The following is a 288,358-nucleotide window of genomic DNA, read 5'->3' as shown; positions in this document are numbered from 1 at the left end:
TGCTGCCAGGAGCAGATGTGTCTCATTGTCATGAAAAGCCCTAAGTTATTAAAACATTTAAAATGCCATATTCTATAGTCTTTGAAAGATATGAAGAATGCATATTTAACTTAAATATATCTCTATATATCTAGAAAATCTAACTAACGTGACTACAAGCTTTACTATTATTGATAACTATCCATTAACAACCTATATACATTACATTTTTAAATGAACTACACAATCACAATACATTAATCAGTATCAGAAATACATATACATATAACAAAATTGACCTTAAAATCCATACCAATGCAAATTATTCATATCTATATCATATCCCCCTTTAAATGTAAAAGAACATTTATAAACAATATTTGGGAAAATGGGCGCAGTTATTTCTCTCCAAACTGCTTCCTGCTGAATGTGGACGCTGTTAATCAGATCTTTCATAATGTAACCTGTGTGCCAGGTTCATCTTAGTCATCAGTTGGGTGAAGTAATTTTCTTAAAGTGTTCACAGCAACCTTTCAGGAGGTCGTGGTCTATCATACCATATTGGGGTGATAGCAATCCAATGGGTCTCATTTTCTGTAAAAATAAAAGAAGAATCTCTTTTCCAAAGCATCATATCCTTAGATCCAAATTTTAAAGTCAAGGTATTTTCAAAATATCTATTCTGGATTAGTTCAGCAGCATTTATAAACAAATATCTTTTAGCAGCTGTTGCTCCTTCCTCAGCATTCAAACAATCCAAAGAGAGCATAATAGCATACAGTATCAAGATTCTTTGTGTATTTTCCATCTTTGTACGGCTTTATTTTAACCTCTATTTCGTTTATTTTTACTTTTATTTTTTTGAGACAGGTTCTCTGTATTTCTTTGTCCTGGAATAACTCTGTAGACCAGGCTGTCCTTGAACTCTCAGAAATCCGTCTGTCTCTGCCTCCTCAGTGCTGGGATTAAAGGTGTGTGCTACAACACCTTGAACTCACAGAGATCTTTCCATCTCTGCCTCCCAGGCATTCGGATTAAAGGTGTGTCCTGCCACACCTTGAAGTCACAGAGGTCAATCTACCTCTGCCTCCCAAGTGTTGGGATTAAAGGTGTGTACCACCACAACAAACTACTTCCTTTTTTTTTTTAAGAACTTTAACCTTTAGCCTGCATATATTTTTAACACATTGTAAACCACTTAGACATTTTCTTCGACTTTGAATTTTTCTTTTACTGTATATCTCTCTTTCTGACTACATGAGTCTTTACTTTATCAAACAATATCAGTAGGACGAAAGCCGTGACTTTGGCGGCTAGATCCAGCCCATTCCCTAGCTTTCCAGCCTCATGGGAGAGGCACCGGCTGTAGCCACGTTTATCACCACAACTCTGTGGCGGTTCAAGGTCCCTGCCAGCAAGCAAGCTGGAACAGTGTTAAACAACACTCAAAAGCTCCATAGTCAGGACCGCCTGCTTGAAAGAGTCAGAGTTTGCCCTGGTAGGATGACCCAGAAAGCCGGCATTTTAAAACAGCACAGCTTTTTTCCTGCTATGGCTGAAAACTGAAAAGCTTTTCATCAACACCATTTAAGTGTTTTGTGGCAGGACCTCTTAATGAGCTGCAGGGTTTTGCAGCTGAAGCTGAGTCAAGAAGCCTCTCTTAGATGAGAGCGCTTGCTCAGACCCGAGAAATTGCTGTTATCAAGAAAACATGCTTTACTCTAGTCTTTCCCAAGCTTTCTCAGGCTTTCTGTGGATTCAGTTATCCACGTTGGGGGCCATTCTGTAGTGAAGAGGTGCGGGCTGCTTCCCGCCACCCGGCTCCCAGCCACTGGCTAGCTTAGGCCCCGAAATAACAACACACAAATTGTATTCTTTTAAACACTGCCTGGCCCATTATTTTCAGCCTCTTACTCACATCTTGATTAACCCATATCTAATAATCTGTGTAGCACCACAAAGTGGTGCCTTACCAGGTAGATTCTAGCATACGTCCAACTTGGGCTGGAGCTTCATCGCGTCTGGCCTCTCTCTGAGGAGAGGCACGGCAGTCTGCCTAACTTAGGAGAGGTGTGGCATCTTACTGATCCTTCTACCTCACTTCCTCTTCCTGTTCTGTCTACTCCACCCACCTAAGGGGCGGTCTATCAAATGGGCCAGGCAGTTTCTTTATTAGCCAATGAAATCAACTCAAACAGAAGACTCTCCCACATCACCCACCAAGAAGTTTTTCAAAAGTTCCAGATGAATTGACTCAGAATGTTAGGAATAACAGTGGGGCAGGGATCTTGGCTACACAAAGAATCAACCTAAACAAGAAGTCAGTAGCCAGGGGTGACAAGTTTTGAAAACTGTGATGGGGAATAAGACGGTTCTGGGAGCATTAAGATAGAACCAAAGGACTGAGGAGACACTACATCCCTCAGGATGTGGTTAATCAAAAAAATTTCACTGCAAAATAGCATGGAAAAACTGGAAGGTTCCTCAAACCAGAAATGAGTTTGTCAGTGTGATAATTAATTATTGTGGTCAATGTAACTTGATTTATAATCACCTATGAAGCACACTTCCAGGTATGTCTAGGAGAGTGTTGGCAGAGACAGTTAACTGAGAAGCCAAGACCCACTTTAAATGTGGGTGACATAGTATCAGTAGCTCTCACAGGCTGAATGAAAGGGAAGAGGGCTTAGCGCCAGCACTCATCCTTCTCTGCTTCTGACTGTAGACACATGTGACATCATTCCTCCACAGCCATACCTTTCTTGCCCTGAAGGAGTGTTCTTCCCCCCAAACCATCCATCCTAAAGAGACTTTTGTTAAATAGCTTGTCATAGCCCTGAAAAAAAGCAACAAGTGCCTGCAACAATGCATTTGTAGTCATACTCCAGACAGCTCCAGAACCATCTACAAGGCCTGCCCACTAATGTCTCCCATGTTAGAAGGATGTTTGGATTTTCCACATGGAACATACTGAGTAAATGGTATGGGCTTGGGCAGAACATTGGCTATAGCTCCTGACACAGCAACAGTGAGAACTGCAGTCATAGGATATAGTTTACCATCAATAATTGACCATGAACTCAATAAAAGCACCTGGACTAAAGTTTCCATGGAAGTAAGAGTTGATTCCACTAAATTCACAATGCCAAGGCCTCTCCACCTTCTCTTTATTTCTGTATACCTCATTTTCCATTACTCCTCCTTAAATTCCTCTAAGATACTTCTTTATTCTTTAAATATACCCTCTGTGTGATGGTGGGCCATATATTTGCACAGCACACATGTAAAGATCAGCAAATAAGTCATATGTTTGTTCTTATCTTCTACCATATTAGAGACAGAATCTCTTTGTTGTCTGTACTGCAAATAGCAGGGGAGCTGGTCCATGAGCTTCCACATGATTCTCCTGTCTTAATCTTCCATGTCACCACAGGAATGTTGAGTTTATAGATGGTTACTGCCATGTCTAGCTTCATGTGGGCTCTAGGGATCTGAACTCGGGTCCTCTTACTTGTGTGCAACCACTTTGAAGACTAAGGCGTCTACCCAGCTGTTCTAAAGCAATTTCCTCCAGACCAAAATATTCACTTCTAGAGGGAAGATGCCCCATGAGACTCAAGAAGAAAATATTTCACAAATCTCAAAAAGACCCTGAAAACAAAATAATTCACAAGGGCCCTTCCCAAGGTTACTGAAGCAGTAACCAACTACTGGGGTGGGGTAGTCTCAAATTTATTAGGACTACCTTGAGGAGGAGACTCTCTGACCAGCAAAGCTGCCTGTTAAGTCACATGTAAAATTCGAGAGATTCAGCTTCCATAAGTCATCTTACTGGGGTGGGATTCTCAATGACTCGGCTCCCATTGAGTGGACAAATAGCCCCAATAAACTCACTGGTTTGCCACCTTGGAATTGGGTGGAATTGTAATTTTGTTTTGTCATTGCCTTTCTATCTGCTGAGAACTACACTACCTGCTATTGGGGAATGGCATCTTCCATTCTCAACATTGATGACAAATTTCTACTTGGTTTTACTTCTTTTCTTCTCAGTCCTTTTGTTCATTCCCAATAATTACAGTTTTTCCAGATGACAAAATCCCTCTTGTCAAGTTACAATTTCAGGGATTCACAAACTGAAGCAACGTTCCGCTTCCATGGTTTAGAATAATTGGCAAGTAGGCTGAAGAGGATGCTCAGCAGTTAAGAGCACTTGCTGTTCTTCTAGAGGACCTGATTTCAGTTCCAAGCACCTATGTGAACCCGGTGGTTCATAGCTTCTGTAACTCCAGCCCCAAGGGATCTGGTGCCCTCTTCTGGGCTCTCCACTGAAGAAAGCACCTGAATACAAGTGGCACACATGCATGCACACACATACACATGCATGCACACATGCACGCACACACACAATGTTTAAAAAATAGAAAGCAAAAATTTCAAGATATATATTCCTTTTTAAAAAAAAATTACAGTTTTCTGTACATTGTTTTACAACATGTGATATTCCCGAAGGTAGAAAATATAAGAATATATAAATATTGGTAACCATCTGTTTAAAGATAATGTTTTATGTTTTTATAATCATAATTACACCAAGTGTCCTTTTCCTCCCCCATCTCCTCTCATAGATCCCCCTATTAGTTCTCAAATTCATGGCCTCTTTTTCTGTAGTTGTTTTTACGTAAATATTTTTTCCTAAAAACATAAATGTAACCTCCTCACATTCCTGCCTCTATGGTTCAGAGGTCGTTGTGAAAAGGGAGCAGGAAGATTGTAAGAGCCAGAGGAACCGGAGTTTGCTGTGAGACTGCATCTCCTAGAGAGATGAGACTTTTCAGTTAAACACTGTGGGCTTCACCAGAGAAAACAAAATAGAAAGTCAGTGGGTTTGAAATTCAACTCTTCTGTTCATTCTTTGGTTTCTGAGAAAATAATTCTTGTCAAAAAAAAAAAAATAACTCACAGGGCTTCAGAAGTTCTAGATCATTTGATACCAAAAACCAAGACAACAAAAGACTCGAAATGTAAGGCTTATGCTTGCCTTCTACCACTTTCCTCCCTGACTCTTGCTTCTGCTAGATTCAAAATAAAGTCTGTCTGGCTCTCTCCTGATGCACTGTCTGGTTAGGCTGGGTATTTTTAAGAAGTTTGTGTAAGCCTCAGGTAAGATCTTATTGTCCAGAGATTGTCTGACTAGTAAGGAATCATGTTTATTAGGTTATACTTTCTCTGTAAGCATGAGTTTACTGGAACTGATGAACATACACAGTCCTCATACAGGAAATGACTGCCTTTATGGTAAAAACCAGGAGTATGCAGGGCATTGGGAGCAAACTCCCATGTGGTTCTATAACTAAGAGATATCTACTGCTGTCTGTACATCAAGGTTTGTTCAGCAGAGACAAACATCACCAGGGAATGTTTGCTTGTCTCTAATTTTTCCAGTAGGGTGAGGACAATGCCCTTTAGAGGCATAACATGAGCCCATGGTATCCTTAGATATAGCTGGTCCTGGCATTCCTAATGAATCCTTTCTTGTGTTCAGACCCACCTGACTGATAACAACAGACAGCCCAGCTGTGTTTAGAACATTCAGTATGAGCCCGCACTTTCCCACTTCTGGTCTAGGTTTTGTTGTTTGCGATAGCATTTAATGCATATTGGTAGTCCTTGCATCCAGTACATAGCCAAGGCTATCCTGAACCCCTAATGGTCCTGTCTCCTCTTCCAGAGTGTCAGGACTGCTGATTTGTCCAACCGTGCCTGGGTGTTCCATCATTATTGGATCTTTAATCCACTTAAGTTTATTTTCCAGGTTCGTGCTAGTAACCGGGACTCATGGTTTGTAGAGACCCTGATATTCTGTGAGCGGAGAAATATTTGACATTGCAAAGACATTATTCTAAGGAGGGAGTAGAATTATATGTTGTGCAGACCTGGATCAGCATTAGTGCCCTGTCGACTTTAGGCAGGATCAGGTGGAGGCCTGCACCTTGAAAGACTTTTGGAAAATGATACAGTTGAAAAAAAAGTTTATATAAATAAATGGAAATATTAGACAAAATATCACTAGAGGGTCTTCCTTCTTTCCTTTTTTCCTTTCAGCTCTTTCTTCCTTTTCCTTCCTTCTTTTCTTCCTTCCATCCTTTCTCTGGTCTCTCCTTCCTTTCTTTTTGAGGCAAGGTCTTGTGATGTAGCCCAGGCTGGCCTGGAGCTAATTGTTGATCCTCCTGCCTCAACCTTTCAAGTAATGGGATTTACATGTCTACATTACCAGGCTGAGGTTCAAACAGACTTGATATACACAATGACCTGACAAGTCTCCAAAAATTGTCAAAAACGTGAAGGGGTGAAATCTACCTGCACCTCAGAAAAGTGCCCTTGTCGTCTCCTTTAAGAGCACTGCACAGACAAGGAGAGGGGATGGGAAACACAGCTCGTGGGGCGGAACTGGACTGATCTACATTGCTAGATCTGACTGGTGGTGGAAACACAAGCAAGGAAATCACCTGTGGTTGACACAAGGAGGACTCCAGCATAGCTGGGAATCACGAGGACACATCTAAGCAAAGTCATCTGAGAGTCAGTGATACATGGGTCACTTCATATGTGTCCTCCAGCTTAACAACATGCTCACTCTAGAAGTGTCTGCTTATCACTATTTTTAATTCATGTGCCTTAGTTATACAGTGTAGTGAACTTCGTAAACACATGATATATTTTGTTTATATTCGCACCATGACTTTCTCCACTTTCTCTGAACTCCTTGGTCCTCCCTAGTATATCTCCTTAGATGGCCCCCATACCAGTTCCCACATATGAAAGAAAACCTGTGATGTTCACCTCAAAGAGTCTGGCTTACTTCACATAAAAGGATCATCTCAAGTTCCATCCATTTTTCTGCCACAATTTTTTTCCTTTATGTCTAGAAAAACTACACTAAATATGATTATGTGTAATATGTGCATAAACATATATATAAACATTTAAATTCTTTGTACTATTGATGTATTTAATATAAGAATAATATATATGGTTAAGCACAGGTATTCATGTGATTGATTATTAACCAATCTGTTGAGGTATGATATAAAGAATAAAGCTTGGGGCTGAAAGATAGCTCAGTTGTTAAAAATACCAGCTACTCTTCCTGAGGACCCGGACTTTATTCCCAGCACTAACATGGTAGCTTTAACTGTTCATAGCACCAGTTCCAGGGGTTCTTACACCCTCTTCTGAGCTCTGTGAATATCAGGCACACATGGTACATAGATAGACACACAGGCAAAATACCAATACACATAAAAATAAAGAAATGTGATATTTTTGCAAACAATTTTTTTTGGTTTTTCGAGACAGGGTTTCCTTGTAGTTTCTAGAGCCTGTCCTGGAACTAGCTCTTGTAGACCAGGATGGCCTCGAACTCAGAGATAGTCCTGCCTCTGCCTCCCTAGTGCTGGGATTAAAGGCGTGCGCCACCACCGCCTGGCTGCAAACAATTTTTTAAAAAGAGAATCAGGTTTAAAAGTGAATGAGACCCATGAAAAATATCATGGAGTAGAACAAAACACAATTTCCATAATTACATACATAATTAAATAAATAAATTTCCATAGTTAAATAAATGTATGTATTTAATTATGTACACATGTCTGTGAACATGCATATACATAAGCATTTATGTACTGTAATATAATTTATGAAAGTACAAAATCTTCAATGATGTGGAAAATAAAATTTAGGCAGTTGTTCAAATAAATAAATCAAAATTATTTTAGAAAAACATTAAGAGAAGTGTAGGAAAAAGGGCAAAATTATAACTTTTAAAGCTTAAAACTTAACATTCGAGTTCTGAGTGTTTCATGAGAAGAAAAACCCAAGAGAGAGGGGCAGCAAGGGTGCTCAAACAGAAGGGGCAGGTACTGCTCTAGACCTGGGGAAAGTAAGAAATCAGATTTGTGAGGAATGATGAATCTCAAACATGATAAATAAACAAGATAATTTACCCTGGTGGAGAAAGTAGGGACTACTAAAGAAAATGAAAACTCTACAGACAAGAGGCAAATAAATCAACTTAGAAGAATCCTAAATGGTAAAAATAAGGATTAAAAAAGAAAAATGGTACCTTCAAAACTATGAGGAAATATCAGCAGCTTGTCTCATGGCTACAAATGAGAAAATGCAGAAAGACATTTTCCAGTAAATCTAATTCCCAAAACCCTCATGCATTTTCCTTTTTGTACATGTCTTTCTCTAGCTTTTATAATTCAAGTGAAATCCTCTTATTTCTATAATGGCAAAGTTCTTAAATACCATCTTGTAAAGTCAAATCTCACACTACACCAAAATAGTTAATGTTCTAAATTTAGCATTGTGTGACCAGGCTGGTTTTGTCCTAGGACAAAAATATATTTTTTTCAAAAATGTATTATATCACAAAATGCTCTAAATATCTACCTATGTGGTATAGAACTCCCTTTAATTTAAATAATATATTTTGGTCATTTTATAGATTGCATATATTAGAAGTCAAACTGGTTAGGTTATGATGTTTAACTCAAACTAAGTATGTCTTCTATTGAGAGCATGAATCTATATAAACATTTCAATATTTTATTATGTCTCTATTCCTGTGTGATGTTGTTGTCATATGAACTGAGAAAGAGAATGTGTGCTTTGTCTCCTGATCTGCGTGGGTAGTGGTGCAATTCATCAGGCTTTTGAATGCAGGGTTTTATCAAACACAGCCCATATGTAGAAGCTGAATTGGGAAACAATTCACATCCCTGGCCATCACATTACTGGTACCCATTCAGTCACTGGTGGCCATGGATTGGGGGCCTTCATATCTTGGTATAGACAGAAAATGATGCTATTCCTTGGCATGGCAACCTTCCAAACATGACCACACTTTCTTTCAAAGTCTGATGGAGAATCTCCTAGCAACTTGGTTATAATCTTAGCAACATTAGTGTGATAGTAATGCCCTTCAGCCGTGCGGTGTTCTATTGATTAGGAGCAGGTGATGTGTATCATATTTCGTCAGGAGGTCACAGCCCCACAGAGCACATTCTTTGGGAGGAGGCTGAGAACCTGGCTTAGCTGCTAAGAGTGCTTGCTTAAAGTATATGGAGCCTTGGGTCTTGGTTTGATTGAGCGCCTCAGGGAAAAAAAGAAAACTGGACAGGGAGGTGCGCACTTATAATCACAATACTCAGGAAATGGGGGCAGGAGGACCAGAAGTTCAGGTCATTTTGAGTTACACAGAAAGTTCAAAGATAGCCTGGGATAACTACGTGTGACCATGACTCAAAGAAAAAAATTCCAGGATGTACAATGTGTCAACTATTCCTTACTTATATACAGAGAATATTTGGTAGTTTTATAAGGATTAGAATGACACTTCTTTGCTTACCTCTCTTTTTACCTTCTTATTCTCTATTTTTGGTTTTTTGGTTTTTTGAGACAGAGTCTCTATGTAGCTCTGGAGCCTGTCCTGGTCTCTTTTCTTTTTAAGTAGCATTTGTCCTGCAATAAAGATGTGACTCTCTAAATTCCTCCTCAGCTGTCCTGCAAGGGTAGTACTGATCATGGCCAACAGGACACAGGGATAAAGATAGTGTGTGCCGTTATAAGAGGACAATGCCCTTAGGAACTTACAGTGAATAATGTTTTCTCATAACTAAGTCATTTAAATAATGATATCTTAAAGAATGAAAATCTAACCAATGGGTCTGGAGAGATAGCTCAGTGATTAAGAATGCTTGCTACTCTTGTAGAGAGATCATGGAGATCCAAAGGCCTCTTCTGGCCTCTCTAAGTGTCTGAATACTAGTGGTGCATGCGCACGCACACACACACACACACACACACACACACACACACACACACACTGATATGGGATTTTCCTCTGTATTCTGTGATTACCATTAATGAATAAAGAAACTGCTTTGGACCTATAGAAGGACAGAATTTGGTAGTTGGGAAAGACAGACTGAATGCTGGGAGAAAGAAAGGCAGAGTCAGAGAGATGCTATGTAGCCCTGCCAGAAACAGATGTTGGAACTTTACCGGTTAAGCCACAGCTACATGGTGATACACAGATTAATAGAAATGGATTAAATTAATATGCAAGAGTTAGGCAATAAGAAGCTAGACCTAATGGGCCAACTAGTGATTTAATTAATACAGTTTCTGTGTGATTATTTCAGGGCTAAGCTAGCTGGGTGGCCGGGAACCAACAAGCAGTTTCCCATAACAACACCCAAAAACACAAATAAAAATTTAATATTACTCAACCAAAGAGTTCAATCTCAGATGTAAAGTCTTAACTGACACAACACAGCACTAAAAGACTGAATCTACATATCCCATTGAATGCAATTAACTCAAGTTGCAGCACAGGACTGACAATTGATTTCCCTTGGATAGTGTTCTAGGATTTTGTTATTGTACATCTACAGAATGAATTTTTCAGGACAATTTGCTATTTATGTCTATTGTGTTATCTTTGGGACAAGTGTCAAACAATCAGAGCTCATTAATTTAGAGAACTTTTGGAGCCTCCCCAAAATACACAGAAATTGCTGCACCCATTCCAAAGGTGGCCCAGGTTCTCACTGCATCCAACCAGGAGGGTTTAGACATTGGAACGGCTAATACCACAATTAGTCAGATGTCCAAGGCAAATAGCAGCATCAATATCCATCCTGAAAGATGACTTCAGCTGTGCCAGAAGATGAGTCCCTCTCATCTCGGAATGGATGAAACCTACTGTTTAAATGTACTCTCTTTCCAAATTAATATACCTTCTTTTTCCTGTTTGAATTGAGTTGGAAATACTAAATGAGAGATAGCTTAGATATATCTTTAAAGTTAACTTAATTTGACTAATGAAACCTCATTTTACTTGAAATCCAGTTTTTTTTCTAAGAAATGTGCCTGTAGATTCCATGTTGCATTTGACTGCAATAGGTAGCTGTCAACATGGTTCCTGCCTAAGGAGAGAGGCTTTGGGTGATCAACCAGGGAATGAGAACCTTGAACTTTTAGGCATTGTCTCTCTCCCTGTATGTGTGCCTGCACTGTTGGAAGGTCATGAGCCTGTGCTTAAGTGTGTCAAAGCAGGTAGAAGCTAGAAGTCAATGTTCACTGTCTTTTTCAATTGTTCTCTGCCTTTTTTCCTTGAGTCACGGTCTCTCACTGAACCTGAAGCAGCTCACTGATTAAGCTAAAGTGACTGGTTAGAGAGTCTTAGAGTCCTACAGTGTTCTGTCTGCCTACTCAGAATTGGGATTCCAAGAGCATGCTACCACTCCCCGCTTGTATATGGGTGCTGGGGATCAAACTCAGCTTCTCATGTCTGTGTGGCATATATTTCATGTGCTGGGACATCTCCCTAGCCCCATGCTTCTAGTTTTTGAGGCATAATTCCACCCTATAAATAGCACAGAATATCCTGTCTTATGGTTGACATTTGAAATGTTCTCTGCGGGCTTATGTGTTTAAACACTTGGCCCCCAGCTGGTGGTCGATTTGGAATGGCTTTGGAGCCCTTGGGAAGTAGAATCTGGCTAAAGAAAATAGGTCACTAAGGGGTGAACCCTGAGGCTTAAGATACTGGTCTTTTCCTGTCCATTTTCTGCGTTCTGTATGAAGATGCAGTGTGACTTTCTCATTTAAGTTGCCTTTGTGGGGGTATTTTATCAACCTGCAAAGAAACTCAGCCTGGGAATTGATAAACAGCCCAGCATGACCACAATCACTCTGGTTCAGCCTCCCAAGTGTGGATAGAAATATATGCCATCAACACAGCTACAGTCTTAAGCATTAAGCCTTACCTCAGCACTTCTAGCAATTAATAGGAAGGATTGCTCTCTTGACTTGGCAACAAGACTCAGCCACCAATGCATTAAGGAAGTCTGTTCAGTTTGTCCAAACTTGATGATGACAAAATGCTATGTATTCAAGAGACTATGTGTTTAATGGGAATAAAGGTAGCTTTCTGTGACAGAATATTTGCTCTTCATACCTCCATCTCCATTAACCCAGCAGCTGAAGTTACATATATTTATGACTTTTTATAATATAAAAAGTTTACATAATACATCTGTACATACATACATATTAAATCTCCTTTCCTTGTTTTGCCACCATTTTGTTGCTTTCCATTGTCTTATGGATAAAGTTCAAACTTTCTAAAATGTTCTATATAGTCATGAAAATGTATCTTCCTGCATACCCATGTTAGTCCTATGAAACATTCCAAACTCCCTTACATACTGTGTTCTGCCACCCCTTTCCTTCTTTCCTTCCTTTCTCCCCTCCTCCCTCCCTTCCTTCCTCCCTTCCTTTCCCCGTTCCCTCCTTTCTTCCTTCTATTCTTTTTTCCCTCTCTCCACCCATTTCCTTCCTTCCTCTCTTCTTCTATTCCTTCTTTCCTCCCTCCCTCCCTCCCTCCCTCCCTCCCTTTCTTCCTTCCTTTTGACAGACTCTTACCATGTAGCTCTCATTATCCTTGAAACTGTGTGGCCCAGGCTAGCCTCAAAACCATGACTCATTCTTTCAAGTGTCGGGATTGCAGGCATTAGACATTCTGCATACTCCTTTCCCCTTAGTGGAAACACTAACTGCCCTGTGCCTTCACATGACTATTCTATTGCTTTTGCTAATCTTATTTTATTAGATCTCAGCTCAGTTTTCACTTGCTCCATAGAGCCTTCCCTGGTTTTTGAAATGAGACAGTATTTCAGAGCCTCGTGTACCACTTTTCATTATCAGTTAGCGTACTTTCACTTTTCTCTTGTCTGTGTAAATTTATGACTAATATCAGTCTTTCCAACGAGATTTTTAAGCTATATGATGCTATCTATTTTGCTTATTTTTCCTCTATATTTCATGTGCATAATTGTGTGGTGTGTATGCATATGTACACATAATTTTGCATCTGTGGGCATATGCATGTGTGACTGTGCATGCACTGGTGTATCTATGCATGTGCAAGGCTGTGATTGATGCCCAAATGTACCGGCGGGCACCGGCGGAAATGTACCGGCGGGTACCAGCGGTACCGGCGGTCGGAGGGGTTAGGGAATAACCAAGATAGTCCTTTCATAATAAATCAGTTTTAATATAAGGGGAAATAAGGGAACTTACAGAACCAAGGGTCCAGCGGAGCAGAAGGTAACGCGGGGGAAAGCAAAACGGGGCTCCTCCCGGCGCCCCGATGCTATTTAAGGGGTATCCTACCTCGCTGGGGCAGCCACGCCCCTGAACGCAGGGATTGGGCCAGCTGCCCCAACACCCAAAATCATCCCTGATAGCTCTTTCTCTTTATTCATTGCAGCAGCTTCACTCAGTCAAACCCAGAGCTGTCTTGCTAGCCATTTTGCTCTAGAGTGTCACTGCCCCTGAAGCTGGAATACCAGGTAGATAACCATACCTACCTGTCATCTACATGGGTGTATAAATGTGGTGTTTCCTCACACTTCGCAGCATTTAAACTCCTGAGCCATTTCCTTAACTCTTGCTCATCGCTTCTTGAGCTGCACCTCATTGTAATGACTCATTATGATTGAATTAATTTATCATACATTTCATATAAGCTTCCCTCCAACTGTTGCACATAGTGTGAATAGTTAGGAGAGCTATGATTCTGGGAAGATGTTGTGCTGTCTTCACTGTGACAAAGAACTTCCTGTGATATAAAAGGAAGGCTTGGGTGGGCTCGAGGATCAAAAGGTCTTTGTTTCCATGATGAAAATTACATCTTGCCTGATTAGTCTTTGTCATTCCTTAATGACCAGAAACAAGACAATCAAAGAGAAAGAACAATTTAGTGTGGGAGGAGATAATGGCCTCAGATCAGGTTGACAACCCAGGGCTCCAAAGTCTGAAATTAGGCACCATACACATTCCAAATGTGACAACAATATGAAATCACTTACAATAAAAAGTCACCATCTAAACCAGTGCGGAAAGAGACTAAGACCCAAAGACAAATTAAACAGAAACATCTCAGTGTCATGTGACCACCCCAAAGGAGGACATGCGTGGATGGAAGAGACTGCGATTGTCTCAGATATTTAAAAAAAATGAAATTTCGTTAGAAAAGAAAGAAAAAAAGGAAAGTGCACTTGCTTTCATTTGCTATTTATGTTCACTGCTGAGGAAAATCGCAAAGATGAGTATTGAGGAAGTTCTTATGACAATCATAGATGAAAATACAGAAAATACCATTTGAAAGCTTCTCCTCAAGCTTGGGTGGTACCTGACTTAAATCCCACATACTTGGAAAACTGAGAAGTTGGGAGATTGCCACAAGTTTGAGGTCAGCCTCAGCTGCATAATAAGATCTCACCTCAAAAGAAAGTTAACTCTTGTAAGGATGATTACATATTCCAATGTCAGGACCAAGGAGTGCTGCCCATGGTGTTTCCTTGTCTTCCATCTCTGCTGTTTCTAGCAATAGAAAACCCATGAACTCACAGTAGAGGCAGCACCTCAATATCCCAGTATGGATGGGGTAGGAGTTTCGAAGACCTTTTCTCATCCTGAGAAGCTACAAGCAGCTAATGGTTGCTGGGAGAGAAGAGATCATATTTCTCAGTGGTCTAGTCAATGGTTCATTGTCCTCATTCCTGCAAACAATCCCTTACTCATTTCATGTAGATAACCCTAGTTAGAAGCAGCTGGAGACAACACACACACACACACATACACACACACATACACACACATATACTACATTGAAGTAGAAGAATATTGGAAGAAAATAAAGGAATTATGTGGTTGGAAAAGATAAAGAAGAGACTTTGATCAAAAATATTATTATGTGTGTAAAATAATAAATAAATATTTAAAAACCAAAAAGAGACTCAAAAATAGATAATATTCAAAGGGATACACACAGAGTGAAAGCAGGAGGTATAAAGTCATTAAGAAAATGCTGCTCCATGTTTCCTCCTGCAGATGGTACTCTGTTTAGAGATACCCATGGATCTCTGCTACCATTGCACTATGCTGCTAACACAACTGGGAATCCTTAAAAACTCATGAACAGGAAATGAGCAACTTTTGAATCCAGTGGAAAGAGAGGATTCTGATGATAGGCTCTGCAATAGCAATAGTGGTGTCTGAACACAGTGCAAGATGCTTAAACTGCACAGTATGCATTCACAGTCACCAAATCTTTGCGCTATTAAATTAGTAGCAGAAGAAAAGTGTTTTCCCTAAAAATCGTGAAGAAAAAAATTAACAATGAGATAAAAAGAAGAAAGTTGAAAATAAGAATTGTGTCAATAAATGAAGGAAAATGTGAGATAATAATAGTAGATAGGTTGTTTAAACTCAGCTGCTAATACTTTAAATCTAGTAACAACTACCTTTTGAAAATTATTTAAAGTGAGAAAACAATTACAAATTAATAGAGAAGAAAGGGAACACACCTTAATAAATAGAAACAGAAAATCTTATAAACCAATAGTAGTGTTATAAAATCTAGGTATGATTTTTTTATAGGTAGAAATTAGTTTCCAAATTTTACTAAAATGTTTTTCAAAACTACTTAGCAGTCATTTCTGTTCATAAATATTTTAACAAGTCACAAATGAAAGCCAAAGAGATATATTGGCATTTAAGAGTGTTTGCTGCTTAGGCAGACCCTGGATCAGTTCTCAGCATTCTCCCTGGGAGGTTCACAGCTGTCTATAAGGTCAGCTCCAGGGGATCTAGCTCCCTCTTCTGGCCTGCATAGGCTCCTGCATTCACATGAACATACACATGCGTGATGTGGGATTCCCTGCTGTGAATACCACTGGTGAATAAAGAAAATGCCTTGGCCTGTTAATAGGGCAGAACCTAGGTTGGTCGCGGGGGAAACTAAATTGGATGCTGGGAGAAAAGAGGCAGAGTCAGTGAGAAGCAATTGAGCTGCCATCAGAAAGACAGATGTGCCGAAAGTTTGCTGGTAGGCCATGACCTTGTGGTGATGTACAGATTAATGGAGATGTGGTAAATTAAGATGTAAGAGTTAGCAATGAGAAGCTGGATCTAATGGGCCAAGTAGAGATTTAAATAATACAGTTTCTGTGTGATTATTTCTGGCCTGAGCAGCCAGGAAATGAATAAGCAGTCTTCATTACAAAACATGCATCCAGGCCACACACATACATACAGAATTAACTATGAAGTTAAATACTGTGTATTAATAAAAAGTATTAAATATTGTGAAGTATTTAAAGAAATTGTGGGTAACTTCTTTTCATCTTCCTTGAGGGGGATGCAATTTCTAATCATGACATGAATTCTAGAAAAATATATTAATTTAAGACAATCATTTTAAGTGTTTATATTAGGTTCAGTCTCTGAAAAGGGCTGGTGATAAGTAAATATAACATACAAGGGAATTTTTATGTTTATAAAATTGCAGGTTAAAAAATAAATGTATTGCCGGGCGGTGGTGGCGCACGCCTTTAATCCCAGCACTCGGGAGGCAGAGGCAGGCGGATCTCTGTGAGTTCGAGGCCAGCCTGGTCTACAAGAGCTAGTTCCAGGACAGGCTCCAAAGCTACAGAAAAACCCTGTCTCGAAAAACCAAAAAAAAAAAAAAATAAAAAATAAAAAATGTATTTTAGAGAAATAACTTTTACAGATCGTCAAAAAATGGAGTCTCCTCAGGGAAGACAAAAATCTATGGAGATTCAGCACACTAGAAAAGGAAACTCAGAGCAAATGATAAGGATGGAATATATTAAATCTCATTAATCTATAAATGCAAATAAAATAATTAGACACATTTTCCTAGGCAAATATTTCACTACTTGCAGTGATTAAAAGTCTGTCGTATTTAAATGCGCCAATTAAAAAAGGATATTAGGGGGACAATTTGAATGTGGACCTGGCATTTACTTGTGATAAAGCATTGTGAATGTCTTTGCATTTGGCAATGGTATTGAGAATTGATGAAAGATTGACCTCTTGTAAGCCAAACATGAACTACGACTTGCAAGGATGACCTGCCATTATTCCAGTTTTGTGATACACATCAGAAAAAATACAGGGAGTTACTGATGACAACATATTAATATTGTGTCTACATGAGGTATTATGGAAGTTCTGCTATTTTGCTTTCAAATCTTTTCTAAATAAAGAGTTAAATAAAAATATTGTGACTATTACGTGGGTCCATGTATAAAGAAAATAAACAGTGTCTGAGTACATAGGCAAAACTGAAATCAGATGTGCATTTTAAATATTTACCATGCATATCTATTACTTCCTCATCATAATGACAAAATACCTGACAAGAAGCTAGGTAAGGGGTAGGACTTACTTTGACTTGCAGTCTTAAAGGGGACATAGTCCATTATCGCCAGGAAGTGTCGTGTTGATCTAAGAAGACTTGCATAATATGCAAATCACTTGGAGACTGTGGACACAGATTTCCATACTACCCTTTAGGAAGTTTCTGCTGACTTATGCTCCTCTCTATTAGTAGATGAAACAAAACAAATCCTTGGGTTTAAGATGGGTATGTTGCCATATGTCTGTAATCCCAGAATTTGGGAGATTGACACAGGGGAACTGTAATTTTAAGGCCAGCCTGGACTGCAAAGTGAGACCCTGTCTCAGAATAACCAAGGAGCAGCAGAGGAGGAGGGGGATAGAAGAGGAGGAAGAAAGAGAGAAGAAAAAAAGAGAAAGAGGAGGGAGAGAGGAAGAGGATGATAACAAATAAAAAAAAAACCACACCACATGATATCCGTAACAGAACTAAAGTGTGTGTAAATATATATAGTTATTATGTATCTGTACATATGCATAATCACACATACGAGACAAGTGTAAGTGTAATGTTTTCTTTAGAAATGCAGAGAAAAGGATGGGTTGTCAGTCATGAGAATGAATGGAACAGATAATTGTGTGAAGACTAAGATAAAATTGTTTTGATGAAATGAACTAAGAACCTCGTCCTCAGTATAGAAGGCAGGTGTGTCCAAAAGAGAAAGAATGAAGGGGGGGGGAGTGAATGTCTCTGCAGTATACACCTACCATGTAACATGAGGATCAGAGTTGAGATCCCCAGAACTCACATAAATGCCCATGGACATGGTTACATGACTTGTAACCCCAGACTTGGGGAGGCATGGAGAGATCCCTAAAACAAGGTGGCTTGGTAGACTGGGTTCAATGAAGAAACCCTGCCTCAATAAATACTGTGGAGAGCAACCAAGGAAGACACTCAACCTCAACTTCTGGCATCCATATTCATGTTCTCATTTGTGTCTTTGCACCCTCACATATGTGAACATGCACACACACATGCACAACACATACATACACAAAAATTAGTATTATTTGGTATCACAACTAAAAAACAAGCCTAGTAGTCCTATTGTTTTGCAGTTGCTCATAATTAAGACATCTGATAAGTTTTACCTAATCATGAAACATCTGGCTTATTAGCCTGTTCAATGAGCATTTATATAGAAGTTAATAAAACTTTTTATTAAAGTTCTTCCTTCATTAAAAATATGGAAATAGGGAAAGAATTTATTAATGTAGACAATGTGAGAAGGGATTTGCTTGCACAGACTCAGCCTCCCAAGATCAGAAGACTTCAGTTAATTCCACTTGTATATAACCTTCCTTCTTACTCAAGACAGCTTATAAAGCCCCCATGGAAATAGCTTATTGCGATAATTATATACTATATCATTGACATTAGTTTGCCTTCTGAAAAGTTGGAAAGTTATTGACTAGAGGGATTTTGCTGTAAAAAACAGGCAATTAAATATAGAACAGAGAGAGAGAGAGAGAGAGAGAGAGGGAGGGAGGGAGGGAGGGAGGAAGGAAGGGAAGAAGGAAGAAGGAGGGAGAGAAAGTACGATATACCTCAGCTTACAATAACCCAGTGTTCAAATATGTATACAGATGTAATTTGGGCTTGAAATTTATGAGCAGGCATTAATTGGTGATATCAGTTAAAGTTACTACTTTTTATTTTTAACTAGAAACTAAGCAAAAAGACAAATTGTTATGTGGTTACTTTATTCATAATGAAGAAATTTTGATAAATTTCATTTTATACATGCTTGTGTGTGGTATGCATGTATACATGATGTTCATATATGTGTGGGTGCATGTGTACATATAAGTGTACATGCATAGGCCTGATGTTAATACTGAGTGCCTTCTTTGACTACTCCCCACATATTTTATTGAAGCAGGGTCTCTCTCATGGAACACAAAACTCTCCATTTTGGGCCAGTCTAACCAGTCAGCTTCCTCTAGGAAGCCTTAACCTGCCACACCTGCCCAGCTTCTACAGGGTGGTGAAGTCTAAACTCTATCCTGAAGCTTCGCAGCACGTACTTTATCCAGAGCCACCTCCCCAGTCCATTAAGAAACTTGAGATATAAAGGTGTGTGTGTGTGTGTGTGTGTGTGTGTGTGTGTGTGTGTGTGCACAGTCAGGGCTAATCCGTGGTAGAGAACAGCCAGTTTTCTTCCCTGGGAAGACTGTTTCTCCTTCTCTCAGCATTCCTTAGTTGCCTGCACTTCTTTGTCTCCGGCTGAGGCCCTGGGATATTCCCTTTCACACATTTGCCATGTGTGTTGGCGTTGTCATTTGACCACAAATTTGAGAGAAAGCAGAGTGAGTGTGCATGCAAGGATATGAGGAAGGAATTGGAAGGGGGAAATGATACAATGATATTTTAAAACAATTAAGTAATTAAATTTGATATATCTTGAATAAACATGCAGCCGAGTATTTAATAGTGTTTATGGTGTGAGATTTTATAGCCCTGACTTTTTGCTATTGGTATCTTATCACTTAAACCTCTTTATAGTTGTACCCAATGTTTCTGCAGGGGATGTTCTCAATGAGCATGGCCCTATTCATTCTGGTCCTACATATATTAGCATCCTATATATGATTCTTTATTATTGTTCTCTAATAGAATACATTCAGATCATACCTCTTCCTGCACTCCTCGTAGTTCCACTGCCCACCTCCCTTCTCATCCATATCCATTGCTCCTCTATTTCCCTTCAGAAAAGAGTGGGCTTCCTAGTGATATCAATCAAACAAGGCATAACAAGATGCAGTAAGACTAAGCAAAGCAAAATCCTTCATATCAAGGCCAGACAAGGCAACACAGTAGGAGGGAAAAGGGTCCCAAGAGCAGTCAAAAGAATCAGAGACACACATTTCTCCTGTTAGGAGGTCCACAAGAACACCAAGGCATACAAACATAACATATACACAAAGCTCTAGCACAGACCCATGTATTCAGGGTCCATGCTTGCGATGTCTCTTTGAGCCCCTATGAGCCCTGCTTAGTTGATTGTGTGGGCTGCTTACACCTTGTGTCCTTGACCCCTCTGGATCCTACAGTCCGGCCTCCCTGTCTTTTTTGTTCTCTTCTCGGTCCTTATTTTGGTCCTCAGTCTTATCATTACTGCAATATCTAGTTAACATAGTTGACATTCCAACACAAACATGCAGACACAGCCCGCTCCAGATGCCACGCCGTCTGATCCCCTGCCCATTTCCTCTGCCAACCCTCTTATGTCCACCAGATTTCTCCTGCTCTTCTGATTGCATGAATTGAAAATAGTGGTATCAAATGACAAAATCACTAGAACAATAAGAAGCATTGGAAAAACCCGAGTTTCTACACTGAAAACTGTTCCCACAGACCCGAACATTCCTTCCATTTGTATCATCTGTAGTGCTTCCTTCATTGATTAGGACGATGAGGTTTTGTTTGTACCCAAGGGGAACAAACTGATTAATTCGCGATCCCTGGTTTAGTCATGAAACCCCATAGTGTGGTCAGCTGAACCAGGAATGACCCACTCAGGGCTCACATGATTCCGTCCTTCTGTTTGTTGAAGGATCCACAGCTCTTAGTTTTTGAAACATCACTATCTAACGCCACTCCTGGAGGAGAGGAGAAATTGGGTCTTTTTTTTTTTTTCTTTTTAGCCTTAGAAATACTGTCTCTGGGTGTCAAAGGGGATCTCCATCCACCAAGAGCCAGTTCTCCCCTGTCTCTGTCTGTCTCTGTCTCTGTCTCTGTCTCTGTCTCTCTCTGTGTCTCTGTCTCTCTCTCTCTGTCTCTCTCTCTCTCTCTCTCTCTCTCTCTCTCTCTCTCTCTCTCTCTCTCTCATCTTCTGGCAACCCCCCATCATGATTCCTTCAAAGCTGGCCCTGGATAACTCTTTTTTTTTGCCGTTTCTCTGGTCATCTCCTTCCTTCTCGGACAGAGGGAGGAAAGCTCTTGGTAAACTGGCTTGTTTGTCTCTCATTGATCACCTTTCTGATCTGTCTGATTCTAGCACTGGACATATCTTCCTAACACCTGAGTATTATCATCTCCATCTCTAGCTTTAAGAACAATCAATACAATAAATATTTCCAAGACAAATATAAGTCTTCAAACTGCACTTTAATCCCTTCCGGGCCCTCAACCTGCCACTTGGGGAAATGCATCCCCTACTCTGATCTTATGTACAACATAGCCACCCACTATTTTCCATTTAACAAATACCTGAATATGATGTCATTATTTCTACCTAGCAACAGACTTCCTATTTTCTGTTCCATGCTGTGGGTGACTGCCTCTCTATCTGTTCCCAGAGCTTCCCTCACCTTATAATACATCCACACACAAATTCACTTTATGTTTTCCCAACGGAAAACTCATCCAAAGTAAAAGTACATCGGAATTAATTGTGAGAGAAAGCGTTACATGAAGACCTCGAAATATGAAGAACCGTAAAGAATGTTGGCTGGAACTATTCTGATACATTTGAAGAAACCCAATAAATACTTTGTAGATGATGATGTTGGTATCAGAAGATGGTAGCTTCTCAGTTCGGGCACAATTTTATTAACTTGAAGTATATCTGTGTAGTGATTTTCTCCTAAAATAGACCAGTTTGAATCCCTCGTCAATTCTTTTCATTACTTTCCTGAAACGGATCAATTTCATCCCTGGCTTGTTTGACAGTCAACAGGGAAATTGGATTGCTTTTGAACACGTAAATGGGCTCCCACTCCTTCTCTACTTGAAAGAAAACACTTATTTGTAGCACAAATAAACACTGCCCATGTCCATTTCCACAATAAGGAAAATCTTTGAAGAAGACACTCAGCTAGGAAATATACTGTGGAAAAGAAGCTAAACACAAGTCTGTAAAATGAGTTAGGGTAAAAAGTAAACATAATCCACTGAACCCATTTACTGCTATGTCAAAGATAACTGTGCAAGTGAGCTCTCAGGCTTTAGGGGACTCTTTTCCATCAGCTGAGGTGGAATGAGGTTGGAGACATCTCCATTAGACCTAATAGGATTCTCTCTCTCTCTCTCTCTCTCTCTCTCTCTCTCTCTCTCTCTCTCTCTCTGTGTGTGTGTGTGTGTCTGTCTGTCTGTCTGTCTGTCTCTGTCTATTCCAGTCTCTGTTCTGTCTGTCTGACTCTGTGTGTGTGTGTGTGTGTGTGTGTGTGTGTGTTCCTATGTCTACATGGGCATGTAGAGGCCAGAAGAAGTCAATCTTTACTGTTGTTTCTCATGACTCCTCCCATTTTTTTTTTTTTTATTTTTTGAGGCAGTCTCTTGTTGACTCAGTTTATTTATTTACCTAAACTTGCTGGCCAGTGAGCCCCTGGGATACACCTATCTCCACCTCCCCAATCCTGGGATTATTAGCAGGCACCATAATGCCTTGACTATTTGTAAGGGCTTTTGGGATCAAACTCAACTCCTTAGTTTTGAATACCAAGTTCTTTGACTACTGAAATACTTTCCTGTCCCTAAAAGTTTTTCCTTTTGTGTTGTTTATTGATATTATTCTATTTAAGAGAAAATCAAAAGATAGCATTAGTTAATAGTGATTGAGTTCAAGTTACAAATGACAACGCAGAATCCCATCTTCCTCTGTCTCCAAGGACCATGCACCAGTGTCAAGTTCAACCTTAAGAGAAGATATCATTCCACTCTTTACAGGCTGTTGTCCTAGAGTTCACATGATACCTTCTTTTGTGAGACTGGCTCATGCGCTTTCTGTGGAAGACACCATTCTACTGGGTGATGCTCTGAAAGTCACCATCTCTGTCTCATGGTCATCTTGTTCTCTGACGTCAGCAAAGTGAACTGTTTTGTTGTTGTTTTCTTTTCCTGAATCCATTGTTTTGAGCAGTGACACAGTGTTCCTTGATCTTATTTGTTACTGATTCTAGTGTTTTCCTTTTGATGGGATCACATAGTTTCCTAAGATGTCAGTTACTTTAGAAATGAAGTCTCTGTTCGAGAAATATAACCTAAGAAATCTGTCTACCTATTGATGTTTTCCAAGTAGAAAGAGTTTCCACTTACAACCATTAAAATAAATCGTTGCTCCAGATAAGAGTAATTGTAGTCAAAATGCAAAATGAAGTCTCAAAACTTAACAGTAAGAAAAGAACTTAATTAAAAATAGGGCAATATATTTTATAATGCCAAAAGATATTCTACAAGGCATTGTGGTAGAAAAGGCATCTGTAATCTTACCTAGCACTAGGCTCTGAGTGTTGCAATACTGGCCTGCCAGGCAAGAGCTTTGTGTTCTCTTTTTTATTCTGTGTAGCCACGGAGTTAGATAGGAGGGACCTCGGAAAGACTAAAGCTAGCGTCAAAATGTGGCTAAACATCCTTTAAGCTACAAACAAGTTCTTCCCATGCCATCAGAAACTAAGGTACCAGGGTACTTTCCCAACTGTCACACATGTGCCCTCATGAAGGATCTATATCGTCAAGTCAAATGACCTTGGATTTGGTATTTGCACTGGGTTTTCATTTCTCCCCTCCAGTGGGCTCTTCTACAAAGATAAGAAGAAATACCTTAAAAGGGAGAAATGGTCTACCCTGAGTTGTCACATGAGTATGCCACCAACCTCATAAATATTCATATAACTTCTTTTAAGTCCACAATGCAGCGTCCATTGGGGCAGCTCCCCAACTCCAAACTCTCTTCGGATGCTAAATAAATGTCTCCTTAAACAGTCTGTGTGAGCTGACTCAGCCTGATGACTTGAGTTTGATTTTCAGCACCTAAATAAAGGTGGGAGGAGTGAGCGAATTCCTAAAATTGCTCTCTAGCCTCAATTTATGCATCCTAGCACATGTGTGCACATATATGTACATCGAACACACACATACTCATACATTACTAATAAACAAAAAACCAGCAACATAAATGAAGCTCTAAATTATTTGCTTCAAGAAGATATGAACTAAGAGGCTGCCACATTTTCACCACTGACGTGCTGACATTCTCATAGATCCTATTGTAAGCCTTTAAAAAGGAGATCTACTTTACAAAGTTAGCAATTCTGCATGTTGGGATTGAAATTGAACATCTTGAAAGGGAAATTTTAATATATTAATATATGGAATAATGTACATTTTCTTTAGAATTTGCATTCTGTATCCTAAGAACAGAATGGTGGCTTTAACCACACTAAATGAGGAAAAGGTCTTCCACGGTGGCTTGCTACAGCTCGCATGCTATTGACCTGAGGCCCTTCCAATAACCCAAGTCGCTTTCAATGTGAGCTAGTTTGTTGATTATGAGACAGGGAATCATAGGAGTAATATGAGCAATATATGCATACCCAGATAAGCTTATCTACCCAGGAAGGGGCTAAAAAGTGTTCACTCTAAACCATTTTGCTGAATTTCAGAAAAGTCTATGACCCACACCTCTGGTTTCCATGGTGGCTCACAATCTTCTTCCTCAGCTTGCACCGCAACTGCTATTCCCTGGGTGCTGCACTCCAGTCTGTTCTGCATGCTCGCAGATTCCCTAGGCCTTGAGTCTGCTAAAGAAGCCTCCAAGGCCCTGACAGTCACTAGCCATCTTTATAGGAAGGAAGAAGAGGTGCAGGCCTGGTCTGCTCACTATTAGTAAGAAATTCAGATGAGCATCCTGGCATCCCCACGTAGTAGAAGGAGCGACACAGACTGCCCCTTGACATCCATGTGTGCTTCCTGACATGACACACATACACACCAAATAAACAAATAGAATAAACCTATTCTTAAGAGTCATGCAAATGTATATTGCATGAATAATGTAAGGAAACTGAATGTGTGAATTCACCAGGGTAGTACTCAGGGATCATCAACAGGGGTCCTAACCGAGAAAGAACATGAGGGTAATCGGCCCACAGGGTATTTTCACAACACACTCTGTGAACGCCAGGAAGGAAATGCAGACATGGATAAGTCCTCAGCCTTGCCCTTGAGAGCTTCAGACTCTAAGAAAAGATAGCCGGTCTATAATACACATCCACAGTGGATTTGCTTCAAGAGAAAAATTACATTCTGTTACAAGCATCACGGGCACTAGCCATGCAGCCTTGTCTTAATTGAAACCCTCAGCAGAATACCCATCACAGGCACGAAGACAAGGGGAAGTGCTTCACTTTGGAGAGCATATGCCTGGATTGTGAATTCCGCTTCCTCTAAGCCCAGCTCAATGCGTGGTAGTGGATTGATTCTCACATCAAAAAGAACCCAAAGCTATCCATACTTAACCTTTGCAACCAGTTTCAGGAGGACAAGGAATAAGCAAGCCTTAGGAGGGGGAATGAGTTGTCTGAGACTGCACAGCTCTTTTAATCTTGTGAAAGATGGGGAATAAATCAATAAATAACAATAACATCAAGATGGGCAATTATAGTTTCGAACCACTTAAGAACACTGGAAAGCAGTGGATGGTTCTAGTAGCTTTCTCTCTCTAAAAGTAATTGCAGCCTAAATCTCTACTTCTGAAACTAGGACAAGGGTCTGGCATGCATTTGTGTGTGCTTATCCTGGCTGGAAATGCAACAACAAAAATGACAGCAAATTGAATAATTAGTTCATGTTAACTTTTTCTTCAGTTCTTTTTCAAAATCTAAAGTACATTTTTGAAAGTATGGCCCATATAAAACAGTTCTATATTTGTGGATTGCAAGGGTTATTTGAACCTTAGCCTGCAATGGCTCATTTCAAGTGAAGACAATGTGACTTATTCCAAGAAGTAATGTTACTTTTCTTCTTTTTAAATTATTATTTTGATCTAAGCAAAAAATATTCCTCTAATGCTGCATTCTGTTCTCTTTGTGGCAAAGCATTTCTATCTACACAAGAAATGTCCCCCAAATTTGGAATTGTTGACTCCAAGCATGACTTCCGATTACTGTTCCACCTGCCTCCTCTTAGAGGTCGGGGATCCAGGTATACACCACCACTGCCTGGCATGCTGCTCATGATGGAACCCAGGGTCTCAGGTAGACTAGAGAAGCACCCTTCCTGCTGAGCCCTGGAAAAAAGGTTCCTTCAAAGAGGGAAATAATTGGTAGCAACAGCATAACTCTAATAAACAAGTAAAGCGGGGCCAGAAGTTCTTGGCTCGTTCCCTTCCATTTTATGAGTCTGAGGTTTGTGCTATAGCCATTTATGTGACTCAGACCCTCATCCCTCATCTTCTGTGTCATAATTGAACTTCAGAGATAATATTCAGATCCTATCTCATAAGGGAAAATCAGAAAGTGCGCACCCATCTCTCAGAGTATCAACGAATTTTACAAACTATCGCAAAGGCTCCACATTCAGCTCCTGGTAACCTGCCCCATTCCTCCCACCTCTGAAAGTAACTGCGCTCTTGATACTTTACTATGGTATTGTCTGCAGTGACATAAAAATAAATCAATGAATCAATGGCTAAGAAGGGGAAATAACTGACAAAAGAAGCCTTTATTCAATGGAATACTGCACAACCATTTCAAAGATGGAGACTAGATTGCTCTGGCCATTCTTCATTCATGAGTATACAAATACTGTCCTAGCTTCTTAGGGTATGAGAATGGACAACAGAGACCGCATCTAAGTCCTTTGAGAGTCAATGGTCTCATGGGAAAGACTGACAACACACAAAAAAGCCGAATTAGAAAGCAGAGTGGATTATAATGCACAAGAAGGATTATAACTAACGAAGTGAGGGGTGCAGGGTGCTGAAGGAGGAAGGCCTTCAGAGCTATGAGAAAGGTGACAAAGAGGAGCTGGGGAAAGAATTTCCACATCAGTGAAGAGCAAGGGGAAGAAATCCTGGGGTGGGAACAAGGAAGGGACAGAGAGAGGAGGGGAGACTTGAATCAAGGAAGTGCCTGGGGCAAAGAGCTCTGAACACCATAAAGAAGGTTCAAGCCAGAAAATCTTCACCATCGTTATGGTTTAAATTGGCCGAGTAGGAGGAGCAGTGCTTAAGGGACCCCTTTCTGTGGGTTTGGAGGAAGAGTTCTACAAAGAAAGAGGTGGATTTTAAAAAAAGCTAAAACTGAAAACACAAACAACTCCCTCTGAATGCAAAGCATCTCTAAGGAGTGAGCCTAGTGATTCAAAAATAGCAAAATTAGTACTTTCAAACCACACAGTGTGCGACGTGACAGCGTATGACATGAGCATGCGTGTGAGTGCCTATTTAAAATCCCCCGGGAGGGACGTGGAGGCGCCACGCCAACCAAACACATGAGAAATAACTCCGAGAACAGAGTGGGCTCGACTGTGGGTGGGGGCTAGCCTCTTCTGTTTATTTTTATTTTGGGCAATGATAATGCATTCATTTGTTGATTGCCTGTCTTAAATATGAGTAGCAAGAATTATAAAACTGAATCAAGCCCTAAGGGAGTTGTTTAAATTAAAAATTATAAAGGTGCACTTTAACTGCCACCCTAGAAAAGAGAAATATTTTAGAGGATGGCTGATTCCAGGAGCATGGACTGAATCTGATTGATCTGAGTTTAAAAATTTACTTTTGAGTCATTTTTCTGCAACATTAATTTGGAAAATGGAATCCATATATTTGCAGGGAGGATGGGTAGGACACAAAAAGCGTGAGAACAGGCAAGTTCGGATTGCAGGAGGCGCAGACATCATCTTCTGAGACATCTGGGGGAAACTGCACAGAAGTTACTTAGTTGTCAAGGCATTGGTGTTGGACGTGAGAGCTCTTCCTTGTCTGAGGGGGTGACAGTGACAATCAGGGACTCTCCCTGTCTCTCTCCTCGGGTTCACATAGGACTGAACCTTTCTACCTGATTCCATGGTGGGAATTAGCAGAACATGGCGTGGATGGGGACAGGGACATCACTTCATCCCAGTATCTTTTACCTCCTGGAGAATGGCTGATTTATCCCTAGAGCCAAAACCAAATGGCAAGCGGGACTCATGGTGGAGAGAGTGTTGGTCTCCAGGCATAGTAAGAAACTAAACTGGTGAAGCAAAGATTCAGTTACTATAAAATTAATAACAAGAATGTACATATTTCTAAGAGTGGAAAACACCTGGCAGAGTAGGGAAAAAAGTACACTGTTTTAGGCAACTAGTCAAAAATCCCTCCTGACTGCTCAAAAGTAAAAACTTGTAATTTGTTTGTGGATTCTACTAAAGTGTGGCATCCTCATGACCACAACCTGAAAGTCCCATCAAAGGAAAACTCCAAATTAAACTTGAGACTCTTGAGCCACAGTGAATGTAGACTCAGGGTGATATTTGTTGATAGAACAAAGAGTAACAGCGTGAAAAGTTCAAATAGAAACTGCACAGGGATCCTGGGTTTCCTAACAGGTATCAATGTTGATGAGCCCTCACAGGTGACTGCTGGACAATACCTGGTGGTTAAAATAATGTAGGTAGATGCAGGAACAGAACAGGTATGCAGGAAGTGCTTTTCTTTACTACAGCATGTGGCTTTAGGTTAGATAAGTGTGTGTGTGTGTGTGTGTGTGTGTGTGTGTGAGAGAGAGAGAGAGAGAGAGAGAGAGAGAGAGAGAGAGAGAGAGAGCATGTACACATGTGTGCTCGCATATGTGCCTGGGTGAACATGTGTGCATAGATGTGTATGGAGGCCAGAGGACCACAGGTATCATTTCTCAGATGTTGCCCATCCTTTTGGAGTCAGCATCTTTTGCTAGCTAGCCAGACATCCTCCAAGTCATCTAGAATAACTGGCCCATAAAACCAGTAACCTGCTTATCTCTACCACCCAGTGTTAGGATTCTAACCATGTGTCATTACTCATGAATGCTCTCCTGGTGTCCTTGTACCCTCTAGTGCCTACCATCTTTCCTCCTCATCTTCTGTGGAGTTCCCAAAGCTCCACCTAATGTTTGGCTGTGGATCTCTGCATCTCCTCCATCAGCTGCTGGAGGAAGCCTCTCTGATGACAATTGGCCTAGATACTGATCTATGAGTATAGCAGACCATCATTAGGAATCACCGTTTTTTTTTTTTTTTTTTTAATGGCCCAGTACTGTTTGGTTCTACTCTAGGTCTCTGGGTCATCCAGTTTCCAGTTCCTGGGCATCCAGGCAGTGGTGAGCATGGGCTTCTTCTCATGATAGTGTAGGCTTCAAGTTAGACCAGTCATTAGTTGGTCACTTCTGCAAGCTCTGAGCCATCATTGCCCCAGCACATCTTGCAGGCAGGACAGGTTGTAGGTTGAAGGTTTTGCGGCTGTGGTGGTATCCCAGTCCCACAACTGGAAGCCTTGAACCCCCCAAATGCCTTCCAATTCCTGTACTCTCTCCCTCCATCCCTCCTTCCTCACCTGATCCCTACTGTTCCCATACACACCTATCCCCAGTTCACCCGCAAAATCTGGTCTATTTTCCCTTCCCATGGAAATCCAGTGTCCCCCTAGAGTTCTCCTTGTTATTTAGCCTCTCTGGGTCTGTGGATTTTAGCACGATTATCCTTTACTTAACAACTAATATCCACTTACACATGAGTATATGTCATGTTTGTCTTTCTGGGAATGGATTACCTCACTCGGGATAATTTTTTTCTAGTTCCATCCGTTTGCCTTTAAATTTCATAATGTCATTGTTTTTAACAGTTGAGTAATGCTCCATTGTATAAATGTATCACATTTTCTTTATCCATTCTTTTTGGGACATCTAGGTTGCTTCCAGTTTCTTGCCATTATAAATAAAGTCACAATGGACATTGTTGAACAAATGCACTTGTGGTAGGATGGGGTATCTTTTAGGTATATGCTCAAGAATGCTAAAATTGAGTCTTGAGGTGCATTGATATTCAATTTTCTCAGAAATCACTATATTGATTTCCACAGTGGCTGTAAAAATTTATGCTCCCACCAGCAATGGAGGAGTTTTCCCATTGTTCCACATCCTGCCTAGTATGAACTGTTGTTACCTTTGTTATTAATCTTAGCCATTCTGACAGGTGTTAAATAGAATAGCATAGTAATTTTTATTTGCATTTCCCTGATGGCTAAGGATGTTGAATATTTAAGTGTTTCTCAGCCATTTAACTTTCCTCTTTTGAAAATTCTATTTAGATTTGTACCCCATTTTTTTAATTGGTTGTTTTTGGTTTCTTGATGTTAGTTTCTTAAGTTCTTTATATAACTTGGATATTAGCCCTCTCTCAGATGTGGAGTTGGTGAAAATCTTTTCCCTTTCTGTAGGCTGTCATTTTGTCCTTTTGGTGGTATCCTTTGCTTTATAGAAGTTTCTGGTTTCATGAGGTCGCATTTATTAATTGTCAATCATAGTGCCCACTCTATTGGTGTTCTGTTTAGGAAGTTTTCTCCTGTGCCAATGTATTCAAGGCTATTCCCTACTTTATTTTCTATTAGGTTCAGTGTGTCTGTATGTTGAGTTTTTTGATTGACTTGGACTTGAGTTTTGTGCAGGGTGATAACATGGACCTATTTCATTGTGTATTTCTGGCTTCTTCATTAAAAATAAGGAGTCCATAGATGTATGGATTTATGTCTGGGTCTTCAGTTCAATTCCACTGATCAATGTGTCTGTTTTTAGTGCCAATACCATGTGGGTTTTATTACTATAGCTCTGAGGTACAGCTTAAAATTGCTAATGATAAGACCTCTAGCAGTTCTTTTATTTTTCAGGATTGTTTTAGATAACCTGGGTTTTTGTTTTGCTTTGTTTTTTTTTTTTCATATGAAATTGCAAAGTGTACTTTCAAGGTCTGTAAAGAATTATGTTAGATTTTTTAGATTGCTTTTGGTAAGACGGCCATTTTTCTACGCTAACTCTACCAATCCGTAAGTATGAGAGAGCTTCACATATTTGATATTTTCTTCTATTTATTTTTTAAAGATTTGAAGCTTTTATCATTCAGGTCTTTCATTTGCTTGATTAGAGTTACCCCAAGATATTTTCTATTGTTTATGGCTAATGTGAAGGGTGTTGCTCCCCTGACTTCTTTCTCAGTCTATTTGTCTATAAGAAAGCACCTATTTTTATTTTCAGTTAATATTATATATAGCCACTTTGCTGAGGGTGCTTTTCAGTTTTAGGAGTTCCATGGTAGTTTTGGGGGTCGCTTATGCATACTATCATATCAAAGAATGATACTTTTATTTCTTTCTTTCTGATTTGTATCCCTTTGATCTGCTTTTGTTGTCTTATTGCTCTTGCTAGAACTTCAAGTACTATATTGAATAGTTATAGAGAGAGTAAAGAGCCTTGTCTTATTTGATTTTAGTGGGATTGCTTTCAGTTTTTCTTCATTTAATTTGATGTTGGCTATAGGCTTGCTATGAACTGTCTTTATTATGTTTAGGTATGTCCCTTGTATCTCTAATCTCTCCAAAACTTTTATATGAAAGGATGTTAGATTTTGTCAAAGGCATTTCTGTCATCTAGCAAGAATATCTTTTTTTTCTTTCAGTTTGTTTATTTGGTGAATCCCATTGACCAATTTTCATATGTTGAACCATCTCCACATCTCTAGGATCTAGCCTACTTGATCATGGTGGATGGTCTTTTTAATGTGTTCTTAGATTTAATTTGTGAGTATTTTGTTGAGTAGTTTTACATCTATGTTCATAAAAGAAATTTGACTATAATTCTCTTTGTTGACTATATGTGTGATTTGTGTTTCAGATTGACTGAGGCCTGATAAAATGAATTTTGTAATGTTCGTTCTGTTTCTATTTTGTGGAATAATCTGAGAAGTATTGGTTAATTCATCTTTGAAAATATGATAGAATTTTGCACTAAAACCATCTAACCCTAGGCTTTTTGTTGTTGTTGTTTAATGACTGCTTATATTTCCATAGAGGGTTATAGTTCTATTTAAGTATGTGTGTTTGTTTGTGTGTGTGTGTGTGTGTGTGTGTGTGTGTGTTCCTGTATGTCTGATTTGATTTGCTGCATTTTACTTCTGAACCATCTTGGTTTCTGTATTGCTCAACTACCCTTCCAGGTTATTTTCTTTGCTTAAAAGTGAGTCTGTTAGAAGCTAAGTAATGAGGAGAACCCCAAGGGAAACATACATAGATGCCCCTGGGAAGGGGAAATAGATAAGATCTCTTGAGAAAATTGGGAATGTGGGTGTGAGGGGAGAAGAGAAGGCAAAAGGGGAGCCAGAGGGGGAGAAGTAGAGAGGGGAGGTGAACTTGAGGGAACAGGTTGGTTGAGAAGGGGGAAGGACAGAGATGGAAAGCAAAGAAAGAGATATCTTGATTGAGGGAGCCATTATGGGTGTGGCAAGAAACCTTGCACTAGAGAAATTCACAGGAATCCATAAGGATGTCACCAGCTAAGACCCCAAGTGATAGAGGATAGTGATATAGGCCTTGTCCTGTAGTCAGATTGATGACTATCTTAAATTTCATAGAACCTTCACCCAGCAACTGATGGAAACAGATGTAGCAATCCACAGCAGAGCACTGAGCTGATCTCCCAAAGTCCAATTGAAGAGTGTGAGGAGTGAGAATATGAGCAAAGAGGTCAAGGCCATGATGGGGATATCCACTGAAACAGCTTATCTAAGTTAATGGGAATCCACCAACTCTGACCTGACAGTGAGGGAACCAGCATAGGACCAAACTAGGTCCTCTGATCGTGGGTGACAGTTGTATGGCTGGGGCAGACTGTGGAGCCACTGGTAAGGAGACCAGGGTTTATTCCTACTGCTTGTCCTGGCTTTTAGGAACCCATTATCTTTGGATGTATACTTTGTTCAGCCTAGATATAGTGGGAAGGGCCTTGGACCTTCCTCAAAGCAATGTGCTAGACTTTGTTGACTCCCCATGGGAAGCCTTACCCTTTCTGAACAGTGGATGAGGTGTGGTAGGGGGAAGTTGGAGGGAGCTGGAGAAGGGGAGGGAATGAGAACTAGATCTGGCAGGTAAAAATGAGAAAAGATAGTTTTTTAAAAATAGTTAATTTTTTAAAAAATGAGTCTGTCCCTATTGCTGGATACAAAGATGCACTGGTTCAGGGTAGAATTTTCATCAAACATTAAGTAGCAAGAGTTAGAAGGGAAACATAAACACATACTCATTGTGCCTTAGGGTTTCTCTTGCTATGAAGAGACACCAAAATGATAGCAACTCTTGTAAAGGAAAACATTTAATTGGGGCTGGCTTACAGTTCACTCCATTACCATCATGTAAGGGAGAATGGAAGGTCACAAGCAGACATAGTGCTAGAGAAGGAGCCAAGAGTTTCACATTTGGATTAGCAGGCAGCAGGAAGACAGGGTGCCACTGGGTCTGGCTTGAGCATCTGAAACTTCAAAGCCCACCCCCCAGTGATACACTTCTTCCAACAAGGTCACAGCTCATGAGACCATTTTCATTCAAGCCAACATCCCCTGTATTAATTTCTTTTCCGTTCTTCTGATAAAATATCCTGACAATATGACATGTTGGTGGAGGGCTTATTTTTTCTTATGATTCCAAAGGGGATGCAATCCATCATGGTAGAGAAGGTATGGTGGCAAGAGCATTTGGGTGGCCCATTACATCTCACACATAGGAAGGAGAAAGAAAATAGAAAGACCAAGCTATAAACCCTTAAAACCCATCACCACTACTGTATTCCTCTGGCAATGTTCCACCACTAAAGGCTCTACAACCTCCCAAACTGTACTACCCACTGAGGACCAAGTGTTCAAACAAGTGAGTCTGTAGAGACATTCCTCATTCAAACCACCCAGTTCTCTGACACTGCAAGAAAGTGGAAAGTAAAGAAGTCAAAGAAAAAAAAAAAAACACCTCAAATAGGAACTAGTCACATAACAAGAATGTTGCTGAGATGTAACAAGTAGGTGGTTAATGAATGAGAGGCTGTCTGGTGTTTCCTTGTTCTCCACACCTACTGCTGGGAAATTTCCATAAGCACGTGTGAAAACTGTAAATATATCTTTCCAAAGTGAGTTCTATGTAATGTCTTAAGAATTCCTGGGGAGACAGCTTATATGTCATTTCCACAGCACTGTCCTCTTTCTTTGAGCTCAGCTGGACCAAAGGAGTATCTGTTCTAGGACCCAGGGGGGAAAATGAATTTTCTAATGTTGCACAAGACAACCTAATTTTCATTTTTCAAAAGTACATATTTTCACATATGTAGATACTAGCTAAAAACAGCTAGCCTGTCTGTATGAACTATGACTCAGGACTAAAAAGGAAGTTATTGCTGAAGCCCTTGGAGTCAGACAACAACTGTTGAGATATGATATTATTCATCTCAGTGAGTCAGCTGCACAGCTATCCCTGCCTTCTCTCCATTCCCATTTCTCTTGTTGTTACTTCTTCATCTCCATCCCCGTGAGTTACGTATGAGCAGAACATGCTTATCACTCTGGACATCAGATTCAAGAGTTGTCTTGTTTTCATGCCTTCTAACTACATCTCGTATTTTTTTTTAAATGGGCATATACTATGCATAAGTGCACATACATTCCTCTGTAAATGCAAATAACACTGGGATTATGGGCACTTAGATTAAGTGCCTGGCTTTTTAAATGTGGGATCTAGAAATGCAAACTCATCTTCACACTCATGTGACAGGCATGCTTAACTCACTGAGTCATCACTCCACCCTGTATTTAATCTTCTTAAAGCCCACTCCCATCTGAATGACACGCTTATTTTTCAGTCTTGGAGACTGTGGGAATCTCTATTTTCTTCCCACAGGTAAAAAGAAAGGTCTTCACATAGGCAGGGGAAAAAAATAATCTCAATCCTAGCCCATCCTGGCCTCAACTCTCTGCCCCTTGGGCGCTGTTGATTGGCTCACAACAATGCTCAGAGCTGTCACCTCACCCAATACTTCTGTCATCTCACTGTCTAGAACACAGAGCACCTGAACGTCCCCGTTGCTGTCTCTTCATTCTAGCCAGTCATTAAAATTCCCATTCAAGTTCATCCTCTTCAACCTCTTCTACCCCAAACTTCCCTGTGCTTTTTCACCTTTATCCTGTCACCACAGTTCCCCTCTGTCAGACCTTAAGTATGTGACAGTGACTTCTTGTAGGAGAAGGTGGGAGAAGAATGTCAGCATCCTCAGCCCTTTGTTTCGTAACTGATAAAACACACTTGGTTGTGGCACAGTGACTTTTTACTTGCCTTTGGCTGTAAAAATCCTCGAGGCTATGAAAAATTTGATATGCCTCAGGTTCCTTATCTCTTGCTCCTGGATCTAGTGACTTTTCAATAAACGAATATTAAATAAACATGACAAAAGTTTGCTATGGAGCCCAAACCCAATGTCGTTGCTCTGCTCCTGAGAACAACTATTGCATGAAGGCATAAATTGCAGTGACGGGGCATGGCATCCCAAACCATGATTGTTGAGTGCATCTCAATAATTAAATTCTGAGGATCAACTTAAAGCACACATCGCTTTCTCTCAAATCTTCCCTAGAGACGGCCGACGTTCATTGGCATTTTCAGGCTTCATTACCAGTTCATTTTTGTATGTTGGCAGCGATGAAATGGAGGCAGCTGAAACACGGGGTTAAACAGGTGGCACCTGGAAGGTATCAGGGTCTTTGAATAGCTTGTTAAATAGTCAGCTTGGTGCTCATTTGGTCTCGGGCTAGCCAGGCATTTTGCTTTAAATGAAATCAAGCAACTTCTACATGAATTTAAGTTGGCATTTAATGACGAAAGTTCTACAGTCGGTGTAATAAATAGACTTCAACAAGTCTATTATGAATTTCATGCCTCATTTTCTCTCTCCGGATAATGGGGCTTCTAACTGCTGTGCTGGTGTAGAAGAAGCTCTGTGCTCCTAACTGCACGTGGAACACAGTAGAACTCTAATCCAAATGGAGGTTTGACTGGCAAAAGCTGGAGTTTGCTCAAACTAAGACTGGGCTATTTTCTCTTCCCACCTACTACTCAGTGCTTGGAAATCTTGCCGTTGTAGTAGAATAACTTGGAACAAATACCCCACCTCTACCCAAAACCCATCATAGGATATCTTTCTATCTTGAACTCCTCAAGCCTATACTTTAACCTCTCCCCAGTTTACTATTTCCAATGTTACTTACCATTGGGAGTCCAACAGTGATTAATGGCTGACTTTGAAAAAAAACATTGTGTATCCCAGGTGCTTCTTCATCCTGCCAAGGGTGAGAATCCATTGATGACATTCTTCTACTTTGTGGTGTGGACAGTAGAGAAGGAACATGACCCGTACCTTGAAAAGCAGTATTGGCAAGGGTTACCACCCAGCTCTAGAAAATATTTCTGTGCATGCTTAGTAAGTAGGGGATGCTGAAAACACATTTTTTTTAAATAATCAACACTCTGTCTTTAAGCAAATACATAGAATTCAATGCCTCATGCTCTACTCTTCAAAGGACATTTCACAAGCTATCTATCTAATCTGATGCTCACTGACAGAGCCCATCAGATGCCTGGCAGGACGAGACATTCAGAAGAATTTCACAAGGTGAGTAAACTTGGATCTCAGAGTTTCAAAGAAGATGCTATTTTCAGCTTTCTTCTTGTTCTATTGGGAACTGATATTGTAGGGTTTAAGTGGTTACATAATGTGCCTGAAGGCTGTAGGCAGAAAGATTGGCATGACCGCCACACCTACACCCACCAGGGGATAGGAGGCCTGTGGGATATCTGAGCTAGACCTAAATTTAAAAGATTTTCTTTTGCTTTTTTGAGACAGAATCTCACATAGTCTATGCTCTGCTCAAACTCAATATAGAATCAAGGCCAGTCTCGAACTCCTGCTCCTCCTGCTCCTCCTTCCCAATTGTTAGGATTATACAGGTGTGATCTCCCATAGGCACCTTCTAAATTTGAGAATCTTGACTCAGGTATATTTCTTATGAATGCTTGGTGATTTGATGGTGGTTTCTTCCACATAAATTTCTTAACTTCATTAAGTTCTTAGAATTAGATCAACTCAAAGAAGAAAATTCTAATACCAACCCTTTGGATATAGACATGTGAAGTGGATATAGAAGGAGCTTTCGCCTTTAAGTCTAAGATAAATTACTCTTTTATTGAAAGGCTCCAGAAAGTGCAGAATTTTCTGCTGATGTAGAAGGTATTTAGGGACCAGGGTGTTTCTATTATTTATCTGCAATACCCATCCTGGGATTCCAAGTGTTTAGTGCCAAGGCAAACAGAGATGCCCACGACAGTAATCCTTTATTTCATGCTTACCTGGAGAACCAGTTTGACTTTTATTTTGTTCTGCTTTAATGGCAGACTTGTTAAGAGACAGAAGCAGAATACTAACATATTCCCTCTGCTTCGTTCATTGTATATTGCTGTGGGACAATGGTCTGTATCCTGTCACCTGTATTTTAATAAAATGCCGATTGGTCAGTAGCCAGGCAGGAAGTGTAGGAGGGGCATCCAGGTAAGAAGTAGAGACAGAGCAATGAGAACAGAAGAATTCTGGGAAGAGGAAAGGTTCAGTCTGCAGCCTTCATCCAGACTCAGAAGAAGCAAGATGAGAATGCCTCACTGATGAATAGTACCAAGCCACATGGCTAATATAGACAAGAATAATGGGTGAATATAAGTTATAAGAGTTATAAGAAGCCTGAACTAATAGGCCAACCAGTTTATAATTAATATAAACCTCTGTGTGTTACTTTGGGACTGAAAGGCTGTGGAACTGTGTGGGACAGAAATCTCTGTCAACAGTGTATTGTGCATGAATATCTGAACCCCCTCATATCCACTAAGGAATGGTATCAAAAGATGGGTGGAGAGTTCTAGGTAACTGAATGCCTTAAGGATAATTATTTTAAAACAATGTTTTGTGAAACGTAAAGAACAGCAAATGTAGTGGAGAAAGATGCTCCTCTATAGTTCCTTGAGATTTTCCTGTATGGTTTTCCCTTTAATTTTTGTCTGCATATATGTCTGAATGTGCATCTACACATGTACATGAAGGAGGAGGTCAGTGGTCAGTGTTGGCTGTCATCCATACTTGTTCTCCATCTGATTTTTCTTGAGATAGGATCTCTTATTTAAACTGGACCTTTCTGATCTGGCTAGAATGACCAGCTAGCAAACCTCAGGGACTCTGCTTGTCTTTGCCTCTATAATGCAGGATTACAGGTGCATGCTGCCATGCCCAGATTTTTCTATAGGTTCTGAAAATCTAAAGTCAGCTCCTGATGCTTATTCAGCAAGCACTTTACCAATTGAACCATCTCCCCAGCTCAATATGTTCATTAATTTTTGGATGTTTCTAGCCAGCTTTTCTTAAATTATTACAACTACTTTCTGCCTCTGAGCTTTTACCTTTCTCTATTTCTGTATATCTTTTCTTTCCTTTTTACTCCATGTCTTGTGGTATCTGAGATCTTCTGTTTGCTATTCATTGGCTGTCATATGGGAATATAGAATCTCTGAGTACTGAAGTCTTGTGTTTCTGCTGCTAATGTTATGAATTAGTGAGCTAAACAACCCAAAACAGACAAGAATAAGCTTTGCACTCATTGGTAAAACAAGTACATATTTACTATAGACTTCCTGGTTTCTAGTTTAAGAGGGGAGCAAAAGTAAAATAATATACCTTGCAAAACTGTCTTTGTTCAACTAAATCAAGCACACATGGGCAATATCCTAATATATACTTAAGTATATATTGTTTTAATTTTTCTAACTAGCCACACTTGTTTAAAAAAAGCTCTATTACATAGTATGTAACATTGCATTCTATTTACTTCACTCAAAAAAAAAACAAAGCAAAATAAAGAACAGTAATAACTATTCCATAGTGAACACCTTGAATACAAAGACACCAAATGATGGCAGTCAGAGGGGCACAGACGTTCACATGATTCTGCAAGTCAAATGATTTCCCACAACCCCTTCCTGAGTTAAAGGCCATTCCTCTGTAATTCCTCTGCCATACTGCAGTGCACCCTGTCTATGGGTCCGCTTCCCCACAAATGTCAGGATGATGAGGGCACAGCCTTATCTCTGAGAAGCAGAGGGAAAGCTTCGCTCTTAGAGCAGACAGAAAACAAAAGGGGTTTGGCTCAGCTGACATATTTATTCTAGCTAATTGCTATGAAAGGAGGACCCCTTGCTGAACACATGCTCCAGCAATAGCTGTGCAGGGCAATGGGACTTAGGATTCAAGGAAGCTGTTCCAGGTAACATTAGTGATAAATAGGAATCCAATTTCCATCAGCCATCCGTCACAGAAGCACAGAGCTGAACAACGTTTGAAGCCTGAAAACATCTTCCCTGGGAATCAAGGAACCCAAGTGAATGATCATAGAGTTTCTGTGGAGCATAAAATAACTGATTCATTGGGCAAGGCAAGAAGAATATCCCATAGTGCTCCTCTTTATAGTCACTGTGCCATTTGAAGTGGGCAAAATTTTCCAAGGCTTCTCAATCCAGGCCCGACCTACTTAACCTAGACATGGTCCAACTGCCTCAGACACAGATTCTCAGAACACCTACCTTCATGGGAGTCCTGAAAACTAAGACTCCAGGTCAGCATTTGTGGTCCAGGCTCCTGACAATGCCAGGCTGGCACCCAGAGTCTTGACAAATAATGACAACTGAGGTCTCAAAATCCAGGCTCAGTCTTGAAGACTCAGGCTTCAGACCCTCCCCCTCTCAGTAGACCCATATACCAGGCTTGCTTCCTTCCAGCCACAGCTTCACGGACCAGTCTTAAATCCCAACTCAGCAGCGGGTCAGTCACTAGGGACCCAGGTTTCAGGTCATCTCCTGAAGACCCAGAGTCCAGACTCACTACACAGAACTCTAGTGAGAAGTGAGAGGTTTGCCCACTAGAACCCATACTGCAGCCCAAACTCTATAAGCTAAAGTACCCAAACTGCCAATTCTAGACTTTCTCCATCAAGCAAGGCACTGGGTTCCTTCTGTCTGCAAATGTTCAAAAAGACTCTGGAAAAAAAAAAAAAACACAGTTTGGTTTTCTTTTTTCTTTTTTTTTTGGGGGGGGTACCAAAATTCTTTATTTAAAGAAATGGTACAAATGAAAGAACTTAAGCAGATGTTTCGGTGAGACTTATAGAAAAGATAAAGGCAGACCGACATGCACGCACTGCCTCAGTGACCAGTAAAGTCACTTGTGGCTTTGGGGAAATCAGCTTAGCTCTGATTACTGTGTCCCAGGGTGTGCTTGTCAAACAGATATTCTGCCATGCCAGCTTCAGGGGCTCCCATCTTGCGCAAGTTGGTCACATGAATGCAATGGAGTGTGCACTGCACCTGGAAAAGAGTGTGAATCAGTCACTACTGGAACTGCACAAACTGGCTACTGACAAAAATGACCCCCACTTGTGTGACTTCATTGAGACGCATTACCTGAATGAGCAGGTGAAATCCATTAAGGAACTTGGTTTTCTAATTAATCTCTCAATGAGTTAGATACAAAGTGAATGTAACTCAGCAGAATAAAACCACATATGAAAAGCTTTCTATTGACACCATACTCTTTAGGTACAGTTGCAAGATGAGGGAAAGATACACTTGTTGGCATCTCTACTCAGTTAGTTCTAGATATTCTAGTCATGGAAATTATTCAAGATAGAAAAGGTATCCCATTCTGAGCTACTTTGCTTTCTATTGCTGTGATAAATGACATAATCAAGAGTAACTTGGGGAGGAAAGGGTTTATTTCAGCTTGTGGCTTATAGTTCATCATGAAGAGACGTCAGTGCGGGGACTCAAGCAGGAACCTGGAGACAAGAACAGATGCGGAGGCCAGTAGATGCCTATTGGCTCATTCCTCATAGCTTGTTCAGTCTGATTTCTTATATAGTGCAGGACCACCTGCCTGAGGAGAGCACAATCCACAGTGAGCTAGACCCTCCCACACTATTCATCAATCCAAGAATACCCATAGATTTGTCCACAGGAAAATCCTATTGAGACATTTTCTCTGTTGGCGTTCCCTCTTCAAAGATGACCCTAGCTTCTGCCAAGTAGACCAGACAAACAAACAATGACAATAGCAAAACAATACGTAACTGGAGAAAATATATAAAATTTTCTATTTGCATATCAAATCTACTTAAAATCCTAAAGATTCTACTAGAAGACAGTTAGAAATGAATTCAGTTCATGTGAAAGACACAAAAATCAAAGGTGTATTTCTATTCAATAATAATCAGGTATATTTTTAAACTAAAAATCATAAAAAATGAGTTAAGAAAGAATTATTGTCTCCAGTAAGATCAATAATCACAGGATTATTGTAAATAAGTATAATTAGGAGCTGAAACATCTTTTTACTGAAAACTGTAAAACTTTAATGAAAGAAGACACATACAACTGGCCAGATTCTCATGTTCTTAGAGCAGAATTAATATTTTAAATGTCCACGCTACCTGTGGTTCAACTCAATTTCTATTTTTTCATATAAATAGAGAAACAATATTTATACAAGCTCACAAAGGACTTCAGGACACAGAAGTAATTTTGAGCAAAAAGAAAAGCTGAAGGTATCATGAAACCTGGTATCAAGATACAATGCAAAACCATACAAAGCACATAGAGGACTTAAAACAGAATATGGACTTCAGAACTAGGGTGGACATTTGCAGACAAATGATCTTGAACAAATATGCCAAGAATACATAAAGAGAAAGGAACAGTATGTGGTCTTAGAAAACTAGGCCTTGGGGCTGGAGAGATGGCTCAGTGGTTAAGAACATTGCCTGCTCTTCCAAAGGTCCTGAGTTCAATTCCCAGCAACAACATGGTGGCTTATAACCATCTTAATGGGGTCTGGTGCCCTTTCTGGCCTGCAGGCATAAACACAGACAGAATATTATACACATAATAAATAAATATATAAATGGGATTGCACCAAACCAAAGATCTTCTACAAAGCTAAGGAAGTTAGAAAACCAATAAGAACATGGCTCAGTTTCTGCTCGGTGAAGTAAGCCAAGCAAATATATAGCTTCATCACAATCTGCAGATTCTGGAAAAGTCAAACTCCAAGAAGCATAGGGAAGAATGGTGGCCACTGGAGCTAAAGATGTAGCGCCTAGAGCAGTGATGATTGATGTACCAAGACCTGGTTTGTCTGCATGGATACATTTTAGAGATCTGATGGACAAAGTGCTAAATACAGAAAATACTGTTTTATAGATGTGACATTTACTAATAGCAGATCTTAAATGCTGTCACCATTATCAAACTAAGGTAGCTGCGTGACAATGTGAGGTGGTGGGTGTGTTAATTAGCATGGCTACTTTTATGATCTGCTTCTGAAATGTCCTGCAGGCTCTCATGAGGAGAGCAGTCACGGCCATTAGCTGTTAGTGATAATTTGAAGGTTATAGGCCTTTCAGAGATGGACCTGGTTTCTGGAAGAAGGTCACCAATGGTGGGCGAAAGTAGTACCCATTGCTTAGACCTCTCTATGCTTGTCACCATGTGGGCAAGCCTCTGTTCTACCTTTCCCCTGTAAGGGACAGAGCCATTCTCACCAATTATTCCCACGGCTCTCACGCATCACCCACTCCCATCACCATCCCTTGCATGCTATGAAGGACTGAAATCTCTTTGAAACCATGAGCTTTCCTTATATTCTTTCTGCCTAGTATTTTTGTTATATTATTGCAAAAATAGTACCCGCTCCCATGGTGTAATTGTTAATGCCATGGACTCTGGACCCAGCGATCTGAGTTCATATCTCGATGGAACCTGTTTCTTGAGGAAGAGACTTAGTCAGTTGTCCTCATCAACTCGGACCATGAAATCCAGGATAAACGGGCTGCCCATGAATGCTTCACAATTGCCGGGGGGCATGCTTCACTTTTTCTTCATTGCAAAAATAGCAAACACAACTATGGTAATCATTCAAGTGTCTTATTTTGTATACCTTATATTTGTCTCTAAATTTTTATTTATTGATTATATCTCAGTAAAGCTGGTACATAATTAATAACATCATTTTTTGGTCATTTTTCAGTTGTAGTGGACAATTCTGTTAAGCCACTCAGACAGTTTCCACCTATGTTGCACAGCTAATGACCGGATGTAATAGTATGTGTGCTGTCTTTATGTGGCGGGGGGAGGGGGGCTCCACCCATTTGCAAATGTGAGCCCAGACCAGGAAGTCTGGTGTCTTTCTCTGTCGCTCTCCTCTCTATTGCTTTGAGACAGTGTTTCTCACTGGGCTTATCGTCACCATTTGGCTAGACTGGATGGCCATCCAACAAACTCTCAGAAAATCCACACCCATCTCTGCCCACTAATGCTGGGGTTACATTGCAGATGGTGACCTTGCAGATGCTGACCTTATGGATGCTGATCTTTTGGATGCTGCTGACCTTGAGGATGCCGACCTTGTGGATCATGACCTTGTGGATGCTGACCTTATGGATGCTGACTTGTGGATGCTGACATTGCGGATCCTGACCATGCAGATGCTGACCTTGAAGATGCTAACCTTGCAGGTGCTGACCTTGTGGATGCCGACATTGCAGATGCTAACCTTGCAGATCCTGACTTTGTGGATCCTTACTATGTGAATGCTGACCTTATGGATGCTGACTTGTGGATGCTGACATTGAGGATCCTGACCATGCAGACACTGACCTTGTGGATGCTGACCTTGCGGATGCTGACACTGTGATGCTGACATTGCAGAGGCTGACATTGTGGATGCTGGAGACTCAAACTCAAGTCCTCACGCTTACAGAGCAGGCACACTGACTCACTCTGCTGGCTAGTTTTCTATGAGACACAAGGTGGAGTCATCAAAGTGAAGAGAGCCTCAGTTGAGGAAATGTAGCTGTAATATTCGGCTTTGGGGCATTTGCTTAGGTAGTGACTGATGGGAGGGCACAGCCACACGTGTGCAATGCCGCCTGCAAGATAATGATCTTGAGTTCCAAAAGAAAGCAGACTGAAAAGCCATGGGAAGCCAGCCAGGAAGCAGCACCCCTCCATGCCTTCTGCATGAGCTCCTGCCTCCAGGTTCCCACCCTGCTTGAGCTCCTGTCCTCGTTGCTTTTGATGATGACCTGTTAAGAGGGACTGCCGTGAAATAAGCCCTTTCCTCTCCAGTTGCCTTTGGTCCTGATGCTCCATCACAGCAACAGTGACCCTGAGACACCTGCTGAGTCAGTCTGCAGCCCTGCTGTGTATGTTTTCCTACCCAATGCTGCCATTCCATCCCCAGAGGCAACACAAGGTGAGCAGATCAGAAAAACACAGATTCCCCAGTAGCTATCAGGACACTGTTGGTGGCAGGGCAGTGGCTAATGCTTATTTCACTACTTTTTTTTCTTATTCTATCCCAATTGCAAAAATAAGCTTTGGTGCACATGCATAGTAATAGTGAAACGCGTGAGAAAGGATGAGGCTGGGGGCTGGAGAGACAGCTCAAAGGCCAACCAAGTTCTCTGGCACAGGACCAGAGTTTAGCTTCTAGCACCTTCTTGGGCACCCTTCTGACCTTCTGACCTTCTCACGTACTGTGTATAGGTGGAGCACATACAGACAAGCAGGCAAGCGCATGTGTGGGTGCACACACACACACACAAACAAACAAATAAACAAATAAATAAATGAAACAAATGAAGAGAGAAGTTACCAAACTCGTCAGAGAATTGGTTAAGACATTGATCCGCTCACTCTCCATCAGGCAGGTGACAGACAAACAGACTGACAGGGAATTAATCCTCTATTTGCCTGAACAAAAAACCATCCTCTCTGGGAATCCTCAGCATTCCCAATCTCATTCTGTCCCTGAGGCTGTGGTTCTGACCTTAGATCGTTTCTGTCCTCTCTACCATAGTTCAGGTGGCCCTGCTGTTTTGAAGATAGGTAACTGAGATATATAGATAATCCAAAAATAAGTCTTGATACCACTGGAAGAGAGGTTTTGTGTCACAGCTTCAGTAAAACGTGTTTACACATGTCCAGAGCACCAGTAAACTCCTAAGGGTTCATTCCTCAAGGCTTAAGCGATTCTTACATATTTAAAAAGTATTTCTTCCAAGACTTGTACTCTCAGAAGACTCATCTATTTTTAATCACAGCAAACCAAAGCCAAAACAAACCCCCCCATATAGGAAGAGTGGGAAGTCTCTGATGTCCTCTACTTTCTATCTTCTTCTCACCTTAGTATGCCTTGTACTTTTGGTCATTGAGTTATCCCCTCCTGTGGAGATTCAGTCTGAACTCAGCTGTGCCATGCTTTCTGCTAACACTAAGCTTCAGCCACATAAACTCCAGCACCCAGCTTTGTTTTCCCTCTAGGTCCTTGGACATGGTCCATCTATCTGTACTTTGTATTCCTCCCCATCAGTTCCTAACTTCATACATTCCTACTGTTGATTCTGCAACAACGTTCTCTGCCTACAGATGGGGTCACATCAGCAGTCACAAGCCTCCTGCATGGTTCCTTAAGACTCCTGTGTGCTGGTAATTACACCTTTCCATGCTTTCCAGATTTAGCCAAGAAACACCTTTTATGATTTCCCAGACTAACCTTGAAGGGGAGTGGATTTCTGTTGTGCTCCTTCAAAATGCTTCCTGTAGAAGAAACAGACACCATGGGGAAAGGACCCATCAGGAGCACATGTGGAAAGTAACCCACACCCCTTGTTTCCATCCATTTCCACTTATAAGCCATGTGAAACTGTTCTATAGCCAGGCTCTCCAGTTACTACAAGCCCAGACAATATCTCAGTGTGTCTCATGTCAAGTCTTCAAGCAGGTGCTGTCCAGCCACATCTTTGATTCTTGGTTCACAGAAACTATGCAAGGAACACACATTTATTTTTCTTTTAAGCACTCATCTTTGGAGCTATTTGTTATTCAACATAAGATAATCAATACAGCATCCTTCACACAGCTAGCTTTAAAGCCTGTCCTGGAAAGGGCAAAGGACCCCTCACTGAGCTTCAAAGCCTTGGTTTTTCCTACCCTTGCATTGGCCTTACCAAACCCCTAGTTCTAGTTTACTGAATTCCTTTTTCTGCAGGCACCAGTTTCCAGATATTTGAATAAGAAGTCAATGATCCTATCTGTGAAAGTTGCATGTAATTGTAGCATTTAATTAGCATGAGGAATATGCATTCAACACCAGCAAGACGGACAGAATGTTCTCGATCTTGCTATGTATAATATGTAAGGAAGAAAGATGAAGAGGTATCATTGTCTTCTCTAAAGCATAAGCATCCATGAGGCCATAATGTCTGATAGGAGTTTATATCTGTGTTTCTTGGACCACTTCTCTGCAGTTTGCAGATGTGCTAAAGTACCTCATGAGGACATTGCAGGTGAGAACTGTACATCAAACATACTTTTTGATCTTTCCCAACAGAAGTCATTACAAGACAAAAAGAAGCAGAGAGCAGGCAGGGGTTAAGACACCATTAACTTTGGAACAGTGAATCAGGACCCATCTTACTAGAATCAAAATAACCATAAAGCTACAGGGTAGTACTGCAGCTTGTGTAAGGTGGTTTGATACTGAGTGCCTCTCACATTCCTGGGACTAACACAATTTCTGTAAAAATACTGCAGAAAAAGAGTGTTGGGATAATCAATATAGCCCTGAACTGAAACAAACAGGAAGGGTCAGTCCTATACGATAATGTACATACAATGGTTCATTCTCATCTCACCACTAGGGTAAGACAATCTCATTTTCCTGTGCTATACACACAGAAAATCCAGTTGGGTGCATATTGTCTCAATCTCCAATGAAAATAGACAACCATTAATCAGAGATATTACTACAAGCTTAATAGAATCAGTATTGAGAAAATAGAAAAAAAAGTTACAAAATAAATAAAAAGCTATGAAAGGAAATAGAAATATATTCAGGAAACTAGAGAAATTGTCCAAATTGAACCTTCCTCATTTACAGTTTTAAAACAATAGCCAAGGTATTGCAGGTATGGAAAAAAGAGAATATAAAAACAGCAGTCACAGCTCAAGAAGAAATACATAGAAGCCACAAATAGCAAAGTGAGCGTAAAGAGTAGACAGGTCAGGTTCAAGTCATCACTTCCCAGTGAACAAAAACTAGGAGAGAGGTGTACACTTGCCTTGCACAGTGTAAAATTATAGGATTAATACATGAAGTACAATTTCCATGTTAATGTGTAGAAACTTGGAGAAAACAAACCAAATAAAAAGTTAGTAAAAAAAACTCTCCAAAATAAGGTAGATAGAATATATATTATTACTACAGATGTCATGTACAACAATGGGAAAGAGAAAAAAATCAGACTCTCAAGAAAAAAAATCTGACTCTTAAGAAGTCAGCAAGATGTCTCCGCAGGTAAAGGTGCTTGCCATGAAGCCCAATGATGACCTGGGTTTAATTCTGGGAACTCATATGATAGCAGAGACCATCTCTGGCAAGTTATCTTCTGACCTCCACAGAGAAAACAAATGAATAAGTAAGTAAGTGTAAAAAACTTTTTAAAAAGAATTAACATGAATATTTTATGAAACCAAATATAAGGCAGAAACCCTAAAAGGGGGAAATGGAAAATTAAATATTGAAAAGTACATTAACATCAGCTTCAACATTAAAAACTAAATATCCAGAAACAGCCTTAGAAAGCACACAAGGCTGATTCTAACCTGGATCCCTACAGTCTGGCAAAACGATAGTCAAATACAGTAGAGCCTCCCAGTCTACAGACACCAGGAATACATGTTTTTGCGTTGTCTATCTTAAATGTCGGGAGAGTTCATCAAATGAGGATGGCATCAGGTACAGGAATTCTTAGGTAGAACAGAGCAGAGCCTAGAAACCTCAGAGGAGCAGTGAAGGACCAACCTTTGTAGAAAGTTGGAGCCACAGCCTGGCGCGCGTGCTGTCCTTCCTAGCACACGGTGCCGAGGTCTGCAAGCTTGCACCATGCAGCCTGAGAAGCTCGAAGATGGAATTCTGACACATGTTGGCATCAGGCATGTACATGCATCTTTACTAATGGATGCTGGAAAACCATAGCTTTCTTAGCATTAGGAGATCTCAAATTTTGCACATGTGGACTTCTATCATTATTTTCACAAATTAGAATCCATTTCTATCCATTTATAGAACTGAATACACTTTTTAAAACTTTGGAATTTTAAGATTCTTCCTATATAGTAGTTTATGGTATTCAAGCCATTCTGCTGCACCAGGGGTCTAGTGGCGTTTTCATTTTCATTTTGGCTTGTTTTCTTACCTAAACTTTACATAGTCCTTGGCTTCAAAGAGAAATTTTATACAAAGATGTATGTCAATCTTTCCTCATCCTAGAGGTCATTTCAGAAGATCCTTGCTTGCTTGGTTTTTGGTGTGTGTGTGTGTGTGTGTGTGTGTGTGTGTGTATCTGTGCACGTGTGCCTGTTTAAGTGAAAACCATAGCAATAGTCCCAAGGAAAATGACTAACTCCCTTTTAAGAGGAGAATAATATCTGGTTATTGTACATATGTATGTATATTGGATTAATTAATTAACAGGTGACACATAAAAGGCCCTAAGTCATCCGAAGGATACTTAAGGCTGACAGTGTTTATATCAATGTAGCTAATCCAGAAACATGCTTTATGGAACTTCTTGGCTCCTCTGGCTGTGGAGAAGGCAAGCTGTGGGAGAAACTGATCAGAAGGAGGAAGTTCGGCCTCCACATACTCTGTGAAGTCCCCACAGCTTCTCACTTTTCAACTGGTACATCTGTTGTCCTCATACAAAGTCACTCTGCTTGTGGCCAGGTGAGGCATCCGCTGGATCCCCTTGCGACCGTCACGATATGTTCTCTTGTATCATTTTTGTGTGAGCCACATTCATGGACAGAACTACATAGGGACAGAGGAGGACCAGGGTGTCCTTGTGAGGAGCCAATGACCCTCAGACGGTCTCCCTTTGCTTTATCTGCTGTCTTGTTAGTGTCCTGTTGCTGTAGGGAGAGAGCATGACCAAGACAACTTACAGGAAAAAAAAAACTTTTCATTGTTGCTGGCTCACAGTTTCAGAGGGTTAGTCCACTATCATGGCAGCATATAGGAAGACATGGTGCTGGAGAAGTAGCTGAGAGTTCTGCATCCCGAGTCAAAAAAAAACAACACTTGGCCAGGCATGAGCTTTTGGAAACCTCAAAGCCCACCCCCAGTTACATACCTCCTCCAACAAGGCCACACCTCCTAACCCTTTCCAAAGACTTCCACTACATGGGGACCAAGCATCCAAATATATCAGCCTATGGGAGCTATTCTTATTCAAAGCACCATCGCACCCATTCGGTACCCATGTCTCCAGAATAGTAATGATATCCACTGCTAACAATTCAACAAAATCCCTTAACATTAAACTGTCAGTATTTCCTGTTCTACTTACCATAGACCCAACCTCAAGGAACAGGAGGCAGTTTCATGAAGTAGAACCTGTGTAACGTGCTGCAGAGAGAGATGGTCCAAGCATGAGGACCTGAGTTCAATTCTCAGCACCCACACAAAATCTCCAGGCATGGTAGTGTGCTCTGTAACTTTCACACTGGAGAAGGAGAGACAAAAAGATTTCTGAGTTTACTGACCAGCCAACTATGTAGTGAACTTCTGTTCAGTGAGACACCTCATCTCCAAAAGTAAGGTGGACGATTCCCGACGAAGATCACCTGAGGAAGAACTCTGGCTTCTAAGTATGTGTGTTGTTACACAAATGCGTGTGTTGCTCATGCACATACGAGTGTACGTGCACACACACACTGCACGCACGCACAATCTCTGTAATGAACTACCAAGTGCACAGAGGACACACCCATACTGCCGTGTGGATGACAGTAGTCCTGCTTCTCTCAAAGAGTCCTGGTTGCTACACTACTTAAGACAGTTATTGACAGCTGAGGTTCACTTTTCCATAGAAACTTAGCAAATTAAGATGACTTTAATTTAGAGAAAAGCTAAAAGGTAAAATTGACTCAAATCTAACCTAAATAGGTTCATAACAAGAAATTTAACAAAGGCCAACATCTATTAACATGTAACAGCTGCAGAAAACTTATATTCTTAGCAAATTCATCACAAACATTACTATGAACTGCATTGGCACACCAAGTAGGCAAGAGTCTGAAACCCTATAAACCAAGGTCAGTCTCTGGTGTTTACAAGAGAAGCCAACTGCCTAGCTCTGGGGACCATTGGGCTTTGGCTCTCCCAGCTAACCATCCAAGTCTGGCTTCATCATTCACTCAGAGCAATAAACAGAAGGCCTCAGCTGGAGAATCTCAAATGCCACTTTAATTTTCTAGGTGCATAGAGTTTGTTTGAAACCAAACCCTACACAATTGGCCCCCAATTTCACAGGAAGGTCTTGCCTCATGCTTTATGAAATACCATCATGGGTCTGTGACGGAGATACCTGTGTCTCTCCACCTCAGGAATTATCAAGACTGAACATGATAGAGTCAGAGAGACCTAGCCATTCTCATAGGGAATGGATTTCTGGTTCATGAGAGAAGTCACCATTCCAGGTGGGATTTGTCAAGGGAATACAGTCTGAGCCCCTTGATCCTGGTATATTCAGATTGTTTCTCTGTGAAACTCTGACTGCCTCCAGGACTCTTTCTGTTTAGCAGTACGCTTGTCTAGCAGAGCACTCAAGTACAACTGTTGAGTGCTCACTCTTAGAGAATATCTCTGTGTGCACAAACACTTCAGAAAGTGTGTGTGCTGTGATCCCGATGCCCCAAGTTTTAGATCCTGCAGAGTTAATGGGCTAGTCTGACTGCACAGCTTGGTTTGCTTCTAATTCAGCAGAGACCTGCATAGGTACTCTCTGAATGACTCCAAAGAACTTTTGATATTTACAGGGAGTGTGTATAAGTGCTTAAGGTTGTCTATCTGGTTGAATAAGTGTTTATAATGGAACAGTCTGACCCATGGAATTTGGAGAGATGGCTCAGCATGTTATGTCATTTGTGGCTTCAAGTATTGGCCTGTTACCATTTTGTCTTTTTGGATGAATGTTGTGGGAGTCAACCAGAGGCTGGCCAACACATACTCCATAACTGCTGAGGAAAATGGATTGCCCAATAAGCTGCCCTCTGCTCTGACAAGCTAGCACAGAGTGCTAATCTAGTGTAACATCCGGCCTCATTATTCATTCTTCTTCCCTAGTCGTCTCTGCAGTGTATTTTTGTTTTCTTACTCTCTGCATCCTCAGAGCTGTGGAGACGTGTGTTTTATGTAAAAGATAAAGCCCTTCATTAATTTGTCAATGATTTGCCAGCTAGGAGAAGAGAAAACAAAAGGGGCCTGACAGTGTTCTCCTGGATTGCTCAGTGCAGCTGGTGAGTTCTTCTGGCTCCAGGGGAATTAACTGTATGTATGTAATGGCCTGAACAGGTTCACACTGGTCCACGTCCATATCAAATAACTGTGGCTAATAGGGAGAAGCTCAACGACTTCTGAATATAGACTTCCTCGCAGGGCACCAGCCAGCCTCTACCAAAGCTGGCAACTTTGGTTCTGAGCAGCTGTACCCATCAACGCTGGCAGGAGAGCATACATGCCTTTTAGTCACCTGCAGTTCTTCCCACTGAGCTGCCCATGACGCTACCAGCTGATCTACCTTTGGGGGGGGGCTCTTCACACCCAAACCAAAACACATGTAACTTTTTCATAAATTTATCTGACTATCTGAATCGCTTCTTGTGAGAAGTGTCTATCCATAGACTTTGCTTAATTTTGATTGGATCATTTTTTTTTGTTGAATTCTTTAATGGCTTTCTGTATTCTGAATACTAATCCCAAATCAGATGCACACTGTGCTATTTTTCTCATCATGTGGATTCAGTTTTGGTTATACTGACTGGATGCTTTGCAGAAGCATTTTAGCTTTCAACAACCTTATTTCCTTTCCATGATTGCTGGTTTTACTTCTTTTGATTTTAGTGTCTTATCTACAAAACAATTGCTGTCACTCTCTTCCTCTATGCTGTGCTTTCCTCTATTACTTTTTATTTTTTCTGTTAATTTTAATTATTTTATTTTTTGAAATTAAAATATCACAACCACTACTTTACTAGACCAGCAGAATCACCTACAATTTATATTTCTCTATTACTTTTTATACTCTGCTTAGGACTTTGATGTATTCTGAGTGTTTTGTTTGCTTTGGATTAGGTTTTTCTTTTCCCCCCAAGGGTAACTTTAAATTTTTTTTGATTTATTTATCTTCATTCTTTACATGGGTAAGTGTTTGCCCATGACTATCTGTTTACACCACATGTGTATCTGGTATCCAAAGAAACAGCAGAAAGTGTTGAATCCCTGGAACTAGAGCTAGAGAGAGTCATGATGTGGGATAATGCTTTTGTACACTAAAGATTCGTCACTCCTATGGGTTTATTAAAACACTGATTGGCCAGTAGCCAGGCAGGAAGTATAGGTGGGGAAACAAGACTAAGAGAATTCTGGGAAGAAGAAAGGCAAAGAGATGCAGTCACTAGTCAGATGCAGAGGAAGCAATTGAAAATGCCTTATCGAGGACATCTAAATGGACACCGATCCTACTGCATGTACTGGCCTTGTGGGAGCCTAGTCTGTTTGGATGCTCACCTTCCTAGACCTGGATGGAGGGGGGAGGACCTTGGACTTCCCACAGGGCAGGGAACCCTGACTGCTCTTTGGACTGGAGAGAGAGGGGGAAAGGGGGAGAGGGGTGGGGGAAAGAAATAGGAGGAAGGGAGGAGGTGGAAATTTTTAATAAATAAATAAGTAAAAAGAAAAAAAAGAAAATGCCTTATCAAGAAAAGGTATAAAGGCATGTGGCTAAAATAAGAAATAAGATAAGAATTATTGATTAATTTAACTTGTAAAAGCTAGTTAATAATAAGCCTGAGATAATAAGCCTAACAGTTTACAATTAGTATAAACCTCTGTGTGTTTCTTTGTGACTGAATAACTGTGAGAAGGAGCAGGACAGAAATTTCTGTCTGCGGAGCCATGAGCTCCCATGTGGAGGATGGGAACCAAGCCCAGGACTTTTTCAAGCACAGCAGGTGTCCTTAGCCCCTGGGACATCTCTCCAGCACTGGAATAAACAGTTAAGCCAGATTAATCTTTTCAAACCTCGGCTACCAGAGGAATCTTTCAATCTCTTCATGTCCTCTTTGATTTTTTTCTTAAGGCTTTATGATTTTTCATGACAGAAAAATTTTTTAACTTCTTTATATTTATTCCAAAATATTTTATTTGGTTGGAGGTGTTGGTGATGGGAGCTCTTTCATACTTTCTTTCTAGAGATCTTGATATTGTTGTATGAAAATGTTTCTGAATTTGTGTGCAAGTTCAGTATATTTCAGCATTATTCTATTAATGTATCAGTTCTCATAGTAATGGCTTATTTTAATAGAAATGATTGCCTTTCTTCTTTAAGAATTCTTTGTGTATTTTCCAAAAGCTGCCCTTTGTCTCATGTGTCCTTGAAAATATTTTTTTCTGAGTCTATGTTTTATTTACGTTTAAAATACTCATTGTAAATTGACTTATAATCATCTAGATTTTACAAGATAAGAGTGATCTGCTTTTTAGAAAACTATAGAAGGAAGAGAATTCTGCATTTGTTTTATTTTATTTTAATTGAGCTTGTTGACAGATTAATCACTTCAAAGTCTTAAAAATATCTTTGTGATGAGAAATTTGTTCTGCAGCCATCATGCAATGTACAATATGCTTGTTAATTATTATTAACATACTGCAGTAGACCTTAGGAAAATATACAATTATTGCCATGTTTAAGTAATGTGTTAAGTCAAAGCTGTGGACTTTTTGGCTGTCATTTTAGTATTAACACTATCTACTCTCTTTGTCTATAAGTTTGATTTAATTTCATGTACAGAACAGTTTCTGTTCAGTGCCTAATTTACTTTACCCAGCAGAATGCTTGAACATTTTATCAAATGATATAATTGCCTTCTTTTTAAACTTCATTTCTTGTGCATATTTACCCCCACAACCTTTTTCCTTTAGACCAATGATAAGACTTAGATAGCTCCATATCTGGAATGTATCAGTGCATTTTTTACTTCTATACTGAAATACCAGAGTCAGGATAACTTCAAAAAGAAAAGTTCATTTAATTCTGTGTTTTGGAGCCTAAGAATCGAAACAGCCTGCACAGACTCTGGTGAGGGTCTTCCTAGCTGTGTTACCCCATAGCTGAAGACGGTGGTGTGTGTACGTGCACACATGCGCGTGTGTGTGTGAAAGAAGAGAGCACATCTCTTTTGCTGGGACTTTCTGTGGAATCAGAATTTCTATCCCTCCATCTTATACATGTTGTCTCTTCTCAGATTGGTTTTCTTTTTGTTTTTCTATTATCTTTCATGTAGCAGAACTTTATTTCTTTATGAGAGAGAGAGAGAGAGAGAGAGAGAGAGAGAGAGAGAGAGAGAGAGAGAGAGAGAGAGAGAGAGAGAGAGAGAGAGAATATGCATGTGTGTGGGCATGAGAGTGGAAGACAAACTCTGCCTCAGGTGCCATTCCACCGAAACTGTTCTTCTTTTGAGACAAGGTTTCCGACTGAGACGTGGTATTTCCAGGCCAGGCTGCGCTGTTAACACGCTTCAGCAATCTGTCCTTCTCTACCTCCCTACTGCTGAGAGCCCAAGTAAACACTTCCACTCTTTGTTTCTGGTGGGACAATGAGGGTTGAATTTGTGTCCTCTGTGGGAGCCCACAGATGTGAGCCTGTTCCACCTTGACTACAGGTCAGAGAATTTAACATTATTTTTGCTCTTTCAAAGTTGTTGACAACAGGTGTGGCTACAAACAAGAAACCCTGAGTTAGGGTGTGGTTAATTGGTGTTTTGGACATTAAGATGGCCCATACAGGCGTATATGCTCCACCCTGACCAAAGATCAAAGAAGTCAAGCCTAATCCTGCTCCTACATTTTAAAATAGGAGGTTTGATATAGGGAGTGGCTGCCTACAGGATACTTGGTCTAGGGTGTATTTGCTGCATAGCCTGCACAAAACTACAAATGCTTAACTCATGAAATAATGGCTTGATGTCAAGTATTGAAGCAAGTAACTGTTCTAGTTGTCCTTTGTATCAAGTTAAAGTAGTCTTTTGTTTTCTCTCCCCCGCCTTTTGCATTGGGCTATTAAAGCCTATGAAAAGTAAACGTAAAAGTGAATTCATTATTTAGTATTCACTGAGTTGCTCTCCCGGTACTATCCTGTGTCTCTGTGTTTTTCTCATATCTATGTTCTGCCTACCTAACATTTCTAATCTATATGTCTCTACCCTGGAATGTATGACCCTGTTATGGCTGGACCATGACAGAAGTCACCACAATGCGTGATTTACAATAGTCTTCATACTGACATAGCAAACACTTCATTGAAAGAGCTATCGCTTTGGTCGCCAGAGCTTGAGAATTGTTAATGAATTTCTGCTTTTCAATTACTTTTTGCATAGATCATGCTTTCAGCATCTCATCTAAAACATCATTGCTGTATCCAGGGTCATTATGTCCTCTACTGTATCTCATATGGCATTTATGTTAGTAATCTCCTTTCACTCGACTTTAGTGAAGGACATGAGCACTGACTAGATTCGTTTGTGTAGATTTTTGGTTGTTCCTGTTCCACGGGTTGAAAAAGCTCTCTTTGTGCCGTTCTGTAGCCTGATTTCATCATTAAACATCAATGGACTGAGCTGGGTTGGGAGTGTGCACCTGTAGTAAGAACTCCAGGAGTCGAGGCAGAACGATGCTTGAACTCAGGAATTCAAAACCAGCTTAAGCAATATGATGAGATTCCATCTAACACCAAACAGTTGGATGCTTTTGCGTATGTTTATTTCTGGTTTCTGTTATTTGTTCCAAGAATCAGTTTATCTTTTCTCCCACCACACTGCCTTAATTACTATAGTTACAGTGAATCTTAACGTATGATAGTGTCCATCATCTACCCTTTGACTCTAGCTTTCTCCTTTAGTACCATTGTCTAGTCTGTCTCTTATCACTCATCAATTTCAGAGTCAATTTGTTAGCTCCACAAAATAATTCGGTGGAAGTTAAATTGGGACTGAACTGAATCTAGAGAGGGGTTTAGGAAGAACTTGACAAGGAACATGCACTTTGCATAAACATAGGGTAATCTCTCTATATTTTATTATTCGCTTTCAGCACATTTCCAGCTTTTCTCCATTTTGATAGTAATATAAATTGTATTGCATTCTAATTTCAAATCCCACTTGATTCTTTGCTGAGAAGTAGGGAAACAATTTACAATACATAAGATCAATTTACCCTGCGTTAGGCAACCTTTCTATAATCAAAATAGTTTAGGGAGACTTTATTACTTTATTACTATTATTTCAAATTTTGTGCATAAGCAATAATATCATCTCCAAACAGACAATTTTATTCCTTCCTTCATAAAACTCTAATTATAATTATTAGTTTACAAGGCAGGGAACTGAAACATAAAGAAATTAAGTCACTATCTCAAAGTCATCTGGCTATTTACTACCAGAACCAGGATGTAAACTCAAGATTCATGATCTATCCAGAGCCTGAGGTCTAAGTCATTACACTATCAAATGTTTACGAATGTTCCTGGAATTCTCGGATCATAAATTCACAATGAGACCAGTCTGTGCAGGGGAACACTCTCCTGTGATGAGCATGCATTGTGGGTGAAGGCAGGTGTAGCTGATGGGAGATGGTATTTGAAGAATAGACCCCAGAAAAAGTCTGAAGTGATATATTGGGCCTAGAGAAACAAGGACATCATCTCTATAATCTGAAATACAGCTTGTATCATTTTTTTCTTTATGAAGGAAAGAGAAAAAATTATCATTAGCCCCAATTCAAGAAATCATTGTGTTTAACATTCTGAATCACTGCAAATCATGTTGAGGACTTGACACTGTAGTGACCCCAAAACATTAAAAACTGGACTGCCATCCTGAGTCTAATCAAGTCATTCTTATCTCAAAACAATCCAGTAGAATGTAGGAAAGTGCAGCAGCAAGTGAATTCACTGGGGTCTACTCTTTCCTTTATTAAATGAAAGGTTATTTGGGGACATAATGTCTGATTTTATGCACAGTATGAGAAGTCAGAAATTACTTTGAAAATCACCACCTTGAAATCAACATGGGATACTCCACAGTTGCTGCCTTGATTGCAAGGCTTATTACATGCCATTAATGAGGCAGTAAGTTTTAAGACATTTGTAAAAGACCTGGAAAACTCTCATGACTTCCAGCCTCATTTCATTCCACAAAAAGCGCACCTCAATTTGAAACAAACTTTCAAATGTGTGTGTGTGTGTATGTGTGTTTGTATGTGTGTGTGTGTGTGTGTGTTTGTATGTTTGTTTTTCTCTTTAAGAATTCTGTATCTGCAAACAATACATTTAGATCATTTTCACCCTTCTTTCTTCTAACTTTCCCCAAGCTCTTCATGTCTCCATCCCAACTTCATGTTCTTATTTGTTTATTTATTTATTCATTTATTTATCCCATTGAATCCAATTAGTGCTGGCAAATATATGCTTACATAAGAAGTCATTCATCCACTGGAGCATAGTTAAGCCTACACTGGCTCTTTTTCCCCACCATCAGTCAAATATCATTAGCACTTCAATTGGGGGTGAGAGGTAATGTCCCCTCCCTCCTCCGTGGCTGGTGGGATGTTGACTGGCTTGATCTTCTGCTAGTATATGTTGCAGGAAACCACAGTTGCTATGAGTTCACAGATGCAACAGCCCGATCTTGCCCACAGTTTGCCCTAGGCTCCACCACCCTCCAGCTCTTACCACCATTTGGCTCCCTCTTCTGCTAGGTTTTCTGAGCCTTGGGGAGGGGAATTTGTAACAATAGATGTGTCATTTATGGCTGAGAAAATCACAGACCTGTATTCTCTGCACTTTGACCAGCTGTGATGCTATACATCCACCATTTGTCACACAAAGAAGTTCCTCTGGTGAGGACTGAGAGCTGCACCGATCTGCAGGTAAGGAGAAACATATTTACAGAGTAATTTGGTACTCTGTCCATTTAGCAAAATAATAGTCAGTTCTGCCTAGGCCATATAACACCCTAGACTTGGGTTCTTGATCAGATTTTACAATACCAGGCATGAATTTCTTCCTACAGTGTGGGCCTTTATTCAGCCAGTTAATCGCACCCATAATATTCATTCCATGAATGCCCCCATGCATATACCCTGCTAGGCTGGCAGTTGCAATGTTCAGAGTTACATAAGACAGCTGGTGAATATTCCCCAAGCCCTTCATGTCTCCATCCCAACTTCATCTTCTTATTTATTTATTTATTTATTTATTTATTTATTTATTCATAAGCATAGCACCTTCACCTTCTAGCACTATGGAAGCAGTGTGGAAGGAACTTCAGGGAAGGACCAACTTGACTTCTCCAACTACTGTGACCAAAGTATACAGTGTTTTCAGCAGTCTTATAAACACACCCTTTGGGCTGGAGAGATGGCTCAGCGGTTAAGAGCATTGCTTGCCATTCCAAAGGTCCTGAGTTTAATTCCCAGCAACCACATGGTGGCTCACAACCATCTGTAATAAGGTCTGGTGCCCTCTTCTGGCTTGCAGGCATATATTGTATACCTAATAAATAAATAAATATTTAAAAAATAAAAACACAACCTTTTATTTTTGATAGTATTATATAATTACATCATTTTCTTTCCGTTTCCTCCCTCCACCCCCCATATAGCCCCCCTTACTCTCTTTCAAATCCATGACCCCATTTCCATTAATTGTTGTTACATGCATATGTTTATATTCATATATATTCCAAAATATTACTTGATCTATCTGTATAACATTACTTTCACACGTTTTCATGGCTGATCATTGAGATCGGGTAACCTATTGGTATACTCTTCTCTAGAGAAGACTGTCTCTCCCACCGGGGCATTCCTTAAGTGCCTGCGTTCTTTGTGCTGAGTTGTCTCATGGTCTTTTGCTTGACCACTTTGGCATGACTATCACTGTTATCCTTTAGACAGTCATGTGGGTGAGATTTTATGGGTGTAGCTTCCAATATTAGTTTTCTGAGCCCCAAGTATAGGAGTTGTTTTATAGATCAATCCATTGAGACAGGGCTCCACAGATCTGCATTTTGATTGGTTTTGGTTTTTGTAAAGTTTTTGGTTTGTTGCACAGAGAATTTTTCTTGATAAGGGGTGAGGGCCACACTTATCTCTGGGTATAAGGATGAGTATTCAAAGTGTGGTTAGGGATTATGATGGTTTTGTAAAATGATGGTTATGAATTCTCCTACAAGATCCGTAGCTTCACTAGTACTGAAGAGTTGACTCTGTTTCTAGTACTAGGCATTGTTTATCTCTTGCTGAGCAAGTCTTGAGTCCAATTAAAAAGCTGTTGGTTACCACCAAGGTAGGGGGTATCTACTGTACCCTTGGGATTATTGTGCCACATTGGTCATTTTTATGGTTCATGGACACCATCGACAAACCACACCATTTTTGAAACCACCAAGTCCTCTACTGCTTTTTGATTAAGGAACTGCCATTAGATTACACAACTTTTAGCAAAAAAAACAACAAAAAAAAAACAGAAAAAAATGGTTTTTATTAGCATATTCTTATCCAAAGTTCAAATCTAGTAATATTCCAGTAAACTAAGAATCATGAAATGGTATTTTTTTTTTTTTTTTGGTTTTTCGAGACAGGGTTTCCCTATAGTTTCTAGAGCCTGTCCTGGAACTAGCTCTTGTAGACCAGGCTGGCCTCGAACTCAGAGATCTGCCTGCCTCTGCCTCCCGAGTGCTGGGATTAAAGGCGTGCGCCACCACCGCCCGGCCATGAAATGGTATTTTTAACTAAAAAATTAGATTATTAGAGGGGACTTGAAAACATCAGCCATTGTATTAAGTAAGATAATAATAATGATAATAGTAATAAGTATCAGAAGATAGCCTGATAAAATGAGAGTTGGTAATCTTTGATAACTTCTAGGGAGGAGTATATGAGAGAAACAAATTATGGACAATAAAACTATTTGTAGAAAGACCTGAAATGTGAGGCGAATGGAGATTAGATTACATTTTGGACCTATCAGCATGCGATGAAAAACAAAGGGTGAACATCTTCCAGTCTGATGGCCACATAGAAGGGTAGAAGTGTTAGTGCTTTCGCTGCAGAGCTTATGCCTGTAATTACAGCAGGAACCAGTGCAGCACAAGGTGACTATTATGCACTGGGCACTATGGCAAGAACTATATGCACAACAACTCAAAGGAGTTGTGTTGTTCAGTTATACAGACAGACAAATGGATTGAGTACCACATGTTTGCATGAAGTCCTGAATGGAGTGGAATGTGTTGTATTCTAGGAAGTCTGATTCCAAAGCTGGGGAATTCAATACTTCTCTATACTCATCAGTGGGAGACTCCAAAGCTCGGGTTGCCAAGTGATATGAATGTGTGCTACAAATTGATGTACAAGAATTAGGCAGGGTGGGGCTTCTGTGAAGAGGGCAGCATTATGATTGTTCTTTATGAAGGGCTGTTGTTTTCCTATTTAAAATCATCTCAGGGTTAAAGATAGAGTCTGCCTTCTAGCTAACAGTCTCCCAAATGGGAACTTTGTAAAATCAAATCCCTACAACCAGTGTTTTTATATTTTTCTTCCGAGAAGAAAATGGGTCATTTTCAGTAACACCTGTGTCAACTATGGAAAAATGAAATAGGTGCTATTGCTCACAGAGCTGACTATTTTTCTTTGTCCTGTGCTCAAATCTTCCATTTATATAGATGCATCCTATAAAAAGAAAAGAGAAAAGTACCAAGCTTATACATCTTTGTTGTTGGGATGCAGTTCTCTAAACCTAAGACATGGGACACTGAGATATAAATCATAGGCGTGGCCCTCTTGAATAAGCTATGGTACTTGACTGCCCGGATGACAGTAAAACATTTAGGACAATGTACAGATTGCCTAAGCTAAGTTCCAGAGTGACCATACTGCGTTCCGCAATCCCGAATCCATGGCAGAGGCCCCGTTATGCTTCCCTGGAGTCAATAGTAGCTGAAAGCAAGTTGATATTGCTAAATCAATGTCTGATAAATCAGATAAATCAGACTTTTAATTCACATTTGATGCCACCACATGGCAGTAGCAGTGTGGCTTTTCTCCGTCATCTTCCACTGCTTGTAAAAGAGCAGACTGGGAAGAAAGAGCAGCTCCATTCTCATCCAAAGATCACACAGAATTGGTGGAAACACCCTGTAGTCATGAGCGCCTACTACTTAAAATCTCTGTACAATCCAGTACCCTTGTCCTCAAGTCTTCCTTCCCATCACAAAACAGTCAGTGCAGAGGGACCTCTGCTAAAATCAGCTTTCCCGATGATCAAGCCATGGCTCCATGCCTGCATCACTCTCGCTTGTATTGTTTTCTTATTAATTAGCAGAAGAATGATGGCCTGAGGGTGGTAGTTTCACACATATGTGTTATTGTGTGTTTTTCAAATTCACTTCCCTACACACTGCCCTTCCTCATGCTCACTTTCCCTCCATTTTCTAAAATGTTTTCAAAGTATGTCCTATTGATTCCCTGAAATTCAATAAAATAGCTGGTACCCCTCCTTTCCATCTTCAATTTTATTAATTTGGGTCTTGTCCTCTCTTTCTTTTGGTAAACATATTTAAGGACTTTTCCAATCTCGTTTAATTTTCAGACATTCCCCTCTAACTCACTGTCTTATGCAATATAACTTCTTGCTATCCACTGCTTTTGAATTTGATTTGTTCTTGTTCTTAGAGGACCTGGAAATGTACCGTTAGGTTATTTATTTAATATTTTCCTTAATTGCTAATGTGGGTACTCAAAACTACAAACACTCCTCTTCAAATTGCATTGCGGTATCTCAAATTGTCTGGCAGGCCATGATTTCGTTTCTATTGGAACCTAGGATTTTCAAAGCTCCTCCCCAATTCCTGCAATAACTCACATACTTTCTGTGTATTTATACAATTTCTGTAGCTTTCTCTATTGTCATTCATCCATGACCTGATAAGACACAACCAGTTATTACAATTATTTGTATTTAATAAGGAATGTATATTATATATATATATCAAATATATTTTAAAGAATGTACTATGAACTATGATAATATGTATTCTGTATCCTAAGATAGAAAAGTGTGTGTGCGTGTGTGTGTCCCTTGATTAGTTTTTGACAGTTTCACACAAGCGTGATTCATTTGGAAGAGAAATTTTCAATTGCAAACAAATGTCCCCACCGGATTGGCCTGTGGGGATGTCTTCAAGGTATTTTTTGATTAATAATCAATGTAGGAGAGCCCTTCAATGATAAACTGTGATGTGGAAGTGAAATAACGCTCCCCCCAGATGCTTTTGGTCATGATGTTTTACCACAGCAACAGAAAACCTGAGAAAGTGTTCACTTCATTTAACGTATTTTTGATCAATTATTTGGGTGTGAAGGTTATTCCTGGACTCTTCTGACACTTTATGCCATTAGTATTTGTTTTACTAAATTGAGTGATGCAGTGTTTGATGCATATACACTTAGAACTAGTATACCCTACAGATTAACAGTTCCCTTTACTACTATGCAATGGCCTTCTTTACCTCTCCTAACTAATTGTGATATGAAGCCTATTTCATCAGGAAGATAGATACACTGAGTTATTATTGACTCCCATCCACTTAAATATTGTCTTGTAATTTTTTATTTTGTATTCTTTATTTTCTCTCAAACATTAGAGACAAGTATTTTCCCAAGGCATAAAACTTTTCATAAATATTAAAATTAATAGCCATACTATGTCTTTACACTTAGTCTCCCTGTTACTACTGATATCTCTGTTTTTCTTATATACAGAATGTATTGATAAATATTGTCTTTGGGCATGGATCTCAGTTGGCAGAGTGCTTGTCTGGCATGCATGAAACCTTTTTTCAACCCCCAGTACTGCATGAAGCAAGCAGGAGGATAAAGATTGCAGTTTTCTTCAACTCTCCAGTGAATTAAAATGCATGCTAGCTTGGAAAGCATGAGACCTGTCTCCAAAACACAAATAATAGATCTATATATTTATGTCTATGTCTGTGTATATAAATATATTAAAAGCCTGACTGCGTGTCTGCACCAATATCCTGTAAAAATGACTAGTCCACTGATGTCTTTAAACTGCCTCAATCCTGACCTATTCCACACTTTGTTGGCTACTGACTAGCTTCCTTAAGAGCCAGCAATACCTCTTTTAGGTGTATATCCAAAGGATGCTCAACTGTACCACAGGACATGTGTTCAACTATGTTCATAGCAGCATTGCTTGTCATAGCCAGAACCTGGAAACAACCTAAATGCCCCTCGACTAAAGAATGGATAAGGAAAATGTGCATTTACACAATGCAGTACTACACAGCAGAGAAACAATGATGACATCTTGAAATTCACAGGCAAATGGATGGAGCTAGAAGACATCATATTGAGTGAGGTAACCCAGAATCAGAAAGACAGTTATCATATGTACTCACTCATAAGTGGTTTTTAAACATAAGCAAAGGAAACCAGCTTACAAATCACAATCCCAGAGAACCTAGACAACAATGAGGACACTAAGAGAGATTGACATGGATCTACTCTACATGGGAAGTAGTAAAAGACAAGATCTCCTGAGTAAATTGAGAGCATGGGGACAATGGGACAGGGTTGAAGGGGAGGGAATAAGAAGGGAGATGAGCAAAAAGTATAGTTCAATAAAATCAATTAAAAAAGAAATAGAAATGGAAACTGTCTTGTATTTTTTGATGAACGGTCTGTGGATGCCATTTCCAGAGCAGTATGTTTCTTGTGGACCACAAACACATTCAATTTTCTTTAACCCATTCAGCTGTAATTGTTAAGTTAAGGCCATTTAAGGTTATTAATGAGATAGGTTACTGTTTTTAGGTTATTTACGATTATTATTGAGAGATAGCTACTAATTCCTGTAAAATTTTTGGTTGTCTTCTCATTGATTGGATTATTATTTTTCTCTTTTGGAGGACTTTCATGTTAAGGTTTGCTGATTTACTGTTTTGAATATGATGGTTACCTTCCTAAGTTGTCCTCCTGTCTCTTTTTCTCCCATAAAATTTGTCCTTTCTTGTGCTCTTGTGTTGATGGATCCCTTTCTTTCTTCTGTGTGTGTAATATTCTACTAGGTATCTTCTGATGAGCTGGCTGGCGTGAGAATCATGAACTTCCTTGGTTTATGCCAGAAAGAGTTCATGATTCTCAAAGATTTATTTTAAGTGTTTCTTTGTAAGGGTTTGGGTGTATGTATACACACCACATGCGTGAGCGAACCTGTGGAGGTCAGAAAAGGACATCAGATTTCTTAGCACTGGAGTTGCAGGCCAATTGTGGGCCAATTGATTTGGGTGCTAGGAATGGAACCTGGGTCTTCTACAAGAACAGCAAATGCTCTGACCCACTGAGCCGTGGCTCCATCTCCCTAAGAATATGGTATTTTTTAAATAAAAAAAATATTTGAGGGAGAAGGGAATCTCAGGTTACAATGCCAGACGAGCAAGGAAACTGGAAAAATGTAACTTTAGCGACATTCCATTAATTACACCAGCAATCACCTGTTTGTACAATAAAACAATGCAACGAAGTCCCTGAGTTTCTTTGCCAAAAAAGGAAAAAAATAGATTTCAGTGTGCAAAATCCCTAAAAGCTAAAAGAAAAATTCAGTATGGACTCGAAAATTAAATTAAGCATTCTTAGAAAAAATAACCTAAGTAAACTCCATTACGAGAAGACAAAACAAAGCAAAAGAAGAAGAGGAGAATGGAACAGAGGAAACCATTCAGTGTGGGTACCCCACCGCCAAAGTCAGAAGAGCCCTGGAGACGGCCCCCTCGTGTTGCTGTGTAGGTCTCCTGTGTGGTACATTTCCTTAAACAGAAAAACCAGATGGGAGAGAGACCCGTTCACATCCAAACCATCTGCACGATGCCCATAGACATCCAATGTGTGCTGCACCGTGTTCTCACAGCGATCTTCAAAGGAGAGTTTTACAGACCGCTTTTTGTCAGCACCTAAGTAATACTTCGTTTTGAAGTCATGAAGTCACGTTTTTACATTCTTCACAACTCCATTTCTGAGATTACCTTTGATAAAAATTGCACGTCCTCAGGATTTCCACTAGTTCCCAGATAATGCCATTAAGCTGATATAATTTTTAAGTCTTCTGGCATCTCCTTTTTCCTTTTTTTTCCCTGATGTTCCCACTCTGCATTTCTTTGATGACACATAGAGTTGCCAACCCGAAGATGCCACCCATACCTTCCAGGTTCTATCTCTCTGCTTATGCACCAATTAAGGGGATCTGACTTTGTCAAATAAATAACCTTATCAAAACAGAGAGGTGGGGGGGGGCAACAAACTACTCCTTGACAGACATAGCAGAAATCAGAAATCCACGTTCACGGGGGAACTGAGAAGAGTAACAAAGCTGGTGTAGGCAAGCGCAGAGACGGCTCAGCTGTAGTGGCATTTCGAACGAATCTTTTTTTTTTTTTTTTTTTTTTTTTTTTTTTTTTTTTTTTTGGTTTTTCGAGACAGGGTTTCTCTGTGACTTTGGAGCCTGTTCTGGAACTAGCTCTTGTAGACCAGGCTGGTCTCGAACTCACAGAGATCCGCCTGCCTCTGCCTCCCGAGTGCTGGGATTAAAGGCGTGCGCCACCACCTCCCGGCTCGAATGAATCTTAATAAATAAAGACTGCCTGAAAATCTGAGAGTGAAACAGTCCCACTGGTCAGCCTTACAGACCAGGTAACACACACCTTTAATCCCAGTAGCCACACTAGTTGCCATCGAAATTGGGTGATGCATGCTTCTAATCCCAGTGGTGCACACTTTTGATCCCAGCCCTAGAGGGGAATATAAGATGGGGCGAGACAGCTCTCAGTCTCTTTCTGAGATTCCGAGAGGCAGGATGACCATTTTTGGACTGAGGTCAAAGTAAGAGCCAGTGGCTGACTGTTTTGCTTTTCGGATCTTCAGGTTGCATCCCAATTTCTGAACCTGAGCTTTTATTAATCGTGCTTCTCTCAGTGGTTAAGATTACTTAGCTGTTCTTGCAGAGGACCTGGATTTGGTTCCCAGCATGAACACAGCAGTTCAGAACCATCTGTAAATCCAATTTAAATGGATTCAACACCTTCTTTGACTTCTTTGGGCACCAGGCAGACATAGGCATACATGCAAGCAAAACACCCATATACATAAAATAAAAAACCCAAAAATAATTTTTAAAAAAGAGCATATCTCAGCAACCTGCTATTGTGCTTGGCTTGTGATATACATATATACACAAATACACCCTGGCTGTAGACACCAAAAAGTATTTGTCCAAAGTCACACTACTGCCAATTTAGACTAGGAATTGAAACAATGTTTTTGAGTTAAAATAATTTTTAAATTGTAAACCCAATACCCCTTTATGATGACAGCCACTATGCCAGTAAAATGTCTCCCAGCACTTCTGTTGTCTCCCTGTCCCCATCTATGCTTTGAATCTCCCAGGATCAACACCTTCTAGTGGCAGTGACTAAGGCCCACTCTGTAAGTGGCTCTCCAGCAAAACACATCTTATAGAACTCAGATTTTTAGGAGCCTTGAGCACCAAAATAGACTTTTCCAATCTTTTGGTCACACAGAAAGCCCTGGTTAAACTAAATAGGCCACAAAATGGAACCAAGAATCAGGAACATGGCAAAGGATTGAAGGGTGTGGTGTGTCGGGGAAGATGGAGGGGAGATGACTTTCATGTATAGAGAGAGGAGTCAGAATACATTGTATATGTTTGTGTCAAACAACAAAATCACTTTTAAGAGAGATACATGAGACATAGAACTTTGAGCCATGGGCTCTGAAGGTGAGGGATCCTGAAGAATACACAGCAAGAAAGTTCAACTCCTGAAAACCCCATCTGCCTTGGCACCAGCTGTTGATTCTGGGCATTCACATGCCTCTCTATGGGGTCCCAAGTATCCAGTGTGTGAGTCACTGCCTTGGCATATGTCAGGGTCCCTGGTTTTGGTGAAATTGCAGTATGAAGACTCAGTCAATCAATGTGAAGACTAACTCACATTCTCGATTTGCGGACAACGATTTCTAGGAACTGAAAGAATGTGGAAAACAGGGAGGCTCCATCCATCCTTCCATCCAGTAAGGTTCAGCTTAACTGTGTGCTCAGTGTGTTGGCAGAGAAGGATGGCTTCAAGGGGAAGTGATCATGTGCCCAGTTATTATTTGAGTAGGACATAAGTGATTCCTCAGGATAAGGAAGGAAACCTGACCCGGAGAGGAAATTGCATTCATTAATCATCATTTTTATTTATGATTATCATCAGATACAGTGAAAATTCAGGCTTGTGGGTGACACATTCTTCCTGAGTGAGATAGATGGGATTGAAATGGTTTCAAGGAGCAAAATCAAGGATCAGTAGGAGGGTGTTCCATCGTTCAAAGCAGTCTATCTCAGAGTGGATGAGCTATGAGCTAGGAGGTATGAGATGTCATTGTCTAGCAGTCTGGGTAGTACTCTGACTGATCTAGCAGCAGATGTATAGCATGGTAAGTAATGGGTAACAATTAGAGAGTTCTAATCACGACTGCAGGCTTGTTTCCTCAGCTCTAGTCATTCATTCTGATAGTCACATCAATCAATGGAAAAACAATGCTGAAAGTCATTCTGGTAGAGCTGCTATTGACTGCTCCACAATAGAAGGTCTAACTGTGTTATCAACCATCTCTCTCAAATGAGCCATTTCCTGGGTAATTCTCTCTTTAATGGCCATTTGTACAGGACCAATGAACAGAAGAAGAGCCAGGCTGGGAGATATCATGTCATGTCCAGACAGTTGCCTCTAGAGACTTTCTGCATACACAAACCTATTGGACACTGTAAACAAGTCAGAAGTGAGTGCTGGATGGAGAATCCCTAGCATGACAGGTTCTGATCAACCGTAGCTCAGACTTGTACCTGCTTTAACCCAGAAGCTCCTCAGACAGACTGTCATGTGACAAAGGGAGCGGAAACTCTCCTTGATGGAGGAGGGTCATCTGTCTATGTGTTACTTTCATTGGTTAATAAAGAAACTGCCTTGGCCCTTTAAGGAGGACAGAAAATTAGGTAGGTGGAGTAGACAGAACAGAATTGTGAGAGAAAGAAAGCAGAGTCAGGCAGACACCTCAGTCAGTCGCCATGATTCTCAGACCCAAGACAGATGCAGGTTAAGATCCTTCTTGGTAAGCCACCACCTTGTGGTGCTACACAGATTACTAAATATGGGTTAAAGCAAGATATGAGAATTAGCCAATAAGAGGCTGGATGGAACTAATGGGCCAGGCAGTGTTTAAATGAATACAGTTTCCGTGTAATTATTTCAAGTGTAAAGCTAGCAGTGCAGGATCCAGGTGGCGGGATACAGCCCGCAGCTCCTTCTACATCTCCTCTTCTCTAAAGCATCTTATTGGCAAGAAAACTGATCCCCAAAGAAGTTAAACCATGATCTAAGGTCATGTAGTAAGAGTTATCACAGATAGCCAAGCTTCATTGTATCTCCCACTGTAGCATGACTGCTAGCCCATGTTCCTTTAGCAAGAAAACTCAGAGACTTGACACAGCATTGGCTATGCAGTTTTCTCTTACTCATACTCGTATGTGTGTGTGCATGCATGTGCGCACACACACACATGTGAACTCATGTACCTGTGTATGTGTAGAGACCTGAAAGGGTGTCAGATGTCATCTTCTATCACATTCTTCTTAGTCCTCTGAGGTGAGATCTTTCCCTGAAACCATGGCTCCTTTCCCCCCAGCCAGGCTTGAAGCCAGAAGTCCTCCAGTCTCTATTCTTCTTTGGAGCTGTGGCTATAGGTAAGCTGTGCTATAGGTAAGCTGTGCTATAGGTGACCTGTGGATATAGGTGAGCTGTGGATATAGGTACACTGTGGCTATAGGTAATCTGTGGATATAGGTGTACATACAATACCTAGCTTGATAAATGGTGCTGGAATCAGAATTCCATCCTCATGATTGTACAGAAAGTGTTCATGACTGCTGAGCATCTGACCAGCCCACATTTCAGCTCTTTTCTTTTCTTCCTCATGCCAAGCAACCTGCAGAACAATGAATCTCAAAACCTCAGGAGTTTTCTAAAAGCACGATGTTAACAATCTGGATCCCACTGCATAATTAATAAAATAAAATTTCCCATGACAGAAGGTTAGATCAAAACCTTTGTAAGACCTCCAAGCTGATTCTATGACAGTCTGCCAAACAGTGACCTAGAGATTTGCCACTGTGAGTCTATCTCCAGTGATGTTGTATCTTATAAAATCTTGGCTCTTAGAACTTCACATGCTGTGCAGAAGAATATGGTTCTGCTGCTTAACTTATTACTACATGGAAGAGATGACCATATGTGTGAGAAATTATTTATGAAGTCCATCAGCATAGTTTGAGTTATCTATGCATATTCCTACTAGCCTCACTTTACAGATTTTTGCTCCAAGTCCATTTCTATACATTATCATGTGACCATGACCTCCAATAGGAAAGATGATGGAAGCCTTATTTTATATCATTCAATTATCTTTCCATATGTAAACATCTGCCAAGAAGAATCTGTCAGGAGACTTGGCCTAAATATTATAACTGCTTTCTAAAAGTTTCTTGGAAAAGATCAACAAGCATATTTTAACGTCATATTTACATTAAAAAAGAAATGCATTTAAAGGAGGCGAAGAAGGTATACCTTTGATTATAAAAATAATTCATGCTAGGGACTTTAAAGGATCTTAGAATGGGCTAATCTATAGTTATTTCATATTTTATTTCAATATTTGATATACAACCATGATACAGTTACATATTTTCTCTAATCCCTCTTCCCAATCCAACTCCTCCCATGTCCCCCCAACATTTTGTCTCTTATCCATGATCTACCTCTTCTGCTATATTTATTTTGCCATATGTATGAATATACATACTATATATTATATGTATAAATACAACCTGCTTAGTTCAATTAATGTTGTTCTTATTTGCATGTGCTAGGGACTGGCCCCTCAGGCTCAGGTTTTTGTCCCTGGTTCCCCCTCATCAACAACTGATTGTCCATATTTCTTCAAATAGGGATAGAGCCTTGTGGTGTTTTTCTCCATCAGTGTTGAAATATCTGTTGAAGTCTTTGCCGATCTTCATACATAATACTTTTGGGAGTTTATGGGGAAGCATCCCTTTCCTGTTCAGATAAAAAACTATTATGAAACAGTTGTCCTGGTCTCTGGATTTCATGGTTTTTCCACTCTCTCTTCTGTAATGCTTCCTGAACATTAACTCTAGGTATGGTGCTATAGATGTCCCTTTGGGGGCTAGACAACCCAACCTCACTTTTTCTCTGCCTTTTTAACAGGTTGTGGATCACTGTAATAGCTCTGTCTCCTGCAGAAACTTCTTTGATGATAACTGAGATTCGTGCAGATCTTTGAGTATAAAGATCAATACTTAAAAGGCAACTGGAAACAATTACTTTAGTAGTATGATAATAGTAAGTTCTTCTCCAGGACCTAAGACCACTCAAGTGATGGGTCCTTAGCTAAGTTAACAGTAGCAGGAATGAGCCCCCCCCCCAATTGAGTGAGATTTGGATCCAACTGGACAGCTGTTGGTTGCCCCGAAGATAAAAGTGCCTCTATTTCTTTATTGGGGCTCTTTTGCCTGTCCTGGTATTGTGGTCCTCAGCTTTTACAGCTGGATTAGACTGTTGGTAACTATTCTGCATCAGTAGCTTTTATAACCCATTTCAACATTATAAAAGCTGATCTCTAGGGAGGAGATTTCAAGGTCAATGTGATATCTATAGTAATAGGGTCTTATCTTCATATTCTGACAAGCAACCAAAAGCAATGGTATTAACCTATATTGTTTGGAGGTCTCTGAACCCCTCTGACCAACAACTTGAATGGAGATGTCTCCTACTTCGTACTGGTTTTTTTTTTTTTGTTATATATTCTATGGCTCATTGGGAAGCATTATCCCTCTGTGTGATGTAACTAAATTAAAATTATATATGTGTGTGGTATGTATATTATTAAATACTCATAAAATCATGTTTTCTTAATTCCTTTCAAATCATTCTTAGTGTTCTTTATCTTTTCTTCCTTCCTCTGTATTACACACAATCTCCTCTTTCCAGCTAAGTTCTCCCCTCATTTGTCTTTCTCCCCTTCTTCATGTCTGAATTTTTTATTGAGAGGGATCAAGGAGTAGGAATATACACATATATATCAGCAGGATTAAAATAAATCAAAGACCATAATAATATCTTCACTCATTGGTTTATACTTTAATATTTTATTTTTATTCTTTAATTATGTGTTTATGTGTGTGTGTGTGTGTGTGTGTGTGTGTCTATGAAAGTCTGGGAACTTGTGAGTAGTGATGCCTGAAGGGGCCAGAAGGGAGCATAGGGTCCCATAGACTTGGAGTTACAAGTGGTTGTGATACACCCAAGGGTGCTGGGAACTAAACTCTAGTCTTGTGTAAGAGCAGTACTGTGGTGGTGGTTAGAATAATAATGTACCCCAAAGGCATATATGTTTGAATGCTTGGTCCTCAGTTAGTAGAACTCTTTGGGAAGGATTGTGAAGTATGGCCTTGTTGCAGGAGGTGTGGCCTTGTTGAAGGAGGTGTGGTCTTGTTGGAGGAGGTGTGGCCTTTTTGCAGGAGGTCTGTCACTGGGGATGGGCTTTTACTCAAGTCTTACTTGTGCCTGCAACTCGTGGGTCAGATATAAGCTCCCAGCTACTGTTTCTCTACCATCATGCCTGCCGGCTGCCTTGCCCCCACACTGCAGTGATAATGGAGTAAGCCTCTGAAACTGTAAGTCAGTCCCCAACTCAATGTGTCCCTTTAGGAGTCGCCTTAATCATGGTGTTTCATCACATCAATAACTAAGTAACTAAGACAACTGTGACGCTATTTCTTCAATTCCTGACTCATTAACAAAAGAATTTTATACATTGAAGGTAGCTTTGTACACCTTTCTGGCCCTGTGTGCGTATGAGTTGGCTATCATTTAAGCTGCTTCCTCCAGCTCTTCCCAATCTAGGAGCTCTTGAAAGGGCTGTGACAGGGCCAACTCTGCTACCTAATGAGGATGTCTTGGTTATTTTTCCTGATTCTGTGATAGTTCCCTAGCATAATACCTTAATGGTAATGGAGAAAGAGTTTATTTTAGCTCAGAGTTCAGGGTTACAGTTCATCATGGCAGGACACTCCTGGTAGTGGGAGCTTGAGGCTGTGGGTCAAGTTGTATCCACAGTGAAGGGAAGTGAGTTTGCGCTCCACTCACTTTATTCCTCCTGTCCACCCCAGAGGATCTCACTCCAGGCAATAGCGCATGTTCTAATCTCTATTAACCTAATGGACATAACCTCCCATGGAGATGCTCAGAGGCTAACCTGATCAAGTAACCCCCCACAGGTGTGCACAAGAGACATGTTTCCCAGGTGACTCCAGAGTCTATGGATGGTGAGGTAGTCTCAAGATTGCCCAATACAGCAAGTGCAACACTTAAGCATGCTTTGTCTCTGGAACCCAAATTCACAGATGTGAAACCTTGCCTTGGCCTCTGAGACATTCTGAAGTTTGGTTTGTGATACCTAGAAGTCTGGGTTTTCTCCTTTCTACAAGAGCAAAGATGATGATACTTGCTCCCGTGCAGGGTGCTGAGTTCACTCTTGTCCTGGTTTCCTCTCTATGGCTATGACAAACACCATGGCCAAAAGGAGAAGGAAAGGGTTTTCTTCCTCTTACACTCCTAGGTTGCAGTCCATCTTTGAGAGAATTCTGTGTGGAATGGTAAAGGAATGCTTTTCACTTACTTCTCTCTCTTTCTCTCCCTTTTATTTGTTATGACTCATCTAGCCTTCTCTTTTTCTAATTTTTCCTTTCACTTATATTTTGCCCATCTGAGTGTTCTGCCTGAATGTATATTTGCGCACCACATGCATGCCTGGTACCCTTAGAGACCAAAAGAGGGTGTTGGATCCCATGGTACTGGAGTTGCAGAGTTGTAAATTGCCAAGTGGATTCTTAGACTCAAACCCAGATCCTCCAGAAGAGCATCCAGGGCTCTTAACCAATGAGCCATCTCTCTAATCCTATGACTAGATAACTTATACAGCCCAGTCCCACCTACCTAGCAATATACCATTCACAGTGGCTTGGGCCCTCCCACATTGATTAGAAATCAAGATGATGTCACAGGCCAAACTGCTTGTCTTTCAATTGATAGCCCTCATTATAACTGAGCTGTGTCAAGTTGACAGCTAAAGCAAGAACTAAGATAACTGCTTTCTACCTGGACCTAAGTAAATTTCTTTCATGATTGGTTTTCTTAACTTTCACAACAGTCCCCATGCCAAAATGTGTTTCCCCTGATGAGTACATCCATCACCTTGTATTGTTAATGAACCACCCCCAAACGTTGACAGTCACTGCCATCTCCTGAGTGCCTGCATCTGCACATTGGCAATTTGGACTGGATGCAGCTGGCTGGTTGCTATGGTTTGGCTAATCTTGGCTGGCCTTGCTCCTACATCTCCAATCAGCTGGGAAGTCAATAGGGCTGCATGGAACATCTGGGCCCCTATCCACACGGAGAGCCTGGGTTTGTTCCCATGGAAATGATGGGAGTATCAAGAAAACAGAATAGAGGCTGTTAGATCCCTTGAAGTTCAGATTTGGGACAAATGTGCTATAGAATTTGGTCATTGAGCAAAATAGCTGTCATCTTCATCATTAGCTATACCTTCTTGCAAGAGACCATCTCTATTAGGTCTGTTGACTGTTACCATTCTCTCAGAGAAGGAGTGACTGGGTAGGGTCATTGGATCCTCATGTGAGATTCCCATCGCTCCTTCCTCTACCTTTCATACATTTGTGTGCAATCTGCCCTAATTGCACATGATTTCCTAATGTTAGGAGAAACTCGGTTGTGTAAGCAGAAGGCTGCTGAAGTGGGCAACTGTCTAGACAGCTATGAGAAAAACAAGTATCTATGCTCTGGTGAGACTTCTCAGTGGTACAGCTGTTACGGGGCCACCACACAACTCATGATGTCTCCTCACCCCTACGCTACATTAACCCAATGGTCTCATTTGTTCTCCAGGATAAATGTGGATAGAATGTACTTTGGTTTATGGTTGAAGCTATAGGGGAAGGGTAGGCATGGCTTATGTCCCACTGGGGTGGAATTTGTAAATAAAATCTAACACTACCTCTGCCTTATCCTGTTGTTTCAATCACATCATAAATCTCTCCCTAGGCTGAAAAGGTCAAATGAAAATCTTTCTCGTAACACAAGAATACTTATAATTGGTACAATTTTGCCACGTACAGGTCAGTTCTCTCTGAAGACCATGCTAAATGACAAAGTTGTGTGCTCTATGGCTTCTATGGTTTCTACACACCTCCGTGGGTCATGCTACCATCATCTACAAAGCAAGACAGTTGGAGCCAGTGACCTGTTCTATCTTAACTTAAAATTGCTTCTTCTGGTGATTAATCCCGAGTCTAAAACTGGCAATAACTGCCAGGCATTTATTTATTTGGAGGCTAAGGGCTCCTCTTTGTCTCTCCTTTCTGACAGGTGTCCCCAGAAATCCCCTAGAGCAGCAATCTGGTCCTTCCTGTTTCACCAATCCGATCACCCTGGGGTGGAATGGTTTAACAGGAGTAATTAATCATTGTGTTTATGACAATGGGAATCGAAGGAACATTAGCTTCATACCAGAGAGCATGTGTGCACGTGAGGGGGTGAGGAAGGCGTTTGTGTAATGAGAGAGGTGAGGGTCTTATAATTAAGGAGGAGCATAAATAATAATGAAAGTCATTAGTGCCACTCGGATGAAAGAATGTCATAAATGTAATTGGGACATTAAAGTGAAATCCATTATGACAACATTAACACATACAAAGGAGGGGAAAATGTGGTTATCATGGGTCTGACGGATAGTGTCAGCTTCCAGTGGGGCCCAGATGGCATTCAGGAAAATGTTATGAGCAGTTTATTTTAATATTTTTGGTTATGTGATATTTGGGAATCGAATGTCATCAACACATAAGGAATTTCCGCATGCTTGGCCTCCAGGCGGCTGGCAGAGGGGGAAGGTGACCCAGGCAAGGACAGGTTGGAGGGCTTCCATGGTGGACACCCAGCAAGCTTGCTGAGGTACCATGGTAACCCAAGGTGCATGGTGCTATCTGGCATGGAGCCTGAGAAGTTCCCTGCTGAGGCAGACGTGAGGCTTGGGTGCCTTCTTTAAAAAAAAAATAGCAAAGTTTGGGGAGAGAGACAGGGATGAGAATGAGGACATTTAAACAATTATGCAGGAAATTATAGGATGCTAAAATTGAACGAGGACAGACTGCTCAATGGCAGGATTCCCACTCGTGCTGAGCTCTGCAGAGGGAACGGGTGTTGGCTTTCTCTATAGGACTGTAATTTTTTTGAGCATGAAATAATTCTGAATGCAAAACAAAGAAAAGAATTAAATATGGCTAGAAATGGAAGAAAAGAAAAATGAAAGCAGTTGAAACATAATTAAGCTGAGGAAAATTGTTTGCACTTGCACACCTATGTGTGTGCATGAGTATGTGTGTGTGTGCACTGTGCATGTGCATGCATACACACACACACACACACAAGAAAGAAAGAAAGAGGATGATAAATAAGTGGTTGCATGAGAAGGGAAACACTTTCTTATGGGTTTTCTTTTGGGGACAGCATAGAATCAAGAGTTTCATGTTTCTGCCACACAGGGGTATTCTGGGGACACAATGAATCTATCTATGCACATCAAGGGCTTAGTACACTGACTGGAAAATGGTAAGCCCTCAATAAAGGAGAGCTATAATAACTATCATTATAAACATTATTGTTATCATATATCAAGGCTGATGGAGCACGCTGTGTATTTGGAGATCTAGAATTATTCACACATGACGAGGGAGAGGGCGGGAGGAGTTCCTATGGGAATGGAGCCCACTGCATGCAAAGAGAATTAGCAAATATGTTAGCTCATTGAACACACGTCGCAAAACTGCTCAGTAGGTATTATTTCCTACAATCAGGGAGACAAAGTCTCAGGTAGTTAAATACATGCAGAACAGTTAAGGTGGTCATTGGTACATGGTAGGTACTGAGTAAATGTTAGTTCTTGTGGCTGTCATACCCAAAGTCATAGTACAGATTGATTCTTAGGAGAATTCAGACTGAATTACTTCTCTTTGGTTCTCATTTCATCAAGTTGCCCATTCTTTGAGTTATCTGGGACAAGAACCTACCTCAAAGGGACAGCTGTGGTATGTTGAAAGAGTATTGAAGCCCAGAGTCAAACCCTTACGTTGAAGTCTCTGCTGTCATGCTTTAGAGGTATGGGCTTTGCAGTGCATGTGTGGGCATTGTGCCCAGAATTGAATTCAAGAAATGGACTTGTTCCTGCTACTAGGAAGGCTGTCACTAGAAGGTCTTCCTTTGCCAGCCTTCTGGCTTGTTTTGGTGGCCAAGAATCATTTCGTACAAGGTCACGGCCACACCTGAGATTAACCATACTTGATGACAGATGGCTGTAGGATTATAGAGGCCTAGACATCTCAACTCAACAGGAAGAACTCCAAAGGGTGGTCACAGCTCTAGGCATCATGACAGGTAGAGATGGCACAGGCCAAAGGTGTCCTGGATCAATATTTCAGCTCACCTCCTCCTGACACTCTGCAATCCTTTCCCTGTGGGAGTGAGTGCCAGGTGCTCTTTCAATAAACATTCTTGCTGTCTGACTTTTCCTGTGGAGATACAAGCACACATCTTCTTGTCCCCAGATTGGTGAAACAAAGACAGACAGAGGAAATAGTTCCATTCAAGTCTATCTTGATGAGCTGATCTGTTACTAGAACCACTCTCAGGTGCATGCATGGCTCAAAGGCCACTGCATGATTCAAAAGCCCCCCACCCATGCCCACACACGCATACATTTCAGGGGAACCTATAAGAACAAGCAATTCCCTTTCCCTTATGGGACTAAAGGGTCCATCTCTTTCCAGAACTGTCATCATGCTATTCATGATGACTCTCTTTCCTAATCAAGCTTTTCTTCAGAACTGAGTGATTTCTCCTACCATTCAGAGCTGGATTGCATCCTGCTCTAACTCTCCAAATAAAGTCATTCAAAGGAGCAATTCATCTCTTCTCTCTACCAAACTTGTCACATCTGCATAAGTTATAACACTACTTATAATAGGCCTATCGGTACCTTAAGGTAGGTATAGTGATCTTCAGGCCAACCAACAATCTCTAAACTTCAAGACACTTACAACATGAACAAAATGGCTTTACTCAGATCCTCATTGCACAGATATGCTTGCTTTCTTAAATGTGTGCACATGAGTATGTGCATGTGTGTGTGAGTGTGCACGCTCATGTATATTCACATGTGCATGCTTAGTCATGGATACCAGGAGAACGTCATCCACCTTCTGATAAGGCCTCTCATTGACCTGGAGCTTACCAGTTAGGCTAGACTGGCTGGCCAGCAAGGCTCTGGGATTCACCTCCCCACCACTGGGATTTTAGGTGAAGATAGAACAAATCACTTTTTTATGTGGGTTGAACTCAGATATTGACACTTGCAAGGCCTCGCTGAGCCTGGCTTTAGCTCATTCCCACAGATTTGAAGTGGTCTGATATTTTTCTGTGGTTACATTTTTAGCCAGTTAATCATTAAAAATATGCAACTTAATATCCACATATTTTGGAGGGCATTAGCCGTGAATACATTATTGATTTCTAATTTGATTTCATCAAGGTTAGCAGACAGCCTGAATCTCTTCTAAACTAGAGATAATTCTTTATTTCCTAGCATATTATCGGTATTTGTAATGTTTCAGGTCCTCGAGAAGAATGCAGGCCTTTTTCCCTTTGGGATCATAAAACATTCTCAGAAGCTATTCGATCATGTTTGTTAATTTTAACATTTAACCTCAATATCTTTACCATATTTCTTCTTCTGTACCAGTTCTCATGAATTCATCCATTTCAGCTGAGTGTGTTTATATGCATATGACATTTTTGCAACTCTCTCTTGCAGTTATGTTTCATCCTTAGGCATGGATTCCTTTGTATGCAAACGCACCTTCACTGTCTGTTGAAATGCCAGCTGCCCTGGGAAAGGTGATGTTTCCAGCTAATCTGGAAAAGGTGTGTTCATCATCTCCCTTCCCTCCTGGGTCTTTGCCAGAGACCACTAATTGATGACAGTCTTCCTCCCCACGGAGCCCAGATGCTACTTGGAACAGGCTGATCCAACACATTGCTACTGACTGATCATAGCATGCCCTTCAAGTAAAGCCTTTTTGCCTCTCTTCTTAAAACATTGTCGAGTCAAGAAAAGATAGTAAAACCAATTGTTTCGCATGTTGGAATAGAAGCATCAACTCAGTGTTTTCTTAATTAATATATTGGTCAAAACAAGTTGTTGTTTTGTCCAACGCTGTTAAATATAGATGTATCAATACATCTCTGTGACCTTTTAGAAATAACTACTTGACAGAATCTGAACAGCCAAGAAATAAATCAAAATGAACAATCCTATATTAGATAAACCATGGCAAATGGAGTCCATCCAAATCTAATTAGCCAATTATAGTTACAGGCCATAATGAATACAAGTTCTACTTTGCTAATATATATTACACGCATTACTAGGAAGAAGAAAGCCATGGGACCCATGATCTATATATCTCTAATTATTGGGAAAATGTTATCATGCAAGGGAAAAGACTGGTGTCCTCATGTGTTGCATGTAAATAAACTGATAAGCTGGCAAATATACTGAGATGCTTGATAAGAAGGAAGATCTCTATCTACTGAGTAGTCTAAACATGTTATTCCTGGGTTGGAATGGTTTGTGATGGGATGAGTCGGACTGCTATTAATGAATCAGTAAAGAACTATTTTCAAAGCTACAATAGTTTGTAACACCTAGGGGTTCAGGCACTAAGAGCATTAGCCCCAAAGAGCATAAGGGTCTGAGAATTCTCGTAACCTGTAACTGTTAGGTACCACCTGTTATCCATCTTGCAGGTGCAAGCGTGTATTGTGGTATTTGCTCTCTGCCCAACAACTGCCTCCAAAAGCTGATTCCCAGGGGACAGAACCCTCTTCTAACACACAGATTCTAGGAACTGCATCTAGATCTCTTCCTTGTCTTGATGAAGTGATTGTTACATGTTCCCGGGGACATAGACTTTGAAGTAAGTGCCTGGTAATAAAGACAGTCCCCTGGAACAGTAGAGTGGATCATTTTAAAGAAGAAATGAAATGATAAATGCTGACTAGTGGTAAACAAACTGTAGTTACTTGACCAAGAATCAAAAAACATCCACATCTTAACCTAATGATTACTGCTCACATTTGTAGGCCGATGCTGGGGACTGAAGTGATTAAGTGGGTCACAATATAGAAGCAATATTTTATATGTCAGTATATAAAATTTGTTCTTCTTGACCTTCCTTTAGATAAAGTCTATAATTTGTTTTGATTGTAAACTTTTCAGTTTCCTTTAATGTAGTAACAGTAACATAATTAAAATATATAATACAAACACATGGAAGTATAATGAATTAGAAAATGAAATAAGTGCACAAAATTAATATAAAGTATGTGTCCTCGGGATTGTCATTTTCTCTCCCAAAGTATTCATAATTTGGTATTAAAATCTATTAGTGAAATAATAAAATTTGAACATTTAGATAAAATTATTTCTAGTATACTATCTGTATAAATCATATCAGTTTTTAGATGTAAAGCTGGGTATAATTTAACCCTTAAATGTGTTGAGATGTACATACATATCTATATCATCTAGATTTTACATAAATATATGAAATCAGAAAGGGAACTATTTAGTCTGGGGTGAAGAAATGAGAGAATATATAAAAAGGAAGAGGAAAGAGGAAATAAGAAAAGCTAATGGAGGTAGAAAATAAATATTGCATATTCTCTCTCCCAGTGGCATCTAGAATTTTTAATACTATAATTGTGTCAATTAACACAGTGATACATGCAGGTCAACGCCTAAGGAATTACTGCTTGGAAAAAAAATAAACAGGAACATCAGACACTGATCAACCCTGATAAATGAACCAGCGTGTGCCCAAACCCCATACCCAGGGGATGTATATCTGACCTATGAAAACTCCCCTCTTCTCTTACATCAGTGCCCCCCTGGCTCAGATCCTGCCTGAACTCAGAAGTACCTCCCACTGTCATGTTCAGCAAAGCAGACTTTCTCAGAGTTCATAAACTTAGTTGTTCCTTTATCTAGGTCATAGGGCAAAAGTCCTGGAAAAGGCTCTTCCGTATGGGACCTGGAATGGTGTTAGTCATGCTCATTCATGCGGGGTATGACTCATACCTGTCTGCCATAAGTCCTTGACCCTGCATGACAGTGACCTCTTAAAGTCTTTACTAAGTGCTTGGGGATTTACAGACATGAGTTAGCAAAATTCTGCTTACTGTAATGTCTGGGGCCCAGAAAATACATATCTTACATCTTCATGTAAAGACTATGCATATGTCCCAAAGCTTCCCATTTCCACTGATTGGTTTTCATGCTACAAGCTGTGGTCAGTGTGGACTGTGAGCAGGAGCTCTGAGTGTCTTGTCTGGGCCAAGACATGTTTGATCTCATGCAACAGCCATTGTAGCTGAGAACCTGTTGAAAACAGTGCAGTGCAGACAGCAGAGCCCCCTTAACTATGCAAGGAAGAAATATTATACAACTGGAGGCTTCAAAGTTCACATCAAGGCAAATCCAATGACTAAGTGACATCACTGATAAATTCTACCAGACGTTTTAAAGAAGAGCACACACCAATTCCAATTAAAGTACTGGAAGTCCTTGCAGAGGAGATGTTTCCAATATGATTCTAAAATTGGAGGTACCCTGGGAACAAACCAGAAAGGACACTAGAAAAATTAAGGTGAGAGAAAGAAGGAAGAAAGAAAGAGAAACATGGAAAGGGAGGAAAGAGCAGAGAAGAAAGAGAAAAAGGTGGAATGGGAAGGAAGGAAAAGGAAGAACAAAGAAATGAAGAAATAAACGAAAGGGAAGAGGGTGAGAAGAAAGAAAGGGGGAGTGGAGGAAGTAGAAGGCATGAAAGAGGGAAGAAGAGAACAAGGGCATGAAGAAAGGGGTGAAATATGGATACAAAGAATGAAGAAAGAAAGTACTGAAGAAGAGAGAAAGAGAGAGGGGGAAGGAGGGAGGAGGAGGGCTGAAGGAAGGAAAAACCAGAAGAAGATCATTGGAGAACATGTATGCAGATACCCTCAACTAAATACTAGCAAGCTAAATTCACATTACAAAATTCTTCAAATGAATAATCCCAGAATGGACAGATAGTTCAGCACACACAGACAATAAGCACACTGAGCATGTTCAGCACACAGAGACAGTAAGCACAACTGAGCATGCTCAGCACACACACACAGACAGTAGGCATAACTGGGCATGTGCCTTGTGATTGAAGCACAGCCCATCATCCCAAGGACTGGGACATAAAGATATAGCTATATCATTTCAATAAAACCAGAAAAACAGTTAACAAAATTCACCATTTCTTTGGGAGATAAAATCCTCAACAAATTAGGAACAGAGGGACCCATCATAAGAAAGGCCATATTTACCAGTTCATAGGTAATGTCATACTAAGCAAGAAAAATTTCCTCTATGATCCAGCAGAGAATGAAGTTGCCAACTTCTACCACTTCTGTTCAACATAGTTTTCAAAGTTCTAGCCAGAATGAGAGGTAAGAGAAAGAAATAAAGCACATAAATTGTAAATAAAACAGTTAAATTATCTGCTTGTGGATAAAATGATTATCTAAATAAAATACCATGAAGATGTCAGCGAAAACCTGTTAGCACTAATGAACAAATTCAATAAAGTTGCAGGATACAAAATCAATAGGAAAAATCAGTAGTGTGTACATTTGCTAATGGAAAATCATCTGAAATACAAATCAAGAAAATGATCCGATTTAGAGTGAGTATAAAAATATTCTAGAAGTAAATTTAACCAATAAGTCAAGTGATGACAATGATCATGAATCACTAATGAACAAAGCTGAAAAAGACTCAAATAAATGGGGTAATGCACAACTTTGTGGGTTGAAAAAGTTTATATTATTAAAAATACCTACTCCAAATATAGTTATTGTGGTAGTTTGAGTGAGAATGGTCCCCATAGGCTTGTGTATTTGAGTGCTTGGACCCAGTTAGTGGAACTGTTTTGGAAAGATTAGGAAGTATGGCCATATGGAAGGAGGTGTGCTATGGGGAGTAAACCTATCCCCCCCTTTCTCTCTCCCTCTCTCTCTCCCCCTCTCTCTCTCTTCCTGATGCCTGTAAGTCAGGATGTTGGATCCTAGCTCCAGTACAGTGTCTGCCACAAGGCTCCTCACAATGATGGTCATGGACTAAACCCCTGAACCTGTAAACAAGCCCCCATTTAAATATTCTTTTATAAATTGCCTGGGCCATGGTATCTCTTCATAGTAATAGAATAGTCACTAAGACAGTTATTCCAAATCAAATTCCATCACTATAAAAATATCACTGAGGACGAGAACTATATGCTCCCCAACACACATCAAAAAACATTTTTCAAAGAAGTAAAAATAAATAAACAAATAATCTTAAAATCCGTGGGAAACCATGAGAGTAAATACCACAAAAAGCCAAATAACAAAAATGAACTTGGAAGCATCATACTGCCTGATTGCAAAATATACCACAAAACTATTCTTGTATAATGCATGGTTCTGGCTTAACAATGGTCACACAGAATATTATGGAGAAAGCATTTATTCTCTTGTGACCTTTTTTCATGAATGGCCAAGGAGATATTACAAAGATCGGACAGACAGACTCTCTAATAATGATTTGTAGGGAAGACAATACTCATACACAGGTTGTAATTAGACCCATGTATCACATCATCTTTAGATCTCAGCTCAAATGAATTATGGACTTCTATTTCAGAAGGTTAACCTAAACTTCCAGAAGAAAACATAGGAGGAATACTTCATCACCTAGACCTGAGTATAGTCTGCTTGATTAAGGCCTTAAATGCACAAGTAACAGTAATAGAGAAGTCTGATTTTTTCAAATGGCTTAGCTTCTATACAGCAAAGAAATGGCTACAAAGAGAAAAGCCTAAAGAATAGGACAAAGTATAACTATGTAAAATATACAAGAATCCATGATGCTCAACATCAAGAAAAAGGTGTTATTTTCTTGAAAAATGGGAAAATAATTCTAATAAACATTTCTCAAAAGAAAAAAAAACAAACAAAAAAAAAAACCAAATGGTCAAAAGATGGATGTAGAGCTACTCACCACTGCTAATCAGAGAAAAGGAAGTAAAATCCATCTTTAAAGACCACCTATACCTGTTAGGATGGGTATAGACAAAGAAAAAAATAATGGATGTTAGGGTGAGGAGCAAGAGTAGGAAGAAAAAAGTGTGAAAGTGGGTGGTGTGATAAGGAAGCTGGTTGTGAATGGTGTAACTGGTTCTGAAGAGAGGGAATTGCCGGCTGTGTGGCTGTGGATTGCATTCCTATTTAAATGATTTCAAGTGAAGAACTGAGATTTGCAAAGATTATTTCCCCGTGCTAACCCAAGCCCACATAGGTTGACTCTCTTGCTGGGGCTACTCATGTACCATTTCTATGGAGACTGATATGATAAAGACCAGCATATAATTTTTTATTGATTTTATTGAGCTCTACATTTTTCTTTGCTCCCCTCCTTTCCTCTCCCTTCCTCTTCATCCCTCTTCCATGGATCCCTTGTTCCCAATTTACTCAGGAGATCTTGTCTTTTTCTACTTCCCATGTAGATTAGATACATGTATGTCTCTCTTAGGGTCCTCATTGTTGCCTGGGTTCTCTGGGATTGTGAATTGTAGGCTGGTTTTCTTTGCTTTATGTCTAAAAGCCACTCATGAGTGAGTACATGTGATAATTGTCTTTCTGGGTCTGGGTTAACTCACTCAATATAATGTTTTCTAGCTCCATCCATTTGCCTGCAAAATTCAAGATGTCATTATGTTTTTCTGTGTAGTACTCCATTGTGTAAATGTAACACATTTTCCTTGTTTCGAGAGGCATTTAGGTTATTTCCAGGTTCCGGCTATGACAAACAATACTGCTGTGAACATAGTTGAGCATATGTCCTTGTGGTACGATTAAACATTCTTTGGGTATATATCCAAAAGTAGTATTCCTGGGTCTTGAGGTAGGTTGTTTCCAAATTTTCTAAGATATCATCGTGCTGATTTCCAAAGAGGCTGGACCAGTTTGCAATCCCACCAGCAATGCAGGAGTGTTCCCTTTACCCCACATCCTCTCCAGCATAAGCTGTTATCAGTGTTTTGGATCTTAGCCTTTCTTACAGGTGTTAAGATGAACACCACATCAGACAGAGGGCTAATCTACAAAATATACAAAAGAACAAATAATCCAATGAAAAAATGGGGTACAGACCTAAACAGAGAACTCTCAACAGAGGAATCTAAAATGACTGAAAGACACTTAAGGAAATGCTCAACATTTTTAACCTTCAGAGAAATGCAAATCAAGACCATCATATAACCACATTGTCTTCCACCATAAGCTAATTCTTTGGGACTTCACCTATGAGTGCTGGCATTTTCTCTTTTTGCTATTTCTTCTCTAAGTTTCTTTCAGCATAAAGTTTCTTTAGAACTTTCTCAGTCAGCTTCTTTGTCTGCCTTGTAGGCACAGCCAGGTCACATGACCTCCTCATCAGTTGACTGTAAGATAAATTTAAAAAATTCCTGTTAGGAGGACAAAAAAGTGTCATGGCATACATAGATAAACTTGATGGATGTTAGGTAGACTAGCCACCATAAATGAAATCTAAGTTTAATTTAGAGCCCCTGTATTGGAGACAGTACAATGATATCACACTTGCTTAGCTCGTATAGGACTAACTAACACCTCAGGATCATCCTCAGTACCACACCGAAGAAAAACAAAGAATACATGGATGAAAATAAATTAAAGCACAGCTTGTAAAAATAAAAATGACAAAAGCAGCAACAACAGCAGTAGCAGTGTCTGTAATGGTGCATATACCGTCCTGGTTTCCTTTCTGCCGCTGTGATAGTCATTATGACCAAATTCAAATTGGGAAAGGAAAAGTTCATTATGTTTCCAGTTTAGAGTTCATCATCATGGGGAGTCAGGGAAGCAGCTCAAGGCAGGAACCTGGAGGCAGGAGCTGAGACAGAGACCTCAGAGAAATGCTGAAACTGACTTAGTCTCTCTGGCTTGCTCATCTAGGTTTCTTACACAGGTCAGGTCCACCTGCTCAGAGCTGATGCTGCCCACTGTGGGCTGGGACCTCCCACATCATCCATCAATGAAGACATGTCCCCACACCCATGGCCACAGATACGAACTAACCAGGTCTGAAGTCCACACATTTGTTCCCTGAAGAACTTACTGAGGAGTTCATCTCTGAGGTGTAGAACGGTGCAGGCAGAACTCACTGCCAGCAACAGCCACAGACCAGAAGCAAATGTCTTCCACAGAAAAAAATATAAATAACTACACACAATGGAGTATCACATAGCAGGTAAGAAGGAGAGCCCCCTCCTTCTGTGTATGAAAACAGATATACCACAGAAATGTGATTCTGCCAACACAAGAATGTATCTGAAAGATGACATATAGTTTATGAGCACTGCCTGACTTTTCAAGCAAATCTGAAAGAGAAATAAGAGGCAAAGCAACAACATATAATTCTGCAAAAGGTGCATACAGAGATTTATACTCTGAATAGGGGACAGAAAGAAAGGAAAGCGGAAATAGGGATGACATGTGGGAAAGTGGTGGGTTGAGATTTGGAGAATTCCAGACACAGGTGTCAATGTCGTGGAATGTTCCTTTATGCTGTGTGAAGATGTGTCAGTGTGACTGGGTTACTAAAGAGCTGAATGGCCATTAGCTAGGCTGGAAGAGGCTAGGCAGGACTTCTGGGGTCAGAGAGCTCTGGGAAGAAGAAAGGAGGACTCACCAGCCACACACAGTGGAAGCAATGTGGCAGTACAGAGTAAAGGTAACAGATCCGCATAAAGAATGTAGATTTTAAAATGTGAGTTAATTTAAGAACTAGTTAGGAATAAGCCTGAGCTAAGGCCAAGGTTACATAATTAATAAACTTTTGTGCCATAATTTGGGGGCTGGTGGTCCAAAAAAGCTTGCTCCATTTCATCACCTTCAATAAGATTTAGGGGCTTTTCCAGATGTTCATTGAATGGTGGGTATGGTGTATTAAAATTCATGCCTATTTTGTAAATTATTTTCTACATAGCAAACACTTTTAATCAGGAACATTGAATGACACTCTGGTAGAGTGCTTGTTTAGTGTAGACCCTGGGTCAGTTCCCAAACAGAACTTCAAGGTCCTCATCTATGGCTATGCAATAGCTAATTGGGTCAAGATTTACATAAAGAAATAAGCTAAAGATGAACTTACGATGAGTAATGAATGCAAGAGAGAGAAAACTGGAAACGCCTGGAACATTGTTTTTTATGTATGGTGTTGGGGACAGAAGAGTCAAACAGCAGCCTTGTCTGTGCTGATATCATGGAGGATTCTGTACATGAGGATACTAATGTCTAAGATTCTATTTGACACCATAACAAAAACCACAGAGCCGACTGCCTCAAAAACGCCGTAACTTTGTGTCTTACATAGTCTGAGATTAGGGATCTGACTCGGTCAGCTTTGGTAAGAGCTGTCTTCCAGGCTAGGTTACAGACTTCAAACTTAATTGTTTGTTTGTTTTTATTTTTTGTTTGCTTATATGTGTATGTGTTTTCATATTTTGCACATGTGTGGGAACACATGGTGTGAATGAATGTGCATTTGTGTGCACATTCATATGGAAGCCTTAACTTGATGTTGGGAAATCATCCTTGATTCCTCTGCTACCATATTCACTCAGGCATGGTCTCTAGATCAAACCCAGATCTCACTAACATAGCCGGTCTTTGTGAGGCAGCTGGCGCTTGAGATACCCTTCTCATTTTAGAGTTAGGGGTAAACTGCCAGGAACACCACCCAGATTCAGAGGATCTGAATTCAGTTCCTTACGTTTGGATGGTACTCATTTCAGCCACTGAGACATCTCCTCACCCCTCCAACAGCCAACTCCTCTCCTATTCTAGATCAGTAAGAAGACAGGAAAGCTCCCTTGGGTCTCTTGCATCAGGGTACCAAGCTTCCTCATGCAGCCTCCTCATATATGATATACAGTCATTTCCTGAAGGTTCTGCCTCCCTGTACCAACACTTCAGCTACTGGCACTGAGAGTAGAAAGATTTCTATGACGAACTTTGATTTTCCTTATTACATATGAATGCTGCAAAGTCTCCCTCTTCTTCCCACATATCAGAAATATATTACGAAGAAAAGCCACAGCTTCTGAGCTTTTGGGTTAAATGTGGAGAACTGCCTTTTCCTGGCCAGAAGATATTATCAAAGCATAGCTCTTCCATGTGGGCAAGGGAATGACCTTCCATTGCAACTACTGAAGAATGGGGGACCTAAGCCACTTCTTGAGCAGTCTTCAATGACATTAAAAATGAAAGAAAAAATAATCAATATCTGATAGTTGGTGACAGCTCACAACCAACTTCAGGCCTTACCACAGCAGGGGCTGTATTCAGTGTCACCAGGTGCCATGAACTGGGCCCCCCATCCCTTTAAATAGCTTATGAACAGCTGTGCTGGCTGCTGTGCCTCAGCTCGGCTCACATTCTCTCCCGGTTTTAACTCATGATCTTCTAGAATTGGACTCTGTAGGACAGCTGTCTGGTGTCCACTAATCTCTCCCAGCTTCTATTTATCTATGTAATAATTTAAAGTTGTTTTTATTCTTTAGATTGTTCCATACTTTATGTGCCTGTGTGTGTATCCATGTGAGTGTCTATGTGTGTGTGTGTGTGTGTGTGTGTGTGTGTGTGTGAGTGTGTAGAGTGTGTCGAGGTGTATATAGGGTAATGTACATGTCTGCATGTGGAGATCAGAAGACAGCCTTGAATGTGGCTCCTCGGGTATCATTTGCCCCGTTTCTGAGAAAGGGTCTATCATAGGCCTGGAACTCCTTAAGCAGGCTAGACAGGCTGACCAATGAGTCCTAGGATTCTGCTTGGCCCTGCATCCCCAACATGTAGTTATGCCAGGTTTAGGGGATGGAATTCTTGTTCCTTTGCTTGAAGAAAGAACTTTATCCACAGAGCCATCTCCCTAACTCAGTCCAAACATCCTTAGAAGGTAGCATTCCCTTTTGGGGAGACAGACCATATGGAATGTGTTCAACATATTTCTGAATTTTCCTATGTACAGTTTTTTGAAATCTTTTTAAAATTTTTCTCTTTTATTTATTTATTGATAAAAAAGAAAACAGGCCGGGCAATGGTGGTACACGCCTTTAATCCCAGCACTCAGGAGGCAGAGGCAGGTGGATCTCAGTGAGTTCAAGGCCAACCTGGTCTACAAGAGACTAGCTCCAATGCTACAGAGAAACCCTGCCTCAAAAAAGAAAGAAAGAAAGAAAGAAAGAAAGAAAGAAAGAAAGAAAGAAAGAAAGAAAGGAAGGAAGGAAGGAAGGAAGGAAGAGAAAACAAACTATGTATTTTTCATTTTACATACCAATCCCAGTTCCCACTCCCTCCCCTCCTGCCATTTCCTTCACCTACCCTCCCATCTCCCATCCACTCCTGAGGGAGAGTAAGGCATCTTTGCTTTGGAGAAGGTCCAAGGTCCCCCTACTATATTTAGGCTGAGCAAAGCATCCATACAAAGAGAAGAGCTTTCCAAAAAGCCAGTACAAGCAGTAGGAATAAATCCTGGTGCCACTGCCAGTGGCCCCTCAGTCTGCCCCAGCCATACAACTGTCACCCACATTCAGAGGAACTAGTTTGGACCTATGCTGGTTCCATCCCTGTCCAGCTGGAGTTGGTGAGCTCCTATTAGCTCAGGTAGACTGTTTCAGTGGGTGCACCTGTCATGGTCTTGACCTCTTTGCTCATATTCTCACTCCTCCCACTCTACAACTGGACTTTGGGAGCTCAGTCCAATGCTCTGCTGTGGGTCTCTGCCTCTGTTCCCATCAGTTGCTGGATGAAGGTTGTATGGTGATATTTAAGATATTCATCTGTCTGCCTTTGGGGCAAGGCCAGTTCAGGCACTCTCTCCTCGATTTCTTAGAGTCTTAGCTGGGGTCATCCTTGTGGATTCCTGGGGATTTCTCTAGTGCCAGGTTTCTTGTTAGCCCTATAATGGCTCCCTCAATCAAAATATCTCTTTTTGCTCTCATCTCTGTCCTTTCTCCAACTTGACTACTTGTTCACTCAAGTTCTCCTACCCCTCCCCTTCTCTCCTCCTCTTCTCCTTCTAACCTCCCTACTCCCCGTACCCCCAGACTCCCAATTTTGTCCTGCAACCTTGTCTATTTCAACTTTCCAAGTGAATCTATTGAATCTTTTGTTAGGGTTCTGAGCATTTCCAATACATCATATTCCAAGTTGGCTCTAATATCCTTTGTCAACTCATTTCTCCTGCAGCTTAGAGATAGAGAAAGGTGGAGTTTCCTAACTCTTAAAAAGTAAAGTTAGTATCATGATATATTGAGATTTTTCCAGGCAAATGATACTTTGGTAGCCGCAAAGGTGACTGGAGTTCCTGTGGCTGTGGCATCTTTCCTTTGTGCTGGATTTAAGATCAACATTGGAATTCTAACATACACATAGCTGAACACTCAGCCCTTGAATGATCTCTCTATGTTGTTTCTGTCATGATTTCTACCTAATACTCTCTGACATGGTTCAAAATTCACTTAGCAGGTATATCTATCTTTTTGCCTGAGAGCATCTCTTTCTCTACTTAGAGGTCTGTTGGTTCTGTTCAAGTTACCCCATCCTCACTGATTTTTCTAATCATGACCTTTCTTTGACCACAGATCACAGGAGAAATAGCATATCTGTTTATAGAATGCTCTGTTTGTTATTGGTGTTCTTTCACTTGTGTCCTTAATAATATTGATGCCAAGTACCTGTTGTCTACTGATGGCTTTGTGTTTATCACTTTGGATTATTGAACAACTGTAAGTGGAGGTGTCTCATCTCACCTCGTCCTGTAGCTGCTTTTAAAATAACCACTCAGAGGCTTAGTATCAATTACATCCTGTTTGGCCTATTGGCATCCCACATCAAACAACCCTTCTGCTTAAGTGAGGGACTTGTGTTCTGCAGTAAATGAGACAAGCTCCTATGGAACAACCTTGTATGATATCCCAGCTATGCACAGGATGAGACATACATACATCAATATTTAGTTTACGTGTTTGAGTATTTTGTTTTCCCATTAGTATGTGCACCATGTGTGTGCAATGCCCATGAAGTCCAGAAGAGGGCATTATATCCCCTGGAACTGGCTGGACTTAATGTCAGCTGTGAGCTACCAGTGGGTACTGGGAAACAGACCTGAGTCTTCTGCTAAATCAGCCAATGTTCTTAACTGCTGAGTCAAGTCTACAAATTTCCATCTATTCTTTCTCTTCAGTTAAGTCTATTGATATGTAAGAAATTTGAATGGCAATGACCAGGAGAAAATACATCAAATTTAACTTATTTTAAAGGCAATTCCAAAATGATGGTACCTAAGTAGCATGTCTAACAAATTAAGCAGAAAGACCAGATTAGTTTTTAATCTTCCTTGAATTAGGAACTAGGTCCAACAGGAAGATGTTAATTCTTTCCTAAAAGCCCTGAAAGGAGCTTTTTTTGTTAGAGATATTTAGTGTGAGATTTTCAAGTATTTCTACTATAAAATATATTAGTTAGCTACCTGGGAGCATCTCTTCTCTCCTCGCCAAACTTTATGGGGTGAGTCACTGTATGCTTATGCATCAGAGAAAGATTCTTTGGTCCAACTTCAGAAGAAACATGATGCAGGAGACAAATGTAGAAACCAAAAAGGAGGTGGTGGATAAGATAGCAGTTGTCTTTCTCTGTCCCTCTTGTTTATGGGAGAACATTGAAAGGAAACCATGTCTCTGTTCAGGCTCCCTTACACACAGGTATGGTGATGGGATAGCAGGATATTAGGAGACCCTGGAGGTGTCCTTTCTCCTCATCTCCAGAATCAACATCTTGGGTATACACTTTTTTGTTGTATTATCTAGTTTGCCTTTCTACTTTTCTAGAATCCAGGGTACCTTTGAATCCTCTTTCTAGTGTGGTTAAGCAAGCCCCCAACAGACTAAAACCTTTCTGTGATGCTAATATTCAATTTTGGAGGATAAAGTCAACAGATGTTGGAAGGAAACTGATCTTTTAATGAAAAGAACGTCAGATACAAAGTTCAAGGATTTAATGACTTACAATTGGCCAACAATCTCAAGTCAGCTCTAGGTGATAACTAAAGCTCAACTCAGAATCGTATAGGCTTAATCATGTGATTCATGGAGAGTACTGTAAGATTTCCAGAAGGAGCTGTTCACACAGAGAAGCCCACATTCTGACCATCTCTTCTTAAATCTTATGATTCAGATACTGTATACGCTGCACAGAATGCAGACCTTCCTATAGGAGAGTGATATAGGACTCACCTCTGTATGCTATGAAGATGTCTTATTATCATTTGTTAATAAAGAATCTGCTTTGGCCTATGGCAGGTCAGAATATAGCTAGGTGGGGAAAACTAAACTGAATGCAGAGAGAAAGAAGGCAGAGTCATGGAGACACCATGTTACTGCCGAAGGAGAAAGATGCTGAAACCTTACCGGTAAGCCACAGCCTCATGGTGATAGATAGATTAATAGAAACAGGTTAATTTAAGATGTAAGAGCTAGCTAGAAATATGCCTAAGCCATTAGTTGAACAGTGTTGTAATTAATATAGTTTTGTGTGATTATTAGGATCTGGGTGGCTGGGAAACTAAAGTGCAGTCTCTGCTTAAAGGAGAGAATGATAAATTAATTCATTTCTCACTGCTGAGACTTAGATATTAAGTAGACAACTTGAGCCCAGTCATGTTAAGTGTTTTCTAAAGCAAAACTATGCACACCAGCCACTGGGCTGCAACAGAATAAAGACTAGATATGACATTCACTCAGTTTATAATTTCATGCAAAAATGTTACTTGTTCTCAACTAAAAATTATAAAATGGCACCTAGGCTGACCTTCAGACAGCTCTGACTTGGAATTAGTGACCAATAATATACATGTGTGAAAACATTGGTTTGTATGAAATTTTTGTCTTGTTTCTATAAACTAGCCATGCATTATTGTTTTCTAAGGACAATCTATGAAAACTGTTATATGGTCTAGTTTGTCAACCAAGAGGAGCTATAAGCAGTTGACAGCTTCTGAGGCAGGGGGAGTCAGTTTCTCTAAGGGTATGACTCCAGTAGATTACCTATGTACCAGTGGATGGTCCCACACCCAAAAGTGTATGAATAACATGAATTGGAGTTGATGGGTTATTGAATTTAAAAAATAAAGTGTATTAATATAACAAAATTTCTTTTAGAATAAATATTTTAGTTCGTTTTTCTATGGCATGCTCAGTTCATTCTGACACATCTTTTCTAGTTGAGTTCATAAAATTGGTAAATTCACAAAGAAATTAGAAAGCACATCCTTGGAGGCTTAGTAATTATGAGAAAGGAAGTATATATTGAAAAGAAGATTAGGCTGAGGAAATTATCCAAGTCCTTCTAAAATGGCAGGAAAGAGTCCCACACAGGTTCAAAATGGAGGGTGCAGCCCTCAGTAGTTAGTGTTTGAGTAGTCATGGGAAGGTGAACTTCTGTGGGAAGAGGGTCCCTGCCTCTGTCTAATGCTAACACCTCTACTCATTTTCAGATATTGTTGGTATTATGGTTTGAATGTGAAATGTCTTCCATAGGTGCCCATTTTTGACTACTTGGTTCCTAGCTAGTGCATCTGTTTGAACAAATTTCTGAGCCTCTAGAGGGCAGAGTCAAGAAGAAATGGGTCACTAGGGTCAGGACTGAAGGCTCTACAGACTGGACCCACTTCATGCTTACTCTCTGCTTCCTGAGTTCTGACCTTCCCCTCTTTTCCTTCAGTTGCTTTTGCTGGGGCTTTTTGTCACATCAATGAAAAAGAAACTAAGGCAGGCAATCTTAGGAGAGATATTCAAAAGTATGCAGATGGCAGTTTAGTTGTTTGCTATGTTTGCAAGAAAAAAGACTGAACAGCTATATTCTAATAGCATGAACACATAAATGAAAATCAGTTATCCTGAGATACACAAAGTTAAAAACTGTAAACAAATTAACTAGGAAACAAGAATATATAAAAATATTGAAATGAAACTGATCCCTTATTTTTAAAAATCTATCAAGCACGGGTTTCATTAAAGCCTTATTTTTATTATCTATTTTATTTGTGTGTAGGCATGCATGTTTTGCATGTAGATTTATGTACAGGAGTGTGGGTGGGTACCCACAGAGGCCAGAGGTGTTGGATTCCCTTAAGGAAGTTACAGGTGGTTATGAGCTGGCTGACCTATGTTGACAACCAAAGTTGAGTGTTCAGGAAGAGCAGCAAGTGTTATGACCTGCTGAGCCATGTATCCAGCCTCTCAAGATCAGATTTTTAAGATAAGAACTATTCACTATATTTGCATACATTTACATTATATTTACATGGAAGATAGAGAAAGATGGGAAGTTGGCAGTTTAGATGACTCGACCTGGTCCTCTAGTGGTAGCATAGTCCATAGAAGAGCACTGTTAGGACATTCTAGAACATGTACTAGACCACTGGGAAATGAACATTCTAAAGTGGGACTTCTAAATGTATACAAATAAAATTATAATAAAAACTAATAAATGATTAAGATCACAGATTGAGAAGTAAAAGAAAAATATTAGCATAAGAAGCCATAAAAAAACACACAGAAAAATGAGACAATTTTGGGTAGTCAAAACATACAGTTCATATATAATATATGCCTAAGGGGGGAAAATGAAGAAACATAGTCAAGGGAAAATTTTTCAGATCTTAATAAGACAGAGATTTTCATATTGAAAGTAATAGGGTGTATGACAGGTGTGGTAGTATAAATGAGGACAGATCTATCAAATTAATCCCCAGGTTGTATTTTTTTAAAGACCAACAGTTGTGTACCTTTACATGAAACATGACCATAATACAGATTATACAGTAGTAATAATACAGAAGATGTGAAATGAATGTTGCATATGTCAACACATGCAGGTCAAAAGAAAGTGTTTCTGACTGCATTAATGACAGGCAAAATAGACTAAGAAAAGTGAGTAAAAAAGATGCATAGTTAATGATTATTTTAAAAAAAACCTAGCAGGAAAACACATAATTTACTGTTTTGTCTCATAAAGCATATTCAGAATGAAAAAAGCAAACCCCCACAACTTGTACAGGGAAAAATTAGCAAGCTCTAGGATAAGAGAGCATGTTAGCATTGCTCACTCCGAGACATGAGAGCAATGGAACATAAACGAGGGAACGTTAGAGGCTTTTTCTAAATAGTGCAAATGGTTTATTGTTACAAAACAGAACTAGTGGCTTTCCACAGATGCTCTATGCCTCGGGACACATGCTGTGTCCAAAACATATGAATTATTAAAAGAAATTGCATCACAGAAGCTAGAGGACAGTTCATCTCACTGATTTGAGTCTTTGATTGGGATCAAGCAAATCTCTGTAGTAAAGGGTGAGGCATCCTTTAAAAATTAAGATCATTATACAATAAATGTAAATGATCAAAATATTTTTTAATTGCCATGGGATGAAAATAATTTACTATGTAAGATATGGTGTAGCACAAACTAATAATAAAATTTCAATGGTAATAGCCTTAGTTTGCAGCAAGTGCGCACAAAAGTGAGTCTAAATAGTTTATATAGACTATCTAAAGTAAGTTTATAGTTTAAGTGTATCCAACAGGGTAAAACATTCAAATTTAATGAATGTAAGTTTACTCCATAAAAGGTTACAAAAATAAGCAAACCCTTACATGTTAAAATAAAAAATAGAAATATGGAAGTTAATGAAATAGTAAAAACTGTTTTATTTAACAACTGGGCTAGTTGGAGAACTGTTCTCAAAAAATTCTGATAATATTAATAAAAACAGATCAGAGTTTAAACAGCTAAATCTAGAAATGAAAATGGTTATGAGCAGAAGTAACAGGATGAGTAGAGAGGGACACTGAGAATCCTCATCATAGGTAAAAACAGGAGAAGTGATCCAGATTTTATATTTAGAAAGTCAACAGCAAATGGCACCACCTCAGTTCTAATGGAAATACCTTTAAGGTAGCTTATGAGAATTTATAGACTAGTTCTAGAATTCAAACAAAGAAAAGAATAGTTTTATATTATATTTTTTGGTAATGTTAATGTACAATAAGAATGCGCTCCTTCCAGATGGGTACCAAGCCAAACTGTCAATAGAGCAGCCTAGGACTGATTTGATAAAAACAATTTCTTCCTTGCATTTTATAAATATATTTCTAAATGGAGGTTATTGGACAGAATGGAGATTCACAGACAAAATGACTTGTTTGAGTCTCACAGTGATTTGGTGACAGATTCTGTACCAATAATCTAGCCTTGAGAATCCTACTCCTGGCTCTGTTTACTGCAGTGTATATGTCTGTCTAATATTATATTATCAATAGTTTATAAATCATGACAATCTAGGCAGACTTAATTTAAAACAATTTGGCCCAGAGAGATGGCTATGGGTGCTTGCTGCCAAGCCTGAGAACCTGAGTTCAATCTCAGAGGCCCACATTGGTGGCAGGACATAAAAGACTCCCAGCCGGGTGGTGGTGGCGCACGCCTTTAATCCCAGCACTCGGGAGGCAGAGGCAGGCAGATCTCTGAGTTCGAAGCCAGCCTGGTCTACAAGAGCTAGATCCAGGACAGGCTCTAGAAACTACAGGGAAACCCTGTCTCAAAAAAACCAAAAAAAAAAAAGACTCTCCCATGTTGTCTTCTTAACACACACACAAGGTAAAAGTAATTAAAATCATCTTTAAAATTCCATTTGTTAATAAATGTATTTAAATATGTTTGTGATATGCTTTCATTTAATTCTATATAATCAGTTCCAACAACAAAAGACCAACCAGCTACCCAATAATAAATACTGATGATAAAAGCAGATGATACTCAGAAACAAATACAATAACTTTTTTTTTTTTTTTTTTTTTTTTTTTTGGTTTTTCGAGACAGGGTTTCTCTGTGGCTTTGGAGCCTGTCCTGGAACTAGCTCTTGTAGATCAGGCTGGCCTCGAACTCACAGAGATCCGTCTGCCTCTTCCTCCCGAGTGCTGGGATTAAAGGTGTGCACCACCACTGCTAGTACACCACGGCTAGTACAATAACTTTAATCTAGTTATTTAAACAAATTATTGCATGGAACATAAACTATAGATAGCTTTTTGGATGAAGAGATCAAGTTGTAAGAATTTGCCTTGGTGCTGAGGATGTAGCTCCAGCAGTAGTGTGCTCGCCTAGCATGGCGTATGCTCTCGATCTAATCAGCAGCACTGTAGACCCTGGGCTCGGAGGCACCAACCTTTAGTCTAAGTACATAGGGTCTAGAAGCAGGAGGATCAGTTCAAGGTTATCCTGCATGATGAGTTTGAGGTAAGCCAGGGCAACAGGAGACCTGGGGCGAGGGGGAGGAATACATTTGCTTTAAAGAGAAAATCTCCCAAGTTGAAGTTCATGCATTGTTTTAATTATAACAGGTATATCCAAGAATTTAAAGAACTGTGGTGTTATCATTAACCTATCAATATAGTCAAAACCATATAAAGAACTCTAATAGCTCATAAAGTAGAGAAGAAAGCAGGGAACAGGGGAGTGGATTGTAAAATAGCACATATACTATAATCCATATGTGCCAAGCAGATCCATGAATACATATGCATAGAGACTGGATAAGCAAAAAAAAGTCACGGCAGTTTGGGTGGTTGTATTCTGGGAAGTGTATTTATTATGTTCTTTATGATTTTGATATCCTCTTCTTTTTCCCCCAAATGCCTCTATACATTGCATAAATATAAATTTTAATTGGAAGAGATAAGAGAAACGTTCTTTAAAGAGTGACTTTGGAGAACAAATTGTGCATTTATTCAGAGAGCGCTCTGTAATGTTGTCCTTCTGGAGATGTAGGATATGAGACAACAGTTAGGTTTTCAGTAAGACCTAAATGTTGTTTGTGAAGTATCAACTGTATAGACAGACATAAACACACACACACACACACACACACACACACACACACACCTCATTTTCAGGTTTGGAGAATCGTTTTCACATTCAGAAGTACTGCATCTCATTAGAGGTGGATTGAAGCTAAATTTTTCTAACACCTAATTAATAGCGTTAACTCATGGTCAAGAAGCCAAATATATGATTCCTAGTTCTAAATAACTTACAGTCACTCCTCAGCATCTGTGTGAGGAAGGAACCAATGTCCATCGTGGGGATCTGGGACCTCAGAAAGTCCTATAAAAGAGGCAGATCACAGACCTGGCTTTGCACAGGCTAGGTTCTGTTCTGTGTCCTTCCTTGGATCTCCTGAGTCCATATTGGCCTCTCCCTTCTCACATATTCTCCTAAGGTTTCTGCTTTTTCTCTACTTTCATTTTCAGGCTAAAAAAAATATGATCTTGTTTTAATTTTTGTTTTTAAATCATTACCACCTTTGGTTGGGGAAATGGCTCAGTAGATGAAAAGAGCTTGCTGTACAGTTTTAGGATCACAGTTCAGATCCCCAGAGCCCATAGGCTTGGAAGCCCAGATGACCTGGGAAAACTGGCCAGTTAGACTAGCTGTATTGGTGAGCTCTGGTTTCAGCAGGACATTCCACTTTAATAAATAAAAGTAGAGACCGATGGAGGAAGACACCAAAATCTATCTCTGGCCTCCACACACAAGCACACACTAATTCATGTGAACTTCAGGTACATGTGCACCAATGCACATGTGAAAATGCATACTTATACACACCACACACACAAGTAAAGTAGAAAACAGTAACACCTTTAGTGGGTTCCATGAACGACTGTATTTCTAGAAGAAATGGTCCTAGACTTGCAGGTAGCAAGGGTATCCTGATCCTGTTCTGCAGAAAGAATATTTTTTTACCTCTGTCCCCCTGCCAGAACCCCCATAAGAGCCTGGGGCTTCTCAGGGTGCAGATGAGCAAACACGGTGCTCTGCTTGCCAAGATGGAAAAAAATTAAAAAGCGAGCAAGCTTTGAGTGGCAACGGATCTGGCCAAGGGATGCTGAAAAGGAACACGTAACTTATTCAGCAGCCTTCCTGGTCTATTGTTGCTCAGATCGTTCTGTGACAGGCTTTCCAAGCCTCCCTTCAGCAAATTCCTCCTGTGCCTCTCCATCGCCCCTCCTCTGATGCAGAGGCAGCTCCATGCCAGCCCCAACCGCATTTATTTTTAAGAAACATCTTGAGCAGCTTTGGCAACAGAGCATCACTTCATGGGGGTGCAGACCAGGGGTCATTTGTGGTCTGCCTGCTCACAGGGATAATTTCCTTACATTGCACACAACCTACTGCAAAGGAGACAGAGCTGGCACCAAGGGATCCGTGCCATCCGAACATTTGGTTTCTAGTCTCCCAAGTCCTCTTTGTTTTTGATCGTGACATTTCTTCACGCTTAGATGCATACATGATGTAACATTCTTTGTTGATGTTCTGAAATGTGTTTTGGAGTTATTTTGGCTTAGTACAAAATAAGAATGAGACTCTCAACTTTTCTGGTTGAAATGTTAATCTTGCCATCCCCCCACCCTTGCTCCTCCCCACCTTTCTCCTTGCTTTTCTCCCTCATATATATTTCTAAGGCTTGAAACCCAAACCCAAGACTGATATTTAATAGACGCTAGCCAGTGTTGCTGGATAGAGGACAGATGAGACGCCTCTCTAGGGGATACATGGGCCTTTGTGGTGGAGGAGGTGTACACCCTTAAGTGGAGCTCCTCACAGCCTAATTGTTGGGAGATGTTGCAAGTTCAACAGTACGGAAATCCTACTTCTCGCTTCAGCTGGAAAGGTGCTCATAAAGGTAGCTAGGTTATTCTAGCAATTCGCCTTATTTTGAAAATCCAATTTGAGAGCTTCATTAAAGGGCACTAATTTAGTGTCTTCAGGGAATACGTGTTTAAAGGAGCTTGTCAACAGTCTTAGATGTTTGCCAGTGTGTAGTCGAGCTCAACTCCCTAAGCTGGGGTTACCTGGTTACAGGCAGGCTACCTCATTTCAAACACAAAGACAAGGAACACCGGAGGGCCCTCAGGCCAGGAGGGACAGTACATCCTGCCTCCCTCACAGGACATCTCAAAAATGAGGACATCAGTGCCACTGGGACTCAGGGGTCCAAACCAGAAGACCTTGTTTTAGAGAGTTCAAGGTTTGTTAATCTGTCAGGCCAAGGGCCTGAACTGTTAGAAAGCATCCAAATCATTGAAGGAAATGTGCAGGCTTTCTGAATGCCTGCAATAATAACATTGCTCACTCCCTGCCTAATAGTCCTGCGAGGATATTCGGGTCCCACACCGGGACACAAATTTTTAAAATTGGATATCTGAATACCAATTAGCAACATGGCCTCAAACAAACTGGAGCTTTCTCAGGCCACTGACTTGTTGGCAAAAATATCAGAAGAAATTATAGAAAATGGAATTGAGTTTTAATGTTTTAATTCCAAATGTGCTTTTCCTTCTCAAACAGAGCTTTAAAAGTCCACAAGAGACTTAAGTCTCATCATCCAGTTTGTCAATATATCATTAAGATTTAGAATCTTTTTCATTGGTCTAAATGCTGGATTTTTTTATTTTTTATTTTTTAAAGAAGAATCCTCATAGAATTCCCCTCCCCTTTACAAAGACTGTACTTTCCACTCTGGTTTACAGAATTGAATTCTGGGTGCAGGTGGGTGGGTATGAGTATGTGTGCCAGGAGTGGGGTTGTTCCTGTCTAGGAGAGATTACACGTTCTGACCACTATTCTTTAACTACGGTTTCAATTATATGGATGCATGACAACACAGTTTAATACAGTTTCCCAGGGAGAGACACGGTGCTTTGTCCTTAGGATGGCATTTAATTTAAAAAATAGGAATGTGATAAGAAACTTTTTATTTTTTTCTATTACATCCCAAATGGCTGGGAGACACTAACATATTTTGAGAGGTATGGCTAGGAAAGATGAGATTCCAGCCAAGTGACTATCCTGAAAGCTTTAGACTCCTTTTGCCTGAAACTGTGTTCTGTGAATTTGCCCTACCCAGGGGGAGCGTCTAACAGCTGGAGAATAATTATCTATTCTTCAAGGGCCAGCTCAACCTTCTATATTGTAGCAGTTTCTAGAAATCACACACACACACACACACACACACACACGCACATCACTCTGCTAGAACACCATGGAAGCCACATGTTTTTATAAGCCTGGTTTTTGTCGTTCGTTTTTTAAAGTATACCATTAGAGGTAGGTGTCACTAAATAGAAGTCAAAAAATGACATTTTCATGGCATAGTTTATGGTGGTTAAATATCTGTTGTCTGTTTATGAGGTTTCTAATCGCCGCTACTAAGAGTTGATTTCCCCCCTTTTACAATGTATTGTGTATTGCAGCAGATCCACGGTTAACTCAGAGTCTGCATTTCAGAAGCTCGGGTGTTGGGTATTGTCAAAATGAGCTTTGGTAATTCCACACAGAAGTGCACAACTATAATTTTGCTACCCATTAATAACAACCTAGCCAAGAAGCCTGGAATCCAATGCCTTGCTCTCAACTGGGGGTAGAAAGCTGGAATGGTCTGTCTTGGCTGGTGACCTATACTGTCGGGAAAGTAGGAGGTATAGTTGCTCAGGGGTGGGCGGTATTCCGGAAAATGTATTCACTCTCTTCTCTGTACTTTTCCCTCTTTTTGGTAGTGCGCCCTTAGACAAAGAAAAAATGAATTGCAGATAATAAAAATAGTACGTGTCTCCAAACAAATGGGTAAACCAGCGCTTTCATTTCTTCAGGTGTCAACTCTGCTCCCTGCCCCAGCCCTACCCCTCAGGGCTCGGCAGTGCTGGGTTTCTCTCAGTCAGCGCATCAGCGCTCTCTCAGCAGGCGGGCGGCAGTGATCTGGGCGGTCTTGCATCCAGAAGACCAGCCTAGCTGAGCAGCTGGACTTGTGGTCTCTCTCAGCTCCAAAGCCAGGGTATCTCTGAGAGCTCAAGGCTGGGATTCATTTCCTAGGTGGGGTGAGGTGTTGCTGCCCAGAGCTGTTCTCTGCACTTGGCCCAGGAGAGTGAGCACTGGGTACCAGAGCGCCAGAAGCTCTGGCCAAGCATCCCTAGGACTGGAGGTGGTACCCTGGCGAGGTAGGCAAGGGCTGGGCGCCGGGGCGCGCCCGATGGCTGGGAAGGAGAGGCGGGTTGGCGGGGCCGGGGCAGCGCGCCAGTTTCCTCTCTGATTAATGATGCTTGCGCTGCCGCGCGCGTGGCTCATGCGCTTTGTCTCCAGCCCAGGGGTGGCGAGAGCAGTGGGGATGGCAGCGCCCAGCGCATCGAGCAGGTGCCTTAGCCTCGCGTGGTGGCACAGCGGCCGGGCATCGCCAGGCATACCCGTAGGGTCACCTCCCATCTCGGAGGCGTCAGGGACAAGGGTCTAGGGTTGGGGCCGTTGAGGGGCCACGTGCAGTGCTCTCGGTGCCCGGCCGGACACGTCCTCGGCTGGCGGGGAGGAGATGGGCGCTGCCTAGGAGCAGTGCCAGCCGCGTGGGAGGGCGCTGCCGGGCGGGGCGGTCAGGGGGACCCAACGAGGCTGCTGACAACGGTGGGACTGCGAGAGCGACAGGCAGGTGGACGCACTCACACAGCCCAAGAGAGATCAGCAAGCGAGGGAGAGAGAGAGAGAGAGAGAGAGAGAGAGAGAGAGAGAGAGAGAGAGAGAGAGAGAGAGAGAGAGAGAGAGAGAGAGAGAGAGAGAGAGAGAGAGAACTCAGTGGGCAGAGAGAGAGAGAAGGAGGGACAGGACAGCCAGCCCCACACACTCGCTCCCTGCAGTCACCTCCGCCCACCCAACCCCAAGAAGTGGCCAGAGCGCAAAGTAGCAGAGACGCTGCGGGCTCCGACGATAGGAACCTGATCCCCGCATTGCTAGTGGGACTGCAGGACGCGGAGGGACAGACAGATCAGCGCAAGAATTGGCAACCGGAGACAGTGGCTACTCCCGAGAGAGGAGCGGAGCAAAGCTGAGACACCCGCACACACACTCTCTTCCTGGTGCGGACAGACTGACAGGCATACAGAAAGACAAGAGTTCAGCAGCCCGGATTGGCGGGCAGGCTCTTTAGCGACGACCTCCAAGCGTCCGGAGCGGCGAAAGTCTGCCAGCCGCAGCCACGCGGTCCCCACCAGGGCTGTGTCTGGGCTGCGAGAGGACCCCTGCCTCCAAGCCAAGGGCTCCTTTCGCTAGCAGTTAAATAAATCGACCAAACATCAGAGGCAAGTCACAAACCAAACTGGCCCAACCAAATCATTCACTGAGAAACAATAATTATTCACAAAAGCCCCAAACGAAATCAAGTCAGTCAAGGCACCCGGACGCTGAGTAACTCCTCTCTGTTCCTTCAGGTAAAACGCCAACTCTTCCGACGTGAACATCGCACGCCTTTTGTGTCTCACTGTTGGGGCTGTCTGTTTCTGCCCCCCTCCCCTTCTTTCTACCATCTATGTGTGCTTTCGCTTTAAACTGTTTGTGTATCTGTCTTGTTTATCTTGTGTCTCTAAGTCTCGCCGAAGGAATGGGTGGACTTCCCTTCCCCCAAATCAGGCAGAAATTGAAAGCTGGGAGGGGGATTAAAAGAGAAGATGCTTTCTGTAAGAGAAGTTTCCAGTAATTTTATATGGGTTTTGTAATGCCAAGTTTAGAAATTCTCTTAATTCAGTTGGGGGGAAAAAAGGGTATAGAGAAAATGAAAACTTGTCTCTGTCTTGTCACCAAGATGTCCTGGGTCCCAAGGGGTTGGGGGGGGATAATAATATTTTTATTTTAATTTTAAAAGCTTGAAATAATTTTCATAGCAGCCTCCAATTTAAGGTTAGAGGTCTCGGGTGATAAATGTGGCGGTAGGATTGGATTTGAATTAGGCAAGCGTTTAAAAAAGTTTCTTGGGAGGAGAAATTGTGACTTGGTTGTTATGTCTCAGGTGTGTTACGTTCAAAACTTGATCACCTTCTCCAGATACAGAATAAGGCCAGAGTGCAAGCTGAAAGGCAAAGCAAAGAGGAAAGTTACAGAGTGGTGGGGTGGGAGGCTCGAGGCAAGGCTGCTAGAAATGATCTCGCTAAGAATGAGCTACGGATGGAGACGGTCATTTTCCTGTCTGACTTCTCAACCTACTCTGCTTCTGCGAGCAAGAATGACAGCCTCCAAAATCAAAACCAATCTGTATTTTTTTTTTAATTTTTGCTCCAATGCAGAATAAATCTAAATTGTGCCCACCCCTTCCTCATCTGCCTTGGAGATCAAATCTGCTGTTACTGCTTTAAGTGAGAGAGAAGAAGACATGACAGAAAAGACATTCATTCTTTTTTTAATTCTGTAAAAGTCAGAAAGCCTTTCATACACACTTCAGCACACGTACAGCCTCTCTTTTCTTCTTCAGTATTGCGTTACCATAGGGCTGGATAGCATTTTAGCTAATGTTTGTTTTCGTGGGAAAAAAAACACAGTCATTTGGAAGGCACACGCTCTGGTTATGCGTTGTTCAAACAGCGGAGTGATCCCAAAGTGGGCTACCTGTGAGAGACCCTGTGTGTTCAGGGAGTGATCCCATGTAGCTCTTCAAGGTATGTAATGCTTAAGTTTGGTTCTCATTTCCTTTGTCCTCTTCTTCTTTTACTTTTAATTGCTTTGACTGACTGGTTACTTTTGTATTTCTAGAGAGTGAGTCTAAATGCATTTTAAGGGGATAGATGCACTTTGGTATCGTGACAAAAGATTGGGAAAGATGATCTCTTGCTCTCTGTGCTTATCTGTATTATTTTTATTTAATTTCAACCCAATTTTAAAGACATTGTTTTAGACTGTCATGTTAGACATGTCTTAGTTCCTCTCTGGGTATGATTTATGTCATCAGAATGATAAAGTAGCTGCTACCCATGGTGAATGCTTATTTAACTGGACTTGGTTTGGGTGAGGCATATTTAAAGAAACTTACACAGCTTGGGGAATGCCTTTAGGTTTCTCGGTGACTTAGTTTCTCACATTTCCTTTCGGGGATGTTCAGTTCAGACCCAGACAAGTGTGTGTGTGTGTGTGTGTGTGTGTGTGTGTGTGTGTGTGTGTGGTGTGTATGTGTGTGATTAGATTTGAAAATAGCCAATCTCCCAGTGACTACTTGTTGTAGATCCCAGTTGAGTGTTGTTTCTTGCGAACTGGAGCAATCGCCCCGTTAGAGCATGCTGCACTGGGGAGTTCTTGGCAGTCTGTCTTTAATGCTGTTTAATGAAGGAGCAGGCAGCTCACTCTGCAATGAAAGAAGCACGAGAAAAGACAGAGCCCTGTGAGGCTGTGAAGACCGCAGAGCAGGGGAAACCGGCAAGGTAAAGACAGGCTGCAGAGGCGGTGGTTTGAATCCGGTCCTCATATGTTATGAATGGAAGTCCACTGTCTGGGTGAGAGAATTCAATCTGAATGGTTAGATAGGTGTTGTTTTGACATCTTCACTGCTTCTTAGAAAGAAGTCTCAATAATTTGAGTTCCTTAAAAACCTGAAGGAGATGCTAACCAGGGACTTCCTGTGTGTCAACGATTTTTAATACAGACTGTGAGAATGTTGGGTAATGAATGCAGAAATAATTTCGAATTCCTGAATCATTGTTCAGCTGTGGCAGATGGGTTGGACCTTATGAAACATTCTGGAATAAAGAGCTACCATCATCTTTGGATGCAATGGTAATCTGAATTTCTGCCATGGGAATTGTTTAATTTTTTGTCATGGACTTGGAAGTTTACTCCAGAATTATGACAACTACGGGAAGCAGGGAGTTTTAGGTGGATTTGATAGAATATTTGGGTTGTTTCCTCCCTTTAAGTTTGAGGTAAACATCTTCTACCCTTAATTTTTCTAAAGACTACATATTTTAAAACGTGAGTCTTAGAGGTAGCATTAATCACCTCTAGAATGTTATCCTTGGGGGCAAAGTGTCTTCATGTGTTAGCATGTATTGTCTGCATTGCTGTCACCTCTACAGCACACCTGTCTTAAGGTACAAAGTGGGAATGTTCAATCAGAAAGGCGTCTTGCCCGTTTTAGTATTAACAGCGTGCAATCATCGGACCACTCATTTTTCCCTCAAAGTGAAACTCATTAGACAGAACGCTTAAGTAGTTTCAAAATTAATAAACATAAGAGAATGTGAGCAGTTTATATAAAATGGGGAGCGAAGTCATATTTTATATTAATGGCTCTATGAGAACTTAAAAAGTCAATATGACTGTGACTAAGTTTGAAATAAAATAAACCACTAAGAATAATAATTTGCATGAAGATATTGAAAATTTTGTTTGTTTTTGTTCATTTGTCTTCCAACTGGTATTTCTAGAGGGGGAAACCACCCACACTGGCTGTTAAGATTTCCCACAGGGCTCTGCTTTTTTGCACCAGAGTGCTGGTGCCTTTCCCAAGCTTCTCAACTCCGAGGACATTCGCATCTGAATTCAAAGTGCATTTTGTCTTTGGACAAGATAATGATAAGGCATATGAGCAGAGCTGAGGATGAGTCAGCTCCTGAAGACACAATGTAGACAGTAACCAGGCTGGGCTATGATGTAGAATTCTTTCAGGATGAGGAGGAGACAGTTTGAAGTCCGCAGGGCTGGACACTGCAAATTGACTGTTTCTTCATGGGTCAGTTTAATTTGAATCAAGTCTGTGACAGATTAGACAAGAGTGGGAGAGCTGGAAGTGTAGGTGACATGGGAAGTCGCTTCACCAGGGGTAAGTACTGATATCATTTGAACTGGGTTGTGCATTCAGAAATCTGTGACTCTCCTGTTCACGGAAGGATGTGGCTTCCATAGCAATGCACTGGGTCTCCTGGGAAGCCTCCAACATAACTTAAGTCAGTGATGTGGTGCTTGTAAAGCATCCACCTCTTTCCTTAAGACAAAAGATCTTTGTACTTTAAGAATTGCTTAATCCAGAGGTTCTATGTTTCGGTGGGTTTTACCTTTTGTATTGCTCACTCCTACGCTTCACATTAAATTTGAAAAGCACAATTTAAACACTATTATAGGCATATACTAAAAGGATTGTGGAATACACACATACACAGAGAGGGGGGGCAACACAAACATGACTATGTGACTTAACTTATTTGTATCTGCTTCTAAGTTCTGAATTTCTTTTAAGGTGTTTTCATAGTATGTTCTTTAAAATAGATTTTTTTTCAGTACTCAGTCTTAGATTGATTGAGATCGTGGTAGAACATTGTTGACTATGGATATTGAAATGTTGACTATGTTTATTTACATCGCAGACATCTCCTACCTGTAATGATCCAATATGAACTGAGATAGAATGTAAGTCACAAGGTGCTTACTAAGCTTGATAAAGAATCAATTCCTTAAGTATCAATCTCATTCCGCAATTTTTAATGTTGACAAGATTGTTATACTACGGTCTCCAATCCTCTTCTGTCTAGTACATGAAACACATGCATAGCATGTTGAATGTGTCATTGCTGGGGCATATTCGTGTGACAGGGAAAAAAAGCAATGGAAGCAAGACAAAATGTGAATTGAAATAATTACACAGAATAATTGAAGAGGCAATGAAAAAAGAGTGTTGTCTTGACTCTATGGTATTGGCTTTCTGTATTCAGACTGGATCCTCAGCAGTTGCAATGCTGCTGCATTGTCTTTGCCTTCTTCTTCTTCTTCTTCTTCTTCTTCTTCTTCTTCTTCTTCTTCTTCTTCTTCTTCTTCTTCTTCTTCTTCTTCTCCTCCTCCTCCTCCTTCTTCTTCTTCTCCTCCACCTCCTCCTCCTCCTCCTCCTCCTCCTCCTCCTCCTCCTCCTCCTCCTCCTCCTCTTCCTCCTCATTCTCCTCCTCCTCCTTCTCCTTCATTTTCTTCTTTTCTAGCTGCCAGCATAGCTCCTAGCACTGCCAGATGGGAAGAGGAGATGGTTAACCAACGTCTATGGTCACAATAGATTGATCGTTTAAATTTCATCTACATATTTTTCACATGAAAATCTCTCCCAGAAGTGTTTATAGACACAACTTAATGCATATGACAGTATGACAAACTTACAAGGTATTTATGCTCTGTAAAATCAAAATGAGAATCAAATGCCCATTACAACTGAATGGAATGCCGGTGATCACTTAATTACTTAATCTAGCAGTGTCTCATTCAAGGTATATATTCATAATTGTTCCCCAGCCATAAAGTCACAACATTTAAAAACATTACCATTACCCCTTTTACTTAACAACAGATAATCATTAGCTTTTTGTCCAGGAAAGGTGAGACATAAATTGTTTCTTTTATAAACGGGTCTTCTAGCATATTCTTAATTTTCATAAGACTTTAAGATGGTATATACAGTTCTTCAATTAAAAATGATTGATGACAATATATAAATTATTGCAGTTGTGCTAATATTAAACAACCCTTTAAGCGACATTAGTTTAAAGGCAACGTCATGCAAAATTCAGTTCTACTTTATAAAGAGAGAAGTCAGACTTTTAAGACGACAACAGTGACATCATTTTAAACTTCAAACACATTAGCAAATTTTGTAGAGGTTTGATTGACATGTTGTGGGCTATATTTTAATGCAGAAATGCATAATCTATTGAAATATCTATTATCTCTTTATAGCTGTTTCCTAAAGACAAATTCACAAAGTTTATTTGCATAAATGAGTCTAGATTGATTTCTTAATTGTTGCTCTCATTATCCACTTTAGTGTTGGAGTTCTTAATAATCTGCATTCCTTCATTTCCAGGTCACTGGTTGCTTGTTTACTATGCACTAAATGTAGGCGGTAGAAGCAGAAATCATAACCTGAAAACAAGCCAGGTGCTTAGCAGATTCCCTTCATAATGTCCAGATAATAAGCCTTATGTCAGAACATTCCAGCATCCAGGTCTTTCTATGAAGAAGAAAATTATTTCACTCATCCTGGCATTTTGAATTAAATTGAGAATCACCACACGGGAGGGGCTGAAGAGATGGCTTTGCGGTTAAGAGCACTTGCTGTTCCTCACAGAGGATCTGAGATCTGTTGCCAGTAGCCACATGGTGGCTCCCAACTATCCGTAGGCAAGCATGTGGTGTACATACGTACACACAGGCAAAACACTCATACAAGATAAACAAACTTAACAGCAATTTAAAGCTATGTAAAAGGAATCAACATATGTGAGATAAAATATTTCAATGTCTTTAAAGTACAACAGGGAACATCAATTTTTAGATGCTATTGTTTTTCCCAGTTTAAATAAATTATCTCCTGACAAGTACAGAGACCACCCACATGTTCAGCATTTTAAGTCACTCTCAGATCTCCTCAATGTTACAACAGTTTAGAAAAATCTAGACATGGATCACAGTATTTAAAGGAGAGGCAGGTGAACTCGTTGACATTCAGAGGTTAGTCCTATTTCTTTAATTTTTAATTTCCCTATAATAAGCTCAATAGGAAAATTAAAAAGTGTCAATGAGGTTCATGTTTCTAACACAGACCAAATTCTCACAGGACGTGCTAGCATTTATTTGTAGGGAAGCAGAATGAACAATGTTTTTGCCTCGCGTTTTGCTTGTTGCTCTCTGTAACTTCCGTGAGAGTTCCGGTGTGGCTGGCTGCTGCAGTGATGACTTAATGGCATCATCAGCTCAGGAGAAAACAAGCAGACTCCGCGTTCACCACAGAATGAATGTTTCTGCAGCACACGCCTTAGCTATACGCTGCTTCTCCGAAACAAATTTCTAAATGAATGCTAAGCCACTTTGTAGCTGGAAATGGTACACTTTACACTTTGATTTATTTATTTTTAGGAAATGAGTCTACACAGTTTATTGTCAGATCATGACTCCTTAAGCCAATACGGCACAAAGTCAAAACCAGTGTTGAATTCTCCTGAATGAGTTGTGAGAATTCTGCGGGATAATGGCTGAACTAACACCACACGGTTTCAAAGCATCACAGGTTTATGTTTTATTTATTATAAATTTACTTAGCTGTACTGGTGTTGGAAGAATTTTAGGAGGTTCAAAGCTCTATTGCAAAGAGTAGATCTAATGTTTTTGTTTTTATTTTTTTAGTATTCTTTCCTGGACCTCTTCAATTTTTCCCTTAATACATTTCTCTTGTAAAGACTGAATCTTGAGGTTTTCACATATTGTTTAAGAATGTTCTGGAAACATCCAGGAAGGCAATGTTTATCAAGCTGCATGGCTTTGCTGTAGGAACCTTCTTGTCCTGGAACGTCATGGGTATTATAAGGTACGCATGCTCACAATTAGTCTCACGATTGTTGCTTTCTCCAAGAACTATAAATAACGGCTGTTTAGGAATTCTTTTCAACATCAGGCAGTCAGAGAGTAGACGTGACGCGCCAGGTCACATGTCACAAATGAGATGATTCAGCTAGTACAGATCCCTGCCCCCAAGACTGACGACCTGAGTTCCATCCCCGGGACCTACATGTGGAAGGAGAGAATTTATTCCTGCAAGATGGCTTCTGAAGGCCACTCACACATGGTGGCTGTGAATATACATACACAACATACTAAAAAGAAAAAAAATGAATGGAAACATTTCTCAAAGCTACACATCTTCTTGGACCTTGATAAAATTGTCCTTCAACACATTATTTTTATATCTGCGTGGAAGTTAGAAGCAAATATATTTTGACTCAAGTAAAGTTTGGGATTGAAACTGAGGCTAGAACTAGTGGAGGAGATGTGCTCACAAGTAGGATAGGATCTCATGGGATAAGCGAAGAAATAGCTGCTTGAGATGAAGGACTGTCCTCCCCAGGAAGTGTCTGTGGCCTCTCTCAGATTCGATAAACAGAATTTACATTACAATCAAAGATTCAGTGAGATAAAATGTACCTTCTGCAATCCAAATCTCAGTTCTCCACCTCACCTCCTGACACAGAGCTGATCACCTCCTGACACAGAGCTGATCACTTTCCTGACATAGAGCTGATCACCGCCTGACACTGAGTTGATTACCTCTGGAAACCGCTGATCACCTGAGTTGGCATTTGGTCTAGATGTCTGGCTTCTTCCTCAGAATAAGGAATGAACTGTGGGACCCTCCCTTAGTAGTTAACCCATGCACTAGCTGTCTAAACTTCACAATCCTCTAGTTAAGTAGCTAACAATTTAGGTGACTGTTAACTGCTTCTGTTCTCCCTTTACAAAGTGGAATGAGCGTGGGCTTGCCTTCCAGGATTTGCAATCCCTGACCGGGAGCACAATCCACTAAAAAGGAACCTTTATCCCTTCACATAAAAACATTCGATAGATATTCATTCATTACATACATGAAACGCAACTCTGGTGACCATGGAGGCCAGAAGAGGGTTTCAAATCCCCTGGAACTGTGAGCTGCCACATGGGTGCTGAGAGTCGTAGCTGGGTCCTGATCTAACACAACATCCTTTAAAAAAAGGTGTTGTGTTAGATCAGATTTTCTTTTGAAAGAAAAGTTAGAGTTATAACCTTTTCATTAATAGCCTTTCCCCTCTTTTCTTTCTTTTTCTTTTTTTTTTTTTTTTAACATTTGGTTTTTCAGACAGGCTCTTTGTATGTATCACATGCTAGCCTAGAACACATGACTCGCAGATGCTGACACTGCAAACATGCTGCGATGCCCAACTGTCAAATATGAATACCACTTTTGGTGGTTAAAATTAATGAGCAGCTTAATACCTTCTGTCTATCAAAGGCCGAGTTAGTAGCTAATTCTCAGGGGTACTGATTTTGGAAAGAGCACATTTTTTGTTTTTTTTTTCTTTTTTCTTTTTTCATAAGATTCTACCTTCTATCAGTTCCTAAGGGAAGGGATGTCTGCCTTAGAGATTTCCAAACCTGTTCAGGGAGTTTTACTTGTGCATTTTCTAACAACTAAACCGGATGGCCCGGTTTGCAGATCTTTAAGCAATGGTGATTGGGATAGCCACCTGAAGGCATGCATAACTTTGCAGTCAAGCTCAGGGAGGGGGAGCCAATCAACAGAGTTCAGGTGGCACGGGAGATCAAAGCAGGTATCTAACCTCGGACAAAGAGTACAGGGTTTGGGGGTTTCCAAACAGAGCCTGTATTTCTCCCCCACTCCAGCTTCCTGTCTCCCACATTCTGTTTGGACAGAGCAGCTGAGATGACCTCTGATCCCAAAGCGGCTGAGGGTAATTTTGCTCGGTGAGTCAGCACTGTGCCTGTAAATACGGCCAGAGTAGGAAGGACTCTGCTGTCATGGTGGGGGTTCCCACTTAGTTCCCCTAACAGGAAGCGGAGAACCACAAGCAATACTCAGTATAGAAGAACGTGGGCCGCACAGCGCAGTAAATGCTTCTAATAATTGCACTGTATTTTCTATTGGAATTTGACTATCTTACATTTTTTTTTCTGCCGAATAACACGATCAGTTATCCAATGAAAATTCTCAGAAGTTGAAGGGGGTGCTTACAAACCTTTCCTATTGCAAGATTTTCTAGGAGACAAGTTAAAAAAATACACGGATGCATAGCTGCATAGAAATACAGAGAGCATGTGTTAAAATCAACAAAATACACTTACCCCCAAAAGCTAACTCCCTTGCGTATTTTTTCATAGTCCTAAGCAGTTTCAGACTAGTATAGTGATATGTATGGTAATTATTTAATCAGAGTTTACTGAATTAAACTGAATCTGATATTTGTTATTATTGATTGCATATCATATTTGGGGGTGTTTAATCAGTCCCATGTGAAGCTTTAGTTATATGTCCCTCATGGAATTTCAGCTCTAGCATTTAAAAAAGACGAGGAGATACCCTTAAATAGACCATGTTGCCGCACTAGGGATTCTTCTTTTGCCATTTCAAACCCTTTTCTTTTTCTATTTCAGTAAGCAAGCAGGAATTCTGTGGCAATCATAAGGGCCCTCCAGTGTCAGCCTGCTTAATTAAACCCAGTGAGTACCTGCCCAGGAGAAAGTTAGTTAATACTCCCTTAGCAAAGCATTGGGAGATGGTGAGGCTTAAAAGCAAGCACACAGTTTTGAATTCTTGGCTCACGGTATTGGAGACATCTGGCCTTTCCCGGATGTGTGTTTATGAAGAGATTAAGTCTGACTTGTGGGAGAAGGGTCAATCCCAACGACCGGGCAAGTGGGCAACCGTGTGTCAGAAGGTAAGCTCAGAAGTAGAGAGCAGAGAACTCTAGCACACCAGGGCTTCCATAGGCAAGACCACTTTTCCTAAAACACAGGAGAGCTGATCTCTTCCTGTTTCTTCGGAGGACGATAGAGTTAACCTGACTTACATGCCAAAGGATGTATCTAATCCTTAGGACCACTGAAAACTGCTTTACTCTGGGCTGTAAGGGTGATCTTAAGATACATAAATACATAGATGAAAGATAGATACACTTGTGATAGATAGATGGTTGCATAGTTATATAGATATATAGATGATAGATATAAATGATCACATATTTATATATAATGCATGATTATATAATAATACATAAATATTATGAATATATGTGTTTATATGTATGTATATATATGTATATACACACAAGACTATTTCAAATAAAAGCGTAGATGGTTCTAAAGAGAGTTTATTCTTTAAATTCGTTGCAAGTTTTTATGTTCATGTGTTTAAGAAAAGACTTCGGAAAAATGGGTCCATAAAAAAAAATTGTCTAAACTACTCTCAATAGATTTCAACTTGCTGTCTGTGGTTCAAAGGAGGTAGAATTAGACATAGTTCTGTAGGGAGTCCCAGAGGAAGGAGCTGTCTAAGCTGCAGGTTCCCTGCCGAGCACAGCAGTTGCAGCAGATAATCACACTGTATTTTGTACTATAATGTGTATATTCGACATTCTTTTTTCTTAGTTTGTGTGCATGTGTTCGTGTGTGCACACATGTGTACACTGTATGTGGTGGCGTAGATAGTGGTATTAGAATGTCCTATGTTCTGAGACAGGGTCTCTCTCTCACCGACACAGCTACCCTAGACCCCTTCCTTGTCTCCCAGTTGCTTTCCTCCTACCCCTTCTCCTTCCTCCTTTTCTTCTTCTTTTTAATCAGTTCTTTCCATAGGTAGAGAGGAAACATCCAAGCAATAGTTCAGTTTGTGAAATCATTCTCTGGGTAGATTTGAGGCTCATAGGATAAAGTAAAGGTGGTGACCGAAACAAGACATGAAAATGTGAGTCTCGGGGTGTCCTCACAGGAAATGGCATTCAGATTGGCCGCCTCCTCTTGGTTGATGTCCATGTATCTTATCCCAGAATGTTATGCTGAGGAGAAACACACACACTCACACACACACACACACACACACACACCTATTTTGAGGGGTACCTATAAAGCAATCCATAAATTCTAAGATCTCTTTCAGTTTATAATTTTTGTGGCTCGATGACACTTCTTGTACTAACTGACGGTCTGTTTTTATATTGTATTGTTCATGAATTTTTATTATAGTTTTCCCCTTCAGGCTTGAAAACAAGCACAGTGCTGGGAAATAGGGGCAACAGTTTAGGTGGCGCTCTTACAAAGATAAAGTCGGCAAAGACATCAGGAGATGAGGGTCCAAAAACTGGGCTCAGGTCCAACTCTGCACGTTACTAGTTCATTTCTTAAGCATCCTCCATTATCTCCTTCATTTCTAAAGTGGGATTGCTGTGAGAATTAACTGCGTAGTGTTTATTCCAATGATGGGCTTCATTATTTCCTTCCTGGTCTTCATGTTTTCCTGCTTCGCTTGGGTGCTTTGGTCATGCCTAGCCGGAGTCCATTTTTAGCACCGCCACACTCACGTGTTAGGGGCTTGGGAGTCTGTCATCTGTGGCCACCTGAGTGAGGTCCAAGCCGTCATTCTAGCAGTGGCCACTTGAGTGAATGGCATGGCCTGACCTTTTCTAAGCCAACTCGGCAGAGATGCCTTGAAAAAGAGATCCGGGTGAGGATGATTCAGAATTCCCGACCCACACAGAATTCCACGCAGTATCTCATTACCTGCTCGGCTGACTCATCTGGGATGAGACCCTGTCTTTTTGCTAATTTACGAAGGAAGTTAACTAGACTTCCTCCCAGACACAACTAGTGATAATGCTGAATTCAATTCTAGCACCCTTCTAGGACTGATTTGTATTCCTATCTAAGAAATGGAGGTGATCTCAAATAGAGCACAATCCATAGATTTGTGACTCGTGCCACGGCAGAGAAAACCCATGAATCTATCTGGCTCATGTTGTTTGTAAAATCAGGTTCATCCATTGGATTTAGCCAGACAATAGAGCTCTAAATTTATATTTTCCTAAAATCACCAGAAAACATGACCTCATTTTGCTGACCTCACTGTGCAAATAGAGGTTCTGATGTTTTAAAATGAGAAACGATTGCTTGTTTCACTGCTGATTGATTAGATCTTTGGGTCTACGCAAGGATCAGCCGGTTTGCTCGCTTTCCCAGTGTTTGTGCAGCTTGGACCTGCAGACCTGGGTCTCAGGAGGAATTTTACTCTGCAGCTGCAGGAACTTACCTTTAGAACATAGAATCAACAGAAAGCCCATGAAACTCATGGATGAATACTTGAGGATATTTAAAAGAGAGAAGAGGAGCAAGGAGAAAAGAAAGAATGTGGTGTTTTTCTGGACTGGTTAGGGGAGCAACCTGTGGCCATTTGTAGGGGCTATCATGCTTTGACTGTCTCATTACTAGTATTTGTTGTGCTCTGTGGAAATGGCTTCCCTTCTGTGCTCTGAATTACCTTGTTCCTCTCACCCCCCCCCCAAAAAAAAATCTTGTCAATGTGGAGCACCAAAAAAACATCTGTAGACTGTTTGAATTGCTTGCTAAGGCCACATGGACAAAGATAAGTAACATTCCGTATGTTTCTATTGATTCTGAATTTGCCTTCCAGTCATTTGTGATTCTATCTTTTTAAGAGTCATCACCTGGCATAAATCATTGCCTATGGTGTTTTGTGTTCAAGAAGCTGGTGTGTGTGTGTGTGTGTGTGTGTGTGTGTGTGTGTGTGTGTGTGTGATGTTGTAGCCGCCCTGCCTTATACACACACACAAACACTCAAGTGGTATCATCTAGAAGGGAGGACTTGAAAATCCCAGGGTCAAGGAAGGTTATGTAATGGAATTCTGGTGCAGAAAGAAAGCAGAGCAAACAGGTACAAGTGGGTTGCTTTTGCCTGGTATGGCTGCCGTCCTGGGCATGTATACTGCACTGTGTCTCTGGCCCCTAGTTTTACCTGTCCTACAGCCATGGTTTCTCCTGAGGTTATGAACAGGTAATCTACCCATCTGGATTTTAGTCTCAGCCCCTCCTCTTTTTCACTTGCCCAAGATGGCTACAGTGAGCTTAGGGTTCCTTTAAGGAGTCTTGAGTATAAATGCTTCCCACATAATAAGGAATACAAGCTCCTTGTTGTTCTCACTGCTCTTGGACTGAATGTCAGAAGGAAAAAAAAAAAAAAAAAAACAGGCCAGTGTGTAGCTCCACTCTCTGAGCATGTTCAAGGCCACCTTAGCTTCCATCCCCAGCACCACACAAAAGAGGAGAAAAAAACTAGAAGACGTGAGAACTCAGAGAATGGTATAATATTTTATTGTTTTAAATGCTATAAAGTGATACTCTGAGAGTGTTGTGCAGTTATCTGCACATAAATAACTGAAAGAGAAAAATGAAATGAACTTAAGGAGCGGCTGGAGCCTTGTTTCTGAAAAGTATTAGCAATATATAATTGCAGTAATAATAATAATAATAATAATAATAATAATAATAATAATAACATAGAACAGAAAAAAAAAGACTCCTACACTCCAAATCAATATTTGAAGTTACCCTAAAGACTAACGTGACTCATACTGCTGGTTTAGGGGCCCAACAGTTTGGACTTAGGAACAAATAAATACCCACAGAATAAGGAATTATAGAAAAACAAACTTTTCAGAGGGAAAATGAGGAAAACCTGAAAATAAATTGTTCTGTAGATGCATATTAAGTGAAGAGCAAACTTTAAAGAAAAACAACCTTTTCAAATTTTCCCCTAAAGGGCTCTCACACTTAAGACTTCCCAGGTTCGTGCCATGAGGCACTAGGTTTTGTTCCTTTGCGGTGAAGGCATTCCTGCTTCAGCCTGCAGATGTACATTCTAAGCAGTCCCTCCCTCCAAATAGAGAAAAGCACTGCACTGCCGATCTCTGACCTGCATTCTGGCCCCCGCAGAGGAGCTATGATTGGCAGGTAGAGGCACTTATTTTTATCCAACTGCCAGCATTTGTGGATGCATTTGATGATACTGGGGGTGAAGTCACCCATTTTAGATGACCTCCTTCTCCCAACATTACCCTCCAGGACATTTCATTGAGAACTAGGCAGCACGACCCCCTGTCAGATACTGGTCCTCGGTGTTTTCTACCAAGCAAACCACGACACCTGGGATGCACCTGTGCCCTTGCCAAGCGTCAGCTTTCTGCCTGGGTCTGGCACAGGGTGACGGTTACCCTGCAGATGTTCAGGGCCAATGTGGTGTTTTTGCTCTCCCTTTCAACCCTCCGGAGTCAGTTTCTCAAAAAAAAGGAAGTGGTGAGGCCAACAGAAGTCACAGCTTGGCCCTGAAAGAAAAGTTGAGTGTCATAGGTATGCACAGTGAGGCTGTTTATCAAGTGTTTGTAAGAGACAGTGTTATTAAGATATCCTAAAAGGGAAATTCAGAGACAGTGCTTAATTTTTGCTAATGAGATGTTAAATCTTATTTCATGACCTGAAGCAAAGGAACAACTCAAATAATCTTATTTATTTTTCCCACTTAGCTTAGCTGAAGAAATGCAGAACTGTAGAAATATTCATTAAGGGTAAATAGATTTATTTTCTCCAATATATTTTAGAAGATATACAGATAACACATTGCTTCAAAATTTTGCATTTGCCTGTTTCATCATGGGCATTAGCTAATACAACTCATATCATCACCATTTAATTTTAAAGTAAAGAAACTCTTTTTGAAGCGAGAAGAGAAAAAACTATATATATATATATATATAAACCGATACATATATTTCTATGTTGATACATACACATGCATGTGTAAATATATAAGTTGCATGTAAACTACAAAGTAGAATTTATTTATATACATGTATAAATTGGAAGCCTCATTATGTTATGAACATATTCATCTCTGCTATTACAGAGATATGGAGCCCACTGATTTTTCTGTTCCTTTTGCATTTCCTTATTTGACTACTAATGAATAATAGTCCATTAAGAAGAAGGCTACAGAGCAGAGTCAAGAAGGGGAGAGAATGCTCATGTTCCAAACTCTCAGTCCAGTAAAGTGGAAAATAAAGAGAAGGGAAGACGTTTCGAGCAGCAGCTTAGGAACATGCATACATGCGATGCTTGATTTTATAGCCCAACCCCAGTGGCCAACGTGAGCACTATTCTCTGTCTGGGGTCAGATTTTTGCATCTGCAAGATCTTTTTGACCTTCAGTGGGTGCTAGTGCAATAGACCCACATGTGTTTGCTTGTGTCCTCGCCAGGGGAAACCTCAGACGGCGGCACTCTGTCTCCTGTCACACTCAGGAGAGTTCTCCCCAGAAGCAATGTTTCTCAAACCTGCACAGACATCAGCAGACATGAAGGCCTGTGTGAAATACAGAGCATTCTATCTCAGTAGATTGGGTAGGACTCAGCTCTGAGCTTCTAGCAGGATCCCGAAGGATGCCAGTGTTACTGGTTCATGAATCACAAGTTGAGAACAAGTTAATTTAAAGCCTAAAGTTTCTTCACAGAATGCAGAGTTTGCATAACCAATGGAAGCCAGTAAATTGGAGGAACAAAAACTTAAAGAAGTAATATACAAACCTCAGAGACAGAGCAGCTTCTAGCCTGGCATGGTAGCTCACCCCTGCACACCCAACAGCATTCAAAAGACACTTTCCAAAGGAAGCTAGTGCCCTTGTGAAATGACTACAGTATTTGAAGCCACTGGGGCCTCTAGGAATACCTGGAAGGTAGGGCCTCTGGAAGGGTTTGAAGTCCACTGTACCCAAAGCTGTAACTCTGGGATGGGGACACGCAACTGCTGAGTGGACACATGCAATTTTCTTTGTGAAAGACAGCTAGTGGCTAAGCCACACTCAAAGCTAACCAGGTGAGGAACTCATGGTTCCCATTTTCAGATGAGGAAACTGAGGCACAGAGGGCAACGACTGAGTCAGAGACAGAGTTAGGCTTCCAGTCCTAAATGTCTCACTTGAGGTTTGAAACTGAAAGAAAACACACTTTCTCTGGTTTGAAGTTTGCTTTCTCTGCATTTTTCTCCTATGATACAAGCTTGTCTCCTTGATAATGCTCCCATCCAGTTCCTGCACAGTCCGTTAGATCTGATGGCTGGTGTCTAGCAGCCCTTGTCCAGAGCTGATCTTGCTGAGGCCCTGGGCAGAGTTTTCCTGTTGGAACCTGTCACACAGGAAGCTGTTGGACAAAGTGGGTCTGCCTATGCAACCACATGTGTGGCCACAGCTACAGCTGTTGCAGAAGAAAACACGCAGTACCAAGGGGGCTCCACAGTGGAGGAACAGGTGCTCCAGGATGTCCTAGGATGTTCTGGCTTTGTGTAACCAGCAGGCTACTCTCGGCCAGCCACAGCAGATTACCCACACCAGAGTAAAAAAGTACATCCTAGAGGAAGCTTGGCAAGGGACCTGGTGAGGCTGCTTCTTCCAATTACATCCAGTGATCAGGCGGGACCTGAAGGCACAGGACAAGAGGGTCTGCTCTTCACTCTTTCTCTGACATGTCTGGTAGAACAGCTAGGAGGAAATAAGGCGGCTCTCCAGATGTTAGTGTCAGAGTTTTCTTTAGGCTCGAAGCAAACCAGCAGTTTCTCTTACAGCCCCACAGAAGCCTGTTCTTCAGACGCAGCTCCGGTCAACCCAGTCCTTGGGGATGGCTATGGACTGAGGTCTAACTCTTCAAAGAAATCGCCAAGCTCAATGGTCAAGGTAAGATGTGGCCAACCTTAGAAAATCTTTCCCTTAACATGGTTGTGTTTTAGCCTAGAGGAGCTACGTGCATTTGATAGTTGCCGGTGTCTGTGACTGGAGGCTTCTTATTGTTATCCCCACTACAGGAGACATAGACGTGTGTTTCAGGGGTGTGTGGTAGAGAGCCTCGCTCGTGGAAAGCAATCGCATGCTTCTTTGGGCTGCAGAAATGGCACCGGTTAAGATGCATTGTGATAAGGCTTTCTCTTTCTGCAATACGTAATGATGGTTCTGTGTGTGGCTGTTGCACTCATTTTGAGTAAATGCAACCCAAGTGTGTACGTGGAAGGACGTGGTGGAAAGCAAGGGGCAGAGTGTGGGTTTCCAGACCTTGCTAATGAAACTGGATGATTCCAGTTTCATTTGACCTTGGACAAGGACACGTCCTTTTTAATCTCATGCCTTCCTTCCTTTTCTCTCCCTTCCCTACCTCCATCCATGCGTCACCTCCCTCTCTTCCTTCTCCCTTCTTTCCAATTTCTCCATCCATTCCTCTCTACACATTTCTTTCCTTCCCACCCTTTTCTTTGTCTTAAATTGCATTCATTCATTCATTCATTTATTCATTCATTCATTCACTCATTAACAAATTAATTGGCTTGTGCCTGGCATAACCTATGCATGCAAGGACTGATGAGGAGGTCAGGGGACAATTCTCAGGGGTCAGTTCTGTCCTTCCCCCATGTGGTTCCTAGCGAAGGACCTCGAGTCATGAGGCTTGCAGCCAGCACCTTTGCCCACTGAGTCATCCGCTCATCCCTCCTGTGGTTGTTATTATTACTTTCTTTTTATTCTTCCTCTTTATCCATTTCCCCTTCTTTATTATGTATAAATAAGTTGCACCAAGCACTAAAATCATCATATATAAAACGATCCTTTGTGCACTTGGCACATGAAATATAAATGAAGCCACAATAGCTGTTATTTTTATGGGATGTGTAAGTGCTTCTGTGTTGAAGGTGAATCCAATATGACCAGCTATGGTAGTTGTGATCCCACCATGGAAACATTGATTTTTGTGGTTCATTTTGTCACAAATATACATACGGCATCCTTTTCTCTCGTGTAAGAAGAATGGGCCCAAGTTCCTTTTCCTGAGAGCACATCAGTGAGTCTGGTGATGGACAGAAGTGATTTAGTTGAGCTGAATGCTAAGACTTCCATCGAGGTAAGCACATATCTATCTAGAAAGGCAGAGATCCTTCCAGCTGTAGTCTGTTTTGAGCCAGCCCTTGACCGTGGCTCTAGTGTGTGGCCGATGTGTGCTGTGCTGGCTTTCAGGGCTCTGCAAATGGTGGTCGCAGCGTACATGCTGAGAGAATCGGCAGCCAGTCTTCTGCAGCTGTGAAGAGCAATTAGCAGCTTCATGAATTAGGGTCTTGTTTATGCTGCTGTCCAAGATAATCATCTGTTTGTTTTAACTAAGATGCTCTGCCTTCATCAGCAGCATCAAGCCTCATAGTTTAATGATAAGGCCTTTGAATCTCACAATAGTGTTTGGATTTCACGGCGGGAACCCCAACGTAGCTTGCATTTTCTCTTGATAACTCTGGAAATCAACAGACAATGTGCATATATATCTTCCATCATTTTGGCTTCATCTCGCACAGAAAGGAAACACACTGAGATCGACAGCAGAAACCCTTTCTGGACACAGCCATTTAAAAAAACCTATCTTTCATTTGGAATCTCGGTGCATGCACGCACATGCACACACGTATGTGAATCCAAATCTTATGACTCACAGCCTTAGCCCAGGGAACATACTCTAACTCTCATTCTGTGGTCAGACCCACTCTGCATCCATCTGTGGGTTCTATGTATTTCATTGTAAATACCCAGCTGGGGATGGTGCTCAGTTGATGGCATGAAGGAAGCCCACTCTATCCCGAGCACCCTGTACACAGGACATGGCAACCCCTGAACTTGTGAGGTGGAGGTAAGAGGAGCTGAAGTTCAAGGTCAACCTCACCTTCAGCTTTAAGGCTGTTGTAGGATATATGAAACCCTCTCTTTAAAAAAAAGTGAGAGATAGAAAAAGAAATGAGGGGGTGAACATTAAGAAACAACCAGGTAACAGCCAATCTGCATGACTTGTCACAGGCCATACCTAACTGAAGCACAGTGACCCACACACGGGTTTGCTCAGGGTCCCCTCGGGTCTTTCACAGTTTACAGAGTAGAACTCGGCTGCTCGGAAGTCAGTATTAGTGCTGATCAGAACTGTAACTTTCTCACCGAGCCAACGCCAGTCTCTGAAGACAAAAATCACACCTAGTCACTCAATTACTATTTATTGACGAGACTTAGGACTTATTTGGGGAAAATTGGGTTTAAGCCATCACCTGAATGATGTCCTCTTGTGCCAGTAAAGGATTTCTTGTGTGAGTTGGTCCACGTATGCCTGAAAGATATTTCATGATTCCGAGTCTGTTCTTCAGTCACAGTAATAAGCTTCGATTAGTTTATGTCTTCAAAATCCATCTTAGAGTATGATAGTAAAAAATACGAATAGCCAATATATAAACAAATGTAAAGCCTTAATTTTAGAAACATCAACTTCCTACTAGAGTCCAAATTATTTTCTAGGTCTTTGGTACCCAGACATAAGAAAGCCTGATTTCTGTGCCTTGGGAAGCCTCTAACCTGACTAATGACTCTGGGATCCTGTCTCTGAGGTAAAGTGGAGACATGAAGCCTGGTAGGAGCATTGGGGTGAACCCAGGAGCATTGGGGTGAGCCCAGGGACAGCCAGGGCTTTTGGTAGGGAGGTGACTCCTGAGTCACTCTGTGGGTTGGCACAGCTTCAGAGCAGCCACCTGTCACAAACAGTGGGGTGGATTTATTATAGAGAAGGGAAAACCGGAGGCTGGAGATGGAGGGGGTATACAGTTCTACCTGGCAAAGAGGTTCCGTGCTTTCCCCCAGAGCCTGTACTCTCCAGGGGCAGCTCAGTCAGGATGTCCTGGGGGGCACAAGGACACCTGTGTACATAGGGACTCACTCGGGTAAGATCTTGTAATAAAACAAGATTGCTTCATGACAGGTGTGCATTGCTCCATCTGCTGGCACAGGGAGGCATGGGACTCATTGCCAGGGGCAGAGCAGGGTTCCTGCCAGGACAGGCCTCCTTGGCTTCATTCTCTCGGACTCGGGCTCTGGACCTACTGCCCTAAACACAGCCTTTTCAGAGGCGACCATGATGCACTGCTCCTAAACGAACAAAGACTCTGTGACACGCTTGCTCTGACATGACTGTTTTCATTTATCCGGGGGGCGCAGGACACTAGTCAATTCACACCTCTGAAAAAGAAGCATGGTGACGTCTGTAACAGGTGGCGGGTCACTAGAGGACCTCCAGCTCTTGGCTGCACTTTGCTGCTGGCGTAGTCTCTTTGGAAGCCAGCGGCCTGAGTTCTGACTGATTCTCTTCCACAGATCCTCAGTTTGAATGTCAACTTTGACCTTCTTTTTTCTCTTTCAATCCATCTCAGACATTGCATGCAGACTTTGCCCTCCCTACACGGTAGCCATGCCATCTCTAAAGAAAGGATTAGGGCAGGAGATTCATGCTTGAACGCAGGTATGGGGCAGTGGGGGGAGGGAAGATGGTTGTCACTCACTCTTCGGTGTGTGATAACAAGTCACACCATTTCAAATTCTACTTCCTGGTGAGAGTCCAAAAGAGAATTACTAAGCCCCAACTAAGGATCTGTATAACTGTTCGTGCTGTTAGATGTAAGAGAGATTCTGTTTATTTATTTGTTTGTTCATTTATTTTTTTGAACCGTGAATTAGTCTGTTTCCCTTGAATGCTAGAAACTGTATAATAAGGATTTATTTTGTTTTTTTTTTTGTTTTGTTTTGTTTTGTTTTTGTTTTTCGAGACAGGGTTTCCCTGTAGTTTCTAGAGCCTGTCCTGGAGCTAGCTCTTGTAGACCAGAATAAGGATTTATTTAAAATTCTTTTCTACAGTACTTATTGAAGAACAAAATTAGCACTGGGAAAAGTTGTGTGATTGTTTTAAGCTGATTGCTAATTTCTTTTTTTCTTTTAGAAAGACTAATTTTTGTTTTATGTGTATAAGTATTTTGCCTGCATGTATGTATGTGTTCATGTGTGTACCTAGTGCCTGGGGCGGCTAGAAGAGGACATTATAAGTCTCTGGAACTGGAGTTACAGAGAGTTGTGAGCTGTCATTTGGGTGTAGAGACTCAAACCCAGTGCTCTTAACCACTGAGTCATCTCTCCAACTCCCGAGGGCAAATTTTCTTTCTTTCTTTCTTTCTTTCTTGCTTTCTTGCTTTCTTTCTTTCTTGCTTGCTTGCTTGCTTGCTTGCTTGCTTTCTTTCTTTCTTGCTTGCTTGCTTTCTTGCTTTCTTGCTTTCTTTCTTTCTTCTGCTTTTTGAGACAGGGTTTCTCTGTGTAACAATCTTGGCTGTCCTAGAACTCACTTTGTAGACCAAGCTGGCCTTGGCCTCAGATTCACTGAGATAGCTCTGCCTGCCTCTGCCTCCAAGCGCTGGGATTAAAGCTGTGCGCCACCACCACCAGGCACAAATTTCTTAAAGAAAGTGTGTCCCTTCCAATTTGTGGATCACCCACTAGGAGCGGATTTCACAACCTCTTTTCATTGCTCCCGATATTACTGGGGACTGTCTACATAAATACTGATGGACGTACGCTAGAATCTTCCTGGTAAGGCACCACTTCATGGTGCTACACAGATTATTAGATATGGGTTAATCAAGATGTGAGTAAGAGGCTAGAACTAATGGGCCAGGCAGTGTTTAAATGAATGCAGTTTGTGTGTTGTTATTTCGGATGTAAAGCTAGCCATGTGGGAGCTGGGCGGCAGGAATGCAGCCTATCTGCTCCTCACTACACACGGACTACCCAGACAGTTAAAGCCAGGTCCTCCTCACCTCCATACAAATCTTCTTGGCCTTGCAAAGCATCAAATGCTGCCTCCAGCACATTTTCCTGTGAATTCTTTGCCATGTTCATGACATCGGTCACTGATGAGTTGATGAGCAAAATGACTAACTTAGGTGCTAAAGCTTCAGCACCCCTAGGGGGAGCCACAAAGAGAAGAGTGGAGGTGAGTGGGAAACACACGGGTGGAGAGAGACTCCAGTCCTTAGCAACAGTACTGTGAAGTTCTTTCTGCTCAGCACCCAGGAACATAACATCTGAGTTACTTATGCCATTTTTCCTGGGGAATTCTAGAGTGGTTCTGTGCACATTTTTCATGGAAACTGGAACTTGGAAATGCATACAGAACAGAGGAAAGAAAGAAGAGTACATTAATTTCTAGTGATCTATTATAAATTTAAAGAAAATCAACAGTATCCAACTCTATATTTTTTTTTACCCTGTTTCTTCCTGCTGATAACACATGTCTCTCAGGAGAAAGGGTGCTTTTGAACTTGTCTGACCTCTGTTTGGGCGGACTCATGCAGAATGGAAAGTTAAAGTTCTAGAGAGAATAAAATAAAATAAATGTGATAATTCTATAAGCCAATGATCATTTAGAGCAGTGGTTCTCAACCTGTGGGTCATGACCCCTTCTGCAAACTGCTAGCTCCAGAAATATTTACAGTATGACTCATAGCATGAGGGAAATTACAGTTACAAAGTAGCAAAGAAAATAGTTTTATGACGAACTGTGTTAAAGGGTCACCACATTAGGAAGGCTGAGAACAACTGCATTGGAGTAGTCTTGGTTCTGCTTAAAGGTTAACTTGGTTTGGAATCACCGGGGAGATTGAGAAAGCCCTTTGGTAGTGTCTTTAAGAACATTTATTAGAAAAGGCTAACTGAGGGACAAAGGTTATCCTGAATGGAGGTAGTAACATCTCATACACTGGGGCAATCAAGTTGAATAGAAAAGTAAAAATGAACAAGCTAGCTGACAGCTGACCTGCTCTTCTCTCTGCTTCCTGGGCAAGCATGTAGTGAGCCACACAGGGTTGGCACAGTCTCTCTGCTGGGAAGATCAGAGCTCTCCAAAACCGGGAGCTGAAATACTTTCTTGTGTAAGGGCTGTTTGTATGGGATCCTCTGACCTCAGTGATAAAGCTAACTAACACACGCCCCCACAGCTACTAACTCATACACCACTATTCTTCCTTCCAACTTTAGGTTCCTGTTATGCTTTGTACAGAGTATTTGCTGCTGGTGGTTTGTTATTGGGGGTGTAATTCTCGAGACACCTAAAAGAGCAGGGTTTAAACTTGTAGTTAGAGGATGAAATACCCTATGAATGTTAAGATGAAACAAACAAAACAAAAACAAACAAATAAACAACAAGAATAACTTTGCACGTGTGGATGAGAATTCATGCCATGAAAGGAAACACATTTTGTATGTGTTTGCTTGTTTGTTTGGAATTACACACGTGACGTTTGAGAGCAGATAACCAGAAGTTAACAATCTGCAAACAGGAACATTGGGCATTCCTTTTGGGTCCCTGTAGATAGTGTACAATTCCTGGGGTTTATAGGTACTACTGAGTCTTTGGAAGGGTGTGTCTATTTGTTTACCAAGTAGCATTCTGGAGATAAGCACAGTCAAGGGGCTGAGAGGAGAGCAAACCGGAAAGAGCCGAGGGAAAGCTGCAGAGTTAAGACAAAGAAAATGGCCTCTTCCAGACTCACAGGAGGACATGGAGCTAAAATGGTTTCCTGACTGTGGATTCCCAGTCTTTGGTACTTACTACTGGATTAGTGATTTTTCTCATTGCTGTGACAATAGCAACTTAAGGCAGAAAAGATTCAGTTTGGCCCACTGTCGCGGGTATATCCCATCTGACAGGGGAGACACAGTGGCAGGAGCAGGAAGCAACTGACTTCGGTACATCTGTAGTCAGGAAGCAGAGAGAGATGGGTGCCATGCTCAGCATCATTTCCTGCCTTTGATTTAAGGCAAGACTCCAGTCCATGGGACAGACCCTCTAACATTGAGGATGGGTCTTCTCCACTCACTCAAACCTTTGTGGAAAGCCCCTCACAGAGGTGTGTCTCCTAGGTGATTCTAAATCCCATCAAGTTGGCAACAAAGGAAAAGGAGGCTTGAAATTAGTTGACTTGGCATTGGAGAGGATCAGGAAGGTGGTATGGCTGTGCAAACGTGAGGCTAGGCATTCGACCCTCCAGAACCAAGCAAAGAAAAGGGGAGCGTGGTGGTACACATTTGGAATCCCAGCATTGGGCAGGAAGAGGCAGTCATGTCATTGGGATTCACGGGCCAACCCACCTAGCCTGATTGGCAAGCACCAATTAGTGACCTCATCTCAAAAAAACAAAGTGAACAACACCTGAAGAATGAAACTCAAGGTTAACCTCTGATCTTCATATATGCTCACACATGTATAAACATGCACCGATACATAGTCACATATATATCCACTCACATGCACACGCACAAACACACATATGCACACAGGCACACATATGGACACACAAATGAGAACACACACAGGCTCATATTTAGTAGCACTTGTCCTAGAAGGAGACCTTTGTGTGTATGACCTGAACTCCACCAGAAAGGTGAAAACCAACTCCAGGCATTCTGTGACATCTGAGCCCAAGCATATTTCAAGTTCATGTTTAAAAGCTCTTGCTTTACAGGGTTACCAGGGAGGAAAGCATTGACTGGAGTCCAGCAGGCTTCCAGGTCACCCATCTATGAGAGGTCTCCATGCTCCTCACACTTCCTCTGGACATACCCACTGCCTGCAGATCAGAGCCTCCCACCTGGCTCACAAATGAGCATAGTGTATGCATCTGCCTAGAATTTAATGCCAAAGATTAAATTTTAGACATCAAACCTTTTATTGTGGAAAACATCAATACATACACAAAATAGAATCATCTATTCTGAGTATCCATATGGACGCAAAAGTATCGGCATTTTGCCTCTCTCTGTTCTAGATGTATTTTTAACAGCACCAAGCATAGTCATGGTGAATGACTCTCAGGGTGTGGTTTCAGAGCAAGCAGAGGATGGCCACTGTCTGAAATCAGGCGTGTCTCTTCATTGTACAGACCAGAGTAAGGAAGGGTAAAGGCACTGGAGCCACGGTTCCAAGAATTGGGAAGCCCACTGCACAGCCTTTGGGCAGGGTAGGCTGTCTACTTCTGTTTTGCAAGGTTCAGACTCTACGGGAGCCCTGGGAAGTGGTTGTGATTGACACTTGAGGCTGCCTCAGTGTCCTGGGGTACTCAGGACGTCATGCTCTGAGTCTTGGACTGCACAAAGGCACCAGATGTCCTGTGTTTGTTTCATTTTGTCTGTGTGTGCACGTGTTCCTGTCTGTGCATATGCACATGTATGCGGTGTGTGTGTGAAGGCCAGAGACAAACCTTGGGTGTCCTGACTAGGAAACTGCCAGCCTGTTTTGTTTAAACAGTATTTCTCACTGACCGAGAAGTCACTGACTAGTCTATACTGACTGAGCAGCTAGCATGAAACATCTGCATGTCTTTACCTACCCAGCAGTAGGATTACGAGAATGTGTTGCCATGCCTACCTTTTTACATGGCTGCCAGAGATGAATTCAGGTCCCCACCATTGCAAGGCAAGCATTTTTGCCAACTGAGCTATTTCTCCAGTCTTGTGTGTGTGTGTGTGTGTGTGTGTGTGTGTGTGTGTGATGTGTGATTTGCTGTATACTAGAGGGGTCTTCTTTTAAAAAAATCAATCGGTGAACCTAAAGGTGACTTGAACAGTCCCCTATGTTTGTGGCACATTTTCATGCCAGCACACAACCAAAACCGAAAATATCTGCTCGGTAAAAGAGTATAGTATGTTATAGAAAGTCTGCAGGGCATACTGAACGCAGTGTTTGGAATCTGACAGGAGCCCTGCCACTTGGACACATTGTTCTGACTCCCCACAATTCAAATCCACAGATGTTTGGCCCAAGCATTCAAGATGACCTCCCATGCCCAGCTCTGTCCTCGCTGTGAAGGGCCCAGGCCTGTCTCTGAGTGAACCAGCAGCTGCCGGACCCATGAAAGGGGAGCAGGCTGCTGCTGGTTGGTCAGTGCCTGCCGGAGCAGGTGGCCTGGGGTGGGGGACAAGGCTGTTGCATTTCCTCTTGAAGGTGGGAGCTCAGCTGCTTCCTTGGTCACGTGCCCCAGAGTGCCTGGAGGAGGCAGGAGGCCAGGAGTAGAACTGAGACTCCCCAGCCAACCCCCAGCAGCTGCTGCACTGTTCTCTGAGCGGAAGCAGCTCCAGGCCTTCATGTGGCCTGATCTGGCATTTGAGGAGGGGCAGCAAAGGAGTGTCACTTGAATGCTAGGACTTAAGTGACTTAACCCAGCTGCTGTGTGTGTGTGTGTGTGTGTGTGTGTGTGTGTGTGTTGCCTAATTTAAGTGACACTTCTCAGTATCCAAATTCTTGAGACGTTTCTGACAGTGAGACACAGAAAGGACAGCCAAGCTGGTGGAGGCCAGTGAGTCTGCACATCCTTCTAGGATGCTTTGTAAAGAGGAAGCTGAGCGGGCCAACCCAACCCAGAACACTAGAGTTTAGCTTAGCTTCTCCCTGTCTGTCTCCGTACACACAAAAGCAGTTGGGGGAAAAGCTGTTTCATGAGAAAAAGTTGGTCCATGGGTAGGGAAGAAGGGGGCTTAGTTTTTACGTCACCTCTGCACACTCTGTGACTCAGGACCATTGCTCTTTTTTTTTAAAGGGAAAATAGGATGTATGTTGTGGGCAGTGGTGTGCCAAGGCAGATGTGTAGAGACCAGAGAGAACTTTCTGGAGACAGTTGTTTCCTTACACCTTTATGTGAGTTCTGGACGTCAAATACAGGTTGCCAGGTTCCTGTGACTCCCACCTTTAACAGCTGACCTCGTCTCAGTGACCAACACCGTTGGTTTTGAGAGAGAGTTTGCTTTGTACCTTGGTTGATACTGGACTCAGCCGGTATTTCAAACATGTCTTGATCTCCCTGCCTGCTTCTGCTTCCAGGATATATGTGCCACTAAACCTTCCTTTAAAAAAAAAAAAAAAACATGTAGCCATTGATATAGGACTAAAAGGGACTTCTAACCCATTAATAATAGAAAGAAATCTGATATAGAAGAAGCTCTTAGGCAAAAGCTTAAATGGAAGCTTTTTTCCTAGACCAGAGGTCCTCAAATGCCTTTTGTTGCTACTGTAATTCCGCTACTGTTAGAATCTTAATGTAAATACCTGTGTTTTCTGATGGTCTCAGGCAACCCTTGTGAAAGTGTCCTTTGACCCCAAAGGGGTCATAACCCACATGATGGAAACTACTGCTCTAGAGGAAGAGTAATGGAAAAAGCGAGAGGTCCATAGGCCAACACTTCAGAGAGAGGCTGGCCTGCCTGTGTCAGACAAAACTTTATTTATTAATCTATTTTAAATCATTTCACCGCCATACACAGTATTAAGTTTCATTGTGGCATTTTCAAACAAAATATGTTTTCATTAATTTTCATCCATCCCCTGTCTACCAGACGCCCCTCCTTTGTACACCTCCATCTTCCCCTCGTTGCTGTCTACTTCATGTCACATGTGTCCCATTGCACAATCCCCCACTTCCATCCTCCATAGCTTTTCTTTTTAGCCTCTCATTTGCATGCATACGTAGAAGCATTCCACGCTGCTTTCAGCAGGTTGAGGGAGTGGTTCTGGGATTCTTCCATAAGTCATAAAGTTGGTGTCTTCCTCGTGTAAGATACAGATCAGTTGGCAAGTTTGTCTTAGGGATACCACGTCTTTGGCCTTGCACCTGGTGGTTTTTATCCTTGGGATAAGGGCAGGGACAGGGAGCAGCATTCCTATGGGTGCATTCCACACATTGCTAGTGAGAAAGGATTTTCCTGTAGTGGCTAACAGACTATGAATGAGGGACTGGAGAACCTAAGGTCTTTTGTCTCTGATAGCATCTGTATCCACTTTGACAAAGAGATAGTCATTCTTTCAGGTCTGATTATGAGGACTTACATTAAAATGTACATACTTATTTGCATGTGCATGTGTGTGCTCATGCCCTGTGCACCATGATGCATGTGGTCCTGGTCCGAGGACTAGCAGACTTCATTCTCTCCTTCCAGATTTTCAGACTTAGCCACAAGCTCCTTGACCCACTGGCTCCAAAAATTTGATTTTAAAATTAAAAAAAAAATACTATAGCAAATGACAAGTTCCAGGCAAGAATCTTACTCATGGTTGTCTGTAAACCTCTACAGACTCAACATACACACTTAGACACACTTCCACATGCTGTTCCCATGAAGCAACAGCTAGTACATTTTTGGTTATCATAAGCTAATGTATGTGATATCTATCTTATTTGGAGAGAAAATATCACATTAAATGTCTGAGATCCCATTCTGTTTCATAGGAGATGTGAGGTGACTCCACAAGCCATAGGCTCATCCTCTAGTCAGAAGTGCTTCTGCCAAGGATGAGGTGTTTAATCAGCCCAACTCATCTTCATAGAACTAAAGCAACTTGAGGAGACCCCTAGAGCTGTGTTCTTGTGTCTGTGATGTCTAGCCCCGCCAAAGTCCTTAGCTTTGAGTGGTTACAGGTGCCACATGTCTCTCCTTCTAAATCAGCCACTATGGGCTCCTGTGGAAACCTGTATGTCTCTGCAATCCTTACATCTGTGTCTTATAGAAGGAAGTCACCTGAAGAACAGTCAGGCCATTGGTCCATCACACTTGCCCCTCTTCCTGACTCTGTCTTCAGTGTGCTTGCACTGTTCCGGTTTGGATATTTATTCCAAGCACAAAAACGTACTTAATCTTAATTTACATGATTATTTAATAAGTGTGAAGACTCTTTTGGCATTTGATTAAATAACTCAGTTTGTGTATAAGGCATTTTCCTTTCATTTTTCTTTAACAATTATTTAAAACATTACTTTCTATTAACAAAATGTCTTTCCTTGAACATTTGATTACTGACACTTAGGTTTCACTTTAGCTCATTAACCCTCTTTGCCTCATTTCAGTTTCTTTATTTTCTTTGTTTTGGGGGGAGGGGTGTGTTTATCTGTGTGCCCATCACACCTAGACTATTTACACGGGATCTTGGGCTTGCAAGCCCAGCACCTTACCCACTGAGCCATGCCTTCAGCCCAGTCCTGTTTTGTTGATAGTTAACTTTATTTCTATGTCAAGTATCAAATTGCACAAAATAAAGCTAGGCGTATTTACCGATGTGATTTTGGTAGATTTAATGATAATGGGTGACAATTGGTTTGGAAATAAAATGGCAATGATTCACTCTATGGTTAAACATCATAATCTCATAGATAACTTTATCTATTAATTCATTCAGTAGCTTAACAAGCCATTACTGAAGGTCGGTACTCTATTACCTGTTTCAGAACCACAAAATCACGAGTGGTCTTTGCTGTAAAAAATGACTTCTGGCCGGGCGGTGGTGGCGCACGCCTTTAATCCCAGCACTCGGGAGGCAGAGGCAGGTGGATCTCTGTGAGTTCGAGGCCAGCCTGGTCTACAAGAGCTAGTTCCAGGACAGGCTCTAAAAAAGCTGCAGAGAAACCCTGTCTCGAAAAACCAAAAAAAAAAAAAAAAAAAAAAAAAAAAAAAAAAAAAAAAAAAAATGACTTCTGGCTGGCTGTGGTGGCTTATTCTGTCATTCATAGACATGAGTTTGAGGCCTGTAGTGAGTTCCAGGCCAGCCAGCCCTACCTAGTGTCTCAAAGCTCAGTCCAACAGCCAAATAGCCAATTAGTATGGGATACTTATTTGAGAATAGCCTAAGTCATTTTGAAATTCCTTCTGAACCAACAGCAGATAAGTTTGCCAGGAGTGTTGGGAGTTGGGCTCCCTTTGTGGTTAGCTCCGCCTTCAGCTTCCTGTGGAGAGGCAGAGGGTGAAAATGTAGAGGAAATCACGTGCAATGCCTTGTTGCCATTTCAAGAGAAGTCCAGCAAAGGAAAATATAAATTGCACTCTCAAGGGGCTGATGATGTCCCTCCCTAAGATGTCCTTACTCATTTTTCCTTGTCAAATGTCTCTTTGTTTCCAACCTTGTTGAGTGAGATGGTGTCTTAAATACCAAGGTACATGTTTTTAGAAAAGGAAGCTATAAGTCTAAAAACCTGTGTTCACGGAAAACTGAAGGTGTCCCGTGCTTATAAATATAGCATTTGCCACATCCTTTATTTAGATCCAAGGTGTGAGTGTATATGGATGTATATCAGAAAAAGAAGGGCTATATCAAAATGTCCAAAGGCTATCTAGGCAAGGGTGATAAACATGGTTTCAACAACTTACTTAAATTCTACTCTGGTGTTATTTCAAGAAAAGGCCAGCCATGTAATTACCTTTCAATATCTACCAGAGATATGCCAGAAAATATTCAAGTGTTTATGGTGAGAATGACAAGAACAAACAGAATAAAGTTACTCCTGATTTTTATGTGCTGACTTAAAAAAAAAATAAGGGGCTTGGAAGGTGGCTCCCTGGGTAAGAGCAATTGCAGTACAAGCTTGAGGATGGGACTGCAGACCTTCAGCAGCTACTGATAAACAACCCAGCAGGGCTGCAGCTGTAGTGTGCCTGCATCCCCAGAGCTGTTTGCTGCAGGGGGAAGGCAAAGGCAGGAAGATCAATGCAGCTTGCTAACCACCAGACTAGCATCAGGTTTCTTGAGTGAGCCTTTCTCAAAGGGATCAGGCAAAGAGTGCCAGAGCAAGACCCGACATCAGAAGTTTTTCTTTACACTCTTTGAATAGGTGTGTGTATGTGTGTGTGTGTGTGTGTGTGTGTGTGTGTGTGTGTGTGTGTGAGAGAGAGAGAGAGAGAGAGAGAGAGACTGTGTGTATGTGCACACACACACACACACACACACACAAATGTTGTATTATTATACCTTATTAGAGGAAGCTTCCTAATTTTCCAGCTAGTTTCCCTTTAAGACAAAAAACTGAGAAGCAAAACACACCTGTTCACCTGGTCGGTCATAAAGAGAAAGGAGCTTATAAAGTATGTTTTGTTTGAATGAGGGTATTTTTTTAAAATCTTTTGTAGACACGGCATCATGAGTGGACTTGTGGATGGAGGTCACAGTGGCCCTGCACACATCTGTTCTTAGTTCTGCAAAGAAATCTTGAGTTTGGTGCCTTGGGAGCTCAGTGGCCCTCGGGGGACACTGAAGTAGGTGAACTCCTCTGGTGACCGGCCCTCTTTCTTCTTGTCCCGCTGAGGCTCTGATGTTCAGAGAAATCTTAGTGTGAGCTGGCCCTCATATCAGCAGGCATGCCCAAGTCTCTCAGTGAGAGGAGTCAGAACTCAGGGACCCATGCCAACTGTGGGTGACCCATTCACACCAAAGAAGCCAGGACATGCCAGGCCCTGAGGACCGTTTTAGATGACACAGGATTTCAGATACTTAAGATCGGCCACATCCATGTTTGTGAATTGCGAGGATTCAGATTTCTCCCACATTTTATGCAGATCCAAATATTTTAATTTAGGATTCCAATAAAGGCTTTTGAGTAGTCATCTCTGTAAAGGAGCTTAAAATTCTTCAGTACTTTTACATTCAAATTGCTTCCCTTGTCGTCATGGAGAATCCCATTATGTTCTTTGTTTCCTCCCCACGTCAATCGCTTCATTAGTAATAAGTGAATTATCTAAAGTGCTGGACGTATGCTCCTGTATCCTATGTTTTAATAGCTCTGTGGCAATGTCATTCCCACCTCGCTTCTTATCTATAATTATGAACAGTGTCCTTTCTGCTGAGTGGTAGTGATTAGGCCCAATGGCTTTCTTGGTTATTCTCATTTTACAGCTTTATAAAAATTACATATGGGGACAGGGGCGATGCTCAGTCAGTAAAGTGCTATATGAGATGAGGACCTAACTTCAGATGCCAGCATCCCTGGAGAATGTCATGTGTCGCAGTATGTAACCTCCATGCTGGATAGTGGAGTCAGGCAGATGCCTAGGACTCCCTGGCTGACAGTCAACCTAACTGGCAAGCTGCAGGTTGAGTGAGAGAGCCAGTCTCAATCAATAATGTATGGGGCGACTGAGGAGAGTCACCTCTGGTTCATATGCGCACCAACACTTGCACAAACATACATAAACACACACACACACGCACTCTACTACTAAGAAAAGACCAACAAATTTTAACACTATTGACAAAAATTAAATACAATTTTGGGGGACATGGTTTCAATAAGCAGCGCTAGGTGGGTTGGAACTCACAGAGATCTGCTCCTGCCCCTGCCCAAGTGCTGGGATTAAAGAGGTGCCTGACTTGATTAATTTTAATTGAACTTTGTTGCAGGTTCCATCACAAATGCATCATCTAAGTATTCTTTTATTCTACCTCTCTGTATGAATACTACAAGGTCAGTCGGCCAGCTGCCCTTCCGATTCCCCTTCTCTCCTCCCTTGTATCCTTTGCCCTCTTCATCTCATTAGTAATTTCCTTCCTCATCACATAGGTTTTCCTGTGTTTAGACTTTGCCCTTTTCAGGTAAAATATGGTAAGTTACAAAAACAACTCTACCTTGGAAAACCATAGATTGAAGACTTTTCTTAATCTATGCTTAAAATCTCAAAGGTTTTACAAATAAACCCATAGTCCAAATACTGAGCTTTGTATATCCTTCAAGATTGGCAGATAGCTCATTTCTGTGATGTGTCTATCTGCGTAATCTAGCCCTGGAAGTTTCCATTCCTGTAGCTGGATATGAGGACTTTCAGACTCTAAAACCTGAGCTGTCTTATATGCTGATATGTGATGGAGCCTTAGCTGCTTGACCCCCTGCTGGAGAGGCTGAGATGCCTAGCTTTGTGGCAGGAATTCTGCTTCACATTTGACAAGGAAGAACATGGTTGCACATTAGAGATATGCGGGGGGGTGGGGGGCAGATACATGCATTTCTTCCTGAAATATTGGTTTTCATGTGGCTTCTTAGTAGCTTGCTTTAGTTGAAGACTTTGAAAAACAACACACACACCACAGCTATTTAATTCATCTATGCTGCATGGGTGCACGGGCAATGGTCCCTTCCAAGCCTTTAGCTTAGACGTGGTAAACTCTGTGATTACAAGTCTTCAAATATTCTACGTAATTATCAGGAAAACCCCCCAAACTCCTGTGCACTTCTTAACACTTCCATCAATAGCAATAGCTGTGAGACCATTTGGCCATGACCTTGACACCAAGACCTCCAATAAAAAGCCTGAATTTGAGGCCCCGACTGGGTTCTGTTGTGCTGGTTGCTCTCACTCACCCCCAACATGAATAAAAATAAGTCTGATAAAAAGAAAAACTCAAGTGATTGACAATGTGGTCAAACTTGGAGAGCAGCCAACCTGACCTCCTCAAACTCAGAGAACCTTACAGGGGGTTCATTTATAGGAAACAAAACCCAAAAACTCTACATAGAAATCAGTATAGTCGGGCTATGTGCAGGAGTCTCAGGAAAAGATACATTGAAAATCTAGTTTTGTGATTTCATTAACCGTTAATTTAATTAACCATGGTTTACCATTCTGTGTGTTGTTGGATCTTCTTACCAGTTCAGGTGGGTGTGGAGCCCAAAAGTTGACATTGGCTGTCCTCCTCAATCACTTCTCCATCCTTTTAGTTTTGAGACAGGGTCTCTCACTAGACCCTGAACTCATGGATTTGGCTACACCGGCTGACCAGCAAAGCCTCAGAATCTGCATGTATGTGTCCTGAACTCCTGACGCAGTGGTGTGGTCGTAAGCATGTTCCACCATGCCTGGATTGTATGTGGGTGCCGAGGATATGAACTGAGGTCCTCACGCTTGTGCGGCTAGCATTCTACCCACTGAGCTGTTTCTCCACTCTTGACTGTGATTTCTGTGTGTTTCGGCAACAAGGATCAGAGAGATTTGGGAGAACAGTTTCTACTCTCAGAGGGATATTTCTTCTAGGAACTGAAAATGACCATTTTTTTTAAAAAGTCTTAATCTCCAGGAAGTCACATACTACACACACTATAGAGTCACACACCAGCTTTCATTGTCCAAGGCCAGGCTGATCTGTGCTTTCTCGCGTTGTCCTGACTTCTGGCAGTTCCTTCATCTAGAACAAACTGAGAGCCAGCTTTCCCCATGTCCTCAGTAACAGGCAATGCTAGCAGGTTCTAAAAGCTTACAGAGCTCGTGCGAGCTGTTGTTTTCTAAGGTCATTAACATGCGTTATTGAGTTTAAGACACGGGGGAATAGCAAAGAGCAAGCGTCCATTTTTCCAGGCTGTGCCTTGTCAGGATAGAGGAGCCGGTTGGGAGTGGTGCAGGTATTTTCACATGCAAACCCATCAGATGTGAATGCCAACTCTTAAGGCCAAGAACATCCGCTTCAGGAGAATTACGTAACTTCAGGCTTGGAAAATGGAGGGGATGATGTCATTATGTTCAGTCTTGAACCATGTGATTACAATTTTGGTGCATGACAGGAAACAAACCAACTTTTACTAGGAAATGACAAACCAAATAATCCCCTTTTGTGACTTTCTAAACAGAGCATCTAGGGACCTACATCATCTCCAATGATGGCTACAGGGTCCAGGCACTAACTAATCCAAACAAATACTCATCATGCACCTGAAGTAGGAAATACCTTTCGATCAGGACTTGGGCACATAGTACTAATCCTGATTTTTCTCCACTAATATGCTGCGTATTTCTTGAAAATATCTTCTTGCAGGGCTGTGTCTAATTTTCCTCTCAGACAACTGGTATCATCTGTGGTCCTGCTCAGTGTGAAGCAACGATATGCTGGTCAGAGGACCTCCTGTCCAGGGAACATAGAGTCCAGTGCCCACATACGTCATTGAGTCTTTTATTATAACATTTGTATTTACAGAACAAGACAAACACAAGCTAAATGCTAATGACATAGAAATAAGGACTTAGAGAGATTCCTCTGCATATCTGCTTTTACAAAATGTGCCTGTGTCCCACCAGAACATCTACATGACAACTTCTTTCTGAAGACACAGAACTCTCCTGCCTAGCTGTCTCCTAGGACAGGCAAAAAGCTAAATATAGCATCCCATAACCTTTTTTTGCCAGAACTCCAGGTCTTGAACTGAACCTTTTTCTTTAGTGAATCCATGGCCATTCTGCACTAGCTCTTTTATGCCTCTCTTGCAGCTATCATCTGAGAAGATTTATAGAGACTTACCTGTGATGGGAAAAATTCAAACACAATTTTGATACCTAGCAGAGTAAAGTTAAATAGTTAAAGCTAGTCAATTCCAATTGCATCCATGTAGCTTGAATTTCAAGTTACTCCTTCTTATAGGATGTCTGAGAGAAGGAATAATTGTTGAGTATATTTTATTATGATTTCTCAATACTTGAGTTATTTTTAAAATTATGTTGATCCCAGCTTACTCATTTTGATGACCATGTATATAGTGTCATCAATGTGGGATTTTATGCAATATTGTATTGTGTGGAGTAAAGAAAAAGAAAAAAATTCACGGAAAGAAAAAAGAAGCTTCTCATTGTCCATGCTCTTATTTGCCTCAGCTCCCCAGATTGCTTTCTGATTTGTTCAGGGACCCCCTTCCAGTGTGCATCATCTCTTCCTTTCTCTGATATCCTCCTCCAGAGCCGTATAACACTCTATGCAGTGGGTCCCTATAAAATGCCCTTTTAAATCAGTGTCCAACACTACAGAGTTTGCCAGATCGTGCAACCATGGATTCAGAAGCGTGCCATGGCTTTGTCCCTGGGTACCTTCCAGTCACTATTGGTTAAACTCATCAGGTAGCTTCTCAGGTGACCAGTGTTCCTCACTTACAGGTATGGGCAGGACAATATGGTCCAAATACGCCTGCCATCACTGACTACGGAAGCTTGGAGCCCTGCTTTAGTCACTAAGTGGGAAAATGCTAATACGTGCCAGGCATGGTCCCCATGGTTAATGTGGAGGTAGAGAAGGCAAGCACCAATCCCTGTGACTCTCAGTTTACATAACAGTGGGATGAGAATGATGTCAATCCTTAGTCAAATTCTGAAATTAGTTGCAAACCATGTGTGTTGGGACCCTGGGGAGTAAGGGATCATCAAGTCACCTGAATTAGCACTAAAGTGTCGGGGCATTTCTTCATGGAGACTGCCAAAAATAGATGGGTTGATATGGAATAAATTGAGTAACTGCGATACAGAATAAATTGATAATGTTGTAAACACTGAATCAAAGGTAGTTGCTTGTTTCTGTTGGTATATATGCTGAATTCTGTCTGGGAAGATTGTTCCATGGTTAAAGTGTTTGTCACACAAGCATAAGGATCAGAGTTCCTGTTCCTAGAACTCATTCTATTGCTAGGTGGCCATCCTGGACCCTCTGTAATTCCAGTACTCAGGAGGCAGAGACGGAGCAGCTGCCTAACCTAGCTAGCCTGACTAGCCATGTTGGTGAGCTCTCATGTTGGATGAGAGATGCTGCCTGAATGAATAAGGCAGCAAGGAGTCAAAGAAGATTGTCCACACGGGTTTTCCACATAGACAAACACACATGACCTGCACACAAACACACACACTCATACCTGCACACATACGCATGCATACACATGGGTATATATACCACATACACATAATAAATAAAATGTGATTGACTTTCAAAATGCTAACACAAAACTTAGTCCAGAGCACCCTGTGTGACCGTCCAGAAGTCCCAGATGCTGTTTGCGGGGTGGCATCCTACATCCTGAGAGGGCTCTCACTCTCTGTCCTCTCCTCCCTACTCTGAGAGCAGATCCCAGCTTTACCATGAGAGTTTCTATAACCAGAGATACCCTTTAGACCCTGCACTGCGTCTGTTCACTTCAAGAAGATGCCCTTTCATTGCCTAGCTTCTAGGGAAACTTCATTACTTTTTCTGCAAGGCTGGAGCTCAGGTCTTGGGTGCATGTCTTAAAGTCCCATGTTGATTCTTTTCAATGATATTCAGCAAAGACACGTTTGCTGATACTAATTCTGAAAATGCGGCACTGAGGCACGAACTACTCCTTTGTGATACTGAATGCTGCTAAGTATTATCATAGCAAAAACAAGACTGACTACCAATGCAGTTCTCCTATTTCTTCAAATTTAAAAGTGTGGAAGAAAACCAGGACTATGGCAATTTCAAAACTCCAACAAATAACAATTCATGGTAGCTTTCTCGATTTTGTTCTTGCTGTAGAAGCCTCTCTTTCTTCCTTCCTTTTAGTACTGCAAACGCCCCGCTCCCACTCGGGAGCCTCATCTCATGTGCCAGGCTTCATTGTTCTGAAATGACAGGTGCTTTGCACTTTATGTAGGAATGCAGGAGAAAAGAGTTCATGTCAAACATGCTAATGATTGTTAAAATTAATATTTCTTCTTTTAAACCACCTTTCCTCTTTGTGATGATGAATTTCATATTTTGAGCCCTTTAAGTCAGGAAGGAAGAAACAGATTTTATAATAAATCTTTGCTCCAAGACAAAGTATCACCAATAAAAGTAATAGAAAAACATTTTTTGTCTTATACTCTGTAGAAAGGGGATTATTGTAGATGTTGTGTGGATCTTAACTTAGATCTATGGACCAAGCAGTAGTGTCACTTCTGGTCCTCGTCACCCCTCTCTGTCGCTAAGGTGATGACGCTTTGTGTAGTATCACAGCGCAGTGACACTGAGGGAGAAAACAGACCCAGCCCAAAGGTGTAACTGTTTTAAGAAAATGTATGTTTCCGCAAGGTCATGTGATAGCATTAGACATGTTTTAGGAAATGTGTTTTCTGTCTACTCAGAAAAATAGGGTACATCAGAAGCCTGAGGTCCTCGCATTTTGCTTCAGGATTAGATGGGCACTCATTGCCAGATGGTGCGCATGGTTTGCCAATAAACACTTTGATTAATGTTGACTTTCAAGAAAATGGTCATCTCTTCCTGAAAACCCCGAGCCTACATTAGCTGAATACCAGGTAGACATATGATTTCCTACATGGCCTCTAGAGATGGCTTAGTGTGTCAGGGTGTTTGCTATGCTATCATAAAGACCTGAATTCCAAGTCCCAGCACCCACTTAAAAGGCTGTGTGTGGTTCAGGTTCATGCCTGTAATCCCAATGGGGCTGAGGTCAGAGAAAGGAATATTGCCACCTTCTGGCTGCTAGCCTGGCTCCAGGTGCAGTGAGAGAGCCTGTCTCAGGAGAACAGGGTGGAGAATGATAAAATGGAATACCAAATGTTCTGATCTTCCGCACACATGTAAGCACGTGATCCTCTCACATATGTGTGCATATGTTGTATTCATGTACCGCGTGTATACGCCATGTACAGACTCACAGGAAGAAAGAGGAAAGAAGGAAAAAAGGAAGGGAGGAAGGGAGGGAGGGAGGGAGGGAGGGAGGGAGGGAGGGAGGGAGGGAGAAAGGAAGGAAGGAAGGAAGGAAGGAAGGAAGGAAGGAAGGAAGGAAGGAAGAAAAAAAGAAAGCTGTGTAGGCTCTGGACATGGGAGGGGAAATTGGGCAGGTTTACACACAGACATTAAGTCATTTCCACGCCTGGGGCATATGACTTCGAGCAGAATGTTTGGCCCATCCATGCCTATGAACTTGGGACCAAAATAATAAGAAACTGTTATCATCAGGAGCTGAGGTGCAGTGTCCATGTGATGTTGAGCTGCTCACTTATGAGGCAGAAGACAATGGCCCAGTGAAAGCATATGTGAGGCCCTCTGTTGCCATGTCCCATGAGTGAATTGTTTTAATTGGGTAAATATGGCTTATATTGCCATGGAATCCAGCAGTATAGGAGCAAGAGTGATTGAAAAGATCTTGGATACCCCAAGAAAAAGGATTGATGTTAACGGTGGGTGCTGTCTAAGCCCTTGGGTTAGATGTCCATTAGCTGTGCTCTGCAGTGGCTCTGTTACTCTCTGTATAATGCAATGTTTTAATTAAAGTTTACACTTGCTTGGAAGTCAGTGGACCAATGCATCTATGGCTATGGCATGATCTCACTCTCCATAGAACGCTGTTAGATACACAGCGTGACCAGGCCAGGGACATGGCTCAGCTTGGAAAGGTGCTTGCTGCCAAGTCTAACGACCTCAGTTTGAATCCCAGAATAGACGTGGCAGAAGGGAGCGCTCATTCCCTAAGGCTGTCCTCTGACCTCCACACAGGTGCCAGGGCATGTACTTTAACACATACATATAAGCAAAGAAATGAACAAACAGAAAACGAAAGTAACTAGGATGGAAGTTGCGGCCATTTGAAACATCTTTGAACTAGACAACAATCTTTCAGTCACGCTGAACTCAGCCTCAGTACTGTCAGAGTCTCAGTAGCAGGGCCATTGATCCCAGTTTTCTTTCAAAAGCTTGCATCTGATAGCCCCCTTCACCTGCAACTAAAACAAACACCATTAAATAAAAAAAGTTGGGTCTCAATATAACAAAACTGCCAATCAATTGCTTCACCCCACCCAGCTCTGCTTGCCATTGCTGGCAGTTTGCACTCCTCAGATTTGGAGGAGGAAGAAATTGTGGGGCGATTTTTTTTTAATAGAAGTAGTGCTTGGTCCCCTGACTGGGTAAGAGTGCACTCCAATTTCTTTCTATTGCTGGGATAAAACACTAGCCAATATCAATCTGGGAAGGAAAGCGTCTGTTTCAACTTACAAGTAAGAGTCCATCATCAAGAGAAGGCGGGACAGATACTCAAGGCAGGAAGTGAATCAGAGCTTGGAGGACCACTGCTCACTGGCTTTTCTTGGTGCCTGGCTCAGTTGGCTTTCTGATGCAATTGAGGATCACTGTTGGGAGTGGCACAACTACAGTGAGCTGGATCAGTCATTAATCAAGAAAATGTCCCCCACAGATCTGCCTATAGGTCAACCTGATGAAGACAATTCCACAATTGACATCCCCACCTCCCAGATGACTCTAGTTTGCATCAAGTTGTCAGAAAAAAATAGCTTGCATAGCACATGGGAAAGATGGCTATAGTAATGAGAATGATATAATTTACAAGTCCGAGTCAGAGAAGATTACATCCCAGAACTGTTTTGTACATGTTTGTCACTCAGGTGCCTGAGGAAACATTGAAAGGCAGGATGCCAGCTCTCCCTCTCGTGCTTGTATTTTCTGCCTTGGCCCTTTCGGCACGTATAGCAATTTGCTTATTATTTATCCATAGCATATCCAAAAAGGAACATAATAAAGTTTCCAAGAGAAGCTGCTTTATTTGACCTGAATATCACATCTTACTGAAGGTTATCTCTGGACATAATAGAAGCTTGATAGAGGCTTGTTTTATGTGAAGAAGTCAAGTCTCCATACTTGTCCCCCTACCCCCAGATGATTTTGCTGACAACAGATCTCCCTCATTTTTTTAAAAGTCATCCGTGTGCTCATGGGGTTCCATTTTAGTCTCCAAAGCTTTGGCATAGACTCCTTTCTCTGTTAGGTTAACATAGCCACACATGGACATAAATCTATACTTATGATGTCATATGAAAAACTTAATAAACCATAGGTTCATGTAGCAGGTGGTGGTGGTGGCTCATGCCTTTAATCCTAGCACTTAAGAGACAAAGGCAAGCAGATCTCTGTAAGTTCAAGGCCAGTCTGGTCTATAGAGTGAGTTCCAGGACAGACTCCAAAGCTACACAGGGAAACCCTGTCTCGAAAAAAACAGAAACAACAAAGAACAACATGTAATAAAATAAATCCTTGCAAAAAGGATATTCGTAGAACATTTCTTAAATGTAGAGGTATTCTCCTAAGTTTATTTTCCAAAATGTTTTGTCAATTTTCTCATTTGTATGCAAGCTTAATTTTCTTAAAATATTTGCTGTGGCCGGGCAGTGGTGGCGCACGCCTTTAATCCCAGCACTAGGGAGGCAGAGGCAGGCGGATCTCTGAGTTCGAGGCCAGCCTGGTCTACAAGAGCTAGTTCCAGGACAGGCTCTAGAAACTATAGGGAAACCCTGTCTCGAAAAACCAAAAAAAAAAAAATATTTGCTGTGTTTTGGCTCAGCAACAACAGCAAAACCACCCCAAAACACAACAAAACAAACAAACAAACAAAAAACCCATTTGACTAAAGGGTAAATTTCCTGGTCTAGTGCCTCTCATACATCTATTAGAACTTAGATTTATCTATGGGAAGTGAAATTTATGTGATAATTATTAAACTTGTGGGACAGTTCCACCTTTTTTTCAACTTTAAAGATACATACATATATAGATAGATAGATATAGATATACTTTACAATATCATTACTCTCGTTTTTGAAGGTCTCTCATTCCAAATTTAACCTTCTTTAAACTTAATCTGAAATGCCAAAGATTCTTTATAAGCCTCAACCAAGCGAGCCTTTGGAGACTGCTGCATATTTTAGTTCGCCAGTGTTTGCACCCTGCAGAGAAACCATCAAGTCACCGCTGCCACTTCAACACGCAAGCAGTTTTCATTTGCAGATCTGGGGCCTACTGAAAAACAGCCTGTGGGAGGGACCACTTGTGTCACTTGACGGTGCTGTCTTGTCATAAAACACTTACACTAATTTAGCATCGGGTTAGTCATCTGTGTGTTAATTTTTCGCATATTGAAAGGGGTGACTAATGAAGGGAGCATCTCAACTTGTAGACAGAATTCAACTTTTCATTTAGGTAGACCCTGAGAAGGCCTATCCACTTCTCCATGGCTCTGCCGCGATTAGTGTATGTAACATATGTAATACATAGATACATACAACAGGACGTGTATGATTTGTTGGTTGGGATAAAATACAGAATATACATAGGCCTTGAGTTATATTATCTTTTCCCCCTTTTAATGCCATATGCTATCATTTTTTTTTGTTCTAAAGGCAGCATAGGACCTAAGAAAGCAGCATTAAGATAATGTGAAATGATCCTCATTTTATTTGATGTTTTCTCTATAAAATAGTTGAGGGCATTGTATCAGTTTCCTGTAGATTCATTATACTGATGGGTTCTGCTAAGAAATACTTCCAAACTCGTGATTAAAATAGTATTTCTGGTGCTCTGAGATGACTCAGCAGATAAAGGTGCTTGTGGCAATTCTAATGCCCTGAGCATAGTGCCCAGCTCACACACAGTGGAAGGAGGGACTCAATGCCAATAAGTTGTCCTCTGACTCAAGTGCTATGGCACATTCATGTCCATCTATACACACTCACATGAAAGTTATTCAATGTAAAGTAACAATAATAATGGCAATAAAAGAGCTCCGGTGACTTGTCTTTTGTGTATTATCTATATATAATATATATATATATATACATGTATACATACACTGCATATATTATATAATTTCTGTTCTATTATGTAAATTAAAATTTAATAGTAAAATTTCTTAACGAAGTTTTGCCAAGAAAAGTCTATTTGTTAAATATAGTTTTGGCTCTCGATAAAAATTAGAGACCTTGGACCCGATCCGCCTGAAATGGCAGTGCAGGAGTGGGGTTGGTTTGGCGAACAGAAAACTGGAGTAGGGCTGGATTCCTGGCATTGCTTCCTCAGCAAAGAGAACAATTTTAATCAGTTACAAAAATATTTGCGATCCATATGCTCCTCTCTGCTCACTCCCATCTGCCCATATTCCCTTTTATCTTGGGAGATGATGGCTTCATGATTCAGCTGTGTAAGAATAATACCTCGCTGGCTTTCGAGTTCAGTTCTATTTCAAAACACGTCCTGGAAATTACGCACACACAGAGACCCAGGCTGTTAGCTCTCGGGTAGTTACGTGAGTATGACTTTGTTCCATCTTCTTGGGAAAGATTATATCTTACATCCTCCTACTGGAGCCAGGACGGGTATCTGAGGCTTGGCTTTGAAATGCCATTGTCATTTGCCTGCTGGATTAAATGCCCCTGTACAACTGCGAGGGGTAGGGAAAGGAGCAAAGGCTGGGGATAATTCACAGTAATTTCATTCGTTTTGGGAAGAGGAAAGCAACACACACATAAAAAGCACTTGGTCACTTTATCTAACAGGAGTGTTTGTTCTAGATAATGGGCTTGCAAGCGAATTGACCATTTCTTAGTTTTTTATTAAATTACAATTGGGCATCTGTCATAGTAGCTATGGTACAAGAGGTCAGAATAGAAAAATTAAAAAAAAATGACTCTCAATGAGTGATTCATTTTGTGGGAGATGTGTGTTTGCCTATCCCAATAGCTATATGATTTCTAACAAAAGGTGTACATTTTTAAACCCAATTATCCATTGGTAGAAAAGATGAATAAATCAGAAATTATTGATGGGATGCTTGGTTGTATTTCAACAGTTGTTTCCCACTGCACAACAAATGGCTTTGTAACCCAATATGCTATTAACAGCACCATTGCCAAAGCTGAAAGGAACCAGCCAGGCTCATATAAGCTAGTGGGGAGGAGATGGCAAGGAGAAAGGGTTTCTAGCCTTTGGTGCAGTAGTTGGCTGCAGCTTGTGTTTTCACAGGCGATAGGACCCAAGGGGTGTGTCTGCTGCTGGAGTTAGCTGGTGAGCGCCTCCCCCCCTCCCCCACAGGAGGCTGAGAGTTTGGGCTGTGGTTTGCTTTTTGGCAAACGCCATCAGGAGCCCCGACTCCCTGTTTGTATTCAAGCTGTCTGCGCGGCTGCTCCTGTAGGAGTTGCGCGAAAAGAAAGTGTACATTAGAGCGTGGATTTGTTCACCAGGGGCTTGGAGTGTGCCAATCCGCGGCATGCTGCGACAGCGATTCTTTGCTGTCACAGGCAATGCTCAGCTGGCAGAGCCGTCCCGGTGGGGAGGGAAGGGAGGAAGTGGAGAGGTTGTTCACCACGAAGCCTGGATTTTAGGGATGCTTTACAACTGTCAGCGCGATGGAAGGCACTCTCTCAGCTGTGCCAGGGCAAAGCAAAAGTTCTCTCTTTTAAACTTTAGAGACAAGGCCTCATTAAAACAAAGCCTGAACACACACTGCGTGAAGTTCCCTCTCGCAGAGGGACTCACTGAATTAAAGCACACCCCATCCACCTATAACTTAGACAAAGGTTTCCATTTAGAAACAAAAAGGACAAACCTTTGGCATGTAGGTGACTTTGATCTCATTCAGGCAAACACACAAACTTGTTTTTTTTTTAAATACAAAGTGCGAGATTTCACTAAAAAAGGTTAAAATTGAAGTGAGTAATCTTCAGTGCATAATTCAGTTGTTAATTTTAGCTCCTTGCGTGGGTGCCGCTCTGACTTGAACAGCCGGCTGTAGCCTTCATTGGAGAAGAAGCCGGCAGCTTGGGCCAGGTGGAGCTGGAGCAAGCTGGGAGAGGGATTTGCTGGAAGCCGGTCATTAGTGTTAGAAACCCAGTCTTACTTATTGCGTGCCTCTCCCGCCTGCCGCCTGCCGCCTGCCACGGCTGTTTCCATGATGACTGACTCTTGCTCCTTTTTCAGGTTGTCGGCCATGTGTCAGACTGTGTAAGGGAACTGCCCGGAGATGGACATTCTGGACTGCTGATGGGGACATGGGACGGCAGTTACCTCTGATCACTTGTGTGGATTCTCCCGGTGCAGAACGACAGAAGCCGGCCGGCAGTCATTCCTCCAGATCTCCCGCTGGAATTCCGTGTGAAAGGTAAAGCAGCTGCCGGGCTGCAGCTCCTGTTGCGCAGAGCGGTTCACCACATGCCACCTCAGAGTGGGGACGCGTCTGTCAGGGGAGCCCTTGGTCTCAGAGTTTTGATAATCAGAGCTCTGTTTGCTCACTTTTTATTTATTTTTTAACTGAAGCACTCTGAAAATTGATTTTAGGCAACAGAAGTTCTTTGTCTTCTGTTCAGAGAAAGCGAGCTGTTCACCAATGGGAAAATGAAACTTTTATTTTGTTAAGCCCACATGCTGGGTGCGGCTGAGATGGAAGAAATTTGCCCAAAGGCGGCAGATCCTAAAATTCTCCAGACTTCAAATCAGCAAGCTAACCAGCTCAAACCTCTGCCTCCTTTACCAAAACTTTTCCTTCTGCAATCCCACAATCCTCTGCCAAATAGGTCCATGTGCTTGAAATGTTTTGTTACATGCCATCTGCTCTGTCAGGGTGGGTTTTAGCAAATTAGCAATCGAATTTGCCATGGTCTTCATTTGTCTCCTGCTTCCAGCCGAAAATAAAGTTACTAAATTAGTAAGTGCTAATGCAACCACACTCACAGAGCTGTGGGAGCATAGGCGGTTCTACGCCAGTTACCTCTGGACCGCCTAGGACCGGACAGTGAAGGGCGGGGAAGTCTGTGAAAGACAGGACTTTCTAAGAAGCAGCTGCCCAAATCCCGCCCCTCTCTTCCCTTCTTCCCTTCCTTCTCTCCCTCTCACCTTTTCCTTTCTTTCCTTGTCCCTTTTTCCTCCCCTTCATTTTTTCACACTTTAAGAAGTGAACAGGAAGTGAACAAGCAAATTTGTGAACAGGTCAGAGAGAGAGAAGTGCCAGAGGTTTTTTGTTTTTTGTTTTTTTGTTTTTTTTGGGGGGGGGTGAGGGGATACAATAATGGAATTAAAGTCTAAAATCCACTTCCTGTGTAGAGCAGTGCTCTGTGAGGGCAGAGTGGCAGGGGGCCACAGCCATAGTCCTTAGTCCCCTGCCTTGCAGGGGGCTCCTCCAGAGCTTGTAGCAAAAGGACCTGGCAGGGTCCTAAGGAGAGGTGGTTGCTGCTGCTTTTGTTAGTTGTTAATTTGAAGTCTGAGTGAGCTGACCCTGGAAGGTTCATGGTCAAAAGCAGATCCCAGGTGTACAGGAAATCATAACCTTTCCATCTGAGTTTTATTTGTCCAGAAGACAGTGCACTGTATTCCTTGTTGCTAGGGTGACGGGGGGGGGGAGGTGTTTCCATGGTTGAAAACTTATAAATGACTTTCTGAATCATATCTGAGGTACCACCTTCACCAGTAGGACCTTTTGACTCAGAAGTTAGCGGTCACCTGTTGAAGCACTGGGGGGCTATCACCATTTCCTTCTTTCCCTCTGTAGCAGAATGTGGGGACTGAGTTGGGTGGGAGCCACGTGTCTCAGCTAAGATTAGTTGCTCCGCTTTCACAGAAGGTGCCTGCGTGTGCGCCGGTGTGTGCATGGAGGGGCTGAGGCTGAGCTGACGTAACTGCCTCCTGTGTGTGCATTTGCTGCTTGATGTTGCCTTGCTCGATCCTCCTGAGCTTGGCAAGTTGGCAGGGATGCTGGCCTGCACCTCTGCCTGTGAATTCGCAGGGGGACGCAAGAGAACTCAAGAATAATTGGTAACGCTTCCTTTGCAAACTGATATTGTTTTTCTGATACCGTATAACCTTTTAGGGCCTAAAACCTCGTTGTTTTAACTTGCATCTGGGAGAATGTCTGAGCAAGGAGAACTGACCCCAACCATAGTGGAGGAAGGGCGGACCGAGCCAGAGTCTGCCCCGGAAAATGGCATCCTCAAATCGGAAAGTCTGGATGAGGAAGAGAAGCTGGAACTTCAGGTGAGCCAGGGGGGCTTGTCCTCACCCTTTCACCTCTAGGAAGCATCTCAAACTGCTTTCGGAATTTAGTAGACCAGGATTCAGGAGATCAATGGGCGAATCCTCATCCAATTGTGTTTGCTTGTTTGTTTTGTTGTTTTTAAATGAAGCCACAAGATGCCTTTAGAAATGAGAACTAAGATTCAGAGGAGCATATTTAATGACTGAATCTGCACACAGGAGCCCACTAGCCCTCGCTAGACCACCTCAAGCTGTGTGTGTAATGCTCTTGGCATCTTGACCCAGATTCCCTGTCTCATGGAAAGACAGAGACATTGCTCATAACTGAGAAATGTCAAAGTCATGTATTCTATTCACCACAGACATGTTTAGGTTTGATTCTTATCAGACCAGTCTAACCTCAAGAGTCCCCAGCTAAAGAGTCAGGACACTAAAAAGGATTGGGGGGAGAAGTGGGTGCTTTCAGCGCTGGAAGAAGCAGGGGAGAGGTAGGATTAAACAGGAAGTGAATTACAAAGAAAAAGCGCTGGTTTGCGGAAGGTCAACTGAGCTTGTAAATGGTACAGATTTTCTTTTAACTGATTTACCAATGTGTTAGCATTTTCCATGAGCCAGTCTCCTCAAAGGTCAATGATCACATAACGATCGATCAATCAGCCAGACTGTCTTCTCTTCTCTCCAGTGTTTGCTCTGAGAAGAAAGAACTATAAATGACAATGTCAAAATTTGGGACTTTGGCTAGGAGGGTGTTTTTCCTGGTGGTCAGAATACCTTTGCTTCCACCGAGGAGAACTCCATTATTGACTATTTGCTTTCTTCTGTTTCTACCACGCAGCGGCGACTGGCGGCTCAGAACCAAGAAAGAAGAAAATCCAAGGTAGGGATCTTCAGCTTCCCAAGAGAGTCACTACCAGTTCCAGTAAATCACACATTTCCCATTAAAGCCGCAGGTGTGCCCCCACAGCTAGACTGTTGTGGGTCCTGGCTGTTCGGTTCCAACGTGGTTGTGACCCTCAACCTTTTTTCTGATACAGGTGCTTCTTGTTTACGACCCGAACACCCGTAGCATTCTAATTCCTAATTTCTCTGTTTTTTTGTTTGTTTTTTGTTTTGTATTTTTAACACTGAAGGCTGCAGTGCTGCTTTACACAGGAGTTCTTGTTTGTTTGTTTGAAGGTAAATTTAGAGTGGACATTTCAATCTTCTAAGTGATTTCTACCTAGAAATAACTGAAGAGTGTCTCAGCACTTGGGGCGCCTCCTTAGTGGAACCTTTTAATTTAGTTTTAATGGAAATTCATTGTGGAGTGTTTCTTCTGATATTTTCACAAAATGATAGCCATTCAGCCATCACACACATGGGTCAAGAGAGTGAAAAATTGTTGCATAAGTTTGTCTTTCTCCCTTTGGCAAGGGCTTTCGGATTCTTCGCCCTTTGCACTCAGAATCACGCAGCACTTTAGATCCTGCTCTGAGAAAGCTGATTTGGAAATATTTGTACCATTGTGGTGCCCATCCTTTGACAGTCTGAGAATGTTTTCTGTTTTTTACTTGCCTTCCTCAATCCCCAGTCAGGAGCAGGCAAAGGGAAGCTCACCAGAAGTCTGGCTGTCTGTGAAGAGTCTTCTGCTAGACCTGGAGGGGACAGTCATCAAGACCAGGTATAAAGTCTGCTTTGAGAAGGACTTGCATGACTAGATTTCTGTGTGAATGGCCAATTTCTAAATTGACACTAAACCATGTTTTAGGGAAGAGAACAGGAATTGGAGAAAGCATTTCCTTGCTTCATCCCGTTTCTGAGCCAGGCTGCGTAGTTAGAAGTTTGGAGCTGGGTCCATAACCTAGCAAGTAAACTGCTTGTCCCACAAGGATTTGAGCCTAAGTTCAACCCCCAGAATGCACTTAAAAAGCTGGCCATGGTTCGTTCTCTTAGCACGGTGGAAGTTGATTCAGGCAGATTGGTTCCTGGGATTCAAGGGCCAGCCAGCCTAGGGTCTAGTCAGTGAGCCCAAGGTCCCAGTGACAAACTGTCTCAAACAAAGAAAAAGAAAGTGGTAGATGGCACCAGAGGAGACGAGGTCGTCCTCCAATTCCACGTGTACATGTACCCATACACCCCGTGTGCCTCCCACAAATATGCAAATATACCCCCACCCACATTCACACCCATCAGCCCCCATACACACCTAGTTTAAATGTGTAACAGAGGATATTGCATTTGTTTTTTTTCCAGACTCTCTGAAAACTGCAAATGGAAAGAAACTCAAAAGAATTTAGATTAAAATTTAACTTTTAAAAAAAAGATATAAGTGGGCACAATAGTGCTGGAAGTCCACCAAGGCTCTCTCTTGATAAGGCTGAACCAAATACACACCAAGCACCCTGTCTTTAGGGAGACAACTTACCTCTCAGCTGCCCAAATGTACCTGCCTCTAAAAACAAACAACAAACAAACAAAAAATCCCACACAACTGTTGGCTCCTATGAGACTTAAGAAACAGTGGCTAAGGTGCCCTAGGTTTTCGGAAAATACCCTTATGGCCTTTTGAGAGAGTTTTTTAAATTTTATTTTTGGGTGAATACTGCAAAATGTTCCAGAAAAGCATCTGAGCTGGTGGTGAATTTGATACTAATTAGTTGCTGTCTCATCTTTACCTTTGCCCCTTTCTGCAAGATGAGTTGGTGCCCAAAACTTAAAAGTCCAGGAAAACTCTTCGTGAGCAAATGGAGCCCTTCATAGCTTTTTTTCCCTTGCCTTTTAGCCATTATATTTACTTCTGAAAAACACGGTCTTGATGCAGATTATTTTTCTTATTTTATCAGAGGCAAAGGCAGTCAAGACAAAAGTCAGCTGATCTGCCTACAAGCCCAAGGGAGGAAAAATTGATTATAAAATCATTAGCTTTTGTTTGGACTTGTTTGGCTCCTCTTTCATGCCCTCCTTCCTTCTCACTTTAATTGAAATCCTCTGCTTTCTCTTTACTGACACAGAGAACACAGAGAGCACCTTCTTTTAAAGAACCAAAAAACAAATTCCTTATAGATTTTGTCCTAAGAGTGTTTTCTTTTCTAGTCTCATTTTCTTAACATGCCACTCATGTGGAGAGGCACAAGCAAGCTGTCATTCAGTAGCCATTACTGTGTTTTGTATACAGCCTCTTTTTCTTTTAAACTTGGGCTCTGAGGAACATGTGGCTTTTCTTCAGCATTTTCTGTGTGCTTCTATTTTTTAATGGAGATGGAAGAGGTGGAATGATATGAATATCATGCCTTGTACTATTGATGTGGATCGATGGCTTCTAATGTACGGCATATGGTTTGTGTGAAACCCTGTAGACTCTGGGAGAAGGAATGACCCAGTTGTCTGTCACTCCTAATGCCAGGCAGAGGAGGCCAGCCTCTGTAGATGTCATCTGTTCTTTGTCTCCTTTAACAAGGAGCAGGAGGAGTTTTGGTAGGGGTCACCTGTATCATAGCACCCATTCCAGAGGCAGATCTAGGTACTTCCATACAGTGGGTGCAAACGGTGCTTTGTTCCTGCTGGTTCTGAACCCAGAAAACAGGACTAGTATTGGGGGAGAGAGCTAGGGTCCTCGAGCTTTCTGTTGGCTAGCCAAAGAATGGCGGAGATACGGGGTTGGTAGAAAACCAACAGACACTTATATAAGCAAGTGGTCCCTTCTTGGAGTTTATATATATTGCCTTCAGTAGATTCCACTGGACACTTAGGAAATGTGCGGACTGACTCCCACAGAAGTATACAGTACATGGAATGTATCGCTTCCCCCATGTTTGTATATTTACAGTATTTGGAAAACTGCCTTCATTTTCTCGTGTGGGGAAAACTCTTGTTCCCTGTATTACTTGATCTCAGCCCCACACCTGATGGATGGTTCAGTCTGTCTTTGAGTTAAAGGAAGCGTGCTTTTCCAATGTTATATTATTTACTGACCAGTGTGTTTCTGCAACTTGAATCATTCTTTTACTGTTGTTGGGTATAAACTTATTCTGTACCAATGTATTTATTAACACTTGTATTTTAATATTGAGCATATCAATAAAAATATTAAAAAATAACAGATTGTTTTTTACCAACTCTACACCACTTTTTGTGTGTTCTTTCTACACCATACTGTATATTTATGTGTAGAAAATATATTTTTTTAATCCTGAGTGTAGCAATTGTCAACACAAAGCACCAATTTGTGCCCTTTTTCTACAGTGGATGTCTTTGGCCTCTGTTTTTATGTATGGAATATATTGCCAACATGGTGAGTTTTAGATTCCAACTTAGAGATGGGTGAATGGTTCCAAAGTTCTGAAGAAGGAGTCTCTCCTGACTCACATGTTCACAGCTTGCCCCTGAGTCTACTGATGGACTGACTCTTCCCATCCCCTCCTGAGACACATCTCAGCAGGCAATGTCTCAGGGATTTCCTGAAAGAGTAAAAGTAAAATCAAGACCCTAGGTCCTACTTGAACCCTCCTGGATTGCAACAGTTCTGTCCCTCATCACGCAAAGAATGACTACAGTAGAACCTCACTCTGATTTGCATATCCTGCATATATCCACCCACAGAATAAACTCTTGGGAGTCAGAAGTCCCAGCTTAGTTAAAAAAATGCATGGCGGGCCTGTTTTATCTCACCTTCTGTATTGTGGGGGTTAGAGATCTTTTTGTTTCTATTTTTTCCTCTTGCCACCATGGTGACTTCCCTCAAGCTATCATTTCCAATGGGGTCCTTCACAAAGCATCCAGCTTGCTGTGAGAAGTGCTACCTTGTGCTTATTCAGTTAGCCAGATTTGAACAGTGCCACTCTGAATCCCAACCTGGGCACAGTTAAAGGCTAATTCATAGGTCTTGCAGGGCAATGTTGCAGGAAGTGTTCTGTGAGAAACATTCTTCCTCACTGGGAACATTGCCCACCCTTGCCCCACATAATGAAGTAGTGCCTCTGGGCAGATTTTTCACATATACATAACCTGGCCTCATCCTTCCCATTTCTTCATAACTCCTGTCAGCATATGCTTTGCAGGAACTCAAAGCCCCAACAAAACATCATTTGGAGCATTCTGCCTCAAAGAAGCAAATGTGCTTTCAAAGCAATGGCTACTTCGTGTCAATCAATACAAACAGAACTGTTCCCCTGAAAAATAAATAAATAAATAATAAAATAAGCGACTACAATAGTAGATGCAGCTCAACACTGCAATCCGTACCTAGCAGCCGATTATGAGAATCTGTCTGGGAAAGAATTAACAGAAACTAAATTGACCCAAACGTGGATTTATAGAGAATTAATGAAAACTAAGCAGGACTCACTCCATTTTCTAAAAGGCAATGCTTTCCCTGACTCTGAATTATAACAAAGTATGAACGACATTTGTAAGCAATCCCCATGACATCAGACCTAGGATGCTCACAGCATCAAAGTTGGGTTTTCCATAGCACGTGCACCCTTCTTGATCTGGTCCACGACAGGCTTTTTCCTGTAAACTGGCTGTTGAGTGCATTCTTTCCCTTGGTTCTAACTGTGATTATGACTACTGGAACCTGTCTCTTTGCACATTTCTCCTTATAAGGAACTCTGGAAGGGAGTCGGAGAAGCCTTTTTTAGACATGACAGTGGTTTCAATATGAGCAGATAGAGGAATGTTTTCCCCCTACACATTTAAAATTAAACCTGTAGAGAAAATAAGAGTTGTGTTCTACAGGAGTTTAGTTTGATTAAAGTTAATATTCATGAGGAAAAGTTTAGTGCTAGATGTGTCTTCTGACCTCCCACTGACTCCTGTATTTTAGTTCACCTTAAAGAGCAAGTGTTCTTTGACTCTGACAGGCTTAATTGTTTTTAACCACTTAAGAAACAGGAATCCATACCTGGCTCCCATTTTTCAATGCCTACTAACCTCTGTGCAAAATGGAAGCCAGGCAGAGGCGGTTACGTCTGGCCCTAAATCATTATATTTTTTCCCCAACAGGAATCCATTCATTTACAGCTTTCCAGTTTCCCCAGCCTGCAAGAGGAGGATAAATCTAGGAAGGATGATTCTGAGAAAGAAAAAGAAAAGGATAAAAACAGAGATAAACCCTCTGAGAAATCCAAGATCAGAATGTTATCAAAAGGTGAACTTGAACATCATTTCCTTACTTTGCTTAATTTGGGCACAAGCTCAGCTGGAAGACATTGCAAACTGAACGCATCTCTACAGCCCCGGGCATTCTGCACCTATTTTCCCAAATAATCCTGTATGTGTAAAAAAAAGAAAAAAGAAAAAAAGAAAGAAAGAAAGAAAAAGAAAAAAAAAGAAAAAGGGAAAAAGGAGCCTCATTGTTTCTTTTGGTCTTTTTGTTCATGCTCCCTTATTTGTGTAGCTAGAGAGGTTATTTTTAGCATCACTTCTTCTTTGAATTTACTTTTGAATCTCCTGTTCTCCGTGACAAGCGGAGGGAAAAGGGGAAATCAAATCTGCTCTTGCATTCAGGTTCATTGACAACTGACTTGGATTAGCTAACAATGGCGACACAGAGTTTTACATCTCGACTCTCACTCTTAACTCAGAAGACAGACAGCAAGGACCTCGACACCTTCCCACAGTAAGCCGCACATGGGTGTGTAGTCAGCAGACTCCCTGGCGCAGAGGACTTTGCTCTCTGTGTCTGTACACTATTTCATGTTGTTTCATTTGTAAACAAAACTCACATCTCTGTTTGGAAAAAAGCGCCATTCCTTCTAAAGTCGCAGGCCTGCAGTAGAGGACATTCAGACTGCTGGCATCCTTCTAATTGCGCAAAGTAGACATAAGTCAAACTGTAATGAAGAGAGTCGGGCTGGAGACAGCTCAGGGAATCCCACGAGCCTAGGAATGGCAGCTACTCTTAATGTTATGCCCTGCAAACATATCCCTGCTTAAAATGGTTAGCTTGGTGTCTAGATAAAAACCTCAAGCTTACAGGGTATAAGAAGAAAGAGATTAAACTTTCTAAAACGGTTGTACAAACCTGAATTTATCCAGCATCTGGAGACCAGAAAGACTTGACAATATTTATCCCCTGCCCCATTTTGTACTGATTAATATTTAGGTAGTTTATAATAAAAGCTTTTTTTTAACTGCTCCATTTTAACAGGGTTGTCAGGGATCACAAGCTCTTGAGGTCTCTGTGGGTTGGATGTACTGTCATGTGGAGGCAGTGCCCCGCCGATTTTCAGCATAGTGAGAACACGTGGTACTTGACACGCCCCCACCACTGGTGTGCACACTTCCCCTCCTCTGACACCAGGGTCTTCCCAGAGTCAAGGGCATCAGACCCTCAAATCTCCCCTTCACTCTGACTGCCCCCGCCAGGCAGCAAGTATTTTCACACCGGGAGCTTCCTTTAAACTGTACCGGAGGAGGAAGGAGATCAGAAAGGTTGCAAACCCTTTCCCACCCATGTCCCCGTCATCAACCCTGACAACTCAACGTCCTCCTGCTCTTTGTTTCAGACTGCAGCCAAGAGTATACGGACTCTACAGGCATAGACTTGCACGAGTTTCTGATCAACACTCTGAAGAACAATTCCAGGTAAATGGTGGCACAGGCCCCCTTATCTGGGGGCAGGAGGTTCAGATAGAATATTGCAAGGTGATTGATCAAAACACCTCTAAGAAATCTAGCATAATACACAAATGGCCTCCCCTGGTAGCTCCCCTGAGCTTTCTCTCCCAGTGGATGTCTGACTCTAATTTTTACATAACTACCCATTGCGTAAGTTAGAGTATTCAGCTCTGCTTCCCCAATCCCAAGGAAAGGAAAAAGAAGAGAAAGAAAATGATCAATATTGCATCAATCAATTATACCTCAGCGCAGGTACATATTCCTGGAGAATCAGTACTCCAGCTTGGCTTCACTCCAGTTTCTTTGGACTTGAAGTTTTTAGCAGTTGTATGTTTATTATTCAAAAATTTATGTCATAATTAGCATTAAAATGATAACACTTAACAGCACCAAATACTTAGAAAGAGAGATGAGAGCAAAATCCTAAATTCAAAATCATGGCGTGCAAGCCAAGGAGTTCACAGCATCTGAAGATGAATCAGACACAGGTCTTCTCTTTTTCCCCCTTGCCTTTGATAAACTGTATTTGCCCTTTGGAAACCGAAAAGTACATGAGACCTTTCCTTTGAACATTTATTTTTCAGGGACAGGATGATACTCTTGAAAATGGAGCAGGAAATGATTGATTTCATTGGTGACAGCAAGTATGTTCAATGGCGTTGCTAGCTAATTTGATGACATGTCTTAGTTCAGTATCTGCGTTAATGAATCATGCCGGAGAGGGTTGTGAGTAGATAAAACATCAGTTCCTATGAGTCTTGGTATGCAAAACGGAGAGGGCACTGCATTTTGGAGTGGTCATTGCTTGGATCATGCGTGTCCCTGCCTGTTATCTTTGTGACAAAATGGTCATAAAGAGAGGGACACTGATTAGCATGGAGGGGTCGTGACGAGAAGCGACCCTTTTCATTTTTATTATCGTCTTTTAATGGGCTCCAGCTGTCTGCAGTCAGTTATGCCTGGAAATAATTGTGCTGTGTTTGGTGTAAACTGGGTAATGACACATCTCCAGATAGACATGTGCAACCTCGATTTTGTCAATGTAGCCTGTCCTCTGCCTGCCTCTGTTGATCAGGCATCATGAACTAAAGCAGAACACTTTGCAAGAGACACGATGAATGTGTGGCTGCGAAACAGCGCAGCCTGGCGCAGCCTGATCAATGAATCTGTGATAGTAGAAATTTGTCTGTGAGAGAGGGCGTCCGGTGATGCTGGAGTTTCTGGATAAGGGAGACAGTGATGTGGAAATGCCTGTAAAACATGCTACAGACACAAAACGGAGATCCCAGTTTCATTCCTCCTGTAATCCCGTTCCAGTAACCACTATAAAAAGTTCCCCCAGATGTCATCGTATCAGAGGATGCTGGTCCATCGGGTGGCAGCCTACTTTGGACTGGATCACAACGTGGATCAAACTGGGAAATCTGTCATCATCAACAAGACGAGCAGCACCAGAATGTAAGTCCCATATTGGAAGTTTGTTTGGTATTTTCTTTTTCCATCAGGGATTGGTTTATAAGAGCACAGCATACATTTCAAAGTATATGACATTTCATATGTACAGCACTGGTTATCTTTCTGCCCTTGCAGCGGTGGGGTAGCATAGATCAGTAGAAGACTGCATGAGAACCAGGGAAGTGTGTAAGTCCAGGTAGTGAAGTGAACTCATTTCTGGTTTTGATTTTCTTCTTTCTGTTAGCATCCCATGACAATACACACCAAATGGTGGGGAATTTTACTTCAAAAATAGCATTCAGACAAAATCAACAGGCATTGGGCTAGGAATGCACCTCAGTGGTAGAGGATCTGAATAGTCACACACAAAGTTTATTAGATTCCCAGTACTGCAAGTGGATATAACCTAAGTAAGTAAGTAGATAGATAAACGCTTGCAGCAAAGCGAGGCTTTATGGCATCAGCCTGTGATCCCAGCACTCTGAAGAGGGAGCCAGGAAGGTCATGAGTTTGAGGAGAGCCCTATCTAGGTGTAATTCGGTCAAACAGAAATAGAAGGTGAGGGAGGACAGAGGAGAGAGAGGAGGGGGCATACTGGGTAAAGCATAGGGTTTATAAAACTATGGCACATAGAGACACAGGGACACTTGCCCTTTTCTTTCCTCTTTTTCTGATGTGGAGACACACTCTGTTTGGCGAAAGCTCTGAATGGGAGACGGAACCTTACTTCTAAACACTGTCCTGCTCATGTTGGGGGGACCTGTCTACTGCATTTGCTCCTCATCACCTCGGTTTCTCCCCCTGCTTGAGGTTTGAGCTTGATAGAAACCTAAGTGTTAGCCCCAAGTCCTTGGTTTTCCTCCAATCACTGCCTTTCATCCCTGCATCTTTCTCCTGTCCCACTGAGTCATGGAGAACATAGCAATAGGAAATACCATTTGCCTTGACCCTAGCAACTGTCTCCTTTGCACCCATGTAGTTTTTAAATAGAGCTTAAGCCGCTCCTTTAACAAAAGGTGTGGCATCCTCAAAAAACAAAATGGTAAACCTTCTTTTTTAAAAATAACTTTCTTCCTTTGAGACATTTCGTGACCTGTGAGTCACAGGGCCTTTGTGTCTGGATGTGAGGGCAGGACACTTGTGTTGAACCGTGCTCTCACGGTTGGTTAAGCCATTCTTTATTTTCTGTTCACCACGGGGTAGGGCAAGTGGGGCGGCCTCAAGCCTCCGTATCTCTTCCAAACTCTGCCTGATCTCAACAGAGGCAGAGAGACAGTTGGGAGGAGGAGCCCAGAGTAAGGAGCTGAGACCAAGTGTGGCGATTATCTCGGGGACACTGAGTGCTTAGCTGTTTTACCCTGAGTTTCAAATTGCTTATATATACGTAGAACAGTTTGAAGTGGATAATGTTTAAGGGCCCTCGAAGCTTCTGAAATATTGGGTGCCGCACTTGCTTTCTACTGTGCGGCAAAACACATCTCAAACTTGAGCAGCTTTGCCCTTCATCTGATTGTTGACGCTGGTGCCTCCTGTTTTGACTGCCATGGGAAGCAAAGGCCACTTTTCTTTAAGGCACCACATCTCCGCTCTCCATCACATATGTCCAGCTGATTTGGGTGTATTGATTTTGCTTCTTCACTCTCCACTTCTAGATTTTCTTGTGGCTGTGGGTATCATAAAACAGACTCACTGAGAACAAGACAGAAATGATTGACTTCCTCTTTTAATTGGTCCGTTGGATTTGACTCTGAGGCCATGGGAAATGTGGATTGGTACCGAGATGGAGCAGATTAAGCCTGATAGGTTTGCAACTTGTAGATACTGGTTGCAGTGGTTTGACAGTTTTGTAGTCTTGGATATCAGTCCATGTTTATACACCGGTTGCTGGGGAGATTGAGCTTATGTGACTATTCCTGATAGATGTTTAGCAAAGTTGCCTTTTTCTTCCTGTGGTAGCTCCACATGACTGTCTAATTTAAATTTACATACAATTGAAATTTTAAAATTCAGTTTCTTTATCAGGTTAGTCACATTTCAACTTCTTACAGGTGTAGAGCACATTTAGAATGCCTCTAGGACTCCAGAAACTTTTGAATTCTTTTGCATCCTTGTATTTCCATGATTCTCAAAGGTCTTCCTTCTCCCATTACCGGAAATCTGACCACTAAACCCTTTCTCTTCTAGAGAAGCACTAGCCTTGCTCACCTGTAGGAAGTCTTACTGTGTGTGTGTATGTGTGTGTGTGTGTGTGTGTGTGTGTGTGTGTGTGCATCTGTCTTTCTATGTGTACCACATGAGTGCAGTTGCCATGGAGTCCAGAAACGGCACCAGATCTCTGTAGATCTAGACTTACAGACAGTTGTGAGCTGCCCAATATGGGTGCTGGGAACTGAACCTGGCTCCACTGCAAAAGTAACAAGCCCTGTTAACCGCTAAGCTCCCGCTTTGTTTTTCTCTGGGACATTGCTAAATAAACTGCACATGTTCATAACCTTTAGGAGAGTGCACAGTGAGCGTGGACAGACAGCACCTCTTAAAGGTTTAGTGACTACTTTTGGTCGCACCAAAATATCCTGTCTGATCACCTATCTTCCTTCCCACTGTCTATCATCCTTCCATGAGTCAAGTCATGCCTAACCCCACTATAAACTGTGGAGTTTCTAGGCATGAGCTGGAGCATTAAACTCTCTGGCCACATTCTAACTGCCATGTTTCTAACCCTCAATCATTTAAGTGGCTCTTAAGGGGAAGGGTGCTAGTGGCCGAGCTTGAGGGGAAACTGCTACATCTTTAGAAAAGGAGTAAAAGGGAGAGAGGATGAAATAAAGGCTCTTCCAAATAGTAGCACACTGCAATTTTCAAGACATACAGCATGTTAGTGGTGCTAGCAAAGACTATTCTTTTGTGAGAATGTGTGTATGCTCTAGCTGCCTACTGGAGTTGAAGGTAGAAATGGATCATCCTCTTCATAGCACTGAGCGGACGATCTGGGTACCTTGACGGTTTCCATAACTATTTATTGGGGCTTTGGGGGAACTTTGGAAGAGTTGCCTCACCAGAGCAACTGATAGTCAATCAGAGTCAGGCTAATTTGACTGACATATTGTTGGATTGAAATATATCAACTCATAAAAGGGAGAGGAGAGAGCTGGGATGGCTCCCTGTAAGAGTTGCGTTCACGGAGTACTTTCCCAGTGTGTGCAGGTTTCTGTTGCTCCCATGCAAATCCCTGATAATATGCATTTTAATTGTTATTGTGGCTTAGGAGAATGGGTCCAGAATGCCAACTGTTTAGGTGGAGGATAAAAATGAACTAAAAGTTAAGGGAGAGAAACACTTTTCTTTCTTCTTTTCTTCCTTCCTTCTATTCTTCTTTCCTTCTTTTCTTCCTTCCTTCTTTTCTTCCTTTCTTTCTTTTTCTTCTTCCTTCCTTCCTTTCTTTCTTTTTCTTCTTCCTTCCTTTCTTTCTTCTTTTTTGTTTTGTTTTGTTTTTTAAGACAGGATTTCTTTGTGTAGCCCTGCCTGTCCTGGAACTAGCTCTGTAGGCCAGGCTGACCTTGAACTTGCAGAGATCTGCTGCCCCACCCCCCAAGTGCTGAAATTAAAGGCCTGTGCCACCACCGCCCAGAGAAAAGCATTCTTTATGTTGGTTTGTTGCTTAGTTTTCTTCACTGACTCCTTATGGTTCTGTAAGGTGCTCCTGTAACAGATTGCCACCATGGCATGGTGTCAGCAGCTTCTTTCTGCCTTGGATCTCTGGAAAAGGAGTGGTTTTAGATGTTCCAAACAGTGACTTGAGACTGCTAAGTTCTTCAGGGAAAGAAAATAATTCTGGGTGAGATTGAGACTACTTAGGTTATAAGGTACAATCCCTAAGTACCACATGTGAAGATAAATGGCCTCTGTCTGCCACCCTCTGTCATATTCTCAGTGATTGTCAATTAATTCCCCCATGATGGAAAGACTTGATCTCAGGACAGACTCCGGAGTGAACTTAGAACTCCTACTTAGAACCTTGGCACTTACTATATGCTCACTGTACCCTACACTTTAATTCATGGCTTATGTTTGTTATCACATCTACTCCTCCAAGGAGCGTTCAGTTTGGGGTCTATAGAGAAAGAACAATTAACAGGACTCAGATCTAAACAGTGTGTACAATGTGATGATTATTTCAAGCCAAACCATCTCAACTATTGAGCCAAGCACTCAAGATGTGTGCCTGGATTAGATGGGGGATTTCCAACCTTTTCATTCCTTTGTTATCTGATAATAAATAGGAATGAGAAGTGTTATTTTAAAGATATTTTTGAAGACTTCATTGCTCCTATAAGTGAACATCAGAATTTTTCTATAATTTGATAGTCCCTGCTACATTGTTCTGGTTTGCCACTACTAATATGTATGGCTCATTGAAGGAGAACAACCATGAGTCATGTTTATCAATAATATTAGTATAGAACATGAATTTATTCACTGTTTTCTTACAACCCCCCATAGTCCTAGATTCTCATCAGATGCATAGGAGCTTCAGCTCCATGGGGAACAAGAAAACAAGAAGGAGAGAGTGGGAGTCAAGTTGCTAGAGGTTTTGTATTAATACTTTCAGTACATTTTAGATGTCCAGGGAACATATGGCTTTGCAGTAAAGAAACTGTGTTCTCAATGCCCTAGAGCAGTGGACAAAACTAAGGAGAATTGGCAGTCGAGTAAATGCAGGGAAGGAAGAATCCATCTATTGGATCTAAACAAGTTTATGCTAATACTCTTCATTTATTGTGCAGTGACAAAGAGCTGAGCTTTCTGCAGAGATGGTGACATCTCGTCCTTATAGCCATCTATGAAGACTATGTTAAAGGTCACACTAATGCCTGGAGGGGAGAGGAAGTCCACTATGAGGGAGAGAGGGAGTCACCCAAGGTTTCGCTTTAACTACTGCCAACAGGAGTCCAACTCTGACCTCCAGGCTGAGGACTTTGTAATGATTCTTTCCTTCACAAAACATCCCTGAGAGACCCACCAGAATGGTATATAAAGGGGGACCTTGAGGATAGGGAGTCCTTCAGGCTTGAGAAAAGGAGTGTGGGTAGGGAAGTGGAGGCTTTAGGAAAGGGTGAGTTCAAGAGAGGGATAGTGACGGATAGCAAAGCTTGGCCAAATGTTCCCATCACCAGGCTGTAGGGCTAGAGTTGGGATACCTAGGGAAAGTGTGGCATTCTCGTGGAGTTCTCGTAGGAGATGGTCCAAGATAGCAGTGACATTAGAGTTAACCTAGGCACATGGAAGAATACATAAAATAATCTTGTCCTGTAGTGTTGCAGGTTTTCTAGGTCTCAGAACTAACCAAAAAAGGACAGGTGAGCATATGGGACCAATTGCCTCTAGGCACACTTTTGGTCCATCAGCTGGGTCTTAATGGCTAGGGAGGCCTACCATTGTAATTGTCTGGCTTTTGCTAAAAAGACTGCAATTTCTGTGTCTGAAATAAGGCCCTATGGTTTTGTAGTTGTTGTTATTCTTGTTTTTTTTCCACATTCCATTGGTTCTATTCCCTGTCCTGTTCCATTGTTGCTGAATTTTGACAGCAACACAACTTATTTTCCAGCATGTTGTATCTCTCACCATTGGACTTCTGGGTGACTGTCAGATTTGGCAGTGTCCCCCACTGAAGATCCATGATGCAGATAGTAGAGTCTGTGCTGCTCAGCTGCCACCAAAGACTTTATAACACACTTGTTCTTTAGAATGTTGCTTTTCTTCTTCTCTGATGTTTGAGATGGAGCCTGGGGTCTCCTGTTTGCTAGGTAAGAATTCTGCTCGTGAATGACAACCCTCATTTCCAGGTTCTTCTCTTCTTCGTAGTCTTATTTTTGTCTTCTGACTAGATCTCACTATGGGGACTAAAGCTGGGCTTGAGTGTGTGAGCTCCTGCCTCAGTTTCTAATGTAGCTGGGTTCAGAAGCATGAGACTCCATTCCATACTAATGTTGCCTTTTGGACATTTAGGAAGAAATTAAAACTCTGAAAGTGATTTTTGTTAAGTTTTTCTTTCTTACAAATATGCACCCGTTATATTAGAAGCTTTGCGCTTTTTTTGTCTCTCGGATCTTCATTTTCTCTCAATTATTTTTCTACATTTAGCACAAAGATATTCATTTCATTGTTCTTTTTATGGAGGTTCCCCCTCCCCACTTTCTTTATCTCCTACTCCTTTTCTTTATCCCAGAGGAAGACTGTAGATCTGGAGTTGGCCATCTGGAGACGGGAAACCATCTACTTACACTAGCCCTTCCCACAAACAGTGTGCTTATTACCAGTGCATACCTGGATATCTCTGCATACTGCAGATCAACTTTTAACTTGTCTCTGATAATTTTCCTGTTAAAAGGTTGTCATCTCTTCAGCAATTTCTATTTCATTTTCACATCCACCCACTCCCCTTGCCTCAAATTCCCTAGCCTTAGGAGTGCAGATCAGAGCATGGCAAGAACAAATGCATGGGACAACTGTACTTTCTCTCTCCACAAACCAGGAGACAGAGGCAGTGGTCCAAAGGATTCTGTGAGTCATGGGATTTCCATGAGCTTGTGGCAGCCTGGGGTACATAGTGAGCTTCAGACCGGTCTGGTTACAAGATAAGTTTGAGTCTGAGCCCCTGTCTCAAGCACAAAGCAAAGCAATACAAACAAAAAGAGAATTAAGTACTTAGGATTCAACCTCATGATTCTTAGGGTATGTGGTGTGGAGTGACAGCTTCAGAAAACACAGTCAACTAAGACATCCATTCAGGAAATCATGAACAACAAAGCCTGTTCTTGCTAGAGAGAGATCCTCTAGAACCCAGAGATCAGACACCTGAAACTACATTGCTCTCAGTAGAATCAGGAGGCTTGTGAACTGAACACATCTACTTCTTGTTCCCTATCTGATCAACAAAGATGCTATTCTGTTTGGCTACCTGTGCCTATTGTTTAATAATAGAATCAGAATCATTAACATAGTCATCTCCCTCAATGTAGCATGATTAATAAAAACCCAGAGTCTGATGTTGGGGTCAACCTAAAGATCAGAAAAGCAAAACAGCCAGCCACTAGCTCTTACCTCTACCTCAGTCCGAAATGGCGATCCTGCTTTCGGGAATCCTTAGAATGAGACTGTGTCTGAGAGCTGTCTTCTTCCATCTTATATTTCTCTCGGGGGCCGAGATAAAAAGTGTGCACCACTACCTCCTGGTTTCTATGGCACACTAGTGTGGTTAGTGAGATTAAAGGTGTGTGTCATCACTGCCTGGTCTGTAAAGCTGACCAGTGGGGTTGTTTTATTCTCTGATCTTCAGGCAAGCTTTATTTATTAAAATACAAATGAAATGCCACTACACTGAAGCATTTGCCCATTCTTCAGGAAGACACCTAGGTCCTTCATAATCCCTCAAGATCAAACTCAGGGCTCTTTGCTGCTGTTGATCAAACTCTGTGCTGCTTCCCTGAAACACTATGTTGTCTCTCTAGTACTGTCTTGCTTTCTCCTCTGAGAGTATAAGACTCCGTGCGTGAGAGAGGATCTCAGAAACAGAGCAAGGGGGAACACAAGTTTATTCTGTTCCCTTTTCCAGTTGTATGCTAGAGTTTACTACTGAATTTTGGAGACAAAGCAAGCACACACCTTGCATACAGATATAATCTGCACTATGATTATTCTCAAGTGATGGAATGATGCATCTGAGGATATACTTATTTATTTATTTGATCTGACTGTTTATTCACTTAGCTCTCAGCATTGTAGGATGCTGAGTCAGTCCATCTTATAGGAGAGGAACCAAAGCCCTAGCCTGCCTTACCTGGTCAGTTCACAAAAGGCCACGATCAAAGGCCCGGAGCTTTTGCCTTTCATCTATTAACCTTTCAGAGGTTATGGAAAGAGGAATTACCATTTATAGAATCACTAATGTCTAGTTATGCTGAAAAGCAAGAGGGTGACTAAGCAGTGTTCTTTCACTGCTATGAATTGGTTCACTTTCAAAAATACTCATTTGCATTTAATTATTTTTGAAACTGTGCAGAGGGACTTGGAGATAGTCCAGTGCTTGCTATGCAAGCATGCCTACCTGAGTTCGATGCCCAGAATGCACATAAAAAGTCAGGCTTGATGATGCGTGCTTGTAATCCCCAAAGTGGGGAGATTGAGACAAGAAGCTTGCTTAGGCTCACTGGCCAGCCAACATGGCAAAACTGGAAAATTTCAGACCTATGAGAAACCCTGTACTAAATAAAACTAAACAAAAAAAGCCCAAGATAGATATGTGCAGAGGAATGGTACCTAAGGTTGACCTCTGAGCTTCATATGCACATGCACCACACATACATATGCACACATACACACCGTACTTGAGCATATAAAAAATGTTAAAGGAGCCAAAATAAAAAAATGCTAACAATAAAGAAGATAGTAAAACTATGAGTTGTCTTAGCTCACTTACTAATAAGCTAAGTAAACATGACTTCATGGCTTTAAAGTACGTTAGGCAAAGAAATACTTCCCAAGTATTCAGCACTGTGGGTACCATGCTTTGAAAAGCAAAGTGCTTAGCCATCTTCTGTTCACTATGTGGAAAGTCAGATTCATTAAGATTGAATGTGTAAATACACAAGCACACCTACGGGGCATAAATCCAAGATCATGTGTGTGTGATTTAATGCATAATACATGCTACATTCTGGACAACCACAGAAAGGATATAGCCCAATACATACAATCTTTAATAATGGCCTATCTCTATAATAGTTCTTGAGGAAGCAAAGTTTCTCTGACTCTAGTCTCAAAGCGCAGAGACGTTCACTGAGGACAGAGGGAATAGGCTGGATCCTGAGGGCTTGCCTTGCTGCTTCTAGATTCACCTACAGCAACGACAGTTGTGTCGTGGGTGATTTTAGGTGGTGCCTTAAGATGAGGGCATCAGTGATGTGGATGGTACAGTAGGCTGTAAAGCTCAGGAGATCCTTCCAGTTGGAATCTACCAAAAGAATGAGCACATACAAAATACCTTTAATCCAGTGATCTGACTTCTGCCCTTCTGCCCACCTCAGCCCCTCCAGATCCCACAGAGAATGCAGAGGAGCACAATTCTAACTTCTCAAGCTCTCATTTCCCCGCCCTCTCCTTCAAACCAGGAGAAAAAAACTTAGCTTTTCTTTATATGTGCAAAAGCAAGCAAACAAAATGGTGGTTCTTTACCAACTGAATCACAATGGCCATTCTTCATGAGTGGAAACACAATATTTACCTGTAAATTTTAATGGGTTAATTCACACAAACATTAGAACGTACAAACAAAAAAGCCCTTCATTCCAAGAAACACCAATTATTTTTCGCAGTTTTCAAAGAAAGAATCATTTCCATAAACATCTGACTGGCCCATTTCAACCCTCATGAATCAAGCACTATGAAAATCCTATGACGCAAATTGACTCTCTCATAATATCATCTCTAGCCCTGATGAGAATGTTGGTTAAATATTTCGTGGTGTGCTCTGAACTGAGTGGTGGCTCAGTGGTTAATGACTCTTGCTGCCAGGCCTGACAACCTGAGTTCAATCACTAGGACCCACACAGTGGACTGAGAAAAGCAACTCCTACAAGTTGCCCTATGAACTTCACCGGCATGCACACACACACATGTGTGATAAATGAAGTATAATAAAACTTAGAGTATAATTTATTGACATGTCTGCCAATTTTGCGTAGTCATAAAATATAAACAGTATAATAAGATTTTCTACCTGTTGTTTCGGGCCTCACTAGTCCCAGGCAAAGCACTTCAGGGTTCACCAGGATTGATCGCATCTATTCAGTCCTCCTATGCATGTTAAAGAACATATTATATTTTTCCAATTCATGCAACAAAGCAAACGAGCAGGACTCCTCCTTCATGGAAATTGTATAAATTTTCAAAGAAAAAAACCCAACAGTTTATAGTGTACAGGACTAAAAAGACTCAGTATGTGTTAGGCTTGTTCTGCAGTGTTGTTTATATGGTAAAAGCATCTTAATATTAATGATATTCTACAGTAAATATTTATGATCATTTCTTCTACAGTCGTCAGTGTATATTCCAAAATGCACTTGGTTTTGTTTTAGGGAATGGAAATTAGAGTCATATATATTAATAGGGTCAGACATATTAAGATAGCATTATTTTTTAAAATACATTTGTTAATTATCTGAAAATTTGTTGCTGGCTAGTTTTATATCAACTTGATACTAGCTAAAGTCATCTGAGACAGGAAACCTCAACTGAGCAAATGCCTCCATAAGATCAGCCTGCAGGAATGGCCTATAGAGCATTTTCTTAGTGATTGATCAGGGAGGTCCCAGTCTGTTTTGGGTGGTGTCACTCCTAGTATGGTGGTCCTGGGTTCTAAAAGAAAGCAGGTTGAGCAAGCCAGGAGGAGTAATCCAGTAAGCAGCACTCCTCCATGGCCTCTGCATAAGCTCCCGACTCCAGGTTCCTCCTCCTGTTTGAATTCCTGTCCTGACTTCCTTCAAGGATGAGCAGTGCTGTGGTAGTGTGAGCTGAATAAACCCTTTCCTCCCCAAATTGCTTTTGGTCGTGATGTTTCGGTGCAGCAATAGAAGCCCTAACCAGGACAAATTTCACACAATTTAATTTGATCATATTTACCTCAAGTTCTTCCCCTTTGCTCCTCCCAGATTCTTCTTGTAAGGCAGATGGGCAAGGTGCACCCAGGGTCTAAGCATCTTGTAAGTTTATTACCACTGAGAAAATCTTAGAATTAGACAGCTTTCAATAAGTTAATATGCCGTAACTGCCTCATTAATGAGTTGTTGGAAGGAAAAGCTTGCATAAGCTGCATGCAGAAGGGTGTGTCTCCTGTCAGGGCAGAAGCTTGTGACAAAGGAAGGACTAGTAGATTAGAGTTGTATCACATATGTGGGTGGACATTGGGTCATGGGTTTACTTTAAAAATAAACACCATTGAGGTTTCTAAAATATAAAAAACCTGAAGTTGTCTTCAGCAAATCCTGAATCTGAACCAACAGCCTAACCCTAAAATTGACCACTATTTCAAATAGAACCCTTTCAGATTCTGTGGTACTTCTGGGATAAAAGTGCTGTAATGGTTGCATAGTTTCAAGAACCTAGGTGTGTATTACATGTGGCCTTTGGATCTGAAGACATTAGTCAACAATATTTCATAGGCATTGCTTGTAGTAATCATCCATGGATCATTTTGAAGTACCTTTCTTTCCGTATTTTATATGTATATTTTCATTTGTGCAAGCCCTTGGTTTATAGATAAACTTGAAGAATGATATCAGTGTCCTTAAGCTCAGTGATCTGATTGTATTCCTATTTGGTGATGCTGAAACTCCATACTCAATAAAGTTCATGAGTAACTAGTCACACAAACTAAGAATACCATATCAGGTCTTAAATGTATTTTGTAAATACAGTTAAAAACACATTTTAAATTTTTTATCATGTTCTTCTTATCACCTTAAATCTTTTTCTATATTATTGTTTTGTCTTCTTTATAACACACACACATACACATATACACACACACACACTTGGTGATTGTTATTATTTGCTCTTATCATTTGTCATTGGTAGAATTTCTACTCATACAAATCAAGAATAACATACCAATAAACATGGGCATCTTAGGGTATGAGATGAGTTTCCATGTTCTAGAGGGTCTTAGTGTAAGAAATCTGACTGGGGCAAAGAGCAAATTTAATCTTATAATTCTAAAACCTTGCAGTATAATAGAAAGATTAAGCAATAATTTGACAAAAAAAAAAACCCATTTAAATCCCCAGTTCAGCAGATTATAAAACAATACATTCAAGGAAAGAGTACAATATTCAAAGAAGAAGAATAATTTTTTATAATCCAATAATTTGGTATGAGTCACTATTAAGTTGTTGAATGGTTTTGCTCTCTGTCTGAGATAGTAGCTTTCATTATTGCCATAAAATAATACATGATTATTATATTCACAAACCCATAAAAGGTTAGAAGTAAAACTGCCTGTCAGCTCATCATCCACAGATAAGCCTTCAGCTAACATTCCCGTTGCCATGTGTTGTAGTTGGAACATCAACATAGCCAATTTGTGCTTGTGTTTTATACAGTGTCTTTCCTTGCTGGGCAATATTATTGGACATTGTCTGAGAGGACCTCACGTTACTATGACATACCTCAAGTTCTTATGTAGTACAGGAGGGGTCTTCACTCTTCCATTGTTATGAAATAGAATTTGGTGTTCATTTCCACCCATTTCCTTTGAATTCTTCCTTAGAAATAGAATCACATTATCAAGGCAAACTGGGATGTTTACGCTTCTTCATCTAAAAAGCCCAGTATTTTTGCCAAAGCAAAAGCACCAGCTTAAGAGTCTTAGAGACCCAGGTTGCCATTGAGTATTTTGCTAAGTGTCGTTTGTGGCGGTCCACAATAAAGAAGAACCATGGTACCTTGTTAGCCTGCACGTCTGTTACACTTAACGATGCTTCACGAACTTGGTAGAAAATGGCTAGCAAGATGGTTTGATCTACAGAATGCTCTTCACACAAGCAGGAGAAACTGACTTTGAATCTCCAGAAGTCAAATAAAGACAAGTATGGTTTCACATCTATAGTCTCCGTGTTGGGGAGTAGGAGACCGGAGGACTCCTGGTGCTGGCTGGCTAATAACCTGAATCAGCGAGCTCCAGATGCAGACAGACGGTGTCTCAGAGTATAAGGTGGAGAGAAATTGAGGGAGACACCTCCAAAACATGTACATAGGTGTGTGTGTAACCTCCCAAACATGAATACCCACGGACATGTATATACCTAAACTATACATACATACACACATACACATATACATACATAAAAAAGAAAATGATTTTGCAACAGCATGCAAAATTCTAAACACACATTTGCAAGATTCTAATAATAAAAGATGTAAAAATCTGGCAAAAATGACTCAGTCTGTAAATGACCTGAGTGTGATTCCTGGATCTCACACAGAGAAAGGAGAGAAATGACTCCTGCAAGTTGTCCTCTGAGCTCCACACAGACACCGTGGTATCCACGGGTACACACCAAGTAAATAGTACATAATTGCAAACTAAAGCTAATTAAAATTACTTTCACTTCCTATATTAGAGTATAGCATATAATATCATCTACAAGGAAATGAAATGGAATAAAATAACGACTGATATGGGAAATGGTGAAATACACTTAGTCAACAAGGGTGCTGGGCTTGTTTATTGACTTTCAATCAACGATCCCCTGCTGTGAACACTTGAATGGGAATGTTTACAGTTTGCTTAGGTTTGTTGTATTTGACAAGCAAAATCCTTTACTGTTTGTTTCATTGTCCAGCCGATCTCTCCCTCTGTGCAATGGTATCCATTGAAATATGTCTCCAATCAGCTCCACTTTTTTTGATGCCATGCCAAGGCCTCTGTTATCCTACCCCCAGTACCGACTATTACTCCCCACCCCCAGAACTGACTATTACCCCCCACCGTCACCCAACCCCCCCACCCAACCCCCACCCCACCCCCATCCAGGAGAGTTCTAGTCTCCTTTCTGTGCAGGAAGGGAGGGCAAGGTTCAGCAGAACTAGTTGGAAGCAGAATGACAAGTTTGGTCTGAGGAGCATAACCCTGAGGCTAAACCGCTTAGAATACTCCAAGATAAGTAAAAGGTTCAAAACCATCATAAGAACGAATGCTTACTTTTTTAAGCTTCTAGGGAAAAATGTTTAACTAAGATTGGAATTGATTGAGTAGAAGAGAGATTTGTGTATCTTCAACAGCTACCCTCTTTTCCATGAGTTCCACCTAAAGAAGGAGCTATGTAGAATCATCTTAAATTTTCATTTCTTCCCCCCAGAGAGGCCAAGTTGCTGGCAGGAGATGCAAGCATGTTCATATACAGGAGCCCTGTGTGCTATGGGTCTGGAGCAGAGTCTGCTATAGATTATGGGAAAATATTTTTTTACCTTGAGATAAGGAAGCTATTGATCACCTAAAATAAACATTAATTTTATTTCCTATGCATTTTGACAATGATATATAGAAAGGTAGACATGATACCTAATGAAGCAAATTCTCAAAAAAAAGGCAAATTGGACTGGTATGATAATTGTCCATGAGATACATAGCAAAGTCAGCTTACCATCATTTAATAAATACATGGCTCTTCTTTTTTTAGCTTTGGGAATTGTTTTTTGAGTTTCATTCCTGTATTCACAGGTTAAAAGTCATTCATTACCATTGAAATATCATTTCTACATGTATTGCTTCAATGCCATTTATCTTCTGACTCAGAAACAATGCTAATTCAATTAGTTGTAAAAGTGATTTTTTAAAAAAAAACAACAGAGCTACAGTGGTCCATTGTCAGTAGTTTTAATTCAATTACTGTAGTATTTCAATTTATACTTTGGTTAGCTCAAAAGTCATGAATAGCTCTCCATAAAACCAACCTGAAAAAAGTCTTGCTACATTTGCTTAATTATTCTTAAACAAATATCAAAATTACTTTATGGGCATTTAAAATAATTTTCAAGAAACCTAAAGGAGCTAATATTTTTTCTAACTTTTGAAAATGTGATTAAAGAAGATAACTTACAAACCAGTCACTGAGAATATATTTTGTATAATATATATCAAAGTGTGAAATATTCTTAATATTTGTGTTATGAATAGCAACACACCTGATTAAGCTTTGTCATTCTAATTATTTCTCACACATACATACATGTATGTGATATAAGTAGCTATAAATAACAGCACTATGATGAAATGGAATTTCAGAAGGAACACTGAAATGGAACTCTATCACACTTGACACTAAGATGTTCTTGGACTAAGGATCCAAAAATGAGGAGGATTGAAATTTCTTCCCTACCCAAGAAACTCAGACTTTTGTAAAATGATTTTAATGATTAATACACATAAATTCAGTGTTTAATGATCATTTTGTTTTCAACTTGAATTTATGCACCAATTAATAAACTCTCTGATATCCTGTAATTATTACAGAAATTATGACCTCATATCTGACTGAGTGACTTTTTATCAGTCCTTGAGCTATAATGACTTGTACACAGCTAGGCTAAATGGTTATGCATTCATTCATTCATTCATTCATTCAGCTGAGTGTTTCCCTGGTACCGGGTTTGGAGATAGCCACTAAGGATTAAGGCTTATAAGGAAACAGTGTCATGTAGATGGAATTTCTGTCCTGCCTGGTTCAAGAGCCAGTCAGTCCCAAAGAAACACATAGAGGCTTATATTAATTATAAACTCTTTGGCCTATTAGCTCAGGCTTATTATTAAGTAGCTCTTACAACTTAAATTAACTCATAATTCTTGTCTATGTTTAGCCACGTGGCTTGGTACCTTTTCCCAGTTAGGCATTTTCATCTTGCTTCCTGTGCATCTGGCTGGGGACTGACTCTGCCTTTCCTCTTCCTAGAATTCTCTTAATCTGGTTGCCCTGACTGTACTTCCTGCCTGGCCCATCAATGTTTTATTAAACTAATACAAGTGGCTAATCTTTACAGTGTACAAGAGCATTATCCCACAGCCGTGTCCAACCCACATAAACTACCTGCCAGCTAGTATTCTGAATTTGCACTCAAATACATTGTGTTTTAAAAGAAGAAATTAAACTAAACAAATTCACCTTGTGCTCATGCCTCAAAATGTCCTTGTTCTCAGGTCCTCTCATTTGTGTGTGGATATTTGCAGACTGTTAGAAATAAATACAAAAAAAGATAGATGTAAATTTAGGCAAATAATTTCATTTATTAGGACTTAACAGACTAGTGTAGTGCCTGAGGATATCAAAAGACACTAATTAACATTGATATGATGTAATTAACACTGATGTAATCAACATAGTTATTTCAGTTGACATCCTCATTTCAGTTGCTATGGGGGGGGGGGGAGATGATATAATAGCCAAAGAAGTGTTGGTTGGAAATGCCAGGGCCCTAAATCATTTGGCAGGGTTGTCATTTACCCTGAACTATAACTGATCATGTCATCATGACTTCACTGTATAGTAAGGAACCCACATGTCCACTGACTACCCTGCATCAAATTTGTTTATCTCTAATGTACGATTCCCACTTCCAAATCATTTGTTATATTTTGAGTTTGGTGAAAAACGTTTGCATTGATCATTAAGATGATGTTGAGGGGTGAGGCCCGCCCCCAGACCTCACCTCCAGCCCACTGTGTGCACTGTATCATCAGAGGGACTGCGCAAACCACCATGTCTGTGGGATGTAACCATGCCGTTTGAGGACTGTGGTGTCATGGGCAAATTTAAAGTTACGGAATCAAAATAATCACTGAGGGATGCTTTCCTCATCAAAAAAAAAAAAAAAAAAAAAAAAAAAAAAAAAAAAAAAAAAAAAAAAAAAAAAACCCTTCTGTACTCCACTTTTACCAACAGGACTGCATCATTTTATAAATCTTGTGCAGTGTAGCTGGCACCAGAAGAGCTTTTCTCCTCGCCTGCTCATCCACTATGGGAACAATGTATGAACAGGTGTGGAGAGAAGATGCTTCTCATTCTGACTTGAATGAGACACCTAAGCTTTTCCTTTGTCACCAAAGTGCTGTTTGTGAGAAAACATTTCTTAATTGCTGATCATTTTAGAACACAGCCAATATAAGGTGGCTTCCTCTGTCTGTGATACCAGGAACCAAGCAGAGGCAGGAACTCCAGAAGTCACGAGGCAGCCATTCTTAACCTAGAGATAAACATTTCAGCATGTTCTCTGTGATGATCCCAAGCCCCAACTCATTCTTGGGGTTTCGGGTGATTGCAGTGCCAATCATAGGGAGCGAACCCCTAATAAGAGATTTTGCAAAATCAATTGGCCAGTCAGTAGTATGCAACTACTTAGAGCCTTTCCTTCACACCAATCAGCTAATCGGTTGTTTAAATATCATCAGCTTTTCTTAATTACTGACCTGATTTAGAAGGCATGGACCAGAAGGTCAGGAGCTAAAGAAGCTAGCTTCTAGAGCATTCGTTATTGGGGAGAAGAGAAATAGTGTTAGTTAAACAAAGCTCTCAGAGTAGACCCCAAGGATCCTCAGCGTGTGCTAAGAGGCAGTCACTATGTGTAGATGAAATGATGGATTTTATGTTTTAAGCATGAATATTTAGCCGGGCCTGGTGGTACAACCTGTAATCCCACCCACTTAGGGGACTGAGGCAGCAGGTCATTGGCTTAAGATCAGCTTGAGCTACAAAGTGAGTTCAAGGCCAGTCTCTGCAACTCCATGAGACCAGGTCTCAAAATTAAAAGGATAAAGAGGGCTGGGGATGCAGCTCAGAGTTAGAGCCTTTCCTAAGAGCCTCTAGATTCAATCCCCAAATGCCAGAAGATACAAACATTAAAAGTAAGTTCGTATTTGCTTAAGGATATCCATGGGGAAATTATATGTGTTCAGGAGTCACCCAAAGTCAAAACACCTAAGAAAAATATTGAAGCCCTGTTTGTGTTGGGAGCTTTAACTGGTTTCTATATGTTCATCCCTGGTGATGGGCATGCAGCAAGCAAGATTCTGAACTGGAAATAATAAAAGGTATTGTAACCCACATGTAAAAGTGACAAGTTATGACCCATTTGCGCGTATCCAGCAATTCTAATTTCCCAGCCAAGAATAAACCCATCTCCTCTCTCTCCTTTCTCTCTTTTAAGTTAAATGCCACTTTGGGGGAAAAACACATGAAGAACTAAGTTTAATCAGATGGGAAAAAATAGGTTTTTTTTATTGATATGTTTTACTTTGCTGGCAGACCAGAGCAAAGGTTTTGTGAACATTTAAAAGATGAAAAAAGTGAAGAATCCCAGAAGCGGTTTATCTTGAAGCGAGATAACTCTAGTATTGATAAAGAAGACAATCAGGTTGGTTCTCAAGTTTGAGAGTGGCTGACGTTGTTGTTTTTGAAGGTGGGCTGACTGATGTTCTTGTTGTACCTCTGTTGTCCCCTCCTGCTTCCCAGCTACCCCCTCCTGCCTCTGACAACCGCTGCTGCCCTCTCTCCAATCCCTTGGCCTCCATTGCCTCCCCCTCTGGCATTCAGTGGGTAGCCACATGGTGTTGCCTCAGTTGCTTAGCAGTGGTTCTGTGCTGGGCTGCATGGGTGGTGCTTGGCGCAGTCTTTGCTGCATGTTGTGGTGGGGGTTGGGATGCCGCAGGCTCTGAGCTGTGGGATAAGCTTGTCCGCTGCATTTCCAGATGTCTGTGTAACTCTGCCAGTCGCTCCACTCCCTACAGCTCTGTCCTTCCTTCCGTTGTGCACAATTTGAGCTGGATTATCAATGAGGACCGATGAGCCACCGGTGTAGCTGTAAAGAACATACCTTGTTATGGTGAGGACAGGAGGATTTTGCAACTATCCTAAAAATAAGTCTTCACAGAAAAGCATCGAGTTTACATTCTAGCCCCCCACCCTTCTTGTGTTTTATGGTCTGTGTAATGTGTTTGCTCGTTTGCATGAAGTGTAGCAGAAACTGATCCCTGTGTATTTTGCCTGTGACAAAACACTGTGTCATTTTAGAACAGCCCTAATCATGGTCCTTGAGCAAAGGTAAAGAGACCTCACCGAATCTCTTCTCTGCGTGGGCAGGAGGGAGGGAGGTTACAAGCAAGAAGACTAAGTAAATGACAAAACAAAAAAAAAAAGAAAAAAGAATAACAATAAGAACATCAGAAAGTCAGGAGACTGCCCTGACAATTGTACTTGTTGTCTGATAATTCAAATAGATATTTTTGAAACATGCCTTTGCTTTAAAGTTTATAAAGGTAAGACAATATGTACCTCACTCAAGGTCTCATATTAATTACTCAGGTGAGTCACCCTGAGCCTGCGTGTGCATCTCTGAACATATGTTTTTCTTTGTAAAAAAAAAAAAAAAAAAAAAAAAAAAAAAAAAAAAAAAAGAAGAAGAGAGAAAAAGAAAAAGAAAAAGTCTATTTCTCATTGTACCTCCTTGTCTCCCACCACTGCTGCCCCAGCCCTGAGCTGCACCGGGACTCTTGTTGACTCCAAAACATGCCTGTGTTGTGTAATCCATGGGTGTCTGGTGAGCGTGTGAATGAATGTGCTTAGTGCAGAGATTATTCTGTTCAGAATGGCAAATGGGTGGGAGGGCAGCTGAGATGCAGGGAGTGGGTCAGGGAGGATGCTGGGTCCTTTGGACTGCTGTTTTAGCTCTCTTTGCACCGGCATTGGCCGTTATCAACACACAGGTTTTCTAAGCAGAGTTCATGCCCCAATGCAATTCACAGGGCCAGCCACTGGGCCAACAAAGAAGCCTTAGGAGCCAGAGACTATCCACAAGTTCCTTTCGGACTCCCACTTTCTCTGCTTTTTTGTTCTTTCTTGAGATCCCAAATGTGCACAGCCACTTCCTACCTCAGACACCCTGAACTCACTCTTCACTCTTTCCCATCAACAGTTTGCCTCCTGTTGGGGTCAGGCACACTCAGAAAAGGGGAAAAAGACTATTCCTGGCCATCCAATCTCTGGACCAATTCCCAAGGCATAAGCAAGGCTGCTTATTTTTTAAATATTTATTCTACTTTTCTCCATAGAGGACAAACTAGGAGTAGCAATCCTTCTTATGTCAGCATGTCACACACAGATATACACACCCACACACATACACACACATGAACATAGATGCATACACACATACAACCACATACACAGACACATAGATAAACACACATATACACATCACACTCACACATGCATACATACACACACATGCACATCCACACACAGAGATCACACACAGATACACAAACATACATAGTCATATACATATCATACACGCATACACACATAGCTCATACAGAGATATACACACATACCTGCACATATACACACTACACACATGCGTACACACACCAGCATAAACATATACACACCATACACACATGCATACACACACATATCACACACAGAGATAAACATGCATACTTAAGTTCATATCCCCCAGCCTAGCCTCCTCAGGGAGCAGGGGGGTGGGGCTTGTCAGGCTCCAGTTATCTAAATGAGCATTTATTATTCTCAGCTGACAGTTGCTTAACAGCTCAACATGGATAACCCTCCTGATTTCTTTTCTCTGTTCAGCAAAACAGAATGCATCCATTTAGAGATGACAGACGAAGTAAATCAATTGAAGAGAGAGAAGAGGAATATCAGAGAGTGAGGGAGAGAATATTTGCACACGATGTGAGTAGTTGTTTTAATTGCCTCTTGAGTACGGTCCTTCCATCAGCAGAAAGGCCCCTCCTTTCTCAGAGAGAGCTGGCAGGGAGGACAGAGACCGGGACCAAGAGCAAGTCACAAAGCGGAAAACTGCAATGTTTCCGGGAAAGAACCTGGCTCAGGGTTGTGGTGCAAACAGACCGAGAGTCTGCGTGTGCTCTCAGGGATAGAGATATGATCTGGGTCACTAAAAGAGACAGTCAGTATAGAAAGGGTTGTTAGGTTCTGAAATCCCTTTACATCCATAGTAAGTAATGGATAACCTATTGGTGAATTAAAAAGAAATCCAACATTAGGGACACAGACATGGCCCAGTGAGTAAAATGCTTCCCGTGCAAACAGAAGAACCTGAGTTTGGATCCCAGCACCCTGTAGAAGGCAGGCATGGAGGCAGGCTTCCATAACACAACTGCTAGGGAGGCAGAAACAGGCAGGTCCCGAGAGCTCATTGGCCAGGCAGTCTAGTCCACTTGTAAGCTCCTGATTCACTGAGAGACCCTGACTACAAACAACAAGATGGAGAGCATTACAAGAACATACGAGTACACAGACATACACATGTGCAGATACCACACACACATGCTTGCACAGATGCATGTGCATTTGTGCACACGAGCACACACCAAGTACCTTCTGAATTCTTAGCAGATACGAACACTTCATTATACAAAAGCTAGGTGATAATATTTAGTTCCATTCTCGATTTCAGATCAAATCAAGTCTGTGAACAATTTGTTAAAGGAATAATCACAATAATCACAAAAACTCCTTTTAATTCAAAACCAAACAAAGAAAATGTGGTTGTGATTTAAAAATAAGTTTTTGCCCATTATGCTCAAGACCAAATGTAATTAAGTTAGATAAAAATGAAAATATAAAAATTAAAAACTGAATTTTAATATAAACAAGTAAAAACACCGAGAAATTTCCACAGCTTTCTATTCTATGGAGTCCTTGGGGACTTCCTCAGGTGTTAGGGAGCCTGATCCCTGCAACCTGTGGAGGAGGCTTCAGTGCGGTCCTCTGTTCAACACTTCCAGCATGCTCAGTCAGACCAAATCTCTGTTACTGTGGCTTGTTGCTGGAGGACACACCAAGCCAACAGGACCCTTGGGCTTTGCTCCTCAGTTTTGAGGAAACCACTTGAAGCCAAAGCAAGTGTCAGCAACCCCAACTCATGGTGATTCTATAGCTTGACGCTGCAGAAGGGGCAACGCCTGCCATGTGGGTTCCACCCTTCTATCCTCCCTACCTCATGCTTCTTGAAGACACTGACATAGAAATTTAGTGATTGAATACTCTGGCCCAGAGCTCTTAAATTAAGAGAGCATGGGAGAGGAAAATGAAGGTTATCCTAACTGAGGGTATGGGTGCAAGTCTAGAAAATATGAGTGGACTACATTGACTCTTTTTATGGTCAGAATGTCCCAGGATACATACTCTCACCAGATAAGAGAATAAAATGACCCAAAAATTTGACCTTGTCATGAGAGAGCAGAACGTGGTGAGCTGAGGAACAACCCATTTGCTTCTGAAGCCCTTCATAGAAACAGCTTGTCCAGAATGTTGATTTGTCTTCTAGTCTTTAGCTCCCTTCTCTTTTGTATGTGTACTTACCTACATGCAGGCGATTTCCCCTGACGCTCTGTGTCTAACAAGTCAAATGTTTTAGGAATGTGTCAATAGGTTGAGACACAAATGTCCATCACACAGACAGGGCATGAACAGCCTATTTTGTTATTATCTTTATAAAGTTATGCCCATTGTTGGAGCTGGGTGCCAGGAAACACTGCCTCAGAAGCCTGTCTGGAATAGGAATGGAATCCGCGATTCTTACCCCCGGGAAGACGGCCACAGGGAGAAGGGGCATCCAAGGCTTCCCCAGAAAAAGCACTTGAGGCACCTTTGACCACGATGTTTCATTGGCCACAGGGAGGAATGACATTCTTTTCAACTGAAGAGTAGATCTAACTGTGACAGAGCTTAGGTGCCAAGCTATTGCCCATCCCTCACTAACCCCTGACCCGTATCATTTGCCAGCCTGTTTCTGGCACTAGCTGTAACCTGATACTGCAGGGCAGGCTCTTAAAATGAGATTCCTTCAGTCAAAACACACTCACCAACGATACTGCACAGCTGAGTGGCATCCTTCATATCATTAGTAAAAGGATGTTGTTTGTGTTTCTAAGGGGAAAATCTTCCCATTGTTTAACACCTTCCTCAGTTCTCATGATCCTTACAAGCCTAAGAGGGGAAACTCACGGCCACTGTTGCTCCCTTAGCCCACAGAGATGCTTCTGTCGCTGGCACTCTGTGGTAACCTACCTACTGAATATAACAATTAATCCCAAATTTAGCAGCATAAAGCAAACAAACTCCTTATGACCCACTCTCTCTATGGGACAGATACCTGGGGCAGCTCGGCAGGTTGTAATAACTTAAAATCTGTAACAGGGGTCTCCACCCCGCTCTTAGCTGGGCCTAGCTCCTGAAGGTTTGGCTGAGGAACTGCCAACTGTTTATAGACTCACTCATGTGACGACTGGCAGGCCACCCTTGTGAATTGGGACCAGTCTATCGTTAGCAATTTTCTTCAAGGCGAGCTTCCCTGGATGGAGGCCGTGGCATGTCTCCAGAAATGGCAGCTCATTTCCCCCACAGAATGTGATTCATGAGAGAAATGGAAGCAGTGTTCTTTTAGGATGTGGCTTTGGAGGTGCCTGTTTCCCCTCCCACTATACAGCTGGATATATAGACTAACCCCAGAACAATGTGGGAAGGCTATGTTAATGAGGAAGAAGGCAAGAGATGACTCAGAAGTAAGGAGATGTTACCACAGCATCTATCAGCTCAAAATTTCAAGGATGGAACATGGCCAGTTGAACTTTCTTGAACACACATGCACCTTAACACGTCTTCCTCACTGCTTGCACGGTGACAGCCAGCATCATGAGCATTCACTGATCTATGCACGTGCAGTTCCCTAGCTGGTTGACCCTATCACCGCTCAGAATGCTGATTAATATTCACCATGAAAAGACCATTTTCCACAAAATGTTAGTTACTTTACAGTAAGTCAACTATTAAGCCAATACAAAGGATCCAGCATAAGGACCCTGTATTTTAGAAATCAATCTTTATTCTAACTATTCTTTGATTTTATTTTCTCATAGTTAAAAAAACAGAATGAACAAAACCAGTTTTGCTTAACAATTATTATTTAAGTAGTGGCTATTCAAATATTGAGTATGTGTATATCTTTCCCTACCTGAGCTAACCCTAGAGAATTCGGATATCTCCTTTATACTTTAGCAAGACAAGTTTATTTTAAAATTAGAAATGCTCTTGAGTGTTTTGGGGAAGCGTCTTGGTGCCTCAGATGTGAGTGTGTGTGTTTGAGAAGCAGTGCGCATGTGTGCCTGTAAGTGTCTTTATATATGCAGCCACATGAACAAAATGGGCATGTTGCCTTGGAGATATGCTAGAAACAATTTTAAATATGGTTTTCAAAGTTTGGTATCTTGAGATAAGACTGCTATCTGAGAGCCAAAAAGTTGTAAGTGTACAGACAAATTTAGCTCTCAAATGAAAAAAGCAGTAAATCTCTATTGCCAGTCATATTTGAAAAAAATAATGATTTCTTTGGTGACAATTTAATCTCATTTTCTGGTCCTTTTCACCTGATGTTACTAACCTTGAGAACACTTGTTAACAAGGCAGGATATTTAAGAAAGGCTGTCTTGCCTGGAAGGTATTTTTTTGAGGACATTTGTGTGTTGATGGAGCTCCCAGAAGGCTCCCGGAGACCCTCCAGCAAGTATGGGGTCTGTCCTCTGAGAACTTCAGAGAGGGCACAGGCTGTGAGCACAGTGGGGGTGGCATGTGGGGGAGAATTCTAATCCATTAAGCAAAACCATTTTCTTCTTTGGAAAAAAAAAGAGCCTTTTAAATATTCAGGTATGCATGTAAGTGACAGCTTTAAATGTTGCACTTAATTACTGTGACACTTTCATCTTTCTCTGCCATTAAATGTGCAAGTTATTAATACTCCCTTTTCCAAAGTTTATTTCCACCAGCTACTGAGTCACAGCCCGTAGCTGTCTCACTTAGGAGAGTGTGGGGACCCCAGGGAGGATCTTTCCAAACACTCAGATGCATACTTTTGAAAGATGTTTATTGGGGATGAGTATCTTTGATTTGTTGGTGTCTTGATTTTTCATTCAAAGAATTGAAGCTGTTTAATCTCTCCTCCCCAAACGGTTTGTGGTTAAGATGTCAGAATGTCTTTGATCAACTTCCTCAAATAGGTTGAATCTCCACTTCCAGGGCCTGGTGGTAACATTATGAAGCCCACTGACTTCTTCCCAACCATTGAGGAGACACCATGTCTAAACAGAACCTTTGGCTTAGTGGAAAGAAATTATTTCAGTGTCAGAATGAACGTGGAGAACAGTACCTGGGTTGCCTCTCTGAGAGCTGGTTTCGTGAACTGCAAGTTTAATGTGAAGAATTGCTAACAGGGGCTGGCTGGGTGGATGCCTCAGTTGGCAAAGAACAGGGGCATGAGTTTGAACCCCCAAATTCAACCAAGAGACTGTAAGGCATGATGTCACATGTTTGTAATCCCCATAGGGAGGCAGAAACAGGTGGATTCCAGGGTCTCTGGCCAACAAGCCTAGACTTCTTGGTGAGTTCTAAGTCAGTGAGAGACTCTATTTCAAACGAACAAGATGACCTGTGAGATGCCTCACCAGGTACAGACACTTGTTACCAAGCCTGACAACCTGAGCACAATCCCCAAACACACACCCGAAGAAAGAAAAGAACTGACTCCTGCTGGTTGTCTTCTGGGCTCCACACATGCACCTTGGCATGCACACATACACACATGTTCACACCAAACACACACACACACACACACACACACACACACAATACAAAATAGTTTTTAAGCAACCAGTCAAGCAAATAAAACATTGACAGCCCCTGAGGAACAACACCTGAATTTGTCCTCTGACTTCACACATATACATGCATATGTGCACAGACATACATGTGCACACATACACATATATATGTGCACAGACATACATGGATATGTGCACACTTGCACAAAGAACTGACAAAGAGTCATTGCTATTTCTGTAGTGTAGTGGACCCGTTAGGTTTTTATTTATCCCTTTTGTAGGTCACTTACTTATTTTGAAATCTGTACACAGAAAATGGTGTACAAATAGGTAGATAGATAAACACCTAACATTGAAAATGTTCCTATTATTTCCCAGGCACAGTGTGCAGTGTGCTGTTACATGAGCACATCTCTACATAGATTTCTCTTTTCCTTTATTTAAATTTAACCAGATTCTTCTTTTCTCAGACACCACCTAGATAATGATGGCAGAATTTTATCTTCCCTAGAGTTAGTTCAGTAAAGGAAACAAAACAAGAAAGCTGTTGGCTTTCTCCGTGAAAAGCCAGAGAAAAGACACTTGATAGCATTTTTAAAATTAGTTTCAATTGGCCAAGGCTTGTCTTCTGTCCTGCCCCTCCCTTTAATTCAGATTAATAATTGATGACATTTCTTCAATTTTGAGAGACTTGCGGTAAGTCTCTCTCTTCCATGAGGATGTGTCTCCCTGAGGCAGGGACGCCTCTCTGAGGCAGGGATGTCAGGATGTGGGTTCACAGCTCTGCCGTCCCTAGGAGGGTCACGGCAAATGTGCTTCCTCTCTCTTGGTTTGAACCCGTGCCCTTGACCGGTGTATGATGCTGCATGGCTGCTCGGGACTCAGCGGTCCCCGGTCTCTCCAGCTGTTTCACACCCGTTTCTCTTTGACCTTGATCCTGACCTGGAACTTAATCTGTTCATACTTGAAGAGTTCCTGATGGGAAAATACCCCGTGCTGCTGAGAACTGGTTATTCTGCAAGCGACACTAACCTATTTCTCTCCTTTTAAAGTCTCATCTTTTGTGCATAATTTTCTTAATCTTTTCCCCCTAGCAAGGGAAAGTAGTTTTAGAATCAGGCAAGGATTTGCGAGAGCTCCGCCAATCCAGCACATCTGACATGGTGCCCTGTTTTTTATTTTTATTTTTCAGTCAGTTTGCTCCCAGGAAAGTCTATTTTTGGACAACAGGTAAAATGAAATTTATGTTTCTTGTGTCTTTTGAGGAACGGTGTGTCGCGTGTCCTTTACATTCTCATGTTCATACGTATTGCACATATAAGTGTGTACTTGAATATATGTATGAGAGCATGCATATATCAATGGATACACACCTATATATTCACATATATGTTACTTGATCTGTTTATAAAGACTTTGATTTGGGGAAGAAGTTTTCTCAGTTACTTCCAGACAGAGGCTTAGGCATTTTCCTTTGAAGTCTCTGTTTTAGGCTCTCCCATGTAATCCCTGCAACCTTGACATGGGATAAGAGTGGAGACTGTGTGGGCATGCAGCTTCTCCAGCTTACTGGCCAGGCTGTTGAAAGTGTTTTCAGCCATTTCTTACGTCTTATCACCTTAAATAGCTATGCCAAAAGAAATTAAATTACTATGATTTTAAATTTCAAATTGTAACAGTCTCCCTGTTTTCCCAAAATGGCTGAGGTGAAAACTTTATCCACAATTCCTTCATATTTATCAGTCCGCCTGGCTTAAGCCCTGGGGAGGGGGCGGTGCTGGAGAAACAGAGTCTTTATGGAGTTTGTAGAATGTCTTGGGGTTAAGGGTAACCCTGTTAAACTTAATCTTTCAGAACTTACACTTCTGAAACAGCTTCAAAGCATCACAGCTATTGAAACGCTCCCATGATTCAATTATGTGGATTCCAGACAAACGAAGCAAGCTGCGTGAGCTGTACTAGCCACATTTAAGACTAATCAAAATCAGAACTTGATTTAGAAACACAGGATTCGTAAATAAAGCGGCTGTTAATTTGATTGCAAGTGTCAGTATAACGGGTGTCCCTCTAAGTCTGATTAAAATTGAAGTTGATTAAACACTCGCACTCGGACGTTAAACACAGTGTTAGCAGTTGGAAATGTTGAGAGAAATCACCTCTTTCAGGTGGAATAAAAAAGATAAAAATGATCGTTCCAGTTTGAGGCACGTGTTTCCCCTTTTCAGTAAAACTGAGAGTTCATAATTGACTACCTTGGTGGTGACCTGAGGCATTTTGAAATTTTACACCTGTACCAGACAGAGTATTGACAGTTCACTTCCATGGAAACATATTTCTAAGTCATCTAACCAATCATTCCCCTACATATTCCCTAATACTATCCATTGATTCTTAATTGCCCAAGATATTCAAGTTGGATCATATTCAACAGTCTAAGAACTGGTCATATATGTTCATTGCCTATATGAACATGCCCTGATAGTCCAAGAAAGAAACATCAAACATCAAATTGAATGTCCCTTCAGGAAAAATAAAATGTATATAGACACTTACTTCTGGAATTCTCATATTTTCAGTGAGTCCAAGGGATTAATAAATATTTTTATAGTTATCTTGAAGAAAATCCCAACAACTGTGTTTAATTAAATTTCTATCCTGTGTCTAACCAGCCTCTTGCATTCCCCTTTTCCTGTGTCCACATTTTTTCCTTTACCACTCTATCTAGCATAGACTAGGGACTACATCCTTACATGCTGCTGTGAATTTGCTCAAACGAACGTTAACATCACATAGGTAAATCCTAACACATGGGATTGGCTTACACACAAGGCATGCTGTGATGTAGTGCTCACCCGTCCCGTATAGGGCATTGAAAACCCTTGGGCTTTGTGTCATAAACATCATCTTTTTCATTCCCAGTAGGCTCCAGGAAGACATTCACATATGCAATGAGACCTATAAGAAAAGACAGCTCTTTCGGTTGGTATGGTTTACTTTTATAAACTGTGTTTTCAGATGATGTGGCAGAATCCGCGTGAAATATAAGTGTTAGCATGCAATATTTCTGTTCATGGGATAGAATCCGTTCAATTCTCTTCTCGTAGCGTTTGTTACACAATGAGACGGTGAGAATTAGCACTGGGAAGCCATCACTCTACATATTCTCCTCCTGGGGTCTTCCCAGAAGTGTCTTTATGTGGAGGATTCTCCGGTAAAACTGGTTGAACAATTTCAAGCACACTTTGACAAATTAAACAGAGTTCAAATTTCTCTGGAAGGCTACAATTATATGTATATTCCCAATTCTGGGAACTAAATAGGTGATAACTCTACTAGGGAGGCTGGTTTTTAAATCACTGCCGTCCATCATAGTATTTCAAACATTATTTTAAGCATCTATTTAATTTCTAAAAGGAAATTGTGAAATTTCTTTCCATTATAATGGACTATTTAAACCAAGATCTGCAGAGTGAGGGGAAGGAATGAATTCTTTTTTGAGTTCTGTTTTAGGCTAACACCTCTTTGAGAGCAAAGGGGCCATCCACATTTTCACCACGCTCTTACATGTCTGTTTGACATGCTTTGTAAGGCTAGTTTTAAACAGCGTTATTAAAAATACTCAGTATCAGATCCTACCTTATGACCCAAGTTCAATTCCCAGGATCCACATGGCAGAAAGAGAGAACTGACTCCTGTATGTTGTCTTCTGAGCTACCCACACAGGACTTGATACATGCATCATACACACACACACACACACACACACACACACAAACTATAATAAAACATTTTAAATATTCAGTATCTATTATGTATATATGGCTATATTTCTAAATACCAGGGTCATCTCTGGTAGAAGAAAGCTAAAACCCCAAACAAACTCTTGCTAGTTTCAGCAAAGAAGAAAAGTGGACTGATTGTGTGTTGGTGCAAAGCCTTTGGCTAACGGCTTGAATGGAGTCTTTCTCATTTATGGAGGTTTATTCTTTCATCAGGCATCAGCAAAAAAAAAAAAAAAAAAGAAAAATGAATTCCTCATTTCCTCAGTTCTAACTTTCCTAGGCTGAACACTGACTGCTCTAGCAAGTTCCCTGTGCATCATTAGATATTCCCCTTGCATTTTTGAATGTTTAAGAGAAATGACCTTGAATTTCTCCATTGGAAACCCAGACCCTGAAATCACATACTCTGTGATACAGATTAGATACAAGCCTTCAAACAGCTAGTTCCTTTGACACAACTCCCAAGTCAACTCATAGTAGAGCTATGGTATAATTAGGGAAGCAATTCCAATGTGGAGGCCATCACTTACCTCAGTCACTAAGTCCCAGAGCTCAGGCAACAAAGGTCATTGTAAAAGTGGTTCTGAGTACATATTACCCTAAGTTGGGGAAAATAAAAGTATAATTTTCAGAAATATAGGAAATGTAAGCAATAATCAGAGAAACAGAACACAAAATGTATATCTACTTTCTAACTATAATGGAATGAATTACTTGCTATCTATAAAAGGACCAGTTCCAGTGACCATTATTTTCCTAGATGTTGGTTGGAAAGGACCAAGCTGAACTTTAAAAAGGGGGAGGCATTTGAGTAACTGCTTTTCTGTAATATTTATGATTCCATACCAAGTAGATCTGGAATTCATTTTAGGATCCAGCTTGCTAATATTGGGATAAATAGCCAATAGATAGAAAAATAAGAGTTATATTTAAATTTGTCCATATCTAGAAACCACAAATAAATTTGAATTCTGTTTATGGGATCTCCTAAAAGCAGAAACTTTAAATTTCACCCTTTAAAAAATGCATAGCTCCTGGTGTAGGATGATGAGTTGAGCTGATATCATAGAAGAATATCTTAGGTCACTTTGTGAATGAGGGGATGTAGTTCAAGTCTAGTGAGCTTGTAGAGTTGTTAGACATAGCTCTACCATGCCAGAGGGTGTCAACTACAACCCAGGCAAAATGGAGGTCGCCACCTTTTGCAAAGACATTCTTGGCCACACTGGCACTCTTGCAGGTCTAAATGCCTGCCGTGGAGGTGCAGAAGTCACAAATAGAAGGGATAAAAGATGCAAAGTTGGTGATGGAACAGATGATCACCCCCATCTGGAGGGTTTCTTTCTGCCTCTTTCAACATGTTGAGGCTCAGGACCGCCCCAGATCCTCAAGTCAATGTTTTCCCATAATGAATAGTCCAGGTCCTCTGTAGAAGAGGTTATTGTCCAATCCCTGCTTCATTCAGAGATGTTAAGAAATGACTCAGCTGCACTTTGTCACAGATGGGTCCGCGTAGTCAGAATTATACAAGAAAAGAATGAAGTTGAACTTGGATGTTGGAAGAACAAACTGGGCTGGAGAACCATGCCCTTGGGATGGCAATTCCTCTACAGCAGCCTCAACAGTTTTCTTCCGTTTCTGAGTGTGTGAATTAAAGGCACCTGGCCATTGGCGATCAACTTTCTTTATAGACCAAGTCTCCTCTTCGGTGCCCGTTACTTCTGAAATAAGCCATTCCCAAGGTTCTGACAAAAGACATCGAAAGAAGACATTGATGAGGGGGTGTTTCCATTCACCCTGCCTCGTGAAAATGCTTTTGATTCTGTGACTTCTCTATTCAATCCTTCCCTTGCTCATCAAATCTCCTCTTTGCCTTTACTAATTCTCAAATCCAGTTTCCTTCTTAATCTTCCCAAACACAAATAAAAGTTTTATAAATTAAAACAGCTAAAACTTCAGCGCTGCTTCTGCTCATTTGGGCGGAGTATTTCTGTCAGATATCTATGCAAAATTCTAACTTTATTGATTTTAAAGGATTGTTTTAAAACAAAGCCTCTGATCAGGGATTGAGATTTGATTCAAGCATTGATTACCTCACATCACACACTGGTGTGAAGTCACAATTACACTTATTATCTGTGAGTAATACCCTCTTCAGCCATTTATAACCCAGGAGAATTCTAAGGCGCTTTAATGATGCACTGTATCCGCAGGAAAAATAAAATGAAAGCTTTGTAAACATGCACAAGGCTATTCTTTAAGGAGATGGGAAACCAACGAAACTACAGATTTCCTCAGAAAACACATGCACATTTGCATGTTCTTTGAAGAAACTCTGGAGTCCTGGAAATTCCGTTTTAGCTTCCCTTATATTGGACGCAGTTTGAATGAATGCGTTCTTTCACTTCGAAATTTGCAATTTCCATTGATGCCCTTGGCAAACCTCATGCCAAAGTATAGTACCAGCCCTGCTGTTTTCATAAACTTTCCTACCCAGGAAGGGTAATGAGCTGTCTCCTTAGACTTCTAAGGTTAAACTCGCAGGGCAGATTCTTAGTGTGAGTTCATATGGTAATTCCGGGACAGCTCTTTTGTCAAAATCTTGATGAACAAAGATATCATACAGAACATAAAGTTGGAAAATGAATTAATAGATAGATTTTCTCCAAGGCCAATTATTTAATGCTAAAAAAGAAAAAAAAACACTTCTTTCCCAGGAATTATTTTTAGAATTATGTAAGATGATGATTACTCTGAGCATGAATTCATTATTGATTCAAGTCAGGGCGGTGTACCCACTTTCAGAGAGAGAAGCTAACGATTACATTTTATATCACTTGTCTCCAACGGTGTTTCTTTCACTGGCAGAGGGATATTGGTGTCTCTAGGTTTGGTTTTCCCATGTATAATGTGTGCCATGTGTCATACGTTATGTGTCTTTGTGTCTGTTGGAGGTGGGGGGGGGTCTGTTTAAAGAGTCGATGAGAAGAATGTAGAAGACTCTTCTACTAAGGGCCCCTATGTCCACCCGCCCCATCCTGACACATAACTCTGTCACCATGAATCTCTCTGATGGCTGTGCAGGGGTAACCGAGACAGCTCGGGAAGGACTTCCGGGAGTCGGCAGAGCAGCTCAGAGACAGAGCTCAGGTGGTCCGACCAGCAGCGGGCCTGGAGCAGCACAGACTCTGACAGCTCCAACCGCAATCTGAAGCCCACCATGACCAAGACAGCAAGTTTTGGGGGCATCACGGTGCTGACCAGGGGTGACAGCACGTCCAGTACCAGGAGTGCTGGGAAACTGTCCAAAACAGGTAGGTATCACTGAATGGGTCCCTGTCCTGGTGCCTCCTGGAGTCTATGCAGGCCATACGCTCTTCGTTTCTCTCAACTTCAAATTAACTAATGGCAGGAATATTAACTCCACTCCATTCTAGGAATCAGGAGATGCTATTTAAGTGAGTTATTGCAACTAGCCACAAACTTGAAGGACACCACTAAGCATCTTCCTCCTTAGTTTCCTTACTGGTAAAATGTACGTTATCATGGTACATTCTTTGAACCCCGTTTACTTACTTAAAAGTTTAAATGACATCTTTTTTTAAATGGTGATATCACCTTGGCAAATACAGATAGAAACTATAACAAAAATCAGCTACTGCTTTTAAGTGCAATGCTATGACACACTCAATGCAGCTGCCATGTGAGGTCATTACAATAGTAATAGACTCAGTAATAGAGCTATTCCTCTGTTCCTGGCCCTATTATTATTTAAACTATATGTACCTCTTTCCTCCTCAGAGGTATATAAATGATAATATCCCACATTTAATGGTTATTAGGAAGACAAAAAGCTTCAATACATGCAAAGCAATTTGCGTAACCGGCATGTTGCGAGTGCCGTGAGCCCAATCAGTGCTCATTTACATTTATTATGGTCATGGAATATCGTAGCCATAATTTTCAGATGAGGAAGGCCAATCTCTGGGATGCTTAGTGTTTTCAAACTTCACTGAGAAGTGAAGGTATTCTTTTTTCTTTATGATTTCTGCCTTATTCTTCCTCTGGGGGAATAGTGATATTTTAAGATAGAAGACAACTTAAGGGATGTACAAAGTGCTTAGGAAGTAGTGGTGAGCAACTTAGAAAATTCCCTCGAATGACAGCTTTGGAATGATTACAATCACGTGTTGTCCCACCCCCGCAGAGCAGACTCTCCACTGGGAAGTTTGGCTTGATCTGTGAATTGCTTGCTTTGCAAGCACAAGAACTGGAATTCGATCCTCAGACCCAGTAAGAAGCAGGCTGGTGGCATGTGCTGGCAATCTCAGCCGTGGGAAGAAAGAAACAGGTGTATCCATGGGGCTCAGTAGCCAGGCAGCCTAAACTATTTAGCGAGCTCCAGGATGCGGAGATGCTGTGTGTTCAGGGAATGGTGGGCAGTGCCCCAGGAAGAACAGAACAGACACTGATATCTGACTCTTACACTCGGAAAAAGAGGTTGTGTGTGTGTGTGTGTGTGTGTGTGTGTGTGTGTGTGTGTGTGGTGGGCTCATGGGTGTGCAGGCTGGGGGGTTGGAATGGGCACAGCACTTGAACTGTCCCATCCCCGGGACTTGAACTGTGATTCCCAAAGGCCCTGGGTGTCAGGCTTGGGGTACAGGAGTGGATGGAGAAGCCCAGTTGAAGCTTAGACACCTCTGCTCTGTACTGCCTGCTTTTCCACGATCAGGCTGAGGAGAAGAGAGTGTGCACAAAGTCTGGGTGCCCTGAGCTGACAGCTTAGCGCAATTACATTGTTGACAAATTCCTCCTAAGAAATTATCTCATGTTTTCCTACATAGAAGGCAAATTAATAGCGTTTATTCAGAGATGTTGCTGTATACATATCGCCGTATTCCTTGGAGAGCGCAGGTGGGTGGGTGCCCTCTTCCTGAGAGCTCTGCTCACTGGCTGTGAAGCTCTTGATTCCGACTCTAATTAATTGCTCTCCTATCCCCACTACCACGGCATCTGAAATCCACACAAGCCACCACAGTGCACTTGAACTTCTGTAAACTCAGAAAGGTTAAACAGTTTTTGTTCTTAAGATGTAGAAAGCAAGTACCTTAAATGGTGCACTTCACCATTCCAGCACCCCAAAAGAGCTCTTACCATTTTAAAATTAATCACCATTTTCCACAAACCAAACCCTGTCACTTCCAAAGCACAGCTCTTCGGAAGCATTTAAGACACTTCAAGAATGTTAAAACACCACGCTCTTTGGAGAACCATTAGTGATTATAAGCACTTCAGACATTTTTTTCTTTTAGTTTAAGTGTCTGCCTTCAAAAGCATGTCAAGGTGCAGGCATGGAAAGGGAAAAAGGTTTTTTTTTTTTTTTTTTTTTTTTTTTTTTCTTTTAAGGAGATCAAGAGAGGATGTCAAAACAATCTTAAAACTTCCCAGGATGATTTTATGAAGTAAACCTGCCAGTTTTGCTGTCATCAGCTTCAGAGCAGGGTTCTGATTTATTTCCTCATTGTTGTAGTTGAGCTGAAACCTTCAAGGTCTTTCAGAAACCAAATGTTCTCTCCGAAGATGGGACATTGAGGTTACTCTTCTTGTGTAGGTTCCTGCTCTATCTAGGTGTCAGTGAGACTTTCTCCATGCTGGAGACGTTTCTCATCAGCACCAAGCATGTTACTGAGTGCAAACATGGGGTCACTGGAGGCTGGAGCCCTTTGCCAGAAGCTCAGCACAAGTCTAAGGAGGTTGAGGGTGCTGTCACACTGACCTTGGGGACATTCTTGTGATGGCTTTGTGCTGCAGTCTTCTTCCCTGGGGTCAACAGTGTGGTTAAGCTTAAACACAAACTTCCTCCTGGCTGTGTCCTTCTCCCCAACTGTTGCGCTCCAGAGCGATGTCCTCAACTTTAGCACAGTCAGAGACAGAATGACTGGTTATGTCATAGATCGTGCCTCCTCCAAGGTTTGTAAGTCAGTAGGTGTCTAGTGGAGTCTGACAATATGCCTTCACAGCAAGGTTCCAGGGAACACTTGATGCGCCCGTCTATACTATGAAATGACCCCTACATCCTTCCACTTTTACCATTTAAATGGCTGCATGACTTTATTTTCTGGATGTAATTCACTTGTGTTGCTGTCTGACTCCATGCCAACATACAAAATCTGCTTTTGATGTTCTAATATTAATTTTAATGCCCTACTTTTAATGTTCTCATTCAAATGCAAAATACCTTATCTTTCCACCACTTCCTCTTCTTTATTTTGGTGACCCCAAGGAACAACCTGGGTATTTTCTTCCTCCTAATAATTCTGGAAGTCTTAGATCACTCTGCTGAGCTCTGACTCCCTGAATCTAGAAATATTTTCTAGATTTATTAACTAAGAAACAATACTTGCGTAGCTTGGCATGAGAGAAGAAAAATGCTGAGTCGTGTGATAGAGAGGAGTTGCTCACTGTGATAAGGCCATCCCTGAGACATGATTATTAATTTGTACTAATAGAGATAATGTTCTACCACCCCTTATCCCTTGATTTGAAATTTTGGGTACAGAACACTATCATTTATTTATTCGTTCCTTTGCAATTTCATACAGGTATACAACATACTTTGAGAAGCAGCACTAATCTATGAGTATAAACACAAATATTTAGAGGGTATAGCACCATGCCCATTTAGTAAGACAGGACTAGTAGCCTCCTTACTAGAGCCGAAGACCTCCCCCAGTAATCAGCTTTGACCATATCTGTAGTACCAAGAAGCAATTCCCTCCTGTTGCATGAACCTCAAATCCAATCAGAAAGTGGTTGGTTACTTTATAGTAATCAGGTCACCGTTGCACCAGTTGGCAAATCTTGCCAGGTATGTTGGTAGTGTCTCACATAGGATGAAGAGCCATAACTTTTCTGTCTGCATCCTGTATAGCGTCTTCCAACAGTATGAAAACCTGGCCAGCAGAAGGGACCACCCCCCCCCCCCCAGTTCAGTTCCCATTTGACTTCTCTATGTACTGCAGCTAAAGAGTGAGAACATCATCTTTTCTAAAAAAATATTATTTACATCTAATCATTTCACAGTTTATCAGAACCAATCTCAAGGTGTACGCTGTCTGTACATATATCTACTATAGCGTTTTGGCTTTCACCCTGACCTTAATAGAGCTGAATTACAAAAAAAGGAAGGACCTTTTGATGCATAATACAGTGTGTGTGAGCCTTGAGCCTTGTTCTAACTACATCAAGGAATATGTCTACACATATTTTACAATTGTATTTATGAAAAATATCCAAACAGACAGCCTATAAAGGGGGAGGAGGCTTTAGATCAGGCATTATGTATGTAAAGTTAGGATAAAGATTTGGGATTGACTAGTGACTACTAAAAACCTATTGATTCCCTTTGGGGCAATGAGAATTTCTAAAATGGGATAGTAGCGGTGTTTGTACTACTTCAGCGATAGAATAAAATACATTTGATTCCACACAATAAAAGATGAATTTTTATTATACATAAAATATATGTTAATAAAGCTGTTATAGTGAACAAAATAACCTAGTGGAACTAAAAGAAATTTTTACATTTTATAGTATAATGCTATTGTTTGACCAGTTGGTCACGGGGGAAAAGTGTGTGTGTGTGTGTGTGTGTGTGTGTGTGTGTGTGTGTGTGTGTGAGAGAGAGAGAGAGAGAGAGAGAGTTTGTGTGTGTGTGTCTGTCTGTCTGTCTTTATTGAGCAGCGAGAGCTCTTTATTCCCCGTCTCCTTCTATTTCTCCTCCTCCTTTTTCTTAATCCTCTTCCTTCTTCCTTTTTTTCTTCATTCTCCTCCTCCATCTCTTCTTCTTCCTCCTTCTGTCTTCTATGTTTTTCCGTCTTCTTCCCTTCCATTTTCTCCTACTTCAGATTTTTAAGCATACTAGCTTCAAGTCAGTCTAATATCTCAAAGCACACAAAAGTTTCCTGTTTTCTGTAGTGTAGAATTCCAGCTGTCAGTTCCTGCCGATCCAACCCTCACTTTCGTCTTGTAAGAGCGTTTTGTGAAAACGGCTCCCACATCTAAGAAAGTCAGCCTGGGGTGTAAAGTAGGAAGAAACTGGGATTTTTATCTTAAAGATACACTATGAAAACAGAGCTATAAAGAAGTCTATTCAAAACTTGGTCAAGTATGGAAAACTATGCTCTCTTTCCCCTCTTGCTCCTCTCCAGTCTGGAGGGTTTACAGGAGAGAACTCTGAGGTTGAAGTACAGGCACTTCCTAGAGAGCTAAGGCTTGCTAGTGCAGACTGGAGCTGAGGCCCCTTCCTCCTGCACTTTCCTCTTCTGTCTCATACTTCCTAATTCTGCATTTTGTTTTGCTTTGTAATTTTCCCTTTTCTTCTTCCGGAATCTCTCTGGAGGGTAGACTGAGCCTCTCTTCCAGCTATCCTGATGTCTTTTGCCTCTTCTGCTACCTAGAAAGCTGCTATGCAACCCTCTAGGAGTAACTTTGTATCTACCATCTTCTAGAACTTGGCTAAGCTTGGTCAGGGCCCATCACTACCTGGATGTCACTTGAACGACAGGGGTGAATTTGATCTCTGGCCTGCAGGCTTAGAACTTGGATTGTGAGGGGAGTCAAGTAGCCTGAGCTGAACTCAGATGCTCCCATGTGGTTTTCAGGCTCTGGAAATCATATCCGACAAGTCTAGGACCCATTTGATTCTCCAGCACCAGGTTTCTGTAGACATTAGACAGTGCGCAAGCATGGCGCTTGTCACACAAAGACAGTATTTCAATATTTGCCCTGCCTTTCATTAAGCCCCTGGACAAAAGAGGCCAGACACAGCTTAAAACTCTTAGAACCTAAAACTCCCAGGTCTTCAGGTAGTAATTTCCATATGGTTTAAACCTTTGAACATGGCTCACCCTGTGCTTGTAGCATTCTTGTGAGTGTCCCTTGTTAGACAATTATTTCAGTGGTACAGCTGTAGAGACTATTGCTGTACCTCTAAGCAAGACTTACAAACTGGTCCAAGCATACACTAAAGCTAACCATCTAACAGTCACTGGTTCTTGTCTAATTCTTAACCAGTTTATTTTCTCAAGCTTATGAACAGATGCTTGACAAGGAGCAAGTTAACAAAGCAATGGTTTATTTGAACTCACAGTCTGAAAATAAAGTCCATCATGGAAACTAATGTTTCCATAATGTTCAAGGTTGCTCCCAGTCAGAAGATGATGACAATGCCAGAATCCAGATGTAGCTCTTTGTCCTCAACTCTCAGTCCTATACCTGTTTTGCCAAGTCACCCCTTTCCCTATCACAAATGCAATTTTATATTTAAACATAAATTTTTGTTTTACTTTTACTACTATTTTTATTTATTTTTACCTGTGTGGCTGCAGGTTTAGTTCAGAGCTACAGTTCTTCTGGATTTGCTCTCCAGTGTTATAAAAATAACTCCCACTCGTGTGTTGCTGTGTTCACAACAGAAATGGTCCGGCTCTCTACTTATATAGGGGATAAATAAGTTCCTATCTGTCCCTTTCAAATTTAGCTGTATGGGGGCTTGAGGAACAGAGCTTCAGAAACATGCATGGGGTAACATGTCCTAGAACCCCTCAAGTTGACATCTCTTTACCCTCCACCCTGTTCCTCTTTCTTATCAGGCTAGTAATCTCACTAAGAGAAGTATTTCACATAGCATTAAATACTCAAGAGATGGGAATTTGCAGGCATAGCTTGACTCCCATTTATCAGGTTGTCTCCTAGAGCGTACTTGCAAAAGTTGAAGAAATATTTGTTTTTAACGTCCCACCCCCCAGAAAAAAAAGTCATACCTGAGAAGTAGGAAGCAAAGATTTCCATAAATACAAGCTCAAAATTCCAAATGTGGAATGAATGCTGGCTAACCCCATCATTCAGCACACATCTCAAACTCCCCATGCCTCCCTATGAAGGAATCAGCTTTTTAATGTCTGGCTACTGTCTCTCTACTTCTCTGGGTACCAAATGCTCTGTTGCTTCCTATCTTTCTGCCAGGTTCTGAGTCCTCCAGCAGCGCAGGCTCCTCGGGATCATTGTCCCGCAACCACGCGCCTCTGCAGAGCACGGCCCTGACCTCTAGCGTGGCAGCTGGTTCTCCTGGTTGTATGCCCTATTCAGAGAATGGGGTGGGGGGCCAGGTCCCTCCCAGCAGTACCAGCTACATCCTGCTTCCACTTGAAACTGCAGCTGGTATCCCACCTGGAAGCATCCTTCTGAATCCACACACAGGTCAGTCCTCCCCTTCTTCTGGGGACACATGTTATTAAAGCTTTGTTCTTCTGTTGATAACAGAAATTTGCTGTCAAGTTTCCTGAAAATATTGGGTGGGGGCATGATGGAGGAGAGTTATCTGTCTATGTTTCTTTCATTGGTTAATTAATAAAGAAAACTGCCTTGGCCCTTTAAAGAGACAGAAAATTAGGTAGGTGGAGTAGACAGAACAGAATTGTGGGAACAAGGAAGTAGAGTGGGGGAGATGCTTCAGGCAGTCGCCATAGGGAGTCGCCATGCTTCTCTCCAAGATGGACGCAGGTTAAGATCTCTCCTGGTAAGGCACGGCTCGTGGTGCTATATAAATTACTAAATATGGGTTAAAGCAAGATATGAGAATTAGCCAATAAGAGGCTGAAACTTTGGACCAGGCAGTGTTTTAAAAGAATACAGTTTCCATGTAATTATTTCGGGTGTAAAGCTAGCCGGCGGCCGGGTGGCAGGACGCAGCCCTGCCGCTTCCTTCTACAGGGGCAGAGTGTGGAGACTACTTCGTGGTAGACTTTGGGGGAGATCTGGATGAAAGCTGTGTGTGTAAACGCATCAACATTCATAGAGATCAGAGGTTTTCCAAGCCCAGTGACCCCTTCTCAAAGGTTTGGGCTGGAGCTGCATGGCAGATCACTTGCCTAAGACCTTGGGTTTAGTTCCCAGCCCTGAAATGAGAGAGGAGGAGGAAGAGGAACAAGAGGAGGAGAAGAGGAGAGGAGAGGAGAGGAGAGGAGAGGAGAGGAGAGGAGAGGAGAGGAGAGGAGAGGAGAGGAGAGGAGAGGAGAGGAGAGGAGAGCAGAGGAGGAAAGGAGAAAGAGGAGAAAGGAGATGAAGAGAATACTGGGCAGCAGCTGTGGCAGTATTCACTTTTCTTGATCCCTTCTTCCTTGACTATGGAGAGTTTTATCCCATTCTGAGGACTTAAGATCAGAGTCAACAGTGTTCTGAGCTGGGCTATACCATCCCAAACTTGGATTTCTCACACCTAATGCTCAGTATTATGTCTGATATAGTTTTCACTCAAAGGCATCCAGGCATGCAAGGCATCCCATGGATCCACCTTGGCTCCACAATTATAGAAGATTATAGAACTCTCCCCAGCTCCTCAGATTTAGAGGAACCCACATGAGCAACGAGAATAATGACAAACTATTAAATAGCTCCTCGTGGGGATAATAGGCCCAGGCTCCCTATTGTAAGGCTGGAAAACTGTCCTTCCATAACCATGGCTCATTCCATGATGAATAGCCAATTTCCCTAGGGGGCCAGATAACTTCCACATTAGGTAAACTGAAGAGAATCTTTAAGGAAGCGTGCCTAGGCCTTCTCCAAGACCTCTGTTAATATTCTTTAAGATCTCAGGAGGGAGGAGGACTCTGCTGGCTGAAGCGAACCAGCTTCCCTAAGAAGCAGACGAAAGTCCTGCCACCACATAGAGCTGGGAGTCTAGCAACTTATTAGAGCCATAGAGAGAGAGAGCTGACACCCTTAACTTTAAGAGCTTTTTATTTGTTAAGGGGAAGAGTGGAATTCTCCAGAAAGGAGTTTGAAGTTTAGCTCTGGTATGTAGATTACTTCAGTAATCTAAGCTTGAGAATGCAACAGGCGAACATCTCACAAGAGTGATCTGTCTTGCGGGGCCTGCTCACATGGAGAGCGCTACTGGTAATTAGGATCCTCGGTGCAACATGAGAGCCATGGTAAAATAGCTCCTGGGGTAACTGCGTGTCCTCTTGAAGCAGATGGTTCATCCTCAGAGCATGGAATTTGATGGAGACATTCTGAAAGTGCCATACATATGAGAGAACAGAAAGCATAATCCCTTTATGGAAAAGCACTTGAAAGCCTCCAACCGGTTACTTCTGAAGAGCCTTTTTGAATGGCTCCGGTTTTATTGGGATTATTGTAGGCTTCATAAAGGAAATTAAAGGGCACCAGTATCATATGCAGTACTTTGGGTCCTGACTGAAGGGGGATCTGATTGTTGGTGTGATAGCTTTCGCTGTTGATTGGGTAAAGGGCTTGCAGAAAGGAGCAGCGACAGAACATCCGTTTTTGTGTGTGATCTGTTTAAAGCAGAATTCCAGAGTTCCAGAGTGCCTTTAAAAAGGCACAATGGTATGCTTTGTAGAGTATTATTAGCAATGATAGTGTGGCTTTGTATGTGTGTGTATTTACTATTATATGCAATCTCATTTATTTAGCAAAGAAATAGAATTCTGCTGGTGCCGAATCCTGATTCTCATTCATTGGCTGGAGTCACTTAAGGCTGTTATCAAAATGTCTCTTTTTGAAAAAGGCTTTCAAAACTAGAGGGAGGGCGCTGCCGAATGGCTTCTCTACAGGCGTTAGATCTGCTCTGATAGACACTAGGCACTGAACTATCCCTCCGAAAAAAACCATGGTCATTGTATTTCATAGTATAGCTGAGTGACAGAAGGGGAGAAATCCCATTTCCTGGCAAGGTAGATGGCCCCGTGGTTAAAGCATTAGGTGTGCAGGACTGGGGATTCCCTGAGTACCTGTGAATGCCTGGCAGGTGTGGAAGCTTGCCTGTAGTTTGAGAGGTGGGAAGGTGGAAACAGGAGATGCCTGAAACACCAGCTGGCAAGACTAGCCACATTACAGAGCTTTGGGTTCAACTGAGAGGTCTGGTCTCAGTGAATAAGGGGCAAATGATTGAGGGATACTCCTAACATCAACCTTGACCACCACAAACACATGTGGGTCTTGATCTTGTTTTATATATATATGAGTGTGTACACACACATATACACATGTGCCCACATACATGCAAACATATGCACAAACCACATACACATGAAAAATAGTATATATCTTCTTTCTAGAGTACCTTTAGTTCCATTGATTAAAAAAATCTATATGAAGGCATGGAGAGATGGCTCAGTAGTTAGGAGCCCAGAGTGCTCTTGAAGACAACCCAAGTTTGGTTCTCATGCCCCCCAGGTCAGGTTGCTCACAAACATTTGTAAATCCTCCTTCATGGGATCTGACATCTCTGACTTCTGTGGACAGACACACACACACACACACACACACTAATAAAAATTTGATCTTAAAAAAGAAACAGACATATGTTTAAAGTATGTAATATATACTGCACACCTACCAATGGTTTGTGTATGTGTGTGCGTGTAAGTACAGGAGTTACACATACCACGTGATTCTTAATGATTCTTAAATGACCTCTACCGTAATTTATATATTCTTAGCTGAAAGCCCATCCTTTGCAGCTGTCACCTGGGTGAGGAACCACTCTTCATATGTCTACAGGCAGACGACACAAATGCTTCCTTGTTAAGCACCAATGGTACCTTATTACCTTGTTTTCCAGGGCCTTGGGCAAGTTCCCTTGTTAGCACATTTTAAATCACTTTATGGGAAAAGATTGAACTATCAATTAATTAATTTTTGATTTCCTAGAATGAGTGACAGACTTCTAGGTACAAGTACTGGATGATGACTGGTGAAATAATACCCACCAGGTGTCACATGTATTTTTCTAGATAGCACAGCCATTTCCCACCCAAAGACACATATTGAAGGATGTGCTCCATGTATGAAATTAGAATTGGCTGATCTTGCAAGATTGGGTCAGTGGGTAAAGGTGCCTGCTGGTAGCCTGACCATCTGAATTTGGAACTTTCAAGAAGAGAGAGAAATAACTCCTACAAGTTATGGCCTGACTTGATGACAGATGTGTGGTACATGAACATGTGTATCCCAGTCATGTGTCTACTGCATAAAACACAGAGTGGAACGTCCTTTGCTTGTATAGTAGGCTTAACTCTCGCCATGTCCTAGATATGGGGCATACTGAGAACCCGCCTTTATGTTCCGGTGGCCCCACCCCAGACAGCCACAGCTGTGAAGGAATTCCATGTGTACCTGGGAATATAAAGTGGTATGGCGGGGAGAGTATAAGTGTGTTACATATGTACTTAAGGGTGGACAGAAGCCAGGGAGGATGTCAGATGTCTACCACTTTCCATTTTATTCTCTTGAGACAGTCTCTCTTTGACTCTGGCATTAGACTAGCGGCCAGCAAGCTGCTGCAATCCTCCCCTCTCTGCCTCCCACAGCACTGCAAAAAGCAAGCATGCAATCACCTCAGCTTTTCACATGGGTACTAGGGTTTTGAACTCAGGTCCTCGCGCTTGCTTGGCACACATGCTTACCTACTGAACCCTCTCCAACAGATTTGAATTTTGTCTTGACTGCACTCTTTGCCGTGATCTTCCTTCAGCTGTCCTGCATTCCCTCCTCCTTTGGGAAGTTTCAGCAGAAGTTCCACTGCCATCTAGCAAGGCCAGCAGGCAGCCATCACTCACGATCTAGCTGATGCCCTGTCTGCTGTATTTTTATGCTGCTCTCTTCATCTTGTGCAAATCCACAGCTGGGCAAAGGTGCAATATTTTTGGGGGGTTCTCTGGAGAACCTCTAGGTATGCATCTTTTAGATGCTCCCCCTGGCTTCTCCCCCTAGCATTTCATCAGGATTCCCAGACTCTGTTTATCCAAAGTGTTTCCACATTGGTCTCAAATGTGCCTTGAAATGTTGGTGCACTGTCTGTCAAGATGTCCTTCAAGGGATGAGCTCATCTTTGCCTACATGATTTGTCAACATTTGCACACATGGCCTTCTACATAGCAGGAAAGCAAAAGCCGCCCCATCACCATTCTATCAAGTAGAGAGCAGACATGCTTTGCTTTCAAGAGCTTGGGGCGGTGTTATTTCTTATGTGACTTTCCTTGTGTTTGTTTCCTTGTTACTAAGATATTTTAAAACTCTTTATAGGGAGGGGGAATTTGTAGTTATGTTTTGTTTTATAACACTCACTGGGGGACGCAAACATGCCACCCTGTGCCTATGGAGGGCAGAAGACAAAGGGAGAGCTGTGGGGTCAGCTCCCTCCCCCTACTGTGGGGATCGCCAGGAATGAGCTCAGATCATCAGGCTTGGTGGCAAGATCCTTTAGCTGCTGAGCAATCTCACTGCCCTACAGTCAGTTATTTTAAGTCTTTTTAAATTTTTTTTGCTTTCCTGCAATAATAACAAAGTGTACTGCCTTCTGTAATTACCCAATATCACCTATTATTGAAATAAAAGCAGATAAATTGATGCGGACTGTGGAAAAGTCATTCAGCTAATGTTACGTGTTTGAAAGGAAGGTGTATTTTGTATTCAGTCCCTGTTTCTTCCCCTGCTTTGAACTAAGGGCACTGGGGCTTCACTCTGACATCAAGCATCCCACCCCCCAACCCACCCGTGCCCGATGTGCATGCTGTGGCCCACTGAGCCTGTTCCTGAAGCTTCGGCCACAGTCGCTTCTATCAGATGGAAGAAGCTCAGGTCCAGCCGGGTTTTTCTTTCTCTTCAATCGCCTCAGCTGTCACTCAAACTAATTGCCTGTGTCAGTGTGATTTTGTGTCTGGATTGGCTGGATTCGTCGGACACAGAGGAGTTCTGGTGGCCTGACTTGAAAACCAACAGCTGCCGAACCCAGGTGTCTTGGGAAGTTGCTTTGGTTCTCTTCTCTGGCAACCACAGTGACTTTCCCTGGGCACTATACCTGTCCCTGGTGAGCATCCAACTGACGTTTTCCTCCCCTGCCCTTTCCAGACCCACCCATCTCTGTCCCAGGGATCATTAGGACTCTTGTAGGCAGTTCTTTTGAGTCATCTCTTTCTTTGCGCACAGTGCACTAATCACATTTCAAGCTGAGATTGTAGTTTATCACAAAGTACATCTGAGCATTCAGGGTTCTATTCTAACCAGAATTACAGGTAGACTTTCATTATACCTCAGACATGGTGGCTAAAAAGCTAGGTCATAATTAAACACAGGGATCCATTCACGTGTGTGTGAGGGAGCTTGTGTGTGTTCACGTATGCGTATTTGTGGGTGAGTGTTTATACAGGTACACGTGTTTGTGCAGGTTGACGAATGTATGTGTGTGTGTGTTTCCTATGAGACCATAGGTAAACTGTAGGTGTATTTTCTCAATGGCTATTCATTTTGTTTTTGAAACAAAGTCATTCATTGCCTGAGGCTCACTTGATTGGTCTCCTGCCTGGGAGCTCCAGGAATCCTCCTGTCTGTACCTCCTCAGCATTGAGATTACAGAAAACTAGAACACTTAAAAGTTTGATAGAAATCTTCTTAAACTGAAGGATTTTTTAAAAGCCTTTTCCAAATTGCTGACTTTGGGGAACAACAGATTACAGTTCTATAATCTAGAAAAAACTTAGTTTTTAAGAAAAAAGATTCTTAAAATAAGATGTAGCTAAAATTGAATGACAATAGTAAGAACTCACGTGTTAAGCTTTCTTGTCAGACTATCTTTGAACCTTTAGCCCACAAATAATCACCTGGAGACTTATTATCATTATAAAAGCTTTTATAATGTATATGTGTGGTGTACGGGTGTGTGATGGGTATGTGTGTGATGTGTGGTGTGTGTATGTGTGGTGTGTGGGGTATATATGTGTATGTTATGTGGTGTGTATGTGTGCGTGTGTACGTGTGTGCGTGTGTACGTGTGTGCGTGTGTGTGTGTTTCATTGAAAGATGGGGTCCTGTGAGTGTGGATCCAGCCTAAAATAGTTTGGTCACAATGGTAGCATGGTATCCTTAAAGCAGGGTCCACAACACTTTAGAAATATAAAACATTATAAAGAGAAACAAAATAATAAAATCTATAGGAAAATGGATGGAATAGGAAAAATTATATTAATAAAGCAGCCCAGGCTTGGAAGGATAAAAACTGCATATTCTCTCTCATGTGGACCTGGCTTCAGGCTGTTACATGTGTATATTTATGTTGGCGTAAGTGTGGGTAGAAATCTGGCAACTGAAAAGGGCCCATGAGATGTGAGAAATGAGAGCTGAAGAGAGGGAGGTGGGTAGGGTAATAGAACACATGTAATTTGTAGCTAGAAGGGGGATGAAGGGGGAATAGAAGTGCACAGTAGGGAAGGAGATAAGAGAGATGGGAACATCAGTCAAAACTTGATGTGGGCCGGGCGGTGGTGGCGCATGCCTTTAATCCCAGCACTCGGGAGGCAGAGGCAGGCGGATCTCTGTGAGTTCGAGACCAGCCTGGTCTACAAGAGCTAGTTCCAGGACAGGCTCCAAAGCTACAGAGAAACCCTGTCTCGAAAAACCAAAAAAAAAAAAAAAAAAAAAAAAAAAAAAAAAAAAAAAAAAAAAAAAAAAAAAAAAAACTTGATGTGGGCTTCCCCTCTGCATGCTGTGACTATTATTGGTTAATAAAGGAACTGCTTTGGGCCAATAACAGAGCTATAGGGGAACAGAGCTAGGTGGGAAAAACTAAACTGAATGCTGGGGAAAAGGAGGAGTTAGAGAGAAGCCATTAGAGCCTCCACCAGAGACAGACATGCTGAAACTTTGCTGGTTGGCTACGACTTCATGGAGATACACAGATTAATAGAAATGGGTTAAATTAATATGTAATAGATAGCCATAAGAAGCTATCATAAGAGCTAATAGGCCAAACAATGATTTAATTAATACAGTTTCTGTGGGATTATTTGGGGGCTAAGTGGTTGGGAACCAACGAGTGGCTCCCTCCTTACTACAAAAACTAAGCGTGTAAAAGAAAATGCTATGAGATGAGGAGACTTGTTCACTTACTAAGTAAGGCGATGGCAATGGATAAAGAACCCCAAGTCGTATGCTTGGAGAAGTGTATGATGGATTCATTCCAGTCCCTTGTTTAGAGTATGCATTTGTGGGACCATAATGATTCTTATTTGAAGCCAGGCAGTGGTGGTGCACACCTTTAATCCCAGCACTCAGGACACAGAGGCAGATAGTTCTAGGCCAGCCTGGTCTATAGAGTGAGTTCCAGGACAGGCTCCAATGCTACAAAGAAACCCTTTCTTCAGAAAGATAAAAATAATAATAATAATAATAATAATAATAATAATAATAATAATAATAAATAAATAAATTCTTGTTTGCTGGCTAGACTGAATAGAACGAGTAGAAGCGGAATTGCTTTGGCAGATGGTTTGTGACCGGAGGTGGTTGGAGTTGTGTAAATGGAACGTAGCTGCTATGGCTCAGAGTACATTATCTTGCTGATGGCTGTGAGATGCAAGGGGCAAAACATAGGGCTGCATAAAGATGGCTCCTGCACAGCCCTCTCTACTGGGTCCACTGTCCACAGTTGCCCTTACCTTGGCAAGTCTCCCCGAATGAGGTGGATTTATTTGCTGCTTCTTAAATTACCACATGCTCACCCGGGCATCCAGTTTAAACTAGTTTGGGTCACAAGCAGTAACACATTGTCCTTGGAGCAGGGTCTGGGTATTGAATTCCTGTTGCTTGCACTTTAACTTTAGGGTATTTTCAGAGATCTACGAGGGAGCTTTTTTTTTCTGTAAGGAAAACAATGAGACACTCATCTGAGCTCTGTATGGCTTCATTTCATTCAGGTCAGCCCTTTGTGAACCCAGATGGAACTCCTGCAATCTACAATCCTCCTGGAAGTCAGCAGGGGCTGCGTGGCACTGTTGGTGGGCAGCCCCAGCAGCCCCCTCAGCAGCAGCCATCCCCTCAGCCCCAGCAGCAGGTCCAACCATCACAGCCCCAGATGGCAGGGCCATTGGTCACTCAGGTGAGGAGCTGGCCGGAAGGAGGGAGCGGAAGGGCTGGAAGGTGAGGGCTGCACAGGCTTCAGTCAGCAAATCTTCTAGGAGACAGGATGTCTTGTGTAGTCTCCCTACCCATAGGGCTTTTAGGGAAAATCTTTCGGAGTATAATCATTGCTTGACACAGTATTATGAGCTCATACCCAGTGCAAGCGTCTGCCAAGTGAGAGCAGGTACAAGGGGAAACCAATGCAGGGTTTTTTTTTTTTTTTTAGATCTAAGTGCTGTTTGATATGAAGCAACAGGTACAATTTATAATCCCTTCTGGGGCTTTGAGTTAATTCATCCCCACCCCCCAGATTAAATGTTTACATCTGTAAAAGCAGTCCCGAGCTCTTCCTCAATGGGAAGAGCAGAAATCAGCCAAGTCCCAGGTGACCTGAATGCTAATCCTGGGCTCCTGAGAAGGGTGCAGAGACACCACCTTCCCTAGGAAGGCACAGTGTCCCAAGCATGCTCCCTGGGCAAGCCTACTTTTCATCTTTCTACTTCTTAGTCCTTGAGCAGTATCTGTAGGTCCAGAACCTCTAACCGACATCTAGAGCCCATCGCTGACTTTGTAAAAGCATGTTTTCTTGAGCTTCCTCTTGTCCAAGGCCATCTGGCTCTGGCATACACAGCCTTAGGCTTGCCTGTGTAGTTGGTTTTACTCTCTGCACTGAGTGATCTTAGGGAACCTGTTAAGGACAGCAATGTACTTCCCAAGGAATGGAATTGCAGCCCCTGACACTCTCCTGTCACCTGACCAGTGTTTCCTTTCTTGGACTGTCCAGGGCCTGCAGCCGTCTTCCCAGTCCGTACAATATCCAGCGGTCTCTTTTCCCACCCAGCATCTCCTGCCTGTGTCGCCAACGCAACACTTCCCCCTGGTAAAGTATCATATGCATAGCACATGCATGTACACACACTCACACATGCACGAACGTGCACACACCACACACACATGCACACATGACACATACTCACACATGCACGTATGCACACACACCACACACACATGCTCACACACAGCATTTTCATGAGCTCTACAGATTTCCTGCTCAGCTATAGATGATGCTCAATGCATGGCCTGTGGTGACTGTTGTATATGTGAAGATGTCTGTGCCTGACTGATACATCCATCCCTCCAGAAACTTTCTTTTTTTTTTCTTTTTTTCACCTGTTTTTGGATACCCCTTTTAAGGCTGACTGACTAGATGGCTGGGGAAATGACTCAGTCAGTAAAATGTTTGCTAAGCTTTAGGAACTGAGTTCAGATACTCAGGACCCACACAACAAGGTGAGCATGTAGTGAGGACCATAGACTCAGTGCAGTGGAGACAGAAGTAGGAAGACATTCTGGGCTTTCTAGCCAGCCAGGCTAGCCAAACTGGTGAGCTCCAGGTTCACTGAGAGACCCTGTCTCAAATCATAATCTGCAGAAATGCCAGACAAAGACACCCAATATTGACCTCTGACTTCTCATGCATATGTACCCATGTGCACCCATGCCCACATATGCACACATGAACATGGACACACACACAGGGTTGACTGGCTAAGCACAGCCATTGTCCTTCGAGTCTGATGTCATGAACAGACAGGTGGTATGATCTTGCTGTAAAGATGTCAGCAGTATCTAAAACTCTGAGTCAGGGCACAACCAGCACTACCGTGAGCTCCTGCTGCTGTTCCCCTGGGAATCCAACTCCCTATTTCCTGATGCATTTCCCTGACTAGGAATGGGTCCGTGTGGAAGCAGCGCACAGTCCGTAAGCAGCAGGTTAGATCCGGGGAACCAGCGTTCTATGAGATGGGTGTGTGTATCCATTCACGTTCCGGAAGAAGGGCTTGTCTTCTCTCAAGCAGGAAGATCCAGACTTGCCACTGGAGACCAGCTGACAGCAAACCCCGCCCCTTGCTGCAGAGCCTCCTCTCTGGAGCACGACCCCTTGATGATAAAGAAATATTTCCTTCTATTGAGGGAACAAGATTTGGGTCAAATTGCTTCCCGCCTCCCGACTCTCCTGCTGAGCAAAGCTTGTTTTCTTGCGCTCTTGTTATGTCTGACCGAAGAATTCTCTTATTTCAGTTCTTCTCAGTATATGCTTCCTCCTTCTTGCTCTACTCTCGTGTGTGTGTCTGCCTCAGTTTCCCTTACTCATAACTAGGCTCACCTTCCCTCACAAGCTCTTCATTTTTTCCCTGTCACAGAGAGAAGAGGTGGCCGCTCAGTTCAGCCAGCTGAGCATGAGCCGGCAGTCCTCCGGAGACACCCCCGAACCTCCCTCGGGCCCAGTCTATCCGGCCTCCCTCATGCCACAACCGGCGCAGCCACCAAGCTACGTCATCACTTCTGCAGGGCAGCAGCTCTCCACAGCGGGCTTCTCGGACTCCGGCCCTCCCATCTCCCAGCAGGTCCTGCAGGCCCCGCCCTCTCCCCAGGGATTTGTACAGCAGCCTGCACCTGCGCAGGTAGGTGTGGGCTTTCCTTCCCTTCTTCACCACTGATGGCTTGTGGTCCTTTGACGTCTGTCACTTGTCCTGCCGTCTTGTTCATGCTTATAGTCACCGGCACCGATATGTTTTGTCCGCTTCACCAGACAGGCAGCCCTGGGGCCCAGAAAGTGAGTCAAATGAACCTCACCGAGGTTCTAACAGGGAGATGACCCATTTTCCATGCTGCTAGCGTAAGGCCGTGGAAAGGATTGACTCAGGTTAGGGAGATTGCTCCCTCGGAAGAGCGCTTTGTGTACAAAGATGAAGACCTGAGTTCAGTCCCCAGAACCCACATTCAAAAGATAGGTGTGGTGGGGCACACTGCAACCCCAGGCCTGGATAGACAGAAACAGGTGTATCCCTGGGGCCTGATGGCTAGCCAGTCTAGCCAAATCAGCCAGTTCCAGGTCAGTTAGCAGCCATATCTCAAAACCTGAGAAATGACATGTAAAGTTGGCTTCTGGCTTCTGCATGTACACATGTACACACACACACACACACATACACACACACACACACGGCATCAGATTTATATGTGATGCTGTTTCCATTGGGGAACCTGGGAAGGGGATGTCCTGAACCAGGAAACCTTAAATTCTCTCCCTTGCTGCTCAAGACATTTGTTTTCCCTTCTTATCACTTCAAACCACCCTCCGTCTGGATCTAAGCTACAGACAGGCCTGTCTGTGTGAATACAAAGAGCAGGGGAAAGCCAATGCCCACCGTCCTGTCCTCTGCCCCAGGGGAGGCGGAGCCCACCCCGATTACACGGGTAGCCATTAATCATATTTAATTGACTGGAGCATGGAAGGCACCACAGATCTCCAGTTTTTACTGTCTTCTCTAAGACTGATTATGTGTTCCTTGTTCAGCCCCATACATCTCTGGGGCTCTCCTGGGTATCCCTTGCAGAATATTGGAAGTGATTACTGTCAAGATGGAAAATGCACGCCAACATCTTCTGGTCCATTTTCGAGGCATGCATTTTCCCAACCAGTTCCCATCCTAATTATGAAGTATAGCCTGGGAGGTGCAGCTTAAAGTGCATGTCACCATGGTGCCGATTGTTCCGCTGCCTTCGTGTCGTGAATAAATTATTGTCTCTTCAAACCACACAAAACCCTACACCAGAAAATGATTTTTCTTCAGTTGTTCACTTTGAGTGATTAATTAATAGTGCACCTCCAGTCACCATCTCAATAATATTTCGTCCCTGGTGGGATTTAAAGTGATCTTTAATATAATTTAAGTAATAGGAGAAATTATCCCATTAATGTATTAATTATTTTACTAATAAATTAATTATTTCAAGTTTTATGATTGGGAACAAACAGACCCATAGAAACAGATGTAGGTCACAACCCATAGTGACGTCTGATGTACATTTTAAGTCTAGCTAGCCAACTACGCAGCATTGGGAAGAGTCAATCTGCAGGTGCATGTCTATGGAAATATATTCAGTTTCTTCAGAGGACTACCTTGGAATGCTTGTCTCCTCCAGCTGTGTGTGCTTTCTTAATGCCACTAAGAGGAATCATCAAGACTCATGACTGAGGCTAAAAGCCACCTGACATGGAGACCAGACATAGAAGAAGAATCTGTTACTTCTGGTTATTTCTTCCCATGACTTATTTCTTTCCTATCTTAATCCAGTTGGATTCTCCACCCTTAATGTGGTCAGTTCAAAATGTGCGTTTACACCCCTTTAGGTCATCTTTATTCTTTTCTCCCATCAAAGCTTTCATGCTGGTCTTTCAAAGTATTTCTCTGGGCTCAGCTCACTTCCCTTCTACTTGGATGATTGCCATGAGAGCGTGAAGACCTGGGCTGGGATTACCAGCACCTGTAAAAGATGGGTGTGGCTAAGCACATCTAAATACCAGAACTGGGGGAGGGCCAATGGCAGAAACAAGCTTATCCCTAGACTTTATTGGCCACCCAGTTTAAAGACGTTGTTGACCTCCAGGTTTAGTGAGAGACCGTATGTCAGAAACAAAGCGGAGGGTCTTTCCTTTTGTAAAGTAAGATGGCTCGTTGGTTAAGAGTGCCTGTGGGTTCTGCAGCAGACCCAGGATCAGTTACCAGCACCTACACGGTGCTCCACACCTATTCATAATCCCAGTTCCTCTTCCGATTTCCACAGATACTGCACACGAACATAGTGAACATACATACATACAGGCAAAACACTTGTACACAAAGAGTAACATAAATAATTTTAAAAAGGAAGAGTTGCTGAAGAAGACACCCAAAGTCACACTCTGGTCTCCACATACACAGAGGTACTCCCATGCACATGTGTGCGTGTGCGCACACATATTCTACCACCACTTGCCACACCCCCACACAGAGTGGACGGTGGATGGGTGCAGGGAGGGAGGGAGGAAGGAAGAGAGGGAGAGAGATAGTAAGGTTAAATCACCATGAACAATGCATACAATGAGGAACTTGCCAAATGTGGGTCCATCACTGCGGCAGAATAGTTTTAGGTTCTTCCAGCCCCTGTCCCTTGGTCATCTATAATACTAGAAAGTGAGAATAAAATTCGTGTTGATGCAGAACCACAGCCGTACAGTGTTTTCTTTTCTTCTACCTTGGGATAAAGGTAGGGACCATATGATATACTCTAGTAGAAAGATGGAAACTGTTGTAGTATTGACATAAATCAGAAAGTAAAATAGCCGTAAATGTCAGAACTATGAAAAAATGGCTCATAATCTTATTCTCCATACACAGCTTGTAAACTCTTAGGTATGAAATGGTCAGTCACTTTTCTTGAAGTCAGTTACTTCAAGAAAGATGATAAGAGAAAAGCCAGAGGCCCGGGAATAGAAGGACACAGCTGAAATCAGAAAGAAAGCAGCATTGCATTGGCATTAATAGGTAGACAAAGACATCTTCTGTATCAGGAAATAATCTGACCTCAATGAGAAGATTTAGGATGTTTCCACTGACTGTCAGTCATTAAATGGTATACAGAAGATAGGCAGGCCTAGGGTTACAGACCTATAACCCAGCATCTAGGAAAATGAGGCATTAAAAGTTATGAATTCAAGGCCTCCATACCCATGCTCACACACGTGAACATGTGTGTATACGTCTATATTCACAAGATGCCTGGGAATATAGCTAGGTGATTGCTAGGGCTTGGTATGCATGAAACCCTAAGTTCATGCATAAAAAAATAAGTTTGCAGAAAATACATACAATATCTTGCTGCAGGTTCCATTTGTTTTACGTATCTGTATATTTTGATATAGGCTCTGTGTCAATCACTCTTTGAAGCCTTTACTAAACATCAGGTGGCCTTTTGGCTGCTCATGACATAGTCATCAAGTGGCCGGGACTCCTCGTAAGAAGCTAAGTTCGTTTCCATAAAGACTAAGGGTTGCCAGTCATGGGGAGTTTCTGGCTTCTTTCTGCTGCACGGTAGATAGGTGTTTCCCTGGTGACTATATCCTTCCTCCGGCAGCAGGATGGCAAGGCTCCTTCAAGTGCTGGCTTAGGAAGCCCAGACTTCACTTCTGCCTCTTTGCAATGATCAAAGCAGGTCATGAAAGTTTCTCAGCATCCAGAACATGAACAGGAGGTAGCTCCCATCACCGGAGAAAGAAGTCTGTGCACTGAAGCAGGGGTGAAAGAGGACAGAGGTCCACCTTTACCATCTGCCACAATTAGATGACACATAGTTCTCACCTCTGCTTCTCTCTTGCCATGTCCCACAGATGCCCGTATATTACTATCCATCTGGTCAGTACCCTACCTCAACCACACAGCAGTACCGACCCCTGGCCTCAGTCCAGTACAGCGCTCAGCGGAGTCAGCAAATACCCCAGACTGCACAGCAAGCAGGTATGTGAAGCCTGTTTCCTTTCTGTCCTCCGGCTTGGTTAGTTCTGATGGTGAATTTCATACAAGTACTCAGCGGATGAGTACCCAAAAGAGACAATTTAAGTCACATGTTTTCCCTGTCCAGGGAAGCTAACAAGGCATTTGATAAACTGTGTGGGAAATTAAAAGGTAAGAGAAGGAGACGAGGTGTGTACCGGGTCTATGCATGCGCAGTTGTTTCCCACAAGCTATTTTTACAGCCTCTGGGCTTATTTGAAAGCAGGGAGACCAGCACGTCCTATCTTTCCAGCCTGTACGGTCTTGCTTTTTCAAAGAGAGTATTTCCACAAGTTCTCAAGGAGTCAAATGAGGGTGTTTTGACACCAGCCTAAACCTCCACAAGGTCTTTAGAAGAAGGCTCCTGACCATGCAGCATGCACTGACGATGGCCACACGCCTGCCACCCAGAGCGCGGCATCCACTGTGCAGCGGGAAGGGGGGCCGATGCACTGTAAGAGAGTGAGTAGTAGGTCTCACAGTGAACCGGTCTCTTTCCCTGCTGTGTCACACGCCAAAGAGAGCCAGCAGCAGGTGCCCGCCCGGCAGGGCTGAGGGGATTGCCGCTAGGCAGAATTCTGGGTCTTCCTGCTGACCGCACTGTGGGGAGGGGGGGTTGGGGAGGGGAGAACTGCTAATTGTCATGCTGAAGATGCCCGGCGGGAGACACTGCCTCTGTAAGTAGGTCACGCTGAAGAGGCAGGGTTCCTACTGTGGCTCCTTCCTGAATCCCTGCTCTGAGATCTGATCTCTGCGGATAAATGGGTAGACAGATATATAATATATACAGATAACATGTGGGTGACATGGATAAGATATGTGCCGTTTTTATAAGCTAGAAAAAAGAAAAAAACCTCACAGTCCTTGCCAAGGATTAGTTAGAAGCACAAACATCCCAAGATCTCCAAGGCCCATGTTGCTACAGCTTTGCCAGATCCAGATCGGAGACAGAATTCAGTGCTTTTATACCTTGGATGGCTATGTGTTCTTAAGTTCATATTATGACCTAGTTAAAGTCTTTGAGGAGAAATTAGAGCAACCTACAGCCGCCAGTTTTTGTTTAAATGCTATATTCCTTTGGGACCTCTGAGCAGCCTTTGTACTTCTATAGAAGTAAAAAAGCAAAGGGTTTGAAGTTGCTTATAAAGGATATCCTTGGACCATGCATTTTGCAATTGCCAGGAAATCTCCAGCATCCTCTAGGGACTGTGTTGTGCCTCCTGCTCAAGCCTGGAGGATAGCATATTTGCATACCACACTCTCCTATCTTTATCTGCTAATGTTTATACTATAATTATGTTTATAGGGCTGTGAGAAAGCGCAGATGCTAAAATATTTGCCACGTGAGCATAAAGATATGAATTTGAGTCCCAGAACCCAGGTCAGAAGTTTAAAAAGGAGTGTGATGGTTTGAGTTTGTAATCCTAGCCCAGGAGAGACAGAGACAAGTGGACCCTGGAGGCTTATGGGCCAGCCAGGCTGGTCTACTTAACAAACACAGAGCCAGCGAGAGGCCCTGTCTCAAATGCCAAGGTGTATGGCATTAAGGAATGAGATCTTCTCTTGCCTCCACATGGGTATGAATACCTACACATACACCACCCTTGCATTTGCATGAAAACACATATTCACACACAGTTATCATGTAATCTCCGAGACCTCAGAAGGTACCAGAGAGAAGTTTGCCTTTGGGTCAGGGTTGTGTTTGGAGGAGTCAAGATGCGGGTCATCAATTCTACTGATCTCATGTTTCTCTAACAGAGTGTCAGTGTGTGACTTTCAGCATCTAAAGAATTATATTAGTCCCATGATAGGGTGTCATGGAAGAATGGAATGTAGCTACAACTATGTTGTAACCTCCTAAATACAGAGCTCGGGTCTGTGTCCAGGTCTCAGGGGGTCATGTGCTGTGTTAACAGGGCCCCAGAATTAGGTTTATCACAGTCACTGGTCACCCTTTGACTGTGCCTATTCTCCATTGTCTGTACCGATGACTGACAGCATATGAGGAAGTAGCTGTAGCATTTTCATTCCTTTATAAGGCATCGTGGCAATATTGAAAGATGTAGAAATTCCCTCCTGTTTCCCTGGAGGGTACATGTAGATGGTCTCAATCACGTGACTTGGTAACCTGATGTCTGACTTGTCCCGGGTTTTATATAGCACCATAGATATGCCATTTCTAAGGAGAGATGGTGACCCAGTATAATAAAGAGCAAATCCCAAGGATCGTTCATTGATGGAGGAGTGTCTATGTGTTACTTTCATTGATTAATAAAAAAACTGTCTTGACCCTTTAAGAGGACAGAAAATTAGGTAGGTGGAGTAGACTGAACAGAATTGTGGGAGAAAGGAAGCAGAGTTGGGCAGACGCTTCAGGCAGTCGCCATAAGCAGTCGCCATGCCTCTCCTCTCCGAGATGGACACAGGTTAAGATCTCTCCTGGTAAGCGACCACCTCGTGGTGCTACACAGATTACTAAATATGGGTTAAAGGAAGATGTGAGAAGTTAGCCAATAAGAGGCTGAAACTAAGGGGCCAGGCAGTGTTTAAAAGAATACAGTTTCCGTGTAATTATTTTGGGTAAAGCTAGCCGGGTGGCAGGACACAGCTGGGCGCTCCATCTACAGATTGGCGCCCCAATGGCTGTTCCATCTACAGTTCATGTTCAGAGTGGTGACAGGCAGATTCCAGGGCCTGGGTAATAGGAATTGTGGTCTGAGAGGGAGAGGCATTCATGAATGACATGGTCCCCAGATGTGCCACCACCAGAACACAGATGCGGACTGAGAGCTTTGTGCCCCTAGGTTTGATGGCTGCCCCTGAGCCCTGGTCTACCACCCCAGCAGAGCTTCCTACAAGGTTGAACTTACTGTAGATTGGTGGCAGATGTTATCTCAGACTCACAGAGACTCCTGTGCTAATAATATCCAAGTGGCCAGACTCCTACAGCTGTTCTGTGATAAAGCATGTGTGTTCTACATTCCGTAGGTCAGAAGACCTTTGCTGAGTCTAGTGAAGCCAGCAGAGTTTGCACATGCCGTGATTGGCTTATTTGTGGCAACAATTCTCTTATTTAGACAGAGTACCTTTAGACTAGCAGTTCTCAGCCTGTGGGTCTCAGCCACTTTTGGGGGTTGGATGACCCTTTCAGGGGAATCACATATCAGATACCTTGCTTATCAGATATTTATATTACAATTCCTAACAGTAGCAAAATTACAGCTACAAAGGAGCAATGGAACAATTTATAGTTTTATGGTTGGGGGTCACCACAACATAAGAAACTCTATTAAAGAGTCCCAACATTAGGAAGGTTGAGAACCACTGCTTTAGATGGTTTGTGACAGCTGTGTTTTCCAGAGGAACTGTGCAGTGCCACCCCACCCTCATCCCCTACTCCATTCCACCCTCATCCCCCACTCCACCCCCACCATCTTTAAGAACAAATCAACTCTGACCCAGTGACTCAGACACGCTCTGTCTCACTCTTCCTCCTGTCTTCTGGGCTGTCACACATGGAACATTTTAGTTCATTAAAGCCAGGGAGATTTCTCCCTATTCTGCTTCCGGACGCTCCCTGCCACTCATATTTAATTGTAATAAAAAGCATATCTGTGTGTTTGTGTGTGTGTGTGTGTGTGTGTATGTGTGTGTGTGTGTCTTTCTCTGTGTGTCTCTGTCTCTCTGTCTCTCTGTCTCTGTCTCTCTGTCTCTGTCTCTCTGTCTCTCTGTCTCTCTGTCTCTCTCTCTCTCTGTCTCTCTCTCCCTCCCTCCCTCCCTCCCTCCCTCCCTCCCTGGCTCTCTCTCTCTCTCTCTCTCTCTCTCTCTCTCTCTCTCCCTTTCTCTTCTACACTTTTGGCAGAGTTGATCCCCTGATAGTTGCCATGTCTTTCCTAGTCCTTAAAAACTCCACGTGCTAATTTATTTTATCATTTCTTTTCCCATTATGCATGTATGCATGTGTATGTATTATATATTCATGTGTTTGTCTATGCACTATTCATTTATATAGACAAACTAGTGTCTAGGTGTGCGTGGCAAGCAGTGACTCAAGGCTGGTGCTGGGAATGCTTCATCTCTCTTCTGCCTTATTCTCAGACGTGGCTACTCTTCCCAGTCAGCATCCTTTGGACTCCACCTTCGAATGCTGAAATCTCAGGCAGGCCACCATGCCCGTCTGGCATTTACTGGGGGAACTGGGGATTAGAACTCTGGCTCCCAGGCTGCCCAGCAGGAGCTTTCCTCCCTAAGTTAGCTCCCCAGCACAGCTAGTGAATTCTTATGAAAAGAACTGGAGTCCTTACAACTGGCTGAGCAGGACCCTGAGTGCGCCGATATTAGTCACACCGGGGACAAGATTCTTCCTCTGGGGGAGGGAAACAACATACCCACAGCCACATCCCCAAAGGAGAGAGAACTTGCCTCTTTCAGCTGTGAACAGCTCATAGCTCCATCACCGTATGTGGGCCCCATCCGCGCTGCCAGACAGCCATTGCTGCTGTGGGCTGATGTGTTCATCGACCATGTCATGACAACAGATCAGCATTTCTCAGCTCTCTGCCTCGATCATTAGCACTCACATCTCCCCCCTCCCCCTTCCACAGTGTTCCTGGAGCCTTGGGTGGGAAGTATTGATAGATGTGATTTGTCCTCGGTGGCTTACTCTCAGTACTGTGCCACTGTCTCCTGCAAAAAGAAACTTCCCCAACAGAAGTTGAGAGGAACACAGATCCATGGGCATAAACATAAATATTGAGATGGTAGTCAGAATGGACAGTCAGCAAAACAGCAAGTCTCTTGTTGGCTTCTACACACTGTTGGTTAACAGCGATAACATCCTCCAGGGTTAGATAAAATAACAAAGATGACAACAGGCAGTCCACCATTCTGCCCACCTAGCAGACCAAGAAAGCCTGCATTCTTGCGTGCCACAAAACACAGGATTTTCTGGTTGCAGAGCAGAAAGAGAAAATACCCTGAGATATTCCTAGATTGTGTTATAACTGCTGCAGACGATCCCCCTTGGATTTTGACAGCTATGGAAGCCATTCACTGTTTCAGGTTTATTTTTGTTATTTTTATTTATCTGTGTGGAGTATGTCACACGTGAGTGCAGCCATTCTGGAGGCCAGAAAGGGGTGTTACTGTGAGCTTCCCGTTGTGAGTTCTGGGCACTGGGCCTGTGGTATCTGTAAAAGCAATATGTGTTTTTAACCACCGAGCTTTCTCTCTGCGGGAGATATTTCCTGTCTGGTTTCTGTTTTGTTTTTATACAGGGTTTCACAAATCTCCTCTCTCCACCTCATTCATTGGCTCTTAGATCTTTTCACACCCCACCTGCCAGGGTTGTCCCTGATCCTTGGATGGGAAGTACTGATAGACTTTATTCACAGCCTCGTCTGATCCCAAACTCACTCTAAAGCCCAAAGATGATCATAAACTCTGGATCCTCGTGTCCGCATCTCCCTGATGCTGGGATTCTAGGTGTGAGTCATCACACCTGCTCTTACCTCTGTTCTCGAAAGTCCTTTGCCTTGTGCACTTTCCTTATAGCAACTGTTCGCTGAATGACTTACATGAGGCAAAAAACTGTGCTGCAGATAGAGGTCTGTCTATGAAAATGCCTTATATTCTAAATTATAGTTCAGATGGACCACATGGAGGGAAGTCCAGCAAAAATCTCCCTGCTCAGGATCTCACTCATAAACACCCATGACCAGTTTCAGTAGGTGAAAAAAATTAAGACAGGGTGGAGAGATGGCTCAGAGGTTAAGAGCATTTAGTGCTCTTGAAGAGGACCTAGGTTCCATTCCCAGCGCCCACATAGTGCCATGTGACCATTGGCAACTCCAGTACCAGGGATCAGATGCCTTCCTCTGGTCTGTGTGGGAGCTTCATGCACACGGTACACATGCAAGCAAACATTAATACACATAAAACAAAAATAAATGTATTTTAAAGAGAAATCAACATGGGGGGTTGCTGGGAGGAAAGTTTCAGAGAGGATGGGTGAGAGGAATAAGAGTCTAAGAGCTCAGAAAATGTATGAAATTGCCAAATAATTTAAAAAGAGAAAAGGGACAGTATATTGTACTGAAAAATCCAAACAGATTTGTGTTATGTTTATTGAACGCATTTCTGGTCTGTTTTTCAGTCTCTGTTTTGAGTAAATGGTGCTCCAATGGCCTTGAGGCACTCAGGTTGGACTGGGATCCTTTGCAAAGACAGTGGTACTGGTTTATTTTGCTTCCCCCGCCCCCAACTGAGTCTCACTACACAGTCCAGCCTGACCTTACAGTCTCAATCCTTCCACCTCAGCCTCCTCCAGGCTGAGATAAATCTCTGCTGGACTGTGCATACTAGTCCTAGCAGCCATCAGGACTCAGGACTAGTATGCACAGAAGCAGAGCATGAACATTTGGTGGTGCTCAGCGAAGAAACTGAGCCTAGATCAGCCTTCTGCCCAGTGCTCTCTCTGGTCAGAGAAGGTTGGATGCTCCTGAGACTTGAGTACTTTCAGACTGAATACCAAATACCGCTTTCAAAAACCACACAGGCTCGCATTGTCAGACAAAGTTCCCGAACATGTGAGCTGAGAACCGCCAAAGTCAGACAAGCCATGAGAGGGGCAAACAGATCCGAGTGTGGGTAAAATCCCCAGGTGCCCTGGAGATACAGCTGCACTTGCCTTTCAGACTTCTGTCAATAATAGACACATGAGGAAATTTGAGCCAAGGGAGAGCCTGGCCAGGGAATGTACATTCTGTTTGTCTTGCTAACTAATAATATGATAATAGGATAACACAGAAATCTCCAGGTAATGCTCTGAAGTTTGGAAACATTTCAAACATCACACCTCCATCCCTCATTTGAGGAGCCACGGGTATGCAATGATTTCTTCAGGGAAGAATTGCGGAGTAGGAGGGAGTCAGCCTGCTAGAAATACTAGCTTACAGATTAGGCACAGCTGGGTTTATGTCTATCTGTGTTCATTTTAGTGTGTACAGGGAGTGTGTGTATCTTACAGAGGGATTGGTCAGGGGTAGGGTGGCTGGAGAAAGTGTGAATATTTAAAAGCTAATGGAAACATCTCAGTCATCCAATTCAAATGTAACAGGACCATAGCTGTAATTAAAGGCTGTTGAATGGAAAAGGACAGTTGAGTATATCAATTCCTTTCAAACGTATACATTGTTAAAATTCTGACCTTTTTCAGGGGGGCAGTACCTGGAGACATAGGAAACTGTAAACTATGAAGTGTTAATTTTGAGTGTTGAGATGCTAGGAAGTGACCCAGGCTTGAGAGCTCACCCTGTCACCTCGTGGTCCCTCATTCTCCTCCAATCCCTCTGTGTTCTATGGGAAAGAGAACAATGAGACAGTTTTCACGGTAGTTCTGGCAAGAACATCCAATTATCTGTTGCATGAGTATGTTTGAAAATAGACCAAAGCCACAGTCCCCTTTCCGACATGCCTGCACGCAAGCTCTATAAATAAGGATGTGTTTAGCTTTATTGGTATCTTCCTTCAGGTACGTTATTCTATTGTAATGGCGTACTGCTAGTATTAACAACCCTGAATAAGACTGTTACTGCTTCCCTAATGTTCTGAAGCAAGTTGGAGATGGGGCCAATTACACCTTCGTGGAATCTATGTGCTTATTTAACCAGAGCTGACAGCAAGTCCTATATGTTCAGTCTAACTTATTTAGCAGCTGGTGTCGGTGGCATTTGGGAAAAGTTTTGCCTTTAAATAAGTCTCTTTCCTTGTTCTGTTTACTTATTGTAGTTCATAATGGGACTTTCCACTCCTGGTGTTGGGTGGAGATAGAAGAGAGCAGCTGAGTGGCGGAAGGGGGTATAATTTGGTGCGACAAATAAAATACCGTTATGTACGGAGTTATGGCTTGGTCATACAGTTCTTACCACACAAGCATGCTGAGCTATATTCAACCCCCAGAATCCACATAGGAAGCCTGGCACAGGGAACTCTCTGGGACTCGATGTTCATTCAGTCTAGACACAGTGGTGAGGGCCAGTCTTGGTGAAGAGACCCTGCCTCAAAAAATGAGGTGGGAACAATCGAAGAAGACACACCAAGTCAACCTTTGGCCTCTGCATGCACATGTGCACGCATGTGCCCACAGAGAAAAGACAAAGAAAACGATACTTTAATGTACAGCTGTTGGGATTTTATTTTCCTACTTTAATTCTCCTTCCCTGGGATTTGATGATTTTAGAATGGATTTGTTTAATTATTTTACCTATAATCTCCATACATTTTAATATTCAAAACTTCTCAACATATAGATACAAAACACATACATATAAACATACATGTTATATATTTAATTTGAGAAAATAGTTTGTTCACAATCCTCAGAGAAGCAACAGGAGGGCTGTCAGGTGTGACAGCTCTGGGGACATGCTGTGCAATTTTTGTGCCTGCCTTGTGCCATCAGAAGCAGAAGGATAAATGACAAGAGAGTACCATGAGGGTTTAATGGTCTGTCTGATTTTTACTAACAGCTGTGGGAGTCACGCGGATAAATCCTTGTGGAACATACTGTTCGAAAAATAATAGTTTGGAAAAGGTTTCTATGGAAATGTCCCCATGTTTCTTCCATTAATTGCCCTAATTATTACATTCGCAGGAGTGGGGTTGAGAAGTATCATGTTGGGATTAGGGGACAGGTTAACAGGTCTCGGAGCTGATGACAGGAACTGCTATTTTTAGGCATGAAAATTCCGACAGGTTTCCCCATGTGAATGTCTGGGTTTCCTGTACCCCATAGGAGTTCGTAGGGAGAGGACTTGGTTGGGTCAGGGACGACAGCCTCTGCCTTTGTGTTATCTTTCAGCTGCTCTAGTTTCATTTGTTGGGCATTTCGCATCACAGGTGTGGTGATGCTTTTCCTCATTTGTATGTGTGCATGCATGTGTGTGTGTGTGTTTGTGGAGTGTGTGCAGTGTATGTGTGATATTTGTATATGAGTGTGGTGTGTGGATGTGTGTAGTGGGGTGTGGAGTGTATGTGAGTGTGGTGTGTGGATGTGTGTAGTGGGGTGTGGTGTGTACGTGTGGTGTGTGTATGTGTAGTGGGGTGTGGAGTGTATGTGAGTGTGGTGTGTGTATGTGTGTAATGGGGTGTGGTGTGTATGTGGTGTCTATGTATGTGTGTGTTGTTTGTATGTGAGTGTGTGTGTGTGTGTGTGTGTGTGTGTGAGAGAGAGAGAGAGAGAGAGAGAGAGAGAGAGAGAAAGAGAAACTGGACGACAAACCATGCTGTTTTTGTTTTTTAATTACACAATAGAAAATGGAAAGCAGCAGCTTCTTGAAACAAAGGAAAGAGAGCTGGGGCAACAAGAAAGGAAACACAGCAAGGAAAAAATAAAAGTATTTTTATGAGTGAGTTCTGACGGCTTGGTAACCATAAATTTGTTTGAAAAATCTGGCTTCCTAAGGACTTTAATGGAATAAGTTAAGAGAGAAAGAGCTATTCTGAGCACACACAGTCCTGACCGTGTTTCTTTTCCCTCCTCGATTGGCTTCTTGGTAGGTTCTTGCCCATGTCTTTGGCTCCGTTAGTGCCTACATTTATGAACTTTAAGTCCCAAGGGTCTTTCAAAAAGCCTTTTAAAAACCTCCTCATTGTCGTTACTTCCTCCTCCCACCCAAACCTGTTCTAGTTCACCAGCGTTTTGCTTTCTAGTTATATTAGACAAGGTTTTCAGGGGAAACTCTAGATACTCTCTGTGTTATGTCATAATCATCCCCCCTCTCTCTGTCTCTCTCTCTCTCTCTCTCTCTCTCTCTCTCTCTTTCTCTTTTTTTCTCTCTCTGGACTAAGTGACTTTGGAGCCCCCAGACTCCTCCTCACTTTGAGATCTCCACTCTATCACAACATATCTCCGTACCTGGCTATTCCTAGAGCCAGCCTGAAAGGTGGATTCACAGTTATGAAATGTGAGGGCGAGTTTATCTTTCTTCTTTCATTCAGAGATGTCAGGTACCCGTGACAGGATTGTTAGATTTTGGGAGGAGAGTTGTGTTTGTCATTTTCACTGAATTCACTTTTGCTTAAAAGTATTGGTGGTCTTCCCACTTTGAACATAGAGTAGCATGCAAATCACTAAATGCAAAGGGCTATTTCTTAGAATTGAGCTGTTCTCAAAGATGTATTACTTCATAACCCTTTTCATCCCGCTCGCATCAGATGTGGCAGGTGAGTGCACCCTGCGGGGATACAAGTGCCATTTCAGCAAAACCAAAGAGAAAGGACCCACTTCGTGCATCACATCCCAGACTGCCCCTTCTCCACCATCAGAATGGCACCCAAGCATTAACTAACCAACCCTTCCGGGTCTCCACCATTGGAATGGGATCCAAGCATTAACTAACCAGCCCTTCCATGTCTCCACCATCAGACTGGCAAACAAGCATTAGCCAGCCCTTCCTTGTCTGCAGTAGAAGAGCGGTCTTTCCACACCAGCAGAGACAGTTACCAGTCCCTGTCACCCAGGGAGACCCCAGAGAATTGCACGTGTATCACTGATTACAGTGGTCCTGAGAGAAACACCTTGTCTATCACACCCTCTTCAGCTGGTGAGCCCCAGGCCACATGGTCACAAGAAGAGAAGTCTAATTCAGTCTTTCCACAACCAAGACCCCTTCCCTGGCTGCGCACTGGGGGTGGGGGTGGGGTGTTGGTAATGTGTATAGCCTCCACATTGAGGCTTCTACTTGATCCCTGAAGTCTCAACAGTTTTCCTCTATGGCTTTCTCCGGGGGTCTCAGAGATGATGAAGAATATTTTCCTTAAAAGTTCCTAGAGACCCATTAAAAATGAATTTTTAAAGTTCTTCAAAATATTCCCATTTTTTTGCTTTTTTTAGAAGTTTTTCTGTTCTAGCACCATGGCACATTTTACAAGCCATTGGTTTCTGCCTATTAGAAAAATCTCCTGAGTCTAGGGAGATGCAGATGAGCCAAAGAGAACAAACCAAGGCTCATAAAAGATGTGAGTTATAAGCCATAACATTGTAACTGTTATGGGAACAAAAAATAAATAAATACAGAAAAGGGGGGCAGAATAGAGCCCTAGACACCTTGCAAAATAAGCAATGCTTCAGAGAAGGCCATGTCTTGACGCATGGTGAGAATGCCCCTGGTAGGTCAGCCAGGCTCCATGTGGTTGTGCATTCTTTTCTTTACCTAAGGAGATCCAATTCTAAAGGCATGCCAACAACCAAGTCTTCAAAGGCCTGCGCAGCAGTGTGAGAGGACATGGCTCAGAGGGCAGAGGGTTTGATTCTTCTCCAGGGAAGTGAGATGGAGACCCCATCTGAGATCAGCTAGTTCTACCAGCTGAATAAAGCCTTAGCCCTGGCCATTCCGAACCTGGGTGTGTAGAGTTGAGTCAGGAGGAGCAAGACAAAGACAAAAAGCAAATCATAAGAACCCCAGAATCTCATCACACCATGCAAGAATTAGGAGCGAGAAAAGATAACCCAGAAGGAACTGTCTGTAGAGCTTTGGTTGATGGACAGAACTTCTTACACATTGTGAAGGGGGAAGAACACTCTTAGTAAAAGACGAAAACCTCCACCTTCACACAGCAGCAGATCTTGTTGTTGTTGCCTCTTCTTCCTCTGCCTTTGAGCCTGTGTGAATGCGTGCTGTAGATAGGAACCTGCTTTTAACAATAGGTTGTGTCACTTACTAAGCACGACACTTCTTATTGACACAGCATTTCTTTGTTCAACGTTTTATACCTTATGTACTCTCCCAACATCTCTAACTCAACTATTTAATAAATGAAACTGTATTTGATGATTCCACCAAGGTTTGTGTCAAAAACAAAACAAAACAAAGTAATCGACAAGTAGTAGGAATAAGTTTACAGTGTTGCAGAGCACAAGGGCCGTGTGTGAATATCAGCAGAATTTGTTTTGCACTAGTCACAAATAGGAAGGATTTGAAAAAGCATACTTTTATTGGCAGTATTAATGACAGTCCTTCTGACTTGTGGTCCAGGAAGGTCTCAGTCAGATGAGGACCACTCGAGGGAGTTTCCCCTGGTGTCCACACAACAGTCTTGAGGGAAAGCAGTTCCGCCCTGAGATGCTTCTCCAGGCAGCCTTTGGTCCTGCACCCCTACATGCACTGTAGAGACACTGGAGCTTGGGAATCTTGTTTATGATTCTCCAGCTTCCAGTGTGAGCGAATATTTCATAAAAAGCTGTCATTATTGGCTTGTTAGTCTTCCCTCAGACAGGGAGGAACCAATGGAAGTTCCAGGGTAATTTTCTACCTCTGTCGAAAGCTAGTATTTGTTTTACAGCTTTTTATTGTCAGGATGGCACCATTTGGGATGCTCACACTACCTCAAGCACTTCTATGCATCTACGCCACAAAAGTGGTTTTCTGAGCACAGAAATGCACCCCGCCACACCCACGCAAACCTGTGTGTCCACCTCCTCACAGTGCCTACTGTTCACCAGGCTCACCGGTCCCCTTGCATATGGTTACACGGTCCTCAGTTCAGCCACTGACTGACTCTCCCACACATCCCTGATTTGATTCCACTTTGTTCCTGGATTAATTTCAGTGGTGAAATTGGCATTCTCTCATCAATGCCTTTGGCTTTCGTTGTGTTTAAGTAGAGAGATAGAAAATTGGGATAAAGGAAGCTTGTGTGTGTGCACGTTTAAATGTGATGGTCCAGATGGATTGCTTTTAAATGATGGGTGGAATTTGTTTTTGCATTTATTATCAGACCCTGAAATTTGTACAAAAGATGTTTTTGACTCTGACAGGATACAGTGGATGTTTGGTGACTGCTATGAAAATAGTGTATTAATTTGCCAATATTCACAACGTACTTATTAAGCATGCTTCTAAATGAGCTCTACATATTTGTCTCCCTCCATTAAAAATGACAAGATGTGGTGCTAGGGATGTAGCTCAATTGGAAGAATGTTTGCTTTGCTTGCACAAGGTCCAGAGTTTAAACACCAGTGTCATATAAACCAGGCATGGTGGATACACAATAATCCTGGCATGCAAGAGGTGGAGGCAGGGGAAGCAGAAGTTTGTAGTCATCCTTGGCTATGTAGAGAGTGTGAGGTTACCCTGGGATATAGGAGACCTGGTCTAAAAAACTAGTAGATAAAATGCAGTAAGACAAACATAGAAAACATAGACATGGAACCTTCATAGTAGGTGAAGCTACTGAATATTAATTCTACACAGTAAGTTCACAGATCACTGGAACAGTCTGGAGTGCTCAGATCCCAGGGAACACCAGGAAATCAATAAACCCACATCACTTGGATCTGAAGTTCAACTTCATCCCATCATATTGAGTCTTCTGACTCTGACTGCTTCCTTCCTCAGAATGTGCACACAAGGTTGTTGCCTTCTCTGGCACCCCACTACTGTCAGTCACAGAAAGGGGTGGTGTGGTAGTTTGAATGCATTTGACCCCCATAAGCTCACAAAGAGTTGCACTATTAGGAGGTGTGGTTTCCTTGGAGTGGGTATGGCCTTGTTGGAGGGAGTATGTCACTGTCAGGGTGGGCTTTGAGGTTTCCTATGCTCAGGATGCTTCCCAGTGAGTCAGTCGACTTCCTGCCGCCCGAGTCAACGTATAGGATTCTCAGCTCCAGCACCACATCTGCCACCATGCTCTCCACCGTGATGATAATGGACTGAACCTCTGAAACTGTGAGTCCCTCAATTAAATGTTTTTATTTATCAGAGTGGCCATGGTTTTGGTGTCTCTTCACAGCAATAAAAATCTAACTAAGACAGAAGTTGGTGCCAGGAGTGGGGTATTGTTATGATAGGCCTGACCGTACTTTTATTTGGAGTGATATGGACTTTGGGTTAGGAAAGCAGTGGAATACCTTAAGCATTGCTTAATGGGTCATACTAGGAGGAGCGTGGAAGGCAGCAGTGCTGAGTGTGATTTGACGAACTGTGGGGGCCACTAGAAAAAGTTTTAGAGAAGAAGAATTTTAGTATGTTGCCTACAGATCATTCTTGGCGATATTTTGGTAAAGGAAGTGACTGTTTTTTGCCCTTTTTGGAAAGGTTTTCCCAAAATTAAAGTGAAGAGTTTGGATTAATTCCATTGGTAGAAGGAATCTCAAAGCAGCCTAGTATAGACTCTGTCAAGTGGGTTTCTGTGGTAACTCTAATAAAGGTTTATAATGAAAATGAACTACAGAAAAGCTTCAAGTTGGGTATGATGGTGCACGCCTTTAATCCCAGCACTCAGGAGGCAGAGGCAGGCAGATCCCGCCCAGCTCAGCTTCTAACTTGTAAAAAGGAATGTAAGAAAAGCTTAGAGTATGATATAATGGTTCATACCTTTAGTCCCAGCACGGGAAAACCGAGGTTGGTGGGTCTCTGAGATTGAGGCCAGCACAGTACACAAAGAAAGTTCAGGAAAAACCAAGTTTAGGCAGTGAAGATGGGAAACAGAAAGCCAATGAAGATGTAATTGAACAAGGGGGCCATGTTCTAGCCTCAGAAAGCAGCAGAACTTGGCAGTTTCAGTCACGTGGTTCTGGTTTTAGAGTTAAGGATAGAAGAAATGGGTTATGGAAATTGTCTCAGTGCCTAAGGAAGGCCACTGGGGCCAGGCATGTGTCAGAGTGTCCCTGAATAGAGGCCTAGTAGAGAGGCCATTGTGTGAAGCTGTGAAGTTGAAGCTTGGATTGCCTTGGAGAGCCCAAGATGTTAGAGACACAAGAGTCATGGGATACCTGCTGAGGAGAACTGTTACTGGGAACTAAAACCAGCCCAAGAGAAAGAAGTGTACTGCAATCAGCAAAGCTGAAAATTTGGAGAGCTAAAAAGCAAAGCATTTCAATGCAAAGTTTAGAGTTTGCCCAGTTGGCTTTCTGTCTTGCTTTGGTCCAGTATTTCCTCACCATGCTCCCTTCCCTATGTTTTGGAATGGTAATGTATATCCTGTACCGTTATATGCTGGAATTGTGTGATCTGCTTTTTGGTTTGATTTTACAGGGTATTATAGTTAAGAGATTGCATGAATCTCAAAAAAGACTTCAAACTTTGGACTTTTAAACATTGTTGAGACTGTCATAGACTAGCGGGACTTTTGGTGTTGGACTAAATTTATTTTGTATTATGATATTGTTAAAGGTTTATGGGGGCAAAGGACTTGAATGTGGAAGTTTGAATGTATTTGACCCCCATAAATTCCTAGAGAGTGGCACTATTAGGAGGTTTACTTCCTTGGAGTGGGTGTGGCCTTGTTGGAGGAAGTGTGTCACTGTGAGGGTGAGCTTTGAGGTTTCCTATAATCAGGATACCACCCAGTGAGTCATCGACTTCCTGTTACCTTTAAGTCAAGATGTAGGTAGGAACTCTCAGCTCCAGCACCACATCTGCCCTGCATGCCTCCATGTTCCCCACCATAAGGATAACGGACTGAACCTCTGAAACTGTAAGTGAGCCCCCTCAATTAAATGTTTTCATTTTTGAGAGTTGCTGTGGTCATGGTGTCTCTTCACAGAAATAAAAACCTAAGACAGGTGGTAAACCCACTCTTTCTCCCTTCTGTGGAATTACCACCTGCTTGACTCGCCACTTGCCTCTTTTGCAGGATAAACTCCTCAGTACAAAAAGAGATGGAAAAAAAGAACTACTTACTGCCTTTTCTTATCTTTAGTTCTCTCTCATTCTCCACATTTCTTTTCATGTGGATTAAACAATTGAAATTTATTTTCTCAGCCGCTAAGGCTCTGAGACTGTGGCTCAGAATCCACTGTCAGATTTGATGTCTTTCAAATGGGCTGATGTGGACTCATTCTTTGTAAACCGAAGAAAGATGTTCAGTGTAGAAAATCAATGTATTTTGGTCAAGTATCTTTCCAATGTAGTCAACAAACACTTGTACTTTGGATTAAAATGTCAACAATTTTAATTAACCAGATAGGAAGAGTGATCCCGTGTCCCCTCTTGTTCAGCAACACTGCATACTGTAAGAATTACCTTCTACCTCAGTAATTAGATGGCATTTACCAAAAATCCCTTTGCATGTTTGTGTGTAATACAGACATTAGAAGCCTATAGAAAAAGATACTAAGCTAGGGTTTGTCATGGAGACCATGAGAAGCAGGCTAATAAGATGCCAAGCCCCCCTCCCTTTGCTCGTTGTTATTGGCTTGTGTGACAGTAACTGGGTATAAATTATGTAGTTCAGTAATGCCAGCTCCCAGCATCACCAAGAGCTGTCCTCCTGCCTCAGCTCCCAGCCCCGAGGGCTTGTGGCATTGTTCTAAAGACTTATCTACTTGAATTCTTTCAATTTGCCTCTCAGTGACAGGCAGCACTTGCAAGGGGACAGCTGCCATGTGGCTGTTTCTGTTATATTTTGAGCAGAAGCCTGGGTTGGGTTTGGAGAGTCTGTGGGGAGGCTGAGCCTCTGAGGAATCACAACAGATGGCTTTATTGAGGAGCTAGCAGGAGTGGGAGTAGAAGCAGGAAGTAGAAAGACACACCAGCTGGGAGTTGTATGCCTGCTAGTCCTAAAGGAACATGATATGAGCCTCGTGATTGACTGGAACTATATTATGTATGTGGAAGAATTTGGAGATATTGTGGAATCAAATTAAAACTGGGAAGACCTTAAAATGAAAGAGTGTGTCACCACCCTGTGGATAGGAAACTTATCCTCTGGCCCAGCCCTTTAATGTGATACCAATTAGCCAAGGCATAGCTGGGCTTAAAGCTGAGTGATAAAATGTTTAGTGAGCATGTGCAATGCTCTGGCTTCAATCCCCAGCATCAACCAACCAACAAATAAATTAGAAGGCTGGGAAGAGAGCTCAGTGGGTAAAGGGCATGCCATACAACTATGAGGACGTGCGTTCAGATCCGGAGAAGGCACTTAAAAAAATAGCCATGGTAGAGTGCATCTGAAGCCCCAGTTCTCCTCTGGGGAGAAGAAAGATGGAGGGAAAATACCCAAAAGCCCGAGGGGTGCGTAGCCTGACTTGCACAGTAGCAAACAAGAGTCCACAAAGACTAACCCCAGAGGTTGCCCTCTAACCTTCACACCAAGGCAAACACAAGCCTGCTGCTGACTCACACAGCCCCACTCCCTCACCCTATCCTCCCATGCCTGTTGATAATTAAAGAAATTATCTAGGAGAGAAATGTTTGACGGTTCCTAAATTAACTGTTCCTCAAAACATATTGCACCTGCCTTCAGATTGGTGTGCAGAAGGGTTATGAAGAATATTTGTAAATGGGGACTTGGGGAATCCCAGGCTCCTCCGGTTATCAATGTCTAGCCAAAGATAATTCAGTTCGGGTGGGGATATGCATTCCCTCACTCTTTTCAAAAGCTTCCACTCTCTTTAAATGTAATGGATTCTAAAACTCACCCCAGTTAGTTTCTCTAAAACGCATTCTTCAGCAATTAATATGGCATGAATATTTAAGAACTTCTGGCTTGCCGGAAATCAACTTTGAAAAGCCTTCTGATTCTTGTTTCCTTTCCAGTGTTCAAAGGAAACCCACACTAGACAGAATGCCATAGGGATCAAACTGAGCATGAATTTTCATCCACCTTTTCAAATGTGTCTTTAGGTTGCCAGGACTGTCATCTGACACAGCAAATGTTTATTTGCCTTCTTGGTCCTTAGGAGTGTGTTCAGAGATGTTGATGGTTGGGAAGGTGGACCTGTTACATGGAAGCAAAGGACAAAGTGTGTCATAGTGAGATCTAGTAGGAGACTTGGGCTCTTAAGGTGCAAGCTATTCATAAGATGTTGAGTCTTCGTAGGCCCTTCCTTATACAGCATCACCACAAGAGAAAGTCAAAGAATTTCCTGTAACATCTACTTCCTGTGTCAGGTCCCTAGGTGGAGGACACTCAAGGAGACTGGCAGCAAGGCTGAGTTCCACTCTGTTGCTTTTTTTTAACCCCACCTTTAAGAGGTAAAACTTTTATAACTCCAAGTGAAAAATAATCTCAGTAGATTTAAGAACCAAGCAAGTTCTTTATTCTTAAATGATAGAAAAAGGAACCGAGGGAAAAATGGATTTCTAAGGTTCAGAGTCAAGAAAGACTAGGGCTTTGGCTACTGGCCCCTGAAGGTGTGCACCTACTAAGTAAAAAGTTTACATCAGGCTCGTTTCTGAGGGTGGCATTTCTAAATAAAAACATAACACCAATTTTATACTGAGTATTTACTGAGCCCCAAACAGTGCCAGGCAGGATCCAATGATGGCTGCAGAGAGAGCCATGGGGGTCGTTACACACTGAAGCTATCCCCACCACTCCTCCTGGAATCCTTCAGATGAGCTATGATTCCACGGCACATCCAAAGAATGAAAAACTTCTTCCAAATGGAGAATAGTCAGCTTGGAAGTTGAAACTTCAATAATTATCCATAGGCGCATGTGCTCACTCACAGGCATGCACACGTGTGCTCATGCACAGACACATGTGCTTAGTCACAGGCATGCACATGTGCGCTCATGCACAGACACGTGCTCATTCACAGGCATGCACATGTGTGCTCATGCACAGACACATGTGCTCACTCACAGGCATGTACATGTGTGCTCATGCATAGACATGTGCTCATTCACAGGCATGCACGTGTGTGATCATGTACAGACAGACACATGTGCTCACTCACAGACATGCACACGTGTGCTCATGCACAGACACGTGCTCACTCACAGGAATGAACATGTGTGCTCATGCACAGACACATGTGCTCACTCACAGGAATGAACATGTGTGCTCATGCACAGGCACGTGTGCTCATTCACAGGCATGCACACATGTGCTCATTCACAGGCATGCACACGTGTGCTCATGCACAGGCATGCACATATATGCTCATGCATAGGCATGTGTGCTCCTACACAGGCACTCCCACATGCTCACCTACACAGCCTTGTGGAATCTCTCTCTTCTGCCACTTTGCCTGGTTTTTTGTTCAGAAGTCAGTCGCCAATCCTCGCTGATGCGCTACTCCTTGGTTTACATCTGTCAAGGTGTCAAATGCTAAAGCAGGATTGTCTTTCTAGTGTCTCTTTCCTTCTACTGTGATTTGGGTTGAAAGAGCCATGGAAAGCCTGTTAGAAATGTGTCTGAGGTGGGTTCTGAGAGACAGCTAGGAAGTTTAGCTCCAGGCAGAAGGCATGGGGGCAGTATGAGATGTTGTAACATGTGGTTAACTTAGATCCTCTTTTGTGCCCTGGGTCTTTCCGTTTATCTCAAAAACAGGCATCCATGTACAGAAGTCAGAGTGGAAACTTTGTTGGTTGAGTATAGTTGGGATACAACTCCACTCATGCTTCCTTGCCAAGGAACAAAATAGAACCATTGCAACACACAAAGAAGTGGCATGGGAATGCACAAATTCAGCAAAGCGCTTCCAATGCTTATTAAATTAAATTGCAAGTAAGTAGTTCCCTCCTACTGGGATAAAAAATGAGAAAGACAAAAATATGCCCTTTTAGATAGGTTGGCCGCAATAATTACTACATATAAATTATTTACCCTCTGTAATAGAATAGTTAAGCTAAGAACAAAGGCATTAGATTACCTGAGATCAAACCTCTGCCATGTGCAACAGTGTGACCTTGAACAAATTAATCTCTATGTCTCAGTGCTCTTACACATAAAGAAATGGTCCTAAGACGGTCTCATCAGCACTTAAATGCAATAATGCCAGGGAACTGCTTAGTTAAATGGTTGGCACATAGTGCTTGACACAGAGAGAGCAATGCCTAGGGAATAATGAAGCCCCAGATGTGCCAGCACATCTGTTGAAGAGAAGAGTGACTCTGAAGACCTCCCACTCCAAGCCCCCTCTCCCACGTATGGGAATAAATATCCAGTGGTTAAAAAGCATAAGGTCCTATGTCCTATCCCCAAAACCCACATGAAAAAAGAAAGCCAGAGTTGAGCAGTGGTGGCACATGCCTTTAATCCCAGCACTCAGGAGGCAGAAGCAGACGGATCTCTGTGAGTTCAAGGCCAGCCTAGTGTGCAAGAGCCAGTTCCAGAACAGCCAGAACTGTTATAGCACACATTTGTAATCCCAACACTCGGGTAGCAGACTCCTTGGCCAAGAGTCCTAGCTTACTTGTTTATTCCAGGCCAGTGAGAGACCAGGTTTAAAAATAATCCAAAGAGGCAAGGTAGAGGTGGATGGTACCTTAGAAACATAGGATGAAGTATGCATGCAAACCTCCATACATGTGTATCTGGATGCCTACGTGTGTTTGCAAATGAACACACACACATGCATACATACACAAAGTTAAAAAAATCAACTTATGGTCATTTAAATGCTTAGTCATACAACTACAGTTATAACTTTCTATTTTGAAGAGGAACTGGATGTTTGGGGTTTCATCCACTGGACAAAACAGAGCCATTGCTCTGCCAAGTTCCCACCTAGAACTAACATGCATGTGTCCACTAGTTGGGGTTGTAGAAGCCTGCAGGTGACACTGGATGCTGTGTTTTGCCACCGCAGAGGAAGCACCACTGTCACGAAACCCAACAGTCACAATCGGGCACTAATTTGTTTCCCGGCCTGCCCTGATGTCGCCGCCTGTGCCAGATCACCATACAACATATATTCTTGTTGGAATTTGGAGCCTCCAGGCCACCTATGTGCCAGTTGCTTTCACTTGGGGTTCTACTCCGTAATTTATCATAGGAGTGTCCTACCCTGCTCAAATGTGCGCTTTGTGGGAAGAGGCAAAACTAATAGACTTTCCAAGTGTGTTTGAATGGCTTCAATAAATCACTGCTGCCAGTGTAAGCAACTTTATCATTTGGCAGGACAATAAGTTATCTTCAGGCTTTGGAGACACAGGCTCTCCAAGACTTTTATTTGTGTAAATTATAATGCATCATAACCCATTTCCTAAAATGAAATTAAGAAGCCCACGATGTGTGTGTTTTTAAGCTGGAAGAACGTACGCCGAAGATAACGTGTGAGTCAATGAGGGAAGAGAACACTTTATTCTGCTTGTTTTATAGCAGTATTTTATTTCTTTATCATTACCATGGTGATGTGAGCATTAAAAGCTTGTAACTGGGGTTAAATTTTGTCTGGCTCTTGATCGCCCCAGTGTTTCTGTGGAAAGAGTCGACAAGGAAGGAGGACTAAGGACAGCGCATCGGCCTTGTAAAGCGGGAAAGTACTTCTCTCTGTAGCTCTGCCTTCTGTGAGCATCTGAGATTGGATCCCAGCACCAACATAAGGAGTGAGGTGTGGCAGTGCACGCCTGTAACCCTGGCACTGGGGAGGGGCAGACAAGCGGATCCTTGGTATTTGCTGTTCAACTGGCTTACCTGAGTTGCTGAGCTCTGGGTGCAGGAAGATACCCTGTCTCAAAAAAACAAAACAGAGTGATTGAGGAAGATACCCATCATCAACTAACTTCTAGTAGCCACATGCAAGAGTCTGTGTGTGTGCTACACACACACACACACACACACACGCACGCACACACACACGCACAATTCACTTAGATATGCCATGTTGAGAGACTGAAAAACTTATGGCTTGACATATATTTATCCCTTGTCAGTTCTGTTTGACAACTTTCTCAATCAATCAAGTTATGGAATCAAATTATTTCCCCTCGTATTATTATCTGGAACCATCTCTGAATTTCTCAGTCCTTTATCATTCGCCAAGCTTAGATTCAGAAGGCGTCTGATTTGAATCTCTGAGATCCCTGATTGGGAAGATAAATGCATTACATAACAACACAGTGTCTGAGGTTCCCAATAAGGAAAATGCAATCTACTTTTGATATTGTTTGGGGACTCTATTCAGGATGATGGACAATAAAGTCTGTTCTTTTTATTGGATTGACTGGGAGGCTGTTTGGTATCTGTAAACTAATCTGCCATCACTTTGTACGTGATAAGAAAGTACTCTTGCCTGTAATTGCACCAATAGCTCACTGTGAGAAAATGATGTCGACAGAAAAGCCAGCTTTTAGAATGCGCAACGGCTGTATCTGTTCGGAAGCCATTTGTTCCGTTGCTTTCGTCTCTGTTATTGTTTTGCTTTTGTTTATCTTGTGCTACTGCAGATGCCACTCAGAGTTAGAGACTTCAGTGGCACACGTTATCTCTTGAGTTCCATCCCCACCACTGCAGGGAGACAGGAACAGAGTCAGAGACAGACAAAGAGAGACAGAGATAGATAGAGACACAGAAACAGAAACAGAGACAACGAGAGAGACACAGAAATCGAGATAGAGACAGCAAGAGACACAGAGACATAGAAATAGTGGGAGAATCAGAGACAGAGACAGACAGAGACAGAGAGACAAAGGGACAGAAACAGAGGCAGAGAAGCAGATACAGAGAAGAGAGACAGAAACAAAGAGAGACATGGAGAAATAAGAGTATTTCCAGTCCTGTTATGTTGGATTTAGTTTGAATTCTTTCTACATTTATTAACAACATGAACTCACGTTCTGATACAGCTCCAGGTCTTGACACATCTTATTATGTGGCGGCTGTTTATTTTAATATGTGGTGGCTGTTTATTCTTACTTCAAAACACACAATGACCATTATGAAGAACGTTAGAGCCTCAGAAGCATTTCCCTGCCTCATCCCAAGGCTTCTCGAAACAGACAGGGTGCCGCCTTTACCTTTACAGTTAAACCATAAATTCCAGTGCCACCGCTCACTCCATGGATAATCAGGATCATCCTGTGACTTCTGTCTTCCCACTTCTTCGGCTTCCTTGGATAGCTTCTGGCTCTCTCAGCTGTCTCCTATCTCTGGGGCCTACGTCAAACAGAGCTCATGCTTCTGCAGACTGCAGGGTGCCACGTGTGTGCACACATGCATGCGTGTGCATGCTGTGGTTAGAAGGATGGAGAGAGACAGGCCGTGGAGTTGGAGGTGCAGAGTCTACAGGTTCTGAACATGCAGAGCTCCCTCTCTCTGTTGCATATCTTCTTTTCCCAAAACCTTCACCTTCCTTGTTTCTCTGACCATGTCCATAAAAAGGGGGGCTAATTTCCTGTTTTCAAGACGTTACTAACAAAAAATCTATCTCAAACGTTAAGAATTCTTGTTTTCAAATGTATTTATTTTATAAATAACAACACATGGCATTGCCCAACACTAAGATACTAAGATGCAATTAGTCCATATCTTTCTCAAAAATCAATTATTTTTGGATTACCACTATTTCATCTCTATTGAGGGAAGGGGAGGACTAATATTTAGTCATGGTAATGTCATTAATTTTAATAGGAATTTATCTTATCAAGAAAGAGAAGAAAGAGAATGTCCCACCCCTACCTTTGGAGGATTCATCTCTGTCTCATAGACAGAAAAAAACCATTCTGCACCCCATAGAATTGGTATCACTGCCTTAGACTCATGCCTTTGATAGAGTTTAATGTGTAAATTAGCCACACAACATATCACCTCAGCCAGAGATGTAGCACCAACTTCATCAGCAGACAAAGCCTCTGCTACCATTTTTATACTGTGAATAGTTCAAAACATCTTTCTGAATCTGCACAGCTCCACTCTTTTGCACTAACGGGATGGCTGCCACTCATTGCGGGGATCTCTGTATGCAGCCCTTTGTAGGCTGAACGCTTTCTCACATGGGTGCTTGCCACAGGAACATGTCTTCTGTTCGTGTCTCCTACCCACAGATAACATGCCTTTCTCCATTAAGCACTGGCCATGTACCCAGGGGTACCTTTTGCAGGTTGAGGTGTGCAATATAACCAGCAAGTACTTCCTATTCCTTCTTGAGAGTAGCTTGAATAGAAGAGGCCTTTCCCATGAATCCCAGCAATGTCAGCATAATGACCGTTTGCCTTTTCGTATTGGGCCCAGATCTTTGCTCATTTCATTTGGAAGAAACACTTTGTGGCTTATGTTTGGCATGTCTAAATCTTAGGCCCCAGTGCTCTAGCATTTTGGAACATGCCTTAGTCAAATGCAGGTCGCTTGCTGTCATTGTATTCTTGGTTGTCAACTTGACAAACGGGAGAGAGGGAACCTCAATTGAGGAATTGCTTCCATCAGATTGACTTGTGGCCATTTCTTGATTACTAAATTCATTTTGAAAGGCCCAGCCCACTGTAGGTGGTATCATTGCCTAAGCAGGGAGTCGGAGGCTATTCAGCAAGGGTAGCTGAACATGAATCTTGCAGCAAGACAATAAGCAGCATTCCTCCATGGTTTCTGCTTCAAGATCCTGCTTGAGTGCCTGTCCTATCTTCCAAGATGATGAGCGGTATGTACCCTGTACGTAGAAATACACCCTTTGCTCCCCAAGCTGTTCTTGGTCAGGGCTTTATCACAGCAACAGAAACAAACTAGCGCCCTTGATCACAGATCATGAACCCTAACTAGAGCTGATCAGCAGGAATGCAGCGAAGAGACTGACAGACATACTGAACACTGGAACAGGATGCAGAAGCATGAGTCTGCGTCTCTCCACCCAGGAGACAACTTAAAATGTATGGATTATGGGTTCCTGGTTTTTTTCCATTTATTAATTTGAACTTTAGTTAACCGTGGGCGACTGTAACTATGGAAACTACAAGAAGGGAGGCTGTGGATAAAGGGCGATAACTACACACTGAAAGTTATGAGGTCACTCCATAGGGAACTGTGGTCTTCAATCAGGATCCCCATCCAAAGCCTTGCTTTAGGGGGCTGAAGGTACAAGTTAGTGGTAGAGGCCTGGCTGTGCATGCACATGGCCAAGGCTCAATCCTCAACACCTCTGGGGCTGACTTCCTACTAATCATTATATTTTGGCATTCTGAACTCCACATTTTGTAAGTGTTTAACTGGGCGTGACTTGTCTATTTGTCTTTTCACAAAAGAGCCACCTTCACTTCTTCCAATGATGACCATACGACAGTATTAAGGCAAAAAGGCCTTTATCATTAAGCACTGTTTATTGGCAAATTGTCAGCACGTTCGTTAATTGTTGACATGGCGTTTTCAAACCCTAAATCATTTTTAAAAGAAAAAGTTTATTGAAGAGTGAGTAATATCACATTTTATAAGTAAGACAAATGGAATTTGTCTCTTGCATGTCAACCTCTTCACAATAGAAGATAAAGGGAAATGGTAATGGGGGCCAGAAGAAGGCTGAGTGGTTAATAAAAGAATTCACCCTTTAGATCAAAGATCAAATAGACTTACATAGTATACTTCACTGAACAACAGTCATAGCAGGAGTAGCAGAACCACCCATAGCATAAAAAAGGATGAGCTGCTGGACTCTCCATTTGGGACAGTCTTGGATTAATTTGGATGAACTACACATGTACATAATTCCCTACATGTAATTCCTGACAAACAAATGAAAACAGCTCTGGGTGTCATATTGCAGCTTGTGGCTTGGCCTTACCATTCTGAAGTTCTGCTTTTTAGGTAGATTGAGGTGAGGTTTTTGTTTGGGGGCACTTTATGGACCAGCTTTGTACTTGGGACTCGTTCCTTTTCTGGTCTTTAAGTCACAGCCTTTTCTCCACAATGATCAGTAATCTTGAAGAAATCCTTCCCTGACACACACACACACACACACACACCATTTCTCTTTCTTTCTTATCTTCTCTTATATTCACCATATATTCATGTGCATGTGTGTATAAGAGAGATTACAGAGCTGAATCTTGAGGAAGGAAAAGCCCAGCCATTCTTCAGGTGGAAATGGCCAACAAGGACAAAGCCTGGAGCACAGTGGCTGGGGAATAACAGTTCTCATGAGAATAGATTCAGCTCTAGGATACCATGGAAGAGACCACCGTCCCACGCACACATTCACTAAGACTCTGCCCTCTTACCACCGACCTCCAAAGTGGCCTGTGTGGAGCTCCATCTGGAGGAGAGTGGAATGGTGGGCGTAGAAAGGTGCCCGACCTAAACCTGACGACCTGAGCCTAACTCCTGGAACCTAGGTGGCAGAAGTAGAGAATCAATTCTTGAAAGTTGTTGTTTAACCTCTACATGTGTATTACACACACACAAATAATTAAATAAACATATAAATAAATCACACAAAAATCAGTAAATAAATAGATGAATGTAAAATATGTAAATGGAAAATGACAACCTACTTCTGCTTGGAAAACTGATATTGCAGCAGCTGCCTAATCTATTACCTGAGTGGTGACATGTAACAGGACTTCCTTGGACTGCCAACTCCCACAAAGTGACTCAGAGACTTCTTATTAAGTATGAAAACTTGGCCTTAGCTTAGCCTTGCTTCCAACTAACTCTTCAAACTTTGATCAGTCTGTTTATATTAATCTACAATCTGCCACATTGCTTGTTAGCTGCCCCAGTACCACACGTCCAACTTCCTCAAGCTCTCCCTGATGAATCTCCCACCTCAGATTCCTCCAAGAGTTCCTATCTCTGCCCTGGAGTCCTGCCTGTCCTCCCCTGCCTAACTATTGACTGTTCAGCTCTTTATTAAAGCAATCAGAAGGTGCCTTAGGCAGATGAGGTAAAACAGAGACATCTTTACACAGGGCTCAAATATCCTGCAACAGTGGCATGCCTCTGTGCCCTCTCACAGCCTAGAGTCCACATCTCTCTTGACTTCTGATGTTCCAAAAGAAAGAGACCCCAGTATTTTTCATTGCCACGAGGGAATTTTGAATTCTTGGCACAATATTGCTTTGTTTTCAGCTCATCCAAGGGCCAGCTGATTTAAATTCTCAATTTTGTACCACCATTGGTTGGTGAGATACTCCGTCTGGCCGTATGCCTTCACTCATTAAAATAAGCGACAGCTGTTCAGGTTGTAGTTTTGTTCTTGGTAGACATGGTGATGCCGAGACGATCTCTATGTATATTTGCAGGTTCCTGTTTGTAATCCTAGGCAACTTCCTTTGCTACAGAAATGAAGAAGAGCACATTCCTGTAGCCAGAGCCTTGTTAAGAAACAGAAAGCCAGTTTGATAGGGAAGCACAATGTAAGAGTTGAGTAATTGTTTAGAAGGGTGTACAGTAGTTTTACTCAAAAAAAAAATGTGAAACATTGACTTCTAACAACAAAAGTAAAAACATCCAGGTCTTTTGAGAGTGCTCAGAAATGTGGCTTCCAAGGAAGAGCTTTTCCATTCTGAGCCTCGGTGACTTACTACTCAAGTGCCATGCTGCCTCAGTTAGCAGAACTCAGCAGAATCAGTTAGATCTGAAAGAGGCTACCAAGCTTCTTAACTATATCGTGGGCTACAAACCACTTATCTAAAAAGTCACTGCTTAGTTTCCTCTGGAATTCAACTAAATTTATTTTATGCTTTTCTTTCTAGCATAGATCAAACTAAGCGTTTACTTTCTCTTAATGTCACAATAGAGGCTGGAATCCACCTCTAGGTAGAGATACATTAATGTCTCCCAGAAGAGTTAATTCAGTTGGGCCAGTCAATCATGCAATCAGGGGATCATCCTTCAGGAAGGTGGGCTCAATTCATCCATGCTAAAGAGATGGGAGGAATAATTAGACCCTTAATGAGGTAAGATGCTTTTCCTTCCCAGAATCTCTCACCCTCAGTGCAGTTGCTCCACAGCCACACAAGTTTCTATTGGGTCTTTTCTGAGTCCTAATAAAAAAGATACAAATTTTCAGATTTTTTTCTCTTCTGTATTTTTATTCCGGATGCTGACTTGTGTCTAACATATTTTAAGCTTTTCTACTTTCTCTAAAGCTCCCTCCCTTCCATGCGGCTGCTTGACGCCCATGTAGCTGCCCTCTGTGTCAACTTAACTCTAAAAGCCTGGTTCTTTGCCTCTTCCCCAGCTTTCTCCTCTGGAGATTGTTGAGATTGAAAACTTGCCTGCCTTCGGAGGGTCTTTCAAATTAATAAAATTGTCCGTGAGCTTCCTTTTGAGCTCATTCCTAAATTATCTTACTAACAAGACTAAGAACTCCAGGAGGATCCTTGATTTCCTCTGTGGCATGTGGTGGCTCTAGTGGTACTCCCAAAAGAGTCTGGTAGCATCATAAGACTGTAAATTATCCAAGAAGTTGGGAAACTGAGGCAGGAGGATGACAGTCCTTCTTAGCCTGGCCTTCGGGTCAGTTTTCTTGGTCCAGAAGCAGGCTGGAGTCCTTTGCCTCCTCCACTTACTGCAACCTGGTTCCACTCTTTGGGAAGAAGTTACCTAAGGCCGGGAAGGAACTCTGCCTCATTTGTGAACACTGTTGCTATGCAAGCCAAGCATTTATACATCTATATACATCTGTTCTGTGCAGGGGTTGTTCTACTTGGCAGGTATGAGGTAAGCGAAAAGGGAAGACAAATTAGAGTCAAGTAACAAAGGGAAAGTAGCTTCTAAAAATGATTGAACAGCCAAATACTAGCAAAATATTTTTAATATCCTCTGGGATATGTGTTCAGATCAAGGATTTTTTTCTTTTCTTTTGTTTCTTTATCTGCTGAATGATACAGCTATAATGAACTTCAGTAGATTCCATGAAAATCCAGTTTACATCAGGAAAAAATATTTTTAAAATGACAATATTAAATTTTGTTCAGGCTTGCTATCATCACTGTAGGTAACAAATGTGTTTGTTATTTAAAGTTATTATTAAAGTTCTTATTTTGACGGTGTCTGTCATCTCCTCCCACCCCTAACTGGGATCTTTGGTGATTTTGACAACTTCAAGTTGAAGCATTGAGGAAAGAGTGGGCATCTGTTGAAGTACCAAATGTCAGCATGGGTTATTCTTAGATGTAAGTCAAAAAGAACAGATACTTAAGTGGAAAATGACTTCCGAGAGTTTCATAAATTTATTTCAATTTATTAGTATTTAATGCTCCCAATAAAGCTATTACGCTTGAACTTTATGACCTTCTAATCAGAAGTGATTGCAAACAGATTCAAGGCCTAGGTACTTGGTTTATATCCCATTGATGGTGAGAAAACCGACCAAAAGACCTGCACAGAGACACACCCCTAAGTCAGGTTGACAGGTATTTGTCGAGTGGCCAGTAGAGTGTGTTTCTTCATTCATAGGGGCTTCATCACCCTTCTGAGTGGCCATTAAATCTCAGGATCTCTATATCACTGCTGTCATGTCTTTTATAAAACCAGCCTAACCTATAAACACGGCACTCAGTTGTTGAGGCAGGAGGACTGCCAGAAGTTTGATGTCAGGCTTGGCTATAAAGCCACTATTCCCCCCCCCCCCCAAATAATCCCAAACCAGCATGTTTGTATTCTGTCCAGTGCACCTGTTCTCCAGGGAACAGTCCTCTCTTGTTATCCAGTTTACTGTGGGCAGTCTTCTGCCTAGCAGTCATGGACTGCCCACATGCATGCTAATTAAAGATCTTTGGGTACCTGAAAACAAGAGCCGGCTTTTCCTGGACTCCTGGATTGACAGCAGCCTCGGGGTGCAAGGCACATGCCAGGACTTTGGTAGGCTGGCCTTCTAGTACTTGAGTGCTGTGATCCAGACTGGCATCGGTTAGTTTGTGATTGCTTTGCCCACAGCAGTCTGTCCTCCATAAACACTTGAGTTTTATTGAAGCTAAGAAAGAATTCTGGCTTTATTGGCAGGTCCTCACCAAAAGCGTAACACTGGTTACTATTGAAGGTACTGAAATAGTGTCTTGAAAATTAGTCAAAATATATGTCCCCCTCAACTGACTGTGGTGGTAGCTGGGTCACCAGTCTGAGCACAGTCTGAGCTCATGGAAGAAAACTGTCCCACAAAACCAAACTAAGGAACAAACCCCTCAAGGATAGACCTATTAGTGGGAATGAAGCCTGGCCATGGTATACTAGCTGCAGTCAAATCCCTAATTTCAAAGCATGAGCAGGGTTTAGGGAGGGGGAACCTAGAAGGAATGGAGAGATAGGTCTACGGTTAAGAACACTTGCTTCTCTTGCAGAGGACCCAGGGCTGGTTCTCTGCCCCCACATGACCTCACATAACTGTCTCTAATTCTAGTTTCAGGGGATCAGATGGGGTTTTTTGGCATCTGTAGGTAGTAATACATGTCCTGTGTATACATACATACATACATACAAGCCCTCAGGCACATTAAACAAAATTAAAACATCCCAAGCAGCTTAAGCATTCTCTGTCTAGCACTCAAGTAGTAGAAGATCTGGTAGACCCTATCAGACTGCTGCCATAAATTGCAGGGAGTACAGATAATAGAAATAGAGATTTGGCCTGGTGTGCTAAGTAATTGCCCCGGGATATGCAAGTCATCTATTTGGAAGGCTGGGTCTTTAACATGTTATCTCTCATAGGAACAATTTATGCCTTCAACAGGCAAACAGGCAAGCAAGCAAACAAACAAAAACAAAGACAGTAATCATGCTTGCTTCTCCCAACCCAATCCCGCTCCCAACAAGTTTCGGCCAGTCGATGGGATGCTCGCATACACCAGGACATCATTAGAAGCGCTGTGGTGGCTCTTGAGTATCAAGTAGCTGTGCTCACACAGAGGGGAAGCTGTTGCTGTCATCATCTATTTTTAAGCTGCCCCACGGTATTCTCCATCACGATCTTGTTAATAACGCCAGGCCACTGAGGAGTTGCTGGTGATGAAATTTCATCTTAGGAACTTTCCGAGGAGCCTCACCTGCAGAAATATCAGCTCTCCTTAATTAAAATTTGATTCTCAAAAGAAGCCACTATATATGTTTTAGTAAGATAATAACACAGGCAATAATTACGCTTTGTCTGCGGCTACATCTCTTTCGATGTGGACACAGGTAGCTTTGTGTTGTCTCAAATCATTGCCGAGGCAGTATCCAGGAAGCAGAGGTTCTTGTCTGTTCGTGTGTGTGTGTTTGTCTCTGAGTGCGTGTGTGTACGCTGCGGTGAGTGCTACGTGGTATATGTCTGTGTGGTGCCCACATGGAAGTGCTTGTGCTCCCACTGGCAGGCTAGAGCAGGGATGGTATCCTCTGTCCCTCCCCAGTCTGTTCCCTGGAGGCAGGGTCTCTCACTGAACTAGAAGTGCAACTTTGGGGGAAGGCTAGCTGGCCAGTGAACTCTCAGGATACACTCTAGTCTTCTATGATGAGGTTACAGGCACGTGCAGCCATGGCTGACTTCAAATGGGTGCTGGGGCTCTGAACTCAGGCCCTCATGCTCGTAAAGCAAACTCTCTTACCCACTGAACCATTTCCGCAGTGCCCTAAGCTGAAGTCTAGCGCAAGATTCTGATGTCAGCAGTAAAATATGTGTGGCCCAGGTGGCTTCAAACTCTCTATGCAGTTGAAGCTAGCCTTAAAATCCTGACCTTCCTGCCTCCATCTCCTGAGCCAGGATTACAGGCTTAAGGCAGGGTCTACATCCTGTCTTCGCTGTAGGTCAGATTGATGGCAATGTGTAAAAGCCTGATTGCTCAATTATGTACTCTTTGTAAATGTAGTTTCAGTAAGACAGAAAGCATTCCTGAAAACATGCTTACAGGCTTAATAACAGTGACTTCTAGGAGACTTGATAGCTCTAAAGGAAAGAAGGCAAAATAAAAACGCAACTACAAATGTTATTAAATGTAGAAAAAAATCAAGTCATGTATTTTGTATTTTGAGTCTTTTTTTTTCCCCTAAGGAAAACGTACCTTATACATTTAATTCACAAAGGACTCCCGAGAAACACTTCACTTTGTTTACTGTCTCCCCTGAATCTCCTAGGTGCCCAAACTCATCTGGGTACCAGTGAGTTGCTCTTTATGGCTGCAAATGTATTCCATTCTCTCCTGGAGCCTGTGCTCTCCCTTCTTGCCTCCCTCCCTACTCCTTTTCCTCACCTCCCCCTCACACTCTCTCTCTTTCTCACTCCATTCTAAAGCTAAAGATCTTGCAGGGGCCTGTGTTTAGAGGTGGGCATCTCCATTTGGATCCTGTTACATTCATCTGGTGTGTGTTGCATCCATGACTCCACAGCAGTAGTGACAGGCATGAGACCTGCCTGAGATTGGGGTCCCCAAGCTAAGTGGTTAATTCCTCAGGGGTTGGAGAGGGAATCCTAAGTCCCCATCCCTCCCTACTATAGGCAGTTAAAGGTTATAAATGATAACCTTAAACAAATAAATACCAGTCTTGTTTATGCAGGTGATGCCAGTTAAAAGCAAACAGCACAACAGAAACAACCAAACATGAAATTAGGAGGACTTGGGAAGAAGGGATTTGGTGGGAGGGGGTGACAGTAAGACAGGATAAAGACTTTGAAGAGCAGTGTGTGCTTATGAATGAGATTTGTAGAGATGCTTCAGTGATTAGGAACATGTACTGCTCTTGCAGAGGACCCAAGTTTAGTTCACAGTACCCAAGTCAGCTAGCCTCCTCGCTCTCTGTATGTATAATCAACTATAAAGCAAGAATGTTTGGAAATAGCGTTTTATTAAAAAAATTATGCTGCATTTGAAAGATGCAAAATGTAAATTGCTCATCTTTCCTTATAAATTAGGTGCTTTGAAATCCAGCTTTCACACCTGAACTTGTGGGATTCGTAAAGCCAGGGAAATGTCATGCATGGGAGCCAGAGAGTCACTGATAGAGAAAGTGACACTCCCAGAGCTCACTGACACACCTCCCAGGTGTTCAGTCGAGGCTCTGCCCTTCCTCACTGTTTCCTGTTGTTTAACTGTCCTGTTCTCTTACAAAAATTAGTGAGGAAACTGGGCAGTGATTACTAACCCTGTGCTGAAGGGCTGTTGAGAATTTCTGATCAATTTAAAGGAGATCAATACATCAAATTAGTATAACTTTATACAGCCAAGAACAATGTTTTTGAAGATGTGCTCCTAGTGGACAGCCCTGGAAGTTGGATGAGCCAGCAATCTGACTCAGCCACTTAACCTTGTTGGCACTGTTTGCCACCTAATCAGCCACCAAACGTGCGTGTGTGTGTGCGTGTGTGTGTGTCTATGTATGAGCAAATATGTGTATGTAAGTGTTTGTGGGTGAAAGTGAATGTGTGTGCATGTATATGTGAGTGTGTGTGCATATATGTGTGCATGTGCTCATGCTGTATGCTCATACACATTCCTGAGTGTGAGCATAGATGCACACTGGCCAGGCCATACACTAGTGGTCAGAGGACACTGCCCAGTGTTGTTCTCATCTTCTTCTCTGTTTGTTGTTGTTGTTGTTGGTTTGGTTTTTTGAGACAGGGTTTCTCTGTGGCTTTGGAGCCTGTCCTGGAACTAGTTCTTGTAGACTAGGCTGGCCTCGAACTCACAGAGATCTGCCTGCCTCTGCCTCCCGAGTGCTGGGATTAAAGGCGTGCGCCACCACCGCCCGGCCCTTCTGCTCTGTTTGAACCAGGTTGTTTGCTGCCCAGTGCCCTGGCTAGCTGCCCCACGGGTGTCTGTAGTGCCTCCTCGCTCCATCTCCCATCCCCTCCCAGGAGTGCTGAGATCACTGCCATGCACTACCCGTTGTGCCTAGCTTTTATGCAGGCTTTCAAGTTTCACACGCGGGTCCTCACACTGGCACAGCAAACATTTTAGCCACCGTGCCACCTCCCCCAGCCCCATCAAACTATTTTTGAACTACATATTGTTCGACGTAGTAACTACAGAGCAAAGACAGAAGGAAAGCTAGCATCGCATGCTAATCTTGGTGCTAGTGAAGCTGAGGCAGGAGGATCATGAGTCTGAGATCTGTCTAGGCCAGTGGTTCTCAGCCTTTGTAACACTGTGACCCCTTAAGAGTCAGTTCCTCATGCCCTGATGACTCCAACCATAGATCATCTCCTGCTGTGTCACCACTGTAATTTGTTACTCCCATGAATCCCAATGTAGATATCTGATATGTGACCCCTATGGTTGAGAACCCACAGGTTGAGAATCACTGGTCTAAGCTATGTCATAAGAGCCTATCTCAGAAACTTAAATCAATAAGAAGATAAAGAGAAGCAAATACTTCAATGGAGCTTGTGAAAATTAGTAAACAAATAACATTTCAATGAACACTTTGTTGTTCATGTAAACATACATATGTGTACATGTAAATATACTTGCATGTGCTTGCATGAGCATGTGTGTATGATGTGTTTACTATATAGTAACTGTGATCTATTCTTTGAACTCTATACACTTGAGAGGGATTTAAAAGACCTGTTTTTATTTTATATGTATGAATGTTTGTTCACATGTATGTCTGTGAACCACATATGTGCCTGGTCCTCATGGAGGCCAGAGAGAGGATTGGATCCCTAGAACTAACTAGTGTTACAGGTGACTGTGAATTATCAACCTGGTTGCTGGGAACTGAATCTGGGTCCTCTGCAAGAGCAGCAACTGCTGAGTCATCTTCCCAGTCCCAAGGGGGTTAATATTAATATTAAAGAATCATTTAAAATGTTCAAGAAAGGAAAACAGCGGCATAATAATTTGGCTTCTCTTTGGAAGGAGTGAAGGCTGTCTCTAAGCCACAATGGACTTTGGAGGCTAAGGGGTTGCAGTGAGCAACATGGAACCTTTTGTCTTGGTCTTGGCTCATGAATTAGGAACAAAACGCCAAATCCATCAAAATCACCCAGTTTGCTTTCTAAGGTACAAAGCACAGCATTTCCAAGTGCCTTGTTTTAAGCTTGGTATTGTCCCTTGCAGCTATTAGCCCAGCACTCAGGAAACTGAAGTGCGTGGACCAGGGTGAATTCAAGGCCAGCCTAGGCTACATTGTGAATTTCAGAGTAGCCAGGAAAACAGCGAAATCATGTCTCAAGAACACTGATAAAAAAATTCATATTTTTCCTCTTCAAAGTTTTTTATGTTCATTTATTATTCATTTGTTCCCAAGGCCAACATTTCAAAAATATATCTGCTCAGGCTTCATGATATTTTTTTAAATAAAAAGTAAATTAAAACATCACAGATCATTTACTAGATGTGAACAAAGTAAATCTGGTTCATGCAGATAGTGAGCATTATTTAATGCTGCATTTGCAAGTAGAATAAAAGAATGTACAACATGTTAATTGAAAATATTATGTTTTCTTTAAAGATTAATTATTTCTCTCATACAAAACTCTACAAAGGGACTAGATTAGAAATTACTTGTGAAGTGAAAGTCTTTCCTTGACCCTGTTCTCTGGCAGGCTAAGCTTCACAGGAGCTGAAGATGGCGCCAGCACAGCCGCAGGAAAGCGGAGGAGAAGGGGTTAGGAGCAATGAGAGGAGTTCCACTGAATTAGTCACCAGGAAAACATTTAAGGCATCTGGTCTGCTTGCATCTGGAGTCTGCCCATCATCTTTGAGATCTAAGAAAGCTGCATGTGTGTGTGTGTGTGTGTGTGTGTGTGTGTGTGTGTGTGTGTGTGTGTGTGAATTAATATGTGTGAATGTGGTCATACCATGGTGCATGTGTGGAGATCAGGGAATGATGACCTCATGTGTCGATCTTTGCCTTCCAGCTTAGGATCTCTTTTTGTTTCTGTTTGATTGCTTGTTTGTTTTCTGCTGACTATGCCAAACTAGGCTACCCATGAAGTTCTGAGAAGTCTCCACTGTGAGCATTTTACCCAGTGAGTCATCCACTGAACCTCCCTAAGAAGACTCTAAGTAAAGGTGACTTCACCTCTCCCAGAACATTTTGGCAGGGAAAAGCAAAGCTACAGGGTGGGCAAGCTTTGGTTAGGAAACAAAAGACAGAGAACTGGATTGATCTCGCCTTTGCTGGCTAGAAATCTCCAGATCTCCAGGTTTTTGCTGATACTGATGGCCTGACCCTGTTTCGAACCCAGAAGTTGGTTGTTATGACCCTGCAGCCCAGAAATCGGATCCATGCTGGCGTGGGCTGCACAAGCCTGTTTCAATGATTCTCACTGGCTGGCTGTTCCCAGCTAGAACCAGCTTGCCTTCTCTGCTGACCTAAGTGCTTAGCTTGCCTTTGCCTCCCAAGCTGCTTCAGCTCCTAGAGATGAACAATTTCTTTATAATCATAGGCAAAGCAGCGCATTCATTGAATTAGCCCTAGCCCCTTTCCCTTCAGGGCTCTTCCTCAGTGGCCCATGGAGGTTTTGTGGACTGAAACCTGGATACTGGAAGCTAGAAGGAACATTTCCAGGAGTTTTGTTTGTTGGTTTGGTTGTTGGAAGGTGAGGTTCCCCACTGGATGCTCCTGATAACCAGTTTTGTTCTCACTGAAAGGGTAATTCTGGGAGTAAAGGCACCTCCTCTGACTCCTTTGATAAGGCTATGAGGAAATCACCTTACCCTGCATCCTACCCTGAGCTCCACAAAAGCCCTGGGAGGTGGGGGTGGGGTGGGGAAACATTTGCTACTGGATTATAGGGAGAAACGGAAAGAACAAGAAAAGAAAAAAAAAAGAAAAGAAAAGAAAAGGAAAAGAAAAGAAAAGCCTGGGAATTAGGAAGCAGTGGGCAGAAGTGCTGGTATGTAGTGTTCACCCAATTATGGAGTCTGTGACTTTTTCTAATAGTAAACACATGTTAACTTTGACTGCAGAGTCAACAACACTGCTTGCAAGGGTTCTTTCATATAGTCTCACCTTGCTGATGGTTGCAATAAATATCCAATCAGGGCTGGAAGTGAAATTTCATGGTCAAATGTGGGTTTATCATGTGACTCTGGGATCTGGCCAGAGCACCAGTAAATAAGTAAATAAGGAACGAATTTGGCTGAATGTAATATGCTTAAGACTAATTTACAGAACATCTCCTTAGCCCCAGAGATGCTTACAGAAATGAAAGACGGGGCGGAGGCTGGCAGAAACAGAGATGTCGTACAGTCTTCTTTGCTTCGCCCACTGCTAACATTTGCTGGCAGCCTTCTGCTTCTGCAGCGAGTGAAAGAAAATGTCAAATTTCGCAAAACAAGTGCAGCAGCTTGAGTTGAATCATAATCTAATTGTTTCTCTTTCCCCTAGGATATTTCCACACTGGTATTACTTAGTATCACTGTGCATGTTATTATCAGTTCCCTACCAATGCTGCCATTTCCAAAGGGAGAGTCAAGTATTAGGGCAAAGAGTCAAATATTCTGCCCTAATGCCTAATGACACATAAATTTGAGAGTTAACATTTATTTAATTGCTGAAGTGATCATGCTAAGTGCATAGTCTGACATATTATTTAATGTTAAAATGATGAATTTTGAGAAAGGAAAAGGTCTATTAAAAACAAGAAATAGTGTATAAAGAGATAGCTCAAAGGTGAAAAGCACTTGTTATGGCGCAGAACCCAGATTCAATCCCCAGCACCCATATGGTGGCTCAAAACTGTCCATACATCCAGTTCCAGGTGATCTAACTTCTAACTGCGGTGGGCACTAGGCATGCATGTGATACACAAATAGACACGCAAGCAAAACACCATATACATAACATAAATTAATCTTTAAACATTTTTAAAAGAAAGCAAACACAGTGTGCTCTTAGAGTGACCCAATTCACTTTTTGAATCTTTGTGTAGATTGGCCCGGTAGCTTGGGAAACACTTGCTGATGTGGCTTTCTGTGTTTTCTGAAGGGAAAGGGTGTGCTGGTTACTCCATTTCCAAAATCTCTTTCTCCCCCAACTCCATGAAGTCCCTCTCTTGGCTTACTTTGCCCTGTGGCTTCTAAGTAAATTATACTAGTGTAAGGCATGCCCTGACAGAGGTCAAAGGGCAGAACAGTGAAGGGAAGCAGGAAGCAGAGCTCCTTGCAGTGGGATGGCACTGGTTCTCACAGGAGGCCTCTTCCTCTGGCTCTCACTGTCTTCTAGCCTTTCGGTTGCCTGGCAGTGTCCTGAGGGGACAGAAATAAGTCGCTGTTAGCAGAGTCATCAGCTCAACTCTCCATGACCTTAGCCTTCTACTCAGTTGCTTTCTCTGCATCGCTTTTATTTCCTGTAAGACAAGAATAATGACCATGCCTACTTCATGAACTGTGTAAGTCAGTCAGTGAGGGTGGTGAGGCACATGAATTCACAGCAACCTGGATACAGAAAACAGAACGCTTAATTTCCCCATCGAGTACATCCAAGCGTGGCTTCTGCTCACTGACCACATGCTCACCTCAGATTGTCTGATGGCAAATAATTTACACAGTCCAGGATCCTAGCCAGGAAATGATGCTTCCTATAGCGGGCAGTTTTCCCACCTTAATTAATACAATAAAGTCAATCCCCTACAGTCATGCCTGGAAGCTCATCTCCCAGGGGATTCTCAATCCATCAGGTTGACAATTAACAGTAAACCAACATGTTAAATGAGGAATCAAGGTCAGGCAGAGAGGGAAGGAGTTCTTTATTAAGAAGGCCACAATACCCCTGGGAAGAAGCCTCCAACTAAGTGAAAAAGTGGTTCAAGACCATGCAAAGTGGGAGCACAGAGCGGAAAGCAAAAACGCTGACATGTGTTGACCATTGGCCACCACTCATCTTTGGCCTACATCTCATAAGAGGGCTATCTGTCTACACTGACCTCCTCAACACAAAGACTGAGCCTATTTCACAAATAAGTAAAATGAAATTAAAGAAGGGATGCACCCCTTACTGAACTGTTGTTTGTTTTGTTCTGTTTTCAGAAAAGTGATAAGTGACCAGGTAGGAATTCAAGGCAGAAGTATGTTTTGGAACTTAACAGCTTGTTCAATCCAGGTAGCTACGTACTTCATGAAAGTTCAGTGACTATCAAAACCAGGTCCCTCTCTCTCTCTCTCTCTCTCTCTCTCTCTCTCTCTCTCTCTCTAAGGCACATGAGTATTCATGTGTGTAGGTGTATGGAGAGGCCTTACGTTTGTGGGGCAAGCACTTAACCAACTGAACTACCTTCCCCAACCCTCAAGGTGAGATCTCAAGATCAGCATGCACTCATGCAAACCCACCTTTCAGGCTGTAGCATGGCCTGACAGTAGTAGAAGAGCTGGAGACCAGCGCTTTGTAGTTCACCCTTCAATAGGCATTTGAGGTTCTGCAGAGACAGGCCAACACACAGCCCCCTGACCCAGGGGAATCACTGTTCTAGCCGGGAAAAGCAGAAGCAAAATGGGGAACCCAGATTGAGTAGTAAGTGGAGAACTGCTTTAAAAAGTCAGTCCCCAAGCCTCTTGGTGGATGAGCCCCATACAGTGCCTCACCTGGTTAGCTTTGGGTGTGGCCTCATGCCTCATTAGGGAGGGGCCATCTTCTGCAGCCCATGTTTGCATCGATGCACTAGGCTGAGATAGCAGGAATCTGGACACAAAGACTTCCTCTATTATCCTAAGAACTGATAGATCTGGCTGTGCCTTGTGGGGAAAGTACTCTGCCATCTGAAAGGCAACTTCAGGCAATGAGCTTGCGGCCATCTTCAGAAGCTCCAGCTGGGAACTTGTAAATCACTACTAACCAGGATGGAAGACTGGTGTTTCCCTCCAGTGCCTTGGGGTGACAGCAAGAGTTAACAAGTGACTGATCAGAACCATTTCCCTCCTACCCTGGAGCAGGCTGTAAAAAGTGAGGCTGCTCAGTAGGCAACAGAGACAGCCTGCAGGGGTGTGCATGTTGCCGGTGCTTGCATGCTACCATGCATGTGTGGAAGTCAGAGGGCAACCTTCATCAGATGGTTCTCTCCCTCCACCATGGGCTCCAGGGACTGAACTCAGGTCATCAAGCTTGCATGGCAAGTGCCTTTGCCCACTGCGCCATCTCACCAGCCCAACACAAACTAATTTGTACTGGATGTCTGATGGTTGCCTTGGTCCAGATAAAAACGATATTAGTAAACAACAGTTGCTCATACGAAGGATAAAAGATCTCCATTACTGCCATTCTAGCAATGACGATTATGAGTTAGGTGACTATGTGGAGGAACAAAAATTGTCTCTTGACTATCATTTGAGCGTATGATATCGTCTGGTGTCCAGAGGCTTTTGCTTTAGGGTCCTGAGTATTGGGATATTGATGTAATTAGAAAATCACAAGGAATCAGAAGTCATGTTCTCAGCTCTAACTGTAATGACAACTTTAAAAGTGTTTAGCCTTAGTTTGGGGAGAGATCTTAGGCAGTAAAATGCTTGCCATGTGAGAATAAGTACCTAAGTTCCACCTTTCAGAACCTATATTTTTTTAAAAAAAAAATCTCCTGAAAACAGGAAGAAACCAGATCCTGGTTAGCATGATTCTTCTCATGGGAACAATTCTCATCTGTTGCCTTTGTTTCCATCCAGGTCGCTATTATTTGCTGGACTTAGGCTTGACCTTTCTCTTTCATGCTGGCTTTGCAGCTCTTCTCTTTGTCCCTGTTCTGTATCCTCATGCACCATCTCCTCTCTACTTTCTGGATTCTCATCTCTGCTGGGTCTCTAGCTTTTCTACCTCTCCTCATGCTTTTATGGATTTTTCATTTCGACCACCTAGGGCATGAGTATCACCATGACTTATAGGCCCATTTCTAGTTCTCTCTCAGGTGTCAGTAACTCATATCAAGAGCAGTCATGCCCTATTGACTTCTACATCTATGCAGCATGACAAATGGCTTGCCTAAGCATTGGAGCCTTTCATTTGATTACTGATAACTAATAACACACTGGTGCCTCCAACTAAGGAGCTGCCAATCACTATGTACCCTAGGTCTGGGGTTCCTTCTCTACTTTCTTTCTGTCCCTGGGTCACAGGCCACAACACCTCACATTCTGAGCATCCCTTGGATGCTCCTAATTGCTACCGCTCCTACCCTGGCTCAGCTTTCTTGTCTTCATTGTTTCTCTTGGGTTATTGTTGTCCCCATAGACTTCCAGCCTTCAACTCTGCCTCTTGGATGGATTCAGGGCTATCTTTATAAACTTTCCCATCATTTCACTGCTCCATTTGTATCCTCATGCCCACTCTGCATACTGATCAGGTCTTTCAGTGTTAGATCTCATTTTATCATGCAGTGTTTAAGGCCCCGCAGTGTGAGCCTGATTCCACTTCTGTCCTCTTCATCGTCCCTCCCTGCATCTAACCACCTTTGAACTTATTTCTCACATCTCTGGCCTTTGCACGTGGGGGTCCCAATTCTTCCCACTTCATACCATTAGCATTTTCTGCTCACCTTCTGGGTAGAAACTTCTTCAGTTGTGAATCATGGCATCACTTAACTGGCCCAGAGTGGGTTGTGTAACTCACGGGTGGCAATAGAATTATGGGTTTACAAGGACAAAAATGAACTCAGCATCAAGTGTGGAGTGAATGCAAGAGTTTTCTGACAGTGCTCACCTATGTTACCTCACACAGCTTCACTTCACTGAAGCCTTGGCTGTCAACAGACAACATGCAGGCTTCGTGAAAACCATCACCTCATTGAACATCATTCACACCGCTACACTTTGGCTCAGATTCTAGACCATGGCATGTTATAAGTGGCAGTGTTTTGACTGTACATACAAAGTTTTTGCTCTTATAGAAATATGATGCTTTAATTACAGAAAACAAAGACTTTTAATATTTTCCTGTTGTCATTCCTCCAGATATAGGCATCACATTAGAATACCTTTGGATGGTTTTCATAAGCAAGCATGCCATATCATCAGTATAGGAGTTTTCTTTCATCTGTAATAGACATAATAGTTGTTTATATAATGAAAAACTTTAAAGAATTTTATTTATGGTTTATTATCAACAGATGTTTGGTGTACTGACTTTATATACCTGTAAGTTCTGAGTCAAGTCTGAAAAAAACTTCAGCTGGAAAGGACTTTGCAGGGGACGAGTTTGAAGCCTCTGCATACAAGGGCTAGTCAAAGAATCACCTGGAAGCCTTCTATTAGTTGCTGTCCATCCCGACACCCTGCGAGAGTAGTCTTTTCTTCAGTGGCCCCCGGAGTCTGAGATGTGGTCCTACTTTTCTCTCCTTCTCCACCTTCCCATCCATATCTGATTAGTGCCTTCTCCAGCCCTCATATAAACCCTGGGAGTGGCTACTATGGTAACTCAGATGTTAAATGGCAAAGAACAATCAATACATTGGAGGAAGGAAGATAGAAATAGCAGAAGTTGAAGTGAAGGAAAAACAAGGTTGCTTGACACAGACATTATTAGGATGGAGGTGAGTCAGAGCCACTGTTAAAACATCAGGGACTGTCTAACTGAAGAGACTCATGAGCGCCAATTCTCACTCCATAAGCATGGGGACCTGAGTTCAAACTTCCAGAACCCAGATCAGAAAGCAGATGTCTTAAAAAAAAATAAAATAAATAAATAAATAAATAAATAAATAAATAAAGCAGATGTCTTAGTATAAGCGTGTTATCCCAGTCCCAAGGAGAGGGAAATGGGCAGATTCCCAGGGATCAGTGACCAGCCAGACTACCCTTATTGAGGAACTTCAGGCCATTGAAAAATTCTACCTCAAAAATAAGGTGCATGGCTGCTGAGGAGCTGCTCCTGAGGTTGTCCTCTCTCCACATGCTCACACACATAAGGTGTACAGCACACATGTGCACACCCCACACAAGAATGCATACATGGAGATATATATATATATATATATATATATATATATATATATATATATGCTCAATAAATCATATTTTTTTTAAATATTCAGGAATTGTGCCAACTTGTTTCTAAACCCTTTATAGTTTGAATCCAGCAGCTGTAAGAATATTTGCTCCAGGGAAATTGGCAAGTGTGGTCAATAGGGACTGCCCCTTCTTGGATACACAGAAGCTTCCTGGGAGAGAGGATTTAGTTCGGTGGCAAAGCACTTGGCTTTCCTAGCAAGCTCAAGTCCAGACATTCATTCAGTCACCAACACATGTAAGAGAGAAGGGGCAGGACTAGCAGGGGGAGCTTCCTTGAGGTCACTGGCAATTGGTGTTAACATAAAGCCAGTTAGCCTTCTTCCATGTCCCTCAAGCGTACAACCTTGGTGGATCTCACAGATGACTGTCCCTGATGGGACACTTCCGAAGTGTGTGTGTGTGTCTCACCCGCTCCTACCACCTCTACCTAGGCTCCTATCATCGTTGTCTCTACCCCTGCTCCTTGATGGGGCTGCCTAGTAACAGAAACCAATGTTATTGTTAAGTCTTCCACTAGTTCAGCATTTGGGATCTAGTCCTATTAGTCTGGAAATGAACAAGATGCTCTATTTAATTGCTGGCAAATAATAACATACAAAGATTCCTTATATCAAAGAGCATTTTTGCATATGTGCTCCCACACATATGATATGCCTGTGTGTGTATGTATATGTGTTCTTGTGTGTGTGTCTGTGTGTGCCTGCACGTGCACATGAGTACATGACTGTAGAGAATGGACTCTGACAGCAAGTTTGACTCTTGGTTGTTTTTCCCGTTATTTACTGCGGCAGTTTCTCTCAGAGACCATAGCTTCCTGATTTGGCTAGCTCAGCTAGCCAGGTTGCCTAGAGACTCTCCTGCCTCCAAATCCTAAATGCTGGCATTGCTGGTGGCCTGCTCATGCCCTCCCAGGTTATATATGGGCTCTGAGGATCTGAACTCTGGGCCTCACACCGGCACAGAAAAAGCTTTATCAACTGAGCTGTCTGCTTAGACCCAAGGGGTCCTTTTGAGATATTACTTGTTACCTAAGAAAGAGCTTCTCAGTTGTGGTCATGCATAGTGGTGAATCTGTTAATGTAGAACTTACCTTCAGGTGGCCAGCCAGGGCTGGCTACACTTTTATACTCTGTAGCCATACAGATGGTCAGTAATGCTGACCTCATGGCTTGTAGCCTACTGACCAATGGGATAAAAATCTGTGGAAACAGGCACCAAGGGGCCAGTTGCCATAGCCTCCTCCATCTTCCTCTTGACCCCGCCCCCAGTTGTCTGTGGGAACTGCTCCTTCTGTGTGGTTCAGTGTCCTGCGCCCCACCCGACAAGCGTGCAGCATCATAATTAGCGGGGCCAGGTGAGACACAGGAACGCCGCGTTGTCCTCTGAGCCTCTACCCTCATTAAGAAAGTAAAATGTTGGCGAGTCTTGCAGGCAGCTTTCCTCCCTCCGGATTGCTGGAGCTCTTCGGCTGTCAGCGCAACACTCTGGGCCAGGAAAGTTCAGAGAATGACTTCAATAATATGACAGCCTCTTCCATTTAAAACGGAATTCAGCTCTGCTTCCCTCGGAGCCTTCATTGAAATTCTGCGCATGATCCATTCCTCTAGTCATTTAACAATGTCTCTCATGTTTGCCCTGATTTAAGGAAGAGAAAGAGAGAAAGAAAAGAAAAGAGAGAAAGGAGCCCAGCTTTGTATTTGTGATAACGCGGATCAGGGTAGTGTAATTGCGGGGAGGAGGCCCCCGGGCTGGCAGTAATAGGACGGCTCCTCTGATGTGTGCTGCCATCAGACAATGACCTGTGCATGGTTGTTCTCGGGGGACAGTAAAGAGGCTTTTAAGAATTACTCACTGTGAAGGATGAAAGCTAATGAGGAAAGGAGCAAGTGAGGAGAGAAGCGACTCTTCAGGAAGTCTGGCTCCACTTAGACCTGTCATGGCTCCCTTCAAAGTCATTAGGACAGGGTGGGTCTGTGCAGGAGGGGCCTGAGCATCACACATTCCCATGCAAGCGCCTCCCAAGTCAAGGCGCCTCCTTCCTGAGGAATCAGGCCACTAAATAATAAATATCAAGGGAAAGGAAGGGAATGGATGCAGAGACTACCAATAAGTAAGGTGAAAGAGGGCATTTATATCAAAGAAGGAGCCGCTCCTAATGGGCTTCAGCAGCACAAAAGGAAAAGGCAGTCTCCTATAGTCTGCTTCCTCCTCTAGAAGGCCAGACATGGGTCTTGAATCACATGTACCTGCAGACGGCATGGAGCAAAATGTCTCAGAGAAACTCAAAGCTTGCTTTTCCCCTGGACTGGCTTGTTAGACTGGGGGTGGGATGGGGGACTGGCCCCCCGGAGTGTGTGCTAGAATTGGATAGTGTCATCGAAAAACAGTGAAGTCAGATACATCTGGGGAACCTTGGGCTGCTGACCTCCTCATGCAGGATGTAGGTGAAGATGTCTTCCAGTTCAATGCCCAAAGGCTGCTCTCCTCTCTGAGGCATAAGGTGCTGGTCCACCTCAGGAGCCCACAGCTATACTGCACTATAAAGCTACATCCTGTACTCTTTGTCCACAGCCCCCTGGAACAAAGACTGTGGCTGCTGAGCTGGGACTGGCTTTGTGTTGTAGGGATGCAGCCTCTGGTGAAATGACAGAATCCACACAGTGAGACTAGATAGCAACAGCATATGCCCCAAAACACAAAGCTCTTCCAGCGGCCTGGGATGGGGAGGCATTTGTTTTTCCCAGTCCTTCATCTGATGACCTAGGTTGCTTTGCACATCCTCGTTTCTCCTCTTTCTCCCACCTATATTTGCCCTCAAAATCCTATGAATACTGCCTGCATCTCCACCAGCCAAGTGTTCTTCCTAGAGTTAACCAGTTGTCCAGGAGAGTTTAGACTGAGTGGATATCACACAGCATTAACTATCTGTGATAGTTTTAACTGTCAACTTGATACAACCTAAGAAGAGGGCCTCAGTTGAGGAATACCTGGATCAGTTTGGCCTGTGGGGGAACCTGTGAGAGATCGTCCCGATTCTTAATTGAGGTAGGAAGATCCATCATGAATATGGGCAGTATCCTTTCATGGGTTGTTAAGAATGCAAAAATTGGTTAAACATAAGCAGCAAGCAAGCAGGCAGCATGGATGCATTCACTTCTCTTTGCTTTGACTATGGATGTTACATGAATAGCTGCCAAGTTTCTACCTCAGTTTCCCCTCTGTGGTGGACAGAACTTGGGTCTATAAACTCCTTTCCTTAAGTTGCTTTTGGTCAGTTTAAGGGTGCAGCAGAATGAAACTGAAGTTTGCCTTGCTTGCTCTTCCAAGATCTTCAGAGTGTGATCTGTTTATTTGAATAGCCAGCAACCTCATTCTCCCATCCAAGGGTCCACCCACTGTCCCACCATCTGCATAGCTATCCTGCAGCACAGTTATTTAGTGCTAAGAGTTGGTTTTCACAAGGAAATCATGTTTCAGCTTTGATTTTCTTTCATACGAAGAGCATCTTGTTCAAAAACTGTGGGCCATAATTCTTTTCTTCATCTAACCGTTTTAACTATTGAGAAAACAATTAATGTACCAAATGGTCATTGAATACCTGCCACATGAGAGAGATTATGTTAGCTACAAGAGAGGGGGATGCCTGCATAATAAATAGTAATTCCACTGAGAGAGAAAGCATGAGGTTGCAGGGTCAGAAGTTACAGCATAAATTCTAGTTCTCTCTCAGAGTAGCTCCGAGTCCTTAATGATTTATTATATCTTTGCAAGTCATCATTTTCCATAAAAGGTGTTTCATGATAGTTACTGCTTCTCAGGATTCTGCAGCATCATGCCAAAGCACTTAACTCACTCTTGGCCTGAGCCTGGGTGATCAACACATATGGCTGACTAATCATGGATGATTTCAAAGCAGTGGAAGACTTGGAAGAGTCCATCAGAGCCAAGAACCAGAAAATGATGAAAATTTACAAAAGGAGGGGCCGGTTCGAGATAAGCAGTTTGTCTGCATGTTCATAACTAACTTTGCCGTTTTCAGAACTTCTGTGACCCTTCTATACACCTTAGACAAAAGCACAGAGTTTGAATTCAGAAGCAAGCTTTTCCAGAGGCAGTTCCTTGGGAATATAGGGATATATGTATCTTGGCTCTGCTGGGATAACGGTATGGTGTATATGCATGAGTATGTGTTTGTGCGGGTATAGGTGTACGTGTGTGTACATGCATGTCAAGGCCAAAGGTCAACATTGGAAGTCGTTTTCAATTCATGCCCACTCTGTTCATTGAGGCGGGGCCTCTCTATGGAAACCCAGAGCTCACAGATGTCTTGCTAGCCAGCCTGCTTCAGGATACCCTGTCTCTACTTTGACAGAATATTGCCTACCCAGCATTTATGTAGGTTCTGGGGATCAGAGCCTTGGTCCTCACACTGGCATGGCAAATACTCTACTCACTGAGCCATCACCCTAGTTAGGAAAAATCATTGTATTACACAGACTGTTAACTAACACTGGAAAAAGACATCCTACCACTTTAAAAATACTTCACTGCTAGCTCAACATGTACACCATACTGCTTGGGGAGATTAAGATAGCCAGAACTAACTTTCTGAGAAGTTCATTCTCTTGCCACTCTCCTGACTTCTAGTTTCCAGTCAACAGCAGCAGGCTTAACCCAAGTCCCCAAATGATGGCTACTGTGGGTCTTTCATTCATTTCCAGAGTGTTCCCTGTAGCTGAGCCTTTAAGTAAGAGTTAAAGTATCAGTCGCAACGATGTATCGTATAGATCATTTTACAGTCCAAGCTTTCGGTGTATTGCATCAGGACAAACTTTTATGTGATGATTAACCAGTCCCTCAAATGATCCCGAGCATTCAACCTCTCGTGCACTTTAAGCCCTTTTTCGGTTCTCAGATTTGCAAGGAGCAGACTTGTCCACTCTGCAAAGTCTCCACTCAGGAGAGTTGTTCTCTGGTGGCCGGGAGGCAGCCATCCACCCTTAACCTTTTCACTTTCAGAAAAAAAAAAAATGGCACACGTGACTTGAAAATTGAATCAATCTTGACAGAGTATAAAATAATCAAAACAGCTAATGTCTTCATCATTTCCGGAGCAAGCCCATCAGGCAGAAGGGTGTTGCCTTTTATCCTCTGTTTAAGATGTATGATGGCTGACTAATCCTCAATAAATATGAAAGAGCGACCATTTCACAGCTACCAACTGACAAACTGGAACACATTTTTCATTTGAGCCGGCAAGATAAGCAGGCTGCCGGGGCTCTGCCATCTCTGCCTCAGACAAAGGCTGTCCCAGGCAGAAGCTGCTGGTTCATTCTTGGGTCAGCACTATGTTATTTTTAGATCTCTGCATCTGCACAGGAGCTCAGCTTACATTCCCAGCAGCCTCCTGTCACAGGGACCCCTCCATAGCCCACCTTCCCTGGCATAATTTAAAGAAATGGGTACCTCCAATTAAACCATTCCAGATGGAAAGTTCTTGCCTAGAGAGCGAATTGAGAAGCGAATGGGATTCATGAATATAAATTGAGCCTCCCTTACACTTCAGTTTTCATCTCAAATTGAAGACCCCCTCCCCCATAAATCCTTATTTGCCTTAAGTGTGTTTGCTGTGGGACCCGGGTGCGGAGCTGCTAGCATATTGCTATGCATAACCAAATGCCAGCTCTCACAAATCATCCCGGGATGAGGCCTGGGGAGGGAGAGGTTGCATGTCGCTGCACCTGTGCACCCATGAAGGCTGTGCAGCTTTGCAGGCGGCTGTGCCCTATGTGGAGATGGGGCAGCCCCACACACTTTGCCTGTCCTTGAAGATTACCTTTATTTTTATACAAAGGAATTCCTTCTCCCTCTCTCCTTCCTTCCCTTCCTCCCTTCCTCCCTCCCTCCCTCTGTCTACCACACAACCCCTCAACATCTTTACACCCCTGTTCTTTCTCTGTTCTTTCCCCTTCCCCTTAGTTTCCCTTTAGCAATGGTGCTGGTGGATAAATCTCTTCTCAGCCGCACCACTTTATGTATTTATTTTAACACAGTGACTCTGTGGAAGGGTGAGGGAGGTCGATCAGCAAACATGTAACTAAGCTTTGGACCTTAGACCTCTGTCTCCCTCGTTCCTCTCGCCTCATCTTCTTCACGGCTCCTCTGCTCCTCATGTGTTTGATTACCTAGAGCAGTGGCTCTCAACCTTCCTAACGCTGTGACGCTTTTAATACAGTTCCTGGTGTTGTGGTGACCCCAACCATAAGATTATTTTCATTGCTACTTCATAACTGCAATTTTCCTACTTTATGAACCGTATTGTAAATATCTGTGTTTTCTAATAGTCTTAGGTGACCCTCGTGAAAGGGTCATTCAACAACCACAAGGGGTCACGACCCACAGGTTGAGAACCACTCTTCCAGCGGCTACACATAGTCAGTAAAAGATCCATTGAGATCCTGAATATTAAAAGATTGCCCTCGGTTTCCAGGCAGAAATGGGCCTCTGCTACAATACTCCCAGTGGTATAACCTTGTCAGTGAGTTCACATTGCCTGCTCTCTGCTACAAAACCAAATGGTAAGGAAGAATACAGCTCATAAATGATCATAACTCTTCCACAACAATATCGAGTTATTTTCTTATGTGTGCAACAATGTGTGCTACAAAGAAATCAGATGAAATGGTAACATAGTCTTAGATTGTCTTTTCAGGAAATGTGTCTTTTGTGTATGTAGGTTCTCTCTCTCTCTCTCTCTCTCTTTCTCTCTCTCTCTTTGTGTGTGTGTGTGTGTGTGTGTGTGTGTGTGTGTGTGTGATTCTTCAGGTGTTACTGCTTTTCTTTTTAATTTAGTGTCCTTCGCTGGCCTGGGAATCACCCTCAGACTAGGCTGGAAAGGCAGCAACCGGGATCTGCCTTTCTCTGCCTCCCTAGCCCTGAGTTTACAAGTGTCTGTAAGATTTGCTTCTTTTGAACAACAATTCTAGGGGTTGAGCTCAGGTCCTCCTGCTTGCAAGGCATCTACCCCCTGCCAGACCTCCTGATGTAAACTACATGGCCACTGAATACGTGAGTTAGAATGGAGGGTGAAGACCACAGAAACCATCTTTTTAAAAAATGGACTTGAACACCTCTGTACCGAGACCTTTTGAGAAGCGGTGTTTAAAACTTTTGTGATAATAAACAGGGTGTGCAGTGGGAATAAAAAATAAGAGGACACACGGGATAAAAGATGCCTTTAGAAACAGGCAGATTCAACCTCTGCCTGTAGGCACTGAGCAGACCTCCCGACTGGACCTATCCCAGCTTGTTATCTACCGCCCCCCCTTACCAACACTTTGCTCCAAATCGATCTGGAGAATAGGACTGGGCTTTTAACTCAGTGACTTCCTGCAGCCACCTTCCCATGATTATTTCTGATAGAAATGAAGATGTATATTTATACAGCCAAGTGGTTACTTCCACAAAGGGCTATAATTTTGTCTTTCCTCACTATGAAGTCGCAGCATTCACAAGTACGCAATGCGTGGCATTTATTAACAATGTATGTGCGTTCTGCATTCTTGTTTCATTTTTAGAATCAGGTTGTACAACTTCTCTCAGTGTCTGTGGTAAGAGTCTCCTCTCTCATCCTCAATTTCTCGGTGTTGTACATTGTATAAGCGCTGGACACACCTTATTTTACAGCAGGGGCTGAAGCTGTGTGTTTATTTACCACCGTATCAACCTATCTAAATCGTAACTCTCTTCAAAGTTTATAGGAACGGTTCTTTATCGTTTTTTACAATGCATTTTGAACTACCTGTTTTGAGGACAAGAATGAATAGATCAAATCTGCTTTATCACTTAGAAAAAGAAAGAAAAGAAGGCCAACTAACAAATGAACAAAAACATATCATTTAAAAAAATATTGTATTCTATACTATCCCATGAGTGTTCATGACTGTTTATTGGGTACTTTACTAGAATGTTCTCTTGGGAGTGAGTTGTTGAACAGAATAAAGATACAGTATTCTTTTCTCTGCTGACACATTTTCTCCAGTGCATGTTAAATTGTTCAGCACAGGGAGTCATTTTGTTCATGTAGAACATGACCAGGTAGACTATGTGAAAAGCGTGTTTGGCGGTATCTACATACATGAAACTAGCTTGGAAGACTGGGAAGCTAAGGGAAGCAGTTATTTAAACTAAAACATCCGTAATCATCTGAAATTAGTGAGATCGTTGAAGAAGCCAAACAGGAATGCTGTAATTTATGATGTCAAGAGAGGCCTCTGTGTAATGAAGAATTAATCATAGCCACATATGCTCCTTGGACAAGTCTTTGTAACAATAGAAATACTAGGTTTTCATTAGACAATTCTACATAACAATAGAAATGTCAGGTGTTTTTTTTTTTTTTTTTTTTTTTTTTTTTTTTTTTTAGTATCCTATGCAGCATTGGAAATGTCAGGGGGTTTTCACTGGGCCATTCTTTGTAATAACAGAAATATTAGAAGCTTTTCATTGGGTTGTTTTATGTAGCAATGGAAATGTCAGTAGACCTTTTGAAACCGTGCTATTGTCCATGCCTTGAGATTCTTTTAGAAAACTTTTCATTCTCAGGAAACAAACACCTGGATAGCATAATCACTGCATGGAAACTGTGATGTCTGAGACTCACAAGTGCTCGCACCCTGAGCAATGCCTCAAACTCTCTCTGTTCCAGCCTCTTACAATCCATTCAGAAGGCTCTTTTTTCTCTCTCTCTTACCTTTTGCAGGTTACCAGCCAGTCTTGACTGGTCAGCAGGGCTTCCAAGGCCTGATGGGAGTACAGCAGTCACCTCATGGCCAGGGTGTGATGAGCAATCAGCAAGGAACCCCAGTACAGGGCGTGATGGTCTCCTACCCAACCATGTCTTCTTATCAGGTGCGTGCCAGCAGCAGGAAAAGCCCCCCCCCCACCTGACCGCCACAAGCTCCCACTTTCCAGAGTAAACACTGCAGGACGTTCCCTGTGGAGGGCAGTTAGTAGGGTCATGGATTCCTGACACGTCCACACATCAGTTGACTTGGATTGAGATATAGAAGGAGAAAAATTGTGCAGGTGCCATTCCAAATGTCTGGGCTTTTCAATGCTAAACTGAATTTGTTTCCATATAAACTTCCTATTCATAGAAGGAAATCCTTTATTAGTATTCTATACAGGGAGACCCTTTGGGCACTCTATTAAAATGATATTTGATAGAAAACCAAATATGGTTTTTTTTGTATTCACTCAAGTAAACTTCCTTCTACCCCAGTTTCAAGTTATTACAGATATTTAAAGGTCATCCCGGATGCATCTAAAGCACAATAATGCCAGCACGAGCCCATTCCCAGAACAGGGCAACCTGAATCTTTAACACAAGTGATGTATGCTTTCAGAGTTTGTCACCTGAAAAGCCTTCTAGGAGAAGAAATGAGGAGCAAGTAAGGTTTGGTCATTCAGTTTAGCTGTGCTGGGTGCCCTAGGTTTAAAGAAGCTGACTCACCCCTTCTACCTGGACAAAAGCCCCTCCATCCTAAAGAAGGCTCCAAGCTACCTCCCATGAAACCAGAAAGGGGAATGGTTTTGCACACCGAGAGAAAGCTAGAGGGGTATCCAGATACTGTCCTGGGGCCAAGAAAAAAGGCAGGGGAGGAAGAGCGGGAAGATGGGAAGCAGACTCTTAAGAGTTCACACATCGCAACATCTGCTGCCTCCTGGGATATGTCCTTGCCATACTTCCAGTTTTTATTTTTTATTTCCAACAGAGATATACTTACCCAAATGGTATCCATCCTCCACATGCAACCTATGGCCTATGGGCTACCTGCATCCCAGGATACTTGTGAATGTGGTACAATGGATTATAAGACATGCCACCATTCATACAGTCAGCCAGATTGAGTGACTTTCTCCGAGGGAAAATAACTGATAAATGATAGGCACAGGATTATGAACCTGTTAAGTCCAACTCAAGCACTCGAGTGATATTTCTGACACCATACCCTTCCCTGGACACATCAAAGCAATCTTTTTACACAGACTTTTGCTTGTGTCTTACACAGGTGCCAATGACCCAAGGTTCTCAAGCAGTGCCCCAGCAGACATACCAACCGTCAATTATGCTGCCCAACCAGGCAGGTCAAGGGTCACTCCCAGCCACCGGAATGCCTGTGTACTGTAACGTCACGCCGCCAACCCCTCAGAACAACCTAAGGTTGATGGGTCCACACTGCCCTTCCAGCACGGTTCCTGTCATGTCTGCTAGCTGCAGGACAAACTGCGCAAGCCTGAGTAACGCAAGCTGGCAGGTCAAGTTCTGAGAGCTGGGGCTGCCTGCGGGCCACTTTGTCAGAGGGTAACTCACAGCCTTCACGGGAGGAGGAGACGCGCGCAACTGGCTGAGGACTTCCGTATTCACTCAAAACTCAAAGGACTGCTGCTGGTGTTCTGTACAAACTAATCAAAGACTAACACATACATTAGCTGGTTAATGGTGCATATCTCCGTCATGTCTGCTAGGTCTGCCTTTGTAGCTTAGCTAGTGACATGAACTCATCAAGGTAAGATTTTCTCCTACCACTGAATACCACTGTGTAGATTACAATATCCCTGATTCGGATTAGTTTTGTACTTTGTGTTGAGTTTGTGATGCTAAAAGTATTTAAAAAATATATAAATTAAATCACACTGTACCAAAGCTGCAATGGAAGAAGAGAGCTAAGGAATGGAAGGAATAATTTATATACACTATAGAGTTTTCTTTTTTAAATGGATATATATGGTATTGTAGTGTTTAATCCAAATAAAAGCTTATTTGACCTTGTGGAGGAAGGTCATGTTTTTACCACCAGTTTGTTTCGGCCTCTCTTTCAACATGTTATTCACTTGTTTATTCGATGTTTTTATTAGCAGATACCAATTATACAGGATGGGCTTCATCATAACGTTTTTAGACATGTGTGGAATGTGTTTTGGTCACATTGAACCTCAGTGTTTCCTCACGCTTTCACGGCCTCCATCTTGTTACCCCTCCCTCTTCTAAATCTGCTCCCCTGAGTCCAAGGCACTTTTTGCTTGCTGGTTTGTTTTTGATGAATCAATGAATTTCACGGGAGCTCCTTACAAAAGCAAGGGTAGGGGGTTATTTACAGGAGCATGCCCAGTGACCCACTTAGGGAAAATTCTCTCATCTCCCACCAACGATTAACTGCCTATAAATCCTCGTGGGGGGGGATGTGTCATATGCCTCCCCTCCCATGACAGGATGTTGACAGGCCCCATTTTGTGCAGGTAATCATAGCGTCTGTGACCTCAATTGTGCCACAGTGTCATGCCTGGAAGACAGTGTTCAGGACACTCCACCTTTTCCTGAAACTCTTGGGTTCTTCCATCCCAACCTCTGCGGTGTCCCCTGTGTTTCTGACGGGGATGGCAGAGAAGTTTCACTTAGGACGGAAGATTCCCTATCAGTTTGTGTTTGATTGGCGTCACCTCCTATCCTTCTGGGCAGCATCTTGTGTATGCTGCGTGGAAAAGTGGGTGGTCCCAGGTGTTTGGGGTTGAATGGCGTCTCTCCAAGAAATACCACAAGCAAACATGACCACCAATAGCTCCTCATCCCGATAACCATTATTATAAGGATCCTGAATACAAGATGATATCCATGCCGTTGCTTTAATCATAGGAATATTGGAGGTGTATAGCTATACCGTACCTACTAGGAAGTTCTAAATGCTGTTAGTAAGCATGCCCACCCTGCACCGAGTCTTCTTCTGTCTTTATTGGAGTTCAGCTGTGTACCTGGATGATACATTTGTCTATAGTAATATAGAAGAGCTACAGTCGGATTCCCCCTGTGATTCTAGACTGTGTATTCCAAACTACCACTGGATTTGACAGCAAGTCAACAACTCAAAGGTGCTGACATTTGTCCTGGTGACTGGAAAGGAGATCGAAGCACAAAGGCTAGAACATCTGTACACAGATGTAAGATGGCTCTCCAATCCCTCCATGCATAATTCCCTATGGGGCTCATAGTTAGGACAACATTTCAAAAATAATAACTGAACTCCAGACCCTGAGGACTGGCCCCTGAGAAAATGTTTATTTGAGGCAATAAAACCTCCTAGCTTTCATCTTAATACCACTGCATACTAATTGCTTCATGGCTTATATTTCCTGCTGAAAATTCGTTATGGGAATGGTATCAGGGAAATTCTCATTGGTTTTTATTTGATCACATTTTCTACATGGGGATTTTCCATTTTCATGTTGTTTAGCTCTGGGTAGAGTTAAGCACTTAAACACCCTGCTTAGTGGATTATCATCTCTCTCTGTCTATCGTTTTTCTTTACCCTTTCAAATGGAGCTTTTGTGCTATTCCAATTAAGTTCACTCCTTGTGAAGTCTGTTCCATTTTCCCATATCTGGGTGTACTTATTTTTTCATCAAATTAATCCCTGACCATGAAAAGTGTTTATATATATATATATATATATATATATATATATATATAATTGAGCCATTGAACTAATAACTACACTGAAGACAGAATATGTTTCCAGCTAATCTCTTTCCCTTATGGAAGGAGGGTCTTGATAAATATGGATTAATTTTTAATTACATTTATTTATTTTATTTACTCTGTGTGTGTGTGTGTGCGCGCGCACGCGCGCACATGCCCTGTTGCACATGTGAAAGTCATAGTACAACTTCTTGCAGGAGTCACTTTTCTCCTTCTACCATGGGGGTTCCAGGGATGGAGTTGAGCTCTCCCATCGATGACAACCATCTTTACCCTCTGAACCATCTCACCAGCCCAGATTCGCTTTTCAAACACATTCTCTATTCAGCCTTCACGTTGATTCTAAGTCAAATACTCTAATTCTGAATTGGAATGCTTGCCTTTACACCATAGAACTTTGGGAAGTTTGGGTCTTTGTTTTATGATTCCTAGAATTGCTGGGCCTCTTGCTTCTGTGGATTCAGACCTTAAACATGCTAATGGTAAAGACAGGTTTTATATTTATATATGATTTTTCCAATGTTGTTTAATGCCAATCGTTCTTTCCACCTTCCTTCGCTAATTTTTCTTTTTTTGAGACAAGTCTTACCATGTAACCATGGCTGTCCTTGAACTCACTATGTAGACCAACTTGTCTCAACCTCAAAGAGACCTACCTGCCTCTGCCTCTGCCCCTGCCTTTCTTGCTGGGATTAAACACAGTGTACCTCCATGCCTTGCTTCTAGTATTTTTCTTGCATTAGAATATTTAAATTTGCTATGTAGGATGATGGTTTCTTAAGTGAAGCATATTCAAAATTTAATTTATTGTCAAGAGAACATTCAAAGTGTTTTTCAGCTCATTTAATAATTTTATCTTCATCATATTTTAATTATAGATGATTAGGCTTATAAGCTTAGGTGAAGATATTAATATACAGATACTTAGAAAATAAATACATGGGTAAATAATTAAAGTCATCTCTAATGATCTCCTACACCTCTGTGTAAATATAAAAGAGAACACTGATGACTTATACAAACTTTTATTACATGGTTGATTACATCCTAGTTATTCAGGACCATTTCAAACAGGAGTACAAATGCACTGAGGGGCTTTGCCTTACTCTTGTGGATTTTGTCTTGACAGTGCTCTGACAGTAAATGTTCCGACTCACAGATCATGGTGCTGCTGTTTTAACACACTTCTGTGGGATATGAGGAGGGGCAGGGGTGTGCCAGCATTAGCGAAATAAGATTATGTAACTGTGACTATAGTTTGAAGACTGAAATAGGGCTGTAAATCACCATTAGCAATGTGAGCCCTTTGTGAAAAACACATTTTTAAAAGACTGACTTAGAAAAATCAAATACAGTGAGGGGGAAGCAACAGAGATGGAGTTCTGAGCTCTCATAGAGGGCGTATTGAGATTCTCATTCTGCTTTTGACAGCCGTCAAGTTGTGACTGAAACGTGGGCGCTCCACACTCTTCCTCCCTCTGTAGCACACACAGGTCCACGAGTTGCCCATGGCTGCAGCTCCACCATTCACTGTTCCCTGGGATTTATATCACAGGTGCCTTGATCACTTACAAACCAAAGTTAATACTGAAGATGCCTCACCTTCAAAGTTAAGCTGAAATAGATCTTTGGGGATTCTCAAAATATAGTAGGCATGATATTTTCAATAGATGGAAAATAAGGGTCTTATTCCCAAAAATGTTTTCCTTGGAACAGTTTTTTGTTGTTTTTTTTTTTTTTTATCTGTGTACATGTGATATTTGAGGTAGGGGCATGCATACATGCTCCCAGTTTTAACATGCAAGGCATGCTGGCTCTCACCAAGCACTGGAGGAGGCACAGGCAAGCAGGTCCCTGAGTTAAAGCTTATGAAATGATAACGCGTGCACATGCACACCGTGGCATATGTGTGGGCATCAGAGGGCAACTCCAGGAGTCAAGCCACACCTTACATATCGAGCCTGGGTCTCCAGCTCCTTGCTGAGAGTGACAGGCTAGCTTACCTGGGAGCTCCTGGGGACTCACCAGTGCCTACCTCTACCCTTGTGTCTAATTGTGGAGGTGCTGCAATTACAAATGTGCAGTACCACATAGAGCTTTATGTGGGCCTTGGGGATAAAACTCGGGTCCTCATACTTGTGCAGCAAGCACTGCAACCACTGAGCATCTCCTTGAACCCAGAACATTTTCTGCTCCATGCTACTTACAACTGCCATGTGAAATGGGTGGTTTCTAGGGCAATTATAGAGGAAAGGTTGATAAAGATGAGCATTGTTTTCATATTGTTAAAAGCTATATCATTTCTGGAAACCCTTAGCATATTAACTAATAAATTTCCAAAAGGCAGCCATAATTTTTATAGTTTTGCCAAAAAGTCACCTTCAGTCACAGACTATATCAAAAGATTAATTTTAGCTGGTCAGTAGTGGCGCACGCCTTTAATCCCAGCAAAGGGGAGGCAGAGGCAGGCGGATCTCTGTGAGTCTGAGGCCAGCCTGGTCTACAAGAGCTAGTTCCAGGATAGGTTCCAAAGCTACAGAAAAAAACCTATTTCGAAAAACCCCCAAAAGAAAAAACCTATGAGGAGCTAGTTACGGAAGGAGCTGGTGAGACGGCTCAGCAGATAAGCACACCTGTTGATGATCTTCCAAAGGCTCTGATTTGGGTTTCAGCATCACCTGGCAGCATACAACCATCAGTAACTCTGGACCTGGGGAATCCGATGCCTCCTTTGAACTCTCTGAGTACAAAGCATGCATGTAATATGCAGACATTCATGTGGATTAAAAACAACACACATCCTTAAACAGGTGTGTATGTGTGTGTGTGCATGTGTGTGCATGTGTGTGTGTTATAAGCCAGCCTGGTGGCTCACATCCAGCACCAAAGGAGACAGAGGCAGGCAGCTCTCTGACTTCAAGCCCAACCTAACCTACAAAGTGAGATGTTGTCGTGTGAGTGTGTGTATGTGTGTGTGTGTGTGTGTAGATACAGATAAAGATATAGATAGGCAATTCACATTTGCATATATTTGTATCATACATTTATGAAAATCCTAAAATAGTAGCCTATTTAGAACTCAGTGGCGACCATGTTCTGTCTCTAAATGCAATGCCACAGCCCCACTCCTGACAGCTTTTGGCATTGCCACGTTTGCACCACAGCATGGTGCATGAATCTGGAAGGAATCGTTGTAATGTCATACTTCTGGTTTGTCACCTTTAAATTCCTGATGATGAAGGACTCTCCATTCTGTCTATAGTCTGTAGTCACATAGGTAAAAAGTGTGAAAGTATAGTTGTCCCTAGTGGTTCCTCACACACACGTGATCAAGTGCAATGACAGTGATTTAGAGTATCATTTTTTTTTTTTTTTTTGTTTTTCGAGACAGGGTTTCTCTGTGGCTTTGGAGCCTGTCCTGGAACTAGCTCTTGTAGACCAGGCTGGCCTCGAACTCACAGAGATCCGCCTGTCTCTGCCTCCTGAGTGCTGGGATTAAAGGCGTGCGCCACCACCGCCCGGCTTGGAGTATCATTTGTTCACCATGTTCTTACTGCAGCCTACTGCCCGGTTAGTTTTTGTCAATTATCTGGAAAGAGAAATCTTAAATTGAGAAAATATGTCTATCAGCTTGACCCGTGGGCCAATTATCGATGGAGAATATTCTCGATTAATGATTGATATGAGAGGACTCAGCTCCCTCTGGCTAGTGAAAGCACTAGGCAGGTAACCCTGGCTGCAATAAGAGAACAGGTCAAGCAAGCCATGAGGAGCAATCCAGTGAGCAGTGCTCCTCCCTGGTTTCCCTTTCAGTTCTGGCCTCCAGGTTCCAGCTGGAGTTCTTTGCCCTCACGTCCCTCAAAGGGGGACTATGATATCCAAGTGTACGCAAAACAATAGCAACAAAACCAAAACCCCCCAAAAATAAATAAATAAAAATAAAACAAGGAAGCAAGCAAACAAACAAACACCCACCACTACCACCACCACCACCAACAAAACACCTTTCCAGGTTGCAGATTGCAGGCTGCTCTCGGTCGCGGTGTTTGTCACAGCAGCAGAAATCAAACCAGAGCAATAATCCGTAAGTTCAAGACATTGAGCCGCTGCTCATGGAGCCCCACCTTCAGGAAGTGTGTAAATGTTTGAAACAAATTGTGCCAATGTTTCAGTAAATAAAAGTGCATTCACTCGGGGCTCATCTGAAGAATAACATAAAAATAACAATTTGAAGAAGGGACAAGTCATTTAGCTGTGGTTCTATGAGTGTGCACCATTTTGGATACTCAGGATTTGGGGTTACAGATATGCGTGTGGATGTGTCTTAACCTCAACTAAGTGTAAGACCTATAGAGAAAAGAAAACAAAAAGAAAACCACGAAATATAAATTACAGTGTTTGGAGTGGGATGTGACTGGGTAGAATCTATAGAAGGGTGTGTTCTAGGAAATAACACAGTGGTTCTCGCTGGCCTGACCCGGAGTGGACCACAGAATAAACAGGTCACAGACACCTCAAGAAGAGCTCCCAGTGTTAAGCAATATGATAGCAGCCATGGTTCATAAAAGAATATATGTCTCCAAAAGTAAGATGGGGTATATTTATTTGAAAGAGGTCTTTACTCAGAGACCATAGGTGAACACAAACAGCTAAGGTCTTCTATTTGTGCCACAGCTACTATTGGTACCACGGAACAAACCAGAATTCATTTCATCTCCAGGCTTGGAAAACTCAACAGTTTCATTGTGGGTACAGCAAAGCTTTAGAGCCTTCTGAATCAGCACATAAAACACCCTACTATGGCTTAACTTTTCTTAGAGAAACACAAAGGCATGTCTACTCACTGATAGAGCACAGAGTCCTGACAGACCAAAGGAAGAGTTCCATCCAAGTCCAGCTTAATGACCCAGTGAAGTCATTGCTGTGACTTACAGGAGGAGCGTGGGTGACGCAAACATATGAGCCCCCACCCCTCATCCAGGGGAATGTTGATAGGGCTGGTCTCCCAAGGTTGCCATGCTGTGAATCCAGATGGGAAAGATCACATCTGACCCGGAGGGAATAGCAACGGAAGATCTACCTTAGGCTGTGTGTCAGAGAAGAGAGCATAAACTGTTAGCGGCTGAAAACAGCCTGAGCTAGACCTGGAGACATCGTGGGAGGGCTGCCGAGCCTCCAGCGCAATTCGATTATTACTGATGCATGGTGAAATCCAATAGCCACTTCCTGTCACCCTGCATTGGAAAGTGATGAGAACACTTACCCATTATGCCTCAGGATTTTGCCTCTTAACTCCTATGGCTACAACTTCTTCCACTGAAGATCAGGGCTCTTTGCTTCATTCCGCCTGCCCCTCCCCCGCCCCCATAACATCTCTCTCAACTGGGAAGGGCTGCTTTGCTAGAGATTTGAAATTCTTTCCCAATAGTTCTCGTTATTAACGTTTGATTCAAACTTAGATCTCCACCAACTTCCAGCAGGGTCTCAAACCTAAAATAATTTCTGTAGAAAGATTTGCCACTATTCTTGTATCATCAATAACAAAAATCTTAGCCCTAGGAGCAGATGCCCCGTTGCTTGTTTTTCCCCCATGGGGGTGGGACAGCTGATGGTCACCTTCTGTAGAGGAAGATCCCTCCTCGTAGCCATCTTCATCAGTATCCTGGGCTGTGTGAGGCCCCCTCTGAGACAATGTGTCAATAGCCCAGAGGACAGAAGCATGGAGAATGCCCTGGTGTTTACATGTGCTACTTGATTAGTTTGGTTAGATTTTATTGAATTTTACTCTTCACGATGAAAAGGGTCAGACTTGGAGCAGAAGGGACCTGTCAATCAGATTGGGGATTTTATATGCAGCTGCTGTGGAACCCAGGAACAAACCCTGATTCGTAGGGTGCTCACAGAATGCAGATGGATTGGATTGTGCTCGGGCCTAGGCTGCTTGGGCTGAGAACAGAGCCACATTTGTTGGAGGAGGCCGACTGTTTGTTGGAGGCAGACACTTTTTCATCCCTGCTGCACAGAACTGAAATAACCACACAGATACTGTATTAATTAAGTTACTGCTTGGCCCATTAGCTTTAGCTTCTTATTGGCTAACACATATCTTAATTTAACCCATTTCTAGCAATGTGTGTATCACCATGAGGTCGTGGCCTACCAGCAAAGTTTCAGCACATCTGTCTCCAGCAGTGGCTCCATGGCTTCTGCCCGACTCGGCCTTCCTTCTCTCATGCTATAGGCCAGGCCTGTTTCTTTATTCATTAACCAATAAAAGCAACACATAGACAGAAGGACCTCCCACACCACACATTTTATTTCTTTGCTTATTAATTGATTAGCTAATTTTTTTATTCATTCATTCATTCCCTTATTCATTCACTTAATTAATTTGTTTTATTAATTTATGTACTTGCAGTACTAGGAACCACAAACCCAGGGCCTTGTACACAGTAGGCGAGCCCTGTACTCCTGGGCTGCACCTCCAACCAAGAAATGCAATTTTGTATCTCATCTCAAGGCCTCATCCTTACGGGTGTATGTAGGGATGGGATGGCATTAGACACTGAGAACATGGAGAACACGGGGAGGGAGAAAATGAGAGCCAGATTCACAAAGGTCCTAAAATTAGGAATAAGGTAGCAAGGGACTAAGGCAATGGCTCAGCAAGCCCGGCATTGCTGCCGAAGTATGAAGACCAGAGCTCGCATCCCGACTACCATGTCAAAGTCAGGCATGGCGGCATGTGTGTGCCTGTAACCACAATGAGATGAGGCAGAGACAAGCAGGTGGCGGGGGTTGCTAAGTGGCTGGTCTATCCTAAGTGTGAGCTACAGGTTCAGTGAGGACTCCTGTCCAAAAACAAAAGACAAAGAAGCAATTGAGGAAAATACCAGTGTTAATCTCTGGTGTCCACATGACCTCCACAGGCAAATGCACGTTTCCATGTGCTAAACACGTTCATATACACTGTACACACACGCTCTCTCTCTCACACACACACAGACACAAACACAGACACATAACACACATGGACACACTCACACACAGACACACATACTCACACACACACACCACACACAGACACACTCACACACACACACACCACACACAGACACACTCACACACACCACACACAAAACAAACAAATAAATAAATGAAGAAGGCAGTTCTCTATTAAGTTCAGAACCATGTTTCTCCTTCTAGCACACTGTAAGAAATGTCCCAAAGTGACAGATCTATATGCATGTGAGTGAAAAGCCAAAATAGAGCTTAATCTGTGCCCCAGAAGAATCTGAATGTGGTAAAAACTTCAAAGGCCTCAAGCTCTGATTGACATGGTGTTCCTCAAAGATTTGCCCTCCACTTCGGTTTCTTGGCTTCCCTTTGCAGCTGGTCTCCTACACCTTGGGAAAGCAGGGTAGGAGGTCTGTGTCTGGAGTTACATCTCCCCCTTCACACACCGAAGGCCATGAATGGCAGCTAACGCAGGCTCAGGGTTCCTTGACCGCAATGAGTGTGCTTGTCTTTCTGTCCCAGCATGCTCAAAAACAGGCTGTGTTCATGGGGTACTCTCGGCTCCCTGCAACAGTCCACAACTTGCTTTCAAAAGCGGGTGAACACTCAGAAGCAAGGAAATCACCCGCCTCTCTCACTGGCAGCGCCATCCCGTCGTTCGCACACGTTGTCCACTTTTTTATCTAGGAGTATGAGGCCACACTTTCAAATGAGAAGTGGGAGCCAATTTCACCCTCTCCAAAAGGGATAGGAATTACTAGAGGTGCTTAATAGTAATGTAATAGAGAGCAATGGCCTGAGACTGAAAAAATAGGCTGTTCAAATTGGACATTAAGGAAATTTCACTTGAAGCAAGGGCAATTATACAATGAAATAATTTCCTAAGGGAGACACACTGAGATGCTTTTAAAGCAGTTGTTTAAGTGGGAATAGATGAAAACCCCGGCAGCTGAGCCTGCCAGGAGATCGTTTTATGATTGATTGCCTTAGCGGCCTGGATGTCATCTGCCCTGGAGATTTACCTCACTCGGACACCATCATTCTGTCCCTGATGTAATAATCACAGGGATTGGTCACATCAGGGAGCACTCTGCCGGGCTCTGGAAGACTCAGAAGTCTGTGATCCTGTCTTTTTGATGCAAAATCTAAAGATCTAAGATGATCCTGGGAAAAGGCAGGAGGCAGGAGGGAGCCTGCATTTGCAACAAAGCTGTGTTGAGATAGTGTTGCAGAATGCTCTCGCATGACTATGAACATATGAATACAAATGTGTAACATGAGCATCCATGCTGTCTTGTATAATATCCACTTTGCCTGACTACGATGTCTATGTGCGATGTCATTTAACAGCTCTCACGGACAGTTACTGATGGCTGTGTTTTAGTCACTATCAATCATTCCGTGTTACTTGAAGAGAATAATCATACTTATTACTATTCCTTCATACTCCATATGTTGCACCCTTTCGCCAATAGCAGAAATCCTAAATGTCCTAGATCCTTACATGCACTGTGCTAGCTAGGTTTCATTCTTTGTCTTATTTTTTGTTTGTTTTGTTATTTTGGCAACTGGATACATTCTGTAGTCATTTAGGGAAAGGGAACACCAACTGAGAAAACTCCCCCATCAGCTGGATCCGTTGGCAAGACTATTGGACATTTTCTTGATTGATGTGGGAGGGCCCAGTGCACTGTGGGTGGTGGCACCTGAGCAAGCAGTCCTGGATTGTCTAAAATAAGGCTTAGCAACATACAAGGAGCGAGCAGGTAAGCAGCTCCCCTGCACAGTTTCTGTCTGTTTCAGTTCCCAACTCATACGCATATTATAAAAATAAATCTTCAGAGAAACGAACATTAAAGGTAATCATAGAATGAAAACTAAACTAAATTAAAAATTTCCCATTGAGGAAGGCTACAGTAATTGTTAAGAGCAAATACTAACAACCAGGCTTCCCAGCAGCCAAAGCAAAAAGGGAAAAGCGATGAGCCACATGGAGCTTATGTACAGTAGAGAGAAGGGTGCTGCTTCCTTGGGAAGAAAAGTGAAATCTTCCTGGTAGTTTATTGTGAGAACCGTTATCTATTAAGATTCACAAGAAGAAAGGAATCACAGAGCTATTTCATCTCAGAGTCAGAGGATGAAGGACAGCCGCAAGGCAAGCGTTAAACCACAACTGATTATCCTGCTCATATAGTGTGCTGAAATGAACAGAAAACATAGAAACTAGATCCTGGAGTAGAGAAAGCACTCCTGGAAACCATGACAAAATTAAGTTTTGAGATGTGGAAGTATAATGTGGTTAATGTGGGCATCGAGGTACTCTGTTTCCAATCAGCAACCAACAGAACACCAGGGAGAAAAGGAGTTAAAAAACATCTTAGCCAACTCCTTCTCCATGGATGCAGTCCAGAGATACATGTCCTGGGCAGGAGGTTCTGCTCTCTGCAGGCAGCATGGACAGAGACAGGCTCTTTCCTACTTTCCTGTGGCCTGAATCAAAACGTGCAAATCAATATGCAACACTCACTTGACAGTCTTGTACGTAGAAGTGCACCGTAGGGCAAGTATTATGACCAGTTTGTTGGTTAGTCTGGTTTTAATAAACACTACATAGATGTACTAGAGTTGTACAAATCTCTGGGTTCACTCAGTGGTTTGGGGGTCTAAGAACCGGCTTCATGTCTGGGAACTGAGCACAAGTGGTTAGCCCTGTGCTGAAGTGAGGGCCTTCAGCTCCACTCTTGCTACTTCTAATGGTAGACTAGTTGGTCTATCCATTTTCCTCCAAGAGACATCATATCCTGGTGAGCATTTTCAAGTTTCACATCAGACAATGTCCTGGGCCTCCCCCACTTACCTGTCACAGCATAACCTACTGTCTTAAACTTCTGGTAGCTAAGCACCGTTGCATAGCCCCATCATCCTGGAGTACCAGCATTCTTAAGGCCACTCATGGATACACCGAGTTCTCTACAACTCCTGCCATCTCCCAGCCACCGCTGGTCTATTAATAGTGACATCTTCTCAGTATCCCAACCCCAGTGATCTTCATTAGTCACTGGGATATCTCACCCCAGGATCCAAACATGAACAATCACTCTTGCAGGTCATCGGTGACACATCCATGTGCCCTTACCTGCTCACCCCTCCATCAACTCCAGCTCCCAGTAAAGTGAGCTTCCTCCTTCCTCATGCCAATCCTCATGTTATCTGAGTCCTTCTCATTCTGCTAAGGACCAGTCACATGAATACACTTCACGGCTTGAAAGTCTGGGAGAGGCGTGCCTGGATACAGAACTACTTGGACACAATTCTACAATATATAAAGGGAAACATCAGATTTCAGTGGAAAGTGGATCTTTTCTGCCCTTAAGATAAACTGGGACTAAATGAACAGATTAATACCATGTCTTAATTATGATGGAATTGGTGGGAAAATAAAAGGTAACAATACTAGAACATAAATGAAAAGTCAAGCATCGTCATAGACACAGAATATTCAATTTTTAAATATCAGATACTGGTAAGGGATGTTTCATTGCAGCAGCTGAGCCATTCTCCATAGCTGAAGCTGTAACTTGGACATACTGTCAAGAGACTCCAAAGGTGTATCCCAACATTCATAAGGGATTGTCATCAGCAAAGAGAATGAATTTTTAGAAACAGGATGAGGAAATTATTCTATTAAATAGAAGAGACAGTTTCTAAGATGGCATGGTAGAAATAGAGTGTAGCTTATTGGTAGAACATTTGCCGAGTATGTGTAAAGCTCTGGTTTGATCCTTAGAAGCACATGCACACACACACACACACACGCACACACACACACACACGCACACCCAAACACAAGCTTCACAGTATTCACATATTAACAAAGTAATATATCAAAATAAATAAACTATAGTATATAGAAATAGATGCATATGAAAATGTTTCAGTACAAACTGTAGAAATAAAACCATTTACTAAAAGGAATGAACCAATATTGAAAAATTACCTATGAAAAATAAAATTAGACCTCTATCTCACAAAGTAGCTGGAAACAACCTTGAGGTGAAGTAAATCATAAATGAAAAAAGCAAAGCCATAAAGTGTCAGGAGAGCAATAAAATGGTATCCTCATGGCCCCAGGGTATATACTGAATTTTCTAGAGAAAACACAGGAGAAGAGAAAAACAAAAATTTAATAAATTTTGATCACATGAAGTTTAAGACTCTTTTATAAAACACCACCCTGGCAAGGTATAAAGAGAAGAAAGGTATATGGCATGTACACATGTACATATGCACACATATATATGTGCATATATGTAGTGTATCTACTAACATATGTAAAGGATATTGGCAAATCAGCGCAAGAGCCTTCTTGCTGTTATGAACTTGTGGAACATTCAATCCATGTTCTGAGAGTATGCAGGGGAGAGGGAAGAAGGGGTAGCTCTTTGCTAAAAGTCACTCCTGAAATGAGCAGCTCACTCTTGTGACAGCATGAGCCCCTAGAGCTGTGTCCTTATGAACTGTCACCTCTGAGGACCTCCAGCTCTCTGCATGGTTGCATAGATAAAATTTCAGCATGACTTGTAAAAGAATCTCAAACCATAGCGATGATGGGTGTCACTGATGTTGAGGGAAAGGACAAATTTTCTCTACATTAGCCACAAATAATTTGGGCATCATGAGCCTCAGGTGGGGACAGGGTTAATGGGGGTGTAAAGTAGAGCTACCATTTGGAAAAGAAGGCAATAACATATGAAGTTGAAAATAAGCACACCCCAGGATGTGCCAACCCCACCTACAAGAAAGTTTCTTGATTGAATTTGCAAGATAGAGCAACAGTATTCTTGCAAGAATGTTTAATGGGTTAATGAGCCAACCCAAATGCCAGCTACTAGGAAAATGGGTAAATTACTATGGTCACACAATGAAATATAATGCGACAGTAATGATTTTTAAAAGCTGCGATTGCAACTAGCACAGAAAACTATCAAAAAGCCTAAGTCTGTGCTGAAATACGCAACTAGAAGATGAATATTTAAAATGTAATACTTGTATAAATTTGAAAACATTCTGAGTAACTCTACAAATGGCTCATAAATATTGAAACATAGCACATATTTTAAAATACGCATTAAAATATGCATGGAGAGAATAAGTATTGAATACCAGGCCAGTGATTAATCCTGAGGAGATAATAATGAAGAATAGAGAGAGCTTTTTAACAAACAGAAGAGATAAGAAAATATGAAAATTAAAAAAACATGAAATAAATGTGAAAGCAATAATTTTACCAAGTCCAAATGGCTGACTTCTTTTCTAAACAGTTCTTCCCAATCCTAGGTTATTCAGTCCTCCCTCCCTCCCTCTGTCCTTTCTGTCCTTTTTCCTTCTCTCCTCCTTCCCTCCTCTTCTCCCCTCCCTTCCTTCTCCTTTCTTTTTTTTTTTTTTTTGTTTTGTTTTTGTTTTTGAGACAAGGTTTCTCTGTAGCTTTGGTGTCTGTCTGGAACTAGCTCTTGTAGACCAGGCTGGCCTCAAACTCAGAGATCCTCCTGCCTCTGCCTCCCGGGTGCTGGGATTAAAGGCGTGCGCCACCACCACCAGGCTTCTTCTCTTCTCTTAAATACAATGTCTCCCTTTGGAGCCCAGGCTACCCTTGATCTCATGGACCTCGACCTCTGGAGTGCTTCCCCAATAACTTCCCAACTTCATGGGCTGCTCAACCTTGGTCCATAGCATTTCAGGAGATGCATGTCACGCTAAGGGCATGAGTTGTCCATGAAGACAGCCTCTGAGAAATCCCCTACCTATTCCAGGAAGGAGAACACAACTAATAACTCCAGGGAAGGCAGGGGTGAGAGAAATACAAGATGAAGAGTCCAGACCCTAGAGGCAACCGTTTGCTTCTGTGTCCTAAGTCCACTCTGCTCTACAGGGTCCCCTGTAATTGGCTTCTCCTCTATTAGAAATAAAGCTTTATTACTCACTGGAACTGGTCTGAATTCTCCTTCTGGACTATGAGAACAAAGACAGCTGCTGGTTGGGACCTGAGGGAATTCTGCAAGAGGCAACTCCTCTTGATTATCCCAGGTGCAATATTTTAACAAACACATAGCAGACAGGTTCTTTTTCCTTGCCCCAGCCCCCCAGTCTGGTGGACTGCTCTGAGAAATGCCCTATGTCTCTTCTTGTCAGCAGGATAGTTGATTAAATAGAAGAAGGTGAGGGGCTCTGATGATTAATCCACGAGTACTGCTAACTTTTACTTTATTTCATATTATTTTATCTTGGCCTATTTTAGAAGAAATGTTGTTTCTGATAGCAGCTACTCCTTTTGGTATTTGAATGTTTTAGCAAAACAGGTTGTTTTTTTTTTTAAAAAAAAAAAAACTATGTGTGTATGCCTCTGTGTGTGTTCCTATGTGTGTGTATGAGAAAATATGAAATTAGTAGTCTCACATTTTTAATTGAAAATGGAAGGTTAAAATTTTAAAATTGTAAAAGATGCAAGGAAGAAAAAATCAATTAAGAAAAAAGCCAATCCAAAGATAATTAATATGCAGGTGTCAATAGGTAAGTTAATAATAACCACAATAAACAACCTAGGCCATTGTACCCTCCCCTACTCCTGCACATCCCTCAAAGGCTGCCTCTGAGTTACTGCCTAATGTAGATTGTTTAAGGGTTTGGAAAGGTGTAGACTATTCCCTGAGGTCTGTGCCCTGTAACTAAAATCAAACGGATGTCAAGACTTGAAAAGAAATGCAATAACTGCACTTGAGAGCTATTGGATGGGGAAAAGATGGGACAGAGAGAAGATGGGGGGAAGAGAATTTAAGACGTAGGCAAGAAGCAGATGGACAGAGCAGAATAGCCTAGGAGACAGGCTCACAGATGGTCCGAATGTGTACCTGGTACTAGAATCGAATGAAAAGAGTCAGTAATTAATGGAGCAACAGCAGAAGGTATAACCAAACAAGCTAAAATTATCAACACAGTTAAGCAACTCAGTAAAAGTTAATGGAAATTAATTGAAAGATTTTTGTGGTGGTTTGGAGTCTGTGCTGATCTGTGTTGTTGACTTGACACAGCCTAGTATCAGCCAGGAAGAGAATCTCAGTGGGAGAGTGTCTAGGTCAGGTGGGCCTTTGGGAAGGACCAAGAGGGATTCTTTCTATTGCCTCTGTTGATGTGGGAAGACCAGCTTGAAAGAAAGTGGCAGCACCGTTCCCAACTTTGAGGTCTTGCACCGACTGAGAGAAAGCTAGATAAACAGTAAGTGCCAAGGCAGTGTTTTTCTGCTTTTAGGTGTGACTGTGACTAGCTGCTTGAAATTCTCCTCATCGTAACTTCCCTCAACAATAGACTGTAACCTGGAACCACAAGCTACAATCAGCTCTTTCGCCCCCAGCTGCTTTTCATCGGGATATTTTATCAAAGCAGCAGAAAGGGAACGGCCACAAGTTGTTCGGGTAAAACTCAGTTGTACTCCTGTTGCTATCAGCCATGGCCACCTCTGGATCTGCATGACCAGTTACTGGGGGCCCTGAGTGACTGATGGCCCAAGCAATCTAAACTGGGGCACACTGTAGCTGTCCCTGTGAGTTTTCATCTTTGTGGAAGCCCTCTTGCTTATTATCCCAGTAAAAACACAGGGATTGGTAAGAGGAAGACTCAAGACAGGCAGTTCTCAGTGCCATTCCTAGCACACTCTATCAGTCATAGAAAAGGGCAGGGCTCGGGCCAGACTTAGAAAGTAGAAAAACAGCCCTCACTTCTAGGTGGAATGAACTACATAATTACATGTGGTAACTGAGGATACAGGGAGATTATTTGCAGCCTTTGTGAATACTGTCTTAATGTTTAACCAGGGAATCAACCAGGGAATCCAGAACCATCTACATATACTCACTAGCTTAACATATTCACTAAAGGATCAGAACTGATAGAAAGTATGTCTATATGTTTAATATTATATTATATTATATTATATTATATTATATTATATTATATTGGCTTACAGGCTGTGGTCCAGGTAGTCCAACAATGACTAGACGTCTCCTAGAGAAAAGGCCAAGAATATGGTAGTTGTTAAGTTCATGAGACTTTATGTCTTAGCAATACCAGTCTGGTTCTGGAGACCCAGGAAATTACTAAAGAGCTGTTGGTTTTCATTACACATTGGAATCCAAAGAGGTAAATTCTAGCACCCATGAAGAAAGGCCTCACCATCCGTATAGATGAACTTGTCAGCAAGAGTGAGAGCAAGCAGGCAAAAAGCAAAAGTGCCCTTCTTCTATGTCCTTTTATATGGGCTGCCACCAGAAGATACGACCCAGATTTAGCCTAGGTCCTCCCGCCTCAAAAGATCTATGGTGGTTTGAATGAGAATTATGCCCCATTCCCAACACACCTCCTGTAGTCTCATATAATTGAATGCTTAGTCCCCAGTGGATGAACTGTTTGGATTGATTATGAGGTATGACCGTGTTGGAAGAGGTGTGTTGCTGGTGGTGAGCTTCAGGGTTTCAAACCCTACTCAAGGTTAAGTCTCTTTGCCTGCTGCCTGATGTAAAGCTCCAGGGCCATGCTTGTCTGCTTCCTGCCATGATGATCACTGACTAGCCCTCTAAAACTATAAGCAAGTCCACAATTTTCTTTTATAAGAGTTGCCTTGGTCATGGTGTCTCTTAAGTCACTAAGACATAATTCAGTCAACAATATCTCACACAAGAGTGCCTTATCGCTTGGGTTCTGGTTGATTCTATACGTAGTCCAGTTGACAACCAAAATTAGCCAGTACACTGACCATTTCATCTTCTTGGTGGCTGGAGTAGATGCTGTTAACAACCAGGGGATCTTTTTTTCTATTCGGTAGAGCCATGCTTCACCGAATCCCCTAGATGCCTGAGCATTGTTTCTCTGCCAATAGAACCCCTTCTTAAGAAAGGTTCCATATGTTTGCAAAAGAATTTACTATTTACTATTGTGCTTATTACAAAGCCATTATCTCTAAACCCTTAATCCCGGGCATTGTTTCTCAGCCAATAGAACCCATTCTGATGGTAGAGGTCTCAGATGCTTTGCACAGACATGTATAAGCTTTGTGAAAACTGCTACAAGGACATCCCCCACCCCCGCCAAGGTTATGTTGCGCCTAACTATGTAAAAAATAAACTTCTCAGGACCAACCTCCAGAAATTTAAACCAGCCCAGTTAACTAAGTCGTGGTGAACTTGATTTCCTTCTTGCTTCTCGTGGTTCATTTTTCTACCAGCAGAGCTTGAGGGAATCCCACATATGGCAGTAGTTTGAGCTGGGTTTTTATGAATGATGACACCAAAGGCAAGGGATACCATAAAATCAGAATTCAGGAGATGAGGTTAAGATTCAATTCTTGGGCTGGGTTTATAGAGAGCACTTCCCTAGCATACAAGGAGCCCTGGGTTCAATCCCCAGTATTATATAAACCACATGTGGTGGTGCCTATGTATAATTGTATAATCGCAACACTTTGGAGGTAGAGGCAGAAGGACTAGAAATTCAAAGTCAACTTTGGATGTACAGTAAGTTCAAGGTTAGTCTGAACTATGTGAAATCCCATGTCTCAAAAAAATAAATAATTAAACTTCAACTCAACTCTTTCTAATATTTTGCTTTTTGAATTCTTACCTCAAACATTTATTATAAAGCTTCTCATGAGTGATAACTTCCTTGTTTTATTTGATTAAGTCTTTCTGAAGTTTTCAAAGTTGTTGGAGCCTTGAAAGCAATGTTTAAACCTTGTCTTTTCAGAATTAGGCCAAGGGGGTACCTGTGATGGAGCAGCCTGCCTCCATCTTCGGCTTAAAAGCCATTTTTTAGTAAAGACAAATTAGACTCATTCCTGTTTATGATCAAACTTGTCTCTCAAAGATTGGGCTATGTCTGACCTGTAACCTTAACTACAAATGGTTCTATTCTGCCTGTTTCAGGAAATGACAACCATGTCTCTGTTTCAAATTTTTATAACCATTTTGCAACCTGACCTTTGTTTCAAAAGGTTATATGACCACCAGGAACTACCTTGTTATGACTGCTTTGTTATGCCCACCCTTTGTTTCAGGAGGCCATTACAATCAACTTGTAATGCTTATATTCTGCTCCTGTAACCTCGCCTAATTTGCCTGCCAAATCCCTGACTTCGAAACCCCCTACCCCTGACCTCTCACACCCTGCCTTGGTGGGAGACAGCACATGTACATGAATTTAAAAAGCTTGCTTTAATTAATTTGACCATGATGATTTGGGTCAATGGTCTTTCTCCTCCCGTCTTTGGGGTTAACACCTGCCGCTGCGTTGCAACACTGGACGAGGAGGCTTCTGCAAGACAACCATGGAGCCATCATCCCGCTTCCTCGGCAACAGCCTCCCTTCACTGAGGTCATCATCTTGGCCTCTTAAACTTTCAGTTCGCAGCTCTGCTCTGCGAAGGAGGTTCCATTGTACTGCTCACTAATTACCAATTAATTTCCATTCTCTCAAGTCTTAGCATCACAATGAATTCTAGTTACCTACCTCACTATGTGCTAAGAAGCCTTCAAAAAAAATGAGTTAGTAACAAGGTGGATTCTGATTCAAAAGACCTGTCTGGGACACAGGGACCTTCATTTCCAGGAAGCTCTCGGGCGATGCCTTCCCTGAGAGGCCTCATTCTGAAGAACAAAATCCTAAGGTCCAGAATGAGGCTTGGAGTATTCATCTTGATGTCCTCTGACACGACGAAGTGCAGGACGGTCCTGGAGGCGGAGGGTGGGTGTAGAAACTAATGGAAACTAGAAAGGAAGAACTGGCCACAACCGAGGCCAGATCTCTGGCCTGGAAAGGAATCTCTAAGCCTAGAAAGATGACAGGAGCCATCTTTCCTTGGGCATTATACTGATGTTGAGCATGTTTTAAAAGTCTGTTAAAAAATCAGTTGATGTTTATGATAATTTTCTTCTAGTTATAGCATGAGCGGCCTTCTGGTATGCATTTTCTTCTAAACAGGCAAAGACTCAGAGGTAGAGTCATTTGACCCCTTAATTAGCAGCCACTGCTGCCTGGGATGCCTTGAGTCAAAGACTATGAGTCTAAGAGCCAGTTGGACTACTCTACTCTTCTAGAACATTCCATGAGAGAGCCATGCAAAGATTTTGCAGGTTCACTCATAACCAAGGCTGTTTAAAATAGTTTTAACCAGAGATTTAACCAGCAGTCAGGAGCCTCATTGAGAGAGGGAGGGGGGGGGGACTCCACCCTGGTGGAGTGACTTTGCAACTAGTGCTAATTGGCAAGGCTGTGGCTGGCCCCAAAACCCCACCTCAGGCTTGATAACAGCCCTTCCCTGGTCATTTCCCTTGGGTTACACTAGGTCCAATACAGGCTTCTTCCCAGTTGTCTTGAGCTTACTTATTTCAGTAGTGTGGGCTAAGCATGAAACACTGTTAGCTGCAGCTTTTGTGGTTGAGGAAGAGAAACAGCTGAGGACCTCTTCAGCACCACCTGACCCCAAAGGGCGGAGCTGGAGCCACATGAAGCAAGCCCGGCAGGATGGAGTCCTACACACCCATGCCTGCAGGCTCGAAAGCACCCCCCAACCATGGGCCGCATGCTCCATACTACAACAGGGTGACTTCTTTTCCTGAACTCTGGGTTTCCTCACGGCCCTACCTGTTACACATCCTGGCACAGAGCTTGGGCACCAGCCCCTTACTGTTTAAGGAGTGTTAAAGGCCATAGACCTTCCTACCATTAACACCACGAGCCTGATCCCACCTACTGATTCCTTCCATTTGCCCACCAGCCACACCTATCTGCAGGTGATTCAGATGACTTGCGCAGAAGTATCAGAGCCTCGTTTCTTCAGGTCTGCCTTGTACCCTGGCTCCTGAGCAGCAGTAAAATCTGAGCTCAGACCACAGTCTCCCTAATGCAGCAAACACCTCCCCACCCCCACCCCCCCACACACAAAAACATGGTATTGGTCAACAGAGTCCATTGAAAAGAACAACCAGGGCAAGAAGATAAGGCAAAAGGAAGCAGAGGCTAGGAAAGACAGTGCAATGTTGATGTTAATAAAACACAATAAATACCAGAGAAGAAAAGCCAAAGGGCCTGGTCACTACAAGAGCTCCAGAAAGCTGCCAACTCATCAAAGCCAAGGGTCCTAGACCTCAAGCTGAGAGCTGTGACACTGGCCACAGCCACGGGCCAAGAGTCCCCTCACCTACTTACTGCACAGTAACTGCAACCTCAGACCTGCCTCTTGACATTGCTCCCACCTTCCCATGGGTGCTGCATCTCATGGTTGCCAAACATGGAGGGAAGCAAAAGATGGCAGGCCCCTGCAGTGTACGGGCTTAGTGCCTATTCATGTTATCAATCTAGATACAGAAAACCCCCAGCCAAACTGATTGTTGACAAACTCATTAATCTTACAGTTTTCAGAGACAAGTTTCCATGGAGAACAGATTCTCAGGGTTTACAGGAACACACATGTTTCTCAGGGTTCATAGGAACACTGTCAGTAAGCACGGAAGTCACAGGACAGACTTCCTGGTCACACAGCCTGCCCACAACTCCAGGTACAAGTGCAGCTACATTACATTTAAAGGGTTGCCAAGCTCATCATGAAATGCCTTTCTTTTTATGTATTTCTATTTTTACATACTTCTTTTCCAGTTGTATGTGTGGGTTACATGCAAGCATGTGTACGCCTGCTCACATGTGTAGAAGAACACCTATGTGAGGGTGCAGGCATGTGTGTAGAGGCCAGAGTTATATGTCAGATATCTTCTTCAGTCACTCTCTTGATGTGGGATTCCCCTCTGTAGGCTATGAATATGTTTTATTACCATTGGTTAATAAAGAAGCAGCTTCAGCCTATGGCAGTACAGAACAAAGCCAGACATAAAGTCTGAACAGAGATATAGAGAGAAAGTAGGTGGAGTCAGATAGATGCCATGTCGCTGCAGAAGGAGAAAGACACCCAGAACCATTACCAATAGGCCACAGCCTCATGGCAATACACATAATTAATTAAATTAATAGAAATGGGTTAATTCAAGATGCAAGAGCTAGCTACAAATACACCTGAGTCATTGGTTAAACAGTGTCATAATTAATATAGTTTTGTGTGATTATTCAGGTCTGGGTGGCCGGAAAATGAAAGCACTGTGCTGTCTCCGTTTACATTCTCGGTAGGAAGTTAAGGCCTACCAGGCTGAGAGGAGCCAAACTTGAGTCTGCCTGGCTGGGCCAAGGAGGGGCAACCATGCAATGTCAACAGAATGGAATGCCTGGGTGCTGGGGATGTATATAAGGCTCTCCCTGTTGCTAAATAAACAAGTCTGCTCTTTCACCCGACTTCCTGCCTCTACCTTGCTGATGCTGCGCCTTCTCATCCCTCCCCAAGGGAGTCGTCAGGACCCAGGAGCAACTCTTCACCTTGTCTATTGAGGCAGGGTCTCTCCCTTGA

At 42.1% G+C, this 288,358-nt stretch overlaps 1 protein-coding gene and 1 long non-coding RNA gene across 23 annotated transcripts; one reads left to right on the top strand and one right to left on the bottom strand.

Moving 5' to 3' along the window:
- The first annotated feature begins 123,422 nt into the window (after positions 1-123,422).
- On the top strand, positions 123,423-266,169 carry Arpp21 (cAMP regulated phosphoprotein 21). Of its 22 annotated transcripts, none has more exons than XM_038321389.1 (21): positions 123,423-123,469; positions 147,326-147,506; positions 149,208-149,371; positions 150,207-150,248; positions 150,942-151,031; positions 155,354-155,498; positions 156,859-156,937; positions 157,555-157,614; positions 158,288-158,428; positions 176,275-176,383; positions 178,621-178,722; positions 184,858-184,895; positions 186,585-186,644; positions 190,532-190,761; positions 197,474-197,707; positions 206,224-206,405; positions 207,213-207,308; positions 208,633-208,893; positions 212,643-212,769; positions 264,076-264,224; positions 265,388-266,169. In XM_038321389.1, exons 3-21 carry the CDS (start codon positions 149,246-149,248, stop codon positions 265,643-265,645), a joined length of 2,529 nt encoding a protein of 842 aa, XP_038177317.1. In that variant the 5' UTR covers positions 123,423-123,469; positions 147,326-147,506; positions 149,208-149,245; the 3' UTR covers positions 265,646-266,169. The 22 variants fall into 22 exon arrangements, 19 of the variants coding, with proteins under 19 accessions (XP_038177317.1, XP_038177336.1, XP_038177327.1 ...); XM_038321388.1 differs by lacking the exon at positions 123,423-123,469 and adding an exon at positions 147,127-147,226; XM_038321392.1 differs by lacking the exon at positions 123,423-123,469 and having other exon boundaries at positions 147,080-147,506; positions 186,588-186,644.
- LOC119808878 lies at positions 142,129-148,078 on the bottom strand. The gene is made up of 3 exons (XR_005284573.1): positions 147,413-148,078; positions 142,559-142,692; positions 142,129-142,281 (listed from the first exon to the last, which is right to left on the bottom strand). It is a non-coding gene; the product is annotated as an uncharacterized LOC119808878 (long non-coding RNA).
- Positions 266,170-288,358: the final 22,189 nt, after the last annotated feature.

The sequence above is a fragment of the Arvicola amphibius genome, chromosome 3 (assembly GCF_903992535.2).
Source record: "Arvicola amphibius chromosome 3, mArvAmp1.2, whole genome shotgun sequence".
Classification (NCBI taxonomy): domain Eukaryota; kingdom Metazoa; phylum Chordata; class Mammalia; order Rodentia; family Cricetidae; genus Arvicola; species Arvicola amphibius.
This window is presented reverse-complemented; position numbering and strand designations above follow the sequence as displayed.

Bases quoted from the DNA above. Each gene is read 5' to 3' on its own strand.
- Arpp21 (XM_038321389.1), top strand. From the start codon at position 149,246: ATGTCTGAGCAAGGAGAACTGACCCCAACCATAGTGGAGGAAGGGCGG. The intron at 151,032-155,353 runs GTATAAAGTCTG...TTTCCCCAACAG, and splicing joins GGGACAGTCATCAAGACCAG to GAATCCATTCATTTACAGCT. The intron at 206,406-207,212 runs GTGAGGAGCTGG...TGGACTGTCCAG, and splicing joins CAGGGCCATTGGTCACTCAG to GGCCTGCAGCCGTCTTCCCA.